Consider the following 275,830-nt stretch of genomic DNA (forward strand, 5'->3'; position numbering starts at 1 on the left):
AAGAGTTAACACCTATCCTTCTGAAACTATTCCAAAAAATGGCAGAGGAAGGAACACTTCTGAACTCCTTCTACGAGGCCAGCATCACCCTGATATCAAATCAGACAAAGATGTCACAAAAAAGAAAATTACAGGCCAATATCACTGATGAACATAGACGCAAAAATCCTCAACAAAATACTAGCAAACCGAATTCAACAATACATTAAAAGAATCATGCACCATGCTGAGTGGAATTTATCCCAGGGATGCAAGGACTTTTAAAATTTATTTATTTTTATTTTTAATTTATTTTGGCCATGCTGCCCAGCTTGAGGGATCTTAGTTCCCTGACCAGGGATTGAACCTGTGCCCCCTGCAGTGGAAGTATAGAGCAAGGACTTTTCAGTATCTGCAAATCAATCAGTGTGATGCACCACATTAACAAATTGAAAAATAAAAACTATAAGATCATCTCAATAGATGCAGAAGAAGCTTTTGATAAAATTCAACACCCATTTATGATAAATACTCTCCAGAAAGTGGGCATACAGGGAACCTACCTCAACATAATAAAGGCCATATATGACAAACCCACAACTAATGTCATACTCAGTGGTGAAAAGCTGAAACCATTTCCTCTAAGACCAGGAACAAGACAAGGATGTCCACTGTTGTGACTTTTATTCAACATATTTCTGGAAGTCCTAGCCATGGCAATCAGAGAAGAAAAAGAAATAAAAGGAATCCAAATTGGAAAAGAAGTAGTAAAACTGTCACTGTTTGCAGATGACATGATAATACACATAGAAAATCCTAAAGACGCTACCAGAAAACTACTAGAGCTCATCCATGAATTCAGTAAGTTGCAGGATACAAAATTAATACACAGAAATCTGTTGCATTTCTATACACTAAAAATGAAAGATCAGAAAAGAGAAATTAAGGAAACAATCCCATTTACCATCACATCAAAACGAATAAAATACCTAGGAATAAACCTACCTAAGGAGGCAGAAGACCTGTACTCTGAAAACTATAAGAAGCTGATAAAAGAAACTGAAGATGACACAAACAGATGGAAAGATGTACCGTGTTCTTGGACTGGAAGAATCAATGTTGTCAAAATGACAATACTACCCAGAGCAATCTACAGATTCAAGGCAATCCCTATCAAATTACCAATGGCATTTTTCACAGAACTAGAACAAATAATTTTTAAATTTGTATGGAAACACAAAAGACCCCGAATAGTCAAAGCAATCTTGAGAAACAAAAACAGAGCTGGAGGAATCAGGCTCCCTGACTTCAGACTATACTACAAAGCCATAGTCATCAAAACAATATAGTACTTGCACAAAAACAGAAATACAGATTAATGGAATAGGATAGAAAGCCCAGAAATAAATCCATACACCTATGGTCAATTAATCTATGACAAAGGTGGAAAGAGTATACAGTGAAGAAAAGACAGTCTCTTCAATAGGTGGTGCTGGGAAAACTGGACAGCTACATGTAAAAGAATGAAATTAGAACATTCTCTAACACCACACACAAAATAAACTCAAAATGGATTAAAGTCCTAAATGTAAGACCAGATACTATAAAACTCTTAAGAGGAAAACATAGGCAGAACATTCTTTGACATAAATCACAGCAATGTCTTTTTGGATGTGTGACCTAGAGTAATGGGGAATAAAAACAAAAATAAACAAATGGGACCTAATAAACTTAAGAGCTTTTGCACAGCAAAGGAAACCATAAAACGAAAAGACAACATATAGAATGGGAGAAAATATTTGCAAATGATGTGACCGACAAGAGATTAATCTCCAAAATATACCAAAAAAAGAATACAACTCAATATCAAAAATACAAATAACCCAATCAAAAAATGGGCAGAGGATCTAGATACACATTTCTCCAAAGAAGACATACAGATGGCCCACAGGCACATGAAAAAATGTGCAACATTGCTAATTATTAGAGAAATGCAACTCAAAACTACAAAGAGGTATCACGTCACACTGGTCAGAATGGCCATCATCAAAAAATCTACAAATAGGGCTTCCCTGGTGGCGCAGTGGTTGAGAGTCCGCCTGCTGATGCAGGGGACACGGGTTCGTGCCCCGGTCCGGGAAGATCCCACATGCCGCGGAGTGGCTGGGCCCGTGAGCCACGGCCACTGAGCCTGCGCGTCCAGAGCCTGTGCTCCGCAACGGGAGAGGCCACAACAGTGAGAGGCCCGCGTACCGCAAAAAAAAAAAAAAAAAAATCTACAAATAATAATTGCTGGAGATGGTGTGGAGAAAAAGGAACCCTCCTACACTGTTGGTGGGAATGTAAATTGGTACACCACTATGGAGAACACTATAGAGGTTCCTGAAAAAACAAATAGAGTTACCATATGATCCTGCAATCCCACTCCTGGACATATACTCAGAGAAAGCCATAATTCAAAGAGATATGTGCACCCCAATGTTCCTAGTATCACTATTTACAATAGCCAAGACGTGGGAACAACCTAAATGTCATTGCCAGAGGAATGGATAAAGAAGATGTGGTATATTTATATAATGGGTATTACTCAGGCATAAAAGAGAATGAAATAATGTCATTTGCAGCAACACGGATGGACCTAAAGATTATCATCCTAAGTGAAGTAAACCAGACAAAGAAAGAAAATATCGTATCACTTATATGTGGAATCTATATAAAAAAAGGATACAAATGAACTTATATACAAAACAGAAATAGACCCACAGACACAGAAAACAAACTTATGGTTACCAAAGGGGAAAAGGGGGAGGAGGGACAAATTAGGAGTTTGGGATTAACATATACACACTACTATATATAAAATAGATAACCAACAAGGACCTACTGTATAACACAGGGAACTATACTCAACGTTTTGTAATAACCTATAAGGAAAAAGAACCTGAAAAAAATAGATACTTGTGTATGTATAACTGAATCACTTTGCTGTCCTGAAACTAACACAACATTGTAAATGAACTATACAAAGGAAGGAAGGAAGGGAGGGAGGGAGAGAGGGAGGGAGATGTGATTCTCAACAGTTCCTTACATTGGGTAAGGAATAGTTAAAGGAAGTATTACAGAGCCACGCTTTACCTCTGAGCTGTACAATCTGACAACACATATTTAAACTTTATTCCTGAGTTTTGCTACCCCAACTTCCCCTATTTTTTATTTCTTTTTTTTGTTTGTTTTTTGTGGTATGCGGGCCTCTCACTGCTGTGGCCTCTCCCGTTGCAGAGCACAGGCTCCGGACGTGCAGGCTCAGCGGCCATGGCTCACAGGCCCAGCCGCTCCACGGCATGTGGGATCTCCCCGGACCGGGGCATGAACCCGTGTCCCCTGCAGCGGCAGGCGGACTCTCAACCACTGCGCCACCAGGAAATTCCTATTTTTCATTTCTTGAGTCAATCCATTCTTGGCCATCTGGAGCTAGGTCTCAAGTAATTTTTTTTTCCAAGCAGAGTGTATAAATGACATAACTTTTGAGGCTTGGTATATCTGAGGATATATTTTTGTTACATATACTTATGAGAGCTATCTCATGGGAGATTGCCCTTGGACTCACTTCCTGGGAAGTGAGAATGGGAATTGCCATGGGAATTGCCCTTGGACTCACTTCCTGTTCATTTGGATGACCGTTGACTTTCCATCTCAGATCTACACCATATGGCAGGCTGATTTTGCACAGCTCGTAGTCTAATTCCTACTGGTTTTCATCTAATACTACTCCAAGACTTTGATACAGTCTTCCCCACCTGTGCTCATGCTACCATTAGTTCCCACATCCAGTCTCATTTTGTCAGTTTTCAAGAAATTTTGATTTCTGCAACGATGTAGAAAGAGGTCTTGATGGTGTAGAGCAGGATCTCTCAACTTCGGCGCTCTTGACATGCGGGGGCAGATAATTCTTTGCTGTGGGGGGCTGTCCTGTGCCTCATAGGATGTTTGGCAGCATCTCTGGCCCCTGCCCCTTAGATGCCAGTTCCACCTTCCCCACACGCTGTGACAACTAAAAAAGTCTCCAGCCATTGCCAAATATCCTGATGTAGAGTGGGCCCAGCATCCCAGCCGTCTCCAAAAGAGGCAGCTGCACTTAGAAGTATGGCTGCCCCACTTCCTGGTTGGTGTCCCTCTTGTATTTTTGATCCAGGCAACAGTTAATAAAGGAGAGCGGAGAATCTTTTTATTTTTAGGTAGGCGTGCCTGCCCATTTCTAATGGCATTATACAGGTAGTCCCCCAGGCATGTTCCCAGTCCAGTGCTGTCATCCTTATAGCTCATGACTCTTCCTCCCAACTTCTGAGATTAGGTCAGCTATGAGTGTCAAATACTTATCTTATGTGTCTTCACAGTTATTTTAATGTGACAGAGACTACTGAAACCTTTTAAACAGGAACACATCAAAATCTTTAGAAGAACTTCCAATTCAGTTAGCAATATTCTTATATAGAACATAATAATAGGTATAAATGTTAATAGGTATAGTAGGTGGTTAAGAGATTGATAGTATGGTATATGGTATTCTACCTTTGCTAAGGGGTAGCTATATCTTATCATTACATATCTAAATTTTTCTCTAATTTATAGTATATATATATATATTTTTTCTTAATGGCAATACTTTTTTTTTGATAAGTTGACATTCCATTTTTTTTTAACCTTTTGACCCCCTTCACCCATTTCTCCCACCCCAGCCCCCCATCTCAACACTGATCTGTTCTCTGTTCTATGAGATTGTTTGCTTTGTTGTTTTTGTTTTTTAGATTCCACATATAAGAGAGACAATATGGTATTTGTCTTTCTCTGTCTGACTTATTTCAGTTAGCATAATGTCCTCAGGGTTCACTGATGTTGTCGTAAATGGCAAGATTTCCTTTTTTTAATGGCTGAATAATATTCCATTGTATATACACAGTCATCCTTTGGTATCCGAGGGAGACTGGTTCCAAAACTCCCATTGGATAACAAATCCATGGATGCTCAAGTCTCTTCTATAAAATTGTGTAGTGCTGCATATAACCTATGTACATCCTATCATATACTTTATTTTTTAAATAATTTTATTCAACACTACAATGCGATAACCTTGCCTCTGCCAGAGATTTGTGTTTAATTCTTTTTTAAAATTTTTATTGGAGTATAGTTGATTTCAACGTTGTGTTACCTTCTGCTGTACAGCAAAGTGAATCAGTTATATATATACATATATCAGCTCTTTTTAAGATTCTTTTCCCATGTCATTATGGAGTATTGAGTAGAGTTCCCTGTGCTATACAGTAGGTCCCTATTAGTTGTCTATTTTATATACAGTAACGTGTATATGTCAATCCCAATCTCCCAATGTATCCCTCTGCCCTTTCCCCACTGGTAACCATAAGACTGTGGTGACTCTATGTCTGTTTTGTAAATAAGTTCATTTGTACCATTTTTTTCGATTTCACATATAAGTGATATGATATTTGTCCTTTTCTGACTTACTTCACTCAGTATGACGATCTCTAGGTCCATCCACGTTGCTGCAAATGTCATTACTTAATTCTTTTTTTACGGCTGAGTAATATTCCATTGTATATATGTACCACATCTTCTTTAGCCATTCGTCTGTTGATGGACATATAGGTTGCTTCCATGTCCTGGCTTTTGTAAATAGTGCTGCTATGAACATTGAGGTGCATGTATCTTTTCGAATTACGGTTTTCTCTGGGTATATGCCCAGAGAAAGGCATTGTAGGATCATATGGTAACTATTTTTAGTTTTTTAAGGAACCTCCATAGTGGTTGTACCAATTTCCCACCTACAATGTAGAAGGGTTTCCTTTTCTCCACATCCTCTCCAGAATTTATTGTTTGTAGATTTTTTGATGATGGCCATTCTGATCGGTGTGAGGAGACGCCTCAATGTAGTTATGATTTGCTTCCCATATACTTTAGATAATCTCTAGTTCGCTTATAATACCTAGTACAATGTAAATGCTATGTATGTAAATAGTTGCCAGTGAGGCAAATTCAAGTTTTGCTTTTTGGAACTTCCTAGAATTTTTTTTCAAATATTTTTGATCTGTGTTTGGTTGAATTTGTGGATGCAGAACTTGTGGATTAGAGGGCTGAGTGTATACCACAATTTCTTTATCCACTCATCCACTGATGGACACTTAGGTTGTTTCCATATCTTGGTTATTTTAAGTAATGCTTCAGTGAACATGGGGTTGCATATATCTGTATAATTTACAGTATATTAAAGTTAACAGAGTTCTAAAACCTAATTAACAGAAAACATTAGTGTTGCAGAATTGCTTCTGGGCCAACTTTTTCTCTTTTTTCTAGCCCACCTGCATAATTTACCATATTAAGCAGTCCTTTACACAAGGCACTTTAGAAAAGAAAAAGAAGTAATAGTGGTGTGAGAAAAAATGGGAAGAGATGGAAATGGCTCAGTCTATCTTCTTTTGCTTCCCTCAGCCCAGGGTGGAGATTCGCAGTTTAGGCTTTCTTTCCCTCTGGGTGGACATGACTTACAGTGGATATGGTGTTGGTGTCTTTTTCTCTGGTTCTCATCTTTCCTAGCCTGGAGAGAGACTATCTGGATTGGCTCACAGAGCACCATCCCAGGGTGTACTGTCTGGTGCAGCAGGTCTGGTGAACATGCAGGGGTCAGAGCCTACACAGTGCTCTTGCCCTAGCTCCTGCGCATCAGAGCACAATCAAGCTTCATGCATTCCTTCTCTCCAAGGCTGTTACAGCAGAAATGGGGTGAGGGACAGTTAGCTCTCACTTCTTTATTTCCTTCAAAAACTCACTCAGTAAGAGGAGCTGGGGAATCTACTGACTTTCTCAAAGATTAATTTAATAAATCAAAACGTTCTTCTGATTGGGTGGTGTTGACCACTGTAGAGTTGTTTTTGGTTCATGATCTATTCTGAGCAAAAACATACTGTCTGAACCCTGAATATTAGTAGGGCCTTAATTTCTATTTTCAAGAAGAAAAGGGCCATAACAATTCTTGATAAAGAAAAATCTCCCAAATCCAGACTAATGCCTGCTTCATCTTTTTCATCTCAAATACCAAGGTTAGATAGACACAAATTGAACTTTAAGGAGTATCCCATTCAATAAACAACAAATATTAAAATTTCTCATCATTTTACAATATACTCAAAGTAGCAGGCCAGTTTTACAACTAGAGCCATCATGTATCTACAGATAGCAATAATATATATATAATTTTGGCCACGCTGCTTGGCATGCAGGATCCTAGTTCCCCAACCAGGGATCGAACCCGTGCCCCCTGCAGTGAAAGCACAGAGTCCCAACCACTGGACCACCAGGGAAGTCCCCAGATAGAAATAACATTAAAACAATGTTTCCCATCTTGTGCTCAGTAAGTGATAGAATTAAATAAGAATGTTCTCTAGATTTTTATTTATAAAAAAGGTCTGTTAGTTTAGGCATCAAATAATGAAACAATGAAATTTCTAGGCTTTAATCCACTCACCAATTGCCTTTGCTTTACACAGGGTATGTGTGTGAGGTTTCTTCCAAGATTCTTTCACAAACATCACAATGATCCCTAGGGAGGAGAACAGGTATTTTCCCCGTTTTATAAATGATGAAGCCAACAGTCAGAGAAACTGAAGTGATCCATCTAACCTACCATACAAGGCAGGATACAGGCAGGGCTGGAACACAGACTAATCCAGTGGAGTCTTTTCTGCTCCACTGCACTGCCTGCGTGGTAAGTCACTTCACTTTATCAAGCAGTGAAAGACACTAAAACCAAAAATCGTCTTTGACCGAACCAAACAGGCTCATTTCCTGATAATTGGTTAATTTATTATGCAAAATATTAACAATTTATTTGTTTGAAAAATCTATACCTTCCTGGTAAATAAATTTTGCTAGAAAATGGGATTGTTGATTTTTCTTTGAAGGTCTACATTTGCTACTAGAAGATCTGTTTAGATTTAATGCAAGAAAAACTGATTATTAACAAAAATGTAGTAATAGCTGAGCTGGTGATTCTGTTCTTATTATCAAAAGTCAGTTAAAAATTAATAATTATGTTGCATACTCTGCTCCACTCTGCAGCCAACCCCTGTCCTTAGAAACATACATTTCGGGCTTCCCTGGTGGCGCAGTGGTTGAGAGTCCGCCTGCCGATGCAGGGGACACGGATTCGTGCCCCGGTCCGGGAAGATCCCACATGCCGCGGAGCGGCTGGGCCCGTGAGCCATGGCCGCTGTGCGTGCGCGTCCGGAGCCTGTGCTCTGCAACGGGAGAGGCCACAACAGTGAGAGGCCCGCGTACCGCAAAAGGAAAAAAAAAAAAAAAAAAAAAGAAACATACATTTCAATATTTGAGTTACTTGTGAAAAATCACAAGTTAAAATCTGAGATTACGGGGGCTTCCCTGGTGGCGCAGCGGTTGAGAGTCCGCCTGCCGATGCAGGGGACGCGGGTTCGTGCCCCGGTCCGGGAAGATCCCACATGCCGCGGAGCGGCTGGGCCCGTGAGCCATGGCCGCTGAGCCTGCGCGTCCGGAGCCTGTGCCCCGCAATGGGAGAGGCCACAACAGTGAGAGGCCCCGCGTACCGCCAAAAAAAAAAAAAAAAAAATCTGAGATTACGAAGCCCGGCTTAAAACTTCAAAATAAAACATAACTATTGGTATTGTTCTTTAATATCTGAACAAAAAGAATGTTTGATTTGGAGATGCCAAAGCAAGCCCCAAATGCTGCATGCTCTTGATTATGGTTTAATTTAGAGACAGCTGTGAAATAGCTTTATACTAATTTGATTTTTTTTATATTAAATAAGAATGAAATGGAAATTGGTGATTTACTTGACAGATATTGGATGCTGAAAATTAAATAATTGTTCTAAAAGCATTAGCTCAACACTGATTTGAAATGCCTGCTTTGTAATTAGTCATGAGTGAAATGTATGTTTAATTCAAGTTATGTTTCTGGTTTATATTAGCATGATTTGATTATAAAGTAAAGGAAAAATACAATCCAAGTATCTCTGCAAGCCCCTGAGTTCCTTTCATCCTGAAACACTAGTTAGGTTGATTTTTTAAAAAAACTCTTGTTAGTCTCTTGATTATAGATATTCCTTACTACTCTACTTTCTAATTGGGCAAATCTGATCTTGATAATACAGTAAATGAAGGGGTGTGTGTGTGTGTGTGTGTGTGTGTGTGTGAAAAATCAGGAAGCAGTCAACTTTCAGGTTAAAAAATTAGTAAAGGAGACTTCCTAAGTGAAAGTTTTAAGGTACCTATTGCTTCTTTTAAAACCAAAACTTCCAGTACATTGATTTTATTGGCTGAATGATGATGGATTTGTGGCTTCTTGGAATAGATTCTTTGGTTCCATTGAAGTCAGTGCATTCATTGAGCATCTACTCTGTGGCTGGTCCTGTGTAAATGGAGAGCAGTCTGGTTCAGTCTGGAAGACATGTGCAGTGTATTTCTCAGCCCAGGCGTGGAGTATAGGTGAACTAGTTACATATCACTCTACCCCTGCATGGGGCAAGCTAAAGCTCTCCCTGATGGAGAAACTTGGTGGAATTCTTGAGGTAAGAAAATTGGGCTTCTTTGGCCATTCTTTTGGAATGCACACTTCTAAATGAAACAAGAACCAACATGGCCATGATGCTCTGGGAGCTCAGAGACATTGTCCTCTACATCCTCAGGTTCCTTATCTCTAGAGTTAATGTCAGGCTTTCAGGCTTTGGGTTGTGAGGCAGAGACCAGACCTTTGAGGACCAAGTAAGGCAGTGAGAAGTAAAGGAGGGATGGATGTGCACGGTGAGGAAGACACATGGTTGACAAATTCTGAGGCATGAAAAGATCCTAGGTCTTTCAGCACAGATGGTGTGTGTGGGAGGGGATGTGGGTGGAAAATCAGATCATCTGTGACTTCTTTTAGGTCTCACAGGCCTTATCTAGTGTTTTGAATGGATAATAACCTTCTCAACCCGCATGGTGACATCACATGAGTACAGGATCAGGGCATCAGGCAAAGTGTAATTGCTCAGTCTAGATGTTGTATGAGACTTGCTTTTTATTTTTTAATTATTGCCACAAAGTCGATCTTTTCTTTTTTTTAATTAATTAATTAATTTATTTTCGGCTGCGTTGGGTCTTCGTTGTTGCGCCCGGGCTTTCTCTAGTTGCGGAAAGCGGGGGCTACTCTTTGTTGAGGTGCGCAGGCTTCTCGTTGTGGTGGTTTCTCTTGTTGCGGAGCATGGGCTCGAGGCGCGGGCTTCAGTAGTTGTGGCACGTGGGCTCAGTAGTTGTGGCGCACGGGCTTAGTTGCTCTGCGGCATGTGGGATCTTCTTGGACCGGGGCTTGAATCCACATCCCCTGCATTGGCAGGCGGATTCTTAACCACTGCGCCACCAGGGAAGTCCGAGACTTGCTTTTATGTGCTGGCATACTCTAAGCAAGCTGACTGAATAGGGACCTGAGCTGACTGAATAGGGACTGAAAAGGACCAAGAACAAAATAGACAATAAATTGTGAAGAAGCTACATGAATAACTTTAGTGCCAATGGCTCTTCAGAATCATATTTTGCATTAATAATTTGGGATTAGCACCAGCATAGTAGGTGCTAAGTGTTTAGCCATTAGATAATATAATCTAGAATGTCCAGTTATCTACTTTTTTTTTTCTTTTTTGATTGCCTTCTTTTTAAGCATTTTCATCTATATTCTTTTTTTTTTTTTTTTTTGCGGTACGCAGGCCTCTCACTGTTGTGGCCTCTCCCGTTGCGGAGCACAGGCTCCGGACGCGCAGGCTCAGCAGCCATGGCTCACGGGACCAGCCGCTCCGCGGCATGTGGGATCTTCCCAGACCGGGGCACGAACCCGTGTCCCCTGCATCGGCAGGTGGACTCTCAACAACTGGGCCACCAGGGAGGCCCTCATCTATATTCTAAAACAAATCAGGGACTTCCCTGGTGGTCCAGTGGTTAGGACCCTGTGCTTCCACTGCAGGGGGCACAGGTTCGAACCCCGTCAGGGAACTAAGATCACACATACCACGCGGCTAATAAATAAACAAACAAACAAATCAAATAGGGCTTGTGTCTCTTACCATCTAGTACTGGTTCACATATGTGCCTAAGCATATATATATTTGAAGCATACCTTTTTATGTGAAGGATGAATACCTCACTTTGCGTTCTGTTTTTATTCATTATCTCACATCTATTTTCTTTTTCCTTGTTTTTAAAATTTTATTTATATATTTTTAATAGGTAATAACATACACATGGGTCAATATTCAAGAGGAGAAGAAGGGAAGAGAGCGAAAAGCCTCCTTCCCTCCTGTGTCCCCCAGCTACCTAGCTCTCCTCCCCAGAGTCAACTGATATTATAAGGTTCTTATATTTCCTTCCAGAAATAGTTTACTAACATGCAAGTACATACATATAAATGGTCTCCCCTTTTACCTGGTAGCCTACTATACACATCTTCCTGTATCTGGTCTTTTTCACTAAACAGCGCATCTTAAGAGTTCATTCCATGTTGTCTAGACTTTTAAAGAATTGCCTGGGATTTGTCAGCCCCTAGATTACTCCAGCACGCCACTGACCACAGCCTCTCCCCCTCACTTCCCTTACACATACTTTCCAGCCCCATCATGATCTCGCATCTCCTGACTCCTTGCTATTCTATCAGCCGCCTTTTATCTCTTCCTGTCACCATTATTTTGAATCATTCTCAGTTGCCTTGGTGCATTGCCTCTCTGCTACACGTTTTTCCATGGATTAGTCTAAACATCCTTTTCCATTTTCTTACACCTGGGCTGCTGGTGCTCTAGGGAAAAGTATACTAATGTGCAGATTAGTGCCACAACACATTTATGATAACTGATCTCACAGGTCCCACAGGCCCAGAAGTTATACATCCCTAATAAGCTCTTCAACTCACTGCCTCCAGTCACTCTTCCCACCAGAATGATTTTTCAAACATGCAAAAATCCCACTAATTCAATCAATCTCTCCACCCAAGGTAACCACTAATCCACTCTGTCACCACAGATCAGTTTGACCTGACTTAAAACTTCATGTAATTCAAACCATACAGTATCTACTCTTTCAAGTCCTTTTACTCAGCATGTTTTCAGGTATATCCATGTAATTACATGTCTCAGCAGTTCATTCCTTCTAATGCTGAGTCATATTCTCTTGTATGAATTTTGTCGTTGTTTTAAATCTGTTCACCAGTTCTTCACCTCTCAGATACTTTCATCTTCTCTGTTTTCTCTATCCTCTCTGAAACTCCTACTGGTCAGATGATGGACTCCTGGACTGATAAATATCAATATCTTTTCCTTACTGTTGTTTAATCTTTGACTTTTTTTTTCTATACTCTGGGAGATTCCTTTGAATTTATCTTTTTTTTTTTTGAAAGGACTTTATTTTTTTTAGAGCACTTAGGTTTACAGCAAAATTGAGAAGGAGGTCCAGAGATTTCCCATATACCTTCTGCTCCCACACACGCACAGCCTCCCCGTTATCAACATCACTCATCAGAATGGTACATTTTTTTTTTTACCAAGGATGAACCCACATTGACACATCATAATCACCCAAAGTCTAAAGTTTACCTTAGGGTTCACTCTTGGTGTTGTACATTCTAATTCTATGGGTTTGGACAAATGTATAATGACATATAGCCATCATTATAATATTACACAGAGGGACTTCCCTGGTGGCGCAGTGGTTAAGAATCTGCCTGCCAATGCAGGGGACACGGGTTCGAGCCCTGGTCCAGGAAGATCCTACATGCTGTGGAGAAACTAAGCCCGTGAGCCACAACTACTGAGCCTGCACTCTAAAGCTCGCAAGCCACAACTACTGAGCCCGTGTGCCGCAACTGCTGAAGTCTGCATGCCTAGAGCCCGTGCTTCGCAACAAGGGAAGCCACCACAATGAGAAGCCCACGCACCACAACGAAGAGTAGCCCCTGCTCGCCGCAACTAGAGAAAGTCCGTGCGCAGCAACGATGACCCAACACAGCCAAAAATAAAAATATATATATATATAGTAAAAGAAAAAAAATCATACGAGTATTTCCCCTTCCCTAAAAAACCCTCTGTGTATACATTATTTGTAGACACTTAATGACAGCCAAATAACACTGTCCTAAGATTTCTCAATACATCTAAAAGAGAAAAGTGGTGGGCATCATCATATAATACTGATGTGATACAAAAGGCACCCAGACTTGAAACTTCACAGTGGCAGGCTGTATAAAATTTGTGTTGTGAGGTCCTTAGGGGAAAAAAAATATAAAATCTATCACATCAAACTAATATTGATTTGGATGGAATTGTTTTTATAGTTGTGCTTATATTTAATTAGTAAATTTGTTGGTTTCCATGGTTTCATAAGAGATATAAACATAAGAAATGTACACCAAGATTTATGTTTATAGATCTTTAAATAACATCATAACAATAGCCATGGTCTACACTGAGGGGAACACAGAGAATCTTTTCCTTTACAGAAGGATCAACATAGTACTCAAAGAAGGTGCACAGACCTGGAATTGTCAGGTCTTTGTAAACAGTGTGACAGGTCTAGACAGCGATCGGGATCCTGACCTTTAGCCAACACGTGACCTTGGGCAATAGTTTCCGCATTTGTGAAGATGGTAATGGCAACAATGCTTTCCTTGGGATTTGTGTGAAGACTAAGCAAAATAATATATTGAAAATTCCTACCTGGTACAGGGCCTGGACCACTGTAGGTCTGCTTCCCCTCCACAAGAGGTAGTTCCTATTTCCTCCGTTTTCATCAGGTATCAGCCACAGATAAGCCTATGAGAAAGCACTCCAGAAAACGCTGCCTCCTTGGTCACTCACTGCAACCTAAAAATATAGAGAAAGACTAAATGAAGGAAAAACTGCAAAAGAAATCATTCCTGTAAAAGACAGTTTTGGGAATTCCCTGGGTGGTCCAGTGGTTAAGACTCAGTGCTTTAACTGCCAGGGAACTAAGATCCTGCAAGCCGGGCAGTGCGGCCAAAAAAAAAAAAAAAAGACAGTTTTGTCAAGAGCGCTGATATTGATCTGCTCAGCCTTAGCACAGCCATGAACTATGTACCATCCAATCAATATTAATTAATTAAGAGGAGGAAGTGAAAAAAGTGATGGTCCTCATTCCTATGAATGTCTTGTTGACCTAAATTCTGACTTAGCTCCCCTACAATGATTAAATCCACTCTGTGTTCTATAGATACAGATTTATTTCTTCTTAAGTATTGAGTTAGAATTTCCAGTTGCCCACAAATTATGACTTGAAATCACCATCAAGGTGTTCTTTCTTGGCCAAATGCTGGGAACAAAGGAATGTATTACTGACTTCTTATTGGACTGTATGCATATGTTTTTATCTATTATTTTAAAATTCTGTGTGGTATATTTTATTTCACCCCTATTTTGTGCGGAAAAGAAAAACACTTTGAGCTTTTGGGATAAGAAGAAAGGAAAGGGCTGCTATTTTAATAAGACGCTACTTCATAATTAGCTTATTCTGAATAAAGGAATTGTTTCCAAGCACCAGCTCTGGGGAGAAGTAAGCATTGTTGATGCCAATTTCATGAGACTGAGGACCAAAGGAAGATTCAGAGAAAAAAACCAAAATACCATGTGATTCTTTGGGAGTGGCCAGCAATTTGCCCTAAGGAACAATGCACAAAGCCCCAAAAAAGTCTTTAAACCTCCAATGACTCATTTTCTGAGAAACAGTGTTGGTCTCAAATCCAGTGTAACTCAAATAATTTGTAGTATAAGAGTAGAGGTCACTAGATTCATGAAAATAATAAAACTGTACTTTCCTCTCATTTTTAGTGGCACATTAGATTCTCCACAGCTGGGAAATTTTTAAAAAGGAAGGGAAAAGCTATGTTCTATTTAAGGCATTAACAGGAGTTCAAATTTGAGTTAATATTGACATGAAGTTTTAGTTTTTAATTCTAGCCTGTTTTATGTTTTCAGAATTTCTTAGTAAACGTTTACCCTGAAAATATATTGATTTTTCTGTACAATATTGTACTGTGAGATTATTCTTTCTTTTCCTTCAAGAGAAAATGAACTCTCAAATCCTCAAAAATAAAAACCCTGGAGAAAAAAGAATTTGCTTAGAAGCATGCCATTATCCTCTTGTAAATCCTTTCCTTTCTCTTATTCTGAGTCCTGCTGCCTCATGCACTGACAATAATACAACATAGTTTCAGTGTGGTGATTGGTGCTATAAACAGGCAGAGTTAAACAGAAACCCACAGCAGCCTCCTTCAATGTAAAGTTGGCTTCTGTCAACAGAGAAAGCCAAAAGCATAGGAAAGCAAAACTCAGAACTAAACATTTTCTGGATCCTGATTATTTTTAAAATAGAAGCATCAGATGCTATATTTTCAAGCACAGAATGACAGAGGAGGAAAGTTTGTAATCACTACTGAGGAGTGGTCAAGAAACGCGTTTAAAAAAGGTTAGACATAAATAATTTCCTGTTACCAAATATTATTAAATAAGGAAATATATGACCTTAAGACACTGGTAAAAAAATCTTTCTTTAAAAATCCATTAAGTCGGGCTTCCCTGGTGGCTCAGTGATTAAGAATCTGCCTGCCAATGCAGGGGACACAGGTTTGAGCCCTGGTCCGGGAAGATCCCACATGCTGCGGAGCAACTAAGCCCGTGTGCCACAACTACTGAGCCCGTGCGCCACAACTACTGAAGCCCGTGCGCCTAGAGCCCGTGCTCCGCAACAAGAGAAGCCACCGCAGTGAGGAGCCCATGCACCGCAATGAAGAGTAGCCCCGGCTCACCACAACTAGAGAAAAGCCAGTGCGCAGCAACGAAGACCCAAGGCAGACAAAAATAAAATAAATAAATAATTAAAAAAAAAATCCATCCAGTTCCTGGGATGTGATCTCACACCTCTGGGAAAATTAGATGTGATTTACCCAGAAAAGAGAAAATAATAGCACTGAGGAGCTTTTCTTTCTCTGTCCAATCCCAGTAATTGTGATTTGACAAAAATTAAATTAAAAAATTAGCACTGAATGTTTCTCTTCTTTACAACGTTTCCATTATAATTAAATGTTCGTTTTTAAGTTATAGTATCCCATGTCAACACAAATGGTCCAGCTCCTGGGGCCTTAATTTTAACTGTGAGCAAGGTTTATGATATAACTCACCCCACTTCAGACATCTCTGATCTGAAATTTACTCCCAATCTTTAATGAAGACTAAAAAAGACAAAGGCATTTCCAGAAGGCCTTTCTGACTATAAATGTTCCAAAATTTACTTGGAAAACACAAAAAAGAAAATTTAAATCACCAATAACAAAAAGATAAGTACTGTGAATATTTTTCTCTCCTGGATGTCTGTGTTTCTATTTCCCTCCAATCATTCAGAGATATAAATCATCTACATATTGGGGTCATACTAAGCATTATATCAAATTTGAAAAAAATTAAATATCCATCAAAAATATGATTTTAAAGTCTGCACGACATTTTGTTACTGTGGCAGTATTATATTTATTATTAGTTAGTCTCTACTGTTGGTAAATGTGGACAGCTTAAAAGATTCACAGGTAAAGTGCTAAAATAACACGTCCTTAAGTTGCCTTTGACACTTGGGAAAGCACAATTTCCCTGACAAAGTTAAGGACAAGCAAATTTAAGCAAGAAAGAGATGAAGCAGAGCGGAAATAGGAATTCGGGCGTCTGGATCCAGGGGATGAGGCCCAAGGCGACTGGCACTTTGAGCCTCTCAGACTCCTACCCCAACATCTTACACACATGACACTAGCTAAAATGAGCATTAAGCACCACTTCGGAAGAGAATAAAAAATACCAGGGGAGCGACAAGCACTCTGGAGAATGAATCTGGAAGTGGCTCTGGGTGTGAGGAGAATCACAGATCTCTACTGACATAGTATATACCCGCTAAGTGCATATGAGGTCCTTTTAACAGTCTGGAGTCTAAGTCTTTCCCCAAAACTATTGAGTCTTGGCGTCGCTTCTAGCGGCTGAATAGCTAACTCCTCAAAACAAAAGTCTTGGGACCGAGGCCCGCTCGTTCTCAAACTTGGCAGCCATCAGAACCACTGGAGGAGGTGTCTTATAGGTCAGTTTATTTCGGCTCCGAGGCGCACACCACTGACGCTTTTGAGCCTGAAGGTTACAGGTGGCCGCGTACCCGCGTTCGAAACCCCGAGTCGCAGGGGAAGGCCCCAGAGCCGGTCCCGGGAGGGACTGCGAAGCGACGCCCAGCCCAACGCGGTGTCTGCGGCTGGCGGGCCGGGGGCTTGTCCGCGGACCCCGCCAGAGGGCGCCAGGACGTCGCCGCGCGCCCGGACCTCGCCGCGCGCCCAGCGGCCCCGGACCTTAGGCGAGACCTGAAAATGCTCAGGTGCGGCAGGAAGGGCGCGTGATCCCGGGCCGCGGCGGGCTGTACCGGCGCCTGCTCCAAACCCATCCGCGCTCCGGCTCCCTCGGCTATCGCCCGAGCGTAAGACCTTGTTTTGTGTTTTATTTTAAAAGCCTTCTCCGCCCCCGTACTGCTTGAAGGCGTAAATGAGGGAGGGTGGGAGGGGTGAGAGGGGGAAATGGAGAAAAGAGGCGCTGGAAGGCTGAATGCCTTCTTTAAATTACTGCTGACACCTCGGTTCCAGGCCCCTACAATCTCAATCAACAATCCATTAGAACTCAACAGGAGTAAAACGAAATCCTCGTTTAAGTGTATTTATCCGATCTCCTTTCTCTCTTTCAAATGCTAAATCCATTTCAGCATATGCCCCCTTCTTTCTCTCGTCTTTCTCTCAAGACTGGCAGCCCATACCACTCTTGTAAATATGAAAGATGCTAATCATATGACATATCACGTCTCCGTCGGAGCCGGAATAAAGCCTTCAGATTTGGGATCATTGCCTCCAGACAACAGCTTCATCAGCCGGAAAGTTGGTTTTTTTCTCCTTTCCTTCAACTCTCAATCCCTTCTTTGTCTGGAGTAAAATGCAGCCGACTCGAGCCACCCAGGCCATATGGTTCACTCTGTATTTTCTTAGTTGAATTCTGAATTGTTTCTGTGACTTGCGAAGTTTTTTTGGAAGTGCGTATAAAGACATAGAAGAGCTACTTGTGCAGGGAGAACTGCTGGACGCGCCGCGGCCGCCCCCTCCCGGCCTGGAGCCCTGGCGGCTCCGCGGAGTGTAACACCGGCGACTGCGTTGTCACGCGGTTGGGACCAACGACCAGCAGGCCGCAGCTGCCCGGTTCGCTCGCGGTGCCTACTCCGCGCCTCGCACGGCGCCCGGCACACAGCAGGAGCTTGCAGAAATTTTCGGGGGGAATGATAAAATGAATAAATCAGCTACGCGGGTTGACCCCGAATGGTTTGTGTCCTAAAGTATCCTTTTGGATCCGTGAAGAGAAAAGGTAGCCTCGCCCTCTCCCGACACACGGTTTTCTGGCATGTAACTTTCTCATTTTTATGTCTACTTATTTGAATGTAAGCTCTATGGGGGTGGGAATGGTGTCTGTCTCGTGCATGGCATTGTTCCCAGGGGTTGGTACAGTGCTTGGCACACACTGGGTGCTCATTAAGTACATTTTGAAGGTAAAAGGGAGAGATGATTGAATGAATGCGCTAACGTAGAAGGATGATATCTTATTTCCCAAAGGAACAGATTTAAGAACTTTCTCTGCTAAAGATTCGAACTTATTTACCCCACCTCACCCTTTTAATCTATATCATCAACAAACAACAATTTCCAGAAGAGAATTCTGGGAGGTTCTGTTTTTCCTTAGTGGGGAGAGGAGAGGGAAAATCGGCTTTCAGATCTTTATCCATTGCTTTGAATAAGTTTTGTGTTTTCCAGGTTCGGGACTGTCCGTGCAAGGGAGCAGGCTGCCAAATTTCCATTCTCTCTAACTCCTTACACAAACCCCAAAGAGTTCTTTCACCAAATCATTAAATTCTACAGAGGTGGTCAAGCTCGCACTGCTTTTCAAGAAACGGAGAAAGAAAAGGGTCCTTGAAGTTTAGAAGATGCCCAAGGAAAACTCCTTGAATGACATCAAAAGAATGAGTTTCCATAGCTGTTGAAGCACGAGGGCCGTGTATCCGCACAAAGAGGGACCGGGGCACCGGGACGGGCCCACCGCTCTGTCCCAGGACAATTGGGTCACTGAAATAGGGAATTAATTACCATTGGAGAGTGGGCAGCCCATTCACCACTGGCTGAGTTTTATTAAACGCCAATATAAATAACAAAACAACTCTTGTGGCTGCACTATTCCTACACGCCAAAGGAAGGATTATGCTGGGGATTAACATCTTAAAGTCTATGAGACTTTCTGACTCAAGGCTCGGAGCTGGTAATCGTGTTTGTCTCCTGGTTCAGCGATTAGTGCTCTCTTTCTTGCACTTTCCCCTGGATGGCCAATGTCCCTTTTTGCAGGCACAGAGGGGTGGGGGGCTTCTCTCCCTAGTGGGCCCCCAGCCCCCCCATTCACGCGCCGGCTGTTCTTTTCCCCTTACCTGAGGAAAACAATCAGAAAGCTGGCGGAGATTGGCAAAATCTCCTACAGTGATTTCTTTCCTTCGTGGGAAAGAAGAGGGGTGCTTGGGCAGCGGGTCGCGTAAGGAGCGAAGAGAGGCCTGCCGGGCGCTGCCTTTCCGGAGCGGGTGGGGAGAGGGTAGCGTCGATGCAGAAGGAAGGGAGCCTTTCGGCACCTGCCGGGCGGATTTCGCCGCCATCAAGACGACCTGTGCGTCAAGCTGGATTTCCTGAATGTTTGACTTGAGGCACCAAAGCACGTTATGCGGGTTCAGGGCAAAGGCCTCGGAATGCGGGTCCCGGGGGAGGGGTTACGATCTTCTCTGCCTCTCTTCTCCTCTTGTAGATTCTCCCGCCTCTCCCCAAACACGGAAGGGGGAGGGGCTGGCGCGCTGAAATGACAGCGCAGCATCCTAGCTCGGACTTCTGCAGGACTAGATTTGACAAATCCTCCCCGACAGGATCCGAGGGAAAATCGAGGATGAGACTGAGAAATCCGCACAGGGGTCCAGTAAGAAGGTGGGGCGTGAGTTTACACTGTTATTGCTCTTGGCTTCCTTGGCTCCCCAGAAGGGGACTGCCAAAAATTCCGAGCTCACTCCGGCTCCCAAGCACTCACCATCATCGGTTATGAACTCTGACAGGGTGAGGAGTCCTCTGCTGGGGTAGCGGGGGGAGCTGATCTTTCCCACTCGGGCCTCCTCGGCGCTGGAAACTGTGCTTCTAGCCTGCGGCGAAGAACTAAAGCTCTTCGGGACTGGCTAACTTTTTCTCTCCCTCTTTCCGCCTTTCTGAGAGCTCACCAGGCAGACTAGGATTTAGGCTACAAAGCCACCCTTGGCAGATACGTCATCCGGTCCTTTTAGCAGAGCAGAGACCCTCCCTTCCCCTGCAGGCAGGGCGGTTTACTGTGAATTGGGGGACAGGCTTGATGGGCGGGCAAACTTTTGCTCCTGCAACTCTCTGGGAAAGGAGCCCTTCTCTGCCGCCGCCCTCGCCCCCTTCACCTGCAACAGCAAGAGTATGGGCGTGGGGATCATTTGTCCTCTCTGGCCACTTGTGAGGTCGAAGTGTGGAGGGGATGTAGCCTGTGGCTCCACAGCAACACCTACCCTAAACTTTGGGGCTTTTGGGTCGTCTCAAAGTTCAAACTTCTTAAAAACAACAAAGACTTTCTAAAGGTCTCCACCCCCTTCCCCCTCCCCTTACGTCACTTTTCTCTCCCTACACACACTCGGTCCCCCTTTCTTTTTAAGGCTTGGGGATGAGTTTAAATCATTGGGCTCCCATTTCTTGATAACTGCCTGCTTTGAGCTTTTGTTCCCTTAAAGTAGGACTGCACACTGAAAGAGGGGCTGAAGATGAACAGCTTGACCCTTTAGGACAGTTCACGCAATGGACAGGAGCAGTTCTCGGTCACCAAACTCCCTGACACTATTCACGCGCTCCCCTCCCCCTTCGCATAACATTTCAGCCTCGTTTCATCTGGACAATCTTTTAGACCACACAAGTGCCTCTTGAATTTATTTAAGTTAAAAGAGTGTAAGAAGAGTCCAGCTAAGGATATTTGGCGTCGGTCACGTCTTTGCAAATCTGAGTACAAATCGAAATTGCTTTCTTTCAGCAAAACCGAGCAAAATGTTGAACATATAAAATTTTGCAACTGAGTGTGAACGGCTGATCTCTGGATTGCACTAGCATGTTAGTTGTTCTTGGCGTTCTTTTAAAAAACAATACTCTTCATGGTGGGAAATATTTCCAGAAATATTATCAAGAGTGATGTTTCTCTTGAAGGTTACAATGGAAACACAACCAAAATTCTTAAAATTCCATGATAATATAGAGGGTGACTTTTTTTTTAAACGCCTGTACTTTTGCACAGTGATCTAACACACACCACTGCATATATCCAAAGAAGCCCTTATTTTAAAAATAAAGTTATATAAACTCCCTGATAGCTTTTGATTTACATAGATTAGAGACTGATTTATGTCATGTGAATATGTACACAGTATATTAGTTTCTTGGCATACTTTTTCTTTTTCAAAATAATTTCCTTTCCTGGAAATTTCCAGAATCAGAAATCTGCAATTCATCATAATAATATTTTACTGTTACTACATATCTGCACAGGATACACTTAAATATGCACTATTAACTTCTTATAGACAGTAGAGAAAGTTTGGATTTTGACAAAGAAAAGCATTCACCGTTTCAGTGCATCATAAAAACATAAAGTCTTGGGAGAACATAAAAACTGGGGGATTAGATACCCAAATACTGTTAAAAATCAACTCAAGAAATCCATTGTGGGGCTGCTGCCCTGGTGGTCCAGTGGTTAAGAATCCGCCTTCCAATGAGGAGGACAGAGGTTCGATCCCTGGTCGGGGAACTAGGATCCCACATGCCGCGGGGGCAACCAAGCCCGAGCGCTCTGGAGCCTGCGCGCCACCAACTCGAGAGAAGCCCTCGCACCACAACGAAGAGCCCGGGTGCTACAGCTAAGACCCGATGCAGCCAAATAAATTAATTAATTAAGAAAAAAAAAAGAAATCCATTGTGTTTTTCACTAGCCCTAACCATTAGAACCAGCTTGATCTCAGTGTTTGTTTGGAGTTATAAAAGGTAATCAGGTCTTCCTGTAGTCCTCCACTTAACTGGATTCTGATTCTATTCTTCCCCCCAATATATTTTATCATAAAATCAACGCAGTACTTCCTAGCTTAACCAAAAATTTAAGACCTGTGCAAAGAAGCATGTTTCTATGATGCTAAAGTAAACTTTCTTTTGTTTCTATTACATTAACCTATTGGTTTGTCTTTCTTTGCGGGCAACTCCTTCCATGAGATGTAGATATCTAAAGAGTGACACTCCATAATATCTCCCATCATTCCAGTATTTGTTTTTAGCAGTCTGATCATCTCCTCAGAACCTAGCTTTCTCATCCTCTGTTTCTTTTAAAATTAACACAAAAATCCTGCGTCCACTCCCATGTGTCTCTTCAATTTTTTACCTTGGCTAGCCAAGACATTAGAGGGTTTTCTTTTAGGGGGACTGTAAAGAGTATTTACTTGTTTGGTATCAGTGATCATCACCTATAAAATAATGCTAACGTGTGCATGCAACCATGGTAAGCACTTCTGCTATCTTTCACTACTGACACATCTTTTGCTTGGTCAAACTCTTTTATGAAGTTCTTATTCTGCAGGTTCATGATACAGAGATAGAGACCCAAAGAAGTGTGAGAGAGGCAAATGCTGTATTCTGGAGACACTGAACATTTCTTTCTTTTTTAATATCTGCATTTCTGCCTTATGAAATTAATCTGTTCCAAAAGGATTGAGGAGGGAACTGGGGAAACAATTCTTTTATATTTAGGGAGTTTGTTTTTAAAGTGGAGGAGACGCAAAGCACAAATATCAACCAGCAAGGTGAAAATCATGGCAGTTTTCAAATAAATTCAGGACAGAAGGAAGTCTAGAGGTTGGGTAGCTGCAGCGGATAACAGTCTCTTTCATGGGATTCTAACTTTCATTTTCTTTACTTTGTGCCTTTCAGGCCGGCTCATGATCTCCCTGCAGAAAACATTAAACAAATTGAAACCACTCCAAAACACTTCCATCATCCCCTTCTCTGAAATACAACTTGTTTCCAATTCCTATAATTTGAATGAGACCAAGACCACAGACAATATACTTTTTCTCCGGCCACTTTTCAAATCCTAACATTCCAACTGTGCCTTGCTGAAACTTAAATCTGCAAAAGGGACTCCTCTCCAATCTACTGGAGTCCAGATCCATCCCCGCTACTCATGCACCGTCTAACACTCGGCCCAGCACACACTTCTGGGGGCTCTGGTTCTAAGAAGTCAGCCACTTCGACAAGAGGGTGGGCGTGAGCGCGAGGAGGACGACGACGCAGGGAGGGCTATTGAGCAATTCAGAACAAGTTCCCTTCGAGGTCCAGTAGCCCTCCAGCTCTTTTTTTCCTATTGAAAAGCCGGGAGAATCGGGAGGACGGGCCCCATGTCCCTACAACGCCCCCCAGCGCGGAGCAGAGGTCATGGAGATGTCAACGCTGCCCATTCGCTCGAGGGAGCTGCGAGTCGGCCGCTCTTCCCCCTGCCCACCCCCGCCCCCCGCAGGAAGCCTCTTTGCTGTCCCGCCCCGCCATAAACTGGGGTTAACCCTAACGCCCCCCACACACAGCAAACCAAAAACCTATATCCGTGCTCGGAGCCTCAGTGTGTCACACGTAAAATGAGGAGGTCCCTTTTCGTTCTCATATGTGAGTGCTTTTATTCTCGCATCCCCTAAAAGCCTATCAGCTGCTCCCCTACTCTATCTGCCCTGGCAGGAGACGCCCCTATGAATCCTCCAATCTCCTCTCTCTTCATCCTCCCACGTCAGTCCTTCTGGAACCTAAACACGCTTGCCCACCAAGTGCCCACAGCTCGTCATCCATATCCCATTCCTCCTTTAACCAAACGAAAGCGTTTTTAAATAGTTTACGATTTGATACAGCTCCTAAGAAGCTTTGCCAAGAGACGTCCGGCATCACCAAAGGGCTAACTGCTTTCCCCAGGATTCTGACCCCCATTAACTAATTCCTCGGATCCCGACGTCCGGGAGCTAGGAGGCCGGGCAACGCCCGGTGCGGTGCGCGCGCGCGCGTCGGGGCGGGGGTGGGGTGCAGCAGCAAGGACCCGGGCGGGGGCGGTCGCCTTGGTCTCCCCGCCGGCCCCCGGAGCCCTGGCCCCTAATGAGCCGCTGAAAGGGAGCGGGCTCCAGTGCGCGTGGCTCGCAGGCCTCCCGGAGTCCCGGGCGCCCTGATTGGCCAGCTGCGCCTCGCGACCTCCATTCATTAATAAATTAGCGGCACGCTCCAGCCGAGCGCGAGCCACCAATCACAATGGGCAGCGGCGGCGACAACAGCCGCAGCTTGAGCCGGTGCAGCCGCCACCGCTTCAGCACTCCGACCGCAGCCTCGAGCTCCAGCAGGAGCTTTAGAACCATTTTATGCTGATTACATAAAGGGGGAGAAGAGAGGCGGGGGCGATGGGAGGAGGAGGATGGATGGCAGGGCCAGGGGAGGGGGGAAGTGGGTGAAGAAAGAGAAAGAAATGAATGATGATAATGCAATGAAAAGAGTAAGCCGGGGAGGGAAAAGCGGGGGAGAAGGGGGGCTGGCACAGGGGGAGGAGGCGGCGGCGGCCGCGGATGGGGGGAGATGGGGGCCCCGGGGGCAGATCTGATTGTTTTCTTGGTGGTATATAAGGGGTTTTAAGGAGAGTCGTGTGCCAGACACGCAGCCACTGAACCACAAGCAGCTTCGCTTTAACTGGAGTGCCTGGGAGTCGCGTGCCAGGAGCCGCACGGCCGGGGACTTACTGACAGACTGACACGCACCACCAGCACAACACACGAGACCCGGGCGGGTCGCCGCGGCCGCCGGGGCTCTTGGCAAACTCGCACGACGGAGAGGTCCCCCGCGGAGCCGCGCCGCAGTAGCGCCAGTCTCGCTGCTTCCAAGGCAGCAGAAGGGGCAGCACTGCGCTCCGGACTGCTCGGAGAATCGCAGCACACGCCAAATAGCGACGCCGAGGCACATTTAGAGAGCGAACCAAGTAAGTATCCGCGCGGCGGCTTCCAACTTGGAAGGGTGTTTCCCGCACTCCGTCCCACCACGCCCGAACGCCCTTCGCTCGCGCTGAATCTTTGTCACGGAGGCCGCAGCCCTTTCCGGGGCGGGAACACAGCCGTCAGGGCGGCCGGTAGAGTTCGGGACTCAGTTGGCTGGCGACGGGGTCACAACAGGGGCGCTCCTGAGCTTGGGGAGCACTGGAGGGGTTTCCTCCCCAATTTACCTTCCTCCTTGGCGCCGTTCCGAGGCGTTCTTCTCGGGTGCGCGCAGCAGTACATCCCGGTGACACCAAGAACATGCCTCTGCTTCTATACTGACGCCTCGTTTGGTTCTTTCTCCTTCTCTGCTCTCTTCTCCAGGATGTTCGTCAAATCTGAGACCTTGGAGTTGAAGGAGGAAGAGGACGTGCTGGTGCTGCTCGGCTCGGCCTCCCCCGCCTCGGCGGCTCTGACCCCGCTATCTTCCAGCGCCGACGAGGAGGAAGAGGAGGAGCCGGGCGCGTCGGGCGGGGCGCGTCGGCAGCGTGGGGTCGGGGCCGGGGCCGGGGCGCGGGCTGGCTCACCGGGAGGGGCCGAGGGCTGCCGGCCAGCGCGGCTGCTGGGTCTGGTGAACGAGTGCAAACGGCGCCCCTCCAGGGCGCGGGCCGTTTCTCGCGGCGCCAAGACGGCCGAGACGGTGCAGCGCATCAAGAAGACCCGTAGATTGAAGGCCAACAACCGCGAGCGCAACCGCATGCACAACCTCAACGCGGCGCTGGACGCGCTGCGTGAGGTGCTCCCCACGTTCCCCGAGGACGCCAAGCTCACCAAGATCGAGACCCTGCGTTTCGCCCATAACTACATATGGGCGCTCACCGAGACGCTGCGCCTGGCTGACCACTGCGGGGGCGGCGGCGGCGGCGGCGGCGGCCTGCCGGGGGCGCTCTTCTCCGAGGCCGTCTTGCTGAGCCCCGGAGGCTCTAGTGCCGCCCTGAGCAACAGCGGAGATAGCCCTTCGCCTGCCTCGACGTGGAGCTGCACGAACAGCCCCGCGCCGTCTTCCTCCGCCTCCTCCAACTCCACCTCGCCCTACAGCTGCACTTTATCTCCTGCCAGCCCGGCGGGTTCAGACATGGACTATTGGCAGTCGCCACCTCCCGACAAGCACCGCTACGCACCTCACCTGCCCATAGTCAGGGACTGTATCTAGAGCCGCCATCTCTGCTACCCACGCCAGGCCTTAGTGGCTACCCTTTCCTGTCCCCGTTCAAGCCCTCCTCCCACCCCTCTCCTGACCCCGCTTCCATGCCCCAGAAACGATCTCACTACTCAGAGCAGGTGTAGCCGTTATGATTCCTGGGTTGTTTGTTGCCTTCCTTGGCGAAGGGCTTCCTTCATTCAGACGGGCTCTCTAATTTATTGGTGTGATGGAGCTTATTGTCAAAGAGGATGGTAGAGTTTGGGGGGCACTTCTTAAGGCTAAAAAGATGCTGGGAAGAGATGAAGGTGGCATGTCGAAAGAGTTTGCAGAGCGGACTGACGCTCCTCCCCTCTCTCGGTGCAGTGCGTGTGAATCTCCCAGAGGGAATGCAACTGGTTCCTGTGATCTCTTCACCTTTGCTTCTATGTAGAGATGTTAATGTCGAGTAGAAAGAAATGTATCTTAGCATCTGAATGATTTTACCGGTAATAATATTATCCACAGATTTGCAATGGCTGGCATCTGCTTTATTCCCAGTGCTGTCTGCGGGCTGTGGGAATTTCACCTGTCAAACCAAACTTTCCCTCTCTGATGTGCACTTTGTTCTGTTTCCCAGATTCGTCACAATGCCTATTGTCCCGCCCTTCTCTTTCCTTTTTCTTCTCCATTTTGCCATCTGTCTCTTATGATTTATAAGGGGGAAAAAGTTGTTTTGTTAGAGGGCCAGGTTAGAAGTCATTGTATAATTTGTAGGCTTTGTAATGATTGAATGCAAGCGTGGAAATTTAGGCTGAACTCTCTATCAAAAGGAGAAATGTGGAGGAAAAGGGAAAAATCAGGAGGGAGGATTGCTTCATGTATTATTTATCTCGACCTTTTAGGGGAGAAGGAACTCCCCTATTCTTTCAAGAGATTAAAAATAAATCAACAGGCTGAAAACCTAAGCAGACACGGAGCATTGCCAGGATCAGCCACACACGTGTTTCCTTCTATTTATTATAAAGAAAAATTTCATGAGAAAAGTATGTATTTTTTGTATATTCTACAGAGTTTATTCTAGTATGTATTTACATCTTGGAAGAACAAGAAAATTGTTCTCTTGATTAAACTATAAATAAAATATCTAATTTTCATAGTTTTTGTGTGTTGTATGACAATTTTTTTCTTGCTTATGTGGCTTTTAGAAGAATGAGTTGCATTTTTCTGAAATTCTCCCAATATCAAATTGAGTTGAGTACTTGTATTTTTTGGTCAATGTTTGTGTAGAGATTTCACTGACACATAAGGTCTAAGCAATCACAGGAAGCTGAATTATATCCGAGACACTAACATTGATATAAAAGTATAACTCTCAATACAGACAAAACTTAGTTTCTAAGAAATCAATTTCGGAGCAAACAAGATTAGTAAAAAAATGGAGAATTTACGATAATTTTATTTTGATAATTAATAATTATTTTAATTAATGATAATTAAGCCATAAGTGCCAATGTTCAGAAACGTTGATTTTAAAGAACAGTGAAGTTGAAATTTCTTGGTGGAGTATGTAGAAATTTGATTCTTACACTTCACTTCTTTGAGCTTCAGTTATCATCTGTGAACTAAAGGGATTGGACAGTGATCTCTAAGGGCCCCTTCCAGCTCTAACATCTGTGACATAACTGAGTATTTATAAATTCATTACTGAAAGCTGATTTCATATTAGCCAATCCAATCTTTGTTAAAATAGTTTACACAACTTCTTCAAAGAAAAAGCAAAGATGTTTTCCTAATCTCCAGGGTACATAACTCTGTAACTTGCACCTCAATCTCCAAAGCAGAAATCAGTGACCTTTGGCCTTGGGTCAAAGATGACCAAGTGAAGGTTGACCACATTCTAGGTTTAAGCCCCTTAGGGAAGGGTGTCCAGGACAACACAAGCTAAAAAAAGATCATGTCAGTAAAGAAATGTTGGTTGTTCACTGTCTCCCCAACCCGCATGAACTTCATATCTGCTTCTGGCTTGAGCCAAATCTTCCACTCCTCTGCATAAAGCAACGATAACTCTCCGGAGACGTCTATCTGACACTGCTCTTCCTCTCCATCTATATGGAAAATATTAAGTGTTTAATATCTCAATAACTCTTTTTTTTTTTTTGCCGTACGCTGGCCGCTCACTGTTGTGGCCTCTCCCATTGCGGAGCACAGGCTCCGGACGCGCAGGCTCAGCGGCCATGGCTCACGGGACCAGCCGCTCCGCGGCATGTGGGATCTTCCCGGACCGGGGCACGAACCCGTGTCCTGTGCATCGGCAGGCAGACTCTCAACCACTGCGCCACCAGGGAAGCCCAATAACTCCATTTTTAATAAAAGGAAGAACCAACCCAGGGTTTGTCTGGCTTTCATCTCTGGGTGTAAGGGAGACCTGTTGGAAAACCCCTTCTAGTTTAAAGGTTGTATTATTCTTAGCCACTCGATTATCTGATATGAGGAGAAAGTGATTTTTCTCGTACATTCACCTTTATGTTTCTAGTGTTTAAAAAGGCAAGCCAGCAAGCAAAGCAATCGTAGTATGAGAGTTTTTAAAATCACGGTTTTAATGCCAAATAACTGTTAATTTAGTGATGATGATGCTTTTATGGTGATTAGACTTCTTTTGGAAACTTGCCAAGGAAACAGGTTCATGACACAAGTCTGGGGAAGGTAAATCTTCAGGTGCAGGTACTCAGGAAACCTCAGCTGGTGAGGGGGATCCTATAAACAGGTGGTGACCCTAACAGCTTATTTGGAGGGGCACAGATGGGAGGAGGGTTCAATAGTCATAGTTTTGAGTAATGGGTAATACACCTAATGACTCAACCTGCGACCTAGTTGAATCTAGCAGCCACCTCTGCAGTTTCTCCAGGACCAGAGACCCGTTCAGCAAGAGCTTGCAGGTCCTCTTACACACCAGCATCACGTCATATACGGCAGGAATTCCGTCTCCCGTCTGTGGTCTACACTCGGGCTTTTCCCCCGCTATCTACAGCAGACCTAATTTTACACTAAGTAGGTGCAGTTATTTTTTTATGGCGTCTAATCACTTTTAGCGGTTAAGAACGATGTTCTTTCTGCCTCACTTCGCGCTGGGAGTTCTCCTCGCCACCCACTGCAACCTCCGCAGCCTGTGGGTTGAGGCCCAGTCGTCCTCTCCCGTCCCCTGTAGAGATGAGAATTACTGGTCGAAGCTTCAGCGGTAGGGAATATAGTCGCTCTTCCATTTTACCCATTCGCCTCCCGCCCTGGGACCAGCTCGGTCTGTCTGCACCAAGCAGGTTCGTGGGCCGCTGAGCCAAGCCATTCTATTTCTGGAGCTCTCTGCTGAGAGCCGTTTCAAGCAAGGCCATGAAGATGTTGTTCTGATGACAGTCCCACACCGCAAAATTTGCCAGATCTTTCCAGCTCCAGGGGCGCGGTGGCGTGTTTACCTAAGCCTGGAGAGGTGCGAGGGTTGGTCCTGGCCCGGGTGGATCTCTGCTTCGGCGCCGCCAGGCTCCGGGCATTGATTGTATTTACTTGTTCTGAAGTGCCCAGGACTTAGGGCTGATTTTCCTTCACCAGATCTAAGACAAATCCATCTGAGGGCGAACAAGGAGAAAACGGAGAAGCGGAAAGGTGGGCCGCCGGGCGAGGTAGGGACGAGAGGAGTACTGGGGCTCCCGGAGCCCACAGCACCTGGGCAGGAGCCGTGTAGGCTCCCTCCCGGGCAGAGCCCTGCGGGCCCTGCGGAGGCGCGGGCTTCGGAAGGCCCCGGGCGGCCTTGGCCGGGAGGGAGCGAGGGTCCTGTTACCGCGGAGCGCATCTAGACCCAGGGCCCGCTTCTGCGGCGCTCACCCTCCGGCCCGGGTCGCCTGGACGCACGGCTGCGGCAGGGCCGAGGCAGAGGCAGAGGCAGGGAGTTGCGAGCCGCCGCCGCCCGCCGCGTGCACCCCCTGCATCGCACAGCCTTGGGCAGGTTGTGACTGCTGGGCCTCGACACCTGGAACCCGTTAAAAGCGCCTCCTCCTCACGCCCGGCCTCGGTCTCTTCCCCCACCCCCAGGCTCCTGGGTCCCAGGCGAGCTTTGAATGTATTAATTAAATAAAGCAGGCAGCCCTTGAATCGCGCCAACGCAGGGCGCTCTCGGGAGCGTGAAAGTCCTGGCCTCCGAATCCGCAAAAGAAAAATGTGTGAAAAGAGAATTAGTGAAATTAGGTTAGACCAATAAAACGTGAGGGCTCCAGCACCCCCCTTCCCGCTCCCCCAGCCTGGGGCTAGAAGGGCTATCTGGTCTGATCTATTGTTTCCCGCCCTGGCAGGGGGTTCATTGTTTGATAAATAATTCCCCCTCCATTTTATTCTTTAAAAAAAATGGGTATTTGCATAATCACTGCTTTGATGTGGCCAGAAATAGGAGGCTTGGTCTCCCCAAGTCTGCTATTGGTAGCGAAGCAACAAAGCTCGATCCAGATCTTTCACTTCGCTGACAGCGTGTGGGGCAGATTGTCAGAAACGGCTGCGTTAAGCTCCTGCCTCCTTTTTAAAAAGGATCCACTTTAATGATTAAACCTAAGGAATGTCCCCAAAGGGGGAAGGCGGTGAAGGACGAGAGCTCGCAGCCCCCTCCACCTCCCTCTGTCCTCCAGGGTTCATTGTTCTCGGCAGTCTCTTTTCCAAAGCCCTTGCGGGCGTGCGCCTCGCTTGGGGCCTCCCCACGTGGCTCGCAGTGGGCACCCGCCGGGGTCCGCCGGGGCCGAGGTCTGCAGGAGCGGTCCTTCTCGTCCCCCACCCATTTTTCCTTTCCCAGTTTGGTTTACCCAGCCTGGGTGGGGTTCGTCTTATGGAGGACGCCGAAGTGAGCTGCTCTTTGGTCCCCGAGTGGAAACGAGGCGGGTGGGGAGGGCCCCTGGGAACGCAAGATGGGGGCAGTTTCAGATGGTCCCCGACAGGAGAGAGGAGCAAAGAAATTCAGTCATCCGGAAAGCGCATCGAGAAAGCCAGTGTGGCCGGAGCTATTATATCCCTGCACGGTGGCGGGAGTCGGAAGATGGAGTGGGAAAGAGTCCTGATGCTGTGTGCACTACAATAAATGACTTTTTTTTTTTTTCTTTCCTCTTGGTGCCGGGGTCGCAGGAGGAGGGAAGGCGGTGGGAGTTCTCTGCTTTCATCTCTGCTTTCTCTCTCACCCAGCTTCTCCAAACCTTCAAGCACGAAGGGGGAAAAGCCAACTTGGATTATTGACTAGGAACGCTATGTGATGAGGCTGGGGCTTCCTGAGCAACCGGACAGCCGCCAGCTCTGCGCTCCAGCCTGGGTAGGTCTCACCTGTGGGAGAAACGCTCAGCCTCCTCGGGCCCTAAGCCCAGGATTCCGGGAAGGCGGGGGCGGGGAGACGCAGGCAGGAACGAAGGGGGATCCGCGAAGCACCTGCGCGACCAGGGTCCCATTCCTCTTCCGAGCCCCCGCATCTCACCAAGCTGGACTCCGGGGCATTCTTCAAGTGTTCCACCAGCTTTTGGACTCAGAGCTTCAACAGTTGTTTAGCTCATTGTAAATTCTTTTTACTTATCTTTCCTTTTTACTTTTCAAGGCTGTAATTGTATAAGCAATCGTTTTCCTTCATATCAAGGTTCTCACAAAAGTCATACTTCTTACGAAATAGAAGGACTTGGGATTCAAGATTTTTCCCAATGGAAGCATACTTTTAATTTTGTTTGGACTTTGACAATAGCCCTGTAGAGTCATGTTACCTGGTAGACACTGTAGGGTATACTGAATTCCAGAGATGTAAGAAATCAAGAGGCAAAAAGTTAGAGTTATTTCAAAGGACACATCTCCCAGAGAGGCTGTTTGGACTGTAGCTGGTCTTTCAAAGATTCAAAAACAAGTGTATATCTTCTCTGATCTTGTTGAAGTGTAGAACACACTGTGCCACCAGTATTTTTCTTCATTTATCCTTCCCTTCTAATGATTCCATTACCACCTTCTTGATTCTCTTCACTCCAGGACCTAGAGGCATACCTGGAGACATTAAACAACGAAGCAAAGAACCAAAATCTTTCACTTATCTTACTTGATCTAGAAACAATTAAGTAAAAGTGCTGAAGTCCATGTTATATGGGAACAGGAACCTTCAAAATAAGCAGAGAAAGCTGGGGGCTGGTTTCCAGGGTAGCAGCTTGCAATAAAGCCTAATTCCTTGTGACAAAGAGGTCATCTTCCTTTTCACATGTGTTTATGATCCCTTTGTGCATTGTATTTTGGCATAAAAGCTTCTATGCTCTGTCAGGCCTCCACAGGCAGCTCTATGACTCTCAAGGGGGTTTATTGCCTCTTTGGTATAAGAATAGCAGAAAGAAGCCAAACTAGTGCCAGTGTGACAAAGGACAACCCCACGGGCTTGCCACTGCTTTCTTTCTGTAACATAAATTTTGCTATGCATTGAAATAATTTAAAAATGAGAGATTCTGGGATAACTTTAATTTGATTTTGTGGTTTTTCTTCATACCTTTCACATCTATTGAAACACTACATGCAAACATGTACAAGAAGATTGATTCATTGTGAGGATATGATCAATTTATCTTTTTGCCTTACTTTCCACATAATTTTGGAAAAGAAATCAAATGAGGTAAAACCTTTGAAACTGTACGGAGAAAAGTCTAATCATAAACTTTACATAACTATTGTATTAATGCATTAATACTTCTTTCATTCCTAGAACATGATCAAAAAATTTTTTTTTCTGAATCAAACCTATCTGAACTAATATCTTCCTTAACTCAAAGTTGCCATGGCAGCAGCTTGAAACAGACAAAGAAGAAAACATGATTTTGCTGGTGGAGCACTAAAGCAACTCAAAAGTTTTGAGTTCAAATCCAGTGTTTCTCTTGAATTAGAAGAAAATGATTTCACCATATCTGCATGACATGGGCACTGCACAGGCAAGCCTTGCCAATAGAGCTCTTGATGGCTTTGCAAAAGAAATTCTTATCATTTTCAGTAGACCTAGGAGGGTCTATATGACATCTTTAGTCTGGGAAGAATCAGAAAGAGTGTAGTGAAAAGTGAGTTTTATTTTTTTGTGAGCAAATAATTTAAAAGAGGTTTCAGTTCTACTTGAGTAAAACTGTCCTGGAATCTTAAGACCATTCTGCTCTCCTACATTGGGGAGACTTGTCTAGACTTCCTAGAGTTTTTGTCAGAGCAAAATGGTTCTAAACTATGTAAGATGAAACTGAACTGCTGAAGGCACTGGCCAGAGCACTTCCCTCACCTTCACATTACTCTGAATTTCTCAGATACTCATGTCTTCGATAACAACATGTATAAGATGGTAATGGTGATAACACATTACAAAGCAGGCTGGAGCAAATCCCTATGGTGGCAACTACTGGTCATAGCTCTCCAGATAATTGCTAGTTCCATCTCTTTCCACCAAAAAGACACCAAAGTTCAATGGTTCCCCTTTCCTACCCCAGCAAAACAAGTGATATTACAAGATTTTCCGTAAGGGACTAAAAGGAGAGTATTCATAAATGTTAGGCTTCTCAACTTTTTGGTATTCATGACACACTTTAGAATTTTGATAGCATATTTGAAGGGATTGGGAGTCTCCAAATAACATTAAACAAGGTAGCTATGATTACACCACACAGTATCTTCACTGTCTCACAGAATCTGTAACAGTCACAACCGTCAGCCACTGCCCTTCATCATGGTATCACTGTTTCAGTATTACTATTTCTTGTCCTGATAGTGCCTCCCATATACACTAGGCAATATTCCTGCATGTTTCAGGAAACAGAATTTCATTGGTACTATCTTTATCCTACTCTGGAACTCTTATTCAAAGCCTGTGACTTCATTTCATTCCATCTGGACAAAATCCTGCCACTGGACACTGTGGAGGACATTTCTAGTCTCCATGAATATATGTTCTAATGCTATTGGGCATGCTCAGGCCCCTTACAGTAGGGTGGGGCTCCATCTCTGGTCTCTATCTTCCTCTTCTCTTGAGAGGATGAGGCCAACATATCAAAGCTCGTTGGGCTTCTGAGTGATCATATAAAGAGTAGTGGTTCTTGTGAGTCACCTCAACTCACAGTGGATGTTACATGAGGGAGAAAAAAACTTGTGAGTTGAAAGCCAGGAAGGTTTGAAGGTTGTTGCTGCATCATAAAAACCCAATTTGATTAATATGGAAGTATATTTATTTGAAGACTATATAACTTATTTATAGCAAAAAAAAAAAAAGTCTAAAACTTGGTGGCTCACCTCTGAATAGTTTGAAGATTCTGTTATAAAAGACAATTTTATTTCTATTTTTGGCCATGCAAGAAAGCTTTATGTCTCAAAGTCTACAGCCATTCTTAGAGTGATTTTTAAAAATCATCTTAACCATTTTAACTGTACAGTTTAGTAGTTTTAAGTATATTTGCAGTGTTGTGCAACCAATCTCCAGAATGTTTTCATCTTGCAAAACTGTAACTCTACACCCATCAAAAAACAGCTCCCATTTCTCCTCCCTTCCAACCTCTGGAAACCAATATTCTTCTTTCTGTTCCTATGAATTTGACTACTTTACATACCTTATGTAATAAAAGCTATTTTTATTTTTAAAGCATATAGTGTCACTGTCCTCATTTTCTCTATTGTAATAAACTTTAATTTTATTTCTCCCTACTGCTGATGTAGAAGTAAGCATGTATGAAGTTCTGTCATTCACGACACATAACCTTTCTGCTATCTTGTGGGAAATAATAATATGCAGCTGTACTCTCCTTTGTATAGTGTTACTGATTGACTGAAGGCAGTTTTGCAGGAGGGCACCCATTATCTGAAGCCATCTATTCTTGAGAGAGCCCTGCACGTAATTATGTGTTTGCCCCATCCTATCCAGAAAGTGACCGAGGTGCTTCCATAGGTTCTGGAGGTTAGTCTGAAGAGTAGATTGACTCCTGGGGTGCTATGGATAAAACTCACTGTGATAATGTTATTTGATCCCGTTGTACCCAAGCCTGTAAGGGGACAGTAAAGATAAATTACACATTTGGCCGAAGTACTATAATCAGCTTATTAACTTAGAGTATGTGATGAGGCTTTTCATTTTGGGGAAGCCAGAGCACTGGATTGAGTCAAGAGGCTGAATTTGTGGTGAGGGTCCTTTTTGTTACTGATTGGCTGTGTGACCATGAGTAAGTCTCTCAGCCTGATAAGCCTGATAAGACTAGGTATTACCAAAGTCTTTTCTAGTTCTGATTTTCAAAGTTTTTATAAAATACTATAGGTTTGTTTTTAGAAACACTTTTGGACAAACCCTAACTGTTTTATGTTTGTACGTGTATTTTCAGAAGACATATCTTCAGAAGAAGAGCTGTGTTGATTTTCAAAAATAGATGAAGACACAAAATTTTAAGTTGCCTTTTATAACTGTGTCTTTCAAAATGGAAACTGGAGGATGGAGAAAGGCAACTGAAACGTCCCTCAAGCTAGGCTCATATTTAACACCGACATCTAAGACTTGCCGTGCACTTTGAATCCAATCTTGTTTTTTATTCAGCGCTTGCATTGAACAGAAAAAGTCAATCATTTTAGGTACGGAAGAAGAGCAAACCTTTAAACAAGATTCTCTCTTTCAAGCTGCCTCTGAGCAGAGGATGACTATTTTTTTTATTCAGAGACATATTTCTTCATCTACCTCCTTTCTCCCTCATCTTTAAAGGTATATCTTGATTTGGGCATCAAGGATCTACAAACACATCACACAAGTAATTTAAAATTGTTCTTCTTGGGGGGAAAACAGATTAAGTCTCAGCTCCCCATGAATAGCTCTGCTCTCTCCTTTTTAATAAAGAAGAGTTAGACTGGACCAGTGCCGATGGCATATTTACCTTCATGAGCTAAAAAAAAAAAAAAGAAAAGAAAAAGAAAAAAAGTTAATTACTGCTCGGAGCAAGTTAGTCTGGCTGTCCTGAGCTGTCTTTTATTAGTTGTCCCCTTCATTAATTTCCCTCACTGGATTTGCTGCTAATAGCTGCCTGGTCCCAGTCAGCTCAAAGCCGCATCTGTGCCATTGAGCAGAAAAGTAGGAGCCTGGCCAAAGGGGGATGGAGATGGCGTGAGGGAGACGCTATTTACAAATCAACTCTTATTAACATGATGGTCTGGTTTGCTGAAGAGGGGAGAGGGTGGGCCTCAGAGCAGAGAGCTGTAGAGCAGAGGAGAGGTAGTGAAAGCTGAAGGAATCAGCCCCAAGCATGGCAGTTTGGATTTTTACTTCATTCCTTATGAACTAGTGTTCTCCTAGCTTCACTTTAGATTAATGTCAATACTTGTTTTCCAAAGGCTGGGTGAAGTATACTACTCTGTCACTGAACTTCATAAAAAGCAATAAAAGTATGGATCTTTTAGTAAGGAGGTTTGCTCTTCACCTTATGATGCAGAGACTTTGAGACTCTCTTTGAGACTTTGAGAGATCCAAGTCAACAAATGGGCTTTTTCCTTTTAAAGTTTATACCTTATTTTTAGATATTAATTCAGTTGGAGACAGTGTATTGAATACATGTATGAGTTGTTTATTCTTGTCCAGTTGTGTACATCGCTTTGGAAAGGTCAAACCATCTTTATTTTCCTCACACTTATCACCAACAGGTATAAGAACTTACCAAGTTATCTTGTTACAGTAAGCTCCAGGAGGAAGTGTGCGCACACGGGCACACATGCCGGTTCTCATTCTCCAGCGTCTGTAACAGGGCCTCCCATACAGTAGGAGCTCAGCAAGTATTTGTGGAGTTAACGCGGACGAATGAGGAATTTTTTTAATAGACAAAGAACAATCAGTCCCAAATTCCTATTTATATGCATACTCAATTAAGAAACATCTCAAAGCTCTCCCACCTGTTTTTATTTATTTATTTGGCTGCGTTGGGTCTTAGGTGCAGCATGTGGGCTCTTCCTTGCAGCGCCGGCTTCTCTCTGGTATTGGTGCTCCCGCCTCAGAGTGCTCGGGCTGGGTAGCTGTGGAGCGTGGGCTTAAGTAGCACCTTTCTGTGAGCGTTGTAATATACTTGAGCTTCCATTCACATTGCTCTATCACAGTAAAATAGAAAAGTTAAATTTGAATCCTCTGAGTATCACATGCCTGGGCTTGGGGATCAGTCAGCTTGGGTTCAAACCTCATTTCTAATATTTATTAGCTGTGTGGTCAACTTAATTTTGGCTTTAGTTCCCTATTTCTAAATAGAGTTAAATGAGCTAGTACATGTAATGTGGTTGGCACATAGTAAGTCCCAACAAATGGTTGCTATTTGGTTATTCTTTGGAAATACACGTGTACCAAATGTGAAACCAAAGGTAGTCACTAGTTACAGCCTTTAAATTGTTTAATAAATAATGCACTGTAACGTACCTTCTCTGATAAATCTCCACTTTGATTATTTTTGCAAAAATTTGCACGTCCTTCAAGTGTCAGGTAGCCTAAACAATGTTTGCCCAAGTTGTTCTATCAGGAACGTGGAGTAAGCTGTGTCTAGTTCGAGCGGGTTTGAGACGACCGACCCTCCAACTGGGCATGTGCGAGTGTCCACTGGTGACCCTGTGATATCAGAGGGCCAAAACCTCCACCCTTACAGCATGCTAACCGCCGTTTTCCTCCATGAAGAGGCTTGTTATTGAGTTGCACCTGTGGCATCTACAGGGCAGGACAAGTACCTCACCTTTTCCTTATCTTCAGTCACTTTTCCCCACGCTCCCCATGCCTCAGCTTTATCCCATAGATATTCCGAGCCCCTCGCCTTGGGGGAGGCTGACTTGAGCCTTTTTCTTCTTTGTCCTCACTTGGCTGCCTCCTGAATAAACCTTTTGTCTGATGCAAACCTCCACGTCTCAGCATTTGGCTTGCTGGACTTTGGGGCAAAGTTCAGTAACAAATGAACATGGTATTTTAAATATAAAAATTATACAGACTTCGGATTTTTAGTTATTTCAAAAATAACAGAGAACAAACTAGTGGTTACCAGTGGGGAGAAGGGAGGGGAAGGGGGAGGAGGGGCAATATAGGGGAAGGGGAGTAAGAGGTACAAACTATTAGGTATAAATTAAGTTACAAGGATATATTGTACAACATGGGGAATATAGCCAATATTTTATAAGAGCTATAAATGGAGTGTAACCTTTAAAAATTGTGAATCACCATGTTGTACATCTGTAACTTATATAATATTGTACAGCAACTTACTTCAATAAAAAAATAAATAATTGAGAAAGGTAAAAAACAACATGAGTTCTATTGAAGTATCAAAGAAAAATCCAGATTAGTAAAAATCTAGAATAATCATAATAACCATTGATTTAGAATGACATTATTTATAGTTAATAACTATAATTAATGTATTTATTTGGAGAATGAAATAAAATGCTTCATCATTTGATAACACATCGTAGAACAAGAAAGGAGCCTATGTGGCGTGGTTTTGGAGGGGTTGTTTCAAAAATTAAAAAGCAGATACCCCTTGAACCCGAAATTCTATTTTTAGGAAGTTATTCTACAGAAACTCTCTTTTTTTTTTTTTTTTTTTTTTTGCGGTACGCGGGCCTCTCACTGCTGTGGCCTCTCCCGTTGCGGAGCACAGGCTCCGGACGTGCAGGCTCAGTGGCCATGGCTCACGGGCCCAGCTGCTCCGCGGCATGTGGGATCCTCCCGGACCAGGGCACGAACCCGTGTCCCCCGCATCGGCAGGCGGACTCTCAACCACTGCGCCACCAGGGAAGCCCCCAGCACCATTTATTGAAGAGACTATCCTTTCCCCATTTGAATGTTCTTGGTGTCCTTATCAGATTAGTTGACTGTATTTCTGGGATCTCTGTTCTGTTCCATTGGTCTGTGTGTTTGTTTTTATGTCAGTACCATACTCTTGATTACTATAGTTAAGCAATATAGTTTGAAATCAGGAAGTGTGATACTTCCAGCTTTGTTCTTCTTTCCAAGATTGCTTTGGGTATTTGAGGCCTTTAGTGGTTCTGTAAGAATTTTAGGATTTTTAAATATCTCTATGAACAAAGCCTTTGGAATTCTGATAGGGATTGCATTGAATCTATAGATTGCTTTGGATAGTATAGACATCTTAATATTAATTCTTCCAATTCATGAACATAGGGTGTCTTTGCATTTATTTGTCTCTTTTTCAATTCCTTTCAACAATGTCTTATAGTTTTCAGTGTACAGATCTTTTACTTCCTTGGTTAAATTTATTCCTAAGTATTTTATTTTTTTTTTGATGCTATTGTAAATGGGATTGCTTTCTTAATTTCTCTTTCAGGTGGTTTACATCTCTCTATTGAAACTCTCAGTTTTGTTCATACATTGTTTTACTGAATTTGTCACACGGTCTATCTGTGTGCTCACTGAATTGTACTCACTGAGCGTCCTTAAAACAATTATTATATTTTGAATTCTTTGTCAGGCAATTCATAGATTTCTATTTCTTTGCGGTCAGTTACTAGAAAATTATTGTGCTTCTTTGATGATATCATGTTTCCTTGATTTTTCATGCTCCTTGCTTGAAGTCTTACATTGCTGTTTTCACTTTTGAAGAAGCAGTCACCTCTAGGCTTTAGTGACTGGCTTTAGCAGAGAGATACTTTCACTTGATAGCCCAGCCAGAGGTTCTGAGGCTTTTCCAGACCTTTTCTATGGGTGTGCCTGCTCCACACTTTTTGTTCCTTCTTGGGGAAGTTCCTAAGAGTGTATACCTTCTCTCAGTCCTGCACAGCCTGGCTAGGTGTTGAAAGTGTCCCATTTGTTTTCCCTGATGAAGTGTTCTGAAACGCTCAAGTCTGTGAGTCTTCATCTAATCTTGCAGAATTAGACTGGCTTTCTGCGCTTGCTTGCTAGTCATCTGCAAGTACTTGTTCTCACTGTCCACAGAAGATGGCTACGCGAGGAGGGGGGCAGTTAGGCGTTGGGGGTGCATGTGGGCGGGCGTTGGGGGGGGCTGCATGTGAGGCATCCATCATTTCTCGTGGAGGGACTTTCTGACAAGAGTCTGTGAATCAGTTAGTAGGCAGAACCATGAAGCAATTAGTAGTATTCCTTTGCTGAATTCCGAGCCCTGGCTGCTGTACTCTCAACTTCTCCCAACACTCAAGGTTGCAGATCCCCTCAGTAATCTGGGTGAAGTGAGAAAGAAGTGGGTCTCTTGGGTAGCATCCTGCCCAGCTGGGGAACCTGGGCACTCACTCACATGCTCTCAGTCTTCCCTGTGAAAGAAGTCATGGCTGTGGGGGTCTTTCCTGGCACCGAGCCTTAGGAGAAGAGTGATGTGGGCAAAGTGAAACTGCTCCTCTTACCATCTCCAATGAATCTATTCCTGGATTCTTCTGCTTCAGTGGCATGCTGGGGTTTCTCTGCTGGACTCCTGGATGCCCACAAGGGTGCTCTTATCCGTGGGTGACTGTAAAAGTCGATGTACTGTGGGGGGATGAAGGCGGAGAACTCCTATTCTGCCATCTTGCTGATGTCACTTCAATTATACTTCTAGGTACTAGTAAAGAACAATTGGAAATCGAAACAAGAAAATAAGACTATGTACAGCATCAGAATATAAACTACTTAGGGAAAATTTAACAAAATATGGGCAAAATGTGCATGCTGAAAACCAGAAAGTATTTATGGAAACATTAAAGAAGACTTAAATAAATGGAGAGATGTATGGTACTCATGGATCAGAAGATTCCACGTTGTTAAAAATATCAATTTTCCCCTACTGTGGTCAGCCTGCAGATGCACAATGGATCCCCTGCTCCATCCAAAATTTGGATGTCAAAACTGACGATGCCACACATGCACGAAAAGGGTGTGAGATTATTATTCACATAACACGGCTTCCTGGGGAGAACAAGGAAGCCTCCCAAACAAGTGTAAAATGGCTTGAAAGAATGGGCTTAGTGTTTCATGGAGTTTAGAGGGTAGGGCTGGTGTGAGAGTCCTTTCCACGGGCTGGGGTTTCATGCTTTTAACTTCCTGCTGGTGCCAAAGAAAAAAGCACCTAGGCTTTCTGGTCAGCTTATCCCGATGTGGGGAAGAGAGGTAAGGGACAGTGGAGGGGCTTCACAGCTGTCAATCATCAAACATCAAAAATGGAGTCAGACACTTCGTTAGATTCCCAATTTGATCCATAGACTTCACACTACCCAGTTAAAACCCCTCTTTATCCCTGATAATTTTTTTTTCTGAAGTCTGTTTTGCTTGATTTTAGCTTTATGATGTATCCTTAATCTCAATGATGCTTGTCTGCTCTGGCTAAAGGATGAACCACAGTCTTTAATTCATGAAACTTGAAAAACAGCCTTCTTAATAATGCACTTTAAAACACTTGGTTTCTGAGCCAAGACCCATAAATTAGGTCTTCTTTATTGCTTATTTAAAAAATAATTCAGTACTTTATTTGACGCATATTATGTAGTAATACATACAATGAGGGTTAGCAACATTTATTGATCATTTTAAAAAATTTGATTACTAACACATTTTGGCCACATAATAGTAGAATACTCCTGGTGATAATGATGCCTTATCACTAGAATCCAAGAACAGATGATAACCAATTTCTCCAGAGTTATAAAATAATGATAAAAATCAACATTAACACAACCCTGGGAACCATTATTTTTTATCAATTTTAATTAATGTACCCAAAATAGTTTAATTTTCTTAATTAAATAAGCGCTAAAATTAAAATCATGGAAAATAAGAGGGGACTAAATCTCCCTAAGCCATGGAGCACTCATCACTCTTTTACTTTCTTACCCAGCTGAAAAACAAAAACAAACAACAAACAAACAAACAGAAAAAACCTGTCCACCCAGGAGCTAATCCATTTTCCACACTCATTATCATTCAGATGAGTCTTTTGTAAGACAAAGATGGCGGCATAGTTTTTTTCAGTGTCTGAGAACGAACGCCTTTCTTGTTTGGATTGTACAAATAAAGAGGACCCTCTGGATCTAATTAAGAGATTTTCACCTGCCATCATTCATTCATTCAGTTCACAAACATTTATGGAACACGTGCAATGTGCGTGGCATAATGTTAAATAGTGTATTACACCAGGAGTTATGCCACAATGGGTCAATCATAAAACTACACTCTTAATTAATCTTGTGATTTTTAATGATTTAATTCTCTCATTCAACAGGGCCTTATTAACGACCAAGTGCTAGGCTAGGCACTGGTGCTGACAAAATGAACTCACAATCTCTGCTTTCACGTACTCATAATCTAATGGGGGAGGCAGATACATAAACAAGCAATTACTGCTCAGCTGAGGTCCCACCATAAAGGTTGGTGATGGTGTAATGGAGCCTCTGTGTGTGTGTGTGTGTACGTGCAAGTGTGTGTTTGTGTGCATGTGTAACTAGAGGGAAGTAGGAGAAGAGTCAGAGAAGGTTTCCCTGAGGAGGTGAAACTTGAGTTGTCTTGAAGGGCAAATAAGAGCTTCCCAGGAGAGGTAGGGGACGATATTGCAGGCAAAGGTTAAGAGCCTCGGGAAACAGTTGTAGGAGGGCAGGCTTACCTGGGGAACTGCAGTCAGATGAGGCTGGGTGGATGTGGGACTACCTGGTGATGAGGTTGAAGAGAGATAGAACAAGAGGATCATGTTGAGTATTATTTAGGCTAGGCCATAATGAACTTGTCAATATTAGACTATTTTGACTTAAAAAACAGTAATTTGATACAGTTTAAATGACATGATAATGATGAATAAGCATTAGTAAATAACTACATGAATGGAAACTATTACTGTTGCTGTTTTTGTTATTTGCATTTCCCACTTCTTCACACCCTGATTAGAACTGACTTCTCCAAAATATTTGCAAACGACGTGACCGACAGGGCTTAATTTCCAAAATATACAAACAGCTCATACAACTCAATAACAAAAAACCAAATAATCCAATCAAAAAATGGGCAGAAGACCTAAATAGACATTTCTCCAAAGAAGACATACAGATGGCCAATAGGCACATGAAAAGATGCTCAACATCACTAATTATTAGAGAAATGCAATCAAAACTCCAATGAAGGGGGTTTCCCTGGTGGCGCAGTGGTTGAGAGTCTGCCTGCCGATGCAGGGGACACGGGTTCGTGCCCCAGTCCGGGAGGATCCCACATGCCGTGGAGCGGCTGGGCCCATGAGCCATGGCCACTGAGCCTGCACGTCCGGAGCCTGTGTTCCGCAACGGGAGAGGCCACAACAGTGAGAGGCCCGCGTACCGCAAAAAAACCAAAAAAACCAAAAAACTCCAATGAAGTATCACACCAGTCAGAATGGCTAACATTAAAAAAAGTCTACAAATAACAAATGCTGGAGAGAGTATGGAGAAAAGGGAACCCTCCTACACTGTTGGTGGGAATGTAAATTGGTACAACCACTATGGAGAACAGTATGGAGGTTCCTTAAAAACCTAAAAATAGAATTACCATATGATCCAGCAATATCACTCCTGGGCATATATCCAGAGAAAACTCTAATTTGAAAAGATACATGCACCCCAATGTTCATAGCAACATTATTTACAATAGCCAAGACATGGAAGCAACCTAAATGTCCATTGACAGATGAATGGATAAAGAAGATGTGGTACATGTATACAACGGCATATTACTCAGCCATAAAAAAGAATGAAATAATGCCATTTGTAGCAACATGGATGGACCTAGAGGTTATCATACTAAGTGAAATAAGTCAGAAAGAGAAAGACAAATATCATATGATATCATTTATATGTGGAATCTAAAAAGAAGGTACAAATGAACTTATATACAAAATGGAAACAGACTCACAGACATAGAAAACAAACTTATGGTTACCAAAGGGGAAAGGGTGGGGGGAGGATAAATTAGGAGTTTGGGATTAACAGATACACACTACTATACATAAAATAGATAAACAACAAGGTCCTACTATACAGAACAGGGAACTATATTCAATAGCCTGTAATAAACCATAATGGAAAAGAATATGAAAAAGAATATATATATATATATATATATATATATATATATATATATATATATAATGGAATCACTTTGCTGTATACCAGAAACTAGCACAACATCATAAATCAACTATACTTCAATAAAAATTTTCAAAAAAAAGAAATGACTTCTTAAAAGCAAGACTATCCCCTGCATCTGGGGGGAGAGTCTGAGGTTACCTGCAGTTAAGTGGCCTTGGCCACTAAAGTTAGTGAAAGTGGGGCTGGGGAAATGAATTCAGCAGGACTGCAAAGGAGAAAGAGTTTAGATAATAATGATAACAAACTTCTATCACTTACTGAACACCAAAATGTGCCAGCCACTGAGCTAGGTCCTTCACATGCATTATCTCCATCCTCACAACATCACAAGGTGTGTCTTTTTACACCCATTTTACATATGGGAACGCTAAGGCTCTGAGAGGCTAGGTACCATTCTTCTAGTAAGTGGCAGAGCCAGGGCACATACCTGTGATTTCACCAGACTCTTCCCTTCAAGGAGGCCTAATGAGAGTGACTGCAGGTAGAACTAGAAGTGACGTCACCACCTGCTGATGTTTAAAAGTTATTTCCCAGAAGAGGAAAGACCAGAAAATCGGTGTAGCCCCACCCATCAGTTCAGTGCCAGAAGTTCTCGATTTTTAATTTTAATGTTTTTGGCTTTAGAGAGGTAGGGAGGGAGGAAGAGGAGAGGGTGCAGGAGATGAGGATGGGGGTCTATAAGAAGCAGTTTGGTAACATGGGAAGAAAAGTGAAGACAGGATGCTCTTTCCTCTCCAACCTCCCTGGCAAGCAACCAGCTGGCTCTATAATTTAACTGTTTACTGTAGCAAGGACAAAGAACATTCTGCTTAGTGAAGTCCTTCCCGACAACAGCTAAATACCAGGGGGAAAAAAACTGTGTGCACATCATATAATTAAAACATTTTCCTTGATTTATTCTCCTAAAAATGTGCATAGGAAGGAATATACAATCACCAAAATACAACATCACAATCTGAAATACATTACTGAAGGAGTGTTCTTAGCTGGGAAACTTTAGACAGTGTTTTCATCACTTTGGGATGATGGTCCAGTGGAGATGCTGCAGTTCTCTGCAGCCTTGTAATCTCGAAGCCACCCAGCATGCTCTCACAGTGGGAACAATGCCTCAGGAGCCCATGTGGTCCACGAGCACAGCGTCTCATTTATTATCCAAGTGGCCTATTCTAGAAACCATCTTTTGGGTGTGCCTTTTCATTTGTTTCTTCTGTCCCACATGCTGAGAGTGATGACAAGGGTCATTTCTAGTTAATGTTGTGGACAGTGCACTTAAAGTGACCTTTCCAACTGAGAAGCAGCTATTCAGTCTGGATTTTTAAACAGTTTTCTCCAAAAAAAAAAGTGGCTGTATTTCCTGAAAAGTCATACTTCTGAATTTAGACTTAGGTGCCTTTGGCTCTCTGAGTCTTAGTTCTTTTCACAAGAAACATGATGTTGTTAGCGTTTGAAAGAGAAAATAACTCTAGGGTTATTTTGCAGGGGCAAAAGGGAAGCGACTGTCAGCAGGGTGGAATATATATTTAGTCTTTCCAGGAGAAACACTACAATAAATACACAAATCACTTGGCAGGGTCTCTTCTCTCTTCTAGCAATTGCATGAGCTAGCTGTACTGAACTATAAAATGCTTCATGAAAACAATATTTTCTTGATGACTGGACTGATTTTTAAAATTGATAAAGTATTGACTTTTCTTTTTCAATTCACCTTTTTCAATTCACCTTTTTCAATTCACCATTTTAGCATTTGAGATACACTCTGGTTGGTAAATGTTCTGAGCAAGGCATTTTGGGCACATCTTCAAAAATCACCAAGGAACTAAAATAGTTGATGTATACCAAGTGACCAAAGCACTTAATTCATCTTGATCTGTCTTTTAATTTAATTTTTAAGTTACTGACAAAATCTGGCATCTCTTCACATCCAGGGCAATTTGGAGCTTTCTGTCTCCCAATCATCAGCTACTGTGTTAGCCACTGAACAACAACAATGTGTCACTGGCCTATGTAGAACGGATCTTAAACAAAAGGCTTCTTTTTGATTGTTTGCATTTTTCCCCTTCCCTCTGGTAACCAAGAGTGAAATGTAATAAAAGCTGATACTTAGCAATGCAGAGTTTTAGAGATGCCAAGTTTAATTAGCCTTTATATGTGATCATGTTGTCTCAAGATGCTTAGGAATAATTTTTTGTTTGTTGACTGTGTCCTTGCTCAGCTCAGACAGGGCAGGGGCCATGCTGCCGGGATGGAGTGAGGAGAGCAGGCAGGAGGGGATGAGCTCGGGTCTCTTTGCAGTAGTTGTCGATGTCACGCTGAATTGCAGAGCTCTCACTAACATCCAGCTCCATCTCACATCGTCTTCCTTGGTGCTCGTCTGAAAGACCTAGGACTTTGATATTTTAAATTGCCTTTGTCAGTACAATTTATGGCTTTGAGTCTTTGCACAAGGCATGTTTCAACGGCCCCAGGCTCCACTGCACTTAACCTTTATCTACACCCATTGAAGGACCTTGCTAACATGTCCATGGTAGGGCAAAGAGGCCAGCCACTCAGATGATGCCTGTGTGCTGGTCGGGCCTGGCCTGGCTCCTGCACTAACATGCCCCGGAGGCTGGGGAAGGATACAGCTGGCCAGAGGCTCCCGTCCCTCATATACCATCCTCTCCGATGCAGGTGGCTCAGTGACTGCTGTCCAGCCCAAGGGAACGCTGCACACGATCCAGGTGCTCAGCCCAGAGAGAATGTTCCCTATTGAAACCACGTTGGGAACACGGCCCTTCAAAGCCAGTCTCTGTGGGTCCTTCTGTTATTTGGAAAAGACCATGTCAAATGTCTAACAAAAGTGTTTAAATAGTCCCTCTCCTTTTTGGTGATTTGTGTAGGAAAAGAGGGTTAAATCTGGTGTCTGTCCTTGGCAGAGAAAACTTGCATATTCCAGCACTATCATTTATTCATATAGAACATGTATAGAATATATAGATGGATATAGATAAGCAATGTTTGAAAATTTAGTTAAAAGTAACAAAATAGGGCATTCTTTGATTTGAAACCCCATTGACTAGAAAAATGGTCTGTACTTTAAGGAAGAATTTGGCTTGGCAAAGTATGGGCAAAATGTACATAGTGAAGACATTTCTAACAACAGTGTTGCCTAAAATTCATGAGAACCTAAAAGAAAACAGAATTCCTTCTCTTTAACCTGTGTCATTTTCAGTGTATGGCTTAAATGGCAAAACACAAATTAAACTTGAATATCATTTTAAGTTAAAAAATTTAATTAGAGAGAAATGAATTTTTCTCATGTTAACTTTAATTAATGCACTTATTTAATCTTAAACAGTTTGATACTCACTTGGGTCTTCTTCCTTTTGAAAATTACTTTTGAAAACAAATGTAACAGTTACAGATTCAATTATTTAAAAATACTATTTTCTGTAATATGATAAATGTTTACCTCAGCTTGTTACACTAAAGGCTGTAATCCCAGCCTTCCATTGTGAACTCATTTCTGTATGAGATTCATTAAAAATTTTATTACTGTGTAGATCACACAATGGAATAACAGTGTTAATAACTAGTTACTGTAGCTGCAGGATTTGCAACCTACTCTCATGAAGCTAACTGCCCCAGGGCCAGCGGCTGCTCATTTATTTCACCATATTTAAATCAATTGCTAAGGCAGTCAGACAATAAATTGCGTGCCCATCTCTGGTAATAAAATTGGCATCTCAAACAGCAGAGGCTTGTACAAAGATTTAATAGCTCCTCCTTTCGTGATGGATTCTTCTTTGTACCATTTTTTCAGGGAAGGTGCCTAGATGTAAAGTAACATTCTTTTTCTGCCTTCTTGTTAGATTCTCTGATTTACCACCGTATAGTTGAGTCCAACTTTTTCAGTTTCTGTAAAGCTCCCCTTACTGCTTGAGGGGAATTCTTTTGTCTGGACAGCAGAACAAGATAACTGACTTAATCTTCCTAGTAACACGTGAGTCGCCATGTATCATTTTAATCTGCAAAACACTAGGGCTGAGTAGTGTCACATGCTGATTTTACTTTTCTATGAGAAAGTGACTCCCTGGTTCAATGATGGATTGCTTGTTCTCTTTAAACAACAGTCAAGATGGTGAATGCCCTGGGGTGATAGACAGAGTGTGCAATGGGAATGGGGGCCAATCTGATGGCCCGGTTCAAGTTCACCTGACAAAGCTGGAGCAGTCTGCAAGCAGCATTTGAGAAAGGATTATTCACACTGGCATTATAGTTTTGAATGCATTTTTCTCCTTGTGCAGCTGCAAAGCTCCCTCACACTGAAGGTTTATGCACCATAATAAAGAGATTTATTTTTTTTTTCTCTCACTCTCTCTTGCTTCTTACACTTTACACCTAGTTTCTACTGAACTGTTCAGGCAGAGGACATCTGTATAACCAAACTGCACAGAACAAGCATCATCCTCAAAACAATAGCAGTGCTGAAAGACAGTAACAAAAGCCTGACATTTTTGATGTTCGAAGGGACAGAAATTGTCTCCTTACGTTGAACTCAACTCCTCAAACTTAGCTTTTAAAATATTGTCATTTCACAACTCTACACACAAAAGATTATAATATAAATTAATTATTTAGTTCTATTTAGAAAAATGATAATGGAATTTTTCTAAAAATTACTTGAAAATTTCCTAATATCAATTTTGCTATGAGAAATTAAAGAATAGGGGGAAGAAGTTAGAAAAAAGTAAACACGATGAAGCAAAATAGTTTTCCTTATAAAAACAGAGGTGGGGCTGAGGGGAACTTTGCTGTTCTTTCCTTCCAACTTTCTCCATCCTTCTGTCCATCCACTTATCTACCCACAACCCACCTTATTGCAGAACGGTTTTCTGAAGGCTGGAGAGCTCAGACATTCTTTACTTCTATAATTAAGACATAAATTATCATTGCCTCTTGCCTTATTGTAGCAAGAGGTAGTTAGCTAATAAGCACTTACTGAGCATATAAAATACATAGAATTACCACTGATGTCTCATTCATTTACTCACTTACTTAAACAAAAATGAACTAATTACCAACTGTTAAGCATACACTATAAAATGCAAGTGTGGGATGGGGGATACAAAGGGGCCCAAGGCTCAGTTTAGGCTAGTGAGATAGACAGTCACCTTCGAGGGGGCCTCCGAGTGATCCCTGCCTCTTGCTGTTCATGCCCTTTTGATCTCCTCCCACACGGTACCAGGGTTGGTCTGTGCAACTAACAGAATATAAAAGTGATGGTATGTCACGTCTGAAGCTAGGTTATAAAAGATGTTGTGACTTCTGTCTCTCTTGACCTTAAGATTTTTTGCTCTGGTTGAGGCCAGCTGCCATATTGTCATATGGACAGGCCCACGTGGTGAAGAAGTAAGGTCTCTGACCAACAGTCATCAAGGAAGATGCCTCCTGCCAACAGTCACATGAGAAAGCTTGGAAGCAGAACCTTAAGTCCCAGTCAAGCTTTCAGATGACTGCAGTTCCACTGACATTTTGACAGCAACCTCAAGAGAGATTCTGAGTCAGCACTACACAGCAAAGCCAATCCCCAATCCCCAAGATCTGTAGTAACTTTGAGATGGTAGATAATTGTTATTCTCAGCCTCTAAAATTTGGGGGTAATTTGTCATGAAGCAATACATAAATAATACGACAGATAATTATAATTCACCTATAATGTAGATAATACGACACAAGGGTATATTAGCTTCCATGATAACTGTGCAGTGATCGTTGCATAGTTATTCGGGGAGTTCAAAGGAGGGGTAACTTACCTAGGTTGTGGGAAGGGAGGGAATGAGAATGAAGGGTATCAGGGAGGGTTTTCTGAAGGTGGTGTTGGTTGAAGTGATTCTTCAAGGATGAGAAGATATAGGGGGTAATTGTCCCTGTAGGTATAAGCATGAAAACACTCACCAAGTGACAAAGCATCTTTGTACCGGGGTAGAAGGAGGCGGGGTGGACTACAAACTGACACCATAAGCAGTTCGGTGTTCCTAGAGAGTATATTACAAGACTGGGAGTGGCAATGGGCTAAAGGAGAAAGCACTATATGATCGTCCATAATGTGGACTTTCTACTGAAAAAGAGAACCGTTTGAATTTCTTATTAAATACTATTTTTTGGTATAAGAAATACATGCTTATTGCAGAAAACTTGGAAAATATAGATAATAAAGAAGAAAATAAAATTCCCTACCACCAATACACTAGCCAGGGAAAAACACAATACACATTTCCATACATTGTCTATATATTATTTTTTCTATTTACATACATATACTGAGATTGTGATCAATACTATAAATGCTAGTTTATAGATTGCTTTTCTTTACTTTGAAGTTTGTATATCATTACATATTTCTGGAAATATACAATTTCAATGGATGAATAATATTTAGGCATATGGATAAATTATAATATATAACTATTTCCCTGCTCTTGAAAAATTATTTTTTTTAATTAAAAAAAATTTTTTTTTACTATTATAAGTAAAGTTATAACAGACATGCTTGTATATAAACATTTGTTCACATTTCTGATTATTTCCTCATCAGAGATTTGTAGAAGTACAATTACTGGGTCCAAGAATGAACATGATAGATTGTCAAAGTTCTTTCCGTAAAGGCTGTCATAGTTTACATTCCCTTCATCAGTTTTAAGAGAGTTTCTTCCAACCTTTCCAGAATTATTACCTTTTAACACATTTGCGATTTGATGACTGAAAATAGTATTTCCTTTTTTTGTGAATTCACTATTTACACTCTTTGTCTGTTTTTTCCTCCTTGTTTGTTAGTGTTTTATGGTAGGATTTAAAGCAAGTTAATGACATGATAAGGTTTGTATTTAAGAAAGATCACCAGTGTCTCGGAGGATAATGTGGGGCAAAACAGGAGTCATAGATCACACAGACCTCAATTAAGGTTCTGGTCATAGGGACAGAGAAAGAAATGAATTCAAGAAGAGCTAGAGAAGGACTCACAGAGAGTTTCCTCACATTATTACCTACATCCCTATTCACGCCCATGTGCATTGCACTCAGGGCTCTGCCTTCTCACCTGTTACCATGGGTAAACTATCCGTGCTTTGGTCTAAAGCCATTCCCTCCATTTGTATAATGATTCCATCCCTCTCACCTACTCAACGGCATTGCACCAACAATTCTTTATTCTGTTTCTCCTGTATCATCATTTCTTCAATCTCTTCAACTCTCCCATCAATATGCTGTAATTTCTCCCATTTACAAAAAAAGAATCTGTATCTCTCCTGATTCCACTTTCCCCACTACCTACCACACCATTCCTTTGTTCCCTATTACAGCAAAACACACAGAGGGTTCTATTTGCTCTTCCTCCAGTTCTTTTCCTCTCTTCTCTCTTAAACCCTTTTGTGTGGATACACTCTAAGGTAAACCCCAGAGAATCACACCCTTGTATAACTCCCTCCCCTTGAATGTGGGTGTAAGTTGTAAGTGGCTTCTATCCATCAGAATAGGCTCTTAATTAAGTTATGTTACATAAAACTCCCTCTTAACCTACTGGAAAGGAAAGAGATGCTCTCCTGCTGGTCTTGAAGAAGCTTAGCTGATGAGAGGCGCTGTGAAAGGGCCCCTTGGCAGGAAGCTGCAGGTGGCCACTGGGAGGTGAGTGTGGCCCTCTGCCAACAGCCTACAAAGAAATGTGGGCCTCAGCCCTGCAACTGTGAGGAGATGATTCTGCAACAACCCGGTGAGCTTGGCAGTGTATTCTCCCTTTGTTAAGCCTCCAGATGAGAACACAGTTGGCCAACACCTTGATCACAGCCCAGGGAGACACCGAGCAGAGGACCAGCTAAGCTGTGCCCAGCCTTCTGACCCATGGTGACTGTGACATGATAAATGAGTGTTGCTTTGAGCTGCTAAGTGTGTGGTAATTAATTGGGCAGCAAAAGAAAACTAACACACCTTTCCAGGCAAGTTTTCAACCCCAGTATGAAACTATACTGCCCATATCAAGGTCAGCAGGGAACTCCACATCGCTAACTTCAACAATGTAGTTCACAGCCCTCATCTTATCTATCAGCAGCATCTGACACAATGGATCATGCCCTCCTTGATTCATTTCCTTCACTTGATTGAGAGGATTTCCTCTCCTTCATTCTCTTTTTCTCCTTTTAGAACTCCAGCTAGTGATGTTAGTTAGACCTTCTCCTTCTTTCCTCCAAATCTCTTAGTCTCTCTTTTATATTTTCTATCCCTTTATCTTTCTGCTGCATTTTGGTTAATTTCTTCACATTTCCCTTCCATTTTAATAATGCTTACTTGAGCTATGCCTAGTCAGCTATTTAACCTTTCTATTAAATTATAAATATCAGTGACTGTATTTTTCACTTTTGAGAAAGTCTGTGGCTCTTTTTAAACCCAGCTGGTCTTTTCCTGTATTTATACAAAGCTTAAAAGTATTTCAGAAAATACTGGATATTTATTGTTACTTTTATACAAAATATAAGTGTATCATATTAAATAAATGAGTAACAACATTAAGGGGAATGAGAACCAACAGTTTCTGGGCAGCGATTGCCTCTTGTGGGGAGGAGGAGGTAGAGATCAGGACATTTAATTTCTTAAGCCAGATATATGGGTGTTGGTGTAAATAAATAACAATTTAAAGAGATTTTTAAAATGTAATTTTCTGCAAATTCCTCTCAGTAGCTCTATTTCTGCCTTTTGAAATACAGAGATATGTATTGTTTCAAAATCTTTATTCCTTTCAAATTCCTGACTTTGCTAGTCTCATCTAACTTAGCAGGTATTCTATCTTTTTCACTTCACAAAGAAAAATGTGTTCTGACATATGCTTTCTAATAACGTCTCTATTACCTTCAATTTCCAGTTTCTTCACCCATTATTACCCCTTTTTCTTTTACGTTAGTAGAGATATCAAGTATTTCTTTGTAATATGTTACCAACAAACCATATGTAACAAAGTGTGTAAACATCCCGACCTTTTTTTTTCCCGCTTTCATCTTCTACAACAAGGGTTGACAAAGTTTTTTGGTAAAGGGCCAGACAGTAAATATTTTTGACTTTGCAGGACAAATAGTCTCTGACACAATTGTTCCACTCTGCCACTGTAACACAAAATCAGCCAGAGACAATACATAACTGGGTGAGTGTGACTGTGCTGCAGTAAAACTTTACAAAAACAGATGGCGGCAGGATTTGACCCATGGGCCAGTTTGCTGATCCCTGTTCTACAACATCCAAAAGGTCACTCTGGGGCTTCCCTGGTGACGCAGTGGTTGAGAGCCCGCCTGCCGATGCAGGGAACACGGGTTCGTGCCCCGGTCCGGGAAGATCCCACATGCCGCGGAGCGGCTGGGCCCGTGAGCCATGGCCGCTGAGCGTGCGTGTCCGGAGCCTGTGCTCCGCAACGGGGGAGGCCACAACAGTGAGAGGCCCGTGTGAAAAAAAAAAAAAAAAAAGTCACTCTGTCAGTTAATGGCTTCTTTTTGCTGCTAGCAATCTCTTCTCACTGTCCTCAGTCTCTCACCCAATACATAATTCTATTTCTTCTTGATTTTTCTGCAGGATTTTACATTGTCGAACACTCATTATATTCATTTCTGATTAGTTTGTTTGATGTAAATCTTGGTTTTGATCATCTCTATCTATCCAGTCCTTTGGAGTTTTCTTGGTATTTTTTCCTTTATACGATCTTACATTTAAAGAACATTTTTGGAGATTTAAAAATATATACAAAAGCAGGGGCTTCCCTGGTGGCGCAGTGGTTGAGAGTCCGCCTGCCGATGCAGGGGACACGGGTTCGTGCCCCAGTCCGGGAAGATCCCACATGCCGCGGAGCGGCTGGGCCCGTGAGCCACAATTACTGAGCCTGCGCGTCTGGAGCCTGTGCTTCGCAACAAGAGAGGCCGCGACAGTGAGAGTACGGCACACCGTGATGAAGAGTGGCCCCCGCTTGCCACAACTAGAGCAAGCCCTCGCACAGAAACCAAGACCCAACACAGCCATAAATAAATTAATTAATTAAAAAATATATATATATACACAAAAGGGGAAAGACTAGTGTAATGAATTCTTATGTACCCTTCTCCTTGCTTCAAGACTATCAAGAAAAAGCCAAGGATCTTTCACTTTTTTTTGGCTTTAGTATTTTTAAAAGACGTCACTTCATTAATTTTATCTAACACTCAATACACATTACAAATCCCTAATTGTCCCCAAAATATTATTTTACTATTGATTTACTGTCCCACTTTAACTGATGATTGATTGAGGTGCAGAGTCACCTCATTATAACAAGAGACACTCCTATCACCAGGAAATTCCAAGGGATTTAGGAGCTCTGTGCCAGGGACCAGGGACAGAGACAATATATATATTTTCTGATTTTTCCAAATGGTGGATAGGGTTGGTATAGTGAGCTAATTTGCTTATCCCCTTTCTCAAATAGAAAACTTTAAGTGCTTCACTATTAATTATGATATTCCTTTAAAAAAAAAGTTAAAATACCCTTTATCTGATTCAGAACCTTTTCCTTTATGCCTAGTTTGCAAAGAGCTTTTTTTAACCATAAACTGATTTGTCTACATCTTCGAGATTATGATTTTCCTCCTTTATTTTGTTAATAAGATAAATTAAAAATTCTTCTTTAATAAACTTTTGTTTGTTTGGGTTTTTCAAGAAGCCAATGCCAAGAAGGGATTAGACATATAAGGTATTGGTTGGGAGAAATGACTGTAAAGGATCAATGGGGGAGACCATGATGGAGGTCTGGCACTGTGAAAGGAGAGGGCAGACAGAGGAGGACTGGGCAGGAAGAGTCTCAAAAGAGACCACAGCAGAGTGCTAAGAAGGTTCTGGTCAGGCTGATGGGAAGAGCTTGTGCATAGTCACCGTTAGAAGTATTTTGCGCCTGGCATCCTTGCTTTACTTAGTCACTGGCTGAGAGCCACTGGGGGAGCATGACTTCAATTGTGAACACAGTGGTAGATCGAGAGGGGTGCAAGCCGGGGGTGTCAGTCAACTATACTCCCCGTATCAGGAGATCTGAATGGTTCTCACCTGCTCCATCTGCAATTATGAAAAGACATGTGCAGTAAACTCAAAATGAGAAAGGAATAACTATTTAGAATTCAGAACCTGCACGTATGTAGGCCTGAGTCACATCACTAGGTAAGGCACTCAGATTTGCTGAGGTAATAGTTAAGGGAAATTTAGAATGAATAGTGGAGGAGGGAGAGAGTGTGTACCAGTTGCAGCCCCGAAGACTAACTGCAGTAAGGGAATAGCTCACCAATCTTTCTGTAAACTTCCGGTGAGCTCATGGAGGCGCTGATCCCCAAACCTGTGTGAAGCACCAGATCTGTGTGGTGCAAGGGCAGACTGTGGTGGCCATCAAAATGCACCATCTTCCCTCAGACCTCTCACAAGTGTAAATGCACTAGAAGAAAATGTGGGAGGATTAAAAATAACAAAACCCAGAGTAGGGAAGATCTACGGAAGACATATAACCTAGAAGCCATAAAATAAAAGACTGATGAATTCAAGTGTATAAAACAAATTCTGCATGGAAAAAAGGTTCATACAAAGTCAAAAGACAAACAAAAAAAAAAAGGAACGCATATCACAAAGGCCTGAATTCTTTAATATATATATAAAGAACTCCTAAATCAATAAGAAAAACACCAATAGTATCAGTCTTGATGGACAGTGACAAAAGCTCCAAAATTTCTGGCTTAAGCCAGAAAAGTTTATTTCTCATGTGTGTTTTCTGTCCATCGTGGGTCAGTGGGGCTCTTTCCTGTGATTTCCTCATTGCAGGACTTATGCTGATGAGCAGCTATCTCCTGGTGTACTCTTGGTAATTGCGCAGAGGGAAAGAGACTCTGCCCTGGTGTTGCCCTGGCAATTTAATATGGGCCTGAAAGTGATACTTATCAATGCCTCTCACAAATCATTGGCTGGAACCAGTCCCATGTTCCCACCTAAACCCAAGGAACCAGGCTGTGCCATAACTGGTGTCCCTGGAAGGAGGGGAGAGCCCGGCACTGGTGAGCAGCACTAAGTGGTCATTATCACTCTAGATAGTCTATGAATTATTTGGTTTCTCAATTGAAGGTCTTGTCAAAGAAAGGCGATGGCATATTTCATTACATTCCACATGCTGGTTATTAAAGAAGTAAAAAATTCCTCTCTTTCCAAAATTGGTAGTGACATCTTTCTGATCAACAGAGTGAATCTGGGGATCTGTGAGGTAGATAAGCCCTTTTCCATTACCAGTCACCCAACCTAAAAGAGAAATACATATGTCTGAGAATTAAATCCTCTATAAATGTCAGTAAAGTGTTTCTGAAAAAAAAAAAGTATAATATATACAAGACACTTTAAAAACCTGGTCATCCTCTGGTTTATGACAAATAAATTTCTGTTAAGGGACTTGGCGTTGCATATTCCAATTATTGCTTTAAGAAGAATAATTAAATATTGGGTAATTAAATTTGTCAAATATGACATACCAGACCCAGGAATTAGAGAGCAATAACATGCACTTAGTATAATTATTAAATCACAATATTTTCATGATTCAGAAGTTTCTTTAATGCTTCACTCATTAGTTCATACATTCCTCTGTTCATTAACAAATACTTATTGAGTGTACACACTGTATAAAACACTGTTTTGGGTGCTGGAGATACAGCAGTGAACAAGTTAGTAAAAAATCTCTGTACTCATTTGTGTAACATTCTTGTGAAGGGGGCCAGATTAATAAATAATATAAGTAAGTAAAATATGTAATATAACAGAGTGATGATAAATGCTATGGAAGGGGGATAGAAAAGATCTTGGAGGATGGTCATAGAATCTTTACTAGAAATAATTATAATAAAACTCATTTATCATTTAAATGAAGATAGAATAATGGCCAATAATTCTGATAAATAAAATACCAAACTGAAACAAAATTTAAATGTTAATGCAGATTTTAAAGGAAGTTAGATTCAAGTACACACAGCTTTCTGTTCCATAATGATTCCAGTTATGAAACCCAGTATCACACCTGTAATAAAGGTAAAGAGCTAGAGGAAAGAAAGTGTGGAAAGACTGTGACACATTACAATATGCAGTCATAAGAAACCTACATCACTCAAATCCACTTGAGTGAAATTTTAAAAAAAGCTGTTACAGATTTGCTCTAGAATGAAGCCCAAGAGAATGTGAGCCAGATCTTCTCACTGATTATTTGACACCTTAGACACTTGTAGAAAGCTTTAAACATTTTTTCTAGGCATCATTTGCTACATACAGCAAAACTGATTAATTTAATTCCAAATAGTAGCCTATGCACTGAACAATCTATTTATTAAATAATGATTAGTAGAACTAGTTACAAAACCTCACATTTACATATAAATAATACTAAAAATAAAAAAATAATTCCCAGTTTCACATACCTTGTAAATCGACCACAACATCTCTATGATTGGAAAACTCATAAGAAAAGTGGCCGTAAGCCAAGCCATATTCTGTGGCTTTGTATTCTGTTTTCACCACTTTCGTGTTATTTGACAATTTTACAAATTCTCCCAGTATGTAAGGTTCCACACTGACACATCCTTTTATTGTCTTGCCCTCTAAAATCTGAAAAGTAGAAATGGGAGACAGTATAACAATGGTGAAGGCCGTGGTCTTTGAGGACAGAAGATCTCAATTTGAACCCAGGCTTTGCCACTCAGGAGCACTATTACTTCTCTAGATTTTGGTTTCCTTATTTGTAAAGTGGGTGTAATAATAGCTATAGGACCATTAAAAGGATTATATGAGACCATGCATGTAAAGTGCTTAACATGTATGTGGCATATAATAGAACCTAAAATTTTTATTATTCTTTTATTAAAAAGTACAAATAAAAATTAGTCCATGAAGTGACCTATGCTAGGGGGCTGGCTTGCCAGGGCATGTAGCTAGATCATGCACTGTGACTCTGGGTTGGAATATCAGCTCAAGCATTTTTGTGCAATGTGATCTATTTTGTAGACTGTAGAACTATTTTGTTTCAAAGGTTAGAGTTAATGTTTGTTTGTTAAATGCCCAGCATAGTGCTTCACATAAAGAAATTGTAAAATAGATAATAGCTATTATTAAATAAGTAATAAAATATGGGTCTAAAAATATCTCTGGCCAAAGTAAAAAAAAAAATTCTTTAGGGTGTAAATATGCTAAGACCCAGCACCTGTGGGGAAGCAGGGTATTTTTAATCCAAAGAAGAGAAATGTCAGTGGGGATGGGTGCCTTTGCATATTTAAACAGATATCATAGTGAAGAGGGATTGGTCTCAACGGTCCCAGAGGGAAGAGCTACAATCCAGGTAGAAATTAGAAGATGACCGATCTGGGCCAATTTCCTAACAACTGGAATTATTTAAAGTAAAAAAAACGATAATTATTTTTTTCTTACTGAAGGTGTTTAAGCTATGGCTTAGTTATCACTTGATTGCAAGGGGTGGGGGTCAATGAGTATGAAACAGGATTTATGCATCATGTTGAGGGAATAATTTGTATTAGATATGATCTTTAGGGTCCCTTCTCTCTCTCTAAAAGTACAAAGACAACACAAAGGAAAAGTATACTAAAAATGCTAACTCGACCATGACGGACCAGGTACCAGGATCAACAGATCTTCAAATGTGACTTGAAGGATCCAAATGATGCATCAGGGTACAGAGGGTCATATTTCTTACATATCTTACAAGTAGTTGAAGCAGATGAAGTAGATGAAGGAAGCTGGTAACTGAGTTTATTGAATTTTACCAGAATGATGGTGGAGGTAGATGAATGGTAGGTTGGCAATAGAAATCTAACCTAATATATATTTACAGTCCTGCTTAATCAAACTCTTGATTTCTTTAATCTTACCAGTAATACTGAGGATGGTATGTAGAATATCTGTGTATGAATATTTTGTTCATAAAGTCTCTTGTTAAATTCTGTCACATAGTGCTGTGCAGTCATCTGCCTCTCCACATCGATGAAGTGGTGCCAGAGCCCCTTCTGCTCCTTATATTCTTTCCCAACATATCTGTGAATGGAAAAAACCAAATGAAGAAATGCAAAGTGATCCTACTATACAGTAAGAAAGAAGAGGTCAAGAGAGATATGCAAAAAAGCTTGAAAGATGTTACTCTTTCTCCGCCTTAGATTGTTAATGTTATCTTATCTCATGACTCAAATAATTTTGTAAGAGCCACCTGAACAGTGAAACATGATTCATACTAGCTGACTGATGGTTAAGTCTATGTGTCAACCTGATTTGTCCATAGGGTGCCCAAGTATTTGGTCAAACATTATTCTGGGTGTTTCTGTGAGGGTGTTTTTGGATGAGTTTAACATTTAAATCAATAGACTGAGTAAAGTAGGTTGCCCTCCCTAATGTGCGTGGGCCTCATCCAGTTGAAGGGACAAATGGAACAAAAGGCTGACCTTCTTTCAAGTAACAGAGAATTCTTGCCTGACTGCTTCTGAGCTGGGATACTGATTTTTTCCTGCTTTGGGACTTGAACTGAAACATCATCTCCTCTTGGGTCTCAAGCCTGCTGGCCTTTGGACTGGAACTACATATCATCAGCTCTCCTGGATCTCCAGCTTGCCAATTATAGATGCTGAGACTTGCTAGCCTCCATAATTATGGGAGTCAATTCCTAAAAATAAATCTTTATGTGTATATATATATATATGTATATATATACACACACACACACATATACATTACTGGTTTTGTGTTTCTGGAGAATCCTAATACAATGACCCCAGATGATACTGATTTTAAAGAGAAAGTGTCCACTTAGTGTAGCAGTTCACCAGACTTCTTTGGTAAGTCAAGGGAGCCAGCATGGCTACTGGAAAGTGCATGGACTCTGGAAGCAGATCTTTCACTCCCTGCAGCATGACCTTATATTAGGTCAACTAATCAATCTGAAGGTTTCCTCTACCCTTTCCTTTTATAATTACTTCATCTGTACAAATACTTGTTTTCCATCATCACCTATTATGTGCACAACACTTTTTATCCTACTTGGGATTCATTGTGATTCCTGTATTTGAAGATTAGTATATTTTGGCAGTTCTGGAAAATTGTCAGAAATCATCTATTAAAGTAGTAATTCTTTTCTATTTGCTCTGTTATCTTTTTCTGGTCAGATGTATGTTAGACCCTTTCACTACATCTTCCCTGTCTCTTCTTCTCTCTTTTATTTCCCATCTCAGATCCTCCTATCATGTATCCTGGTATATTAGTTGCTTAGGACTGCTGTAACAAAGTGCCACAATGTGGGTGGCTTAAACAACAGAAACTGATTTTTCTCACAGTTCTAGGGTCTGTAAGTCTAAGATCAAGGTGTCAACAGAGCCATGCTCCCTCTGAAGGCATTAGGGAAGGATCTTTTCCAGGCCTCTCTCCTGGCTTCTGATAGTTCCTGCTTGGTGGCAGTGTGACTACAATTTTCACATCATTCTCCCTGTGTGTGTCTATCTCCAAATTTCCTCTTTTTATAAGGATACCAGTCATAGTGGATGATGGGCCTATCCTACTCCAGTATCAACTCATCTTAACTAATTATATCTGCAATGACTCCATTTCCAAATAAGATCACAGTCTGAGGTACCTGGCGTTATAAGGTCAACTTGAATCTGGGGTTGGAGGGACACAATTATACCCGTAACACCTGGCTTCACCACTTTGACGTGTGAATTGGTGCAGGTTAACATCTCTGTGTCTCAGTTCCCTCATCTGTAAGATGGGGATACTAATACAGTAGTAACTACCTCATAGGGTTTTTTGAAGATTAATTAAATTAGTATATCAATGACTTAAAACAGGGCTTGGGAAGTAGTAAGAAATGTACATGTTTACTATTATTAGTATTATCATCAACAACCTTTTCAAGAAATGTATTTCTACTATTTAAGAGTCACCCAATTTCTCTCTTTTTTTCTCTTCCTATTTATTTCTTACATTTTTTGGATTTGGCTAAAGATCAAGGTCTACATTAAAAGTCTTGCCTATAGGTCCTTTAAAATACACACATGGTATAAAATTAGGCCTTAAACCCAATGAGTACCACCTGTGATCACTAATTTTCAGGTGAGATTTTGCTTAAAGTTGTCCTCAAGAACTAAGGCCAAACAAAAAACTTTCCAGGTTATTTGCCTCAGTGGGGGTGGCATTTCTTTAAAAAACCTATTTTTGAGCATGTAGCCATTCCTGTGTCCCTGCTTTATATCGGTGGTCTCTATGGATGGACCTAGAGACTGTCATACGGAATAAAGGAAGTCAGAAAGAGAAAGACAAATATCGTATATTAATGCATATATGTGGAATCTGAAAATATTGGTATAGACGATCTTATTTACAAAGCAGAAATAGAGACACAGATGCAGAGAACAAACAAATGGATAGCAAGGGGGGGCGGTGGGATGAATTGGGAGATTGGGATTGACATATATACACTATTGATACTATGTATAAAATAGACAACTAATAAGAACCTACTGTACAGCATAGAGAACTCTACTCAGTGCCCCGTAGTGACCTAAATGAGAAGGAAATCCAAAAAAGAGGGGATATATGTATACGTAGAGCTGATTCACTTTGCTGTACAGTAGAAACTAACACAACATTGTAAAGGAACTATACTCCAACTGGGGAAATATATATATATATATATCCGTGGCCTCTAAACTCATCCCCTTCCATGTGTAACTTCTGTCACTAGCTGCTCTCTCATCCCTCCCCTGCCCAAAACTTCTATGGAGGGTGTCTTAAGGATTCAGTATTCACTTATATCCCTGGGTATGCTTCAACCCTGGCCTTAGAGGATTTTTCTGCCTTGTTTTGCAGACTCGTCCATTTACTTAGAAATATGGCTTGCATAGTTTAGCCTTTCTTGCCACCATTTTTAGTGACAGTGTTTAAGACTCTGTGGCCTGTCATATAGCCAGGAACACTATTTTTCTTATCTGTACAATGGGGTTTAATGTTCCCCAATGGGTTTGAAATCATGTATATAAAACATCCAGCCCAATGGCTGACATAATGTGGGTCCTCCATATATGATAATGAGGAGGAGGAAAAAGGAGCTGAATTCTGAAAACATACATTTTAGCCATTTTTTCAGCCCTTTCAAAGTCTCATAAACAATTACTTAACAGAAGGGAAAAATTGGCCCTTTTTACATTAGTGATATAGGTGCTTTTAAGCAATACCTCCCCAGAGTTTCTTCTTGATGAAGATGATGTACCCAAAATGCATTCCTTTGTCTGCCTTTCTTCTTCACATTCAGGTAGTCCCCCAAATACACAACAGTTTCCTGGGCTGTCCACAGTTCAGATTTCTTGGAATATTTTAACAAAAGAGCATCTTGAAAAAAAGATAAGATGAATATTGATCTTATTTTTCAAAAAGATCTTACAATTCATGGATAAAATTGAAGTAACACAGGTCCCAGTCCAGCTCATTTGAAATATTCAACTTTTTAATATATTTTCTCAAGCTTTATCCTCTTCTATGACTATTACTAAAAAGTTAGTGAAGTACGATAAAAAGGTAAAGCTTGAGAAATTACAGTGAAGAATAGCCTTTGGTTCACAAAATCTCTTGTTTGTTATGGAAACGTATTAAGGTCAGAGCTTCTGTATGAAAGTAATGGAAAATAAAAGGGCTTTTTTTTTTTTTTTTGCGGTACGCAGGCCTCTCACTGTTGTGGCCTCTCCCGTTGCGGAGCACAGGCTCCAGATGCGCAGGCCCAGCGGCCATGGCTCACGGGCCCAGCCGCTCCGTGGCATGTGGGATCCTCCCAGACCAGGGCACGAACCCGTGTCCCCTGCATTGGCAGGTGGACCCTCAAACACTGCGCCACCAGGGAAGCCCAAAAGGGCTTTTTAAACAGCAAAACCCCAGAGACCATCTTGGACCAAGTGATATGTGTGTGCATCTTCTTCTAATTATCTGGGGACCTCAAATAATAGAGGCTGCTACCTATGCCAGATCACGCAGATAGAAATAAACTGAATAATTCTACCCCAAAGGTTCCTGGCAACACCAGGAATCCTAGATTGCATATGAAAGTGCACCCTAGTTTTCTCTTACATATTTTGTTTACGTTGGGCAAGTCCAGGAACTACTGAGAAAATATAGCCACTGTACAAAGACGCAAACTCAATTGAAAAAGGAAAAGATAAGAGGAAAAAGTAAGGGTTGTTTCCACCTTAAAGAAAGGAAGACCAATGCTAGCAAGAAAACATCTCTTTAAGGGGGAAGACCAACATGAACCCTAAGGAAGAAATGCAACATTTTGGATCCAAGTTAAAGTGAAGTGAACAAAGACTTCCAGTGTCTAGGTTGTGATAAAGGGTAAATGAACAGGAGACTCGGGAGAGAAAATACTTAAAGTGAGATAAACCCACAAGTCTGGGATCAGTAAGGGAGATGATGGGGTTGGGGGAGATGGTGATGGCGGTTGGGTGACTCAATCAGAGAAGCTGGGGAAGGAAATGGAAGGTGAGCTGCTTGCACACACACATAGAAAGGGCAGTGAACTGAGGGAAGAAGCAAGGAGAGAATGCATAACTTGTTCAGTTTTTTCAACTTTGGGCCTTGCTTCCTCCAATGTGTTTTTTCACCTATAAATTGGCACACAGACAAAACAATAAGGCAGCTACCTAACTCTCAGAAATGTGATTTTGAAACTGCAGAATCTCACAGTAAGCAGGGAAACCCTATTATTAGAAAATTTTGCTTCTTTTGGCAACAACCTGATCTGCCTTTTAGTCTGACTTCAAGGTGGCAGGCAAAACACTGAAATATTTTGAAACAGAAGTTCTTTACATTGGCTTTACACAAAGTCACTGGGGAGCTCTTAAAAAATAAGGATGCCTGGATCACATCACAGACCCATTAGACTGGAATCTCTGGGGTGAGGCACTGGAAGTTTAAAAAAGCTAAAAAGCCTCTTGGGAGATTCTCAGGACTTCCCTGGTGGCGCAGTGGTTAAGAATCCGGCTGCCAATGCAGGGGACACGGGTTCGAGCCATGGTCTGGGAAGATCCCACATGCTGCAGAGCAACTAAGCCCGCGACAACTACTGAAGTCCGCACCTCTACAGCCCATGCTCCACAACAAGAGAAGCCACCACAATGAGAAGCCTGTGCACTGCAACGAAGAGTAGCCCTCGCTCGCCGCAACTAGAGAAAGCCCGCATGCAGCAATGAAGACCCAAAGCAGCCTTAAAAAAAAAAAGCCTTTTGGGAGGAGATTCTCATGCGATACCAGTGTTGAGAACTACTACTTTAATATCCAGTGCTCACAATCTACGTAGTTTGTTTCCTCTGAAATTCATTTTACAATATATATTTTTTTCTCATTCAAATAATTCTTCAGTACCTTGGAGGGCATTACAATGTGATCCTCTGGGCTAAGAGAAGAACCTTCTTTTGTCTTTGTCCCAGCTTCTCCACCACTTCTAAGCTGTTGTGGACATGCTGATGGCTGGGTGGCCCCAGCCAAGGCTTCCTGCTAGGGGAAGAGACCTTGCGCTGTTCCTTAAGCAGGAAGCAGTTGCTAATTGTACCTGATCAATCCATTGACTGGCAAGAAACCACTTAGGACAGGTGTGAAAATCTCTGCCCACTAGAAGGATGATGTGTAACTAGGTCAAACCCCATCTCCTTAGGATTTGAATGGGAAAAATAGGGAAAAATCAGCTGGTTGGTAATGAGAATCAGTGGAGGAGACAAATGCTGAGTGTATATGGCATCCAGAGCTGTTTAAGCCCTGACTGATGACTGCTCCTGAGTCCTGTAAGATTCTCCCTTACTGCCTTGTGTGTCTTTATAGCATGGAAGAAGGTCCCTGAACTACACATTTCTCTATATATTCACAAAGCATAACTGGGGTCGATATCTTTCATGAGCTTTAAGTGATCTACATAATAAGAGCTTCAGAGGGCCCCGAACATGCAGAGATGCTTCCTGAAAGGCTGTACTTACTATGTGCTCCATGGAGTTGCCTGGACTTAAAAACTCCTGTATTCTCCAGTCTCTGGAACAGCCAATCATGCCTCACCCCTGCCAAGAGTTTTTCAAAGTCATCAGGCTGCAGGGTGCGAGCCTGAAGGATCTTTTGTGTTGTCATTCCTGGCAATGAAACAAAAGAACTTCCACTGGAATTCAGAAAGGACCATGGGTTTTCTCCCTCAGAAGAACCACTGGAAATTGCAGGTGATTCCAACCACCATGCCAAGGACGAGCTGGAGCTCTGGCTGCAGTTTAGCAGGTTTCCAGGTTCATTTGCTTCCTCTGTGGTAGTGCAGTCCTCGCTGAGGACAGGGATGGAAGTGTTACCACTTACAGAGGAATTGGAGATCTGAGCTCCCTGACCACGCAGCTGCCTCAGAGCACATGGTCTGTGAGAGCCATGTGTGCTTGTGGCGTGAACATCTGTGCTGTCCAGCAGTTGGCTCTCCTCATCCACCGTGGAGGCATCAGGGTCAATGCCCTGCTCTTTGACTGAGCCACCACTTTTCCCTGAGTCAGGATTTTGAACAAGCCAATGAGGAGTGAAAGTGCTACATGCTATCATGGAACTTTTGCCCAGAGGCTCGTCCACAACTATGTGGAAGTCTACGGGCCTATCTTCTGCTCTCTCTGCTGTTTCTTCTTCTGCGTCAACCCAGTAGGGGCTATCTTTAAATGTGGGACCTGTGTCTCCTTTGATTTCTTCTCTCTTCTCTTCTTCATGACTGTCTTTGGCATCACAGTTGATTTCTGGAAACTTATCAATTATTTCAAAGGTTTCTTCTTCTTGGATCGAAGGATATGCGGCCATGTTCTTGGGCCAACCAGAATCAGAAGACCAAGAAGCAGAACCAAATGAGGGTCTGGAATGAGCAGAAGTATCTCTGGACCCCACATTTCCGGCTTCCCACATACCTTCTGGAGCTCCTTTTAACAACCCTGCACCTGAGGCCAACAAAGTGCCTGTTGTGTTATGAGGAGGAAAAGTTGTCAAGGGCATGGGCTTGTGTAGTTGACTTTGAGAAGACTCTAAACTGTCATCCCTGGACACCTGGAGAGAGAGCCCATGAAGCTCTGAAGACAGTGGATGTACAGCTCTGCTCTCCCCATCGATCTCCAGTTCTTCTGCCAGGGCAGTGGAACACTGAGTGTCCACATGATGCTCTTCCTTGCTAGGCTCTCTTCTGGCTGACATATCACCAACATGGTAATTCACTTCCTCCCAGCTTGTAGAAGAACTACACCCTGATAACTTGCTCCAAGAACTGGAGCTCTGGCTGTCGCTCAGAGACTTGTTCAAAACAGCTCCCCCACCACTGCTATGGTCTGTTGACTCAGCCTCAGTCTCCACATCTTCATCCACGGAGACTTGAAATGCATCAGAACTGGCCAAGTTTCTCCTTCCTACCCTGCTGAGTTTCTCCCAACCATTCCTAGCCATTTGGGAGGAAGATATTACCATGCCTTTTTCAAAACGTGGTTTGTCCTCAGTAGTACTCACAGTATCTATGTTTTTTGTTTCTGTTTTTAGATCAGTGATACAGACTCCTGTTTTTGTACCTTCCTGTTTATTTTTGTTGTTTCCACAAGTGCTTTCAAATATTTCGCACACTGAAGTGTGGTGCTGTGAATAGGTTTCAATAATTTTTTGGAAATCCACTTGCCCATGCAAGATGGGTTTCTCCAACCCACACTTGAAACTCTCTGGAACATAAGACTTGTCATCTAAATTTGAGAAGCTTTGAACTTGTAACTGTTCCTTCACCCTGGTGATAACAGACATGACTTCCTGAGAGACAGCTTCTCTCTCCTGACTTCTGGAGGAAGTACTGAAAGTATACAGCTTTCCCATAGCTTCACTACAGAGCTGACTTGCTGTGTGGACCGTCTCCATCTCCCCATAGAGCCTCTGGTGCACCGTGGTAAGACCGAAAGCAGCTTTGAGAAAACTATGGAGCTCCTGTTTTCCAGTAACTGGTTCATCACATTTCTTGGTAAGGAGGCCAATTTCAAAGGCCTCTTTGGCTTCACACAGATATGAATTTTTCATTCCTGGAGGACAGTCATTAGAACTACTATATGACAACAGGCATGTGCCACGTATATTCTGAGGAAAATACCAAATACAAAATCAGACACTGAATTGGAAACTGGAGGTGAATCAGGGAAAACTTTTCATCCCTGGAGGACAGTCATTAGAAATATTATAAAAAAATAAACATGTGTCATGGAAAAATACAGAAACTACCAGCTATCATCCTACCGTAGCCCTGATACTTTTTGATCAAAGACGATAAATTTGTTACTGTTGCTATTGTTAGTTTTAGCAAACAGAGTCTATATGTGGAATGTGGACATAATAATTTTGCTATATACAAACACATCATTTGTTTAATAATAGTCAAAACAATAGATTAGTGGCTTCCAAACCCCTCTGTGCATTTGAATCACCCGGGCAGTATTTCATAATGAAAGGTTTCTGGGTACAAACCCCAGGGATTTACATTTAGTGGATTTAGGGTAGAGCCCAAGAATATGTATTTTGAAAGGGCTTTTAGGTGATTCTGACATGCTTGGGAACCATTGTTCTAGAGCAGATAACATCAAATCCTCCAGCTGTATTAACTTAGCTCCCACTAGGATGTCACTACTCTGACTGATAAAACCTTTACATATGTGAGGTCTGATCACAATTATCTAATGATATACACAAAGCCTATTTTAAGGTTAGACCCTTCCCTCCCAGCAGTTACATCTGTCACTGGAGAGAGGAGCAGTGAGGGCTGCACTGTTTACCATAGCCGTGAGCACGAAGAGAGGCGTGTAGGGACTGAAGGCGGCTGCCAGCTTGCAGGCTTCAGCGGCTGACAGCAAATGGTGGTCAAACTCCTTCAGCAAGCCCTGTGAGAAAACAGGAGGCCGAGTGTACTGCTGACAATTATTGATCCATTAGCAAAAGACAGGCTATAAAATTCCTTTGCTTTTCTTTCAAGATTCTGAGGCATGCCCTGCGCCTCATCACAAGCATTTCAGAACAGGGCCAAGAAAGAGTAAGTGGGTCAACAGACCCCAGGACAGTGACTGTCCTTTCCCCCACACCCATACATCATCCATCCCCAACTCATACCGCAGAGAAGGCCTCACGTGTGCAAACATTCACACTGCCTGCCTGTGCAAAGTGATTCAGACAAGTTTCTTTGGAGGATCATGCAGCTCTTTGTTCACAGAACTCTGCACATTTTGCAGTCAGATTCACTGATGATTTCTGCATTGTTCTTGTCAAATAGCCCTTTAATGTACGATTTCACAGCAATTAAGATTGAATCATTTATTCCAGAAATATGTATTGAGTACCTCCATGTGCCAGGCACTGTTCTAGCCATGAAGGAGAGAGCAGACAGTGAGCCTGCAGTAAGCTTATTTCCTGTTAAGGGGAGGAGATCAGTCAATACACAAAACAAGTAAAATGCATTGTATTTGAGATGGCAGCAAGTGTTCCAAAGGAAAATAAAGTGAGAAGAGGCTGAGGACGTCCAAGGCGGAAGGGCAGTTTGCAATGTTAAACAGTCCTCAGAGACAACTTCACTGAACAAGGGGCATAACCCTTTTCCTGTGTTTTGTTCTGACAGCAAAGGCAACATTTTGCTAAGATTCAGATTGCTAGCAGCAAGCTGTATGTGTTCTTATGCTACACTAATTAGTACTGAGTACAGTTACTGTTGCTGCCTTGGTATTTTTTTTTATAAATGTATTTATTTAATTTATTTATTTATGGCTGCATTGGGTCTTCGTTGCTGCGCGCAGGCTTTTTCTAGCTGCGGTGAGTGGGGGCTACTCTTCGTTGCGGTGCGCAGGCTTCTCACTGCAGTGGCTTGTCTCGTTGCGGAGCTCGGGCTCTAGGCACATGGGCTTTAGTAGTTGTGGCTCGTGGGGTCTAGAGTGCAGGCTCAGTAGTTGTGGTGCACGGGCTTAGTTGCTCCGCGGCATGAGGGATCTTCCCAGACCAGGGCTCGAACCCATGTCCCCTGCACTGGCAGGCGGATTCTTTTTTTTTTTTTTTTTTTGCCGTACGCGGGCCTCTCACTGTTGTAGCCTCTCCTGTTGCGGAGCACAGGCTCCAGACGTGCAGGCTCAGCGGCCACGGCTCACAGGCCCAGCCGCTCTGCAGCATGTGGGATCTTCCCAGACCGGGGCACGAACCCATGTCCCCTGCATCGGCAGGCGGACTCTCAACCACTGCGCCACCAGGGAAGCCCCCCGGTATTTTTAAAAAGACAATAATTGACGATATCGTTAAAAATCTCAATTTCAGTGCAGTGCAGGAGAGAAGTCAATGTCTGTGCGATGCTGCAAACTGCTTAGAGACCTGGCTTCTGCTCCCAGTTCTCTTATTACTGATTGTACAAGTTGCGGAGGTCACTTAGTTTCTCTGGACCTTAGTTTATTTTTCTCAAAAATGGGACTGACACATGTTGCTCTACCTACCTCATAGGCAGATGCGGTGTATGTGGATCATATACATACACACACACTTTCTGAATTATAAAGCAATATACATATATTTGTAATCATTACTATCACAGATAAGAGCCTAAGCAAGTGACTGATTTGAACAGATGGTAATTAAAGTCTTAAAGTTATTACCCCTTTACTTTGTCATTGAGATAGCCCAAGTGTAGAAACTGAATTTTGTGATAATTTGAAAGGAAATCATGGGGTTCAAAGCATTTATCACTTTGATTTCATTCATTCATTCATCCATCTTTTTTTCCCCAGTACCCTCTGTAGGTCTGGTACTGTGCTAGGTGCTGGGATAATAAAGCCAAACAGGACACCATAGGAACCGTCTCCAGGACTGCTCACATTACTTGAAGAGGGGAGACACCGTGCCGCCTGACTCCTGGAGAGAGAACTAACCAAGCGCCAAAAATAATGTTGACCGTTTTGCAGGTGATGCCACTCTGCACCGTGGTTTTGACAAGTGATAGTTACCAAGTTAATTTCAGGATTGCTTTTAAACTTTTCATAATCTTTCCTGCTCATGGAAACAAAGATATCTGCCAGTATACCTAGTGATGTGGAAATGCCCTGTAAGGAAACACAAACAAAACACAGATTAGGAATTCACAGTCAATTGTTGCTCTCATCTCAAGGCCTAAAGTCAATGATTAGCCTTCTAAATAAACCATTGCTTATTATTATTGCTACTGTTATTATGACACTGCGGATACTTCTCAACTGGTTGTCACTGGGCTTGAGAGATCATCACATCCTGAGGACATGGGAGTAATGCAAACTCAGCTATTTCTTAGTTGGCCTTCACTGGATTGTCAACACTAACTTGTCCATACTGCTAGGCATAATGAATTGGCCCAGTCAAGAGTCCCCACACCCCATTCCACTTGTGCTGTTAAAAGGACTGTAGGAGGCAGTGCTGCTGACACAGCTTGGGAAGATGTATAACCCAAAGCTTCAATTAACAAGGAGAATATTCTCACAGAGTCACAGAGAATGAAAACATCAAGTAGGAAAGCAAATGTTGCTTCTCAATTTCTTGAATAAAGATGCTGCGTAAACAATTGAAGTCTTTTCCCATTCAACTCAAGAAAAATGATTTTACATATAAGCAACTTGACCACCTCAACTTTGCTATGGAATTAGGTAAAGGCTAAATATATAATAAAATAGGTATCAATAAAAATAAATGGATTGGTAGAAATAAATACATAAATAGTTACAAATATATATAGAAATACTAAATATATACCAGGCGTCTAGCTGTGAATGAGGACGAGCAAGACACTAGAAGGAAGTTACCAAATGTTCCTGGTCCGACGCCTGGGTAGAATCAATAAAAATAGGACCAATAAAATTGATAAATGATAAACTGAATTGTGCCATAAGGAGATAATCTTTCAAAGACAAGTACAGGAAATGAGAAAATAAGCACTAGACAAACAACCTTTTTATCTGGCTGAGGAAGTGTCAGATATCCTATGATTGAGGCCCATATTAACTCTGCTGCTTCGTACCACATCCCTGCAAAAAAGGAGATGGGACAAACTGCTAGTATCTGCGAGTATCTGTGCTCTTGTGTCAGAAAATACCTTTAAAAACTAATACAGAAAGAAGATTCATTGGATTTTGTTAAGAAAATATATGACTAGATTAGACTGACAGCAATCAGCAGATAGCAATCTGCTGGAAAAACAGCAATCTGTTTTTCCAGTTGGTTTAATACAGATAATTTTTCCCTTCACAGGGAAACAGTAAGAAATATTATATATTACATGTGTACATATAAGATATATTAATATAGAAATAATTTTCTCCATTATTTACAAGATAACAATTACCATCCTCTGTTAAATTTCAAATACATTAGTTTGCATTTTAAAGTATAATTAGGGTCCTATAAACTTTGCTTGTAAAACTCAGGAATACCTTCCCAGGAACGAATGGGTAAGCTGTCAGGGTGGGTTTAGAATAAGATGTCACTATAGCAAACGGAGTCCTAATGAGCTGAGAGCCAGATGCCAGAAATAATACCGAGAATCCTGTGGTTAACAGTCATAATATACAACTGTAAATGTCTTTAACAAAACTCAACAGAAAAATATTTTGTTTTGTTAATGTTCATAATATTCCTGGCATCTTAAGTGTCATTCTTTTTTCCATAAGGAAACTAAGGGAAGTGGGGATGAACTGTATCAACCAGATACAATGAGAAAAGTCCATAGTAAAATCTTGTAGCCAGACTTGGTAAATGAGCCTTGAGAGGATGACTGTACCTAACTTTTGCAGAATTTGCCCTCTGATCTGTATGCAGACCGACTGCACCAGGACCTTGTCACTTTCATTTCTGTACAGCCAGGTACCTACAATAAAGAGGAAAAAAAGAAAAGCATTTTTGGCCTTGAATTATTTTTTAAAATTAAAAAAAAATTAATGTTTATTTATTTATTTATTTTGGCTGCACCGCTAAGCATGTGGGATCTTAGTTCCCTGACCAGGGATCGAACCTGTGCCCCCTGCAGTGGGAGCACGGAGTCTTAAACACTGGACCTCCAGGGAAGTCCCTGGCCTTGAATTATTAAAGAAATAGCCTGGTGAAATAAAACGATTTTCATAGAAGCCTTAATGAACACATGTGATATAAATTCGGGAGACAATCTCTTCTTTGTATTTAGAATAAGGTCCATACTTCTTGCTGCAACCTATGAGGCTTCACAGGAACTGAATCCTGCCTGGTCTCCACCTCTCCCCGTTACCAACTGGGCTCTGCCATGCAGCTTCATTGTGTTTCTTATAATAGCAGCCGTCTCCTGCTTCATGGTATCTGCACTTGCCATTCCCTCTACCTAGAGGGAGGGATTCCGCCCCCTCTAGCTCCTAATTCAGGGCTTATCCTCAATGCTATTGCCTCCGAGGCTTCCCCAGGTTAATTAACTACAGTGTCAACCCCACTGTCTTGTGGTTGCCTCATGGAGGGAGGGATCCATCCCATCCACCCAAAATTGGTTTGAATGTTGAAACTGATGGCTCTACACAGGCACTAAGAGTATATGAAAAGATTCAGTGCTCACATAATGAGCCTTTCTGAGGAGAGCAGGGAAGGCACCGAAGCTGGTCTGTTTGACTTAAGTGAAGGGAGTGGTGAGTGGCTTTTGTTTTTATTGTGATTAGGGTGTGGGTCTGGGATAAAGGTTCCCACAGCTAGGCCAGGGTTTACTGATAAATGAGCTTTAAAAAAATCAGCCTGTTCAGATGTGGGGCAAAGAGGGAAGAAGCTGGGGCCTGACAGCAGCTGCCAGTTGCCAAACATCAAAAATAAAGTCAGACTCATTATTACATGCTCTTATTATTCTGTGTCACATCACCCTCCTTACTTTCTCCCTAGCTTTTAATCTGTGTGTGTGCATGCGTGCGTGCATGTGTGTGTGTGGTGTAGAAGATGGGAAGTATGCATATTGTAGGTTAGTGATGGTGGTCACAAATGGGGGTATGTGGTCAATATCTGTTATTTCAAACTGCCTCCCCACTGGAAATGTCTACAAGTTTCAAGGAGCTCAAGACCTTATATCCAAGCATATTGAGCTTAAAAGTCGACAAGGAATTGTGTTCAATGTAATAGGAAACTTGTTGACTTAAGTGCCCAGAAATTCAGACAAGGTATTTGAGGCTTAAATTGTTACGCAACTATTAGGACTTGCTTCCTCTCATGTATGATTAAATATCAAAAGAAATCTATTTCAAAGTAAGGTTTTATTATAGCTCCTCTGTAGCAAAATAAAATTTATTTTCCAGACCCTTTAAATACATAAAACTGTAAGTGTATTCTCCTGAATTTATAGGCTCAATTTCCATTCACAATTCTTTTCAAAGCTGTAGCTGAGCCCTTTCTGAGGTCCAGGGAGTTACCTACCTTCACAGCGAATGTTGATTAGATAACACACTCTACAATAAAGCAGGGCGATATTAGAAGACTTGGTTGGGTTGTTTTTTGTTTTGTTTTTGTTTTTAAATAGAGAAAATGGAAACACAGAGAAGTAACCTGCTTGACCAAAGCCATTTCATTTATCAGTAGCAGAGCCAGTCCCAGGTAGTTCTGGGAACGTCTAGTGTATAGTAACTACCAGGTCATTACGTTTCATTTATTTATTTATATTTATTTACTTATTTAGGCTGTGCTGGGTCTTCATGGCGGCACACGGGCTTCTCTAGTTGCGATGTGCGGGTTTCTCTAGTTGCGGCATGCAGGCTCAGTCGCAGTATGTGGGATCTTAGTTCCCTGACCAGGGATCGAACCCTGGCCCACTGCATTGGGAGCGTGGAGTCATAACCACTGGACCACCAGGGAAGTCCCCACTAAGTTGCTTTTAAACTGGAACTCTGGTAGGGGTGGAGGGTGAAGGTCATTGTGAAGATATGAGAGCACCTTACCTGTTGCTCCACTGTTGCTTATCAGACTGCTCAGGATATACTCTGCTTTTAGAAGTTTCCCTGAAAAGAAGCAACACATAATTAGTTCTGAACATGTGCTTTAAATACTGCTGTTCATGCTCTAAGGTTAACACATTATAACAGGGAAACATTCTATTTTAAAATTTAAAATCAGTAACTACATCATACACAAAAGTGAAAAAGAAGAAGTTTTCAGAAACTGGTAAGGTGGGAAGTTGTACAGTATCTGAAATTGCAATTAAATTCATATACATGTACATACATATACACACACATATTCATTCATATGAACGAATAATCCATTCATATAGAGTAAGGCTTGAGAAGTAAAGGCAAACCTTTGTCAAAGGCTGTGTCTCCTTTTTGTGAAAACTATGCCTCCAGAAGTGGAGGAGAGGTGCCCGTGAATAGGTCTATTTACAGAATTATCAGGAAGGAATTTTTTTAGGGGGTGGGTAGAGAGGTTCTTTGTAAACTTTTCATTTATTTCATTAACACCACGTAGGAGGGGCCTACACTATGGATGGCTGTTTTTCTGTAAGGAGGAAACTCAATCATTCATCCTTTTATCCATTTCTGCTCCCAGGTGCCTCTAAGCCCCATATGACCTGGCCCCTGGGACTTCTTTGACCTCTTCTCTTAGCATTCTTTCCCTCATCCTCACTCCTTCTACTTTGGTTACAGTGGCCTCCTGACTGCTCCTTGAATCTGCCAGGCTTGTTCCCATGTCAGGGCTTTTGTACTTATTTTAGTCTGGAATGCGTTTATTCCAGATATCTCCAAGGCTTGCTCCCTTCTCCTTCAGGTCTTTGCTCAAATGTCACTTCACTGTCTCATAAGGCCTTCCCTGACCACCCTATTTCAAAGTGCAGATACAGACATATACCTGACTGTGGTAGATTGTGATCCAAAGGAGGTCACAACAATATCTTCTATCCCACATGCTCTTCTGCAACGTGACCTTGCCATTCCTCCATCAAGAAGTGGACTCTATTTTCCTTCTCCTTGAGCCTGAACTGGCCCTGTGACCTGTTGTGACCAATCGATGTGGCAGAAGTGACACTGTGTACCTTTCTGGTCGGGACATTAAGAGATGCCTCTTGAGTGTGGATGCTTCTCTACAGCATAATTTTGTACTTGACCTGCTAGGTCCCAGAAATTTCAGTCCTGAATTAATTTCTTCTTAATTACTTGGTGGGTGATTCCCTCTCTTGTGGGTAAATTCAGACTCCACACAGACATTTGGCACAGACTTGGGGTTTTTATTTCTTTACAGAGATTTTTTTTGGCCTCCACCTCAGAGCTTGGGCAGAGAATAAGCTTCCTCATCACCTCTCTGGGGGGGCTGGTAGAGCAGTTCAGTCCCATTTCATAGCTGTGCAAACCTTTAAGGATTCCAGCTTTATCCAAATATTTCACTCCACGTGGGCCCAAGGCCCTGTCTCTTGTCCCTGCACAGGAATTAAAGTGGCAATCCCTTCCCCTAGGACTATATCCAAGTGTAAATCTCTTTGGCTATAGTGTCAGGAGCAGTAGTCCATTATTCTGATTTTAAATGTCTTCTATGTTTCAGGCACTTAAAAAATATTTAATTCACGATATTTATGTACCGTGAATTAAATATTTCGATAGTTAATATTTAAGTGGGAGAAGATTCCACACTTGCTCAATCCTCCACGCTGATGGAACTGGAAGTTTGACTCTTTGTTTTTAACTGTGGCTTGAAAGGTTTTGTCTCCTAATTTCAGGCAGGAGTGAGCTGGGCAGGCCCAGGGCATCCTCTCTTGCCTCTGAAATCCCACGACATTGAATGCTTGGACCTTTGGAATGGGTTCTGAGTGGATACCAGGATGGGCTGGGTCAAAGGGGAAAACAGGCAGACTGTGCTGTCCCTTCATATTATCTTTATCCCTTTCCCTTACCCCTTATAATATCGTACACACCTCTCCTTTCTCTATCCCAGGATTCCCAAATGCTGGGGACTGAGACCCCTTTTCACTGTACCTTGTTCTCTTTCCAGGACACCACTCCTGCCTTAAGTCCCCCTTTCTGGCTGAGAAACCCAGTGTAGGTAGAGCCTCAAGAGGTATCTGGGGGCAGAAGTTTACAGATAAGCACCTTAACTCTGAGGCTGTGTCTGTTTTCTTGTGGCATTTCTGGTAGTATCTTTGAGGAAAAGACAACCCCAACTGTTGCAGAATAAGATCTAGGACTTTTACCTTAGACATGTGATGTGCGGGCAGAGGAGCGTGCTGCTCATGATGGTATCAAGGCCTAATTGTCATCAGAAGAAAAAGTCTATACCACCTTAGTTAGAGGCATGAGAGGAACAATCAACCAAACAAGTAAGTGAAAAGATTATTTGGTTGTGTAAAGCAAAGCTATCAACATGACTACTTACCACTTGACCTTGATTTCCATGTCACACTATAGCAAATCTGTAAATCTGTGTATCATGAAACATGCCTCAGTAACTGTTCCAAGTTCAATTTGATGAGAACCAACATTAGTTTGCCCACGCACGCCCGGCCCTCAACTTTCGGTTCCCCTAACAGAATGCTCTGCTCACACATTATTCCATCTGATGCCATCAGAAGGCGTATTAGTGGTTAGGTTTTTCTCATACCCTCAACATGATAAACCCCAAACATTATAAAATGTCCCAAATCATGGACATTTGAAGTAAGAATTTTTTCGTAAGTTCAACTCTGTTGATGCAATTACTTTAGAAAAGTAAATAATAAGATATGGGTACAATTTATGCACAGCTGCAAGAACTTGAGAGTGAATGAACTTGGGTTTGTGAAAAGTTAACCTCCACAAGCCCATGTCTCTCATGTCCTTTTATCTCTATCCCTCTCTGTACTCAGCAACTGTCCCATTCATTACAGTTAGTACAGTTCCTTTCCAAAGGAAATGAAGTAGTTAAAAGATATTTTAACTTCTTCAAGGCCAGAGTTATTAAAACAATAGCAATAGCTAAACCCAATTTAAAAAATGAGCCAGTCCTGTTTCTGGGACAGGCAACTTGCATTCTATTTTCATCCTTTATCCTTTCACTCTTGGAAAAGAGAACAGCAGGCTACAAGTTTCTAAACCTCATGGTTATCAGTAATTTAAATAATTCAAGAATTCTATGAAAGTGAACTTTGCTGTAACACATAGCAGGCCCCTCTCCCCTCCAGTCCCCCTCTACATTACAGCCTAAGTTAGAATGTCAGCCTCATTTTTCATTTTATTCAAAGTGACAGAAGGAAAAAAAAAAGATACTTTAAGGCCTAATCAGGTACTGTACTGGTGTTCCATGTGATGGAAAAATATCTCAAATTACTTCAGTGGGTTTGTCAGGTCTATTGTTAGCATAGTCAAGTGGCCCTACAGAAAGGAGACTGGAGAGCTAAGAGAAAATAGTAGAATTCTAATCTGATTTTTAAAGGCTGCTGGTCAGAAGTATAGCAATTCAGATACCCCTGTTTGAAAGCAGCAGGACAGATTTGTTAGACGACAAAAGCTCCAATTAGTATTTTCCACCCCCTTTCACAATTTTCTCTATTGCTTTTGGCTCTGAAATCCTTTATGCCAGGGCCTTTGTGCTGGCTAGAGGCAGGGGGAAGGGCAAGGCGGCGGGCTGGCGGGAGCGCCGGCGGCTACAAAAGAAGGCCCGAGGGCCCCGGTGCCCGCCGTCCCCGCGGAAGTCAAGGAGCCCCGAGGAAGGTGAGCCCCAGACGGGACGACTCCGGGACGAGGAGGGCCTGCAGGAAGGAGCCTACCTGAGTGCATCGAGATTCGGGCTTGGCGAATAACCACCTGCGGGGCAATTGGCGTTGCTGGCTGCAGCTTGTGCAGCCCTTGGGCGACCTGCAGGAGTTCGCCCGAGACGTCGAGCCCGTACAGGAACCGGTCGCTCAGGAACACAATGGCAGCTGCGGTGGCACACTCCCGGGTGAGGATGGAGGCTTTCAGGGACGCCTGAATGAAAAGAAATAAAGTCGGGCAGAAAAGAAGGCAGTCTTGGGACCAGTAGTCTTCTAGGTATTATTATCAAAACAAGAACAACAACAAAACCTACAGCTACGAGAGGAAACAGTACACTACTGAACAAAAAGCTAATAATAATGATAATGATAATAATAACGATAATGAAAAGCCCAATTCATTTGTGGGATAAAATAATATTTCTTTCATTCCATTTTCCCTATTACATTTCTAATATTATACATGCAATAAATGCATATTTCTTGTTATGAAAAAATTCAAACACCAAGTAAAAATTAAAAGTGCCCCTTTGTTTTTTTCTGACACCTTACCTTATTTTTTCCCTTCCACAAATTTCATTCTCATTCTTCCTGTTAATGGTTTCCCAGAGATCCTTCCAGAACTTCCTCTACCCTTTTCTGTTTATTTAGACATTGATTCTTTGTCCTACCTTGCCTTCTCTCTCTCCCTTCTCATTTTCTCCCTCTATTTTTCTTTTCTTTTTTCTCTTTCTTTTCCTTGCCTTCTCCCTCCCTCCCTCCCTCCCTCCCTTTTCCTTTATTTCTTTCCTCCCTCCCTCCCTCTCTTCCTAAATGGCATTACACTAGATATATTCTTTTGCTACTTGATTTTTTTGGTCATCATAACATCTAGAAGTTTCCATGTCATTTCATAATATTCTGCTTCATTTATTGCCTCTATTTTAATTAAGAAGAAATATAGGGGCTTCTGCGCTGGTGGCGCAGTGGTTGAGAGTCCGCCTGCCGATGCAGGGGACACGGGTTCGTGCCCCGGTCCGGGAAGATCCCACATGCCGCGGAGCGGCTGGGCCTGTGAGCCATGGCCGCTGAGCGTGCGCGTCCGGAGCCTGTGCTCCTCAACGGGAGAGGCCATGGCAGTGAGAGGCCCGTGTACCGCCAAAAAAAAAAGAAGAAATATAGACTTCTAGGCAATATTTTATATTTGTTTAATATGATTATGTTTAGTTAATGAATAAAGTAAGAAAAAAAACAGACATGAAATGAAAGTATAACATAAAGAGTGAGAAGTAGAGATAAATGAGGCAAAGTTTTATGGAAAAAATCATCTTTTGGCCTCTTAAGGTATTATACAAAAGACATTGAAAGTCATGCAACTGTTAGCATAAATGAGTTTACCACCCACTAGTACTTTCTCCATTTGCTAAACTATATCAAGCAGAGTTTTTTCTGGGCATGTTAGCTCACGTATGAAGCCTAGAAAGGCATTGTAAGCATTGCCCATTCTCCTACCACAATCTTATCATACAAGCATTGCTTTCTTCACCACATAAGTACTAACACTTATTGGGCAAAACCAGGTGCCAGGCACAGTGCTAAGAGCTTTATATGTATTAATTTATTCGATCCTCACAACAATCCTAAGAGGCAGATTCTATTTATTTAAAGGTCAAAACCAATATTTTAATCATCCAATTGAATCACTCCTCCCATTCTTACTCCTAGAATCCTATTTCTTTTCATTTATACCTTGCCTACCGAGAATCAGCACAATAATCCTTCTCTTATCAAACTAATGCTTTCTTAACTTGTTAAGGGTTTTAACCTATTGCTGTGTTTTTTAAGTTTGAAAAGTGATAATGTGCTCTTGTATTTATCCTTTTGTTCTTAGTTGATCACTACTGAAACTGTGATAGTGATGCCAATTGTTAGGGGAATACCTCTTCTCTCCTTTGATGTTTCCTTCCACGTGAAGGGAGCTCAAGTACTGTAGCACTCCTGGCCTCTCTCTACTCCTTTACCCACTCTGTCCCAGGAGAGGTGGACTACACTGATAAGAAAAATTGGGAAGAAGAAACTGGGCATGCATGGCTTAGCTCCTCTCTTTTTTCTTTTGGGAATGAGTTGTCTAAAGGAAACAGGGATTCTTCTCTGCTCTTCTATATCAGAAAGCCACCCTATATGGGGTGTTCTGCTTGGCCCAGTAATTTCTGTGACTGAATGGGGAAGTCAACATAATTCTGGGGTTCATCTAGCAGACCCCCTTGTTCTAATACCAAGCTATATCTTTCAATTTAGCCTTTGTCAGAATTAAAGGTAATATTTAATCTCTTGTCTGCCTAACTCCTCTTGTTTTATATCTTAGTTTGCTCCAGGAGGGGAAGAGAGGTGTTAGTTACCCCAACATTAACCACTGCCTGACACACCGTAACCCTTTCTAAGGGAAACTGCTCTGCCCACAGCCACTGCCTTTGAAGCAGCAATGTATTTTGCTACTTGACCTTGATCCCCTCTCCCCATCTTACCACCAGCTCAAGGCTAACCTAAGAGTACCCACCTGACACTTGGCCCATGACTCTGTGGCCTGGCTTGAAAAATGAACTTATTGATCTGAACTAAGAAGGATAGAAAAAATTTTCCAGTTGTTGCAGGATGGGAAGAAGCAGAGAGTAGAGTGTAGCTAAGCTACATTTATAGACGACACCAGAGTGAAGATCCAAGAATATGACTCCAAAGCCACCTTTTCACAAGTGCTGTTCTTAGAGTTACAGGTTTCCTTTATTGCTCCATGTGTATCTTCATAACAATGTACACTCCATTTTATGAGTTTGCTTGTGTGAGCCTCTGTTTTACCCAACCAAAAAAGCCTAACTAAAACTGAAATGCTCAAAACTGCAATTGAGGTTTGTCAAATAAACTATCAATCTGAAAAACACAAGTTTTAAAATGAGAACATGTCAGTCATTTGACATTCATGAAATGTAAACTTAAAGATGGAATAGGAAATTGATGATTTTATGTATGCCCAGCTCTGTTTAATAAGGACAGTCTCTGATCAAGAGTTCTTTCTATGCTAGCTACACATAAATATAGCCCTTTGGTTTGCAACCTCAGCTGCCATCTGTAGAACTTGCAGCTTCTGCCACTGCCAGGCTCCCTTAAACCTTTCTCTGAAACAGCATCTCTATTCCTGTCACCCTGCTCATGACTATGTACCCTGTGGAGGGTACTCAGCAAGCCAGAGTGAGTCTCCTCTCTTTGAGGTACATGCTTCATGTTTAGTTCTGCTCTCTATTCTCACAGGTGCTTCACTTCAGTTTTGGGGTAACTGAGTTCCTACAAGGGATGCAATGTTTAGAGGCCGGTCAATTCTCTAGGGCTGATTCTCCACCCTTTCCTCCCTGATAATAATGGTTTCCATCTTCATAGTACCATCTAGTTTATGAAAAACGTTCACACAAACGAACTCATTTAAATCTATAGTAACTAAAAAATCTAAGTAAGATAAGGAAACCGTGGCTGAGAAGTTGACTTTCCAAAGTTACAAAGTCAAAAGGGTCAGGGTGAGGCAGGAAGGAACTCGTCTCTATCTTTTCTATTGTGGTAAAAAGCACAGAACGTAAAATTTGCCATCTCAGCTTTTTTTAAGAATGGCGTTCAGTAGTGTTAGGTATAGTCACATTATTGTGAATTAGATCTTCAGGACTTTTATATCTTGCAAGTATGAAACTTGATACAACAACCCTTTCTCCCTTCTCCCTAGCCCCTGGTAACCACAATTTTACTTTCTGTTTCTATGAAGTTGACTATTCTAGGTAACTCATATAAGTGGAATCATATAGTTTTTGTCTTTCTGTGACTGGCCTACTTGACTTAGTATAAAGTCCTTAAGGTTCACCTGTGCTGTAGCATGTGACAAAATTTCCTTCCTTTTAAATGATGAATAATATTCCATTGTATGTATATACCAATTTTTGTATGGATGAATCTAGACCCATTCATCTGTCAATGGACATTTGGGTTGCTTCCACCACTTAGCTATTGTGAACAGTGCTGCTATGAACATGGGTGTGCAAATATCTCTTTGAGGCCATGCTTTCAATTCTTTGAGATATATACCTAGAAATAGGATTGCTGGATTAAATGGTAGTTATATTTTTAATTTTTTGAGGAACCACCACACTGTTTTCCATAGAGTTTACACAATTTTACAATACCACCAACAGTGCACAGAGTTTCAATTTCTTTACATCCTCAGCTAATACTTGAGGAACCCAAGTCTCTCAAGGGTCAGTTTTTCGTCTGCTTTCCACCTGTGTCTGATGAAGGTGATTTTGAGTAGGGCCTAATCTGGGCACAGGAATCTGGGTCTTTGTAGCTAGGGCTGAACTCACCACTCACTGAGTCCAAACAGTGGTTCTAAGGAACCCTTATCCCTTATTATGATAAAAAAAATTATAAGAAAAAAAAAAAAACAGGGACAAATAAAAACAAATCCCAATTGAAAAGAGTGTTCTTGTTATGTGTTTAAAAATAAGAGAAAGAAAAGAAAACCTTCCAGGAGATGGCCTTTAATTTCAGCATTTTGAAATTCTCTAGTGAAAGTTGGTACCAAAGGACCAAATGATAATTTGGTGATTAGCTGGGGATTACTCCAACTGGGAATTTCTTACACAGAGCTGAAAGGACGCTCTACAAGTCTAGTGAGGTGGTCTTCCCAAGTTGAGGAGATGGAGCTTCTAGGAGTCTGTAGAGGCTAAGGTGGCCAGGGTTCACAGAGCAGAGAACCAGAAGGAGAGAGCTGCACAAAGCAAGAAGTCCAGAGGTCTGCAGAGGGTGCCCTCTGAGTCTCCAGCAGAACACTACTGATCAGCTCATGTATGAAAAGACACCACCCAAGGCCGGGGAAAGAACCATCTGAAAGGAGCAGAGGAAACAATCCCCAAGCCTCACGTAGTTTGTGTTTCTACCAGCCATAGTAGGAAATCATGTCATTCACAGGGCAGGGGGTAGAATATTCAGAAGGGTATTGCTTCAGTAGTGAGACAAAATTAACCTCAGAGGAAGATGGCTCTTGACCCACTCTGAAAGTTTAGAAGCAAGCATGGCATGGATCAAACTATTTCCTAACTTGACTGAATTCCAGAACAAGGTTCAAGAATATTTATAGGCACCCAAATTATCTGCCATATTATAAGGTAAAATTTATAATGTATGGCATCCAGTCAAAAATTACCAGGCATGAAAGAAGCCTACACTAAAAAGAAAAAGAAATCAATAGAAACTGAACCCCGAATGACAGTTTTAACTGTATTTTATAAGTTCAAGAAGGTAGGGTAAAAATTAGGTGGGATTAGGGACATGGGAGATATAAAAAATGATCCAAATCCAACTTCTAGAGATAAAAAAAATGTCTGAGATGAAACCACAGGTATCTGGACTGTGTCCAAGGTCCTCCATTTGCTTGCCATGGTCAGTTACTAAACCTCTCCTAGTCTCAATTTCCTCATCTGTGAAATGTGGATAGTACCTATTTTCAGTGCTGTTTTAGGATTAGAGGAAATGTGGGTCAAATGTTCAGCACAGAGCCTGGCACATTGTGGGTGCTTAATAAATGAAGAGGAACACTAGGAAAAAAAATAGGAAAAAAGAATTCCGTTCACGTGCTCCCATTCTCCTGTATGATAAAATAACAACAAGCAAAGACAGGCTCCTAAAAGAAATGTCAGTGGAATTTTCAACAGAGTAAAAAGGAAATAACAGATCATGCATATAACATCTCTAAGGTTTATCTCAGAAAATGGTGAAACCTCTCATTTAATTTCTTCTCTTCACTAAGTCTAAGGACTGATGTTACTGGAAGCTGAGAAAAAAAAAAAAAAAAGGAAAATGAGCAGGCTCTATGGCAACTGGCGAAGGAAAGCTGGTTCTTGAAAGGGAGGCTTCTTAGCGTGCACGTGTGAGTTGCTTTTGGCTGTCGCCAATGGAGGAATCCCTCCCGAGCACCTGTAAAGGATGCCACAAACACCCCATTCTGCATCCTGCGTGAACACGCCATATATTTGAGCAGAGAACATTCCCTCATCTATTTTTCCCCCTTCTACTCTTAATAGTTTGGAGCACAAAGCCTGAGAGAGGGTGACCTGCCAGACAAAGGCCCTTTGAGTTCCTTGGAAAAGTAGAGTTGGAGGAGGATGGAAGGAATCCAAGTGGCCCTATTATTTCCACTTGCACTAATTAGACATTTTTCTGTCAGCTATTGAGCACTGCTGAGAGGCCAAACTCACTGAATTCATTTCTAAAGTGTTTACAGAAGTTTGCATCTGTTTGTGTCTCTTCAGGAGGAAAATAAGCACTTCAATAGCATTGTGGAAAATCTAAACGAAGCATCCTATTCTGGAGGACCTGGCATCTCCGCAGCTGCATAATTTGACTCTGTTCAGGGCCCGAACCTCTCGCATCTCTCTCCAAAACCTAACGACGCAAAATGCAGAGAAGTCAACTCAGGGGAATCTTTTCTTTCTTGTCATTGTCTTTTCTCTCCCTCTTTTGAAACGGTGGCCTGCTGTGCACTACATACAGATTTAGGTGGGTATCATTCTTGCAGCCCCTCTCTCGTGTTTCCACCAGCACTCTCAGAAATTAATACCCACTTTCATTTGTTGCCAAGTGGGGGGATAGTAAATTCCTCAGCAGCAAAGCAGAATACATCACCATCCTGGGAATCTCCCCCAAACGTACACCGGGGGAGCACTCTGACTTCAGAAAGGGAGGAATGAAAGGAGGCCCGAGTGTGTGGTAGGGAAGGACGCTAAAGAGAACGTTTCCCTACATGGTAAAATGTGCCTGGGTTATGCACAATTAGATTAACATGAAAGAGAGTCCCTTTCCCTCCCCCACTCCCCCAAAAAGAAAGAAAACAACACAAAAACCCTAACCCACTGACTACGTGGCAGTGCCTTTGAAATGCATATTGGTCTACGTGGTATTTGATTCAGGATTCTTTTTGTCTGGGTTTTTAGACCCACGACTGACCTGCCATCACAGAGGGCTCAAAAATATAATCTTTTAAGATGGTGTCACAGTAACAGAATTTTAGTGATGGAACCAACATAGGATAACTCAAGATAAAAAAAAAAAAAAAAAAGGAATTCTGTTTTATTATCTTTCCTCAGAGGCTGACTTAGGAAGCTTGTCCCAATAGCCACTGAATTGTGGCTTTTCTTCCTGAATGAACCTGTTTAAATAAAAATATATGGATACAGATAAGGGAGTGTGTATGCTGGAGCTCTAAAGAGACAGACTCACAAATGTGCACACACACACACCACAGTTTTTTCACATCTGTTTTCAGGATGGGAAATATGGGGTCCTAATTGAGTTTATGGCACAAAGGGAACTTCATGGCGAGGAAGCTGAGTCAGGTGGTAAAAGAATTAAACTCCACAATGAGATTTCACTATGCAGATGATTGAAAAAATGCGAAAGAGCCTTTTCTAAGGGCTTTTACTGAACAGCAGCAGGAAAAGTGTGTGCTGTTTTCATGGCTCCTGGCATTAGTGCTAGCCCCTCCCAACACTGAGCATCAAGTTTGGGTCCCAGCTATGGGTTCAAAGCCACGATGTGTTCACAGCAATGACAATGGCAGCTGTTCTCAAGGGGGGCTGGGTGAGGGGACTCAGAACAGAAGCCATCTGGCATTGCAATTGGCAGGCGCAGTGTAAGGGGAAATTATTGCTGCATAGCAAATTGGGAGATAGGAAAAAGGCAGGGGAAAGGGAGGGGGGAAGTGTCCTGAGGTGAGGAATTAGCCGAATAAACAAATGAAAAGTGACTGAGGGCTGCATAGTTATATATCAACAATAAGGCAGAGTAAGAGTCAACTGATCAAACTGGACTACTCAAGGTCAAGGGAAGACCAGGCACAGCATGCACCACGTTTGTCCACCCACCGAAACGTGAGGAGAAGAGGAAAAATCCTGAACTTTCTTACAGTTTATGTTCAGGGCCTGTTAACATTTCACCAATCTTTCCTTCATTTTACCAGTGGGGCATGCAGAGTCAATCACTTTCCAGAAATAGTTACAACCTTTCTCTCAATCTCAATACCTAAAGATAATAATTTGGATCATCTATCCCTGCTTTCTTACCCTCCCTCTCTCAAATCTACTGTGAATGGAGTTGGGCTGTCTTGTTAAAAGAACGAGAAAGCAGTATCAAAACAGAGGCCACCCACCCAGGATCCTGGTGAGCCTCACGGCCCCGGGTACTGTGGACCTGCGTGTCTTACCTTTCTTCTGGACTCCAGGTTGCTACAGCCACCATGGTGATTTCAGCATCCACACTGATGACTCACCCAGCACACTGGTCTCTCTTGCCATGGCCTCCTTATTTCCAAGGATCTTGTTCTACACTTAAGCTTAGTCACTCTCATGGTCAGTCACTTTAGAACTTGCTACTTTGGTGGCATCACAATCAGAATCTCAATTCCAGCATTTGATTCTTTAATCTTTACCTCTTCTTCTCCCAGCTCCCTTCCTGGATAGCCCAACTCCAGTAATTCTGCAACCCTTTGGGGACACCCACACTATCTGCTGACCTTACTGGGGTTTTTTTTGTGTGTGTGTGTGCTACGCCATCAATTCCTCACGTCCTCACTTGCCTCTTTAAATTCCATGGTGCATCAACATAGCAACTTTTTAATAAGCATTCTTCGCTCCTTTGCTGCTTTCAACTTCTATCATATTTGTCTGGCAATTCTGACCATGTTTATTGTCAAGGAAAAATGTTGGCCTCGTATTAGAATCCCCTAGGTAGGCTTTTAAAAATCCAGATGCCCAGATGGCACCCCAAGCCTGTTAAATCAGAATCTCTGGAAGTGTACCCAGGCATGTTGCTCTAAACGATGCCCAGGTGATACCGATGCTCCCCAGGTGATTCCCATGATTCTAGAGTTGAGAACCCAGGAGCTAGCCTGACCTTTAGCCTCTTACCCCACCCCTCACTCCTCCTCCCTACTGGGGGTGGAGTGAGTTATCTGATGGGAGTAGCATACCTGGCTCAGACCTTCCTCTTTCCTCTCTTCAAGTCTTCCTTCCTGTTCTACAGTAAGGGAAGGGACCTGCCAGCAACAAGATGTGTCTGAAGTGAAGAATTTTCCAACCCACTTGTCTGAAAACCTAAAGCTACATTCTCCTATCTGTTTTAGAATAAAGGTTGCTCTTTTGCATCTATCTTTCAGTTGGTTCTGAACACAGGAGGGGAAGATGAATATTATTTATTGTCACTTAATATTTTCAAATTATATGTAATTCTCTGCCTAATCTGAGCTTCTACCCAAGCAAGTGAATGTGGCTGGAGAAAAACACACAACCATAACACTTCACATTTATGACCATGACCTGAGGCTGGCCCTTAGCATGGCCTAACAACCCAGCTACTATTATACTTCTGCTCTCCTCTCCAGCTGCCACAGCCCCTTTAACCTCCTCACACTCAGCTGATGACCTGGCTTCTTATCTCACTAAGGAAACAGTCAGTGAGATGACATCTTCCTTATTCTCTTACCCAAATCTGCCAACCCTCTTGTACTGTAACCCATGTGTCCTCCCTACTTTCCTATTGGCATGTTTAAGGCCAACCCCCCCAATTAAATACTCAATTCTATCCTGCCTTCTTTACTCTAGGACATTATGCCTGTAAATACTTTCTTTCACTTCTGCATCATTAATTTCTTCATCTCTACTGGATCATTCTCATCAGCATACAAACATTACAATATCTTCCATCTTAAAAAGTCCTCCCTTAACCATATATCTCTGTCTTAGTCCTTTCAGGCTGCCATAACAAAAATGCCATAAACCGAGTGGTTTATATAACAACAGAAATTTATTTCTCATAGTTCTGGGGATTGGGAAGTCCAAGATCAAGGAACCGGCAGATTCCGTGCCTGGTGAGGGCCTGCTTCCTGGTTCACAGATGGCATCTTTTCTCCATGTCTCTCTGGGACCTCTTTTATAAGGGCACTAATCCCATTCATGAGGGCTCTGTCCTCAAGGCCTAATCATCTCCCAAAGCACCCCCTCCAAAACCATCACCTTGAAGGTTAGGATTTCAACCTATGAATTTGGGAGGTAAGGATACAAATATTCAGTCCACAGCATTCTGCCTCCAGCACCTGTCCCATTTCTCTGTCCCTCTTTACAGCCAATCTCAAGAGTTGTCTAAACTCAGTCTTTGCTTCCTCACCTCCCACTCTTTCTTAAATCTATAGCTTTCATCCCCAGCACTCCACTGAACCCATTCTTTTCTAGGTTGCCAACAACCTCCAAACCCAATGACCATTTATTAATCCTCATCTTATTCAAACTCCTAGAGCCATTTGGCGGTGACAATCAACCCCTCTTTTTTTATTCATGTGACTTCTGGCATTTCACACTCTCCTGCTTTTCTTCCTACCTCATTGGCTGCTCACTCTACTTTGCTGGAGCATCCTTCTTTTCCAGCCTCTGAATGTTAAAGCCCTAGGATTCAGTCCTAAGACGGCTTCCCTTCTCCAGCTACATTCACTTAGACTGTCCCATGGCCTCAAATATCACTTCTGTTGACAATCCCCAATTTAAATACCATCCTGAGTCTCTTTCCTGCAATGCTGCCTAGTGTATGAAATTGCCTAGACAATAAATAGCCCGATGTGGATGTCAGTTAGGTATCTCAAACTTAACATGTTTAAAACAAAACTCTTTATTTTCTCTTCCATACTTGCTTTTCCATCTCAGTAATGACAACTCGTCCATTCATTTGCTGAGGGACAAAACCTCAGAGGTTTCATTCTAAGTTTGTGGCTCTTCTCCTTCTCTCATACTCTACATCTAATCCACCAGCAAATGCTGTTGGCTCTACCTTTAAAACATGCACAAGATCTGGAGGAGCTTCAAGAGGGCGGAAGAGTAAGACGCAGAGATCACCTTCCTGCCCACAAATACATCAGGAATACATCTACATGTGCAACAACTCCTACAGAACACCTACTGAACGCTGGCAGAAGACCTCAGACCTCCCAAAAGGCAAGAAACTCCCCACGTACCTGGGTAGGGCAAAAGAAAAAAGAAAAAAACAGACAAACAATAGGGACGGGACCTGCACCTCTGGGACAGAGCTGTGAAGGAGGAAAGGTTTCCACACACTAGGAAGCCCCTTCACTGGCAGAGACTGCAGGTGGCGGAGGGGGAAAGCTTCGGAGCCGCGGAGGAGAGCACAGCAACAGGGGTGCTGAGGACAAAGCGGAGATTCCAGCACAGAGGATCGGTGCCGACCAACACTCACCAGCCGAGAGGCTTGTCTGCTCACCCGCCAGGGCGGGCGGGGCTGGGAGTTGAGGCTCGGGCTTCGGTCGGAGCACAGGGAGAGGACTGGGGTTGGCTGCGTGAACACAGCCTGAGGGGGTTAGTGCGCCACAGCTAGCAGGGAGGGAGTCCGGGTAAAGGTCTGGAGCTGCCGAAGAAGCAAGAGACTTTTTCTTGCCTCTTTGTTTCCTGGTGCGCGATGAGAGGGGATTCAGAGCGCTGCTTAAAGGAGCTCCAGAGACGGGCGCGAGCCGCGGCTAACAGGGCGGACCCCAGAGATGGCAATGAGACGCTAAGGCCGCTGCTGCCGCCACCAAGAAGCCTGAGTGCAGGCACAGGTCACTATCCACACCCGCCTTCCGGGGAGCCTGTGCAGCCCGCCACTGCCAGGGTCCCAGGATCCAGGGACAACTTCCCCGGGAGAACGCACGGCACGCCTCAGACTGGTGCAACGTCATGCTGGCCTCTGCCGCCGCAGGCTCGCCCCGCATCCGTACCCCTCCCTCCCCCCCGGCCTGAATGAGCCAGAGCCCCCGAAGCAGCTGCTCCTTTAACCCTGTCCTGTCTGAGCGAAGAACAGATGCCCTCCGGCGACCTACACGCAGAGGCGGGGCCAAATCCAAAGCTGAACCCCCGGAGCTGTGTGAACAAAGAAGAGAAAGGGAAATCTCTCCCAGCAACCTCAGGAGCAGCGGATTAAAGCTCCACAATCAACTTGATGTACCCTGCATCTGTGGAATACATGAATAGACAACGAATCATCCCAAATTGAGGAGGTGGGCTTTGGGAGCAACGATACATACATATTTTTTACCTTTTTCTCTTTTTGTGAGTATGTGTTGCTTCTGTGTGTGATTTTGTCTGTATAGCTTTGCTTTTACCATTTGTCCTAGGGTTCTGTCTGTCCGTTTTGTTTTTTTTATTACTTAAAAAATTTTTTTTCTTAGTAATTATTTTTAATAACTTTATTTTTTTATTTTACTTTATTTTATTTTATCTTCTTCTTTCTTTTTTTTCCTCCCTTTTATTTTGAGCCGTCTGGAGGACAGGCTCTTGGTGCTCCAGCCAGGCGTCAGGGCTGTGCCACTGAGGTGGGAGAGCCAAGTTCAGGACAGTGGTCCACAAGAGACCTCCCAGCTCCACGTAATATCAAAAGGTGAAAATCTCCCAGAGATGTCCATCTCAACGCCAAGACCCAGCTCCACTCAACGACCAGCAAGCTACAGTGCAGGACACCCTGTGCCAAACAACTAGCAAGACAGGAACACAACCCCATCCATTAGCACAGAGGCTGCCTAAAATCATAATAAGGTCACAGACACCCCAAAACACACCACAAGACGTGGACCTGCCCACCAGAGAGACAAGATCCAGCCTCATCCACCAGAACACAGGCACTAGTCCCCTCCACCAGGAAGCCTACACAACCCACTGAACCAACCTTAGCCACTGGGGACAGACATCAAAAACAACAGAAACTACGAACCTGCAGCCTGCAAAAAGAATACCCTAAACACAGTAAGTTAAGCAAAATGAGAAGACAGAGAAACACACAGCAGATGAAGGAGCAAGGCAAAAACCCACCAGACCTAACAAATGAAGAGGAAATAGGCAGTCTACCTGAAAAAGAATTCAGAATAATGATAGTAAATATGATCTGAGATCTTGGAAATAGAATGGAGCAAATACAAGAAACATTTAACAAGGACCTAGAAGAACAAAAGAGCAAACAGTGATGAACAACACAATAAATGAAATAAAAAATTCTCTAGAAGGGATCAATAGCAGAATAACTGAGACAGAAGAACGGATAAGTGACCTGGAAGATAAAATAGTGGAAATAACTACCACAGAGCAGAATAAAGAAAAAAGAATGAAAAGAACTGAAGACAGTCTCAGAGACCTCTGGGACAACATTAAACACACCAACATTCGAATTATAGGGGTCCCAGAAGAAGAAGAGAAAAAGAAAGGGACTGAGAAAATATTTGAAGAGATTATAGTTGAAAACTTCCCTAATATGGGAAAGGAAATAGTTAATAAAGTCCAGGAAGCACAGAGAGTCCCATACAGGATAAATCCAAGGAGAAACAAGTGAAGGCACATATTAATCAAACTATCAAAAATTAAATACAAAGAAAACATATTAAAAGCAGCAAGGGAAAAACAACAAATAACACACAAGGGAATCCCCATAAGGTTAACAGCTGATCTTTCAGCAGAAACTCTGGAAGCCAGAAAGGAGTGGCAGGACATATTTAAAGTGATGAAGGAGAAAAACCTACAACTAAGATTACTCTACTCAGCAAGGATCTCATTCAGATTTGATGGAGAAATTAAAACCTTTACAGACAAGCAAAAGCTAAGAGAATTTAGCACCACCAAACCAGCTTTACAACAAATGCTAAAGGAACTTCTCTAGACAGAAAAGGCAAGAGAAGGAAAAGACCTACAATAATAAACCCAAAACAATTAAGAAAATGGGAATAGGAACATACATATTGATAACTACCTTAAATGTAAATGGATTAAATGCTTCATCCAAAAGACACAGACTGGCTGAATGGATACAAAAACAGGACCCATATATATGCTGTCTACAAGAGACCCACTTCAGACCTAGTGATACATACAGACTGAATGTGAGGGGATGGAAAAAGATAGTCCATGCAAATGGAAATCAAAAGAAAGCTGGAGTAGCAATTCTCATATCAGACAAAATAGACTTTAAAACAAAGACTATTACAAGAGACAAAGAAGGACACTACATAATGATCAAGGGATCAATCCAAGAAGAAGATATAACAATTGTAAACATTTATGCACCCAACATAGGAGCACCTCAATGCATAAGGCAAATACTAACAGCCATAAAAGGGGAAATTGACAGTAACACAATCATAGTAGGGGACTTTAACACCCCACTTTCACCAATGGATAGATCATCCAAAATGAAAATAAATAAGGAAACACAAGCTTTAAATGATACATTAAACAAGAATGGACTTAATTGATATTTATAGGACATTCTATCCCAAAACAACAGAATACACATTCTTCTCAAGTGCTCACGGAACATTCTCCAGGATAGATCATATCTTGGGTCACAAATCAAGCCTTGGTAAATTTAAGAAAACTGAAATCGTATCAAGTATCTTTTCTGACCACAACGCTATGAGACTAGATATCAATTACAGGAAAAAATCTGCAATAAATACAAACACATGGAGGCTAAACAACACACTACTTAATGACCAAGAGATCACTGAAGAAATCAAAGAGGTAATCAAAACATACCTAGAAACAAATGACAATGAAAACACGATGACCCAAAACATATGGGATGCAGCAAAAGCAGTTCTAAGAGGGAAGTTTATAGCAATACAATCATACCTTAAGAACCAAGAAACAATTCAAATAAACAACCTAACCTTACACCTAAAGCAATTAGAGAAAGAAGAACAAACAAACCCCAAAGTTAGCAGAAGGAAAGAAATCATAAAGATCAGATCAGAAATAAATGAAAAAGAAATGCAGGAAACGATAGCAAAGATCAATAAAACTAAAAGCTGGTTCTTTGAGAAGATAAACAAAATTGATAAACCGTTAGCCAGACTCATCAAGAAAAAAAGGGATAACACTCAAATCAATAGAATTAGAAGTGAAAAAGGAGAGGTACCAACTGACACTGCAGAAATACAAAGGATTATGAGAGATTACTACAAGCAACTCTATGCCAATAAAATGGACAACCTGGAAAAAATGGACAAATTCTTAGAAATGCACAACTGCCAAGACCGAACCAAGAAGAAACAGAAAATATGAACAGACCAATCACAAGCACTGAAATTCAAACTGTGATTAAAAATCTTCCAACAAACAAAAGCCCAGGACCAGATGGCTTCATAGGCGAATTCTATCAAACATTTAGAGAAGAGCTAACACCTATCCTTCTCAAACTCTTCCAAAATATAGCAGAGGGGGGAACACTCCCAAACTCATTCTACAAGGCCACCATCACCCTGATACCAAAACCAGACAAAGATGTCACGAAGAAAGAAAACTACAGGCCAATATCACTGATGAACATAGATGCAAAAATCCTCAAATACTAGCAAACAGAATCCAACAGCACATTAAAAGATTCATACACCATGATCAAATGGGGTTTATTCCAGGAATGCAAGGATTCTTCAATATATGCAAATCAATCAACGTGATACACCATATTAACAAACTGAAGGAGAAAAACCATATGATCATCTCAATCGATGCAGAGAAAGTTTTCGACAAAATTCAACACCCATTTATGATAAAAACCCTCCAGAAAGTAGGCAGAGAGGGAACTTTGCTCAACACGATAAAGGCCATATATGACTAACCCACAGCCAACATCATTCTCAATGGTGAAAAACTGAAACCATTTCCACTAAGATCAGGAACAAGACAAGGTTGCCCACTCTCACCACTCTTATTCAACATAGTTTTGGAAGTTTTAGCCACAGCAATCAGAGAAGAAAAAGAAATAAAAGGAATACAAATTGGAAAAGAAGAAGTAAAACTGTCACTGTTTGCAGATGACATGATACTATACGTAGAGAATCCTAAAGATGCTACCAGAAAAATACTAGAGCTAATCAATGAATTTGGTAAAGTAGCAGGATACAAAAATTAATGCACAGAAATCTCTTGCATTCCTATACACTAATGATGAAAAATCTGAAAGTGAATTTAAGAAAACACTCCCATTTACCATTGCAACAAAAAGAATAAAATATCTAGGAATAAACCTACCTAAGCAGACAAAAGACCTGTATGCAGAAAATTATAAGACACTGATGAAAGAAATTAAAGATGATATAAATAGATGGAGAGATATACCATGTTCTTGGATTGGAAGAATCAACATTGTGAAAATGACTCTACTACCCAGAGCAATCTACAGGTTCAATGCAATCCCTATCAAACTACCACTGGCATTTTTCACAAACTAGAACAAAAAATTTCACAATTTGTATGGAAACACAAAAGACCCCGAAAGGCCAAAGCAATCTTTTTTTTTTTTTTTTTTTTTTTGTGGTATGCGGGCCTTTCACTGCTGTGGCCTCTCCCCTTGTGGAGCACAGGCTCCGGATGCACAGGCTCAGCAGCCATGGCTCATGGGCCCAGCCGCTTTGTGGCACGTGGGATCTTCCCGGACCGGGGCACAAACCTGTGTCTCCTGCATCGGCAGGCGGACTCCCAACCACTGCGCCACCAGGGATATCCTAAAGCAATCTTGAGAAAGAAAACCAGAGCTGGAGGAATCAGGCTCCCGGACTTCACACTATACTACAAAGCTACAGTAATCAAGACAGTATGGTACTGGTTCAGGAACAAAAATATAGATCAATGGAACAAGATAGAAAGTCCGGAGATAAACCCATGCACATACGGTCACCTTATCTTCGATAAAGGAGGCAAGAATATACAGTGGAGAAAAGACAGCCTCTTCAGTAAGTGGTGTTCGGAAAACTGGACAGGTACATGTAAAAGAATGAAGTTAGAACAGTCCCCAACACCATACACAAAAATAAACTCAAAATGGATTAAAGACCTAAATGTAAGGCCAGACACCATCAAACTCTTAGAGGAAAACATAGGCAGAACACTCTATGACCTAAATCACAGCAAGATCCTTTTTGACCCACCTCCTAGAGAAATGGAAATAAAAACAAAAATAAAAAATGGGACCTAACGAAACTTAAAAGCTTTTGCACAGCAAAGGAAACCATAAAGAAGATGAAAAGACAACCCTCAGAATGGGAGAAAATATTTGCAAATGAAGCAACTGACAAAGGATTAATCTCCAAAATTTACAAGCAGCTCATGCAGCTCAATATCAAAAAAACAAACAACCCAGTCCAAAAATGGGCAGAAGACCTAAATGGACATTTCTCCAAAGAAGATATACAGATTGCCAACAAACACATGCTCAAACATGAAAATGCTCAACATCATTAATCATTAGAGAAATGCAAGTCAAAACTACAATGAGGGGCTTCCCTGGTGGCGCAGTGGTTGAGAGTCCGCCTGCCAATGCAGGGGACACGGGTTCGTGCCCCGGTCCGGGAAGATCCCACATGCCGCGGAGCGGCTGGGCCCATGAGCCATGGCCGCTGAGCCTGCGCGTCCGGAGCCTGTGCTCCACAACGGGAGAGGCCACAACAGTGAGAGGCTCGCGTAGCACAAAAAAAAAAAAAAAAAAAACTACAATGAGTTATCATCTCACACCAGTCAGAATGGCCATCATCAAAAAATCTACGAACAATAAATGTTGGAGAGGGTGTGGCGAAAAGGGATCCCTCTTGCACTGTTAGTGGGAATGTAAGTTGATACAGCCACTTTGGAGAACAGTATGGAGGTTCCTTAAAACACTAAAAATAGAACTACCATATGACCCAGCAATCCCACTACTGGGTATATACCCTAAGAAAAGCATAATTCAAAAAGATTCATGTACCAAAATGTTCATTGCAGCTCTATTTACAATAGCCAGGACATGGAAGCAACCTAAGTGTCCATCAACAGATAAATGGATAAAGAAGATGTGGCACATATATACAATGGAATATCACTCAGCCATAAAAAGGAACAAAACTGAGTTAGTTGTAATGAGGTGGATGGACCTAGAGACTGTCATTCAGCGTGAAGTAAGTCAGAAAGAGAAAAACAAATACCGTATGATAACACATATATATGGAATCTAAAAAAAAAAAATGGTCAAGAAGAACCTAGGGACAAGATGGGAATAAAGATGCAGACTTACTAGAGAACAGACTTGAGGATACGGGGAGAGGGAAGGGTAAGCTGGGACAAAGTGAGAGAGTGGCATGGACATATATACACTACCAAACGTAAAACAGATAGCTAGCGGGAAGCAGCTGCATAGCACAGGGAGATCAGCTTGGTGTTTTGTGACCACGTAGAGGGGTGGGATAGGGAGGGTGGGAGGGAGGGAGATGCAAGAGGGAAGAGATATGGAGACATATGTATATGTATAACTGATTTACTTTGTTATAAAGCAGAAACTAACACACCATTGTTAAGCAATTATACTCCAATAGAGATGTTGAAAAAAAAAAACATGCACAAGATCTGACCACTTTTCACCTCCTCTAGAGCAACCACTTTAGTTCAAGACATTATTATAAACTTGCTTGGATACAAGCAACAGCTTTCTAACTTGAATCCCTCCCTTTGCCACCTAAGTCCTCTCCCCCTTCTCCCCACATTTCTCACACAGCAACCGAAGTGATCCCTTTAAAATGTAAATCAAATAATAATGTTGATTCTCTGCTCTCAACTTCAACACGACTTCCCATCACAATTAAAATAAAATTTAAATCTGTTGTCTTGGCCAACAAGGCCCTATATGATTGTGCCTCTGACTACTTCACTATTTCCTCTCATTCTCATTATTTCTCACTGTTCTGCAGCCTCCCTGCTCACTCTCCAAGTCAAGTTCGTGCTTCAGGCCTTTACACTTACTGTTCCCTCTATCCGGAATGCTCTTCCCTCAGCTATCTGCAAGGCTCCCTGATTCAGATCTGGGCCCCAGTTACCCTTTCAAAGAAGCCTTCTCTGAGCATTTCTCTAAAATTATAGTATCTATATCCACTTGCTATCCTTTCCTTGACTCTGCTTTATTTGTCTTCATAGCACTTAACCTACAACATTAAATTGTATATTTTTTAATGTTTACCTGTTTATTTCCTTTTTCCCCACTAAAATATAAGCTTTTCGTTTACACTGAATGTCAGTGCCCAGGCACTTTGTTTTGTTTACTGCTGTAGCCTCAGTGCCTTGAAAAGTGGCTCAATAAGTAGTTGTTGAATAAATGAATTAGTTCATGGCTCTCTGGTTGTTTCCCCGATTCATTTGTTTTCACATATGCATGCATGGCTGCCTTAGTGCTACTTCAGATTTTAGATCATGATTATTTGTTATATGAGGCATAAGTGAAAATATTGATAGATCAAAGTTTTTTTCAGTGAGTAAAACACCAAATAATTAAAGAAGATCAAAACAGACAAAAGGAATACAGAGGGATTTTAGTTTCCAAGCTAGCATGCTTTAAAAATATAGACTTTTATCATTGGGTATAAAGTCCATATTTTTATGAAAACATTTATTAGTGAAACTGATGTCATGATTATGTGCAGTGACAAAGAAATGTCAGAGAAGCCTGAGAAATTGGGATCCTTTTTCTTTTCTAACTATGAAAATGCCTATAAAACCATAGTAAAGCCATATTCTCTTAAAGGACCTTTCCACTAGAAATAACCATAAAATAAAAATGAAAATCAAAATAACACTTTGCTGTGGACAGAACTAACAGATTTGGGGCCCATGAGCTTAATCTCAGAAAAATGAGAGGGAACTCATCATTGCAATATACTACATTAATAGGGGAAAATTTTGCACCTGAAGCTTTATAATGTAGCAAATAATTCTTGGCACATGGTTTAGTGGGAATTTATGCATTTATTCAACAAAATATTTATTAAGCATCTCCTAGATACATCTGATATTCACTGAAAAGACAACAGTGAAAGACAGACGTGGTGTTATCTGATCTGTAAACATTCTGAAGATGAAAATTCCCAGCTAAATGGGTTGGATGGGGAGGCTTATAGAAACTATAGCACAGATGAGTATCCGAGTTGGAGATTAAAACTTAATATTTAGACTGCAAATTAGGATTCTAATTGGAGTCAATGCATTAACTGCAAGTCCCCCAAAAAAGGGTCCTGAGAGGAAGAGTTATCTGATGAAGAAGAGGATGCATTCTTCTCCCATATCCCAACCATTCGGGCTTATGGGAACATGCCCCTCCTCCCCGAAGAGTACAAAGTCAGGTCAAAGGTAGAAGTCTTTTTTAACTGATATGGAATTGGAAGACCCTTGTAACTGATGGTGGGGTGTTCCTTTGTTTCCTGGGAACTAAGTCTACCCCATGTGGATATTACCCCTTTTAACGACCAGTGTGTTCCATCGAGGGTTAAGGCTAACAAGTCTCAGGCTTTGTCCCAAAGGCTCTGCAGGGAGCAATCCGTAATACTGAGTCACCACGACCTGAAGCTTCTTCTATCTCAGTGGCTGTCACTGAGATAGAAGAAGCTTCTATCTTAACTCAGTGAAGAGGTGATCAATAATGAAGTTGCAGAGGAAGTGGCTAGCATGACAACCTAAGTCTTGCTGTCTAGGTCCTCCCACAACTTCATTATTGATCACCACTTCCCTCTTTTTTTTTTTTTTTTTTTAAACAGTGGCAGTGCGTATCTGGTGGTATTTGGGGAGGGACTCTTATGGAGAAGTTCAAACTGTCAGATTCACTAACATACTATTTGGAATGTTAAGTTGTTTGCATTGTTTGAAAGGTTGCCTATACATGTTAATGGATTATTCTGAAAATATATCATAGTCATTTTTTGATGTCCTGATAGCAAAATTGAGTTAGAGGCTTGAATACGCTATTTGATCTTAGCTTCTATCTGTCTTGCCTCATAACTATAATAATCCCACCTGGTCCTAAGCCATGTCCTTTTGTCAATTAGTTTATACAATAATAAGGGCTATCATTCATTGAGTGCCAGGCACTGTTCTAAGCATTCTATGTTATCCACTCACTTAATACTCCAAACAATCTATGAAGTAGGCACTGTTATTACTACCACTGTAGAGGTAGAAAAATGGAAACCAACTGTTTAGGTAAGGTACCCAAGATGACAAAGCTAATAAGGGGCAGCACTTGGATTCAAACTCAGGCAGTCTAGCTCCCAAGTTAGCTTCCTTAATCTCTACCTATATGACCTTAATTTTATCAAGATTGTCATTGTCACTGTTACCAAAACCATATACTAGAATAGGGGCAGATATATAGTACAAAGAGAACTGTTTGAACTTCATTTTCCCTAGGGCTTTTTACTTGTTCTTAAAGTAATAATTATCACTGAAAGGACTGAGAGCTTTATTGTGCCTTTTGCAGTTTTAGGAGCGATGCATGATTAGAGAAACAGACTGATCTGTCACTTTAGAATCTTATTATCCAAGAGAATCACATTTACATAAGCAAAGCAGAAATAAATGTTTTAACAGTAAGGGTTAGCTTTGCTTTAATAAAACCTCATTAAAAAAATCTCAGGGCTTCCCTGGTGGCGCAGTGGTTGAGAGTCCACCTGCCGATGCAGGGGACACGGGTTCTTGCCCCGGTCCGGGAAGATCCCACATGCCACAGAGTGGCTGGGCCCGTGAGCCATGGCTGCTGAGCCTGTGCGTCCGGAGCCTATGCTCCACAACGGGAGAGGCCACAACAGTGAGAGGCCCGCGTACCACAAAAAAAAAAAAAAAAAAGAAAAAAGAAAAAAAATCTCAGACTACTAAACTAGGAAGTGTCAACTTAAGGAATGATTATTCAATAAATCAGAATCTCTGGGTAGTAGGACTTGGGAATATATAGTTTTTAAAAAGCCATACTTTTCCCCATTCTTCCTCTCCCTCCCCAACTAATGCACGTGCACACACAGACACGCACATAGACACACAAGCACACAGACACCAGGTAATCTTGATTCAGTCACCCCCTTGAGCAGCATTTAGAACTCAACCATAAATCATTAAAGTCATAAGTAAGTCTAAATCATGTGCATTTTAAGCATATTAGGCAAAGATTTGGCCTTACACAAAGAGTGAAGAGAAGCTGCCATAGTCTTGTGTTCAAAGTAATAAAATGTGAGAGTTACTGAGAGAGAATGTTAGGAGCCCAACCCCTATGCCCCTTTAACACTCTACCTGATGATGACTCCAGAGGCCCAGAGATTTTTAACTTCCTATACAATACCAGTGGGAATAATTCATGCCTAACATGATAGAAGGTTTTCAGTAACCATGAAAGAAACATATTTTGTTTCCAGTCTTTACATGGTGAAGAAATATAAAAAGTTCCAGAATTGAGTTGGTAATACTTTCAAAATGTGACAGATTATACATATGTATGGAAAAGAAATCAATTTGTTTGAGACTATTCTCAGGAGGAAGCAAATCAAATCAGTTACTAGAGGGAGATACTTTATAAAATAAAGATAATAATACCACAGAGATTACTGAGAAAATTAAAACTATATGTAAAGTGCCTTGCACTTAGTAGATGCTCCATAAATAATAACATTATTTTGAGTGGGTTGAGGGTAGATCTGTGGAATCAGTACCTGAGATCTCAAAATATAAAGAAAATTCCAAAAGTTTCCTCCAAAGATTACCAATGAGAAAGTAAGTAAGCTTTACTAACATTTTAAAAACTGGGTAGACCCCAGCCCCTTACTTTGCCTGTATGTCAGATGGTGACTCATCACAGATGGTACACAAGGAATTCCTCATCTTGGAGGGGCTGATGATGAGGACTCACCCACTGGACTGTTTTCAGCTTATTGTATTGCAGTTCATTTATACCTGGTTAAGTAGATTTACAGGCTATATTATCATAAATCATAGATATGTTAATTCATAATGAGAGGGAGAAAGACTGCAAAAAATCTCAAGGCAAAGTACTTTAAAGAATAGTCAAATGTAAAGAGTTTGGAAGTCTTTCTATGAAAGAAAGACAAGTGCTAGCTTTGTGCTTTGGCAATATCATAGCCAATAAATTTTATCCGAGGTGCGATTATTGCTAATTGAAACAGACAAGTGCTCCAAATTTGCCAACCTTTTCTGTGATGACAAGTAGCTGACAATAGTATGTTATCCAACAGGTATTCTGAAAATATTTTTCAGATAATGAGGCTGGAAGTGTTTTCATCATTGTGATTTTCATACTTAAAAGAAAGTATAACATATAAAAAACACTCACACAAATGGGAAACTTTCCACTTGTTTAAAAATCTCCCAAATGAAGAATCTGAATGAGTTTTGACATCGTTTGTTAAAACATGTCTTCTGATTACCTTGCAGAAACACACAACTGACACTGAAGAAAGTGGAAATTTGCCAGCTGAATTTTATCAAATGATTTTTCGTAATTGGTAGATGGATTGAAATACGAGCAGCATGGATTAGCAATCACAGCCTCTCTCTTATTCGGATCTACATATCTTTGAGACAATTTTTCAACTATTACAGTCAGAACTAAGTACTGAAATAAACTGTACTAGCCATATCTTCAAAAGAAAGTGCTAAGCCAAATTTAAAAAGTAATTAAACATACTCAATTACAATTTTAACACAAACAAAAAGGTTCTTGTGCCAGTAATGCAGTTTAAAAAAATATTTTAAAATATTCATTTAATCTTTGTTTTGTTCTTCTTAAATTTCTATCCTAAAGAAATATGTATAACATAGTATGTGTAGCACATGCATATAATTTATTAAACAAATAAATAAATGTGTATCAGAGTGCCTGCTCAGAAGTTTTTACTGATGAGCAAAAAAAAAAAAAAAAAAAAATTAAAGACAACAGATTCAGAACGAATTAATCAATGGGATAGTGAAAATCTTCTTTTGTTCTATACAAACACATCCGAAAAAAGAAAGAAGTAATTCCACTCATCTATGAATTTGTTGAGCTTAAACATTTTTGGTTTCTGCCCTCTGAGGCAAGTTGGTTTAATAAGCAGGGCAGGTGATTCTATATCATCAAAGGATGGTGGCAAGCAGATGGGGGTGGCACAGAGGGGAGGTCTGGAGTCATATCCCAGCTTCACCACACTTAGTAGTATGGATGGGGAACATCTCTCAAGCTCTCTGAGCTAATCATCTCATCTGCAAAATGGACATAATCAATTCTAAATATTTTGCAGGGTTTTATCAATATTATATGTTGTGAAGAGAATATCGTATCTTATCACATGAAATTGCCTGTATTTGGTGTTTGTTGACATACAGTACAACACTGTGGTTCAACTAATATAAACAGTATCAGATATGTTATGGAGGTGATGTTATTCTTACTTGCCGACAGGACTGAATAAGCACATCCCTAGGACTGATCATTTTCTGGAGGTTATCACTTTCTTTTTTCTGCCCAACACTTCAATCTGTTCATTTTCTGCATTTTGAGCTGGGTTGCTCTGCCCACTTGTCTTAGTTTGATGAACTCCTCCAAGACTTGGCTCAGCTTTTGGGCCTCATTATGGGGAGACATGAAATCCATGCCATAGGGTTAGTCCTCATCAAAGGGATAACTCGCATGCCTGATTCTGTGGCAACCAAAGTTTCACTGGTTGAATTTTAAGGACAAGTCACCATTTTCATTTATCTTCCATTGAAGCTTGAAAGTACCGTATAAAAAGGGGCAGTTTTTTGGCACAGTTGTAGAGCAGGCTTTAAATACTTGGTGATTTTAATCATACTCTATCTCGAAGTCTGAACACACAGAGGCCTCGGGGCTAGTATTTATCCTCCGAAGGCTCCATTCTCTTGGTGCCTGATTTTTACTTATTAAATGAAATTCATTTTTGATGGATCTGAACCTTTTGGCTGGCTTCTTTTCAAAAGAAGAACTATAATGTTCAGCAGAGGAAACTAAAGTTTTAAATGTTGGTAATTGGAAATTATAAAATTTGTCTCAATTAATTCTGCTCTGAGTAAAAAAGTCAAATCGCATTAACAGAGAAGGCAGAGGGCAGGTTACAGGGCAGCAGAGACGATAGGAATACAGCAGGGAAAGGCTGCCCCAGCACTGCAACAGCCCTGTGTGAAGGATGGAATTGTGTAGACTGACAGAGGACACGCCAGGCTCAGGCTAGGAAACCTGGGTGCTGTGGTCCTGCTGCTCCCACTGATGGGCTGTGCAACTTACAGCAAGCCACTTCTTACTCTCTCTGGGTTTCAGTTTGCTCATGTATCCAATGATGGGCTTGAAATAGATGACCTCTAAATTGCCCTCCAGGTTTGGTATTCTATCATTTGATAAAGAAATAACTTGTACTCATGAATATCAATTATGTAGATATATATAATAATGTGTACATTACATAAGTGTGTGTATGTGTCTTCACACATGTGTGCTAAAATGATCTCCAAAAACTTAACAGGAGAATAATGATACTTAGCTTACAGCAGGCCATCAAATGGGAAAAGAAAAGAATCAGAAACAAGAGCACTGCATTTTGAATCTTCACTTTATCAGTGAAAAGATGCATGGTCGATGTCATTTAATTAATGATGCTAGCTTCTCCATTAGAATCTGAGCGGTTCAGTATTTGACTTGATATGCTCTTAGAGAAGCAATGCAGCATAACTTTACTATCCTCACTTAGGTTTTTGAACATTTGATCCTATTTAGGTTTAAGGGCAACTGAACAACAGATGCTCTTCTCTTTCTCAATCCCCTTCCATATTTTTGTTTATAACGGTAAGAGATGTCTATTATGGAATCAAGGAAATATAAAGAATAAAAGTAACTTGTAATCTCACCACTTTAATAAAAATGTTCATTCACATTTATTTAGATTTTATTGTTCAGGATTAGTATTAGATGCTTTTGTAAAATATACATGTTATTTATTTATTATTTCTAAATTAACTGAGATTCCTCCACCCTCACCCTAAAAATTTTAAGCAAGAAAAAATGTCAGATTGCTCTTTTAGAAAGATGGCTTTGGTTACAGTGTGGAGAAAAGCTGGGGAGCCATGGCAATAATGGGTACTATCTGCCCATGTATTTCTGGGTCTCCTCCTTCTGAGCACATGGTAGAATTGTGCTTCCCTGGCTCCTTGAAATGAGGTGTGACTATGTGGCTTATCTTGACCAATGGTCACTTCTGTATGGAAGTATTTAAGAGTCACTGTGCAAGTCACAATTTCCCCTTCCCCCTGCCATGGCAACCAGCAATATTCTAAATGATAGGTATCCCATCAAGCTGTCTCTGAAGGGGAGTGACATAAGGCTGAACTCCCACCAACATTCCCTCAGATGGACATGTAGCAAGAGGAAGGAACAAATCTTTATTGCTTTAAACCCCTAAGATTTTGGAGTTGTTTGGGTTTTTTCCTGCAGTATAACCTTACTATCCTTATGACACATGGGATGTGATTAGAAATAGGGAGAGGGTTGGATATGGTCTAAAGCGGTAATAGGGGCTGAACTAGTATAGCTGCACTAGGGTTGAAGAAGATGCATTTGGGAGATATTTAAGAGGAAAATTAGGATTTGATAACCAATAAGAAATGAGGGTTGAGGGGGAGATAAGAGTTACAGGAGATTCCTAGGGCTTGACCGGGGTGACTGGGTGGTTCATTGTACCATTTAATGGTACGTGACCACTGGAGGAGGATAAAACGTAGTTGGCGGAGGGAGAAGGAGCTGGGAGATGAGCAGTTCAGGTTTCGACCTCTTGGGCTTGAGCCAGCTGGGACATCCAAATGGAGATGTTTAGTGGGCTGCTGTATTACAGCTCAAAACGGCATGGAGTAGGAAGAGTGATATGTTTTCTCCAGTCTACTTTCTCCAGTCATGTTTAGGGATGAAATAATACAGATACTAGATGCCAGAACCTACATTTTTTCCCTTGTAGACACTACTTTTGTTGAAATGTTCTCTGGAACAAATTCTGTTCTTGACTGGACTGTGGTTTATTTTGCCTTCCTCCCTATGGGGGCAGAGGACCACATGCTAAGAATCTTGAAGTCATTTGAAAGCTTTCTTGTTTCATTATATTCTACATGTGCATAAGCCAGCTTTCACTTGGTGTGCTAGTTTCCTGTGGGTGACATAACAAAGTACCACACACGAGGTGGCTTAAAACATAAAGATGTGTTGTTTCAAAGTTCTGGAGGCCACAAGTCTGAAATCAAAGTGTCAGTAGGGTCATGCTCTCTCTAAGGTTCCTTGCCTTTCTCTTAGCTTCTAGTGTTGCCAGAAATCCGTGGCATTCCTTGACCTGTAGCTGCATAACTCCAACCTCTGCCTCCATCGTCACATGGCATTCTCTCTGTGTCTCTGTTTTCACAAGGCTGTCTTCCTATAAGGACACCAGTCAGATTGGATTAAGGGCTCACCCTACGCCACTATGACCTCATCTTAACTGATTCCATCTGCAATGGCAGTATTTTCAAATAAAGTCACATTCTGAGGCACTGAGAGTTAGGACATCAGGGTATTTTGATGGGGAACAAATCAACCCATAACACTTGGTTAAACTGTGATACCCCGCAAATTTCAGTGCCTTTAACAACAAAGTTTTTGGTGTTTGTTCATATTTCCCATTGGGTGCAGTCTGTCTCCAACTCGGAGACTCTACTCCATGTATCTTGCCCTTTCCAGGATCCAGGCTGAGGGAGCAGCCCTTCTTTTTCTCATGAGGCAAAGGAAAGCACCCAATTGCTGAACTATGCAATGGCTTATAAAGCTTCTGTCACTTCTAATCACTCTTCACTGGTAGGACAGGTCATATGGCTAAGTCTGTAGGAATTAGAAGAATATGTATTGACTACCCGCCACACATTTGGTGGTTAAAAAATGGGAGGAACCATTCCAACAAGCAGGCCTTTGACAAAGGGTTGCCCTGTCTCTTCACTCCGGTAGTTTTTCCGGAACATGAATTAGGTCTTCTATTTCTCTTGCATTACTCTCAGTGCTCTATATCAAATGCCTGCCACATGTTAATACTCAATAAAGTTTTCCTGAATGAATGAATAAATATACAGTTCATATTCACTTTGCTTTTAGCATCCTGATGAAAAAGATTTCAGTTATTAAAGCCCCAAAGGACATAGTTAAAGATGAAAACCTTATTTGAGAAAATAAGTTGCTGAACAAATCATAACCCCAAAAGCACCTATTACTGTTCTGAGTTCTCTATTATTAATATGAAAACTGGTGCCTGAAATAAATGGTCTTAAAATTAGTTTTAAGAACATCTTTTAACCCAGAGCTTATTCATGGAGGAAATTTTATTGTTCCCATGGATAGCATCTCACCCCCTTACTTTGTCCTCATACCCGTATCTTTCTTCGACCTCATATTTCATTTTCTAATAAATTCATACTTTAGTTATCTTTTGCTAAAGACTCTTCTTTATTACCTCTCTGCTTCCAGGTTACTCATACTAGACTTTTTTTTTTTTTTTTTTTTTTTTTTTTTGCTGTACGCGGGCCTCTCACTGCTGTGGTGTCTCCCATTGCGGAGCACAGGCTCCAGACGCGCAGGCCCAGCGGCCATGGCCCACGGGCCCAGCCGCTCCGCGGCATGTGGGATCCTCCCGGACTGGGGCACGAACCCGCGTCCCCTGCATCGGCAGGCGGACTCTCAACCACTGCGCCACGAGGGAAGCCCCATACTAGACATTTAAAAATATTTCCCTGCAGTCTTGTAATGAGCAATTCTTACATTTATTCATATTTATTTATGTTTTAATTCTTGACGCTTTAATATTTTAAGTAGTTCAAAATTACAAATATCAACAACTTAAAGGCACCTAGATTATCTAAAGAGACATATTAGAAACAATATTCTGAAAGCTAAATTTATCAAACTCGATTCATTCACAAATGTTTTTCAACCATATGAGCATAAGAAAACAGTTATTTTTTTGGTCTCTCTTCAAATCCCTACAAGGTAGCACAGATATTTCCCTAAAAGTCTGTTGAGTAACGGTTATCATATTGTCCATGCTCATGGTTGTGAAGTTGAAAAGGAAATGGAAAAAATACCCTCATTGTGAGCCTGCTTCATCTCCTTGTACTGTATGTAGTTAGCCAACCTATAAACGGTGTGTCTCTTTACAGAGGTACCACACTAAATCCAGGTTCCCTCCCCACACAGAAGCAGGGTTGGGAAGAGGCCAGTCCCTGCATCAGGACCCCCAAATCTGCAGGGAATGCTCAAAACCCTGGTCTATGAAACAATTCTTGGCCCTGCAGCCCTGTCTGCTCCCAACTGCCACTGACACGCAAATCTAAACAGGCCCTTTATCTCCCTTTCAAAAGTTTTCTTTTCATATTTTCTCTTAATCATGTAGAAATTGTCCTTTTCAGGAGTGTGAAAGTCACTGAAGAAATCACGAAAGTTGGCAATCACATTGAGGCCAGTGTCTTCGCGTCCTGGCATCTCACAAGCAAGGACAGTTTTACTAGTTAGAACTCTGCTCTGTCCTCCCCAAACCAAGCTAAACTGAAGCTAATGCTAAAAGCCTTCAATACTTTTTGAAAAATCCATCAAAGGTTTTGCTGAATGATATTTATAAGGGCCTTACTGTTCTCTTTCAAAAACTGAAATGCCCTTCTCTGACAGTTGAAAAAAATTGCTTGTGCTTTTCATCTTTCCCTCTCAGAGTGTAAACATTGTTTTGAGTGAAAGGAGCTGAAGGAGCGCTTACTTTCCCTTGAAATTTTATTTTTAAATAAGAGAGGGAGAAAATCCTTTTTCTGACTAATACTAATAATACAGGTCAAAGTGTCAGGCGATATACAATTAAATGGAAAACAAAAAAGGTTCCCCCTCTTTTTCCCACAGTACAATGGCACTGGAATATAAATTACCGATGAAGATGAAATAATACTTCAAAGCTTGTAGGGCAGGGCAGGGCAGTGTTTACAAAGTATTTTCTATGGCACGATAAGACACTGAAGATGACGGTAACCCATGGACTTGAGGGTGTTGCTGAATAGTCTAAAACTAGCATGAGGTAGGATTTTAGGTCCCTATAGCCTGTGACCCCGTGATATGCTTTGTTTCGCAAGGGCAGCTGCAGTTATCAACAGATGTTTCAGCAATAAATAATTGGTATCATCTCAGAAAAGACCCATCTACCTGGGGAGAGGGCATAATACCAAAAACACTGCCCAGCTATTACAGCCACATTAATCTCCCATCTCTCCAGGTTTCTTGGGGAGCATGCTGCAGGTGTTTTTTCTGAGAGAGAGCAGACAAACTCTCTCAAGTCAGCAAGCTTTGTGTGGAATGTAAAGGAGGTTGGCCCCTGCCATAAATTTCTGTCTGTGGCCACACACCAAAGGAGAAAAGATTGGGGGGATGGGGACTTAGGAGAGGGAGGAAACAGGGGAGGCTGTGGAGAACAGAAAGGAGAGCACAAAACACATACGATTTTTCTCGATTAAGTTAAGCCTAAGAGAGGAACATTAGAAATGACCCTTAATTTTACTAACTCAGGCGCTCAGCACAATTCTATGCTTAACTTTGCCCTGTTATTTGTGGAATTAACTTAAAGACAGCGTTTACACTCCAAGTGTAATGCTAATTTTTAAAATGGAAGGGAAACTTTTTATGGGAAGGATTCATTTCAAGGTAAAAAAAAATCACGGAAATTTAGATTTATTAAAAAAACGGTAAGAAGAGATAACTGAAAAGACAAACTCAGCAGCCTTTAACTATTTTTTATGTAAGAACAGAATCTCACAATTATATTATAACATGGTCGTCCAGCTTCAGTAAAGTGTAATATTAAAACCAGTGGATAACGGGACAAAAACAAATCATGGATCATGGAATTTCCTCGAGATACTTTTGACAAACTAAGATATTAATAGTAGCCCGAGTTCACAGGGTGCTATAGTTCTCCGTATTTACAAAACAGAGTGGTTTAGCAGTTGTGCACTTGGGGTCTGACACAATAAGAAAGCATCCTGAGAGTCTTTAGGAGGTGTGGTTGCTTAATTTATAGCTTGCTGGGTAAGCGAAAGAAAATGATGCTCAGAGTTCAAAAAGCTCCCAGGTTAAACACATTATGGGCTAAAGCAGCCTAATGGACTGATTCTTAGAGCTGCGCCTGAGTGATCTTGTGAGCGGGGCACAAACTTCTTAAATTCTCTATGCCTTTACTTCCCCCCAATTGTGACATCCGTGCAATATATAGAGGGAAAGTAGAAGGAATAATGAATGGATTCCTGAAATAGTCTAACAGCTATGAGCTGTTTGTCTCTCAACTCACATTAACCCCAAATGCAGCGAGACCTGGAAGTTTTTAAAACACCATTTTCAGTTTTTCAGCCAACGTCACCACCAGCTTTGAATACGGCGAGGGGGATCTGGTAAGCGTGCATGGAATGAAGGGAATAAAACCCTGGTTATAGTGATGTGCTGCATCTCAGTTTCTCAGCCTATGCTGGAAATTCAGAGGAACTTTCTAAGCCCCAAAGCAGGGGTCACTCCCTCTGTGAAGCTATCCTGCTCTTACCTTCCGGGGAAGCCGTAGAAAGTTCTTATATACCACCGGCCGAATCACATAGGGCTTTCCAAGCCCTTCTCCACTCACATTCCTGTTCAGGCTGTCTGCCTTTAATTTATAGCTTGCTGGGTAATCTAAAGAAAATGATGCTCAGAGTTCAAAGAGCTCCCAGGTTAAACACATTACGGGCTAAAGCAGCCTAATGGACTGATTCTTAGAGCTGCCCAATTAATCGCCACCCTGTTTTTTGCAGCAGTCATTCTTAAACTCTAACATGCAACAGAATCATCTGAAGGGCTTGTCTAATGTTGACTGCTAGGCCCTCACACCCAGAGTTTTTGATTTGGTAAGACTAGCACAGGGCCCAGGAATCTGACTCAGTTTCTGTGTGATGCTAGTGCTGTTGTTGGGAGGTCTAACTTAAAGCACCATTGCTTTAGAGCTGCACTATCCAGTTAAACAGTAGCCCTAGCCACATGTGGCTATTTACACAGGAGTTCATTTTAAAAATTAAATAAAACTAAAAATTCAGTTCTTCAGTCATTCGAGCCACATTTCAGGTGCTCAAGAGCCACATGTGGCCAGGGGCTAAATGTATTGGGCAACAGAGATATAGAACATTTCCAACATTGCAGAAAGTTCTACTCTACAGCTTGCATTAGAGTAAACAAGTTTCAGGACTTCTACCTGTGCTCTCAAGTTCATTCCTTGAGGCTTCCAGAGGGAGAACTGGAGCAGGACGGAGGAAGGGGCTAAGTCACAGCTCCACCACTCACTGGTCTGTTCCCCTAGGCAAGTTAATCTCCCTGCACCTTAATTTCCTCATCTGCAAAATGGGCTTGATAATGGTAATAATCACTGGAGGGCTACTTTGAGAATTAAATGACATGATGCATGTGCAAGCATTTTGTAAATCCTACAGTGATATACACACTACAGTTTTTGTTCCATTCCACTTCTCCACTAACAACAAGCACACTTATTTAAAACCCCTGGTTCACCACTGAATTCGTTCCAAGTATTCACTTTCCTTTGCGGTCCTCAGTCTGCTTAACCTCGGGTGTTTGCTTTTTGGAGGGCTGGAAAGTTTTTTTGGGGGAAGTTACTGTTCCTCCAGTAACAGTAATGACTGGACCACAGTAATGACTGTTGGAGTCATTGTCTCCAACAATGCTGTTATGTGTACATAGATTAGGGGATCTTCCCTGGATTTTTGTTTTAATAGGTAAAAACAATGTCTATATCTATACATTTATTTTGGGATGACCCCAAAACACATTCCCATGTAAACCAATAAAATAAAATTTTGGGAATATTATCATTGCTTGTAATGCCTGGTCTCCACACAAACGTCTACATTTTATGTGAGAAAAAAAATACAAGCTAATAGAGTCTCTTCTTTGATAATCATCTAAGAGAATGTAGGAAAAAAAAAAAAACACTATCAGAAAGGAAAATGGCACTCCTAGTAGCATCCCCAGAACCTAAGCCTGAAATCTGAGCTCAAGTCTGAGTTCATGTGTTATTCTTGAGGCTCTCTCCTATCTGAGGTAGAGGTACCCATTTGATTAGTTTCCAATAAATGAGTTGAGGAATAAGCATGCCAATGACTTTGACATGATACTTCCTGAACAGTGTGAATCATGAGGAGATAAGGGAGTGAACAGGATTCCAGGCAGGGCTCAGGGAAGGGACATGCCAGACCTCAGTAGCTTAGACAGCAAGTCACATGGATGAAATAGTGGTGAATTTATTTTTTTAACCTACCCAACTTTTAGAAAGTAGTATTTCAAAATAAAAATGCTATGAGGCATGGTGGAATCAAAACTACTGCTTCTGGCCCACCAAGAATATGCAAATAGGGACTTCCCTGGCAGTCCAGTGGTTAAGACTTCACATTCCAATGCAGGGGGTGAGGATTCAATCCCTGGTCGGGGAGCTAAGATCCCACATACCTCGCAGCCAAAAAACCAAAACATAAAAAACAGAAGCAATATTGCAACAAATTCAATAAAGACTTAAAAGAAAAGAATATATATATATTTTTAAGTCATGCAAATATTTCAGCATGACATGACCACCCTTCTTCACTTGTACTTGATTTGCCTTTCCAACAGAAGGTCTTATGGGCAAGCAAACCCTCTTAAAAAGCTTCCCCCCACACACATTAGTCAATCTGGCAGAGCCGACCATAAGGGTAGGGCTGTTTTATGCTTCAAAGAAATTTAATCTATTAGACCACTTAGAGGCTAAATGCCTCACTTGGGGGTGTCAGAGGAACAGGTGGTGTGGCTCTTCCTACCAGTAACTGCTCCAACCCGGCGCCAATCACATCCTGCAGGTTTGTTTTGTCCTCTGGGCCCACAGCTTGTTTGTACTGCCACTTTTCAGGCACGAAGGGCCACTTCATTTCCTTTGCCTCCTGGATCAGGGTTCTTAACTCGCTGGGGAGTGAAGCTGCAAAGGTCAGAGTTCAGGTAAGGAAATTGCAGTCAAAGAAAAGGCTGTTGAGTTACCAATGTTATGATGAAGCACCTCAGTGGCAAAAAAATTTTTCCTACCTCTTTCTGGCTGGCCTAACCTGGTGGTTCTGACTCAAAGAATAATAGCAAAAAGCTATCTGTCAGGGGTGGCCCTGGTCTACTTCGCCCTACGGGTAAATTGGGGTAGTCAGGCATTAAAAAAGGTTTTAGCAGGAAGTAAAGCACTTCAGTGACTATCTCTGCATGAAGAATCAGAGAAAGGAACGAAGGAAATATTATTTTTCCTGTAAAATGAGAACGGGACTGAGATGGAATGGCATTTGGGGCTTGTGGCAGCTGGGTAATGCAGAGAATCAATCTGTACAACCTCTTTTTTCTCCTCTAAGACCTCACCTCACCTCAGACTCTCCCTGTGGACTACATTTGAATATAGACAATGAATGCAAAAAAACCCATATCAATTTATTATGAAATGGCCTTGTTTCACATTAGGAGATATAGTTAATCTCTTAATAGACATCAAACCTAGTTAATTATATAAGTCAACAACCTCCTATCCAAACTTGGGAAACCCAAGCTCTGCAAACTAGAAGGTTTTTTTTAAGTTTGGCACCTGAACCAGACTTGAATTGACTAGAGGCTATTTATAATCTTGTTATAGTGAGATTAGTCAACATTTTGTTCTGAAAATTTTAATTTTTGACTGTAGATGCTGCCCCAGCTTCTACTGGAGTGTATATACACCATTCTAACATTTGAAAAAATTCTGAATTCTGCAGCACATGTGACCCCCCTCCAGGGCTGTGAATAAGGTATCATGGACTTGTATATATGACTGCCAGCTATAAATCTCCAGGTGCTTGTCTTGCAGACATCTCAGACTCAACATATCTAAAACTGAACTCATCACCTTTTTTCTAAATACTGTATTTCCCTCTCTGTTTTCTATTTTGATGAATGCTACTATCATTCACTGACTCGCCCAAGTCTGAAACCCAGAAGTTGGTCTAGACTTTTTGTTCTCTCTTCCTCCCTGAATCTAATTGGTTATCAAATTCTGTGGATCCTAAAATCGACTTCTTCCTTTTAATTATCAGTAATTCTTTCCTGAATCATTGTTTTCTATCTCCCCCCATCCATTTCATCTTCCAAACTGTTGATTCCCATTTTGCTAAAAACAAGATGGACCAGGCCATTGCTCTGCACAAAATTCTCCAATACTTTTGCACATCCTGTCCTCACTGTTTGCATTGCCCTCCCTCAATTGCCTCATGACCAAGCTCAGGCCCACTGACTTCATTCAGCATTCAGTGCAAACACTGCCACTTCTCATTAGCCCTGCCATGATCTCCCAGTGGAATTGAGATGTCCCTCATGAGTGCTCCCAAACCCACAGGTGCATGCTCCTTTCAGCGTTCATCCCACTGTTCTCTAGCCACATCTATCCTTTCATTGAACTGTGGACTGTCAGCTCCCTGAAAACTGGCATCACATCTTATCACTTTTGTAAATCACACCATGATGGTTAAAAGAAAGATTAGTCTCATGTTTACATGAGACATGCTAAATAAGACAAAAGAGATATGACAAAGAGAGTGAAAAAAAGAAGAGAAGGAAGAAAAGCTAACTCTGCCTTGGTTCATGATGTCTTCTTGAGTCCTTGCCACCAGCTGGGCAAATGTAAGGAAGTCTCCTGAGGGGAAGGACTGCTTGGCATTGAGGGGATAATGCATGGGCTATGTCAATGAAGGATCGATCTGGACTGACTACTAAGGATAACTTACAAGTATCACACTGAAACCATTGTCCCCCCACCCCCTGCCCCATTCAGTAACCCAGAACTACTGAGCACCCTCTGTGCAATGGCACTCCCCCAGTGAAAGCAAAACCACAAGGTTGGAAGCCTATGTGGTCACAATCTCCTCTTACCACCACTGACATAATTTTAATCTCTGAAAATGTTTCCAATATACATATAGAGAAAATTTCTTAAATGATTTTCTAAATAGTCATGAATAGGATGACTATTCAGTTCTGTTTGCTTAGGACAGTCCTATGTAATCATAGTGTACTTATTAATAGTGCTCTTTCACTCTCAAAAGTACTTCAATTCTGATAAATTATTTGGATACTCTGTCCATGAGTGTCAAGCTCAGGAGTCAAAGGATTAGTTAAATGACAACAGAAATGTGATTTCTGGATTCACAGAATTTCACTGTATTTTGGCAATGAATAGCTTTAAATATTTTCAAAATTTCTTCATGATGATATATTTGTCACAAATCCTTTTTTCCTCTTCATACCACCCTTTCCGTACAGATCGTGCCAGAACGTGGATAGTCCACTGGGGAATACTGAAATAAAAGATGCCTCTGAAGTACGTTTTAAAAATATATCTCTTTTTGGATTTCAGTTCCTTCTCTATCCCAGTGGATTAGAGTTGCTAGGACTAGTCACCCATGCTGACTATGACTATTTCTGAAGAAAAAGGATGGGGTTGAGAGGAAGAGGGAAAAGAATAAAACCCACAGTGTTCGTGTTCGAGTCTACCGGCTGGCCCTGTCGCCTTAAGTGACCCTGTACTAATGCCTTTCTCTGGGAGCACATGCGGGTGATGACATCAGTGGCGGTGGCAGCCCGACCCGTGAGCTAGAGCTGCTCAGAAACCACCTGCCGAGGGACAGGCTCCGTGTTCAGACTGTGTCCAACCACACTGATGGCGCTCGGGTGGACCACGCAACATGCAGTGGAGATGGGCGAATGCTGAGTTTGTCAATGGCTCAGCACAGGGTTCGTCCGCCATTGGTTTACTGGATTCAGCCACCCCCAGCAGTCTGCCCCTGACCGAGCAGTAGCCTCCTCTGCCTCTCTGGTCACTTACTTCCCCAAGAAGCTTACCTGAAGGGCCATGGCTAATTGAGTGATTTTGCAGTCGTGATTTGCCTTATCTGGAACTAAACTGATTATTTCTCCTATTCTGTGGCACTTGGGAAGAAAAAGAAAATGAAAATCCTTCCTGAATGAGGACTCAGAGTCTTCACTAAGGAGAACACAAAGCTTAAAGGAATTTGGGCTGAAGAGACAAAGGACATGATGTAGTAAAAGGAGAAGAGAAAAACTCCAGGAGAAATAACAGAACACAACGCACTGCCCCTGGGGAGAACCAGGACCAGCACTGGAGCAAGCGAAGTTAGACTCTGATGTATCTGGCTAGTAAAGAAAGAAAACACTAAGGCTGTGCAACAACTGGACATGGGGCATGTTATCTGGAAAAGAGCCTGGATGACAGGTTACAAAAAAATTAGACTTCTAAAGGCACCTAAAAGTTCTCTTATAAAAATATATGTGCCTATATACAAGAATGTGAGAAAAAGACTCTCCTAGAACCTTTTCCCATTACATAATCAACAACAACAAAAGAGATGAGGAGTGTGCTTTTTATATGGGGATCTTATTTCTGTAAGGAATAGCAAATGACTAAAAATACAAAGAAAAATATTAAAAGCACATAAAAGGGACACACTGATAGAAATGAAGGGAAATTTATCTGAATGCTAAAAAGAAATCTAAGAAGGCTGCCTCTTCAAAACTGGCTAAAGAAGAAATCAGAATTGCTTTAACTTTCTAGACTTTGTGATTGAAACTTCCCAAACAATGACTCATCTAAAACTATGAACGGCACAAACTATGAATGAGCAAAAAAGCCAAATTCTTAAACTCTGATAATGATGCAATAAGCATTTATCAGTATAAGTGGATTTATTTTACAAATGGCATGTAAATACAAGATAAGAAAATGTACTGATGATCAAAAAAGAGAGATGGGACTGATGAGATGACATATTTGTGGAAACTGTAGAAGTCTATGGAAACTGATGAGGCACAAAAGCCTAGTTTGAAAAAAAAGTATGTGCCACCATTCAGAAGTTGCTTCAATTTTTTAATAATTGAAATTTACATGCACCAGCCCACTTGGACCCTTTGTTCTTCTTGAACTAAACTGTTTCTTGTGGCCTCATGTTTACTGAAGCTTAAAATTAGAACTGGCAGCAATTCACTGCAACAAAGTGGGCTTCCTCCCCTGCCCGTCCACCCACAGCCCATGTCCCATTCATGCCCTAGAAATCCACTCATCTCTCTGTGGTCATCTGCCAAGAGAAGAAAAATAGGGCAGAGATGAGAATGTGTTGTTCAGACAGGGGAAAGGAGAGCAAACCTGCTGCTCCCCATTCCCCCCAGCACCTCCCATCAGGACCTCACCTCTGCACCGCTGGTCCTCCCTCTTGTCCTCCTCTAACACATCTGACGCCTCCAACAAGAGCTGGTCCAGCACTTGCTTGCACTCTTGCAGTAGCACAGCTACAGCTTTTTGATTATTCATGATGATTACCCTCCCTCGATGATGAGTCGAGTGTCCCTGGGTCTACAGTGATCAATTACCTAGGAGAAGACATCGATTCTCAATAAAAGAGCCCCTTCAAGCCTGAGGTACCTGGTGAACAAAAGAGGGGGAAAGATGATTAACTGAAGCATCATCAATTATCTGTAAGACTCAAGCAGGGAGGGATAATAGAGCAAACACATGAAAATACATGACAGCCCCTGAGGACTTTCTTAGGGGAGTGTGTGAAATTACTGCAGGGCCTGGTCTAGATGGGCAGCGCCTCGAAGTCATCAGAGAGCAGAAGGGAAAGGGTCCTGGTGCAGACCTGGTTACCCACAGTGAAGTCAGTGGAATCACATGGAGCCAAATGAAATGAATATACCCTATGATTCATGTATCTTCTGAATACCTCATATCAGTGCCTCTGGATCCCAGGGGCACCACACTTTCTTGCCTCTCTGGGAGTCTACAGGAAGCATCTGGCTAACAGTTCTAATATTCAGACACAAGCACATGGTAATATGAAGTTTACCACTCTCATAACCCACTGCTGATTTCCCCTGTGCAGTATTCTTTATGGTATTTAGCATCATATAATTTGGACCAAAATAGGCAATGACAGATGCCAAATTTAAAGCTCTTCACTGCCAGGCACATTGCCAAATAAAATAAAGAAATGTAATCCCAGAAAACCCAATTTCCTAGATCTATCATATGGATAGATCTACTTATATCCCATTTAACACATATACAGCTGAGAGACTTCTTATATAAATATGAGTATACTGTAATGAACTATTGCAGTCAAAGTAATTTCAGGAACAAAATAACCCACTGACTGTACAAAAAATGCCTGACAAATACTGAAAAGTCTCTTGATTAACAAATTTTTTTTAAATTGAAGTATAGTTGATTTACAATGTTGTGTTAGTTTCTGGTGTACAGCAAAGTGATTCAATTTCATATACATACACACACACATAACACACACACACACACATATATATATATGTTCTTGTTCAAATTCTTTTCCCTTATAGGTTATTACAAAATATTGGGTATAAGTTCCCTGTGTTATACAGTAGGTCCTTGTTGTTTATTTTCTATATAGCAGTTTAACAAATCATTTTGCTTGTTTTCCTTTTATTAAAGAATGTACATTGTAAACAAAACAAAGGAAGTTATTCTCTTTCTGAATTTGCCAGAATAGACAGTGGAGCTGCTGTCTGGTTGTGACACTCTTGTATGGCATGTAGAATCTTATTACCAAAGAAAGAGAATCTGAAAAGGAAGAAAGTACAACAGATATATGATCTACTCCCTCTGTTATCTAGCAGATCCATGAAACACAATATTTTACTGTTTTAGTAATCATTAAAACTATTAAACCAGTGAATTATTGTGTTGGTGTTGGGGAAAATGTGCTCTGCTACACAATGGCCTCACTTTAAGAAGCTGATTTTGAATCTGAAATAGCAAGAAAGTGTTTTTCTATCTTTTATCTATTCTATGACTTAACAGGAACAGAAAATGAAGGATGAACTGTGAAATCTAAACTCTGTAATTTTCATTCTAACCTGAATTTTATCCTCGCTGTACTTTAGGTTTTCATTCACACACACACACACACACACACACACACACACACACACACACACACACAGAAGTGCCAAAGCAAAGTTTTAGGATGCAACAGACTTGTTTCATGAAGACAATCATGTATTCGTTGATGAAGAACACAAGCAGAGTTTTCATACAACAGTCTTGTTACTTGAAAGAGCATTTACATAAGTGAAGTCATGAAATTAGTTACTGGAAGCATTTAAACATAAATATAAATTTAATCTCTTTTCTGTTTAAGATGTTTCATAGAGTATTCCTGCATGGATTGGGTTGTTGGACTGGTTTTCAGTGTCCCTTTTAGCTCAAGTGTTTATGTCAATGTTTTGTGGTACAAGCTGACCATTAGTTTGCCTTTCTATGAAAAGAACTAAACAGTAAGGGTTGGTCAGAGAGTTAATCAGTAGACTAGAGTGAGCAAGAGGCCATGTAGCAATGATAGCCCATTCCCACCATTCCCTGAAAAAGGGAGATGGTGACTATAATGGAAGGTTAGTATGGAAATTGGGAAATGCAGTTGGTGGATGAGAAAGTTAAGAACAAACTTTGTTTGGAATGAGTAACGGGTGAGTAGGACTCTCACTTTTCTTCAAGTCCTAAAGTAAATCAAGAAGGGAGTTCACTTTCCCAGGATCCTTTTTACAGGACTTCATATAGAAATAGAGGTATAAAAAGAAAGTATGAAGAGCTCATGCACAAAGAAATAAAACTGCACTATAATATAATTTTAATAGCACATCACCCCTTTGTCTAAAGGCTTAATGTTTTATTAGTGCTGTATCATCCTCTTAGGGTAGACAGTAGTCTTCCATTATAAATTTTAACTGCTTTGTTTCTGTTAATATTTTAAGCAGAGAGAGTATGTAGTAAAGAAAAGACCTAGAAATAGGAAAACTAATATACATAATAGTGCTCAACAACTAATTCCACTTCATTCTCTACTATTAACTATTTGTGAGACCTCTGAGTTTCACTTTTGAGATTCACTTTTCTCATCTATATTTTGAGGGGATTGGTTGGGAACAATTGTTAAAATGTTTCCAGGTCTTAAATTACATATTCAGCAGCAGTTTAGATAGACCAGGTTGTCTTATCTAAAGAATAGATAGACTAAAGAATATCTGATATTTATTTACTGAAAAATTCCTGGCTCTTTTCAGAACCCTTAAGTGTAATATTTTTATGCATACTCTTCTCTGTGGGTTAGAAGTATGGGCTTGAATCTTAGAGGCTGATTACTAAATATTCTTCTTTGCTTTTGTTTCCTCACTTGAAACCCTGATTCCTGATGCACAGGATCATAAATCTCTTCCTTTTGTCTAAGTGCTGTGAAAGAGAGATAAGATACATGGTTTTGTGAGGGCAAACAACAGGACTTGACCTAAGCATTTGGGTAAGGATAGGGCAGGTCAAGGGGGGCTTCTCTGAGGATGTGATGCCTGAATTAACCTCTGAAAGAGGAACAGGGCTTAATGAAGTTAAAATGGTAGGGAACAGTCCTAACCTAGAAGGAAATATAGAGGGAATGAAAGAAGGTCAGGTTGGCTGAACTAGACATAAAAGGAAAAAGGTGACATGAAGTGATGCTGGAGAGGTAAGCAGGGACTGTGGAGGGCCTTGTGTGCCAGGTAAGGAATTTTGTGTTTACCCTAAGAGTCACAGAAAACTACTGGTAGCAGTAGGAACACAACCAGATTTACATTTGGGAATGATCATTCTGTTTTGAACGTAGTTTGTATATAAGGGGGCAGGGAGGAAGAGGGTGACTGCAGGAAGATCAGTTAGGTACTTATTGCAATAATCCAGGTGAGAGATACAAGGACTTTGGACCAGAGTGATGATATCAGAGATATGGAAAATTGGACAGATTTGAGAACTGTTTAGGGAGTATATGCACTGTTGGTGTTGGATGGCTATGAATGGTCTTAAGGATGAGTCCCAAATTTCTACCTCACCATAGCTCAAAACTGAATAGATGATGTTAGCATACTTTGAGACAGGGAACATAGACGAGAAAAGACATAAATACACCTTCTACTTCTAGCAATAAAGACAGTAAGGAAGCTAAATCATACAGTTCAACATAAGCAATCAAATTTTAACCAAGAAAGCATGTCTAAAACGGAAGAAGAGATTTCCAAGATAATGAATGTTTATTACTTGTGACTTCCCAAACTATACCAAAGATATTCTTTATACTTTTTGAAAGTTATAGCATTTCCCCCTTTCCCTGTAGAATTCAGGAGAGACAATAGGAAGAAATATTGTAACATGAGAAACACTGTGGAATCCAACCATCTGTCTAGACTTGTATGGTTCATTGTTAGGCATAACAGAGGCTGGAGCCCAGGAAATTTTCCTTCAGGCAACAGTCCCGCTGAAAATTTTGGTCAGCTTCATTTATAAAGGAATCATTTTCAATTTTAACACATATTGATTTTTGCCCCCCTGAACTGTGATGCTCTGTAAGCTATACATTATTTCTAAATTGGAAAATGGATGTTTCCCAATATTTTTTATAATCTATGAATTATTTTTTTCTATTTTAACGTCCCCCCATATATTTTTTCTTTAAAAATCAAATAGAAAGAGACCAGAAAAAGCAAACAAACATGCAAACAGATAACTCTAGAATAAGTTAGAGTCATATACTCTAAGGCACACATGCACACACATAGCCATATGGTTATTTGTTCATACACTCTGTGTTTGATTTTGGCATGTGAACACTTTAGTTTTATTAATGACTAAGAATTTAGCTGAGTAGCTGATTTATAGAATAACTGGCAAGTCAGCCATCATTAGAAAGAAGCACATCAGTGGATTATTCAAAGCCCCATTTCTTTTGGCATTTGTGTTTAAGTTTTTTTCACTGGACAATCAGTATACTTATTAGGGGGTAAATTAGGGAAAATAAAAGAACTCCAAAGGTATTCCATGGTCTACTGGCTGCCACCTTTGTAATAAATGACCAGCCAACTAGTGAGAATCCTTAGGCTTGAAGATGTGGGGAAGCATAAAGAGGTAAAAGAGATGACTCCTACTGTCAAGAAGTTTACAATGTAATTAGAGGAATAAGACATAAATATATAAAAAATGAACTATTCAAAGCATATCACACATGATTGTATTCTAAATGCTCTATTTAAATTATCTTTGTTGGAATTTAATTAATGGTTGGTTAAATTTATAAGCAAGTTTAAAGAGCTCATTTAATTCATATGCACATGAATAATTATACTAAAAGTACTTTTTCATCTACATTCAAAATTATGTATCACATTGTTTCTAGGAGAAAATATATTCTGGTCTCCCACATAGAACAACAAGAATAAGTTTCTCTAATCAGGCCCCAGCAATGACAATCCAGACTTTCCCACCTTTTCACCCTCTTCTGAGCAACACCACACATCAACTCTGACCATATTACCTCTTGCACTGGTTGGTGGTCGAATGGGTAAATAAAAGAAGAAAAAGAAATCTGACTGGAGAGTAATACAACTGTGCAGCTTGGTTAGATACGTTTGGGTGACAGCCATTTGTTAGCATTTTAAAACTGCATGAAAAGGGAGAAGGAGAAGGCAACTTCTAAGCCACAAAAAACCTAAAGGGTAGACTTCTCTTTCTAGCAGTATGGAAGACGATATGCTCTGACCAACATTCCTGCTGAAAACAACTAAAAATGCTGGAAAAACGTGTTAAAATATCTAAAATATATCAATGAAATGGCAAAAAAGGAAGGACTACTCAGAAGACAAAAATCAAGTAAAAGCTGGAACCCAGAAAGTTAACACAGAGGCTAGCGTTTGCCTTGAGTGTATTTGCCAAACACTGTGAGTTGAAACTGGTTTTCACTGTTTTGGAACATGGGAGGATAGGAAATAAAACCAAAGGCCTACCCAGGAGGGAGTAAAAGAGGAGACTCCCCCCTGCATAAAACTGAGATCCTAAAACGTTGCACTTTTAGTGTAGGGGTGAGCTAAAAATATATTCTCATCTTCTTCCCCTACCTGCCAGGAAAATTTTCTGTGGCAAAACATGCTGCTTCAAGGAGGAGAACAAAATTTTTTCCCTTGCAAATTGGAAGGCACAGGTCTGCAAAACCTCTGTCTGATAATAATTATTATTTTTTTAATAGATTTTATTTGCTTATTTATTTATGGCTGCGTTAGGTGTTCGTTGCCACACGTGAGCTTTCTCTAGTTGCAGCAAGTGGGGGCTATGCTTTGTTGTGGTGCACGGGCTTCTCATTGTGGTGTCTTCTCCACTCTTCTTGTGGAACACGGGTTCTAGGCACATGGGCTTCAGTAGTTGTGGCACATGGGCTCAGTAGTTGTGGCTTGTGGGCTCTACAGCGCAGGCTCATTAGTTTTGGTGCACAGGCTTAGGTGCTCTGCAGCATGTGGGATCATCCTGGACCAGGGCTTGAACCTGTGTCCCCTGCATTGGCAGCTGGATTCTTAACCACTGTGCCACCAGGGAAGCCCCATCTAGCTGATAATTATTTTTAAATAAACTATTTACAAATGAGCCCAGGTTGGTGGTTTTCTCAGGCAACTGGTGGAATGAAACATAATCTTCTCTAAAGGAATCTGATTTCAATCCAAGTTTCAAAGACTGTCACCTATAAAATACCAAGAAACATGAGCTCCTGGTCAAAGCTCTCAAAATGCATAAGATAAAAAGAAACAATGAATGAAAGCAGAAACAACAGATAGTAAAATTAGACCTACAAAAGACTATAGATAATGGAATTATCAGATATATACTACAAAATATACATGTTTAAAGAACTGAAAGACTAATGTTGAGTGTATGAGGAAAGAGCAAGAAACTATAAAAAGGGACAAGCATATTGAAAAAGAATCAAATACAATTTCTACAAACAAAAAACATAATAAAAATTTTAAATTCAGGGCATTGGATATATTGATAAAACATTAGCTCTGGCTAAAGACAGAATTTTTGAACTGAAAAATACATCAGAACACATCACCTAGAATGCAACAGAAAAAGACAAAGGGATGGAAAATACAAGACAGATTAAGAAACACAGAGGACTGATGGAAAAGCTCTAACATATATTCAGAGTCTTAGATGGAAAGAAGCTGAGGAAGCAGAAGAAATTTGGAGAGATAATGACTAACAACTTTTAGACCAGGAGAAAGACAATAATCAAAATTCCCATAATACTCAAGCAGGATAAATTAATAAAAATTCATACCTAGAAATATCAGAGTGAAACTAGGTAACACAAAAGACATAGAGAAGATCTTTAAAATGGCCAGAGAGAAAAGACAGATTATCTTCAAAGAAATAACAATGAATTTATAGGTAGCTACCTAAAAGCAAGAGTGGAAACTAGAAGACAGTGAAAAGATAGCTTTAATATGCTAGGAGGGGAAACCATACAAAATAAAGGTATTTAAAAATAAACATCAACAGTTCCAAACATACCTCTATAGTATGTACTTTAGATAAAAGGAAAGTGGTCACGGATGAAAGGCTTGAGATTCAAGGAGAAGTAATAATAATAAAAGTGGTAAGTTACTGGCTAAGTATACACAAACATTGATTGTATAACGCTACAGAAACAATGTCTGTCTTGTGGATGAAAAAAATAGAACAATACACATACAAACACCAACAGCATATATGTCAGGAGGAAAGTGAGCGACATTAAAGTTTTCTAAGATCCTTGAGTTGGTCAGGAGGAGTGGAGACATTAATTTTAGACTATGATAAAATGTCTAAGATAATCCATAAAAAATTAAAATAAAACATATAACTTTGAAACTAGTGAAAGGAAAAAAAATGAAAAAAACCAATCTAAAAGAAGGCAAGAAAAAAAGAAAATCAAGAAATATACTTCTAAATGACTCACAGGTCAAAGAAGTCACTATTATGGAAATTAGAAAATATTATAATGGAATGACAAATACTACATATCAAAATGGAATTCAGTCAAAGTGGAAGATAAACATATTAATGCTTCCAATAAATACACATGGGTTAAATACTACAGTAAAATGATAATGATAGACTAGATTAAAAAATAGCTACATGGGGCTTCCCTGGTGGTGCAGTGGTTGAGAGTCCCGCCTGCCGATGCAGGGGACACAGGTTCGTGCCTGGTCCGGGAAGATCCCACATGCCACGGAGCGGCTGGGCCCGTGAGCCATGGCCACTGAGCCTGCGCATCCGGAGCCTGTGCTCCGCAATGGGAGAGGCCACAACGGTGAGAGTCCCGTGTACCGCAAAAAATCAAAAAAGAAAGCAAAAACAAACAAACAACAACAAAAATAGCTACATGGATTTAGGTAAGCGTAAGAATATGGAAATATTAAAAGTAGTAAGATGAAAAAAGATATAGAAAAATACTAACTAAAAGAAAGCTGATGTAGCTATATTAATATCAGATAAAACAGATTTTAAGGCAAAAGGCATTAGAACCGATGAAAAGGTCACTTCACGATGATACATAGTTCAGCTCACCAGAAAGGTATGGCAATGCTAACTTTGCATATATCTAGTAGCATAACTTTAATATATATGAAACAAAAATTGAAAGAATCATACAGAAAAATATGCAAATACATAATAATAGTGGGAAAATTTAACACACTTCTCTTAGAAGCTAACATATTAAGCAAATGAAAGTCAGAAATGATATCATTGATTTGATCAACAGAATTGACCAACGGATCTAATAGATATTTATGAAACAGCATACTCAACATTAGCAGAATACACATTATTTTGAAGCATACCTGGAACATTTACAAGAATTTAACACCTGCTGTGCCATAAAAGAAATCTCAGCAAATTTCAAAGGATTAATATCAAACAGATGACATGAACTAAATAACAAAAGAGAGGAGGGCCCTGAACCAAGATGGTGGAGTAGAAGGATGAGCTCTGGATCCCTCCTGTGAGAACACCAGGATCACAACTAGCTGCTGGACAATCATCAACAAGATGACACTGGAACTCACCAAAAAAGATACCCCATGTCCAAAGACAAAGGAGAAGCCACAGTGAGATGGTAGGAGAGGGGCAATAACAGCAAAATCAAATCCCATAACTGCTGGGTGGGTGACTCACAGACCGGAGAACACATACCACAGAAGTCCACCCACAGCAGTGAAGGTTCTGAGCCCCATGTCAGGCTTCCCAACCTGGGGGTCCAGCCAAAGGGGGAGGAATTCCTAGAGAATCAGACTTTGAAGCCTAGTGGGATTTGATTGCAGGACTTCGACAGGACTGGGGGAAACAGAGAATCCACTCTTGGAGGGCACACACAAAGTAGTGTGCACATCGGGACCCAGAGGAAGGAGCAGTGACCCCAGGGGAGACTGAACCAGACCTACCTGCTAGTGTTGGAGGGTCTCCTGCAGAGGCGGGTGGTGGCTGTGGCTCACCGTGGGGACAAGGACACTGGCAGCAGAAGTTCTGGGAAGTACTCCTTGATGTGAGCCCTCCCAGAGTCAGCCATTAGCCCCACCAAAGAGCCCGGGTAGGCTCCAGGGTTGGGTTGCCTCAGGCCAAACAACCAAAAGGGAGGGAACCCAGCCCCACCCATCAGCAGTCAAGCAGATTGAAGTTTTACTGAGCTCTGCCCACCAGAGCAACAGTCATCTCTACTCACCACCAGTCCCTCCCATCAGGAAACTTGCACAAATCTCTTAGTTACCTTCATACACCAGAGGGCAGACAGCAGAAGCAAGAAGAACTACAATCCTGCAGCCTGTGGAACAAAACCCACATTCACAGAAAGATGAACAAGATGAAAAGGCAGAGGGCTATATACCAGATAAATGAATAAGATAAAACCCCAGAAAAACAACCAAATGAAGTGGAGATAGGCAACCTTCCAGATAAAGAATTCAGAATAATGATAGGGAAGATGATCCAGGACCTCGGACAAAGAATGGAGGCAAAGATCAAGAAGATGCAAGAAATGTTTAACAAAGACCTAGAAGAATTAAAGCACAAACAAACAGAGATGCACAATACAATAACTGAAATGAAAACTACACTAGAAGGAATCAATAGCAGAATAACTCAGGCAGAAGAATGGATAAGTGACCTGGAAGACAGAATGCTGGAATTCACTTCTGCGGAACAGAATAAAAAAAGAATGAAAAGAAATGATGACAGCCTAAGACACCTCTGGGACAACATTAAACACAACAACATTCGCATTATATAGGTCCTAGAGGAGAAGAGAGAGAGAAAGGACCCGAGAAAATATCTGAAGAGATTATAGTCGAAAACTTCCCTCACATGCGAAAGGAAATAGCCACCCAAGCCCAGGAAGCGCAGCGAGTCCAATACAGGAAAAACCCAAGGAGAAACAAGCCGAGACACATAGTAATCAAACTGGCAAAAATTAAAGACAAAGAAAAATTCTTGAAAGCAGCAAGGGAAAAAGGACAAATAACATACAAGGGAACTCCCAGAAGGTTAACAGCTGATTTCTCAGCAGAAACTCTACAAGCCAGAAGGGAGTGGCATGATACACTTCAAGTGATGAAAGGGAAGAACCTACAACCAAGATTACTCTACCCAGCAAAGATTTCATTCAGATTAGATGGAGAAATCAAAAGCTTTACAGACAAGCAAAAGCTAAGAGAATTCAGCACCACCAAACCAGCTCTACAACAAATGCTAAAGGAAGTTCTCTAAGTGGGAAACACAAGAGAAGAAAAGGACCTACAAAAAACAAACCCAAAACAATTAAGAAAATTGTCATAGGAACATACATATCAATAATTACCTTAAATGTGAATGGATTAAAAGCTCCAACCAAAAGACACAGGCTTGCTGAATGGATACAAAAACAAGACCCATCTATATGCTGTCTACAAGAGACCCACTTCAGACCTAGGGACACTTACAGAAAGGATGAGGGGATGGAAAAAGATATTCCATGAAAATGGAAATCAAAAGAAAGCTAAAGTAGCAATACTCATATCAGAAAAAATGGACTTTAAAATAAAGAATGTTACAAGAGACAACGAAGGACACTACATAATGATCAAGGGATCAATCCAAGAAGAAGATATAACAATTATAAGTATATATGCACCCAACATAGGAGCACCTCAATGCATAAGGCAACTGTTAACAGCTATAAAAGAGGAAATCGACAGTAACAGTAATAGTGGGGGACTTTAACACCTCACTTACGCCAGTGGACAGATCATCCAAACAGAAAATTAATAAGGTAACACAAGCTTTAAATGACACAATAGACCAGGTAGATTGAATTGATATTTATAGGACACTCCATCCAAAACCAGCAGATTACACATTCTTCTCAAGTGCGCACGGAACATTCTGCAGGATAGATCACATCTTGGGTCACAAATCAAGCCTCAGTAAATTTAAGAAAACTGAAATCATATCAAGCATCTTTTGTGACCACAACACCATGAGATTAGAAATGAATTACAGAGAAAAAACCGTAAAAAACACAAACACATGGAGGCTAAACAATACATTACTAAATAACCAAGAGATCACTGAAGGAACCAAAGAGGAAATCAAAAAATACCTAGAGACAAATGACAATGAAAACACGACTATCCAAAACCTACGGGATGCAGCAAAAGCCGTTCTAAGAGGGAAGTTTATAGCTATACAAGCCCACCTCAATAAACAAGAAAAATCTCAAATAAACAATCTAACCTTACATCTAAAGGAACTAGAGAAAGAAGAACAAACAAAACCGAAAGTTAGCAGAAGGAAAGAAATTATAAAGATGAGAGCAGAAATAAATGAAATAGAAACGAAGAAAACAATAGCAAAGATCAATAAAACTAAAAGCTGGCTCTTTGAGAAGATAAACAAAATTGATAAACCATTAGCCAGACTCATCAAGAAGAAAAGGGAGAGGACTCAAATCAATAAAATTAGAAATGAAAAAGGAGAAGTTACAACAGACACCACAGAAATACAAAGCATCCTAAGAGACTACAAGTAACTCTATGCCAATAAAATGGACAACCTGGAAGAAATGGACAAATTCTTAGAAATGCACAACCTGCCAAGACTGAACCAGGAAGAAATAGAAAATATGAACAGACCAATCAGAAGGAATGAAATTGAAACTGTGATTAAAAATTTTCCAACAAACAGAAGTCCAAGAACAGATGGCTTCACAGGGGAATTCTATAAAATATTTAGAGAAGAGCTAACACCCATCCTTCTCAAACTCTTCCAAAAAATTGTGGAGGAAGGAACACTCCCAAACTCATTCTACGAGGCCACCATCACCCTGATACCAAAACCAGACAAAGATACTAAAAAAAAAAAAAAAAAAATGACAGACCAATATTACTGATGAATATAGACGCAAAAATCCTCAACAAAATACTAGCAAACAGAATCCGACAACACGTTAAAAGGATCATACACCACGATCAAGTGGGATTTATCCCAGGGATGATAGGATTCTTCAATATACACAAACCAATCAATGTGATACACCATATTAACAAACTGAAGAATAAAAACCACATGACCATCTCAGTAGATGCAGAAAAAGGTTCTGACAAAATTCAACACCCATTTATGATAAAAACTCTCCAGAAAGTGGGCATAGAGGGAACCTACCTCAACATAATAAAGGCCATATACGACAAACCCACAGCAAACATTTTCAATGGTGAAAAACTGAAAGCATTTCCACTAAGATCAGGAACAAGAAAAGGATGTCTACACTCACCACTATTATTCAACATAGTTTTGGAAGTCCTAGCCATGGCAAACAGAGAAGAAAAAGAAATAAAAGGAATACAAATTGGAAAAGAAGAAGTAAAACTGTCACTGTTTGTAGATGACATGATACTTTACATAGAGAATCCTAAAGATGCCACCAGAAAACTACTAGAGCTAATCAATGAATTTGGTAAAGTTGCAGGATACAAAATGAATGCACAGAAATCTCCTGCATTCCTATACACTAATGATGAAAAATCTGAAGAGAAATTAAGGAAACACTCCCATTTACCATTGCAACAAAAAGAATTAAATACCTAGGAATAAACCTACCTAGGGAGACTAAATACCAGTATGCAGAAAACTGTAAGACACTGATGTAAGAAATTAAATATGACACCAACAGATGGAGAGATACACCATGTTCCTGGATTGGAAGAATCAATATTTTCAAAATGACTATACTACTCAAAGCAATCTACAGATTCAATGCAATCCCTATCAAATTACCAATGGCAGTTTTTATGGAACTAGAACAAAAAATCTTAAAATTTGTATGGAGACACAAAAGACCCTGAATAGCCAAAGCAGTCTTGAGGGAAAAAAACGAGCTGGAGGAATCAGACTCCCTGACTTCAGACTATACTACAAAGCTACAGTAATCAAGAAAATATGGTCCTGGCAGAAAAACAGAAGCACAGATCAACGGAACAAGATAGAAAGCCCAGAGATAAACCCACGCACCTATGGTCAACTAATCTATGACAAAGGAGGCAAGGATAGACAATGGAGAAAAGACAGTCTCTTCAATAAGTGGTGCTGGGAAAACTGGACAGCTACACATAAAAGAATGAAATTAGAACACACCCTAACACCACACACAAAAATAAACTGAAAATAGATTCGAGACCTAAATGTAAGACCAGACACTATAAAACTCTTAGAGGAAAACATAGGAAGAACACTGTTTGATATAAATCACAGCAAGGTCTTTTTTGATCCACCTCCTAGAGTAATGGAAATAAAAACAAAAATAAACAAATGGGACCTAATGAAACTTCAAAGCTTTTGAACAGCAAAGGAAACCATAAACAACACGAAAAGACAACCCTCAGAATGGGAGAAAATATTTGCAAAGGAATCAATGGACAAAGGATTAATCTCCAAAATATATAAACGGCTCATGTAGCTCAATATCAAAAGAAAAACGAACCCAGTCCAAAAATGGGCAGAAGACCTAAATAGACATTTCTCCAAAGAAGACATACAGATGGCCAAGAAGCACATGAAGAGCTGCTCAACATCACTAATTATCAGAGAAATGCAAATCAAAACTACAATGACGTATCACCTCACACCAGTTAGAATGGGCATCATCGGAAAATCTACAAACAACAAATGCTGGAGAGGGTGTGGAGAAAAGGGAACCCTCTTGCACTGTTGGTGAGAATGTAAATTGATACAGCCATTATGGACAACAGTATGGAGGTTCCTTAAAAAACTAAAAATAGAATTACCATATGATCCAGCAATCCCACTACTGGGCATATACCCAGAGAAAACCATAATTCAGAAAGACACATGCACCCCAATGTTCACTGCAGCACTATTTACAATAGCCCGGTCATGGAAGCAACCTAAATGCCCATCGACAGACGAATGGATAAAGAAGATGTAGTACATATATACAATGGAATATTACTCAGACATAAAAAGGAACGAAATTGGGTCATTTGTTGAGATGTGGATGGATCTAGAGACTGTCATACAGAGTGAAGTCAGTCAGAAAGAGAAAAACAAATATCATTTATTGATGCATATATGTGGAACCTAGAAAAATGGTACAGATGAACTGGTTTGCAGGGCAGGAATTGAGACACAGATGTACAGAACAAACGTATGGACACCAAGAGGGGAAAGCCGCAGGGGGGTGGTGGTGGTGGTGTGATGAATTGGGCGATTGGGATTGACATATATACACTGATGTGTATAAAACTGATGACTAATAAGAACCTGCTGTATAAAAAAATAAAATAAAATTTAAAAATTAAGAAAAGGGCTTCCCTGGTGGTGCAGTGGTTGAGAGTCCGCCTGCCGACGCAGGGGACGCGGGTTCGTGCTCCGGTCCGGGAAGATCCCACATGCCACGGAGCGGCCGGGCCCCTTTGCCATGGCTGCTGAGCCTGCGAGTCTGGAGCCTGTGCTCCGCAACGGGAGAGACCACAACAGTGAGAGGCCTGCGTACCGCAAAAAAAAAAAAAAAAAAAAATTAAAAATTAAGAAAAAAAATATACAGATGACACTGTATGGCCAAAATTCAATTAAGTTGGTAATCAATAATGAAAAGTTGACTAGATAAAAACCCTTATATAAATGAAAATTAAGAAATATGCTTCTAAATAACTCACAGTTCAAAGAAGTTATCATTATGAAAATTAGAAAATATTAAAACGGAATGATAAGCACTACATATCAAAAAGTGTGGAATTTGGTCAAAGTGCAATGTAGAAGGACATTTATAGCCCAAATACTTATAACAGAGAAAGAAAGAATTATGGAAAATTAATGAGTTAAGCTTATATAACCAAAACTAAGGAAATGAATAGAAAAAGTAAACTAAAAGAAAGTAGAGGAAAGAAAATAAAGAGCAGAAATTAATGAAATAAAAAAACAAATAATAGGAAGATCAAGAAAATAAAATTCAAAAGACCAATGAAATTGACAAATTACCGGTAAACTTGATTGGGCAAATAAATCCAATCTTATGCAAAATATTTTTAAAATCAGCAACAAATGGCTAGAAAATATAATTTAATAAAAATATACCATTTACAATGGTATAAAATATGTAAGTTATAATAAAAACAATATATGTGTATATATAAAGTACCTAAGAATAATTCTAACAATAAATATGCAAGACATTTAGAGAGAAATTATAAAACTTACTTCGTTGAAAGATATTAATGAAAATCTAAATACATGAGGAGATACCCCATGTTAGTAGCATGGAAAACTCAATATTATCAAGACATCAATTTCTCCAAGTTAATCTAAATTATTAATGCAATTCCAAGCAAAATAAACAGCTCTGTGTGTGCTTGTCTTTGTGTGCATCCTTACAAAATGATTCTAAAATTTATGTGGGAGAACAAAGTTCAAGAATAATCAAGATACTCCTAGTGAAAAATAACGAGGAGAGGGGGTGTCACACCAGATGTCAATAATTAATACAAAATGACATTAAATGATACAAAAATTACTGGCACTAGGATAGACCAAATGGATCTTCTAAATTAAATCAGGAGCCCAGCAAAGGACCCACGTACATATGAAAACTTGATTTATTACAGAGCTCAATATATGACACTGAGCTAATTGTTTTTTTAAAAATCAATATAGGGACTTCCCTGGTGGTACAGTGGTTAAGAATCCACCTGCCAATGCAGGGGACACGGGTTCAAGCTCTGGTCCAAGAAGATCTCACATGCCGCGGAGCAACTAAGCCCGTGCATCACAACTACTGAGGCTGTGCTCCAGAGCCCCCATGCTACAACTACTGAAGCCCCCATTTTTAGAGCCCGTGCTCCGCAGCAAGAGAAGCCACTGCACTGAGAGGCCCACGCACCGCAATGAAGAGTAGCTCCCGCTCGCCTCAACTAGAGAAAGCCTGCACGCAGCAACGAAGACCCAACACAGCCAAAAATAAACAAACAAATAACTAAATATGTATTTTTTTTTTTTGTGGTACGCAGGCCTCTCACCGCTGCGGCCTCTCCCGTTGCGAAGCATAGGCTCCGGACGCGCAGGTCCAGCGGCCACGGCTCACGGGCCCAGTGGCTCCGTGGCATGTGGGATCCTCCCAGACAGGGGCACGAACCCATGTCCCCTGCATCGGCAGGCGGACTCTCAACCACTGCGCCACCAGGGAAGTCCAATAAATAAATATTTTGAAAAAATAAAATAAAATCAATCCAAGTCACAGACCAAAAAGTGAAAGACAAAACCATGAAAGAAAAAAAAAAAAGACAAAACCATGCAACTTTCTAAAAAAGAATACCTACAAGAGAATATCTTTATGAGTTTTGGTTAGGAAAGAATTTCTTAAACACTTGCAAAAAAAATGCTAATTATAAAGGAAAAGACATATATTTAATTAACTGGAAAGATGAGTTTCTGATTAGTAAAAAGTCATCAAAAAAGAAAGTGAAAAGAGAAGTCACAAACTGGGAGAAAGTATTTGTAAAATATGTAACTGACAAAAAATTTCTATCCAGAATGTGTAAAGAATTCCTATAAACCAATGAGAAAAGGACTAACCACATAGTAGAAAAAGAATGAGCAAAATAATTGAACGAAACTTCACACAAGTAAACATGAATGGCCAATCAACTTATGAAAAGTGTCCAACCTCATTAGTAATTTGGAAATATATATTCAAACCACAATGAAAAAACATTCACAACTTCTTGATTGGAAAAAAAATGTAAGTTGGATAACAGTTGTCAAGAACAGTCAATATTAGTTACTCCCATCCACCACTGTTTGGTATTATCCAATAAAATCAAAGATGCACACACACTATGACCCAGTGTCACTCTTAGGCATATATTCTAGGGAAGCTCCTGGACCTGTGTCAACAGGACATGTGTAAGACTGTCCACAGTGACAGCTTGTAATAGCAAACAAACAAAAGGAAACAATCTGAATGTCCATCAATATAGGAGAATGACTTAGAAAACTGAAGTACAGTTATACATTGGAATAGAATAAGCAAATGAACGAATTACAGTTACATACAACATGGATGAATCTTCGAAATAAAAAAGGAAGTCACAGATGAATACATGCATAAAATTTATAAACATTCACAGCTAAAAAACATACATAGGATACAAATATATAAGGTAAAATTACAAACAAAAGGGAATGATAAACTAAAAATTAAGAATAGTGGGGACTTCCCTGGCGGTCCAGTGGTTGAGACTTCGCCTTCCAATACCGGTGGGGGTGCAGGTTCGATCCCTGGTCGGGGAGCTAAGATCCCACATGCCTCACAGCCAAAAAACCAAAACATAAAACAGAAGCAATATTGTAACAAATTCAACAAGGACTTAAAAAATAAAAATAGTGGATTTACTGAGGGAAGAGTGAAGAAGACGGGAGGTAGGTATACGGACACAGGAGATTTCAAAGAAAGTGATAGGTTCTTTTACTTAAATTGGTTGTTTGATCTATGGGTATTCACCGTGTTCTGTGTATATTACACCTATTTTACAATTTTTTGATATCTATTTGACATTTAATGAAAAAATTAAAAATAATAAAATGGAAACTCAAGTCTAGGAGTATTGCATAGGTCCGAAGTCAGTTCCCACCCACAGGGATGGAGCCAGTGATTCCACTGAAAGACAGTAAAAGACAGGATTTCAGAGCAGGTAAGGGCACTTGCACAGGGACTTTTCAAGGGTAGGATTTGTAATAGTTGAAGAGAAGATAAGGAAAGAAATCTAGTTGGGGAATGAAGTGAGCAGAGACTTCAAGGAAGAGATCCTCCTCTTGTGTTGGGAAGTCATGAGTATGCATAGGCTACTGAAGTAACTGATGAGACAGGCAGCTTGAACCATTAGTTTAACAAACACTAGATTGCCCAGAAATTCAATTTATCTTTCACTCCATTTATAAAGAAAATGGAGTGTGCTGTGATTAAAAAAACAAAAGTGAAATAGATTTTAGAAAATTCTGTAAGTGAAAATGAAGTTCTTTGCTATGGCTTTTTTATATCAAGATTTCCAGCCTGAGGGCCACACCTTGTTAAAATGGGAGACTGGAGGCCAAAGCTGCCTCTTCCCTCTTTCTCTCTTGCTAATGTGCCCCACCCTCTCCAGTTCCCTGCAGCTGAATGTGTTTATCAAACTTGACTGCACAGGAAAGTGCAATGAGAGTGTTCCGGGTCACAAACGGGTTACCTGCCGGCCTCAGGAAGAAAGAAGAGGAAAAAGAAAAGGCCACAGTTGCAGGGTCTGTTGCTCATACTCCCCGGCTACAATTACCTACTTCATCAACCATGGTGACATCTGATGAACTATTAGCCTAGCCTCCATGGCTAGAAGAGCGACATCTCAGGTCAAGGTGAGTCAGGCCTGCCATCTGGTCCTGCTCAGGGCTCCTGTGCTTATGACTACCAAATGGTCCTGCTAGGAGAGTTTTCTTTGTATTTCTGCACCTCAAAGAAGAGAAGAGCACTCCCATATACTGACTCCATTATGTCCCCAAATCCAGAGCTGCCATGATACTGGGAGCCATTTGCAGAGTAGGAAAAAAAATTTTTTTTAATTAATACATTCATTTATTTTTATCTTTGACTGCATTGGGTCTTCATTGCTGCACGCAGGCTTTCTCTAGTTGTTGCGAGCAGGGGCTACTCTTCGTTGTGGTACGTGGGCCTCTCGTCGCGGTGGCTTCTCTTGTTGCGGAGCACGGGCTCTAGGTGTGCGGGCTTCAGTAGCTGTGGCACGCGGGCTATGTAGTTGTTGTTTGCGGGCTCTAGAGCGCAGGCTCAGTAGTTGTGGTGCACGGGCTTAGCTGCTTCCCGGCATGTGGGATCTTCCTGGACCAGGCCTTGAAGCTGTGTCCCCTGCACTGGCAGGCGGATTCTTAACCACTGCACCACCAGGGATGTCCTGGAAAAGTGATTTTTATAAACTTTGGAGGGCCTTCAATCTGAGGCATATCCTCTGGGAAGCAGATATTGTCTACCCAAACTCTAGGTAAAGAATTTGAGCCATGAAGAGGGGGTGAAGAGGCAGAAGGAGGTCGAGTAACTTGCCCCAAGCCCCAAGCAGAGATCAGGTAAGAATTCAGGGTTCTGACTTGTCCTCAAAACACACCTGCTCCCTTTTAAATAGACATTAGAGTTCTGGAGATAAACTCAGCAAGTGTAATTTGCTAGAAGAGAAACAGTTTTCTTTTAAAAGAGAAATTTCTTTAAAAGAAGAAATGGAGTAGTCTGTGCTATGGTGGATGAAGCAACTGAAATGCTCTGTTTATTCCTACAGAGTCAGAATGGCAAAGCTGCTGGAAGTCTCCAGGGACGGAATAGGAGGAAAGTCCAGGTGATGGTGTGGTATGTATACGCAAATGGCATGAAGCATACTGTGATATGAAATTGCCAGGGCTATGAAGCATTATATACTTCTGATGAGGCCAGCAAATGCGAGGATTAAGGTTAACTCTGCAACAAAATATGTTCAAATCTGTTATCTATAATTCCCACAGCCAAGAGAGTTATTTTACAAATAACCATGTAGATTTTGAAGTTAGAGATAGCCCACAAAGGAGCAGTCTGTATTGGAGAAAAGGGATGAGGGGCTCTGAAACTGTTGCAGCAGAAAAATGAAGGTATTGAAATGAAGAACTGCAGTTTCACTGTGATGGTCTTCAATAGGCAGCCAGATGAAGCACTTGCTCTTTGCAGTCAGGGTTCTTGGGTTTCAATTTCAGTTCTGCCACTTGCTAGCTGAGCAGCCTTAGGCAAATCATGTCTCAGTTTCCTCATCTCTAAAAAAGAGGTAGTAATAGGACCAATCTCCCAGAGTGTTAAAAGGATCAATTGAGTTAATATTTGTAAAATATGAAGAACATTACCTAGCATGTAATAAGTGCTTTGTAGGTATCAGTTACTGTTATAAATAAAGTTTTCAAGAAATAAAGTTTTATTTTTAAAGGGTCACCCAGTTTCTCCTTAGTTTACCTTTTATTTTTGGATTTGGTTTCCTTGTTGGCTTCATTAGCATTTATGGTTTTGAGAAAGAAAATTGCTTGGCTATGCAAAGTCTTCAGGTTCTTGATATTTTTCCCAGTATAAAGCCATGTAATAAATGGGATTATCACCTAAATAATTCTCCAGGTCCACATTCAATTAATGAATAGACATGCTGTTAGAGAATTGAAATATTATGACCAGTCAGACATCTTCAGAAGGAAAGATGTGAGTTTTATTTGCTTGGAGAAAAACCCCTTAAACCTAGCCAACTTGGTTTAATCAGCTGTCTGAAGTGTCAGAAAAGTGAGTCCTGAAGTGGCTAAGGGAAAGTGTGTCCACTGGATTACAGATCAGACAGAAACACCCCCAGCCCCTCATCTTCTTCTTTGCTCTGAGACACATGCGAAGCTCTTTATTTACTTTATACTTGAAATGTCAAAGGCGCCTGGGGGTGGGCCTCTGGACCAGGGATTGGCAGACCACACTCCTGGGCAGACATAATAAAAGTCCACCATGGGGCTGTGTGATTCACACAGCGTGTGCATGTCAGCAGCAACCGATGGGTCTTGGCAGGGAGCCTCCTTCTGGCCTGGGAACAAGTACAGACTTGTGTTTCCTCCAGTGGCAAGTGACTGTGATGGAGAACCACTCAAATATCCACACACTTTGAGGGCCCACAGGCAAAAATATCGTTCAGTGGGGCAAACATCCACACACCAAACTACTTCAACATGGTGACAACCAAGTAGAGCCTGGAGGCAAGGGGCTCTGTAGGACAAAGAGTTTACAGCAGAATTTTACTACTTCTGTAAGATGGTAAAGGAAAAAGAAGTGTCTAAAAAGGAAAGATAGCACATTTAATTTGGAGGGTATTTACCTCTTGAGGTAGGCATCCCAACGCATATGCAAACACACAGAGTCCTCAACATGGCTCATCTTAGCCAAAAAGGCTCAAGTAGAACATCAGACCTACTCTGTTCTCTCTGTACCTGCGGAGAACCCCAAGGCCCTCACTTCATCAGGCTGACTTGGAAAATGAGTACAGTTTTAGAATTTCAGGATTCTATGCTTTCTGTAAAAGTTGTGCTACTCAGTAAAATGCCGCTCAGTCACGGAGCAAACGCTCTCCGTGTGTTAAATCACCTGATTTGGGGGATAACTTGATTGTTTTGAGCCACTCACTCACTTTCTTTGGTAGCTCCTCAAGTGGAAGAACTCTCATTTTCTCTTTTCTTTAATAAAGAGGATAGAGATCTGAGACTTGGTGTTAATTCTATTCTTTACTTTTAGCTAATGAAGGAATATTTGCCAGTACAGAATTAACAGTGATACAGAAAATTTCAAAAAAATGAGAAAATCAAAAAAGGCAAGTGAAACACACTAGCTTTCTACACCATCTATTACTGGCAAAAAAGTTTTGTTTCCTACTGTTTCCTTAATGCTTGGCTTTAATAGCTAACTTAGAGGTTTAAAATATAAAATAATACATACTGACTGTATTTGCAAACTGCTGAATGGTAGTTAAGCCTTTATTGAGTATCCATTATATACTGTACTTCAAACTTTTAAAGGTTACCAAGAAACAGAATAAACATTTCCAACCCTCAAAGACAACCTTATTGGGGAAGTAAAATGAGTATATAATTCAACTTACAAAAAATTCCAAAGCAACATTCTGACTCACAGGATGAGTTTATTTAAATTTAGACAAGTTGGAGAACTTATTCTATACTTCCAACTATTATAGAAGAAAAGGCATTTCATATTACACCTTGACAAAAGGAAATAGAAGAACTGGATTGATAATTTTACTTTTATAACATTACAGTGAGGAAGGTAGCAAGTAATATGGTGCCAATTTGAAAGTAAAGTCAGAAGTTTAGTGATCTGTCCAAGTTCAGTGGGAATTCACTGGGATTATCTGCAGGAGTTAGACACAAGCTATTAAATATCCAATCCACTGTGGTTTTACATGAGACCACTCTGTGTCCTGGCTTTTGTGGGGGAAGAAACCAATACACACACGGAAAAAAAGTATGTATTATTTTGGTAGTTTGTTGATTCTGTGACAGAAATGTATAACACGGTCTGTTTAAAAAAACAGGCTTGATTCTCAAATTTTAAAGCACTGAAATAACAACTGCTATGTTTTTTTCTTGGGAAAAAGTATCCTAATTTGACCTTATTCAAGCAGCAATATATTTCCAGGGGGACCAATGAAGAGGAAGGAAAGAACTGATGAGGTCTAACTGGTGACTGCATTTACAGATTAATCTTGACAGGGAACAAATAACATCTCCTCCCAGGAGGCCCCAATATAGCCAACTGAGAAGTGGGGTCATTATGAGCACAGTGGATTTTTCTGATTACAATAAACTTTTTAATTACTTTAAGTGAAACATTCTTTTCAGTGGTAGTAAACTTTAAAATTAAGCACTGTACTGTCTTTTTTTGTCATACTGGCTATGCATGCAATCCTTTCTTATTCTTTACATTGCTTTGCACAGCAATTCGTCTGCCCTGAAATCAAAATGGGAAAATGGTACACATTTATTAAAAAGCACTCACATACCAAAACCTGCAAGAACCCACACAGGGAAAGAATGAGCTGAATTAGTGGTCAGCAGCTTAGCCCCAGAGCAGTTTCATTTTTATCCATGTTCTACAGTGGCCTTTCTCATGTAATTTCATTTGAAGATAATAAGTTTGGAGAACAGTTATCCAAACGAATCAGTGAAGGTGGGGTAGGACTAGAATAATGATTCAATTTTTATTTTTCAATTAGGTGATAAATTTTCATTCTAGGAAGATACTACAACATATCACAAAACATACCAACTACATACATCCACAATGAAAGTCATTGTGAAAGAGTATTCATGAAACGATTGTGTCATGGAAGCAAAACAACTAATTTGGAACGTGAGAGCCAAGTAATCAAGTTCCTTTAAAAAGCGGGGCGGTGTGGGGAGAATGACATTTTCTGACTGATAATATTAAGTCACAATAAATAATATTAAGGAATCAGTGTTAATTTTCAAGGTGACATAATAGTACTGTGGTTACATTAAATAGGAGTTCATATCTTTTAAGGAAACACTCTGAAATATTTACAGATGAAATTATATGAAGTCTGAGATGTAGGGCATGGAAGCGGGGAGAAAGTGAGAATGTAAATAAGGCGAGATTGGCTATAGGTCGTTAAATGTTGAGGCTGAATCAAACTACATCAGATTTCTTATATTGCCCCCACCACTTTTGCACATATTTGAAACCCTTCATAATAAAAAATTTTAAAAGACTCTGTTTTGAGGACTGTAAGCAAAAAGGAATGGCTTTGATGAACTCTGAGAAGCAGCAGAAGACATTTCTGAAATTATTTTAATTCTGCCTAGTCCCTGCTTTCGATAGTCAACAAAATTGGGCTTTAGTTCCCTAATGTGAAGTAAGGCTCTATAAAGTGAGGCTATGGCTTCATCCAACTCTGTAATTAAGCCCAGACTGTGATGATGTACATTTGGAGTGTCTGCCTAATGAGTTACCAACAACACGTTGTGTTTTTTATCATGGCCCCATTCTACCTACACACCCATCATATAACATTTCTAGCGTACTCTGTTGCATTTTTCTGTTAGTTTGTGCTTCGAAATCACATCCGAATTTCAATATTATCTTAAGCAAAACATAAACAAAAAGTTAAATGTGGTGCAAAAATAATCATATCAAATACTTCAAAGCCATTAGCACGGGTAAATGAGTTGTCTATAAAAACACAAGAAGCACACCCGCTATTAACACTGTCTTGGGAAATCAGAGGCTATGACTGTGAATGAATAGAGAGGCCATGGCTGCTTTTACCAAAACTATGTGACATGCTCCTATTTTTCTACTTTTCACAGAATTAAAAAGTTAAACAAAATGAAAATTCCAAACTATGGAAGGAAAATCTCCAACTTTATCTGTCTTTAAACATTTTTTAAATTTGAAGAAGTAGTCTGATGATTTGAATGTTTAGGGTATTTGAACTAAGTTAACTAATATTTTTAATCCATAGTTTGCTGTCACCAAAAGGCAGCGTGGAGAGGGAATTTTTCATTGGTTGAATACTTTCTATACTTTAGGTACTGTGTACCTCAGACATAATCCCTTATGATGTAGGCTTTATTATTCCCACTTTAGAGATAAGCAAGTTGAGGGTCATGGAGGTTAAGTAATTTGCCTTAAGGTCACATACTGAATAAGGGGCATATTCAAACTTTCCAGAAGATTTTGACCCCATGGGTGTTTTTAAAATCATTTGCCTTCCAGCTTACTGACATAGTCCTGAACATTTCAGAATGCAGTAATATACAGAAAGGTAGGATTAACAGAAGCCCTTCTAGGTACTCTTATTAGACTTCCAATAAAATAATTCTATAAATATATATGTGTGTATCACGTATGTATGCTTCCATTTTACTAATGAATCAATTTCTACCCAGCCGGGTCCAAAGAAAGTTAATCAAATTCCACAATTTCCTCTAAATACACTAGAGAGAGAGAGCTGAAAAGTCAGAGACTAATTCAGCTGGTCACTCCTACTATTTTCACATTGGAAAGACAATTGCTTACAACTGAATTCTCTCTAAACTTCAAGCAGCAATAACTCAGGCCAGAACACGCTCTCCTGTCACACTCTATCTTCTCCAAGTTCGGGGGAGTTTTGTCTCATAAAGATAATTAAAGACATGGCAGTGCCACTTGCTAGGATTTCTCTCTTTCTCTTTTACCTCTTATAAAAGAAGAAACTTCAGTTTAAAGATTAGATTTTTTTCTCTTTCTAAAGCTGAGTATACCAACTGGCATCGGCTGTATTAAAATCAGGAAAAACCTCAATCAAAAAGCTCCTCTCAGAAGTCAGGCTTTCTTGTTAATATGCACCAACATGAAAGGCTTTCTTTTCATCCTATACAACTACAGTGTGTGTAAATTGCAGGGGGCTCATTGGCATAAATCTTGGCTGCGACCTCTGAGGTAAACTGGATTTACATTACTTTCTGACAAGAATTAAATGAAGGCCTTGTGGATATACGAACAGCCTTCTAGGCTGCAACAGATGGGCATGAATGTGCTCCCTAGGAAAACTATCAGTGACATCTGTGTCCTCCAAATTCTGGTGGTCTCAGCCAATTAACAGGGGGAAAGAAAGGGTGGGGTTGGGAGGCCACTGCACAGCCCGCAGCCAAAACTGAGGCAGAGTGTTTGTGTTTGGAGATGGGATCAGGCTGGCCCGAAGCAGCGAGGTTAGCACTTTATTGTTATCTTTCAAACGGAGAATGTGGCTTACAAGCTATTTGTATACCACAGTGAGGATAATATGATTTTTCTCATTTGACCGTAGGAGATGGCCTTCTTTTGCAGCTGATATCATATTTCAGCGCAATCTCTTTGAGATGGGTGTTTACTTTTGTCTCTTCTGAGGCAGGCTGATGGTGCTGCTGTCTGCCAGTTTATGTGATGCGTTCACGTGTCACAAAGCAGGTGAACTCTAAGACAAAACAGAGATCTCTCCCCAAAACCTTCCTCAAAATCTATTTCTTTCCTCCTCCAAAGCAGCTTTTACTGATTTCACAAGGAAGTCAAAATCAAGGGTTTCTGGTTAAAACAGTCAAGAGAGATTACATCACAGAACTTCAATGAAGTGATGGAGGATTCCTTGAAAAGACAGCAAAATGAACCATGAACCCTACTGTCTGAATTTATCAGATTTTGGCATGCCAATCCCCCTGTGTTTAACGTGCAGGCAGAAGGAAAACTGGATGAACATAAGCAGAGAATAAGATTCCCCATGCACTCTCTCGTCTCATTTCCCTGGATTGCATGGAGCAAACGACCAGGATTGGGGAGCTAAAGACATGGCAGGGGAGATGAGAACTAACATTTACTTGTTCAGCACCAGAAGGAATTAGGAGATGACTATTTAGATATTTTAGGCCCCGTGTCTCCCAGGCCCAAGCATTAACAACAGAGGCTTTGGACCCAAAGTACCCAAATCTGGCTCCACCACTTCCTGGATATGACACAGTGGGCAAGTTACTGAACTTCTTTGTGCCTCACTTTCCTTATCTGTAAAATCAAGCTAATAATCGTATCTACCTCTTAATAAGGATAAAATAACCTAACACATGGAAAATGTTTCTGACATTATTTGAGGGCTATTTCTATCCTGACTTTATGAAGAGGAGTATTGAGGGCCCATTTTCCCCAGCCTCCTCCTTAGGCTTGGTTTAGAGGCCCAAACCTCTAAACTAATTTTTCAAAATGAAAGGCATTATGTTCTATTAGTTTTTAGAAATTCACAAAACTGATTTTCAAAAGAAACAATTTGTATTGCTTTTAGGAACTTAAGGTCATACTTCACATATTTCCTTTAATGTGTAAGATTCTGAAATTATGATTTGCTAAAATAAACTTATCAATAGCATCTGAATATCTCTAAAATATAAAATAGTCTGTCAAGAGGCTAATAAAATACTTAGACCCCCCCCAAATTTAAGGCATTTGTTTTAACCCCCTTTTCCTAGTTGTAGAAATGGAAGTGAGTAGCTTGTGCTGTTGTAAATTGAGGTTATTATATGTGACGTTTTAGAAGACAACAGTTAACTGTGATAGTTTGGATATAAACTATTTACCTCTTTGTCCATGGCATTGTTTAAAACACTAATTCCATATAGCAATTGGTTAGAACAACAACAACAAAAGGAGGGCAAAAAGGGTAAGTGGACCTTCTAAACAAGAGAGCCACTAGCTGTACATGCTCCTCTTGCTGTGTTTTTAAAGTAAATTTTCACTTATGTATTCTTAGTCTCTTATTTTCTGCTCTGTATGACTTCTAGTACTGATCCAGTTATAAAAACTGGAGCAAGGTGAGCCTCAGAAAAATGTAGGATTGCTTCTAGGGGAAGCCAAATTATTGGTCCACAAAGAAGTGCTTGCTCTTTCTCCATTACTTATTTGCTGGCTTTCAAAACTCATGGACTCAATAGTGAGGACGAAGACAACTGTGGGCACAATTTTTATATAAATTGTGAAGTTTTCAAAATCTTCATTAGGCTGTAGTGCCAAACATAATTTTCTCTTATTCTATTGGTATGATATCTTCATGTTGATCTTCAGACAGCAGAGGGGCCTTTGTCTGCATAGAGATTCAGAAGAGAATTGACACTAAACAAAAGCACCTGTTGTTTCGTTCTCGTAATGGCCTCAGAAGTGACCAGTTGGCTGCATTTTCCCCACCCTCCTCCTTGGGCTTTTCCCAACACTACCATCTCACACATCATTACTGGACATAAAAGGAGAATAATTGAGGAGAAGATCAATAAATTTAAAAGCTCTTTAAGGAAAGACATAATGAATTTGGTACAGCACATATTTTTAGATCAAAGATGCCTTTGAAGTGACAAAACCCTAATCCATAAACTACTGAAGCACTTCCTTTCTCTCCCAAACGGCTTGTTGTCAAATAAAATGGAAGTTAATGAAATTATCTTTATCTGAAAATGGCCAAAAGAAGCCATCACCTAATGACAGCCTTGTCACAAACGACAATTGGGGAAACTGTCAGGAAGGCAAGGCCTAACAAGCAGAGGAGTGGGCTTGCTGTTTGCACTAATCTGGCCATGCAGCCCCACACACAATCCCAGCCAGCTTGCTGTGTGAAACAGCTAAGGCTTTGTCAGTGGTGGCAAGGACTGGAAAGAGTGCTCTTTCATGAATATGTATTACCATCCCTCGAAGCCTACAGAGACAAACCCTTCAAAACGGAGATATAAAACACATACACACACACACACACATACACCACCGACCAACAAAAACCAAGAGAACCTAAGCTACTCGGTTGAGTGTAGGGAAATGCTAGTAACTAATGAAAGATCACGCATTGGAAATTGAGCCACAGGCACCCGGTTCCATGTGTTTGCAGGATCTTTATTTCCCAGCAATTGAGATGAAATCTTTAGGGGGCTTTTCAATCTTTGGGAACCACGTCTATAGATTCCAAGAGGCTACACACCGTTACATGGTTTGCAAAGCACACACCTTATAATGAATTCACCTTCCCAATGCCAGATATGGTCTGAAATTCTAAATATGTGAAAATAATTTTCGTATTAACTAAGTATACATGCAGTTTTAAGAAACCGATCAAATCTCACATTGGCTTCCTATGAAAGTAGTAAAAACACTATATGGAAAACTATGATAAAGATGCATTTGTCCAATATTGAGCAGAAAGACATTGTACAGGCAAAAAGTAAAAACTGCAAGCAAGAAATTTTAAGGTGAAATGGGGAAAAGACCCACTCTGCAAGCCCTCTGTAATCCTAAAATAGTGTTTAAAAAATAGTGTTAAAATATTTTTTAAAATTCATATTATATGTATATCCTTTTCTACAAAGATGAATTATTTCACGTTCATCTCTGGACACAGATCTAGTAGGATGTTTCTGAATGACTGAACTTTGGTTTTTCTACTGACATGGCAACTTAATTTAGTTCAAATATGAGTATATATTTAAATTCACTTTTCATAGCAGCAGATGCATAGGCAGAAGAGTAAAAGGTTGTTTCTCTTAGTTTTTCTTCTGATATGATAAAGTTTGGTTTCCCACTGTGCAAGAGACAAAGCTCAGTTTTGAGGGTTTTCGATATTATGCCATGTTTGCCATAGATATTTACATTTCATTAGCATATTCTACTCTACGTGAAATCCAGCATTGAATGCTCCCAGCACACTAAAGCTAATCCTCTTTAAAGAGCTACAGGCTATATTACATGTAGCCACAGCAGCAGCCGTGCCATCGTTGCATCACTTTGAAGACGATGAACAGAGTTCTCTTGTGCGTCCCCTGTACCCAGACTCATAAACCACTGCTTTCTGTGCTGTGAAATCCTTCTGTTTTCATCAAGGAGAATTATGAGAAGGCCGAAATCCACGTTACCACTCTGAAAGCTGGATTGTACTTGAAGAGGAGATGTTATGCTGATTTCACTTTTTCCTAAGTGTCTATCCACAATGTTTTCAACTAAGATTAAAATGAACTATATCCAAGTATTTTGGGTCCTTTGATTAGCATCAAGTGCTAACCACATCTTTCATCTAGGGAATCTGATCGTGGATAATCAGAGGAAAGAGACTCAGTGATGTCACAGGTCTTCTTTTCTTTACCCTATTTTTACAGGATAACATTAAACATTTAGATGAAGTAATTTGTAGTAGCTCACTTCTCCGCAAAGATGACTTAGCTAGCATTATCTATGCAGCAGATAGATAATCCAGTATCCAATTTCAACAAAATATAACAAACTAAAAGTTGTACAACATTGCAGAAAATGTAATTTTTTAGTTAAAAACAAAAGTGAGTACATCCTTCTACTGATGATATTCCCTTACTAATGCTTAGATTGTACTATAAATAAAATTGATCTTGTTTTTCTTATTTGATTATAATTAAATTGTAAAAAATGGTTTATAAATTATGATTTTGAAAATAATTATTTGGTAAAAATTGCTATTGAAGATGTCCATTATACTGCTTAATGTTATTTTACTTAAAGTGCCACATGGTAAATTCTCCTATGATTAAAACAGGAGACACTCTGATTTTCATACCAAATGGAAATATTTCTTTTTATTAGACTATGAGAATCTAAACCTCATCATATTGTCCCTTTTTGCCTTTACTCCCAGGAAACTCAGATTTTGTGATCAGTTCCATGCTGTCCTTCACTTAGATAATCTTGTACAAACCCATCTAACCCAGACCCTTTGTTACTTGGTCCACATTCTTTACCATTGGCTTAGTAGTTCTAGACATATGAATGTGTCTATAGGTAATTTCAAATATTTTTGAACGTGTGTGCAAGTTAAAATACAATTCACAACAGTGTTCCTTATTTCATTTCGCCATTTTCTTCACAAGCATGTGCCAGAAAGTCTTTCTGGAACAATGGAAAGAACTCAGCGTTTGGAGTAAAATAGGCCTGGATTTGCCATACACCTACTAAGTGGCAGGAATTATTTGCCTGCTCTTCTGAGGTGACTGAGCCGTGAGGCAGGCAACCAATTATTTCCGTTGCTGTAGGCAACTTTTGCACTTCCAGACACCAAAGAAAACTTTGCTGTACGTTTTCTTGCTGTACCCCTTGTTTTAATCCTGGCAATACCCAAATTCAGACTAAAGCCTCATTTATAATTAGTATAATTCTCTGCTTATTCTTATATTCCAGTAATTTCCAAGGTAAAACATACTCTGAAAGATTTTATTACAGTCATCCAGACATTAGCAAATACCTTTCCTAGGTGGCGTGCATCCTTCTGTGTCTGTACCACTTTAAAGCTGTTAAGGCACCTCTTTCTGGGTGATTTTCCTATTCTCTCTTACATTTCTTCCTGAGTGTCTGTTTAGCGTCACTTTTCCCCCACACTTCTAATTTTTTTTTTTTTTTTGCGGTACGCAGGCCTCTCACTGCTGTGGCCTCTCCTGTTGCGGAGCACAGGCTCCGGACGCGCAGGCTCAGCAGCCATGGCTCACAGGACCATCCGCTCCGTGGCATGTGGGATCTTCCCGGACCAGGGCACGAACCCATGTCCCCTGCACCGGCAGGTGGACTCTCAACCACAGCGCCACCAGGGAAGCCCTCTAGGATAATTCTGATTTACTATCAAAACTGAAAAAAAATCTAGACTATAATTAAGACTAATAAGTGAAAAAATTCTCTTACTTTCAAAAGAAACGTGTCAGGTTCAGATGATATCAGAGTCAATTTCCACCAAATCTTTCAGATTTATGTGATTTCCAGGATATTTAAATTATTACAGAAGACAGGAAAGTGTAAAAGACATTACCAGTTCATTTTATGAGGCTGACATAACACTACTATTAATATCTGACCAAGAAAATGAAAAAAAAGATAACTAAAGATAACTATAGTAGACACAGTTGTTGCCCACTCACATCTCCAAAATATAAACTGCCAAGTGTAAATTTAATAAGAGGTGAATCTGAGCCATAAGAGGAAAGAAACCTTTACTGAGGTGAACAAAAGAACCACCAACCAAATAATATTTATGGATTCAAAGCCTTAATATTTTAAAGATGTCATCCTCTCCTAAATCATCTATACTTTTAATAAACAACCCCAATGTCCATCAGCTGATGAAACGAAAGTGTAGCATACCCATACAACAGAATATTATTCAGCAGTAAAAAGGAACTTGCTACAACATAAACGAACCTCAGAAACATGCTAAGTAAAAGAAGCCAGACACAAAAGACCACATATTCTGTGATTCCATTTATAAGAAATTTTAAGAAAAGGCAAGTCAAGAGATATAGAAAGAGGATTAATGGAGTAGAACGAGGGCTGGGGATAGGAACAAGGATTAAATGTAAATGAGCATGAGGGAACACTGCGTGATTAAAATGTTCTAAAACTGGATTTTGGTGATATTTGCATAACTTGGTAAATTTACTAAGAAGAATTTAATTGTACTGTTAAATGAGTAACTTTTATGGTATGTAAATTATATCTCAATAAAGATGTTAAAAATTGTATTTAGCTAATAAGTTTCATTCATTAATTTCTGGTTATCCCTATTTACAAAAGAGGCAAATGAGGCTCAAGGAAATTAAGTAACTTGCTTGCTGTTAAAGCTTTTTGTTTTACACATCAGAATTCATACCTCAAACTGTAATTTCTGTCTGCTGTCCTCCACTGATTGAATGCTTAAAGACATCTATCTGAATCTCATTTTACCCACTCTATTAGTGAACCTACTTTCCATTATGCAGGGTACTTCCCTATCTATCCCCACTGTATGTTGGTTACACAGATCTATATATGTGTTAAAATTATAAAATAAAGACCAAACTAAAGGTCAATTTTACTGTATGTTAAGTTAAACAATAAAATAAATAAAAATAAAGCCAATTTATTCTGGTTTCCAAAAAAAGAAAGAAAGAGAGAGCGAGAGAGGAAGAAAGGGAAAGGAAAAAAATCATGAAGCTGTAATGTCTTACCTTTTAAAACTGAGGTATCTAAATAGCAGAAAAAGAGTCTGACCAAGTTACACCTGGAGGAGTGGGCTTACACACCAAAAAAAAAAATTGCATGATTTTTTTCTGACTTATATTGATATCAACAGAAACTAGGGGAATGTGTGTGAAAATAAATTCTAAAATGCTAGACTAAGGAAGGAGAAAGGAACATAGCTCCCTTGGGTCAAAATGATTAACATGGGTACATTTACCAGAGATTCTAGATTCACTGTGCTGTTTCATTAGGTGGGATTGGTTATCACAATTTGGTTAGAAAGTAGAAAATACATAAGACGCCTTGGTAAGACACACATGTAACTGAGGATAAGAGACAAATTCCACGAGAGTTCAGAGATCTATTAATTCACTGATGTTTCTGGGAGTCTAGAGATCTGGGGTACACTGAGGTATCCCCTCCAAACTAAAAGACAATTTGCTGCACCTTGTATCCAGTTCCACAAAGAAAGAGGCACACACATTTGGTGGGATTCTAGTATAAGAGAGGCAAAATAATATTACATTGGTGTTGCTCCTTCCTACTTATTGAATAAGCCATGAGGCTTCTATATTTAAGGAAGGCTCAAAGCAAATGAATATTCTTCAGCCAGTTCAGTTTAAAGAAAAAGCCACTCTTGCCACTTAGCTCTTGTGACCCAGGAAATCTAATGTGTACAACATTCTGTAGCAGATCATTGAGCCCATGAATTTCCAAATAACACAATAATAGTACAGCCCCTAGAACTGACAGCAAAGCCATACCTCTTTGACAAATAACTAATGTCCTCAAGAAACTTGTTTTTTTCTGTTGGGTTCTTGTAAAGACTGAATATCTGGTCATGGGAAATGAACTGATAATGATACCTGTGCTGTCTCTCCCAAATTAGATGCTGTTTGACGGACCTACTGTTAAATTTGGATGCTCAGAGCAGCTCTCCATCATCAAGATGAAATGGCACATACAAGGTCACCCTCAACCACGTTCTAGAAGCACAAGAAACTTTCATGAGCAAATGGCTCCAACTCTCGTGGCCGCTACTCTTGCTGTAATGCCACCTCTTCCTGGACCCACACATATAAGGGACTACCTTATGGACAGGGATGAGACAGTTCAAGACTGATTTACTAATGATTATGCATAATATACTGGTAATGACCATAAATAAATTGATGCAGCGTTAGAGTTTTCCACACTGTTGGCCATGAAGGACAAGTAGGAAGATAAATCTTCACAATAAGCAGAACTTTGAGAAGTACATCTAATTGTATATTTTACCTAGAAAGAAAGATCATCATAGTGAACATTTATACATAGAGCCTAAAGGTTTGTTTCAATGACGAGCAAGTTGGAAGGAACAAGATTGGATGACAAGGAGGTTTAGGGTAGAGGTACATGTATACACCTCTCAAAATAGGTTCACGCTGTGAGAATATTGTGCCTCATGTGAATGCTCAGCAAAGGGCTCTCACTACAGAGGAGACTCAATAATCAGATGGGCAGGAAGCTCAGTACTGCAAATGTCAGCTATCCTTTCTCCCCAGAAACACGACTATTCCTCAGTAGGTTCAAAAGCAAAGTGGCCGTGGTGACAGAGATGGAGGTTATCCATGGGCTCAACCACGAGAACTTGTTACCAAGGCAGATCCAGCAACCACCTCAATTGAACGCTTAAAATGCCAGCAGCAGAAACCCATGCTGAGCCCTCCATACAGCTCCAAGTGTGGGGAACAGGGTGGCATGGCTAGCCTCCTGCTGACTGATTATACTGAACCTCTTTCACTGTGGACTTGGTAGCAATTTTTCTCACTCGAATATGTTATGCATATAGATTTTACTTCCCTGTTATGCTTCTATGAGCAAAACTTTCTGTGAACTTACTGAAAGCTTATTCAGCCCATAGTAATCCATATACTATTACTTCTGGCCAAGAGTGCTATAGGATTCCCACAGGATTCATTGGTTTTACCATAACCCAGGAGGAGCTGGCCTTGTAGAGAAGTGCAATAGTCTGTTACAAAGACTCACAGAGCCAGCTGGAGGACATCTTATGAAGTTGCGGTACTGGCATAGAGAAAATGGTGTATGCTCCAAATCAATAACCAATATATGGTGTGTTTCACCCAAGGACAGATCACATGGATCCAGGGATCATAGGGAAGAAGTGGGAGTAGAACCTCTCATACTACGCTTCCTCCCCTTACTGAGAGTGCATTAAGGAAGCTATAAATCTAGCCTCATAATAGTTGCAAAAAGGGGAGCTGTGGTCAATATTTATATTTTCTTGCTTTCATGGTAGTGTATATGTTCATATGTACATACATCTCTTTTCACCTATCATTTTACCTAGGCTGTGTCGGTGGTGATGATCTTTATAGTTTAGTCCGTGAAAAATATATATGTAGCTTTCACAAAACTTATCAAATGTCCTCTTCTTTTTCCTATTTAACTGTCTACACAATAAATTCTTTCTAGAATTAAGTTCTAAGAATGAGTCTGCATTTCCAGATGAATTTACACACTTTACTGACTCATGAGAACAGTACAATCTAGCATGTTTCTCTTTTAAACTGGTTGTCTAGAAGCTCAGAGATTCCTATAAACTCCACTGTAATGATTCATTCACTTCAGGTTTCCAGACACTGCTTCCTTCCTTTCTTCTAAATGGTTTCTGATCAGTACTTTTCACTTTAACTTTTCCTGCACTAGTTTATACCCACTTTTAATGGTGCATCTCACTTTGGTTCCTATTTATAGATAAACCCTGCCTTTAGCAAAGCAGTTCATGACTTCCCTTAGCAGCAGCTGAGCCACAGAATGACCTGTTCACTCAACCAGGATTTGTTGGGTGCTTACCATGTGCAGGTGCAACGGGGCCACTCCTCTTCACTGCGCACGGTCCTCATATCCTCGACCATCCCTATTATTTCATGTCAGATGCCCATGATGCTCTATACTTTTAATAAACAACCCCAATTCCATGGGCAACACTTATGTGATGTGTGGCTCCTCTTATTTGGACTGTCTTTCAGAGTCTGTTTCTGACTGTTCCTCAGTCCCATCCTCTAGGTTCTGTCTTACACCAGTGGGTGCCTTTAGACCCAAATCCACTCTTAAATAAGATCTTATAATTTCTGAATTTTCTGATAACTTCTCTATTTACCATGGCTTAGACTAACTACAACGTTTTAGAAGCTTTTAGAAGTTACCTGAAAACCAGAATTGCCTCATCCTGAGAGCTAGGGACTTTCTTCCTTTTGAAATGAATGAAGATGCCGTGACCGTATAGTGGTTAGTAGTCTGTATTGTGAAATGAATGAAGATGTGAAATACATGGAATTGGGACACAATGCAATCTCTGGAGAGATGTGCTCTCCACTGGCAATAGTCAACCAGGATGTTGGTGTATACGTCAGTCTCTTGAGAGTTTGGTTAGTAAAAATAAAAGGATGAGGCTGCACACAATCCACTGCTCTTTCCTCTTTTTCTATTCTTTAGGAATAATACTTGTCTGATATAGGTACAATCCCTCACGGGTAGGTGGACTATCTTCCTCTTTTTTTCCCCTAAATTGACCTTTCCTCCTTCCTGGCTGCTTGTTCTACCCAAGCACATACACTTATTCTTTAATTCATTCAACATTCTTGTAAGTACCTACTATGTGCCAGACACAAAATGTTTAAGGATAAAGAGATGAACATGGTACTGTTTCTGGACTCTAGAAGTACATAGTTGTGGGGAGGCTGATATGTAGACAATAATTACAGCCTCATGATAAGTGACAAGGCAGAGGCACTATAGAGGCCTAGAGATGTCCCTTCACCTGACCCACAAGCTGAGAGGCTCTTTGGGGACAGTGACCCTGCTTTATAATGCAGCAAAAAGTCATCAATCCATCCTGTTGGGTGAGTTGCTGAGCTTTTTCACAACTGAAAGAACCAACAAAACATCTCAGGTCACTGCAGGAACAGGCAGTTTTGGAAAGTCACACTAATTTTCCCACAAACTCATGTAGTTGTGATCAGGATAGTAAAACCTGTACTCCAAAGTAGAATTTTGAGGAAAAAAAATATGTTTCTCCAGAAGGTAGGGCACATAGATTATACAAAGTACTACAGAGCTCCCTTAGGAGTCCTGAATGCCCAGTGTGGTACTCTACAAATTTCCTTCAGCCAGTGAAATGATGTCACTAAAGGATGGTAATTGGTCCCTAAAGGATTGCCTTGGGGAGGGTACAGAACAAATACTCAACAGTGGCGTAATCAAGCAAGGGAGGATATAATTACTTATACACATCAAAACATGTGGACTCTTTGGACATGTACAATGGGTTCAGATAATTAAATAGTGTTACATATGGATATTCTGAGAAGGTAACATTTCTGTACCCCTCAAGAGACTTACAAGAAATCTATTGATGTTCCCTACTTGATACTCCTTTTCTTTGTATCAGTGACTAGCAACCAGCATGAATACTCAACAAAACATTTCTACCAGAAGCAAATGCAGACTTGTCTCTCACAGCACATATGATTGAGGGTGGACTCACTTTGACAGACAGATTAATGGTCCCCTTGGAAGAAGGAACCCAGTGTGTCGGCAAAGGATGCTTTTGACTTGTACAGCCTTTATTAATGTATCCACTTTACTTAGCCCTCCATTCAACAAAATAAAAACCACTGCTTTCTTTTCTAGGTAGTCATTGCTTAATACTCATCCGATCCAAGTTCGCCATCTGCAGGTCATACAATTTACAATTGCTTTTGAGAAGATTGCATGGGAGGATTCACATGTGCCTCCTTTTGGGGGAGTTTATACTGCTGTTGATTGATAACCACAACTGATGGCTATTTACTGCATAACTACTGTCTTGTTAGATATTTCCTGGACTCTTCTTTTACATCTGTCTACACGCAGGGATTTACGTTAAAAAGTTAACAGTGAAGAGGAGCTATGAAATACATGTTTTAGTGTCATGTTTCTTAACTTAAAAAAATACAACCTCCCTTCTGGTTAACATAAAAATAACACACATTCATTAATGCTTGTATTACAAAGCACTAATAATCCTAATCATCCCTACCATTTACTGAGCCCTTAGCTTGGTACCATTGGCCTAAGAACTTATAAACATTAACTACTTTAATACTTACAGCACATTTACGAAGTACTTTTATTCTCATTTTGTAGATGAGAAATCTGAGGTGCTAAGAGATTAAGCAGCTTAGCCAAGGACATAGAGCTAGTTAGTGAGTTGGAGATCTGTCTCACTTCAAATCTATGCTCTTGAAAAATCCACCATACTGCCCCCAAGGATTCCATTTTTCTGTGTTTCAAGCCTACGATGACTGCCTATGTATTTTTCAACTACTCCCCTGCCTTTGAGGTAAACATATAAATATGTGTCCTCCCAGGCAGGGAGCAGGAAAGAATAACCTTTTTCCTCAACGTGCTGTACAACAGCCAAGAGTACAACCAGAAACTGCGAAGCAGTCTCTTGCATCACCAAGCTAGTCCAGTAGTATTCCAGAAGCATTCCAGAAGTCCGGGGTAAAGCTGTGACCCATTCTTCTTCTCCCTCTTCCTGGAGCTTAGGTTGGCAAGTGTGTCCTGATCATATCTGACCCTCTCCACTGACTTTAAATTTAAAGTCGTGTTCAATCAACAATGCCTAAGGTCCTAAAGGATCCTCAATTTGCAGTTTCTGTCATATTTTTCTTCAGAGTTTGCCTTTTTAGAAGATCAAGAAGATTTATTTGGGGAGGTATTTTCTTTATTTTTAGTTGAATTTGAGTTTCTATTCTTTTCTGTCCCCAAAGGTGAGGTTCACTTGGGCAAAGTGGACGTATGCCCACTTCTGGAATCCAGTAATTTTTGGATAGGCTACCGAAATAACTAGTTTGCGTGAGAAACCATAGTTCCCTGGGGACAAGAAGACTTTAAAGACTGAATTAGGAGATTCTTCAGTTTAATTTAGCTGCAAGGAACAGAACATACCCAAACTAGCTTTAACATAAAGGGCAAATTATTGGGTGGACACAGGGATATCTCATGGACGTAAGGACAGAAAATGAAGATAGTCTTCATGAGGGATTACAATCAGGACATGGAAATTTGTTGGAGGCAAAATTAATCTCTCTCTCTCACTCCACAGTCTGCTTCATTCATTCCACCAAGACTTAATGAAAGCCTACTATGTCAGGCACCATGCTAGGTGGTAAGAGTGCAGAGGTGAACGGAACAGATAAGGTCGGCTTTATTCCTCTCTGTAGACCATCCGTATCTGATCCACTTACCCTGGTTTTACATGCCCTCCTGATTCAAGCCCTCAACAGAAACTGACTCAGTCTCAGCATCCTCAGTTCAAAGACAAAATCTTAGCACAACACACAGCTTGTTACCTCTGGTATCAGCTATCCACCCCTGGTCCAATCAGGTATAGCAACAATGACTCTGGTAGGGAGGGAGGGGGAGTTGCATGGGACAGTCTCAGCAGTCAGGGAAGAAGAAAGCAAATTGTGTGGAAACGGGATGTTGGTAAGGAGGATATGACCGGTGAAGGAAATGACGATCATCTCATCTCTACTACAAAGATTTTCAAAGGTAAAAGAATGGGGCTTCCCTGGTGGTGCAGTGGTTGAGAGTCCGCCTGCCGATGCAGGGGACACGGGTTCGTGCCCTGGTCCAGGAGGATCCCACATGCCGCGGAGTGGCTGGGCCCATGAGCCATGGCCGCTGAGCCTGCGCGTTCGGAGCCTGTGCTCCGCAACGGGAGAGGCCACGACAGTGAGAGGCCCGCGTACCGCAAAAAAAAAAAAAAAAAAAAGATAAAAGAATGATGAAAGTTTCATAACTTGATAAAAGAAAAGGAAAGCACCTCAGAAGGGCTGAAAACTCACCATGAGGTATGGAAGGGTTCCCAGACATATGGCCTATGTGGGGACACAAGTTTGAGTCTGAGTGGAAGGCTCTGAATGAAGAACGGGTTACTCAAAAGCCCTCTAACCCTGCATAAGGGGAACCTAGGTGACTTTCCTTGAGAGCAGAGAGGAGAGAGCAGGGGAATTACAGATCTTAAAAACAAGGCCTTCCTTGAAAAGTCTGAAAAAATATTGTGGCTGCTTAGAAGTTCAAATTATCTAAGGTAAGAAGAAACATTTGTAAACCCTGGAGGCAGTCAATCTCCAGTTTTAAGAGCAGCAGATGGGGAACAGTGACACTACAGCAATAGCTTACGAAGACTGGAAAGCCTCCCAAAAAATGGGGAGTGGAGTGGCTAAAAGGTGACATATGCAATAACAAAATTTTTGTGATGGTTGCCTAAGTTTTTCAGGCATTAGGGCTAATGTGGTCTCTGGAAATAGGAATTATAATTATCAATGTAAAAATAAACTCCCCTCCGAAGTCTGGACTGCCAACTTGAATGTCTCAGGTACCTCACTTCTATACACTGACGAGATATTTCAGGTTAACTCCCTTCTTTCAAGAGAATCTTGAGAGGGTAAGATATGTCATTTGTTCAACTGCAAATTTCTAAGGAAGTGTTTAATTCTGATCAGATTTACTAGCAGACTCTACTTTGATTTGTAGTTCAACTTACCATTTTGAGAAAGTAAAAATCATGTCTGGTAAAAGTTCCCAAATGAGTATAGTGTCTAAAGTTCTTTAAAACTTGCAATGAAATTCAGTATATGGCAAAAGGCTGCAGATGTAAAGAACTATAGTTACTGTAATACTAACTTAGCAAGCTACAGACATTGCCTTAGGTTGTTTGGACTTAGCAGTTATTTTGTATATGAGTCATAGACTCACTTGCCATGAGGTAAGGTGTCTAGAAATTTTATTTGTTATGAAACCAGGTGGCCTACAATAGCTTATTCTCATTAGCCCTCTCCTAATCAGATCTGAAATCTAGAACTGTTTTCTCAGGGGATGGTCATCCTAACCAGGGGACTCTTTGCCTTTTTTCAGTTCCTTAGTGGTTCCCCTTCTTCTCATTAATTAGTTAATTTGGTTCAACAAGTATGTATTAAGCCCCTCTGATGTGCCAGGATCACCACAATCCTTATTCTCACCACACGATTTGGGGAGGGGCAGTCCACCCTGGGCTGTGGGCATGTCTGCAAGTTCTTGCTGGATGTTAAGAATGCCAGACCAATCTCTCCTTGCCTGGGCTATCTATCAGGTTTGTATCTGCCTCAGCCTTGAGGGATGAGGTAATGTCTTACTCTGGGCCAAAGAGTAGCCTTGCTATAAAAGCAGTGGATTCCCCAAGCTCAATGTTCCTTGGCTGCAGCAGAAACCCACTAACATCTACCTGGATCGCTCAGTATCACTCCTTTGGACTAGGAGGACATGAAGAACTGATGGCAACATGATGCTCATGCTGCTTGCTGTGCTCTGAGTAGTAAAGTCCTTTGCCTTTGACCCAAGAGAGTCTCATGTCTTCTGCCAGCATCCATGGAACAGTAGCAGGCTAACTTATTAACTCTAAGGAGAGTAAAATAAAATCCCAGACCCTGAAACAATCTTAATTTCCAAGAATTTCATTACCCTTAAACAAGCCTCTTGCAGAGTAAAATTCCCTAAAAGTCTGTCTAAAATAGGACAAAGGTAAAAATGTCAACTTTATTCATTATAAATTTGTTTTTATACTTTCTACATTCTCCCAAATTTGTAGCCTGCATATTACAAATTCCATGCTCTTCAAAAGTAACAATTCTTAAAAATTAAGATCTATGGTACTTTTCTTCCAACAATGCAAACTAAGCAAAATTTCCATGGTTTCTGCTATGTGCCAGGGTCTGCAGGGGATGTAAGGATGAATGAGACATAGTCCCAGTACTTTTAGGACTCAGGGTTTAACAGAGACAGCAAACACAAATGTGTATCTCAAATACAAGACTGAGTGTGATCAGATATAGTTGAATTCTAAGCAAAGAATGGGTAAAGGATGGGGGAGAGGAGACTTAGTTCAGTTATTGTTTATTCAGAAGTCCAAACATGAGCCAAACACTGAAGGACGGAGACACCAACAAGTGGGAAAAATGGGCGAGAGGCAGGGTATAGGAAACGAGGGAAATGGTGTGAAGAGATGCATTGCAGACAGATGGCATGAGATGGGGACACAGCAAGAGCAAAGATGCAGAAGGATCTTGCAGATCATAACAGGAACCAGCAGGTAGTCCAGGGTGCCCAGACACCACTGAGAGATGATGAGTTCAGGCCATTTCTGCTTGAAGTGCCCATGAAACCTTGTAGAGAAATGGTGCTCTCTACAAGAGGTGGGAAATGTTAGTTAAACTGAGGAGAGAGATTAGAACAGGAGATGAATCTGGGAATCATCCACACAGGGGCAATAATTGAAGCCATTACATGAGATTAAAGGAGGCAAAGGTTGGATATGAAGAAGACATGGACTTCTAGAGAATGCCTCTATCCAGGAGTCAAAGAGTGAAACAGTGGCCTGCAGAAGCAGCAGCTGGAAATGTGAGAACCAGGAGAGTGTAGAGACATGATACTGTGCAACAAGTTCTACAGGAAGCCCCAGGATAACAACTAGGAAGAGGCAACTAGATTGGGTGCCTGGAATGTTCTCATTGATCTTGTAAATAGATGTTTCAGAAGAGGACAGACCAGAAGAGTTGATGCATGAGTGTTAAACAAGGAAGTTTAACAGAACTATTCTGAGAAGCACTGCTGTTAAGGGAAGGAAAAAGAATATAGTCTCAAGGGAAATGAATATTTCATAAGAATCATTAGATTTGAACATGTGCATAGGCTAAGGAGAAGATGTCAGAAGGCAAAATTTTTTAAAAAGAGAGATGAAAGAAAGGGACTATGAATAATGAGAAAAATCACAAAATAGGTAAAAAGATGTTGGTTTAAGAAGATAGAAGGAGTAGGCTTGGACACAAGGTAGAACATTGTTTTTCTGAGGCAGAATGGAAGGAGAAATGAATGGCTAATGATATAGAGAAAATATGAGAGTTCACCATGGATAACCCGGTAACCCAAGTCAAATAGATGGAAATCTGGCAGGAGTGAGTTCAGCTTGAAAAGAGAGATCCTGGATTGAAACAGGTGCTGTGGAGAATTGGAAAGATAATCAATTAAGGATGAATAAAAGAATCCATAAGCATCTTTGAGAACCCAGCTATGGTTCACCTTAATGGATCTCATCAGAGTCAGCTGGGGAACCGTCTCAGCTCTGGCTTAGAGAGCTGAGCCAACCGAGGAAAGTGCATACAATGGAGGTCAAAGAAACAAAACAGAAGTCTAAGGAGGCAAGGGGCATTTTACAACACTTCAAATGGGCAAAGTGTTTTATTGCTGCATATCAACTACCCAAATACTCTTTTACAATGTTATTTTCACAACTCTGTAAATTTTACCTGATCCATTTTATGTATTGTGAAAGACATAAATAATATAAATGGGTATTAAGAACTTCAGACAAGTTGTTCTTGAATCCTTTTTAAAACTTCACTGAATTTCCAATTTGGGGGTTGAGCCCAAACTAATTTATTTAGGGCCCTGTGGTAGACTGGTTTCCATTTTTTCTCTCAACTGTAACTAATGAATTAATTGTGAGGCTTTGTGTAAAGTCTATCCTCCCCACTATAATATACATTCCAACTGGGCAGGGAATGTGCCTGTTTTGTTCTGTTCTATATCCTGGAATATTCAGCACCTGGAATAATTCCTAGCACATAAGAGGTATTCAGAAATATTTGTTGTTGACATGTGGTTGCCAAGGGGGAGGGATGGAGTGGGATTTTGGGGGTTAGCAGATGCAACCTATTATGTATAGAATGGATAGAAAACAAGGTCCTACTATCTAAACCATGACCTTCATAATTTTCATACATGTACTGACCACAATCATTTCTTCCACTACTAAGCTATATAATAATAAAAGATGAACAATCAAAAAAAAAGAAAACAAGGTCCTACTGTATAGCACAGGGAACTATATTCAGTATCCTGTGATAAACCATAATGGAAAATAATATATTAAAAAAAGAAGGTATATATATGTATAACTGAATCACTTTGCTGTACATCAGAACACAACATTTACGCATTGTAAATCAACTATACTTCAATAAAAAAAATTTGTGGTTGTTAAATATTTATAGAAGAAGATACCAGATATGTCTGGGTAACCTCTCTTAGTCAATTTGTCGTACGCATTGCTTACTGCATGTTTGATAAATTCGAAATGTTTCTTTTTATTTCAGGAATATCTATAATGTTCAAAGAAGATAATGCCTTTTATTGTCTCTATAAACTATTACATTCTCTGCCTACACTGTTGAAATGACAAGAAACAACATGCTTACTTTTAATTCACCCTCCAATCTCCTCCTTGCAAACTGATGTAAAATTTTCAGAGTATCTCTTAGTGTCGATCCTCACCAATCTTAACAGAAATTTCCACAAATTTATTACCGTATTGCTTTATAAGATCATCTTCAGATTTTCTGAAAATTCTGTGACAATGTTTATGTCATAGTCTCTGGCTCAGAAAATGAGTCAGTTAATTAGGTTGTCTGCCCGAACAAATGTTTTCATCCTTCACATCATGATCTTAACTGTCTTTCAGCAATTGAAGAGCCTGTAAATTTATTCTTTCTAACGCCTCACTGCCGCCCTCTTCTGGTGGCACATAACAGCACAGGCACATGAGATAACTTAACTAGATGTATATTCTTACTTAATGAAAACAAATATTGCACTCCACAGAACAAAAAAGATACTAATAAATTACAAGACTGAGTAACGATGTGAGAAAATGGAAAACATTTTGAAACATTAAAATGTGACATATTTACCTCACCAATAATCTTCTTTTAACTCCATTTCAGTAAAAATCCATTAATCTTTTTGAATTTCATTATAGAAAAAAATTAATCCATTGTTTTATCTCTATGATGTTTTAATATAACAACAATAAAAATTACACTTGTACTACGGAGAAAGAGTTTACTAACCAATTAACAGTGTAAATAGCACTGCAGGGCATGTTTAAATTGCTTGAGAGAAAAAAATCTATTAAACTATTAGAGTATTTTAGAATGACTAAATATATGAAAGAAACACTGATAATTCAAAAGAGTATTATCTATTTATGAAATGCTCCATAGGTCCATCACTTTCAAATAATGCAGTGGTTCTGAACATACATATCACCTGAATCCTCTGTTCACACTATTCTCTTGACTCCTACCTTATTCTCACTACACATCCTACAGTCGAGGAGGTCTGCCAACTTCTCATAAATGTGGTCTCCACGCTCTCTGTCTCTCCTGTTGCTGCCTGTACTGGGTCCTCTCCAGTTCAGACTGTTAGCCTCTATACTGGTTTTCCTGCTACCCGTCTCTTCCCCCATTTCCACATTCTACTCTTCACGGACTGCCAGATAGCTTAACAACAGAACTGTGTCACTTTTCTACTTAAAAATGTCTGTTGGCTTGTTGTTGCCTATAGGATGAAGTCCGAGCCTCTGATCTTGGCATGGAGAGTCCAACCTGCCATGCTCAGCATATTTACAGTGCAGCATAGTTTCTGCCACTGAGCACCTGCTCTTAGTATCCTGGAATAGCATCCCCCAGCACTTTGTTTTTGACTCTGTGGCAGAGCTTGGTCCGAGGCTCTGTCATACATCAGTTACTTAACTGTCTTCCCAGAAACTGTGACTCCTGAGAGTGGCCAGTGTCTCACTGGTTCTCTTTTGAATCTCCAGCACACAACTGGAGCTAGCTGTGTAACTAACACACAGGAGAAGCTCAGTGCAGGTTTATGAACAGATAAGTGAATGAATGAATGAATGAATGAATGCTACTCTCCCCACCTTTAATGAAATCCTCCATTTTCGAGTCTTAGATTATAATGCCATCCCCCTAAAGCCTTTCCTGACTCTTATCTAGCAGAATTAATTGCTATCACAGTTTTTTGTTCACGTTACAGTTAGCTGTATATACTCCTGTCTCCTGTGCTAGGTCATAATCGCTGAAAAGCAACCTGGGAGAGTGAAAAGGCCATGAGCTGTGGACACAGACAGCCCTGAGCTTGTATTCTAGTTCTGCCACTCATTCTCTGTGTCACCTTCAACAGGTAGCTCAGCTTTTTTTTTTCTTAATGTTTAATTTTTTTATTGAAGTAGTACAGTTGATTTACAATGTTGTACCAATCTCTGCTGTACAGCAAAGTGACTCTGTTAAACACATATGGACATTCTTTTTTTAATATTCTTTTCGTTATGGTTTATCACAGGATATTGAATATAGTTAGTTCCCTGTGCTATATAGTAGGACCTTGTTGTTAAATTATTTTATTTTTTTTGGCCACACCGTGCAGCTTGTGGGGGATCTTATCCCCTGACCAGGGATCGAACCCAGGCCCTCAGCAGTGAAAGCGTGGAGTCCTAACCACTGGACCATCAGGCAATTTCCAAATTATTTTATTGTTTTGGTCAGCTTTTATGAAATGAACATTATTTTCCTCATCTCTAAATGGGGCTAACACTGCTTCCCCATATGTTTAATGCAAAGATTAAAAAAGAAAATGAGGGAATTCCCTGGCAGTCCAGTGGTTAAGGCTCCACGCTTCCACTGCAGGGGGCGTGGGTTCCATCCCTGGGCGGGGAACTAAGATCTCACATGGCTCATGACACATACTAGACTTTCATGAAATTTTAGTATTTATTGCCTTTCCCTGAGGGTGAAGACCATATCTAATGTATATCTAGGTTTCCAGGGCTTCAAAAACTACAGAGACTCAGTAATGTTTGCTGAGTAAATAAATGAATTCCAGTTGTATTTGGTCAAAAGTAATATAAGTATATATTTTAACAGTCTTTTAAACTAATACAATTGGTTGTCATTCCTTCCTACTCACAGTATAAATATTGCATCCTAATACTCTGATATGTCTCAAATCAAATTTTTCTCACTTTTATGATTATAGTATTGAAAAGTATACAGATGTCACATAATTGAGGCATAAATGTTTTCTAATCTTTCAGTTATACTTCCATTTTATATTCTCCTTGATGTAGTCACTGTACAGTATGTTCATGAAGTGTTTCAATAAAAAGAACTAATGTTTATTTTTTAATGGGATAACTATATTATATAATGTTAAGAAAAAGCAGAATATAAAATAGTTCATACAGTATGATAGCAATTATATTTTAAAAAGTCACTGAGGACCAATGATGTTTTTTCCAGAGACAGCAAAAATCCACCCTAAAATTCATATAAAATCTCAAGGGACCCTAAATAATCAAAACAATCTTTAAAAAGAAGAATAAAGTTGGAGGTATCCCACTTTTAGAAAAATTGGACTACATCAAAATTAAAAAACTTGTGTGCATCAAAGGACATAATGAAGAGAGTAAAAAGGAAACCCATGGAATGGGGAAAATATTTGCAAATCATATAGCTGATAAGGAGTTAATATCCAGAATATATAAAGAATTCCTACCACCAAACAACAAAAACACAAAAATCCCAACTAAAAAACAGTCAAAAGACTTGAACGTTTTTCCAAAGAAGATATACAAATGGCCAATAAGCATATGAAAAGGAGCTCAACATTACTAACCATTAAGGAAATGACAATTAAAATCACAATGAGATACCACCTTACACCCACTAGGATGGCTACTATGAAAAAAAAAAGGAACAGAAAAAGTTTTGGCCATGATGTGGAGAAGTTGGAACCCTAGCACGCTGTTGGTGGGAATATAAAATGGTGTAGCTGCTATGGAAAACAGTATGGTGGTTCCTCAAACAATTAAAAATAGAATAATCATATGATCCAGCAATTCCACTTCCGAGTACATACTCAAAATAATTGAAAGCAGGGGCTTGAAGAGGTATCTGCACTATTCACAATAGCCAAAAAAAGATGGAAGCAACCTACGTGTCCATTAACAGATAAATGGATAAGCAAAATGTGGTATATACGTACAATGGAATGTTATTCAGCCTTAAAAGGGAAATTCTGACAACTGCTAAAACATGGATGAACTTTGAGGACATTGTACTAAGTGAAATAAGCCGGTAACAAAAGGACAAATATTGCATGATTCTACTCACATGAGGTCCCTAGAGTTGTCAAATTCAGAGAAAGAAAGTAGAATGGTGGTTGCCAGGGGGCGGGTAGAGGGGAGAATGAAAAGTGTTTGTTTAATGGTACAGCGTTTCAGTTTGGCAAGATGCAAAGAATTCTGTGGATGGATGGGAGTGATGGTAGCACAACAACATGAATGTAAGTTAATACCACTAAATGTGTACACGTAAAAATAGTTACAAAAGTAAACTTTATGTGCATTTTACCACAATTTAAGAAAATAATTTAAAAATAATCAGAAGGAAATACATCAAAATATTGAGTTTTTGCCTCTAAGTAATATTTTTTGATTATTTTCCTCTTCTTTTCATATTTTCTACAATGACTACATATAGCTATATCATTAGGAAAAAAGAATTTAATTCAGAAGTTTTATATGAAAACTTACCCAAAATCCACGTTTATTAGATTTCAATCCACTTCTGATTTAGGAGAACTTCCTAGTTAAGAAAAAAAAAGTTAAACTCAGAGGCCTCTCTTACAATAAAAGTATAAACACAGTAGGAAATAATCTCTACTCTTTATTTCCTGCATTATGTCATAGGCATTGTTGCATGCTTGCTATCTGAAACATCCGGGTAGGAGAACAAAGGAAACTCATGTTCCTGTGTCCCCAGCAAGAGTGGAGAAGTTACATCTGGTCATCGCTGTTCCTCACTTTAGATACACAAGGAGGAGGAATATCACATCAAGGAAGACCAGATCCTGTCCAGAGTGCTTGATGGGGGACAAATCTCTTTTGGTCTCCCCTTTACCCGAGCCCCTTAAATAGAGGAGGAGGTCTCAAATCTCTCCTTAGACTTTTGAAGCAGTTCAACCACAAAGGAGAGAAACCTCACTATTGCAGGTCTAGACTATCAGGGGTGGTACTATCTGATAATTTTGTTATGCAGGAAATAGCGAGCCTTTGCAGAAAAAACCCTACTGGATATCTTGTCTCTTGAAGTTCTTAACTCCCATTCACCGACTTTAAAAAAAAATCTATTTATTACTTTTGGGGCTTGCCAGAGAGAGGGAATTCCCCTGGTTATTTATACAAAAATTTTGTTAAAAGAGTTTGCAGTAATAATCACTACTTTTTCATATGTTAACAATGGCAATACAGGACTTCCCTGGTGGTCTAGTGGTTAAGACTCTGCACTTCCACTGAAGGGGGCAAGGGTTCGATCCCTGGTTGGGGAACTAAGATCCCACATGCCTGCTGAGCAGAGCGGCCGGAAAAAAAAAAAAAAAGCCAATATATTACATTTCATAACGCTTTACATTTTTCAGTCACCTTGAAAAATCTCTCAAGGGGCAGCTTAGGTACCTAGCGCCCCTGAACCACCAGTTCTGGATAAGCAGCCTCCTGTGCTTTATTGCCACTTTGGACCTTGCTTTTTCCTTCCTTGTTTAAGCTGCACAGCCCTCCTCCCCACAGCTTTGAATTTCATGTCATCACCCACTGTCCCTCATTGTTCTTGTCAACTGCCAACTCCCAGGGCATTTAATTCCTGGATCCTTACTATTCTCTCCAAACCACCCCTACTCTTGGAGAATTCAACTATATAGTGATGAAGGGTTCTCAGTTCCTTGAAATTGTTTCTTCAAAGATCTTATCCTTAACCCAACTTTAGGTATTTGTTCCCAAGGTCATACAGCCTACACTTTGTTATGACCAAATTTATTCTTCCAAACTTTCAAATTCATGTATTCCACTCTTTGTCCACTACCACACATCTTGTCCCTTTTGAGTCTCCCAAATCCAACAATCCTAACATTCCACTGGGACTTCTAATCCACTGGTCCTGTCACCTTTCCATAGACCCTCACCCCCTTTGAGGTCCTGTCTCTTCTTTTTAACCAGCTTAATTTCCATGGTCAATCATGATAATCACCATCCACATACACCTTTGACTCCCTTGTTTTTAATATTTGCGTGTCAAAATAACAACTTTAGTTAAATCCAACTTTTACACAGCTGAGCAATGATGGGAAGAAAACATAACTGTGCCACCTGTTCTCACTTTAAATTTCTGACTATGAACCTGTTGGGAAAACTAATATTCAGGCTTCAGAGGCAGAAGCAGGCCTCTGACAGACCTGTGACCCTGCCCGGACTGCGCCGCCCCTGCTTGCACACCTAACAACTGCTGCTAGCAAGTCAAGTGGCGCTTATGATAAGAAAGGGAGTGGGTCTTGGAATTTCTTGAGCCCTGGGGACCTGGCCAGTCCCCCAGGGTCTGGAAAATCTTGTGACTCACATGGTGAAATCAACAGCATTTTTAAAAGTGAATCCAGAGCTGCATTTTTGCACGCAAACTGATGATATCAATTTGCGGCCTGGAATTATAAACGGAAGCCCCCAGAACTCCAATCTGAAGTCTCACCCGTGGGGTGGATGCACGGCCTGGGACCTTTCCCAATTGGGGCTCCAAACTGCTGTCACTTGAGACTTCGCAGCTGCTATTTTGATCCGGAAGTAGGTGCCAGCCCAATTCGGTGATGTATACCCTGTTACATTTCCCTAATATTCTTGTTTCTTTCCTTCTAATGATTGTATATTGAAATTAAGTTGAATCACCTTTCATTAAAGAATTGATTAAAGCTATTTATGTGAAACGAGTGGTTATTTTGCCAGTGAATCCAATGAACCTTAAAACCGAAAACAGGCTTTCAGCAAAACAGAACTTCAGCAACAAATGCTGCAATCACACTGCACTTCTTGGGTCCATTCACCTTCCAATCTCTTAGTTGCCTATTTCACACTTTCTCTCCCTCCTCTACCCTCATTCTCAGCAATCAGAAGAGGATTTCCACAGACTCCCACCCCCCTCTACCAATCTAACAGCACCTGCACCCCACACCCTGCTTTCCCATCTGCTGTCAGAGATGAATCACCCATTCTCTTTTTTTTCTTTGTATGTGTGTTTAAAAGAAAATCAACAAATGTTTATTGAGATGTCATAGAGTACAAAATAGATTTTTAAATGCTTGAGATAAAAATCAAGGAACTGTTTATGTCAGTAAAAATATTAACTTTAATATGTTTTCTCTTGTGTATGGAAATGATGGTCTTGATTTACTATCAGTAGGACATTCCCTTTGATTTGTTTACTTAACTAGTGATTAAAAAACTCTTACCTCCTGAAACAATTAAATGGATAGTGTTGGTCTCATTAACATATTTGGACCATCTGATTCACATGGAGGTAGATAAATCTGAGAAATGTGAAACTAATAAAAACAGATAATTGCAAAATTACAAAGCACACTGGATGAAACAGGGCTAAAATCACTTGCCTATACTGCTTTGTGAGAATGTACACTGTAACAACCCTTTTTAATTAATTAATTTTTTAAAAAAGTAGGTCATTGTTGGTTATCTGTTTTATTTTTTAAACTTTATTTTATTTATTTTTTATACAGCAGGTTCTTATTAGTTATCTATTTTATACATATTACTGTATATATGTCAGTTCATATATCCCAGTTCATCCCACCACCACCCCTGCAGCCACTTTCCCCCCTTTGTGTCCATATGCTTGTTCTCTACATCTGTGTCTCTATTTCTGCCTTGCAAACTGGTTCATCTGTACCATTTTTCTAGATTCCACATATATGCATTAATATGATACTTGTTTTTCTCTTTCTGACTTACTTCACTCTATATGACAGTCTCTAGGTCCATCCACGTCTCTACAAATGACCCAATTTCATTCCTTTTTATGGCTGAGTAATATTCCATTGTATATATGTACCACATCATCCTTATCCATTTGCCTGTTGATGGACATTTAAGTTGCTTCCATGACCTGGCTATTGTAAATAGTGCTGCAATGAACATTGGGGAAGAATCAATATTGTGAAAATGACTATACTACCCAAAGCCATCTACAGATTCAATGCAATCCCTATCAAATTACCAATGGCATTTTTTACAGAACTAGAACAAAAAAATCTTAAAATCTGTATGGAGATACAAAAGACCCCGAATAGCCAAAGCAATCTTGAGGGAGCTGAAGGAATCAGACTCCCTAACTTCAGACTATACTACAAAGCTACAGGAATCAAGACAATATGGTACTAGCACAAAAACAAAAATATAGATCAATGGAACAGGATAGAAAGCCCAGAGATAAAGCCACACATCTATGGTCAACTAATCTATGACAAAGGAGGCAAGGATATACAGTGGAGAAAAGACAGTCTCTTCAATAAGTGGTGCTGGGAAAAGTGGACAGCTACATGTAAAAGAATGAAATTAGAACACTCCCTAACATCATACACAAAAATAAACTCAGAATTAATTAAAGACCTAAATGTAAGACCGGACACTGTAAAACTCTTAGAGGAAAACATAGGAAGAACACTCTGACATAAATCACAGCAAGATCTTTTTTGACCCACCTCCTAGAGTAATGGAAAAAAAAAAAAGGGACCTAATGAAACTTAAAAGCTTCTGCACAGCAAAGGAAACTATAAACAAGATGAAAAGACAACCCTCAGAATGGGAGAAAATATTTGCAAATGAATCAACGGACAAAGGATTAATCTCCAAAATATACAAACAGCTCAGGCAGCTCAATATTAAAAAAACAAACAACCCAATCCAAAAATGGGCAGAAGACCTAAATAGACATTTCTCCAAAGAAGATATACAGATGACCAAGAGGCACATGAAAAAAAGCTGCTCAACATCACTAATTATTAGAGAAATGCAAATCAAAACTCCAATGTGTTATCACCTCACACCGGTTAGAATGGGCATCATCAGAAAATCTACAAACAACAAATGCTGGAGAGGGTGTGGAGAAAAGGGAACCCTCTTGCACTGTTGGTGGGAATGTAAATTGACACAGCCACTATGGAGAAAAGTATGGAGGTTCCTTAAAAAACAAAAAATAGAACTACCATACGACCCAGCAATCCCACTACTGGACATGTACCCAGAGAAAACCATAATCCATTCTCTTATGTAAAACCAATCATTCCATTCACACAATAATTCTACCCCTCTCTCTACTCAAGCACATTGATGCACGTTTTTGCTCTCCTCTCTCTGCCTCTTACATCACCAAGTTTTTGCTCTCCACTGGCTCATTCTTATCAATTTACAAACAAGCCATTATTTCTTTCATCTTAGGAGAAAAGTCTCCTGACTTCACTTTCGTCAGTAGCTATTGCTCTTTGCAGCAAAAATTCCTTGAAAGAACTGTTCCTACTTGAGCTTTCAACCTGTCTTTTCCCATTCTCTTTTAAATGTACTCCAATCAGACTATTGTTCCATCACTCCACTGAAGCTGCCCTGGTCAAAGTCACTGATAAACTCCACATACCTAAATCCAATGGTCAGTTCTCACTCCTCATCTTAGTTGACCTACCAACAGCATGTACACAGTCCCTTCCTCCTCTACTGCTCCCCGGGATACCACACTCTATTGGTTTTCCTACTATCTCACTGATCACTCCTCCTCAGACTTTTCAGTTGGTTCCCTCTCCTCTCCTAGACCCCACCATATTGGAATGTGCAAAGGCTCAGTCTCTGGCCCTCCTCCTTTCTCCATCTAGATCCACTCCTTGGTGATTTCATTCAGTTCATGGTTTTAAGTACCACGTATTGGTTAAAAGTCATCTGATTTCTATCTCCAGTTCAAACTTTTCTCTTGAACTTTTCAGAAACATATTTTCAACTGTTTGATATGTGCACTTGGATATGCAATAAGCATCACACTTTCAAGATGTCCACATTGAACTCCTGATCTGCCTCAGCTTATGCCTACACCCTTCCAGGAGAGTGAAATGAAAGACCAGCTCTTAGAAGAGCTGTGCATTCAGAAGATGCTGAGTGGGAGCAGATGGGGTGACTGGAAGGGATACATATTTTCGGGGAAATTTGGCCAGGGGAACTCCTTGGTTCCCTCAGGTTCACTCAGCCTTTCACTTTGTATGTGTGCAGCTTTCAGTCTAAAAAGCTTTTCCTTTGACAACTGTGACTTGGGGGAATTACGGTGTTGAGATGCTGTGGAACTTCTGAAATCTGTTGCATAATAAGTAATGCTTTTCTTTTCTTCCACTCTGACTTCCTTTTTCACACACAGTGGCTACTAGCTTGCAGGTGAGAGGTATTACCAGCCTACTGGATGCTTCCCAGTAGCCTTGGTCAAGAAGTATTTAAATTATAAAAGTCTTGAAGGTTATGCCACAGTAATCTCTGATATATTATTTCAGAATTTAGATTTTTTTTTTTTTCTTTTTTGTGGTACGCGGGCCTCTCACTGTTGTGGCCTCTCCCGTTGCAGAGCACAGGCTCCGGACGCACAGGCTCAGCGGCCATGGCTCACGGGCCCAGCCACTCCGCGGCATGTGGGATCTTCCCGGACCGGGGCACGAACCCGTGTCCCCTGCATCGGCAGGCGGACTCTCAACCACTGTGCCACCAGGGAAGCCCAAGAATTTAGATTTTTGAAACAGTTTATTATTATGAGTGCAAAAAGTGTTATTGTAGAAAATCTGGAGAAAAAGTATGGTAAAAAAGAAAATAAGAATTACCTATGGTCTCACTAATAAATAAGCGCTATAAATATTTTGATATCATTGTTTCTGTGCATGGTTATAATACTCATAATGAAGTTTTAAAAAGTGTAAGTTTTCAAAATTTGAGTATTCTTTGACTATAATTAAGCAGTCTGATTTTTGCCTCTCAATTACGATGCCTACATATATTCAGAAGTGATTTAACAAAACATGGTGACACTGTACATACGTTGGTGGCACTTCCTTTTACTATGTCCTATGGTTAACTTAGGGATGTTTACTGCATGTGTTATCTTCTGTTTTTCTTTCAGCCTTACTTTGCAACTAGACATCCTTACCACTCTGCCGGCCCCCTACATCCCACCTCTCACAGATGACTAATCCCAACCCTCATCAGTGAGTGTTAACCTTTATCAAAGTTTTCCTAAGAAAAGATCTCTCCTATCGTGTATAGGGCAGCCATAGTGCACTTAATAGCAGGATGCAGGAGCCTGGAGTAAGGCCAGAACCTCCTTTGGAGTTATCTGTTCAAGTCAGGAAGGCACCTGAAGGACAAACACAGCTGCAGGTACTGGGGAAAGTCTGGTCTGGCAGGTATGTCATCTCACTTGCAAGGGATGTGAAGAGACACTGGCAGAGTTCCAGCAGATGGTTGCAATTAGAGGTGGAGGAAGTGTACTGCATGAGGTAGAGTAATGGAGTCACCCTAACAGCACAGCCAAGAGGTGGAAATAATAATTATTACCATTTATTAAACAAATACGACAAATAATAGTACCTGACTCACAAAACTGCAGTGCATATTAAGTAAGATAATGTATATAAGCCTTGTAGCAATAAGACTGACATACAGTTAGTCTCCCCTTATCCACAGGGGATCAGTTCTAAGACACCCCAGTGGATGCCTGAAACCGTGAATAGTACTGATGAAATAAAATTTGTATTTTAAAGTAGGACAAGAAAATTTAAGCATAAAATTCTCTCTGTCCGTTTGGGCCTCCTCCCTCCCCCTTTAGTGTGCCGTGTTCATCTGCATTATACATTAACCAGACCTCCTCAAAGGTGGGAATGCCTGCTCAACCGCAAAAGTCAATTTTTTTTTCCCCTTTCTTCTACACTAACGTTTTCTTAACTTGGTAAGTGAATTTTCATTGACAGTACCGAACCTTATATATACCCTACACACATTATCTATGACAAAGTTTAACTTATAAATTAGGCACAGTAAAAGATTAACAATAACTAATAATAAAATAGAACAACTGTAATAATATACTGTAAAAGAAGTTATGTGAATGTGGTCTCCCTCTGTCTCTTTCTCAAAATATCTTACTGTACAAATTTTATGCCTTTCTCTTTTAACTACACACTAATCATGCACTAGGGCCAAAATTGTTGCAGTCTGAGGTATGACAGCAAAACTAGCACAAACTTCATTTTCTTTCTTTACAATTTCACGAACAGAAGATTCGTAGATCTTGCTTACCGTAGATCTTAGCAAATTCAGCGTACGACTTTTTTTCCTTATTAAGTCGAGAACTTTCACCTTTTCACTTAGAGGAAGCACTTTAGAGCTTCTCTTCGGCATATCCGAATTGCCAGTATCACTACTCTGGCTTTTTTTTTTTTGCGTTACGCGGGCCTCTCACTGTTGGGGCCTCTCCCGTTGCGGAGCACAGGCTCCGGACGCGCAGGCTCAGCGGTCATGGCTCACGGGCCCAGCTGCTCCGCGGCATGTGGGATCTTCATGGACCGGGGCACGAACCCGTGTCCCCTGTATCGGCAGGCGGCCTCTCAACCACTGCGCCACCAGGGAAGCCCACTACTCTGGCTTTTTAGGGCCACTGTTCAGTAAAATCATGGTGACTTGAACGCAGCGCCTGCCTATCATATACCGCCACCGTCGGTCTGATAACCAAGATGGCCGCTAGGTGATTAATGGGCGGCTACACTCCACAACCGGACGATCCACGCTATTCACGCCCCAGCCAGGCAGCGCGAGATTTCATCACGCTACTCAGAAGGGTGGGCAATTTAAAATTTAGGAATTGTTTACTTCTGAAAATTTTCATTTAATATTTCCGGATGGAGAGTAACTAAAACCATGGAAAGCAAAATCATAGATAAAGGGGGACTACTGTACAGAATATGCTCAATAAATATGCATTAATGAATAATGGATACTTATTATTAACTATATTTAGCATTGGTGAACAGATTGTCATTTATGATGAGTAGGAGAGAGACCTGCTTTCATGGCTTCTTAGACTTTTAGATACTGCCTGTTCATGAATTCCCTGAACTCTGTGATCTGTTCACTTCATGTTGGATCCCAACCACACAGTAAGTCTCTTGCTCCCAGGCTCTTTCTATTCATTACGCATTAGGATACCTGGGTTCTAATTCTGGCTCTGTCACAAACAATTGTATGAATTTAGGCAAATCACCTTTCCCTGCTAGACCTCAATTTACTCACCTCTAAAATTAGGGGGGTTTTAGAGATTATCATACCAAGTGAAGTAAGTCAGACAGAGAAAGATAAATATTGTATGATATCACTTACACGTGGAATCTAAAAAATTATACAAATGAACTTATTTATAAAACAGAAACAGACTCACAGACTTAGAAAACAAACTTATGATTACCAAAGGGGAAAGGTGGGGGGAGGGATAAATTAGGAGGTTGGGATTAACATATATACACTTCTATACATAAAATAGTTAATCAACAGGGACCTACTCAATACTCTGTAATATCCTATATGGGAAAAGAATCTGAAAAAGAATAGATATAAGTATATATATAACTAAATCACTTTGCTGTACACCTGAAACTAACAAAATATTGTATATCAACTATACTCCAATACAAAATCATTTTTTTTAATGTTAAGAAAAGAAAAAAAAAATTTTAATAAAATTAGGGGGGGTTGCTAAGGTCTCTAAAGTCCTTTCCAACTCTACGATTCTGTAATGCTATTTCCACCTCTCAAAATTCAGCAGCAAGTAACTGAAGATCAGTGTCGGCCTGGTCTGCTAGTATAGGAGCTACGTGGTCTCCACGGGATTTAACGTAGAATTATTTCCTCCCGAGAATGAATTCCCAAAAAGAAACTGCCAATATGACTATTTTAATGGTCACTGGCACATACCATGTTATGTTAATGGCCCTGGACCTAGATGATGCTCTCCCCAACTCCCACCCTTCAGCCCCAACCTGAACCCCACTGCAGAGATAATGGTATCTCAATGAAACCAGCAAAATGGAGCTACAATGCTTACTCTGGGATAATTCACCCTCTCTATGATTCTCATTTCAAAAAATATTAGCTACATGCTGCATCTCTTCGATTTTATAACAATTCATGAGGACGGCAGGTCTGATAAAAGTTTGATAAAGCATTTCTCTATCTATATTTTGTACATCTATAATTAGGAATTTCAACAGATTGTATTATCAGTTGAGCTCTGTCACCAAGGACCAGTGAAGTTCAAAGATATTGCACTGGTTCGGAAAATATCCACTTCTCAAACACATTACAGCAGTATTTCCAAAATTTTAGCCATTTACATGCCACTTTCACAATCTTGACCATATCTGCATATTATCTGTAATAGTAGTTATTTAATCATTTCCTTAAAATCAATAGTAAAGTGGCTCACTTTCTTTTTACTTAACATCTTTCTGGGCAATAATATCCATGAAATCATACATTTTAAAAGCTAATTATATTTTTAATGCACATTAAACTAAGCACAACTCAAATTTTCAGTTTGGATATGTGACATCTAAAATCAGTAATTTGTATACCATACTTTGGGCAAATGATATTAATATGTAACTGATATTTAAGCTATGATCATCTCTTTCTGTTCTTCAGACATAGAAGAATGATAGCATCAGATAATATTCTTACTTTTAAATTCATCTACTCCACTGAACTCTATAAACAGAGCAAATCACAACATCCTGAGAAAATAGATGTCACTGTCAATAACAAGAAACAGAGTCCCCCATATAGAGCGGCAACAAATACAATAAACATAAATATGGGGCCTCCCTGGTGGTGCAGTGGTTGAGAATCCGCCTGCCAATGCAGGGGACACGGGTTCGATCCCTGGTCCCGGAAGATCCCACATGCTGCGGAGCAACTAAGACCGTGCACCACAACTACTGAGCCTGTGCTCTAGAGCCTGTGAGCCACAACTACTGAGCCCACGCACTGCAACTACTGAAGCCCGCGCGCCTAGAGCACGTGCTCCGCAACGAGAGAAGCCACGGCAATGAGAAGCCCGCGCACCACAACAAAGAGCAGCCCCCACTCACCGCAACTAGAGAAAGCCCCTCGCGCAGCAACAAAGACCCAACACAGCCAAAAATAAATAAATTAAAAAAAAAACATAAATATGGAATAAGTTTACAACAAAAGTTTGAATGTCCATTCCTGTTAAAGTTCTTCAACCCATAGAACTTAAAATATCAGGAAATAAAAGCATTTACAATGAACATTTTATTTTGAAAAGCTGTCATTCTCTGCAAAAGATTAAGGGACAGGAAAATAGTACATGTGCTGTGTTCTGGGAAAAGGGTCAGTGAAATTTTGGAATGGGAGAATACATGGAATTTCAGAAATATTTTGAAATGCACACACTTATTCTTAAGGAAAATTCCAGGTTCTAAACCCAAACTTAGATCACATAGCACTTAAGGGGGGATTGTTACAGCTTAACAAATCAGGCGCAAATCAGTATTATTTTATGTGAAATTTTATAATATCCATCACAATTTACATATAGCTTTTTTTAACTTCAAAAAATAATATTTTAGAGTTTAAAGTAGTTATTGTCTCTCTACTCATGCAAGTGGATGCTATAAAATTTTGGAGTCTTGTTGGGGGAAGAACTTGAAGAATTCATCTCAGACTCAAAAAGACATTTGAAGTGGAGAGTAAATTATTGCTAGAATAATTTAAAGTGTTTTGTTTCTTTTGAGGCTGCAGGTTGACAGGATTTGGACAAAGGAAGTGGGAAGACAGAAGTAAATTATTTTGGTCAGTGGATATAAAGACTTGACTTGGCTTTTGTTTACATCTGTTGTGTTATCCAAGCGGTAAATTAACCTACACCCACCCTTACCCAAAATAATGCACACCGTACAGTCATGTAATCTGCTGACACACCACTCAGACCTAGGGGTGCACAGCTTCTGTGGTACAATTACTAATACTCTTTTTGGTTCACTTGAATTCGAGGTCAAGGAGGAAAGAGGAGAAACAACAGAATCTTGAGACTATGATGAAGCATCATGTATAGACTTGTACAGCAACAGTGATTACATGTGAAGAATTAAAAATGTTCTTAACAATGAAGTATCAGCCAACCAAAACCGAATATTGTTTCTCATAAGAGTACTAGCTGCACTAAGTAAAAAGAAAAGGCAGAGGGAGATAGAAGCAAACAGAGATGCCATTATGTTGTGACATAAAGTCCCCTCCCTTCTGATCCTGCCTCTCTTTTCGCCCTCACCCACCTGCAAATTCCAAACAATTCTAAAGGTTTTAATCTGTGGCTTTAAAAAGTCATCCGGACCCCTAATTTTAAATGCTAAAATTGGTTAATGAAAGGACTCTTTTGAATAGAAATACGAAGGATTTTAATTTTTCATACTTTCTCTCTACATAATGCTTCTCCACATCCAGAATTCCCCTCGGGGTTCATCCCAAATGAGAAGAGCAATTTTTCAGCCTTATCTGTTTCCTGGCAAAACTATTGAGGCCATGATAAAAGTGACAGTTTCTGTTATCACTACCTATATACTCCAGGCAAACGTCCCAAGGTTAATTTTTCAAATAAGTAATCCCAGTTCCTGTAATCAAAGATCATAATTCAGTGATAAATAAAGCCAGATGTTCACTAGCAGCAGTTCTAGCAAGTCTCATGACTTGAGGACTTTATTATTTAAACTTTTTTTTTTTTTCTTTTTTGGCCGCCCAGCGCGGCGTGGGGGATCTTAGTTCCCTGACCAGGGGTGGAACCTGCGCCCCCTGCAGTGGAAGCCCGCAGTCTTAACCACTGGACCGCCAGGGAAGTACCCATTATTTAAGCCTTTAAAAGAAAGGGGTTTCGGGACTTCCCTGGTGGCATAGTGGTTAAGAATCCACCTGCCAACGCAGGGGGCACAGGTTCGAGCCCTGGTCCGCGAAGATCCCACGTGCCGTGGGGCAACTAAGCCCGTGCTCCACAACTACTGAGCCTGCGCTCTAGAGCCTGCGAGCCACAGCTACTAAGCCCGTGCGCCTAGAGCCCGTGATCCGCAACAAGAGAAGCCACTGCAATGAGAAGCTGGAGCACCGCAACGAAGAGTAGCCCCCGCTCACCGCAACTAGAGAAAGCCCGCGCACAGCAACGAAGACTCAACGCATCCAAAAATAAATAAAATATTCAAAAAAAAAAAAAAGAAGAAGAAGCTGGTTTCTTTTCTCTTCCTAATAACCTAACTTTACTGCTGTAGGTGGTCCTTCTCCCCTCCCCCTCCCTTTCTGGGGAGTTTTCAGAAGTGCAAATGTTCTTGGAGCTCCAAAGTTATTTCAATGTAGAGAAGGCCACCAGGTGGAAACAGGGTCACAATTTAAGAAAATACTGCTTAAAAACTATGTCATCTTTTATACCCACATCTACTGAGTTTTTGTCATTAAAAGGCTGATACTCACCTTTATCTCGAAGAAGAGGAAATACACTATAAAACTAGCAAATCTAACTCTGAAAAAAGTTAATTATAGCACAACCTCCTTGAAATATACTGTTTCTCATAAACGGCCTCCGTTTCAGGAAGTAGGAAAACATAGACTGTTATTGTCTCAGAGTTTGATTGTGCAATTCAACTCCGGGACTTTCAGCAGTTCTGGAATTGCTTAAGTGAAAGGTATTCTGGGAGTTGTATTACTACAGAAAAGTTCCTTCTTCTAAAGAAAGTGCAAGAAAACTCCTTATTTGGACTAAGTCAGAATGGAGAGCCAGTCCCCTTGAGAGCCGAGGAAAGAGACCGTTAGTAAGAAACAATGAACATGACATTGTTTGTGATCTATTATCAAAAGAAATTCATGTTACAGCACCATTCGGCGCTCCATCTATTTTAGAATTAGTGTGCAGAATTGAGCTTATTGTTACAAGGACACCTATATTACCAAGTTTTTGAATTGAAAAATGAAATTGGGATTGACATGTATACACTGATGTGTATAAAATTGATGACTAATAAGAACGTGCTGTATAAAAAAATAAATTAAATAAAATTCAAAAATTAAAAAAAAATGAAGTTGGAATTTATCTCATAGAAAATCTCATTGGGCTGACTGGCTTAACAGTGAGGACTATCAACTAGTGTTATATAGTGGATATCGTCCTTCAATCTAAATCTGCGGCTCCAAATTTTGACAAAAAAATATCAAAAGTACATGAAAAGATATTTAAATGTTTAACAACATTTTATTGGAAAAGTTGTTGACGTCAACAATATTGTAATTTCCTCAGTCCTTTCTGAGCCTGCTGGATTAAAGAAGTGTCCTCTCCATGAAGGAGTAAGACATTTCATTAGTAGTAATTTGATAAGTCTTGGTAAAACCTTTTTGATATAGTTCCCCCAAACTGAGAAACTGAATGACGAATAAGTGGGTGACAAATCCTTCGGCAAGCTGGATGGTTTCCAACTCTGCTTCTCAACAAAACAGAAAATGAAACTACTTACGTATTCAGCTACTAAGTATTTTAAGTACTAAATACTCAGTATTTAGACAACTTAAAAAAATTTTTATGATAGATCACTATGTAATTCTTAATATATGACCTTAGAAGAAGTTCAAATAACCAAATGAATTGTATATCAAAACTCTTTCTATCTCCTTTTATTTATGTAAAGAGTTTCTCTTTTCTTTGTATGCATTTTTTTGGTAGAATGCTGGTTTATTCCAGCTTTCAGTAATATTCATCCATGAACTAATTTTTAAAATCCTTATAAATCGGGCTTCCCTGGTGGCGCAGTGGTTGAGAGTCCGCCTGCCAATGTGGGGGACACCGGTTCGTGCCCCGGTCCGGGAAGATCCCACATGCCGCAGAGCGGCTGGGCCGGTGGGCCATGGCCGCTGAGCCTGCGCATCCGGAGCCTGTGCTCCACAACGGGAGAGGCCACAACAGTGAGAGGCCCGCGTACCACAAAAAAATAAATAAATAACTAAATAATAAAAAGAGAGAAAACCTTATAAATCTCACTGAGAAATGCATTTTCCATAAAATCTTATTCTGTTTAATAGTTATTCACCAGAATATATCATTTAGTTTTGTCTTTCTAATCTATTATGAATTCATAATCCTTGTAATGTATAACTGTGTATTTAAAAAATTAACACTTAAAGTCTATGGTCAGAGGAAATAAAAAAGAAATTTAAAAATGTTTAATTTTAGTATGCACATGTTTTTATTGTAAAGAAATATGACTTTTTTTTTTTTTTTTTTTGGCTGCTTGGCTTGCAGGATCTTAGTTCCCCCACCCAGGCCCTCAGCAGTGAAAGTGCGGAGTCCTAACCACTGGACCGCCAGGGAATTCCCAAGAAATATGATTAAAATAACTTTCAAGCATATAAACTACTAATATTAGGAGAAAATTCTATGGAGAAAGTGGAAAGGAAATAAAAGTTAAAGGAGATGAATAATATAAACTTTCCAGTTGTTAAACTTGTACATGTACAAGAACTTGTACCTGTGTTTTTAAATGGATGATGGGGTCAGCAAATTACTAGCATATATAATTTCCATTGGGTACATCTAAAAGAGTTATTAAACATCTGACTTAGATCATTTGCAACTATTTAAAGTGATGATAAAAGATGGATATCAACTTAAAAATGTGTGAGAGGGTTGTTTTTGTAAAATTCTGTTTGAGAGTAAATGAGCAAAAATGTTAGAAATTCAGTATTCTAGAACCTAAAAGAGGGCATTGGATACTTGGGAATGGAAAGAGAGAAAAAGGGTACTGATACTTTTATCATCCTTATTTGAGGGATGCAATGAGGCATTTATCTTGCCTACTATCTGGACAACAGTTGAATCTGTCTCCAATAATGATTTCTGGTAGAATTCCCAGAGCCATGGAAACACAAAGATAGAATGTCTCATTTATGATCACAATGTTGAGCTTTAGAAAGATTTCAAAGATAAAAATTCTTTGAGATGGAAAACTAATAACGCAAGCCTCAACTATTGTGAGATGTACACTCATAAAAGAAGTACATTATGAATCACTTAGAAAAACTGGTTGCACCATCATATTCATATTTATTTTCTAGGTTTGACTATTTTCTAATCTTGACTATAAATCGCTAAAACAAGCTGATATCATTCATTTGTTCAGATAACATGTTTAGAGCATTTATATTGTGCCTAGTGTTACATTGGTGCCATGGATTCAGACTGACCACGTAAGAAATACCCTTAATGCAATCACAGCGACAGATAGATTGGTGGATATATGGCTAGAAATTACCTGGAAAGATAGGAGTTAGCTCATAATATGAGAGCTTTGTGTTTAATTCTAAGGAGTTTGAACTTTTATCTTGAAAGCACTGGGGAATCATAGAAAAATTTAAGGAATATGGTAAAATCATATAACTATTTTAGAAAGAATGCTCATTGTAGTAGGAAGGTTGGATTATGGGACAAGGTTTATTCCAGGAGAAAATCATGGTAGTGGATGGATTAGAAGGCAAGACTGGAGTTAGGAAACTGAGTTAGAAGACTACTGCACTGGTCTATACTGCAATCATGACTGGGCTTAATTAATAACAGTAGATAAAAAGCAGAAAGAAATACCGGCTTCCCTGTGGTGCAATGGTTAAGAATCTGCCTGCCAATACAGGGGACACAGGTTTGAGCCCTGGTCCAGGAAGATCCCACATGCCGCCGAGCAACTAAGCCCGTGCGCCACAACTACTGAGCCTGTGCTCTAGAGCCTGCGAGACACAACTACTGAAACCTGCGTGCCACAACTATTGAAGCCCACGTGCCTAGAGCCTGTGCTCTGCAACAAGAGAAGCCAGCACAAAGAGAAGCCTGTGCACTGCAATGAAGAGTAGCCCCCGCTCGCCACAACTAGAGAAAGCCCGTGCACAGTAATGAAGACCCAACACTGCCAAAAATAAACAAATGAAATAAATAAAATTTTTTAAAAAGTAGAAAGAAATATTTAGGAGATAGGTTCACAGGCTTGTGTGAGAGACATAGAAGTATGGGTAAACGACTTAGAGGCTGTCCAAAAACAATAACTGTAGTTAGAGTTTACCGAGGGAGGATGTGAAAAGTCACAAAGAGCAAGTGTGGTAATATCAGTATTCATGTCAGAAAAGAGGGGCCACAAACGAGATGGGGAAAGAATGTGTAGATCACAGCAGAGAAAGCAAAACAAAATTATGCTCTAAAAACAGGATTGGCTGTATAATCTGTGGGATCTCTTGTCCAAAAATTATTAAGAATTTCAAGATGGCAACAGCAGAGCCAAGCATGAGGCCCTGAGTATGGGGCCCTGTGCCACCGTTCAGGTCACATCCTCATGAAGCCAGCCCTTCCTAAAAGCCAGGTAGGTGAGAGTGGTTGGGTCATATCTCAATAAAGTGGGAGTGGTCAACAGTACCAAATGATGCAGAGAAGTGAGAAGGATGAGGATAGAAAAGTGTCCATTGGCTTGGCAGGTAGGTCAAGGATAGTTTTAACAAGAACAAATTCAGTGGAGTAGTGGTAGAAAGGAGATGAAATATTTTTAAAATCCTAGTAAGATAAATAGAGTAGAAAGAGAAACTTTCCATCTAAGCCTACATTAAATAAAATATCCAGGTGGAGCCTATTTTTGGAGGGGGTTACATTCTTTGCAAAGGTCTTCAGTGATGGAGCAATATGATCTCAAGACCAACTTAACCCTTTTATTATATAACTAACTACATAATAAACATGAAGGCCACAAACAGCAGGGAATAGTGAGATTTCTATGGGCATAATGGCCAGAATGTCATTCTGGAACTTTCTTCTCAGAATTAGTTGTCAGCACAATGATGATAAGCATAAAGAAAGAACCAGAGATGGAGGATAAAAAGAGAACTTATTCCAGGTATGGCATTTTTCTGGGGAAAGACTTTCTGTTTTATTTCATGAGAAAATGAAATTATTGTATTATAAATTAAATAATGTATATTGTCTAATCACTCATTAGTAGTATAAAGTTGTTAGTTGTTAGGATGCTAGTAATTCATTAGATTTTAAAAATTAATGGAAAAGCACTGGGACTTCCCTGGTGGCACAGTGGATAAGACTCTGTGCTCTCAATGCAGGGGGCGTGGGTTCGATCCCACGCACATCCCCTAACTAAGAGTCTGCATGCCGCAACTAAGGAGCCCGCCTGCCACAACTAACACCCAGTGCAACCAAAAAAAAAAAAAAAAAAAAAATTAATGGAAAAGCACTAACAAATGAAATGTAAATATTTAAACATTAAAGAGGAGGAGGTGTGGGGTTGTTATTTTCTTTCTTACTAAAAATTACACTAATAAGGAGTACTATATGACAAAGTTTAGATTTAACAAGGCAAAATTAAGTTACTTGGTTTGGAGGATATGTGACAGGTAGAAATAATGCATCCCTCCCCCCAAAACTGGCCCTTCTTTTCCTGCTTACATAGCTCTCATAATAAGTGACTGGGGATTCCAGGATCAGGATCCACTGGAGACTCTCATTATCCACTGGGCTCCTCTAATCAAAAAACCTTATTAGTGTTTTATTGTTGTCTAAAAATTACCACAAATTTAGCAGCTTAAAACAGTACCCATTAAGTGATCTGTTCTATGAACTAAATGTAAAATATTTATAAATGAAGATGCATTTTAAGTGTCTATAAAATGATATTATAACTAGAGCATGGACATTTTATAAGTATTTAAGAATTTAGAGGAAAAGTAATAAAGGTCCTTTGGTATACAAAAACAAAAAAAAAAACAGCATCCATTTATTACTTCAAGGTCTTGTCAGTCAGAAATCTGGGCACACTACAGCTGAGAACACTGCAGTTCTCGTGTGAGGCCTGGGGGGACTCCTTCAAGGCCCATTCAGGTTGTTGGCAGAATTCCATATATAGGACCAAGGTTGCCAATTTTCTTGGTAGCTGTTGGCTACAGCTGTTGGGGAACACTCTCAGATCCTAGATGTCAACCACAGTTTCTTGCCGTGTGGTCTCTGTAGACAGTTCCTGACATGGATGTTTGTGTCCAGGCCAGCAGGGGCATGTGTCTCTGACTTCCTGAAGGGCTGAGCCCTTTTAAGGATTCACATGTTTAGGTCCGGCCCAACCGGATAATCTCCCTTTGGATTCAAAGACAACTGATTAGAAACCTGGTCACAGGAAGATATCCTATCATATTCATGGATTCTGCCCACACTCAAGGCGAGGAGATTTTACAAACTTGTTTACCACAGGGTGGGAATCTTGGGGGCTGTCTTAGAATTCTGCCTACCACACAACTTCCCCATAACTGCCCAAGGAGGGGCCGGACAAATGGCCCAAGACAGCGTGACTCCTTCTCTCCCTCCACCCTCCAGGTGTCCTGCCTCTGGGGGCTCCAATTTTCTCCTCACCATCTGCTCACTCTCTTGAGAGCCTGAATTTTATTGCAGTTCTCCTCATGTGAAAAATATTGAGGCATCAAAGCATTGAGACCTTTCTCTCAGGAGATTTCTTTCATTTGGTTCTTCTTAAAAAAGCTTTTTTGTGTGTGCATGGAACCATATTGCTTGCAAATGAGACCAAGATCCAAACAGCTTGAAAAAGTACACAATGAAAAATCTCTCCCACCTCCACATTCTGCCCTCTGTCTCCCAAATTCTTTTTCTCAGACTAACAGGTATACAGTTCCATTTCTTGGATCTCTTTGTAGATAGTTCATGCATTAACAGACATTTTCCCCCCCTACAAATATAGCATTTTTGTTCTGCACTTTGGTTTTTTGCTTTAGCGATGCATCCATCAGATCTTTCCACATAGATCTAAGTTGTTTTAACTGCAGATGCTTGACCCCCAAATAGGGAGAAAGTGAAGTCTAGGCTAGTTTTCCTTCATTCTTAATACTTTGGGCCTACTCCTGTCTCCCATTTAGCAGATAATGGGAAAAGAGCTAAGTGAGTTATCTCAGTTGATTCTGAATGTTTTCACAGGTTTGCAGAGAGCATCAGCCCTGAGATGGGACACTCCTGAACTGAGTCACTCTGAATCTGAACATTTTAGCTGGGCCTGGGAGAGTTAGATGAGTCTGTATCCAAGGTGCTTAGAGTGCACCGAGCACAAGGCGAGTATCGTATAACCCAGTTGCCACAAGGCAACGCAAAAAAGCAACACTTTCTATTTTTTTTCTATAGTGTGCAATTGTATTACCACAAATTAGCTTCTTCTATTTTTGATTTTTAAGTGAAATACAGTAGGCTTTCAGGTATATCAGCTTAGTTATGGGCTAGTGAAAGTATCTAAAAGCAGTTTTTTAGATTGTTTCCATGGACAAATATTTTTGTAATTCCAAACATGGAAGTAACTGAATTAGAAATTATGTTGCAACCCATATCATGGAGGTGAGTGGTAGTGATAGAAGGGGAAACAGTTACTGAAGGGGACATCATCAATTGAATATGAGAGCTGAGACAAAATTTTACTTTATTGTTTAACATTAATACGATTTGGAAATTTCAAATTGTTCAAAGCTAGATAGAAATTTATTGGATTGTAGGCATTTTATGTTATTTCCAGATTATATGATTCATCACTAATTCAGATAGTAAATCCCTGTTTTTTTTGGTATCAACAATATAGATGCCTAGTGTTTCTTCTGTTTTGCTTTGATAAACAATTCTGGTCTGACCTTTGAGGTACCATTTCTCTGAAGGGTTCCTTTTAATCTCTCTAATTAGCAGCCTAGGAATACTTAAACCCTCCAGAAAGCATTTAGCTTACTCCATATATACCCAGCAACACTCACAGCATTTGGCTGTGTCAAGTGAAGTTAACCAAGCTTTAAAGCCATCCAAAGCCTTCCTTCATTAAACTCACAGGAAAGGAGTCTATCCACATTCCGTGTAATTTAAAAGATGTTGAAAACTCATGAGCAGTTCTGAGTGCAAGAGAAAGTTCTTGAAACTTCAAAATCAAAGAACGGGTTTGTCAAAATGACACAACCACATCGAAACCAAAACAAAAATTGTTTTGCTCCTTTCCGAAACGGAAATCTGCAAATAAGAGGCCCTAAAAAGTGCTTTTCAGTAGGTATGTTCTCATCAGCACATGCGTGATGGTAGCACATGCTGGAATCCTTACATTTCTTCAGACTGATGTTACTTTGGCTGAAGTATTTTCACACGGGCTTTTAGTAATTCTCTTGCTTTCAGAGAAATCACAGGCTGAGATGAGGATATTTTATAAACCTCTTCCTGTAATATCTAGTAAACTTTCATCACATAAAGTCCTATTGTGTTCCTTTAACAGCAAAGACATTTTCATTATCAAAGAACAATGTTCATGTTTCTCTGTAAATGCTACTGTTACTGTATTTAAACTTTGATCTTGAATAACAGTAAAAAAAGTAAAATCTGTAGTAGAATTGTAAAATAATCTCTTCTATTAAAAATGTTTCTAGTGGTTTTACACAAACAGAAACAGTAACAAAATGAAGCAATTATTACAGAGTACTTTGCCTAATTTACATATTAGTGATTTAAAATCTTTTAAAATTGAAGTACAGTTGACTTAGTATATGAGTTTCAGGTGTACAACATAGTGATTCGATATTGTTATATTTTATGAAATGATCACCATGATAAGTCCAGTTACCATTTCTCACCAAAGCTATTACGATATTGTTGACGGTATTCCCTATCTTGTATGTTACATCTCTGTGACTTCTTTATTTTATAACTGCAGGTTTGTACCTCTTTATCCCCTTTCCCTATTTTGTCCACCTTCCCATACCCCTCTCCCCTGACAACTACCTGTATGGTTTCTGTATCTATGAATCTGTTTCTGTTTTGTTTTGTTTGTTCACTTTTTTTTTAGATTCCACATATAAATGAAATCATACAGTATCGATCTTTCTCTGTCTTATTCCACGTAGCATAATGCCCTCTAAGTCTATTCATGTTGTCATAAACGGCAAGATTTCATTCTTTTTATGGATAATATAACATTGTATATATTTACCATATCTTCTTTATCCATTCATCTATCGGTGGACACTTAGGTTGTTTCTATATCTTGGTTATTGTAATAATGCTGCAGTGAACATTGGGGTGCATATACAATTTCAAATTCGTGTTTTCGCTTCCTTTGAATCAATACCCCAGAAGAATGGAATTGTTGAATCATATGGTAGTTTTATTTTTAATTGTTTGTGGACTCTCCATACTGTTTTCCATAGTGGCTGCACCAATTTACATTCCTACCAACAGTGCAGGAGGGTTTCCTTTTCTCCAAATTCTTGCCAATATTTATTTGTCTTTTTGATAATAGCCATCCTGACAGATGTGAGGTGATATCTCATTGTAGTTTTGATTTGCATTTCCCTGATGATTAGTGATGCTGAGCATATTTTCATGTGCCTGTTGGCCATCTGTATTGTCTTCTTTGGAAGAATGTCTACTCAGGTCTTCTACCCTTTCTTTAATGTTAGTTTTTTTGATGTTAGTTGTATGAGTTCTTTGTATATTTTGAATACAAACTCCTTATCAGATATATCATTTGCAAATATTTTCTCCCATTGAGTATGTTGCCTTTTTGTTTTGTGATGGTTTCCTTCACTGAGTGAAAGCTTTTTAGCTTGATGTACCTTCATTTGTTTATTTTTGCTATTGTTGCCCTTGCCTGAGGAGACAGACACCCCCAAAATATTGCTAAGACCAATGTCAAAGAGTACACTGCCTATGTTTTCTTTTAGGTTTCAGGTCTTACATTTAAGTCTTTAATCCATCCTGAGTTTATTTTTGTCTATGGTGTAAGAAAGTGGTCTAGTTCTATTCTTTTGCATGTAGCTATCCAGTTTTCCCAACACAATTTATTGAAGAAACTGTCTTTCCCCCATTGCATATTCTTGCCTCCTTTGTCTAGATTAATTGACCATAGGTGCATGGGTTTATTTCTGGACTCTATTCTGTTCCATTGATCTGTGTCTGTTTTTGTGCCAGTGCTATACTGTTTTGATTATAAAGCTTTGTAGCATAGTTTGAAACCAGGAGCAGGTAGCCGCCACCAACTGTCCCTTCAAACCTTTAAGGAACAGAAACTTTTCATATGTGCACTCTTGGCTGTTTCTCAACTTGCACAAGCCATTTTCAGTTCAAGGCCCATTGTTTTCAACCAGTTGTCAGAGGGTGAAAACCATTACTGAGATTAGATACTGATCTGGAATTGAAGGCTTATTCAAATTTCATTTTGGGTCATTTAGTAAATCAAATAAGTCATCTTAAAGGAAAGAGAAAAATGGAATAATGTTCAGCATCATGAATTTTAACAGTTGTTGCATCTTCTCGATTAGTGTTATCGATAACACCTACTTAAATAGTCCTTTGCAGTTTATAAAGCATTTTCACATCTCATTTAATTTTAAAGGTTAGAGATCAGAAACTCCAATTCCGGTAATCCTATTTCATTGTGTGAGCTTATTGGTGTAGTCAAATTGCATGTCTTATCTTCCACCTGCTCTAATGTTCTTTGACTGAAAGAAGATACTGTGACTGTCTTTCAGGGGAGAAATAGTAAGTGTTGATGATTAACGAACAAAATTGCAGCCTTACAGGAATCTGCCTCACTTATAGATGCACCGGTCCTTCCTCATGCTTATGGTTCTTGATTACATGTAACTTTGAGAGTTCAATACTTAACCCCTCCTCAGAACCTCTTTATCAAGTGGTGACGCAGCAAGCATCACTGTTATTTTATTACCAGTGAAACAGACCCATAAACAAGCCCTCTCCTGAAGTCAAGGATGGAACCCAGACAAATGAGCGGCTTCCATCAGACATTTACCAGAGTTGGTGGGCGGTTTCCCAAGCTTTGAAGTAAGTAAGCCAGTATGACCTCGATCACCAGAAGCTTTGTCCCCCCCACTGCTGTTCTCAGCCCTTTTTCTCTTCATACAGTCTCCTGTCTCCCTCTAGACACCTATTGTCTTTATGCTCTCTCCACCTTTAGTTCATCCCAGATCTTCTCCCTGAGGCAGGAAAATAGTATCATCTTATTTACTCTAAGCTATAAAGGACTCCTGGGAGGTTGTTTCCTGTTGCATCAGGTACTAGCCCTTACTTTTGGAACCCGAGACCCTGGGTGTTGAGTGAGGACTGCCTTCAGGTAGATGGGGAGACAGGGAGCGCCTGGATGCTCGGGTGTAAGGTGAGGGCACCATGGGTACCAGGAGGCTGATCAGGAGCTCTGGAGCAAGTTCTGCCTCTTCCTCGCTCAGAAACTTAATCACTCTCTGGGCCTCAGTTGACTCACCTGTAAAGTGGACCTACTCTCCCGACTGTGAGGATTGCATAAGAATAACGTGCGCCCCGCACCTGTCTTGCTTGATGGTTAATTCAACACCTCGCCTCTCCCCACGCTGGTCCCAGGCCAACACTCCCAGTGTGTGGGGGGAAGTCGCCCTTAATGTTGAAGTGATTCAGTCCCCTTTTCAAAATCCGGCTCGAAAGCCACGCCCTCTTCGGAAGGGCCCTCGTTTGGGAGGTGGGGTCCTCGCCGGCTTACCTCGCATCCCACCCGGCCTGGAGGCTGGGCTTTCTGGTCTGACAGGGCAGCGTCGGACACGGAGAAGGCAGGGGCCGGAGTGGGGCTGGCAAGGCCGGGGTGGAGTCTGGGAATCTCCGCGCTTTCGGAATTAAGGGCTCAGCGGAAGGGCGCACTCGGCCGGCCGACGGAAGGAGTCGCCGTGCGTGCCGCCGCGTCTGAAAGCCGCAGCACCCCGCGGCCCCGGCTGGGTTGCGTCTGCGTCCCTCTCTCCCCGCTCGGCCCTGTCCCTCCGCTTCGGCTCACATCTGCTCCCCCTCCTCGCACCGCAGACCGCAGTGGCGGCGGCGCGGCCGGCGGGCGGAGACCACCCCTCGATCCAGGGCCTCCTCCAGGTCGCGTCCTTTGACCTCGTGCCTAGCCCGGAAAGCAAAGGGAAGTTCACGGACTCTGGGACCCCAAGGTACCTGTCTAGGGGAGGTCTGGGGTGTAAAGTGGGGACTGCGTCTTTTCTGTTTATCGCCCGGAGAGGGAAGCTTTGTCGAGGGGTCTTCCGGGGCGTTGCGTAGAGTCATCTGCCCCTCCCGCGGACTCGGCTGCGGGCAGACGCTTGAGCGATTATTTACGGCGTGATCCCAAACTGTAGGAATATTTATAAATGGAGCGAGGGAGCACTGAAAGGAAATATTGGAGATGGGTTTTCCTTGTACTTTCCTGTGCTTTGCAAAGTTTTTTTCCCCCCTCTAGTCAGTAAACAAAAAGGAATTCCATTTATGAAGTGTAGCTCACCGAGCGGTTGCATGTAGACCTGCCTTGCTTCAGCCTATTTGGTTAGGAAAATAACGTAATCCGTTGTTTCCCGGGACTTTCTCCAGCTTTCAGATTGAAAGGAGGAATTTCCCAAATTTTCTAGAGCGAGAATACACCCTGAGCCTCGCAGCGGAAGTCCGCAGCCACGGAGAACCGGACTCTGCAATGTTGGCTGGCTACAAGGCACAGTGGGAGAAAGAAGACATCGTCTCTGGAAAAAACAGAGCTTTACTAAGGTTTTTGTCCTGTTGATTTTGGTTTTCACGACTCCTTTAGCAAGACCTGTTACTTAAGTAAGTATTGATTCTGCTGAACAATAGCGTTCACGGATGTCTTCAAAGCCACACTACAGGGCGATGACCTGGTGAGGGGGGTCAGGATAGTTGTCTTTTGCTGTGCTTCCAAGTTTCTCTTCCCTTCCTATTAGCTCAGTGCCAGCAAAGTTATTTTAGTTCATTTGTTAACACAAATATTACTGTATGTCAGACATCATTACAGTGTTTTACAGCTTTTTGATGTCAGAGATCATGGTTTAAACCCACTTTGATGATAATCTCCAACTCCATTTAGTTCCATAAAAATCAGATGGTTTGTGACTTTGTAAAGAAAATATTTGTTATATGTTTGAATAGATATTAGATGCACATGGTATAAAATTCCGAAAGTACAGAGCGTGCAGTGACAAGTCTCCTTTCCACCGTCAATCCCAGTTTCCCTCTCCAGAGGTAACCACTGATACCACTATATAAGCTCATTGTTACTGTTTCTTTGATAACTTAGGCCAAACAGATTTGAAAAAGCTGCTTTTGAGCACCTGCACGCTAGTGACTTTTTAAATAAAAAATCCAACAATTTTATTATTTTAGGTTTTTTTTGTTAGTTTCTGTCTTTTCTGTTTTTCTACTGACCACTCTGAAATGTCAGAGATTCAGGTCACTTTGTAGAGGGAACTTGCAGCTCTGCAAACTAATGAATGTTAGTTTCTGAGTTCCTTGAGGTCAGATACCATGGTTTCCTAAATTTTGGAGCTCCCTAACAACCCGCTATAATTATTAGTGACCTGCCAACATCCATACACGAAGGCTTAAGGTTAACTGATAATCGAAGTAACCTGGTGCTTCACAGCCTCTTCCTCTTATGAGGAGCCAGTAACAGTGTGTTTGCCTCCCCAACGCTAGATTCTAGGTTGGTGTCCTGCTAGTTCTGACAGACACCTCCGTGGCCCTCTTCTCTACTGGTTAGCTGCTATAGTTTGTGAAGTAACTGGTATTTGGGAGTAATGTTTGTAGTGGGCAAGAGAGAGGGTGCATTTCTGTTGTGTGAATCCTGCCTTTGACACTGTCTTTGTGACCTGGGTTACTTAGATAAGCCCTCTGAGACTTAGCTCCCTCATCTGTGAAGCGGTGATTCACAGCGTTATTTTGAAAATTAAGTAAGACAGTACGTATAAAGGGCTAGCCCTGTACCTGGCACATGAAAGGCATACAGTAAGTAGCAGCCTTTGTTACTGTCAGGCTTTGTTATCATTTCATACATTCATAAGATAGGTGAGTACATGTGTCAGGGTACCTTATGGCTCAGTAACACCTTACAAGAAGGGTTAATTTTTGCTTATATTATGAGTCTCTATGGCTCTGTCTTTGGCCCTTCCCTCTGGGAGCCCACGCTGAGCTGCTACTTTTGTGGAGCACCGAGGTGGCACACGGAAAGAGAAGAGGCAGGTCTATCTACACAGTGGTTTTTAAAACCTGCGCTCGGAAATAAGCTTCATGTTACTTCCATTCACATTTCGTTGATATGGTTGTCACTGGAGTGGGAAGTATCATCTTTCTAAAGGGGCAGAACCAGTAGAGATAGGCCTGGTAGTGAGGGGCAGCAAATACTTGATAGTAACACAGGTTACAATTGTGAACCCAGAAGTTCATCAAAAGCTTAGAATTGAGTCACCCCAAGACACTTATAGCCACTGATTTATAAGCCAGAATGCCAAATTTTCCTTTAATATATCTCCCCTGGGTACTAGGCATAAGAGCCTGTACGGGGCAAAATTTTCTTGATGGTGGATTTTCTCAAAAGACTGAATTAATTCTAAGCTACTAGGTTACATAAAAAACACAAAAACACAAATTTGGGTGTTACCAAAAGACTGTATCCAGAATATACCATGTTTTAAAATCCAGGTCTCCTTTTGGAACTGTTATTGTCCAAAGTCCAAGAATGAATTAGAGTGATGGCAGTGTATCCTAGACAAGGTGGAAATCATGACAGATTCTTGCTCTTTCTTTTTTTTTTTTTTTTTTGCTGTACGCGGGCCTCTCACTGCTGTGGCCTCTCCCGTTGCGGAGCACAGGCTCCGGACGCGCAGGCTCAGCGGCCGTGGCTCACGGGACCAGCTGCTCCGCGGCATGTGGGATCCTCCCGGACCGGGGCATGAACCCATGTCCCCTGCATCGGCATGTGGACTCTCAACCACTGCGCCACCAGGGAAGCCCTTGCTCTTTCTTTTTAGGCTCTTTACTTGTTATCAGCTAATTGTTTTCCTGTCAACCATTAATTGCATCATCTCATGATTTATTATATTTATTCTAAGCTGTTTCTTGAATAACGACTTTATTATTGTAATTAAAGTATTTTCAAATCATGGTGATTAACCAGTTCTACCCACTGTGTGTTAATTCTTGCTGCCTTTGGTTTCATAGTAATTTTTATCACCCTTGCTCCAAGATTCTGAGCATTCCTTTCTCTTTTTCTGCTTATAGCTGGACATTTGTTGCTTGGGTAAGGCAATATGGTAAAATAATGTCCAAAAAGAACCTATTATGAAAGTAAATTTAAAACTAAAACTACGTTTCTAAATCAATAAAAAAGAAATTTTGCTTAGTTATTTGTTAAGTAATTGAATAAACTGAGTTTGATTTTTTGCAACACAACTTTGAAAAACAGAAGATTGTATTTTAAAAGTAAACAGTAGCAAGCATGGAAAGAAAAGGAAAACATTGTTGTTTTCTTTTTAACCAGCATAATTTTGATACCAGTGTCTAATATAGATGGCAAACAAAAACCAATAAAACTACAAATCAACTTCGCTTAAGGCTATTGCTCCCCAAACCCCACTGTAAATACTGTATAGTATTTAAGGAATGCAGGGAGCACTCAGCATCACTCTACCAACTGGTATAATTTACTACCACACTAGATTAAAGGAATTCTATGCAGCTGTTTAAGATTGAGGTATATTTATATGTATAGATATGGAAAAAAATCACCCATTTGTGTTACTAATTGAAAAATACAAGGTCTAGAACTAAATACAGTATGTTCCTATTTGTGTAAGAAATTTTTTTCTCTCTGTGTAGAAATGTGTTATGTGTCTTTGAGTGCACACAGTTTTGCTTGAGGTGTAAAGAAGACTTCTGTAAGGATAAAAGCAACATAGTGGTTGACTCTAGAAGAATAAAAAACGGATTAGGGTGGAGGGAAGATACTTAAAAAAATCCTTTTTAAGTGTTTGAATTTTTAAATCATGTGCGTGTAATTCTTTTAAAATAAATTGGTTTTAAAATGGCAGCTTTGGGTCAAAATAACCTCTCATAGATTTTAATAATTAATTCTGTCTGTTTTACTGCTTAAACTACTCCACTGATTATTAAAGGTACATATAGTGAGTTGGAGGTGGAGGGCACCACGGGGCCGTGCACTCTAGAGGGATGGGTTAACAGCAGTTAGATTGAGCTGCTTGTGGCTAATGACAGTTTGTCCAGTCATTAGGAACCATTGACAAAAATGAATAATTCCAGTACAAGTACAGACTATGATATTTAGAACTACCTCATGGAGATATTTTTTTTAAATAAAAAGTGTGTAATGTCTAAATTAAAAAATTATAGGATAAAGTAAACTTTTAAAGCATTTACTATTTTTAACCCTTTACCGCCTAGAAATCTAAGTCAGGATATAAAGGACAAATGTTGCAGTTATTTGTATATAACTTTTACATGTCTTTAATCAGGATAATACATAATACCTCAAAAGTCACAGAAGCCCATACCTGAGTGTGGTAGTTATTCATCTTGTTCCACCCAAAACAATAGAAAATTCATAATACATTAAGTTTTAATTCAGTTAATAAACTGTAGGTTTTCTTCATGTGTATATCTTCATTTCTTTATTCCTGATTTTCTGTTTAAAGTACAGCTGTCATGTTTGGTCTGGGACCAAGTCACTCTATTTAAATGAAAAAGGAATGGAAGTTTCTTTATGCTCCCCCCAAATTACTTTATCAATAGTCATTCCTTGTTATCGTCCAGATTATATGTATGGTCTTACTGTCAAACTAGAAATGAAAAATAGAGAGGAAAAAGTAATGCACCAGTTCGTATGGGGTTTGGTATAAGATTTCACATATCTACTCATTAACTGAAAGTATCCTGCCTATGTATTGTTTTCTTAAAGTCTAAATAAATCAGAAGATTTTCATCAAAATATTAGAATCAAAGATCTCAATGCCTGATGTATGGGAGTGAACTAATGTGCTGACTTGATTGTTGCAGGCGGGTCAGATTCTGGTGTACGTCATGTCTGATTTCGAAGATGCCGACACAGAAGAGACAGTAACTTGTCTCCAGATGACTGTTTACCATCCTGGCCACCAGCAAAATGGAATATTCCAATCAATAAGGTTTTTTAACCGAGAAAAACTCCCCTCCAGCGAAGTGGTGAAATTTGGCCGAAATTCCAACACCTGTCATTATACCTTTAAGGACAAACAGGTTTCCCGAGTTCAATTTTCTTTGCAGCTATTTAAAAAGTTTGATAGCTCAGTTCTCTCTTTTGAAATTAAAAATATGAGTAAGAAGACCAAACTGATTGTGGACAACAAGGAGCTGGGCTACCTAAATAAAATGGACCTGCCACACAAATGCCTCGTTAGGTTTGGGGACTATCAGTTCCTGATGGAGAAGGAAGATGGAGAGTCATTACAATTTTTTGAGATTGAATTTTCTTTGTCGACAAGACCACTCTTGCAAGAAAACAACTGGCTGCCACAGAAGCGCATACCTGAGTGTGGCAGTTATTCATCCTGTTCCACCCAAAACAATTCTCCTATAGAAATGGGTGAAAATGAATGGTAAACGCACAGGGCTAAGGGAATCATGAAGGATGAAGAACTCTGTAGACACTTTACAGACATTCCACTTATTAAGAGTTTCTTAGTGTAGTATATTACTGTCATCTATTACTTTGTCAAATTTGAGATCTGGTGTTATCATTTGAAGTCTGTAACTTGTGTTAGTCATTGATTTAGTTACCTGTTGCATTGCTGGATATGTGAAGAATTACTGTACGTGTACATCTGTGAGCATTAATGTACAAATAGTATCCTTTGTGATGAAGGAATAGTATTCTCAAAATATGGTTATGTTACTTTCTTCTTATGCCTGATTTTGGTCCTATGTTTTATATTGTTTCATTTTGGTTTGTAAGTTTTGGTTTGGTCATATTATTTCACAGTAGTCATTTGTTTTCAAGGTCAGGGCTACAAACAAGTTATTATGGGTGTTGTAGCCTGTTGGTACTTGTACCAGAGCATTGGAACAGAGCATCATGTTTTTTAGTGTGTCATTGTGGTTTTAATATGGGAAGACTTATTTGAGCAATAATACCTTGATTTTCTGTTTTTTTTCTCTATAGGACTTATACTGTTTATTCCCAAGAATACCGCTTTCCTTATCTGTATTCAGTATCTAAAACCAATATTTTAAACATTTTAACAAACCACTGTGTTAAGCTTAGAATTCTTTTTCTTTTTCCTTTTTTTTGGCTGCACCACATGGCTTGTGGGATCTTAGTTCCCGACCAGGGATTGAACCCTGGCCTCTGGCAGTGGAAGTGCCGACTCCTAACCACTGGACTGCCAGGGATTCCCAATTTTTCATTTTTATTACCAAATTTTAAATAGTTTTTTATGTACTACAGAGTTTTAAATTCCATGAATTCAAAATTTTAGCAGCATCCATATACATAATAAAGTCAAAGTTTAATTCTCTAACCATTTTCTTTGAAACTCTGAAGAAAGGGAGGAACTGTTTTTAGACTGCTCTTAAGGGAGGACTGCAGTAGGCCGCAGGCAGAGGCTGTGGCTGGGGATTCAGACACATCCAGCTGTGCCCCTCAATGCATATTGGCTCCATTATTTGTTCCTCACCCCGCATGGAGGCACATGGCCACCAGTAGCTCCCAAGTTCTATATGTTACCGATCACCCACCCAAAGAGAACCTTATCTCCCAATTCCAGTCCAAGAGAAGGGTCAGCTTGTGTCAGGTGCCCACCTATCTACCAACCAACTTGCCACAGGTCACGTTAAATAATGGCTGCTCCAGTCAGTGACCATGTGGATAAGAAAAGAGTTTTCTCAAAAAATGGCCACAGTGGGGTGTGGGTGAGGGCAAACAAAAATGTTGGTGTTTGATACTAGGTACTGCAGCTAAGTTGTGAGACTCGCTGTTCACCTCTTAAGGACTCACTTGTCCCAGGAAACTGATTTTTCTTGCGCTCTTTAAGTAAAGGGGTGTATTAATTGGTGCCAGTGTTACAGTCATAGGCAGTCTCTTCTTGAACCTGCAACTTTATGACAAGGGGGTGCTTTCCAATGGTGGAGTCTCATATGCTATGGGATTATATAACCATATTCTAGAAGATTCTGTCTCTACTATCTACTGCATTGACTGACTTGAAGAAGCATTACTTTTAGGCTCTAACATGAGTGTAGTATTAATTTTAATATGCCTTGTGGAAAAATTAGCTATAATCTTTACTACTAGGAGATAACTGTTGTTCACATTTTGTGTGTATATATTTAGTAGCTGATTCCATGTTATCTCATGGCCCTTTTAACATTTCCAGTTCTCTAACACTTGTTTAATTCCTTACAGTAATTGTTATCATCTGTTAAAATAACAGGTAAGGTTACCATTTTACTTTCTGGAGCCTGATTGAAACAATTAGATCTTCCATTTCAGGTGATGACGGAGGATGAGCACTTGGAAAATTGTGATTGGAATTTACTGGGCTTCTAGTTGGTATGAGTTGTACCCAAGTCCAATCACTCATCATTCTACTAAACAACCTACATGAAAATATTTATTTGGCCAGGTATCTCTCTAAGCGATGCATTTAGGGCAGGGACACTGGTGAAAAAAATAGGAAAGCAGTGGTTTTAGACTGATGCTGGTTTCAACATTTTGTTGCTGGTGGAAGGCCACTGAGGGACTAGAGATGAGCCAGTTTGGCATTGCTTACTAGCACCTTCATAGAAGAGATCATCGTGAGATGCAGGGGAACACAACGGCTTTCTTAATACTGTTCGTGGAATCATTTCTCAAAAACCCAAATCAAGGTAGTAATATTTTAAAACAGGAAACTTCTGGGGTTAGACAGTCAAAATAAGGTGTGACATGGGAATTCCCTGGCGGTCCCGTGGTTAGGACTCTGCGCTTCGGCGCAGGTTCAATCCCTGGTCTGGGAACTAAGATCCCCACAAGTTGCACAACGCTCCAATTACTGGAAAGAAAAATAAAAGCAGGCATAATTCCTGGTTATACCATTTTAAAAGTTCTAGCATCTTAAAACCCTCACACAACTCCATATACCCTCCAGTTACCCCATTTCTCTGCTCTGACCGCAACTTTTCAAATAATTGTCTACACTGGCCATTCTTTATTCTTCACCCCTTACAAGATACTTCTCAGTTTCCATCCCTTCATTTGAAAAAATGGAACATGCAATATTCATGTTCCCAAGCCCAGCTGATGCACCTGCCCTTTCTCTCAGTGCCCAAGCAGCATTTGATATCATTGACTCCTCTCTTTCTGGCTATGGTGACACCACATTCTTTGGTTCCTCAAATTCCTCCCCTATCTGCTTCTTTTGGCCTGTTCTCTACCCCCAACTTCTGAAGGGCAACACTTAATTGGGCTTCTCTGCCTGTCTGCTTCCTCAGGGGGATCTCAGCTGGAATAATTACTTAAATTACTATTTACCTACTACTGACTCCTAAACTTGTACCTATTCTTCTCTGAGCTGTAGACATATATCCCATCACCTACTTGGCAGACATCTTCATTCAGGTTTTTTTAAAAATAAATACCTCAAATTTAACTTTACAAAACAGAGCTCTTAATTTCCTCCAATTTCCCAAACCTGTTCCTCCCACTACATTTATTAAGTCAGAAACCAATAAGTTATCATCAAGAGTAGCTGTAGCTGCTAGTTTGGCTGTCATACTTCCATAGATTTGGCCAACAGAAAGGCAATGAACTCAAACAGATTTAGACAGTTTATTACTTACACAAACAGAAAAAGCAGGACCAGTGAGGAGTCAGTGTCCCACATCCCTGGTCGCTAGGGATGTCCGGAGCTAACACTGAACCGAGGGGGCCAGATGACAAATGCCTTCAGTGGAGGGTAGCTCTGTTACTGAGGAGCTAACTCTAAACTCCAACCAAGCAGTCTTGTTAGCCTACATCTGTACCTGAATGCGGGTGAGGCGAACATCCCTTGCCTTGCTGGAACCAGGGAGTGGGATGAGAAACTGCCTCATGGCAGTCTTCTGCAAGCCAGGGAGGCAGATGATAAATGGCCTTGTGGTGGCTCCTCTAAGACAGCCTGTCTTGCCATGTTCCAGGAAGGATCGTAGGGGTTCCTGTCAAGACCTGGGTCAGGCTATGGTTGAGTGTTGGCTATGCAGATATGCAAAGTGAGCAAGGTCGCCAGGGCACCATGCTGAATGCATTACCCTACAGTTAATGGGCAGAGGACCTGAAGACGTTTTTTCCAAAGAAGACATACAGATGGCTAACAGGCCATAAAAGGATGCTCAACATTAATCATTAGGGAAATGCAAGTCAAAACCACAATGAGGTATCACCTCACATCTGTCAGGATGGCTATTATCGAAAAGACAGCAAATAACAAGTGTTGGCAAAGATGTATAGAAAACGGAACCCTTGTGCACTGTTGGTAGAAATGTAAATTGGTGCAGCCACTATGGAAAACAGTATGGAGATTCCTCAAAAAAATTAGAAATAGGACTTCCCTGGTGGCACAGTGGTTGAGAGTCCACCTGCCGATGCAGGGGACACGGGTTCATGCCCCAGTCCGGGAAGATCCCACATGCCGTGGAGCGGCTGGGCCCGTGAGCCATGGCTGCTGAGCCTGCGCGTCCGGAGCCTATGCTCTGCAATGGGAGAGGCCACAACAGTGAGAGCCCCGCGTACCGCAAAAAAAAAAAAAAAAAAAAAAAATTAGAAATAGAACTACCATATGATTCAGCAGTTCCACTCCTGGATATTTATCTGAAGAAAACAAAAACACTAATTAGAAAAGATATATACACCCCAACGCTCATTGCAGCATTACTTACAATAGCAGAGATAATGAAAGCACCCAAAGTGCCCATCAATAGATAAGTGGATAAAGAAGACATGGTGTGTGTGTGTGACTATTACTCAGCCATAAAAAAAAATGAAACCTTGCCGTTTGCGACAACACGGGTGGACCTACAGGGTATAATGCTAAATGAAATAAGTTAGAGAAAGACAAATACTGTATGATTTCACTTATATGTGGAATCTAAAAAACAAATGATCAAACATAACAAAAAAGAAAGTTAAAGACAGAGAACAGTGGTTCCCAAAGGGGAGGCGGGTAAGGGGAGGAAAGAAATAGGTGAGAGAGATTAAGTGGTAAAAACTTCCAGTTGCAAAATAAATGAGTAATGGGTATGAAATGTACAGTGCGGGGAATATAGTCAATAACTATGTAATAATATCTTTGTATGGTGACAGATGGTAACTAGATTTATCGTGGTGATCATTTTGAAATGTATAGAAATACCAAATCACTATGTTGTGTAACATGAACTAACATAGTGTTGTAGGTCAATTGTACTTCAAAAACAGACAAACAAACAAACAAATAGAAAAAGAGATCAGATGTGTAGTTACCAGAGGTGGAGGGTAGGGGGAGAGGGAATTTGGAGGAAGGCAGTCAAAAGGTACAAACTTTCAGTTATAAGATAAATAAGTACTAGGGATGTAATGTACAACATGATAAATATAATTAATACTGCTGTATGTTATATATGAAAGTTAAGAGAGTAAATCCCAAGAGTTCTCATCACAAGAAAAACAAATTTTTTCCTGTTTCTTTAATTTTGTATCTATGAGATGATAGATGTTTATTAAATTTATTGTGATAATCATTTCACAATGTATGTAAGTCAAATCATTATGCTGTATACCTTAAATTTATACAGTGCTCTGTGTCAATTATATCTCAATAAAACTGAAAAAAAATCTTGTTGGTCTACCTCTAAAGGTAATGTGTTCTGCATTCCTATAGCAATTATCAATCCAAGCCACACCATGTCCCACTGGGAGTACTATACATATATCCACTTGTGCCTTCCTACAGCATATTCTCTACATAGCAGCTACAGGAATTTTTCGAAAATGCAAATCTGATCACTGTACACTCTGGCTTACAAAAAGTCAGTGGCTTCCTATTCTACATCAAATAAAATTCACTCTCCCTAACACCCTACCAGATACAGTAGATTCTCCAATATTTGCTGAATAAATGTTATTTCTAGTGCTTTTTATAAACATACAAAGCAAGAAAATTGATATCCTTTTCTTAGCAGTTCAAACACATTTTCAAGTTTAGTTCCATCCTGCTTTACCAATTCATTCTTTTTTGTCTTCATAGCAGATTTAATAAAATAATTACAAGCCAGGAGTCAAAACTGTTGCATGTTTATGGAGTAAAACTAGTAATAATCAAATAATTTATTATAATAATCAAATTATTTAAATGTAAAAATGTGTTTATTCACAATCTTTGAGAAGTTACCATTCCTTCAAAAAATTCTTTATGAACAAAATGCCAAGAAAAATTACAATAGTAGCTTATGCCAAACCAAAAATATACATCTGATGTATACAAACTTTAAAAAGCATAACACAGGCAACGTGAATATAGATTATCTTTAAAATATTTCCAATGACATAGCTACAACTTAAATTATGTTGAGACATAAATAACAGCATTACCTAATATATTTACATATTTAAAGTGTCATATTTATTTCTATGAGATAAAAAAAGGTGACAAAACTATAGATGTCATTGCCCAGCAGTTCAAATATTGAAAGGGCCACATGATATTTTTAAAGTATAGCAAGAACTTTAAATTACTATTTATATCTGGACCTTCCTATATTTTCGAGAACATGCACTGTCATTGTTGCAAGAAAAATAAAAAAAAAAACACTAAGGAAAAATTGAAAAACAGTTTGCTTACTAAAGTCATATTCAATCCTCAGCAAAATCAAGACAAGCAATCAGGGAGTGTCTTATATCCTTGGCCTTTTAAATTAATACGTAAACTTTAGAGAAAAGAAAAATTAACTGTATATCATAAAATTCAGTTATATATATTGATTTACTTAGTTCCATCCCATTAAAGCATGTTGTATTACAAGGCAAAGGGAAGCTTAATAAAATCAATGGATTCTTTCATGCCAGAAAGGATTTTATTTACTTTGAAATACCCGTATTACCTTTTTCAGGTTTTCCCTTCTTAATAAATCATGCACAGAGAATATGTTCTGTGTAAAATCTTTCAAGACCATTCATTGGAAATACAGAATTTTAAAAAATGACAGAAATTTACTATATCAATTAAAGTCAACATTCATTTATAGTGGCACAGAAAAGGAAGTGAAAAACCTAAGTATAGGACTTCCTTGGTGGCGCAGTGGTTGAGAGTCCGCCTGCCGATGCAGGGGACGCGGGTTCGTGCCTCGGTCCGGGAAGATCCCACATGCCGCGGAGCGGCTGGGCCCGTGAGCCATGGCCGCTGAGCCTGCGTGACTGGAGCCTGTGCTCCACAACGCGAGAGGCCAAAACAGTGAGAGGCCCATGTACCGCAAAAAAACAAAAACAAAAAAACAAAACACAAAAAAACCCACGTAAGTATATATATTTTCTTAAATATCTTTTGATTACTCACTTTAAGTGTCCAAACTCTGAAAGATTATCTTAACATATCACATACCTTGTTCAGATTGAGTCAACATTATTATAGTAGGATATGCAACAAGTGTAGAAAGAAACTGATACTTCGGCTTTTCTTTCGGGTCATCTACTCAAATTAATTGTGCTTACTATCACATAATAAAATTTAAGTAAGTCATAGGAATGAATAATGCTGGAAAAGGGAACACTATTCTGAATCTGAATCTGGCAGTCCCTCCTCATGCTCCCTTCACATCTGCTGAGAATTAACACAAAATGCCTTAATACTTTCGCAGTTAGCTACTGAAACAGAGTTAAGAAAGCATTCAAGGTGAAATTAATAAGACTATTTTAAAAGCTGAAAATCTACAAACAGTAAACAGGATTGCTATGAAGAAAAGAGTTAAAGAAATTTAATTAATAACATGACAGAACCATTCAATTGTTTTTGAAAAGCAGAAGGCAGATGATGAAATTGCACTTAAATCTGAAGCAATTCAGATATAACCTATCATTCCTATTCCTTTCTAATAAGCATTTATAACATGTTTCTTACTTCCCCTCTTACAAAAAGGCTCAGCACAACCATTTATACATTCTAGTTGGTTTTAAACATTTGGTCATAACTGATAAACAAGATCACACAATTTTTCCCTACCGTTTTTGTTGATCCACATCATATTGCTTTAGGCCAGAATCAGACAGTTCTAATACAGGATTTACAAATCCAGAATACTCAGAATTGCCATTATCATCCATTTCGGCACTAACAAAATCATTCTCCCACTCCAGCCCGTTGGAATCATCCGAGGCAGATGTAGGATTACTTCCAGTCTTCCTGCTGCTATACTTAAGTGCTGCCTGGAGAATGTCTTCTTCTGTTTTGGAACGTTCTCTCATTGGAAGCATTCGATTCATTCCTATTATATGGGCAGGGTTATTAAAAATCTCAGTAAAGATTTAAAGAGCTATATTAAAAGACAAACTATCAGACTTGATTTGTGAATTAACTTAAAAAGCCAGTCATACGGAAGCCTTTCTTAAGGGAAATGTTAGGGTATAATCCTACAGTGAACATTAATACTCAACAAAGGACAGTTTTATGCAACACTGGTAATCTAGTAAGATGAAATTTCTGAAGAGCCATAAGTAAAGCAGAATGCATGGAGGATTTCAATTGCTATTAGTCTTATACGGCCAAATTAGTGTGTCTGCAAAACTTCTTTCCTACCTAGATGACAATTTCATTTCTCAGAGATAATAGTAACTCTAATGATAATGATAACAATATACACATTTCCAGCACTTACTAGGTTCCAGTTAATGTTGTTTGCACTTGACATATGTTAACTGATTTGATCCTCAACAACTCTATGAAGTTACCTACAGTACTATCATTATCCCCCATTCTGCAGTTGAGGAAACTAGGGCAGAAAGAGGAAAGTGATTTGCCCAAGGTCACATAGCAATAGAAGTAGTGGGGCAAGAAACAGATTCCATGCAGTTTGGCTTCAAAGTCTGTGCTCTTTTGCTAGTCTGACTCTAGTATAACAAAGTAGAGACATTTCTAGAGTAAACTGTTCTAGATCTAATTCTGAACAGAAAGAAACTGATCAGTAAAGTGAGCATCAAAAATCTTTGAAAAAAAAACATGATTTTGGCAGAAGGAAGAGAGGGAGGACAGAAAAGAAATTTGAATTTGCAAGTGCAGAATCAACACTGCTAATAGAATTAAAATCTAAGAAAAGAGATTATAAGAGAATATCTCTAGACACACCCAATAATTTTGTTTTCTGAGCTTAAAGAATCAGATCCTACAATAATAAAAGAACATTTAAATCTAGGGACTTCCCTGGTGGTCCAGTGGTTAAGACTCCACGCTCTCAATGCAGGGGGCTGGGGTTCGATCCCTGGTCAGGGAACTAGATCTCACATGTTGCAACTAAAGATCCCGCATACCACAACTAAGACCTGGTGCAGCCAAATAAATACATTTTAAAAAAATAAATAAATCTATCACTATTGTCTGTCACTCCCCCAAAATTGCACACTCAACCTAGCAAACTAAATCATCCTTATAGACACAATAAAAATATGAGCTGGAGACTAATATAAGTTTGTGGATTTGTATTTAATTGAATAATATGTCTAAAGGAAGCTGGATTAGACATCATCAGGTTTCTAGAGGGTTCTGTCCTCTACCTAGTCTAGTTTAATAATTCTGTTATAATAATTTGAATAACAAACTTGAAAGTCATGTTATCTAAAAATTTGATTAGCATACAGCAAGGATGACAAATCAGGAATTAAAACACCTGAAAGGCTTTAGATCAAATTGAACAAGATGCTAAAATAAAAATAAATTTAAAATCTAGATTGGGATATAAATACACAATAACAAAAGTATAGGGTTGGGGAAACAGTGTTTAGCTGAGAAGACTTAAGTAAATTAACGCAATCTTTGCTAAAGTTATTCAGTTTCTTTATTGATAAAACAAATGGCTCAACTAGAGTATATCTAAGGTCTATTCCATCTCAAAATTCTATGAAATATTTGATACTGAATATTAAAAAAAATTAAAGTTAAAGTTCCATATTCTGTAACTGATTCTTCCTTTTGGGATTACCTATTTCTTAAAATGAAAATAAAGACTTGGGCCTTATTCAGTGAAATAGCTGAATATTTAAAAAAAAAAAAGTCCACATTTAGCTATAATTTTGAGTACCTGCTATGTGCCACACTATGTACTGGGTGTTTTATATAAATTTTATTTACTCCTCCTAACATTCATGATTTAATTTGTTCAAATATTTATTGACTGTCTATTATGTGCCAAGCTTTTTTAGACCATCAGTATATAACAGTGAATTATCATTCTTCAAAGTAGGTTTATAATTCCCTTTTTATGATGAACTAACTGCAGTTTAGAGAGATTAAGAAACCTATCTAAAGTACTATAGCTGGGAAGATATACCAGGTAAAATTCAAACTCATGTCTGTGTTATGGCTTTTGTACTACCAACAGAACTAACAAATTGCTTATTTATTATGAACCAAAAGTTAATTAAATTTTGGCTTTAGGTTGCTCACAAGCGGGCAGTAATTCCTACAGAGTAAAATGGGCTGGATTACAAAAACCTTAAAATGAGAAACAACATTTATTTTCTAAATCTCAAGAAACACTAAGAACTAAGCAACTTTCAGACTTCCCTGGTGGCACAGTGGTTGAGAATCTGCCTGTCAATACAGGGGACACGGGTTTGATCCCTGGTCCGGGAAGATCCCACATGCTGCCGAGCAACTAAGCCGGTGAACCACAACTACTGAGCCTGCACTCTAGAGCCCGTGTGCCACAGCTACTGAAGCCCGCGCACCTAGAGCCCACGCTCCGCAACAAGAGAAGCCATTGCAATAAGAAGCCCATGCACCGCAACGAAGAGTAGCCCCCACTCGCCGCAACTAGAGAAAAACCCATGCGCAGCAACAAAGACCAATGCAGCCAAAAATAAAAACAATTAAAAAAAAAGAATTCAGAAACTTTCTAAACAATTTACAACAAATGATAAAATATAAGAGTCTAAGAAATTTTTACACTGATTTTTCAAGGCCTTGCATTCATTTCAGTTTAAATAAAGTAAAACACAAAGTAGATTTCTATAAATTAACACATATTAAATAAAAATATTCAGGTAGGGCTTCCCTGGTGGTCCAGTGGTTGAGAATCTGCCTGCTAATGCAGGGGACACGGGTTCGAGCCCTGGTCTGGGATGATCCCACATGCCGTGGAGCAACTAGCCCCGTGAGCCACAATTACTGAGCCTGCGCATCTGGAGCCTGTGCTCTGCAACAAGAGAGGCCGCGATAGTGAGAGGTCGGCGCACCGCGATGAAGAGTGGCCCCCGCTTGCCGCAACTAGAGAAAGCCCTTGCACAGCCAACACAGCCATAAATAAATATATAAAATTAAAAAAAAAAAAAAGGCAAAATTCCTTTAAAAAAATATTCAGGAAAATTGTAAATATAAAATACCTTCTTCATCTTCCCATTCTAGATCTAAAGATGTGCTGTCATCATTTCCACTAGTTGATTTAGTTTTGGTCATTAAATCACAACTGCTTTCTGTATTTGGTGTCAAAACCGTGGCATCTGATGAGAGTCCTAGAATATACACCAAATACAATTAGATGTGGTGAGCTATACTCTTTTACTACAACCATTTATTTTGCAATAATCACCTCTCTTCAAATCATAACATCATAAAAAACAATTATTGAAATCATTACACTGGTAAGTTTCTGTTAGAAATAGTATAAAGGGCTTTTCCTGCTTTCTTATTACTTTTTTTTGCCATATAGCACAGTACACATGCAAATTTAAATGAATTATAAATTTTTAAAATATGATGAACTCTAGGCAGTATTTTTAATAGTCAATTACAAAAGGGGGCAAAAAAAAAGAAAAACTAAACATGATAAATGAAAAGCACCTATATTTTCAAAAGGAACCACTACTATTCTTCCCTATCTGGGGAGCACAGGAGTTCTGACTTTTGAAACTTGGAGAAAAGTTTAATCTTATAATTTGTAGTAAGTAAAATAAATACACTTTTGTGTACCTGCTTCCCTTTTCTGGGAGGAGGAGAGGTGAGAACAGAGTGGAAATGGAAAAAGGAATTCCTGATTCCCTATACATATCTACAGAAATAGCCTGAGGTTTTTCTTTGCTCCAACTCCTTTTATTTATTTTTAAAATTTATATTATTGAAGTATAGTTGATTTACAATGTTGTGTTAATTTCTGCTGTACAGCAAAGTGATTTAGTTAATACATATATATTCTTTTTCATATTCTTTTCCATTATGGTTTATTATGAGACATCGAATATAGTTCCCTGTGCTATACAGTAGGCCCTTGTTGTTTATCCATTCTGTATATAATAGTTTGCATCTGCTAACCCCCAACTCCCAATCAATCCCTTCCCCTTCCCCCCTCCACCGGCAACCATAAGTCTGTTCTCTGTATCTGTGAGTCTGTTCCTGTTTCTCCAACTCCTTTTTAAAAAGGAAAGATAAAATTGTATAATTAAGGACTAGTTAATTGACTTATTTGGGCAACACACATTGAAGGGCAGAAAGTTCTTCTAGAAAAACAGAGCCAGGATCTTCAATTATCTGTTTAACGTGGCATAAAGTAACCTTAAAATGAACGCAGATATTGTAAAAGACTTACTACTACTTCGAAATACTTCATACTGTGACTTTATATTTCTCAAACAAGATTCAAAGTCATCTTCTGGTTCTGAACTGTAATAAAAGTGAAATAATTTTTTTTATATATTCATAGTAGATACAACATAATTCATGCTTAAGTTAAATGATGGCATTTTGGTTTGAAAAGGTCTATTCCATACAAATTCATAATTGCTGTACAATTAGAATAACCTAGTCAAAACAGGTCTTACTTTTCCTAATGCTAGCAATAAACTGAAAAATAATAAGATTTTGGTTAGTCTTGAAGTCAAAATCCAAAGCTTAGCCATAAGTCTAACTTGTAATTTACAATAATGAAGCATGAACAATTTTCTTTGAGTGAGTAGGAAATACTCCTGGAAATGTGACATTGAAATGCATCTTCTAAAAAATGATCACATAGGGACTTCCCTGGCTGTTCAGTGATTAAGACTCCTTGCTCCCAATGCAGGGGGCACAGGTTTGATCCCTGATCGGGGAACTAAGGTCCCACATGCGCCATGGCACAGCCAAAAAAAAAAAAAAGATCACACATAAACTTTATTATAAGAAAAGAGAGGAGCTAAGGAAAACACAAACAACCAAGGCATAAACAATTTATCCAAAGGCATTCAGTGTGCTATTGCATCATATTCTGTATGAAAGATGTGACCACTCTTAAGAATGCAATAAAGTCAATTTAAAATAAATGATGATCATTTTCCAACATAAAGAAAGCAAATGTTCTCAGTATTCTTACAAGTGTCTTCAAGAAGCAATCACTTTTTATGCAACATATACACATGAATATGTATATAAGCATCCAGAGGTGTACTGTGTTCTCTTTGGAAATAATATTTTCTACCACAAAGGGAAGAAGTATATTTCACTATTTACCTTTGATATTCTCCATTGTTTGAAGGATGGTATTGCTGCAAAACTCTCTGTCTTTCTTGCTTTGGAAACATAATGCAACACAAAATCACTCTGTTGTAAAATTATGTTTTTTAACACTATTCATGCAATGCCAGAAAGTGTTATTTTCTAGTTTCGGGGAAAAAAAAACTTTAAAAGTTATTCCATTGAAGTTTTTCTTTCCTTAAATTAATCACTGTTCACTTCTATATCCTCTTATTCATGGGTAGAATTTCTCTCAATTTTTCAGTGTATAATCCTTAAGTGGTCAGACTATTCATACTGTTATTAAAAAATAACTTAAAAAATATATATTGGTATATCTGACTTCCTTATTACACCTAAGAACTTCTAATAACTGGAAAGTAATAGTTAAAACAGTATATGAAGTTCTATTCTGGGTGAAATAAGTAGCAATTAAAAAATCTAAAAGACCTGGCTGGCTTGACTCAGAAATAATAAAAACAGAGGATTTAGAAAACCTGTCAGAGTTATGGCTCTGACAGTTATTACTGTATGTCCCTGGCATGTCCTTTATTTTCTGTTTCTTCATCTGTAAATTACAGATGGCTATAATACTGTCCTAGCAAATTCATAGGGCTACTGTTAAAATCAAATGAATTTGCATGTATCTGTGTATCTTTGTGTCAGCATATGTGTACAGACTGCTATGTGTTCCCATATCAATATTTATTCAAGGAAGAAAAAACTCAGGAACTCAGATTTTGCATATGGAATCATTTTAGTCTTTAAAAGGTAAGCAGCAGAGAATTTATTATAGCAAAAAGAGATGTCTAAATTATAACCAGAAAAATACTTTCCTTTCTTAGTAGAAGGTGAGTTAATTTTTAAACTTTCCCATTACTTAGAAGTTAGTAAAAAATAAAAATAAAAAAGATACTCCCTCACATAATCTAATTAATCTGTTGAAACATCAAAAAGAAAAAAGAGAGAGAGATGAAGAGCATGGGTCCCATAGAAATCACACAGAAAATGATATATGATTTTTTAGTTCATCTAAGTTACAATAATTATGTGACATAATCCTTGTACTACACTTCAGTTAACACTGCAGTAGAGTTCACATAGGCAAAAGATGGAGGAAGATACTAAATACTAAATAGAAAAGTGGCTAAGCAGTGCTTGAATTCTGGCTCTGCCATTTATTAGCTGTAGGATCTTAAGTTACTTAACATCTCTGTCCCTTGGTTTCATCACTTATAAAATGGGGATTAAAAACACTACCTTTCTCCTAGGATTGTTGTGACGATTAAACAAGGTAAAACATGTAAACTAATCAGAACAGTTACTGACACTTAGCCAGGGCTCCATAAATGTCTATTATTAATAGCTGTCTGGCATTATAACAATGCCATGTTTGAATACAGCATGGTAAGATATGATAAATCTGTTGTTTTTTCTGATACTACATCAAAGATTTCCCAAGACCCAAACTCCCAATCTCCCAAAGACACAAATATAAAGATGAGAAATACAGAGTATTCCTATGGGGCAAAATCGCTCAGCTTACCCAATTTTAGGAAGTATAAGAAAGTCTAGCAGTTCAAGAAATTGTTAAAAAAAAAAAACTCACAAAATAAACTAAAAAATGCTGCAGAAATGATATTTAAAGGTTAGTTTTGCAATGTTTCATCTAAGAGTATATTTATTTTTCCAAAAGAATGCTGAATTTTGGAAAAGTATAAAGTTCATTTTTGCGATAAACAAGAATTAGCTTCTGGTAATTTAAAGCTAAACAGCACTCAGTAGCAAGCATATAATTTGATGTTATTTCTAGCTGTTAAAGACCAACTAATTTCCCTTTAAAATTCCTAAGAGTATAGGAATAAATACATTTGTTGTTGAACAAGAAGCCCTTGATTCTAGGGGGAAAAAGTCCCAACTAAGATTTGTCAAAGAAAATCAGGAGAAAAGCAGCCCTAATATATGTCGGGGTCTTTTCCCCTCACCTCCAAGAGCTTTTGCTGCTTTGCTGCCCTGGCTGCTTCACGCTGTGCAGCGTATAAAGCTTCTTCTTCTAGTCTTAACTTCTCTTCTTGTAAGGCTAACTGTACATGAACAAAACAATAAGGATTAACAAAAATCAGAACCTGTCTAACTGCTCTAAAAATAAAATGCTTCTATTTATAAAATAAAAAATAAATTATTAAAAAAATAACTGAGCTCTACAAAGCATAATAGAATTAAATTTCTGCGATTTCTCATTTCTCTTTTTACAAAATAATTCAAATGATATCAAACATGTTACAGAATTCTTTAGAAGTTGAATTATAAAGTAGAGCATCTAGTTTGCATAAATACAAAACTGTTTCTTTCCTTAGAATATGCAGTGATCTTCATTCTCAACAATCGTTCCAATGCCGATCGCCCTGATTAGTTTCATGGTTTGGGCCCTCCTTAGTCCAAGGTCTTTAAAACTAAGGTCAATCACATCACTGTCTACCAAAGCGAAGTAAGCTTTCACAAAGTTCATGGTGCATTGATACACATGTCCTGTATTTTATTACCATCAAGTTATTAAAAAATTACTTCCAAATTTAAGTTCCTGCCATTCATAATAGCATACGAACTGCTTTAATGATAATCTACTGCAAGTCAAATCAAATTTAAAAATCAAACACAATATTTTTCTTTAGCCTAATATTAGCATCTATTGTGTAGCTTAAGTTAATGTTGTTGAAATCACTAATTGGTACTAAACAGACTATTTTTAAATGTATAATGGAATATGACGTATTCCATTTAGTTTAGTGAATGCAAAACTATAATTACAGGCCACCTCTGTAAACATATTAAAGTAAATATAACATTTATGATTGTTAGAAGTACTTGGTTCACTTACTAAGAATAAATAAATCCAAGACAAAAAGATTTTAAAAAATAAACCACTTATTGTGAAACAGAGTAATTTTTAAAGTTAGTTTTAAACACAAAGGTGCATGTATCTTGCCAGAGTCCCTACTTGTGAATTCAGAAATTATTTTCAGAAGAATGTATTCTCTTCACTTATTGGCAGCATATGATTTCTGATAAATTGTGCCAAACTAAACCAAATTATTATAGGCTGGAATAATTTTTTAACTTTTAACTCATTTTCACCTCTATGTATCTAAATTTAGGTTCACATGCAATATATTATTTAATGACATCTTTCCCATATAAACAGAGACTTTATGATAATATATACTTAAGCAACATAAGACTATTTACCTCTTTTTGGATTTTCATATCAAGATCTTTCTGTTTTTCAACAATAGAATCATAATGCTTTTCTCTTAGGTCAACAATTTCTTCCTCAGTAAGAGGCCTACAGAGAAAAATAAGGCAGAAAAAGAAAGAAAAGGAAAAAAAAGTGCTGATGAGTCCAAGTTAAATAAAATACTCATAAAATCAGTGAAATTATGAAATTTTACTGTCAAAAATGTATTAAAGCAATTTGATGCTATGATTTCAATTGTTAGAGTAAAAAATCATACATTCTAATACTTGTTATAATTTGGTATATAAGATGATATACTATCAGAGTACCGTTTTTTAGCCCTAAAATCAACTTTAAAGAAATGTGGACTCCCTTTACTTTGGCTCTTCAGCCATCTGACTATATCCCAAAATGTTCATCATAAAATATAAACTTCAGTATACTATACTCTGATCTCAGCCCTCATATCATTTTGGAACTCCTAACTCTCATACCCACTGCCCTATTTATCCTGCTCAATCCCTCTAACCACCCCAGGCCCTTGATCCTCCCTTTTCTCTCAGTTTATCGATCCTGATCATCTTCTGGCTTTACTTCACTTACAACCAGTGTGGACTCTGTGGCAAATCTGAAGTACTTTCTTACCCACATACTCGCCTTCCTGCACACCTGTCATTATGCCTTATTCACCCAGATTACTCATTCTCTGACCTTGGATCATTTCCATGATTAGCTCTTTCTGCTGAGAGCTGTGAGAGAAAATCCTACATCTGTTTGGCCCTCTGCCCCTAGCAATAACCCTTTACTTATACATGGCCAACTCCCTCTCACATCCTATGCTAACTACTTCAAAATCTTCAGAAACACACTCCTTAAGTTCTTCATTCAAAGTCTTTTCTCTTAGAAGTCAATTTCACCCCACTCTGAGACATGACGAGCATGTCTCCAACCATCAAATCCCTCAACTTCTTGCCAGTCCTCCTCTCACCTAAGTCTATCCTCCCTACTCTTCCCTCCTTCCTCTAAAGAGGTGGTATTCCTTAATTTGTTCAAGGTCACCTGTCACACTTATACTTGATTCATTCATCACTGATGCTACCCCACACCACCTTCACTCCAGAGAATTCTGTGGGACATTGCTCCATCAATTAGTACCTCTTTTCTTCAGTCTACTCTTTTTGTCTGTTTTCACCTCTCTTCCTTGTGAAGATTGGAAGAAAGGAAGGAAAGAAAGGAAGAAGGAAAAACTTTCATTTGACCTATATCTATCTCTAACTACTGCTCGCTCTCTCCTTCTCATTTCAGCCGAAATGTCTGAAATTAAAAGTTTATTGATAGCACATCTAGCACTTACTATGTGTCAGGTTCTTTTCTATGTGCTTTACATATATTGACTAATTTTAATTCTCAAAACAACCCTGTAAGGTAGATACAGAGATCATACATATGAGGGAAATGAGATGAAGACAGATTATGTCCAAGTAAGTCATATAGTATGTGGCAAAGCTAGAATCTGAACCCAAGTAGTCTAGCTCCTTGCTCCTAACAACTGTGTTTCTCTTCCCTTCTATGTCCTTACTTCCCATTCTCTCATCAACTCATGACAGTCTGCATCTGCTTTCATCGCTCTACTAACTCTAACAAAGGTAATTAATGGCCTCTATGTTGCCAAATATGAGACAGTTTAAGTCCTTATAATATTTCTTCAGTTTCATGTGGCAGTGCTGACCATTCCCTCCATTCCATCTGTCAGTCTGTCTCTACCTCCTCCCTTGGCTTTCTATGCTCTCCTGGTTCTTTTTGCCCACTGCTTCTTGGCTATCTTCTGACTCCTCTTCTAGTGTCTGCCTATTCAGTCTTCAGACCAACTGCTCTCTCTCCATGCTCCAATCACCCCACTTCCTCCCCCTTCCCCAACTTCAGGTCTTGATAATTATCATGGTTATAACCAGCCATGTATAAGGTAATGTCTCCTACTTTTGTTCCTTTAGCCCTAACTTCTGCCTAGGGCTTTTTGTTTGTTTGTTTTTTGAGGTATTACTTATATAAAGTAAAAAACATGATTAGTAAAACAAGTTTTAGAATGTCATAAGGAAGCAAAAGGGGGATAAAGTTTTACAAATTCAAAGAAATGTACTTATCAATATTAATATATTAAATAGCTTTTTAAAACTAAAATATATATAACGACTTACGTTCAGTAGGAAAGCACTTAGGCACTTATGTAGATTAAATTCTTTAATGTTCAAAACAACCTTTTGAGATATTGCCTCAATCTTATAGAAAGAGAAAACCAAGGTCCTGAAATGTAAACTGTTCAATGCCTCAAAGCAAGCAAATGACAGAGCCTGGATTTTTAGAGAGCTTCTTATAGTTCACATAGAAGTCGTTTGTTTTATTAAAAAAAAAAAAAAAAAAAAAAGCCTTACCTATGATTGCTTCCTGGGCTTTCCCCCTGTGCAAGAATTAATTAAACAATTATACAAATTTCACTAGCTGAATTCTATTTAAGGCAAGCCAATAAAATTTTTATTTAATCAAAATATTTTCTGCTTATCTATTTTACCTTGGTAATAAATTTCATTATTAAAAGTGTTTTAAACAAAAAGCTTTAACATTTTACTATTTCTCAAAGGCAAAATTTAGTTTATTATCTATCTTAATTATATAGCAACCAATTGTTGGACATTTCTTAATTTTTTATAACAAATATTTACTCTACACCAAATGACCTTCTGGGTTCAAGATGGTACTAGACAACATATTCTCTATGTTCTCATCATTTACAATTGATCTTCATTATTCGCAGATTCCAGATTTGAAAATTCACCAATGAGTTAAAATTTATTTGCAACATCAAAACCGATGCTCCCCTCACTCTTATGGTCATTCATGGGCATACACAGAGCAGCAAAAAATCTGGTTGCCTGACATACACATTCCCAGTTGAAGTAGAAGATGATGCTCTGCCTTCCTGTTTCAGCACTCTTACTGTGCCCTCTTTGCAGCCTATGCAGTGTCACTTTTTGCATTTTTGTTCCTGATTTTGCTGTTTAAAATGACGCCCATGTGTAGTGCTGAAGTGCTGTCTATTGTTCCTAATCATAAGAAGGTGTGACATGCCTACATGTGCCTACACATACATGTGTTAGATAAGCTTCATTCAGGCATGAATTATTAGCGCTGTTGTTAGTGAGTTCAAAGTTAATGAATCAATAATATACACTAAAATAAGGTGTCAAACAGAAACATAAAACAAGGTTATATATTGATCAGTTGATGAAAATGTTGTGATCAGAAGCCTGTAGGAAGCTAATTCTGTTATTTCCCCTAGGAGTAATGTTCCAGTATCCACTAATTCAGTATTCACGGCAACTTCATAGAATGTAACTACCACAGATAACGAGACTGCTTTTGTTCTTTCCTGGGATTCTGAAATTACCTACAGTTTTTTCCTCCAAAGCAAACTGTAACTACTTTCAAGACTGATTTGGATTTATGCATTTCTTACACATTTGTGCTATTCACATCTCACAATTAAAATACATGACTAAGTAACAGCAGAAATAAAATTTCAAATGGTCCAAATTAACTTAGGAAAAAGCACTACAAAGCAGGATGTGACGTTCAACTAAACCAAACACTAACTATGACATGAGAGAGGAAAAGACTGGTTAGCAAAACAAACAAACAAACAAACTCAAACCAAACAAAACGCACCTTAGGAAAACACTTGGAATCACACATTCTTTTAAAGAGCTGTATGATGGGGGGATGAACTATATTGAAGGTTAACAGAAATCTTACATTTAGTACTTGTCAGAAACTTTAAAAATATGTTAAGTGTTTGTTTAAAAAAATACACAAAATTAATGTTACTTCTGAAAAGGGAAAGAAACGAGATTCTATGAAACACTAAAATATTTGGGAGAAATTTTACTGGGAAACAAAAGGCTAAGACAGGTCCTCAAATATATTCTACCAGATAATAATAAATATGTATTACTATTTTAAAAACAGATTTATACTCAAATTAATTTGGGAAATGCTAAATTGGACAAGTTTAAATAATTTTCTTTAACAGTTCTTTAACAATTTTTCTAATAGTTCTTCCCAGAACCTTTAATATGCCAATTTACACTCTGAGACTAGTATTCTATACACACTCTAGGACATGCTGGGCTACAGAATAATTTAAATTTGGTTTAATACATTTTTCTCTTTCCTTAGAAAACAAAAATGATGAAGAAAAAAAAAACTTGCAATGCTCTTCTAGTCAAATATACTTTAGAGATGTGGAAAGTAGGCCCAAGGCAGGTTAAATAATTTACACCAACTCATATAATTAGTTTAGCAAAGTTGGAAAGTAACACACAAACTAAAACTCTTCTAACTATACCAGTGCATAAGAAATGTATACCATATTTCACTAATTTTAAAATGTTTTTTTTTTTTCATTTTAACATTTCTGTACTTGGGATGCATCTTAAAATTGATTTTTAGATGAGGTGAAATACAAAAATCAACAAAAAGAATAACTTATAAAAAAGATAATGGCTAAAGTCAGAAAGTGATTGCAGAACAAACATGTATAAATTCTACCCTCAGAAATCTATAAAAACTATGGTCAAACAATGGGTCTACTCTGGATTGCTGAGGAATTTTACCTTAGGTAAGATGGCAAGATGTTAGAAATATCTTTTTTTAAAGTTTCTCAAGTTCTACAGAATACTTTAAAAACCTGTTTTATGTATATGTATACATATACACACACACATATAATATATAACTGATGCATGAAACTATAATATATATGTAGTATATATATTATTACATATGTTAAATAATAGAAAATTCTGAATAATTTGCTAATATAAATTAGTAAAAGAAGGAAACGATAAGGGACTAAAAAGTAAAAATAACAACTAAGAAGTAAAAATTCTAAAATAAAAGAATATAATAAAAATTAAAAAAATAATTGTCAGAACTTATGAGATGACTAATGAGAACAAATATGAATTTTATACTGCTGTGAAAATACTTACTTCATCACTTTCTACTAGATTCTCAAACTGAAACAACAAGAAAGTGAGTGTTAGGATGAATATTTGTCTAAGGTACATATCTCACAAAAAATTATATGGTAGAGTTGCTCAAAATCAACTTGCTGTTTTGATTCTGCCACACCTCTACTAGGGCAGACCAATGATCTGTCTCTAGAATCACTGGCTACTATAAGCCACTATAATTGATAGAAGTGTACCCTCTCGCTCAGTTGTATAGGGCAGAAAAAAGAAAAAACAAACAAAAAATCCCACCACTTCTTAAGTAGAAATAACAATTCTACTAGAAGAATGGGATCTTAATCTTTTGCAAACTTGTTCTCCCCTATTCATGCTTCCCCCACCACTCCAATTCTCTTCCTATTCACTAGCTATCTAATATTAAAATATAAAAGAGTCCATACTAAATTTAGGTACAGAGCCTTCCCCTTACTTAAAAAAAAGTGTCTCTCCTGCCCTTCCGAAGGTAGTTTTATTCAATCAGATTTACGACTCTACTTACCTCTATAGTTAAGTGCTCACCTCTTGAGCATGTTCTAAAATACTTGGATCTGGGAAGAAAAACAGGAAAACAACTTTAAAAATTACAATCAATCCTAAAACTGAGTTAATATAGTGGCATAAAAACATTTCCTCAAAAGCAACTTTAAATTCTCCAATGTATAGTATCTTATATTTACAAAAAGGGACCACTAAACTTATATAAGAATATAAACACTCCAGATTTTTAAACTTAGTTGTAGATTTAAAAGTGTTTAGTCAACCAATATTTTTCTATTGGTCCTAATATTTACTATACCTGTAATAATAAGTTAATTTACTATATTTACTACATAGAACAGAATACAATTAAATTTAAAATTTTATCTCATTATTTTTACTGTATCAAGAAAAATATCTTGTTAAAGTACTGCTGTGTTAAATAATGTATAAGAACATGTTCCCAATTTTGTTAAACATTTGCAAAACAACAAAAATCTAAAAAAGATATAGGCCAATATGCTAAGAATAGTTATCTCTAGATGGTGGGATATGTGTTTATATAAAGCTTAGGTGCTTTTTATTCTCATCCCATGCCTGCACAAATAAAAGAAAGAAAATGAAAAACAATATACATCACATATACATCTACCAAATAATCCATTACATTAATTTTTCCAACTAGGGTGAAATATTGACTTTAATTTTAATTTCTCCTCACAATGTATACATATATCAAATCACCACAATGTATACTTTAAATGTCTTACAATTTTGTCAGTTATACCTCAATAAAGCTGAAATTTAAAAATTCTAGTTATTATCTTCTGCTCCTACTAGTGAAACTTACATGTAGTCAAATAAGCATCTCCTTTGTTATATCTGCTCCAAAGATATCACCACATTCTATTAACTATATGTCCTCTAACTACTATAGTATGAAAGCTGGTACAGGACAGAGCCCCTCAAGCTCCTTTACTACTGGAAGTACCAGGAAATTTTAAGACTTTCACTTATAATGTGGATCCTGTTATTGCTGCCTAAATTGATGACACAGAAGACCCCCCCATCCTCCCATGGGGATCCAAAATCACACTGTGGGTTCCTAATGTGTCAGGACTCTTGAACAAAAAGCACCCCTTTGAGAGATGGGAAGAATCCTGGGGTTAGGACAGGTCAGAATGCTTTGTATTATGTGTGTATGTGTGCAGAAGTGGCAGATGGGCTCAGTAAAAGAGAATGGTATATTATCATGACTAAGTTTTTATTACCATAAAGAATAAAAAAAGCAATTTTTCCAGTACAATCTTTATTTGCTAACAGATGCAAAGCAGTTTTATTGCCCATTAAGAGATCATTGGTAGAAACGGAACATTTGGTATTGTCATCCCATAGATCTAATAATTCATGGAACATATCCAATATAAATAAAATACCCCAATTCTCTAGGCATCTAGTGCTCCCATTCTTTTATTTTCCCTATTTCTCAAATAAAAACAGAAATGAGTTGAGCCTTCCAGTAGCACTGTGTTCTGGCATTAGGATTCATTCATAAAGTGCTATACGTTCTCCCTCAGCAACCATCACTCTCTTCCCTGAATGAAGAGTTTGTCTCTGATTAATCTATTTCCTCTTCCAGGCTTACTGAATGATATAACTGAATAGTAAAATAAAGTTTAATACCAAGCATCCCAGTATAAGCCATCAGTGTGACTTCACTGCTGAAGCAAAGCCTGAAGCTCAGACTGTCTCAATACAAACCAAGGGAAGTAACTGTTGCACTACACTTCCATTAGACGGCAGAGTACTGTGTTCTGTCCCAATTTTACACAGATATATAGCTAACTTCAGTAGAAGCCCAAGGTGTTGGCTGTTGTAAATCTATCTTTTCTGTCCCCTCTCTTCATATCTAACTATGGTGAGGACAATCATGCTCTTGCATGACTCTGGCTCCCTGATTATCTGACCAACCTAGATCATAGCCATCCCCCAGACTTCATTTGATTGGTTCAGGGTTATACAGAAACTGAGCAGACATATACCCTCCTGAGAGCTCTAGGGAGCTGCTAGGGGTTATACTTCTGACAACCTGCAAAGAGGAATGAAATCAATTGAAAGAGTGTTCTGACAGTGTTGAAGTCATTCCTAAGGACCAGTTGCATCCCTGCCCTGCCCATAGTTTCCTTAGTACTTGACAAACTTAGTATCCTTATAAGAAATTCTACCTTTTGCCTACGATAGTTTGATTTGGGTTTCTGTCCCCATAACCAAAGTCCTGTCTAATAAGTAAACAAGAGTCTAAGAGATAGAATGGCAAAAGAGCAAATTAAAAAATAGCAAAAAAAATTTTAATGGAAAGAAAACAAAAAAGCAAAATAAGTTTGGAAGAAAATTTAAGCTTTCCTTTTAGGACAGATTAGATTGAGACCTTATTACTCACCAAGGGCACATACTGACTCCTACTACCATAAATGCTAAGATTATATTGATAGATTAAAGTAATACGCAATTTGGCAAACACGGGTAACATTTTTATTAGAAGAGCTTTATCCTGGAGTTTATCTGAAAAGAAGATGAGAAACTTTGTGATACATATTTTAAAAGTAATTAGAAAGCCAGTTTTTGAAAGTATCCTTTCAGATTTCAGAGTGCTCTCCATTACTTAAGCAGTAAATGAAAGAAACTGAAACTAAAATCTTTCTGTATTATTGGATTCTTAAAAGCCTAACACATTTCCAATGTGACTTTTTCAGTATTTCCCATTATAAACTGTCCGGACAGGAATAAAGATGCAGACGTAGAGAATGGACTTGAGGACATGAGGAAGCGGAATGGTAAGCTGGGAAGAAGTGAGAGAGTGGCATGGACTTACATGTACTACCAAATGTAAAATTGATAGCTAGTGGGAAGCAGCTGCATAGCACCGGGAGATCAGCTCAGTGCTTTGTGACCACCTAGAGGGTGGGATAGGGAGGGTGGGAGGGAGACACAAGAGGGAGGAGATATGGGGATATGTGTATATGTATAGCTGATTCACTTTGTTATACGGCAGAAACTAACACACCACTGTAAAAAAAAAAAAAAACTGTCCTGATATTTTGTGTTTTCTTTTAAAAATTTTTTTTAACATCTTTTATTGGAGTATAATTGCTTTACAATGGTGTGTTAGTTGCTCTCCAAAGCCATTCATGGACATTCCTTTATACACAATCCTTATGCCCCTGAGAGCTGTCTCTAAGTAATGTAAGTTTCTATATAACTATTCTACTATCGCTGACGATGTGAAAGTAGACTCAAATATGTAAACGATATTAAAAAGGTAGAAAAGATAGGCTATCATACTCTGAATGATCGTGGCATGTAAAGGTATTTGGAAAAGGTTGAAAGTAAAGACGTACAAAAGTGGCAATTCTTGCATATATATTTATTTGTCAATGTTGTGAAGGCAGATATCAAGACAATCTTTTATTAAGGATAAAATCAGTCTCATCAAGAATAGAATGAAAATGCAGTTTTTTATGCTTCTACATGTTATTACGGAAAGCAGGCAAATACTCATATCAAAGTGACTTAAGTAAAAGATAACTAAAAAATTCTCATAAATCCTACATTGTTATTGTTCCTTTTCTTCATATTCTCCTGTATAGTATCTGTTAAAATAATAGTCTTTCCTTATATCTTCTGTTTGACATTATAAAAAAATAATGAAGAACCATGGTAAACTGTTCCACAGTCTATTAAAAATTAAAAGCTTCCCAAGACTCTTCTTTTCTAGACAAAAATTGGAAAGGTTACAAATAGAAGCCTGGCAAAAACTATTACATTGAAGATGATGGACACATTGTTTTTCAATTAGTACCAAATACTTCAGTGAAGATTTAAGCATTCAGATCTCAAGGGATGATCCATCAACAGATTTTCCAGGTAGAACAGCATCAACATAGGTGGTAATAATAAAGTAATAATATTTACTGTTAAATAAGCCCCGCCCTAATGAAGGCAAATTGAGGAAGACTGGACGTTCAAAACATTTATTGTGTTCCTTGGAAGAGACAAATTCTCCTGTTAAACATGTTGAAGATGGAAAACATGTCAAAAAGAGTCACTGTCCTTTAAGAGGAGCCTGATTTAGAGGAGACCAACAACTAGAAGGGATCTTAGAGGTCTTTTAGTTCTTTCTCGTTCATCCTCTGCAGTCTGTGAGCAGCATCTGAAATTGTTGACCACCTTCTTCTTTCAGAAACTGTTGCCATTTATGTGTCTATGATTTTGAATGTTCTAATTTTTCTTACTTCCCTGGATAACTGAATGACAGTCATAGCTATGTATTTATATTTAAAGTACAGAAGTGAGTAAAAATTGACCCATGTACCCAGGAGGTTTACAGTCTAATGGGGTAGACACACAGGTAAATTAACAACTACCATGCTCTGAAAGGGATACGTTCAGATGAAGAGCATCAAAAATCAGCTGAAGGAGAAGGAATTAGCCAGGCCCCCAAGTAGTGGAAAGGAATGTTTCAGGGAGCAGCAGCTACCAAAGGCAAAGGGGAATGAAAAGATCAAGACTGCATACATTAATTCTGTCAACAAGTATTTACTAAACATCTACTACATACTATGCACATAACTTGGAGCTGTGTATTCAATGGTAAGCAAAATAGGCATGAACTTGTTCCTTTACACTGAGAGCGGAAGACAGACATTAACCAAATAATGACACTATTTCAGATATAATTATAACCTGAGGAAGTGCTGACAGGATAAGGAAGATGGTTCCATCATGGTGTGAGAACTCATCCCCTGAGGGTAGGAAACAGATTGGGAAGACTTCTGTGGGAAATAATCCTTGAGCTGGCACCTAAAAGATGAGTAGGAGTTATCTAACTAAAAAGGGAAGAAACTGATTCAAGGAAGAGTGTGGCACAAATGAGGCAGAAAAAAAAAAAAAGGCAAGGAATAGATAATGTGAGGTCTTGAAAGCTACATTAAATATTTCAGTCTTTATCCTAGAAGTATGGTAAACCACTGAAGAAAATGGTAGGGGACATTCAGAACTTGACAACGCGGATTTAGAGGATGAGTGAAAGGGAGGAGTTTATTATGATTCGCAGGTTCATGGCTTTGGTAACCGTATATTATTTCACTACTCACAAAGTAGGACACAAAGTAGTAAAAATGGTTGGGGCTTTAAAAAAATGAAGAAAAGGAGTAAAGAACTGTGAGCAGGAAAGAAAGATGAGCTCAACTTTACAAACCGAATCTGAGGTTATGTTTGATACCCAAGGGGAAATACTCAGTAGGCAATTAAGATATTCAGGGCTCAGACTGAGATGACTGAGCTCATTAGTACGCAGGTAGTAGGTAAGGTCATCTGTTTTCCTGCCATCACCCAGGGAAAGTACATTAAGGAAGGAAAATATATTAAGGAAGAACAGAGTGAGATTCAGAACACAGCCCTGGGGAGTCTTCAAGGTACAACACAGAATGTTCAGGAAATTCATATCCATTTAAGTCTGCTACTGTTTTCCTTCCTAACTTCTGAGATTTCAAGAGAAATATCTTATGCTTGTATATTTCTCACAGCTGACAAACATGCAGAAAACCAAACTGAATCATTCAATAATAACTACTGATTAGTATACTTTAGCAATATACATTATGATAAAATATTTAAAATTCTCATTCTCTATACGGTCTCTTTAAAAAGTAAGTCAACATAAAACTGGTAAGATATATATTTAACTATGTGAGTGATGCCAAAGTTAGGGAATTATCTTGAGGAAAAAAAAGGAGAAAATACTGTTCTCTAGATTTTACAAGTTCATTTAGGAAAACAGAAACAGGTATAGTCCAACTGGTATACAGGCCATTGGGGATGTACCAAGTGAAAGAATGGCAGAGATTCCTTTCACTAATTCCCCCCGCCTGTGCTGCCACGCTATGTGCACAAGGAGTAAAATCTACAATTTTAATGCTATGCTGTAAGGAAAATATAATTAGAAAATGCAATTAGGCTGGTAAAATAGATTAAGGTTAAGTTATCTTGTCAGGAGTCTGCACTTCATACTACTCTGAATTGGAAGGTTATCATTTATCAAAAAAGTTAAAATACTAAGGTTTATGAATGAGTTAAGTTTTTTGAAATTAGAATAGAGTCATTGTTTTCCTTTTAATGTTATTCTGATTTGTATTCTGACATGATTTTCTGAATGAGAGAACAAAGAGTGAGATCATACTCTTTACCCAAATGCAGAACTGCATATAATCCTGAGTTTTCAGATGGACATTATGTTGCATGTTTGAATGCCATGCAACTCATCATCTGTCACAGAAGGAAAAAAAGGTTGAGCAACTTAGCTGTAGGAAATAGTTCGCAGATGGAAATTGTTAAGCAAGGGAATGGCATGATCCAGTGTGGTTTTTAGAAAGCTTAACTCTACTGACAGGAAGGGGAGATGGCATGAAGTGTAGAGATACAACAGGGAGAGCAATGTGAAAGACAAAGTTTAAGGAAGAAGCACAGAGGAAGGAAACAGGTTCAGTATGTATTAAGCAAAGACTGAATAGCTGATTAGTGAGGACTATAAAGTTGGTAGTACAGAGACTGTGAACAGAGCTGTTAAGGGAGTCCCTAATCCCTGATTAGGGAATACACGAAGTAGAGGAAGAAAAAATCTAGGGGAAAAGGAAATGCACTATTTCGGATATTTAATGGGACACAAATATTAAATATTAGATACTTCAGATAAGTTGATTTGAGGAGCTTTGGTACATCTAAGTATATCTCTTCAATAGGCAACTGAAAATACAGTGCTGAACCTCTGAAAAGAAGTCTGTTCAGAAGACATGAGATTTGGAAGTGGTGGTGGTTGAAACCATAGGAGTGGATGAAATTAAGGGAACTACATAAAGACAGAGAAAAATTCCATATTTAATGGGTAGAGAGAGTAAATATAGCCAGGACAGGAACAGGAAAATAAAAAGATAAAAGCAATGTTGCAGAGGTCAAGTGCATAGTTTCAAGAAAAGGAAGACAGCTTATCACACAGAATAAAGAGCCAAGTTGTGGAGATATATGCATAAGAGCTCCCAGTGACAAAGTACAAGATAATGCACAGAGAGATAGAGCAACTAAATGTTTATAATATTTATGTTTAATAAAATGTTTATAATGTTTAATACAAAACCATGAGATATTAGTGGTTAAGGGTAAAGGCTCTCAGTTCAGAGGGACCTGGGCTGCAATCTCAGCTCTGCTATCTTAGGCAAGTTAAACTTTCTAAGCTTCAATTTTCAACCTACAGTGTATATAATAGTACTCACCTTCCTCACAGAATTGTGGTGAGGAATAAATGAGATAGTGTAAAATACTTAGGAACAGTGCCTGGAACACAGGAAGTAATCATATGTTGGCAGCTATTATTAAAATCATTTTTTACCAGTAAAGAAAACACCAAATCACTGTAAATTATTGTCTGAAGGCAACTTTGCTGCTGCAGCCAAAAAGGCCAACAAATGTTAAATATCAAGAGAGATATAAAACATGAGCATACTTTCATATAAACCTACAGTACATCTTAACTGGAACCACTACGTGCAATTATATGGTAAGATAGAAATAGGAATTAAAATACAACACAACAAAACTTAATTGGACCTTCAGTTTGAGAAAGAAAAAATTAAGAACACGATAAGTGTCTATACAAAAGATTTCTCGTACTACCCAAAAAAAAGGAGAGCTGACCAGCAGATGGAGGCCTCTAGAATGTGTGGTAGGCAAAACTCCCTGGAGTGAAAAAGGATGACTCATTAGGATGTCTAAATGTTATTCCTTGAAGATATTTAACTCCCTCTGCTTTAACCATCAAATAACTTTATTAGTAGCAAGGTTTCTGACATACCTTAACACTGATATTGATATTCTGACTAGTCTACATATTCTAGAATATAAAATACCAGAATTCTCTAATATGTTATAAATTTAAAAATAGGTAATTCTGGTTTTGAAATTGGATAGTGAAAAGTGAGTGATCTGACTCTGAGCTACCCCTGGGAAATCTACAAGGCTAAGAAATCAGGCCCTGGATTATAACGTACCCTTGTGAGGCCCAGCTTAAATCAGCCTAAGAAAGCCCAGGATTCTTCCACCTACGGTTGACAAAATATAAATCAAGTTTTTCAGATTGCTCCTCAACTTTTTGGCCTTAGATGAACTACTAGTTAAGTACCTAGACCTATAACTGAAAGAAAATCAGAACTACCAGGTGATTAAAAAAAAGCAACTACTAACATGAGAGGTAAAGTTTAACCTTATTCTGTAAACAACAATGAACTATAACCACCTTCCTCTCTGCATGTTTATTAGAAGCTCCTAAAATGAATATAAAACAATAAGTTAATCAGAAGATTCAAGTAACTGACTGTTCAAACCTACATTTATGGATTAAAACAAAAGGATGGATATCATTATTATATTGTTTTAGATGACAGTGTCCACAACCCACAGACTCTCACTGCCACAATAGAACTTGTTTGTTCAAGTTTTGCCCACAGCCAGAAGAGTACAGATCCAGCTATTATGCTTTTATGACACATCTACAGACAATTAACACTCACAATGATTCACTGATTTTCCCCTCACCCTTCCCTATGCTGTCAAGTTCATGTGCTCAGGGAGTAAAACCTGTAATTTTAATGCTATACTCTAAGGAAAACATTTTCAGTTTGTAAAATCACCATGAAAGAACAAAACCCCAAAATCCCAGACACCAAACAATGTACTCCAAAGTGAAATATAAATGATTTTTGCTTACCTAATTTGAGTATAAGATCCTATTTTTAGTTATTCTACAACACAACTACAAATGAACAAATAAAAATATTAACAAAGCCAAAGATTCTGTGGCACCTAGTCCTTAGGCAAGCCTATTTAAGCAGCTTGACTATTATGAGTATCTACGAATAAAAATTAGAAGTAACTTAGATGACTTTTGCTGACAAGATAAAAGAGTTGCCATGTTCTCCTGTAACAGTAATAACCCTTAAGTCAGGAAAACCAAAATACTAAAACTAGGCACAAAGTCTTCAAGTCCTTACTTTTCCATTCAAGGGACACTTAGTGTAAAACCCTAACTACTCTGCATCAGAGGTCACACAGTGCCTGATGAATGAATGAGTGACTCATATAATATCTACATCGCCAAAAGATCCAAATGATAAATCATTTGTTTTCAGTATGTGTATGTTGAACATCTTATTACCTAATGATGTTGGTTAAATGGGACAGATGGTGAAAACTTAGCAATCTGTTCCAGAAAGTGCAAAATTAATGTCTTATTCCTTACATAAAGTGGTGTGGTTCAGATTTTCAATTCTAAGTTTGAATTCCTGGGAAATATTTAACAACAACAACAAAGCCAATTTCCAAGGAATTTAAGTTTTTCACTACCTTATGAAATAAAAAACACAAAAATGGAATAATTACAAAATTCTACTATTCTATGGATGGTGTGGGTAGAAAAACCTAGGCATATCCCAGATTTAATCAAGAGAACTTCAGAAGGACTGTGATTTCCCTAGTGTTACGGAGCTTGTGGGTAGCAATCAGGGTATGGCATTCCCCTCGAAATTCCAAAAAATTAATATGAAAAAGCTACACACTGCTCCTCTTGTTATTAACATTAAGAATCCGAATGCCCAGTAGAAACCCAGCAATTCGCAAGTATCAAAGAAGTGCTCAATGTCTGAAACCTTATTTCACTCCAGCATCCAAATGACTTCTACTAAAAAATCTCTCAGAGACATCAACTTTTTGGAAGAGATTCTCCACCTGCTCTGTCAGAGCCAAAGAGAGAATCAAACACATAGCTACTACCAGCTTTAGCAATAAACCAAGCCCAACGTAGGGAGTGCTCGGGTCGCCGTGGATCCTGTTCTACTGACCATTCGTGTGAGGGTGCCCCGTGCTTCCTAGAGATGATGATGCCTCCCGTCACTCTTGCCCCGCGTGATAGCGCGCCCAGCGAGAATCTCGCTCGGAGGAGGCAAGAGCGACACCCCGCCCCCTTCTCTACCTCTTTCCCAGGGCCTCCACTACGACAACCCGCTCGACGCCTGTTCAGCTGTGAGGGTACCGGGGCTCCCAGCCTCCTCTAAGCCATTGGGGAAGTGAAAGGGGTTCCCCGCCAGGGCCCGAATAGGAGGAGCCAGCGAGTGCCGGGCCCCTCCCCCCGGGGGCTTACCCTCCGCCTCCGCCTACTCGCTGCAGCCGCCCAGCTTCCTTGCGGAGGAGGCCGAGGCACTGCGTCCAGCAGCAGTTCCCCATTGCATGCCGCCCAGGTGCCGCCGCTTCTCCTCCTCCTCCAGCTCAAAGCCCAAACCCAGGCCCGTCAGCCGCATCCGCGCGGCACGAGCCGAATGGGGGTTCGGGGACCGAGGGCGGGCCGGCCGGAGCGCGGCGGAGTGAGAGGCTAGGGCGACGGGAGGGACAGGCGCTCGGAACAAAGGCAGCGGTTACTCCAGCGGCCGCCGAGTCGCCGCTGTGCGAGGGAGGAGGGCCGGGCAGCGGGCTCTAGACTCCCTCGTTGTCCTCATGGCCCCTCGCTCGCCTCAGATCCCCAAGCTCAGAGCCAGTGACCGCCTCCTGGCGCCGAAAGAGGCCAGTCCCCGCGAGTCGCGCGCCCAGGCCCCGCCCCCGGCGCGCCCAGGCCGGCGCCGGGCCACTGTCTCCGCCACACCCCCAGGCTTTCCTGGGCCCCAATAGGCCGTTCCCTCGGCTGCCCCGCCCCCTCCGGCGACTGGCCTTACGTCACTTCCGCCAGCTCTTGGGTACGCATCTCAATTCTTGGGTGTGGGTGTTTGTTTTGTTGGATATTGACCTGACTAGGAAATCTTTTTTCCTTGCAGTTTCCCGCTTTTGGGTCCCGAGCGTCTCCGGTGTCACACTATCAAGGCTCAGTTTTCGAACTTTGTACCAAAGCCTTGTGAGCGGCTTATCTAGAGCCCCGGGCCAGGAGTCATCAGGTGTGAAAGGGGCACTTCTCTGTGAGGTGTGTGCTTAGGTTTTGTTTATATTACACCATAAGTGGCAAATAGAGTCAGGGAACTGACTGTGGTTGTTTTGAAGCACTAAGAATTTTTTCTCTCTCGTATCTAGTTTGCGTTTCAGTCTCCATACTGTCAACATTGTAGGGAAGTTTATAAACAGTGCCCTACTGGCCTTATTTGTTCTGTTTCGAATCGAACCGTCAGATAATTTCGGAGGAGCGGTTGGGGTCCAGAGGAAATATGTTAGAGGGCTAAGGTTTTTCAGGGACACCAGCCTTGCCAGTCCAAGCGTGCTTCCCAGAACAGTAGTAGGTGGGAAGAGACAGCTACTCTGATGCAACTTGGTTTGCGGCACCCTCCTCAAGTGCTCCTTTAAAACTAGTTTTTTTTCTGTGGTTGGCCTTAAAATCGGGTGTAAGTCATGGCTTAGTAAACGCCTGGTCTAGTGGATAGGATGTTTTAATTACTAACTAACCAGACATGCCAATTTTTAGGAATATTTTTACATTTTAGAAAATTGTTATTAATGATAACATATTCTTTGACCTACTCATTTTCTTGCTTCCTGAATTCTATTCCGACGTGGGTTTCAACCTTAGCCCTGCTACTTCACTAATTTTGATTTTATTTTGGTCTTAGTCTTTTTTCGGAATCAAGTGTATAGGGATATATTTGGCCCAATAGTCTGCCATCAGTGAATGTTGGCAGAATGACTGAATGACTTCCTGAATAGTGACTGTATTTTCTTTTCCCGTTTCAGCCCCTGAAATCAAGCAAATATATTTGTGAAATAGTCTTTAAAATTTAACTCTACATGTTTAAAGCAACTGGAATTTCTATTCCAGTTGGAATTTCTATTCCAATGGAATTTCCATTCTATGGAATACTAGTCAGCAACAAAAAGGAACATATTATTGATACACACACCTTAAATGAGTCTGCAGGAAATTATACTGAATGGATACAGTATCACTTTCTCAACCCTACATTTGGGCATGGGTATGAAATCAGTAAAGACAAAATTGACAAGTGTATCACAGCTAAAGAATTCATTTATATGGCAGTTGCCAAGGCAGAATATTAAGGTAACCAGTAAGAGACACAAATAGATTATTTACAATGATGGGCACTTAATGTCAGCCTTCTAGAGAGACCCCATGTGCCCACCTTCCAGGTAATAGGACCTTTCTCTGTCTTCCCCATCCCTTTCAAAGTTCCTTTCTGTCTCGTAGTTTATCCTGAAGTCAAAGCAAGAGTTTTTCTTATAGATGTTCTGGAGTCCATCAGGATGCAGTCTATACCTTGAACTGTCTTTTGGATTATCTGGTTCCAAATTGGAATCTCTCTTCGCTCAGAACTCCCTCTGTATTGACTATTAATCACTTTTTGTTCTTTTGAGATTGGTTGCTACCATCGTGCTGTTTTGGGGGTTAGGGGGAGAATTCTGTGCTCCTCATTGCCACACTCGTCCACTGAGTTTATCAATGTAGATTCATCCTTTTAATTCATTGGAGCATTGTTTGAATTACCAAATTTACACAGGATACTAGATATGACCACTACAACATGGAGATAATAATGAAATTTACCTTATGGGATTGTTGTCAGTATAAATGATTAAGCATTTAATCAAATGCTTAGTAATATAAAAGTAAGTGCTTAGAATAATATAATTACACATATAATTCCAATCGTGTACTCTGTATATTATGCTGTAATTATCTGTAATACCATAAATGTAATATAAGTATTAGCTGTTATTATTATCCACAGACCAAAGGAGATTTTCATCAACAAGTTATTCGTTCGTTTGTAGCTACATCCTTGGCATCCCATGAAAAAAGTTAGCTTTTTCAAAATTGCACTTCTTAGGCATGCATTCAGGCATACCCCACATTACTACTTGAGATCAGGCTCTAAGCAAGTGTGGCCTACGTGGGAATGAGTTCTCAAACTCTCAGGCCTTATCTGTCCCATGATCTGCCTCTTTCCAGGATGATTGAAAGTTAGAATATCCACCGACTTACAGGGAGACCTCATCCCCTACCAGCTAGGAGTGTTTGTCTTCGGAGCCCTCAATCTCACCATAACACAATAATCCAGTATCATGATTTCTAAAGTCTTGTTATTAATTCTTAACTGTGTAAAAGACCAACAGTCCAATCCAGGTTTAACTTAACCCAGCATTGCCTAGTTCTTTTGTACGTATTTACCTTCATTATGAAGTGAAAATTTAGGTGCACTAAACCTAGTTTCAGCTTCTGAATGCTCAACAGTGGCTTGAAAAGAGCATATTTCCATAAAAATAAGTCCTAACATTTTGCAGGCATGTCACAGCTTAAGTTCATACTTAAAAAACAAACATTTCTCCAAAAAAAGTCCAAGTGAAACAACTCTGCCTACAATGCAGACAGCCTTTGCATTATCTTACAGAGGGGTTTAGCTCCTTAAAATCGCTCTTCTCAAATGACTTTATTTCTGCAGTGGTCTTTTACTTTACATTTGCATAACTAAATAGGTAAATGGACCGTTTAAGTGATTTTCCAAGAACAAAGGGATGCAAAGATGGGCTTAAAGATAAAAGGGAAAGTAGAAGGGGAAATTACTTAAATCTTGGCTGAATCTCCAGTGACTCGTTTATTCTGACTTTTGGGTGTGTGATGTGCTTCATTAGTTGGTCAGTACCACTGAGTAAAATGAACACTGAGTGATTTCCTTCCTTCTTTGCTCATTCAACATTTACATTTCACAAAGAGAGGGATTAATAAGAACAGTTATGTGATTAATATGAAGTGCTTCCACTGGGTAGAGTTTGTCCCAGATCTTTCTTGCCTGTTCAGAAACTGTGTACTAGTGATTTGAGCAGGGAAAATTTAACACAAGGAATCATTAGGTAGGTAAGTAGTGATTAATGCTAGAAGGAAACTTGAAGGTCTAACAGATGTAGCTACTGCTGGGAGCTGCCACCAGCCCGGGACTGAGGAAAAGTAAAGAGGGAAGAAATTTAGACATTTAGAGGAAGGCCCTACATACTAGACATTCAGACCTCTGAGAAGACAGTGTGGATGCCATAGAAACATGCTGCCTATCATGGTGGTAACTGAGAAGCTAGATGGAAAGCTGTCTGCCGGTGAACCCACTTCTGTAGGCTAGGGGGCATTCACCACTGAAGTAGAGGGCTGTGGCCACTGTGGTAATCACTGCCAGGATTCCTTCCAGCTCATCTGCTTGCCACCATACGGAGAACAGAACAGCAGAAAAAGAGTGAATTGCTTCTTCCAGCCTTGCAGTGTCCCTCTAGCACCCTTATTGGAAGATCCCAGCATAGAGCCTGCCAGCAAAGGAGAAAGGTAGTCTGCACAATTGAGTTGTAGCATCAAAAAACAGGGCAAAGAAAGGTGGGAGATATAAAGGAAGCTTTTTAATATTGATGTGATCTGGGTTAGAAAAAAAAACCACAAGGTCTGTCTTCTTTCTACTTAAGGAGTTGGAATTTACAGTAACCTCAGAGTTTTGAAATGCCAGGCCAAGAAATTAACATAAAAGTGGTTTTGATGCAGTGATGCCCTTGAGATTTCTTGCAAAGCAAGAACATATTTGGTCTGAGGGAGGGATATAACTTCCATCTAGGTTGCACAGGACTCCCGTGGATATAAAACCACACTGAAAATGAACCTGCGATCACATATTACAAACTACCATGACATAGGCATGACACAGGGATAGCAGAGGGGAAAAAAATCCCATGCATTTTATAGAATAAATGTAATAAAGCAAGCAGATAGATACTCTAAAATAAGTATGTTTAAAATAGTTAATGTTATAAAAAAGAAAACAAGGAAATACAAGAGAATAGTTAATTAAAACAACTAATAGAAATGAAAAATGAAGATATTAAAATCAAACAGTAAGGAGAGATTTCTGCTTTCAGTTAAGATGTAGAAGTACATGAAAGACAAATGGTAACAACAAGAAAAACCTCAACAAAGTTAAAATCATATTTTTTAATGAGGTCAGCGAGGAATGAAGAATGAAAGAAAACCCTGAGGAACTGCTTTTCAAAGAGAAATGAGGCATTCATAAATGAACAGAAAGCCTCAGCAATTTCCCACTTGGGAGTAGGCACCTGGTCTAAATACAGGCAGATGGAGAATTAGCTTGTCAAAGATGGAGATGAGAAGAAACCAACCAAGATTTTGACAGTAATGTGGGCTTGTGGGATGCACAGGAATTTGGAAGAAGACTAGTAGATTGAGTTTTCCAAAAATGTCCTGAACAGTATCTTCCATCCTACAGAATCTTTCCTACAATGTGACAATGACATTCCTTCCACGGAGTGGTAGTGTTCATGGTCCCTGCCTTGAATCTGGTCAAGTTTGTGACAATGGTGAAAATAATGATATGTGACTTCTGAGGCTAAGTCATAAAAGGTGTTATAGCTTCTAGCTGGACCTCTCGCGATGCATGACTTTGCAACCCCAACTGCAATGTAAGGAGTCTAAAGCTGCTGTGGTATGAGGAAAGATCATGTGGAGATGTTCTGGATCATCCCAAGCTGAGTTCGCAGCCAACAGTCGGGATCAACCCACAAGCCTGTGTGTGATTGGAGTCACCTCTAGAAGATTCCTGCTCCCTGGAGGCAGGTTACTTCCAGCCTGATTCACATAATCCCTGAACATAATAAAATGATCTTATTTCAAATTTTATTGTTTTATTTCCATTCAAATGTCTTTGTTTCAAATGTTTAAACTGCGAAATTTGGGGTAATGTGTGATGGAGCAATAGATAACTGGAATAAGCTCCAAATTTGAAAATAAATTATGCACCTTGACAATTTTCCCCTCTCCACATACCACTTACACCCAAACATTGCCAAGAAAGCAGAAATAAGGAGTAAAGCCTGGAAAATAGATATAAAAAATATACTCCTCTACATCCTCACAATGTTTGGTGTTCTGGGCCTTATCAGAGTTGAATCTAAAAATGAGCCAAAATTATCTGAAAGTACCCAGCCTCCTCCCAACTCAAATACTTAAAAAAAAAAAAAGACATAGAGTTAATGTGTTGGGAGTTGGGCTAATTATGGGTGAATTAAAGCTAAAAAAAACGTGTGGCTTGACTCTCTTCAACATAACTTTTGGAATAATCTGAATAATCACCCTCACCCTAACTGAGGAAAGGGCTTACACTCTCTGGGAATAATCAAAATGAAACAAATTACATTTTTGTTTTCATTGCTGTTTTACATAAATATCTGTAAATTTTTTTAATGGGCATGAAAATAAGCAGAAAAGTGGGACTATAATCAAGAAAAATAGTCAATAAAAGTAGACTTAGAGACCCTCCCTCCCATCCATATAGAATCTAACAACTAAAAAGTTAATTCCTGGCACAGAGAGAGGCTTCCAGGACCTTGTTCCAGCCCTGTGATTGGTGTCTATTTTGATTAGTTGGGTCCTGCCCATCTGCCAAATCCTGCTTCCCAGGCACTGCCATTGGATGTCCCAGAGAACCCCCAAAGGACTGGCCTATTCTTTGCCTGAGCTTATCACCTGGTCCTTGTTGTGGTGGAGGTCAACGTGGGTACCACTGGAAGTATGTGCAGGTACCTGCCAGCCTACAGGTTTATAAGCCAGGTTGCTGTGGCTCCCATGTGGTAGCACCCAATATACAATGTTCTCCAGGCCAAAATGGGCTTCTGTCCCACTGGAGCAGCCCTTGGGGACAAATGCTCAGCACCAGTCTGACTCCCTCCCCAGTGCTGTGGCCACCTGCTGCAGGCTGACTCGCCTTTGGATTCACCTTTGAATGGTCACTTGTGGGAATTGTAATCTCCTTAGGACTTTGAGAAAGCTATGAAGAAACAGAAATCAGTTAATAGCAGTAATGGAGGCCACCTTTGTCCCTGCTCAGGTGCTGCAAGTTCTTCCAGCATAGGAGACATTCCATGACAGACACAAGGTCACAGAGGATAAGCAGACCTACATGGGTGGTTTGGAGCCAGAGGATGCCCTTTTTATTATCCTGTTTATTTTCAGTTCTATTTAATAGGATGACTTTGTTAAAACCATTTTTACACCCTCCATCACAGGCACACAACATTTGTTTTTAGAGTAAAAATGAGAACTAAATTATATACTGCTTGCTCTGTGTCAGGCATCACTATAAACATATATTAACATATTTGGGTCATAGAATCACATTTGGGTCATAGAATTATCACTATCACTCTCATTTTACAAATGGCTATACTAAAACATAAACAAGATATTCAAAACTTAAGTTGAAGAGTTGGTATTTGAACCCAGGAAGCCTAGACACAGAGTTAGTCATAATCATTGCAGTGTTGTGCTTCTTCTGGATTGTAGGATTATGTTTAACCGAATTAAGTATGATAATCCTGTAAGAGATAATAGAGTTAATAACTATGTAAAAATCTTAGACAGTAATATGAGAATTGGAAAAAAATTATAGGTCAATATTTTAACAATTAAAATTATTAATATTATAACCACAGGACCAGCTCAAACTGGTCCTTCTCTGTTGATAAAAAGGATGTTTAGTTGTCCTGCAGATACAGCAGAGCCAAAACTGCAAGTCATGTAACCTGGACATGTGCAGAGAAGGAAAGCCCCCCTCAAATAACACTCAGAACCTACATCTCCTCCCCTTGGAACCTGAACACTGGAACCCTTTCAGAAACAAGGGGTCCATTGTCCAGGAAGATCCGATGCTGAAACCCACCATTACATACCTTACCATCTATGGCCAAGTGTAAAGCTCTCCAATGGAAACCTGCCCCGCCAGCAGTTGTGCATACCAGCCTGTCCTCCATAATTCAAAAAAGTTGAACCCTGCCTCCTGTCTTGCTGGTCGACCTTGCAGTAAAGCTCTTTCTTTTCTCAAAGGCCGGTGCAATAGTATTGACTTCTATGCATGTCTGGCAGCGAGCCCGTGCTTGGTAGCAATATTAAGAGAACTTCTTTATGTACTGAGACTGAAAGTTGCCTGATTACTCTCAGTTTAGTGCAGAGTTTATTGAAACAGTTTGATATAGTTTCCTATGTCAAGCCATGGCTAAGAGAGGGGTATCATTCAGCAAGGGACACCTATGTAAAATAAAAGATCGTAATGGCAATTTGTAAAATTCAGTAAATGATTTGGAAATAACTAGAATGATTTGATGAATGATACACATTATAATTTATGTTACTAACAAGCAGTTTTACATAATTCTATAGTATAGAGGACAAAGGTGAAATACATTTTTAATATTTGAATCTATATATTGATTTCTATAGTAATTTAGATTAGCATATCAGTTGTAAAAATTTTTAATAGCACCTTGGAAGTTCTTGAGAAAAAGGGAGTGGGGAGCCAGTAGTGCCGGGGGCCACCTTCAGAGATTTGATTTAACCAATCTAGTCTCAGTACCTAGCATGGGTTTTTTTAAAAGGCTCTCCAGGTAACACTAATGTTCTGTCAAGGTTGAGAACTACTGCTCAGCAGCTGTGGTTGGCAAACTACCATCCACAGCTGCCTATTTTGGTAGATAAAGTTTTATTGGAACATGGCCATCCTCATTTGTTATGTGTCGTGTATGTCTACTTTTGTGTCAAAGCACAGAGTAGTTGCTGCAAAGCCAATATGGCCCCAAAAGCCTAAAATATTTTCCATCTGGCCCTTTATGGAAAAAGTTTGCCAGTCCTTTCTCTATAACACTGAAAATGAATGAACTAGTACTATGATAATATTTTTTAAAATCTCCAATAAAATTTTTAATGAAAAAAAGCAAACTGGTGAACGATATGTACAGTGTAATATAATTTAAATGGAATTCCAAAATACACAATGCTACCGTAAGGTATTAATTTATGTAGTAACTATTTTTTAAAAACTACATAGAAATGTTAAACACAACATTCAGGATAGTAGCTACATGTAGGGAAGAAGGAAGGGAAATAAGATTGGGAAAAAGAGGGAGAGGAGAGCTAAAGCAAGCAAAGAAACAAAATGAGGCAAAAATGGCAAGATTGACTAGAGCTGGAGGATAGATACATACAGGTTTATGTTACTCTCTGTACTTTTCTAAATGCTTCAAAACCTAAATAAACTAAAGAGTGGTGAGCACTGAGGCATTTAGATTTTACCTGTAGTACATTACAACAAAATATTTTAAGTATATTAACTTGTTTCATTCTCACAATAATCCAGTGAAGCAGGTTTTTGTTTTTGTTTTAATTGAGGCATAGTTGATTTACAAAGTGAAACAAGTTTTAGTAACTCCATGAGGGTAGGAACTATATCTGTATTTGCTCACTATTGAATCACTAGCAACTAAAGCAGTGCTTGGTACTTAGTATGTGATCAAGAAATATTTGTTGAATAAATAAGCCAAAGAATGCATTTGTAATTGCAGAAGCCCAGCCAAGCAAAGTGGCTTATACGAAGTAAAACAGTTCATTCATGGAACAGCTAGCATTTGAATTCTCGTTACTGACAGCTAGTCTAGTGTCATTTATAATATTCTAAGTTAGCCTCTTTTCTCCTCCTTTTCTATAATCTGTTATGCCTTTGAACCAATGGCTTGACAAGAGCTGAACTTGTGCTAGCATTCTTCTGCAGTTATTAGAAACATAATCTTGAGACCATCAATTTAGTGATTTTGTGTTTTTTGTTGTTGTTTGACATATACAAGAATGGGCACATGGCTTGGTTAACTGTTTCCTATGGGATAAGTTTTATGAATTGCACATCTGGGAAGAAGGGCTAGGTTCACTGGTTAACTAGGATGGCTGCCTAGAAGGTGGATTGATTTAGTATACAAATCCCATATTAATATTATTTCCAATGTAATTGCCTTTGTTAGTCATTTATTGAATGGAAAAAAAGCCTGCCCCACCGGCCTCCTCTTTCATGCTGCTGTTGTGGCATTTTCTTTTTCTTCTAATGTCTTGATTCTATTGATTATGAATAAGGTGGTAACACTGTCAACCCCTCACCATCAAAACCAACTTCATCAAGAACAGAAACACAGTTGCATAGCCTTTTAGAATCCTAAAGTAGTTTAAATTAATTATTTCATTTTTCTTTCTCAATGAGGAAGTTAGATTTACAAATGAGGAAGCTGAAGCTAAAATAATTAGGTATCATCCAAATTCAAAAAACCAAAATGTGGCAAAGTTATGATTTAGGCCCAAATATGATTTCAAAACCATTTTTTCTTTATGGTTCTAGGAGGCTAATATCAAACTGGACATGGGAAACTAAAGAGCAAGTCTAAAGCAGTACTTTTCCTAATCTTAAGAGGTAGGTTGGTTGGTTTGTCTCTTAATTGGTTCTTATGCTTTGGATGTGTTATTTTCAGTTCAGAGTACCTAGTGAGTTCTAAAATCGTTTTGGGGCTTTAGGCCAAGGCTAGATTTCCAAATGAAATGTCTGTCACATGTCCTGCACTACACACACTTGCTGATAAATGAGTGTTTACTCCACAATGGACTTTTCTCCAATCTGTGAGCCCGTGGTGGTTTAGATCTATGCTACTAGGGCTTGCTCCAAACCAAATGGCTCAGTGATTGCAGGGAACATCTGTCTATGCTTACCAGTTCATATAATGTATCTTCCCTAGCCATATAAATCCTCACTTGTGTGGATAGATTATAGCTATATACAATATAGAATATTTTATATACTATTCCTAATGACATAATAGTCATGAAAGGTATTATTCTAAAACAGGTCATGGCATGAATATACGCATTCAGTATTAATATTCCAAGTAAAGTAGTAGATAAAGAGATATACTGAGTTAATCTTCTTTAGTTATGTTGTATTTGAAATTTACACAGTGTAAAATATGAAAGTCAGGACCTATTCAGACTTTTGTCAGTAGAGAGGAAAATATTTTCAAATGTAGATTTTGAATTATCACTGACCCTCTGTGAGAGGTTGGACTTTCCATACTTTTTCTTTTAGAGTACAGGAACAATGTTGAGCACCTAATAGCTAGCAGAACAAAAGATTCAGCATTTTTTTCAAAGGCAAATTATTTGGTTTATGTCTGTTCTCATTTTTCAGATCTTTTAATTGGTGTAAATACTATTTTTGTGATTGGATTAAAATATTTTTAGAACTATTTAGACTAGAGATCAGCAGCCAGTTATCTCATTTCATAGTAAGAAAACCTCAGCTCACAGAAGTTAAGAAGCAGAGCTGGGACTAAATCCAAAAGTCCAAATTAAAAGTGTTAACCATTCAGTTGCTAATTCATATTGAAAGTTATTTTGAAATGTTGGATTTATCTAATTCTTTTGAAATCTACTGCTAATTCCTCAATGAAAGCATTTACTAGGTATCTAGATATCTATAGGATTTTATTTTATTTTTCAAATTTATTTTTATTTTATTTTTTATTGGAGTAAAATTGCTTTACAATGTTGTGTTAGTTTCTGTTGTATAATGAAGTGAATTAGCTATACATATACCTATATCCCCTCCCTCTTGGATTTCTCTCCCCGCCCTTCACCCCCATCTAGGTCATCACAGAGCACCGAGCTGAGCTCCCTGTGCTATACAGCAGGTTCCCACTAGCTATCTGTTTTACACACGGTAGTGTATTTATGTCAAACCTAATCTCCCAATTTGTCCCACCCTCCCCTTCCCCCACAGTGTCCACATGTCCGTTCTCTCCGTCTACATCTCTATTCCTGCCCTACAAATAGGTTCATCTGTACCATTTTTCTAGATTCCACATATATGCGTTAATAAGCGATATTTGTTTTTCTCTTTCTGCCTTACTTTACTCTGTATGACAGACTCTAGGTCCCTCCACATCTCTACAAATGACCCAGTTTCGTTCCTTTTTATGGCTGAGTAATATTCCATTGTATATATATATATACCACATTTTCTTTATCCATTCATCTATCGTTGGACATTTAGGTTGTTTCCATGTCCTGGCTGTTGTAAATAGTGCTGCAATGAACATTGGGGTACCTGTGTCCTTTTCCATCGGATTTTAAATTGGACTTAGTTCTTCCAGTTTCTTTTTACTCCAATTCATCTTGTTTTTGTTTCTGAATTTATTTACTCCCTACTAGTGCCCTAAGTAGTCCTTAAATTTTTTTAAATGATCATGAAATATTTTATCTTTACAAAATGATTATTGTAGATCAGGAAACACACTCTGAGAGGGAGATTTATGCTCAGGGAATCTACTGTGACATGTTCTTGAGATCAGTGCCTATAAGGGGAGGAAAAGAAATAAGATTGGGCAGAGGGAGTTGTTGGGCAGCTCTGGAGGGCAGGCCTTTATACTCCTATATCTGCCTGTATCTGCTGCTTCTGGAGAAGGGGAAAACATCGGGTGAAGTGCCTCTCTTTGGCTAAGGGCAGTTCCTAGAGAGGGCACTGTCAGCTGCCAGTTTCCCCAGAAGGCATGAGTGCCTTAGGCCTGAACCGAATTTTGAGCGGTACACTATGGCATCCACTATGAATATATATAAAATATGAATAAGACATAAGAAATAAAACAAACACTCATTGTGTTGGAAAGAATAATCCCTGCCCTCCTCCCCACCATACACACAAGATGTCCATGTACTATCCCTGGAGCATATGAATATTATACCTTACATGGAAAAAGGGACTTTGCAGATGTGATTACGTTAAAGATCTTGAGATGGGGAGATTATCCTGGATTATCTGTGTGGGCCCAATGTAATCACGAGGATTCTTATTATAGGGAGGTAGGAAGGTCAGAATCAGAGAAGGACATGTGATGACAGAAGCAGAGGTTGGAGCAGTATGGCCAGAAATCAAGAAATGCAGCAGCCTCTAAACACTGGAAGAGCCCCAAAATGTATTCTCTTCTAGATCCTCCAGAAAGCTCTCAGCTCTGCCAACACTTTGATTTATGCCCCGTAAGACCCATTTCAGACTTCTAAACTTCAAAACTGAAAGATAATAAATTTTAATGTTTTAAGCTACTAAGTTTGCAATAATTTGTTACAGCAGCAATAGGGACCAGTACACCTATGTGCTCTCACCCCAGATTAAGCAATAGAATGTTAACCATGCCTTTGAGAGCCTCTATCTGCCCCTCTCCAGTCACATCCCTCTCCTTTCTTACCAAGAGTAACTACTATTCTGAATATTAATTTGATCATTTCCTCAATTTTCATTATAGTTTTACTCTGTTTATATATTTCTAGTGGTACATTAAGTGTTTATGATTTTGTAGTATTCTGAAGTTGCTTTGTCACTCTACATTGTGTTTGAGATTCATCAATGTGATGTGTGGAGCTGTGGTGCATTTATTTTACTGCTGTTGTATTCTAGTTTTATGAGTATATGGCAATTGAGTTATCCTCTTGTTGGTTATTATTCTACCTTCTCATACTTGCTTTAATCTAGTAAAATTACTACAGATTGTCCTCTGAATGGGTAAGGGCAATGTCTAAGGAAAAGCACATCAGAGAGATCAGTGTAGTATCACAGTCTTTCTATTTACCTCAACTTCTTTCCTGACAAGTGAATATCCTTCTCATTTTCATGGCCTTATTTATTTAAATCATTTTTACATCTTTATTGGAGTATAATTGCTTTACAATGTTGTGTTAGTTTCTGCTTTATAACAAAGTGAATCAGCTATACGTATATATATACCCCCATATCCCCTCCCTCTTGCATCTCCCTCGCACCCTCCCTATCCCACCCCTCTAGGTGGTCACAAAGCACTGAGCTGATCTCCCTGTGCTATGCGGCTGCTTCCCACTAGCTATCTATTTTACATTTGGTAGTGTATATATGTCAATGTTACTCTCTGAGTCTGTCCCAGCTTCCCCTCCCCCCTCCCCGTGTCCTCAAGTCCATTCTCTACGTCTGCATCTTTTTTTTAAACTTAAAAATATTTATTAATTCACTTATAATAACAATAATCAACCTATTATGTGTCAGCATAAATCACGTTTTTAACAGAAAATATCTATATTTTCCAAAACAAGAAAAAATATGTGAGAAGAGTGGCATTGTTTTACATTAAGTTCTTTTTACATAAATTTACATCACATCTTTTTTTATTCAAACAGAAAGTCACAAAAATTATAATCATCCTCATCAGTTAACTCAGTCCCATGTAATTAATTTTTTTTTCATCTTGATCTTTTTTAGCACTTTTATGAATTCATCAGTTTTGCATTAGAGTTCTAAATGCTTATTCATTCAGTTCAGCAGTATAGTCAGTTACCAGAAACCTGTACTTGTCAGTGAATTCCTTGAAGATGAAACCCTTTTATGGGAACATTTTTGCAAAAGCATCAGAGTACACCCACGACTGTCTGTAAATGACAAAAGACTTAAAAATGACCACGGTTAAAGATTTGATGAAAGTTCATAATAATGCAATTGACAAGGAAATTTAGTTATTTCTGAGATATACATTTTAAAGTAATAACTGGAATTATGACATAACATTATACCAGAATATATAAGATTTTTAGGAATTTCATGTAATGTCTGAAACATTTATATTAACATATTTCCATACAAATAACCCAAAGAAAGTTTAGTATTAGTTTCTTTTTTTAATTTTATTTATTTTTTTATACAGCAGGTTCTTCCTAGTCATCAATTTTATACACATCAGTGTATACATGTCAATCCCAATCATCACACCACCATCCCCACCACCCCCGCGGCTTCCCCCGCGACTTCCCCCAGCTTGGTGTCCATATGTTTGTTCTCTAAATCTGTGTCTCAACTTCTGCCCTGCAAACTGGTTCATCTGTACCATTTTTCTAGGTTCCACATACATGCGTTAATATAAGATATTTGTTTTTCTCTTTTTGACTTACTTCACTCTGTATGACAGACTCTAGGTCCATCCACCTCACTACAAATGACTCAGTTTCGTTTCTTTTTTTTTTTTTTTGTGGTACGCGGGCCTCTCACTGTTGTGGCCTCTCCCATTGAGGAGCACAGGCTCCGGACGCACAGGCTCAGCGGCCATGGCTCATGGGCCTAGCCGCTCCGCGGCATGTGGGATCTTCCCAGACTGGGGCACGAACCCGTGTCCCCTGCATTGGCAGGTGGACTCTCAACCACTGCACCACCAGGGAAGCCCAGTTTCGTTTCTTTTTATGGCTGTGTAATATTCCATTGTATATATGTGTCATGACCGAATTTAAATAAGTTCCTAGATGATAGGAATTGTGATGCTAAACCTGTTATATTGTACAGTACTTTGTTTGAGGTATTGCTGGTGCTGAATAATTGTGAAATAATAATAGCAATAAATGTTATGTACTACCAGCATGTAGGCATCAGGACCATTTGGTTGCAAACAACAGAAACTCATACAAGCTTAAGTGGAAAACATATTCTTTTGGTTCCCATATGTGGAAATTTCAGTGGGAGGAGCTAGAGCTTTAAGGCACAGCTAGATACAAGGGTTGAAATGATATCCTTAGGACTCTTTACTTCTTTCCATCGCTCAGATTATCCATCTTTGCCTGACCTCATTCTCAGAAAGAGAATATCAAAATGGAAAGGTGCCTAGTGTTGCTCCAAATCTACTTCATTTTAAAAGTCATTTGTCCAGAAAAATAGAACATTACACTCCCTCCTAGTTACCAGATATGAAATCTCTGATGATCTGGAGATATTTTAATAGGTTTTGTTTGAGTCATGACAGTCTTACCTGATTTGCATGGACTGAAACTATTAATATGGAATGGATGAGATTTCATATTAATCCAAAGGAAAGGATGCTGAGCAGAAAAGAAATGTCCTCTACTACATGTATCAGAAAACCTTCTCAAGTTTAATATATTTAACACTCTGCTATGTGTGAGGTTGCTGGGATCTTAATCTAAACAAAAATAATCCTTATAAGCATGGATTCTCCCAGTCAAACATAAAAATCCAAATAAAGTTTAGGTTGATAGCCTATTATCTGGTTATTTTCTCTTTGGGATCCAAATTGTTCTTAAAATAAAAGGAAAAACCTGTGAGGTATATGCCATTTTGTTGAATTTTGAACCACAAAAGCTTTAAGCTTCGAATACTGATTTTCACAGTGTCCACGCTGTGAAAATCCCTATGCTAAAACCAATTTCACTTTCAATTCGGTGTTTCTCTAATTTGGAACATGAGTGTATTATTTTTAACCTGCCTCTGAGTTTGTGTGTATACATGTGTGTGTGTATTGGGTTATATGAATAGACAAAATGGTTGAGTGGGAAGAACATGGGGTCTGTGAGTAATAAGGCTTGAATTCCCACAAAACTTTAAAAATAATGCTTTAATACTTACTATGTTGCAGTTATCCCCCCACATTGTAATCTAGCCTTTTACGTATTTTATTTAATCATCAGTAGGATGTGAACATATCAAGTTCAAAATAAGGATAGTGTTTTAGTTATTTTTATATTCCAGGCCTTGACCAACATCTGACACATAGAACTCACTGAATAAACATCTATTGAATTCTTATTGTTAACATAATATTTATCAAAAATAGTGATGTTAAGCATAATACTAATAAATATTACTTATTAAGTGGCTAAATGTGTCATGTTCTGCCAGGTACTTTTCAAGTTAATTTACTGTTTATTAAATTATTAACATCACAGCTTAGATGAGGCTCCTCATTTGTAAGAAGAATGTGGCTACATAATATCTAGTATCTCTTCCAAGTTAAATGTTGTAGGAATTTATTTTTCCCTTCGACTTCCATTGTAAGATTGGAGATGAGTTCTTATGGAAAGTATTTAAACAAAGTACATAATAAAATTTCACTTGGCACACATTGAACAATAGTTATTCACTAGGGGGCATATTCTGTGTTCTTCTTATACTTTCTCTGTGGGAGAAGGCTGTCTGCTCTTCTCCAAAGATAGCCTATTTTTAAAAATTCTGCTTAGAGTGGGCAGGACACTAGCAGTCTCCTCCAGGCTTCACTGTACCAGAACTTGAGTTTTATGTCTACCATCACCTTGAGAGTTTTGGAGCAGATCCATTCCCTCCCAATATCAATCTGCCTCTAATTATTACAAAGGAAAAGACTTCTGAGTTATGCAGTAAGATGTTTATTTCCAGCTTGCCTTTCTTTCTTCAAGCTGACTTTTAAATTTTTTTTTTCGGTACGCGGGCCTCTCACTGCTGTGGCCTCTCCCGTTGCGGAGCACAGGCTCTGGATGCGCAGGCTCAGTGGCCATGGCTCACGGGCCCAGCCGCTCCGCGCCATGTGGGATGTTCCCAGACCAGGGCACGAACCCGTGTCCCCTTCATCGGCAGGCGGACTCTCAACCACTGCACCACCAGGGAAGCCCCAAGCTGACTTTTATCATAGTTCAACTATCAACATATCTCATGTGTACAACTGCAATAATGAGTTTATTCACATCCACTCTAGCCCTCTCTAATCTCTTTTCCACATTGAAACCAAAATAATATCTTCAAAATTCCTATTAGTTCTTACTTACAAGACTTAAATGGTATCCATTGTTCTAAGAATAAAGACAACATTCTGCAACCTGGTTTAGAAGGTTTTGCATAATAGGCCTCTACGTCCTCTCAGAGAGATCTTCACGTTTCTTTCCCCTCTCTGCCCTAGCCACACTGGCCTATGTTGAATCCCCATACTCCCCAAGCACATGGGGTATTTTCATGTATTGTTTCATCTGCTTGAAATTCTTTCTCTTCCCTCATCATCTATTAATTTCATAGTTAAGAGTGTGGACCCTTGAACCAGATTACTTTGGTTTGTAATCCCAGTTCTACTACTCACTGGCGGTATGACCTCAGGCAAGACACTTAGCTTTTCTGTGCCTCAGTCTCCTAATTTGTAAATTGGGGGGGGGTTTAGTTCTGAGCACCCAATTCTAAGTTATGGGGGTGGAGATTTTGTCCCCACACCTCTAACAAGCAATGCTCTGACACCAGCTGGGTATTCTACAATTCTACCTTATCTACCCAGAGACAGCATCAGATTCCACAAGTCGAGGGCTCAGTTCCACAGTACTCCCTAATCCCTCCCTACTCCAGATGCCAACCGCAAGCCCAGGTTGTTACCTGTGCTTGTGACCAACCGGCTGTATATTGAAGGTTCCCATGAACTCTTCCTTTGGTTTGATTAATTTGCAAAGCGCCCCACAGAACTCAGAGAAACATTTTGTTTACTAGATCACTGGTTAATTATGAACGGCTATAACTTAGGAACAGCCATTCCTAAGATGGAAGAGACGAATAGGGCAAGATATGGGAAAAGGGGTGGAGCATCTATGCTCCCTCTCTAGTCACAGTCATATTTTTACATTTATTTATGGATTTAAAAATAACCTAGGTGTATCTTTTATTCTCTTTTTCCTTTTATTCTTTTACTTTAAACTGTACATTAACATTAAAATATTTTTCCTACCAAATATTTGCCAGTTTTATTGAGGTATAGTTGACATACATACACTGCACATATTTAAAGTACAATTTTATAAGCTTTGACATATGTATACAGCTGTAAAATATCACCACAATCAGGCCTATCAAAGTTTAAAGTAGATCTGCCTCCCATAGATCTCAAAGCCTCCAGAGGTTTTTGTTTTTGTTTTTTTATTGCCGGAGCACTTCTAGAAGTGTTTTCAAAGGTGGTCTTTATGTGATGAATGTTCTGATGCTTATGTGCATGAAAGAATCATTACTTCAGCCGCACACTTAGATAATAGTTTAGTTTTATGTAAAGCCCTAGATTTGAAGTTCTTTTCTTTCAGTACTTTGAAAATATTGCTTCATGTTCTTCTTATACCTTTTAAGTGATTATTTGACTCATGTCTTTTTCTACAACTATACTGTAAACTCCATGAAGGCAGAGGCCATGGGGTTTTTGCTCATCATTGTATCCCCTTGTGTATCCAGCACAGTGCCTTGGTACTTAATAGGTGCTCCTTCACTTTTGTTGAATGAATGAACAAAGGTTTAGGGTGAAGCAAGACTAGAAAGATATTTGGGATGTTTTGGATGGTCTTGAAAGCTAGTTGAAAAGTTTGTATTTAATTTGGCAAGCAATAGAGTTACACAGAGTTTTACGATAGTGTTCCGTAGTGACATAATTAGAGCAGCCCTTTAGGAAGCGTATTCTGACAACAATATATTAGATACATTGGAGTGCTAGAAGCATGGAAACCAATTATAGTACTGCAATAACAATGCAGGGTAAACAATGAAAGCCTGAACTCGGATGCTGGGTGTGGGAATTGCAAACTGGAGACATATTTGAGACAGGACAGGACTTGACAAGGGTAGTGAATGATTTTTAAACTTCAGGTCTGGATGACTGGGAGACAGTGTTCCATGAACAGAAATAGGAGATTTGAGACAAGCAAACAGTTTAGATGAGACATATGTTCTGAGTTAGGTTTGAAATGGTTTTGGTTTGAGGTGCTGATGGGATGTTCAGGAAAAAGCCAAAATTGTGGCTGTGGAGCTCAGGACATGGTTCACAACTAGAGATAAGGTCTTAAACAGGGCTAGCCATCTATGAGCCAGGGATAGCCAACCTGCTACTGACTTTTGTATGGCCCACAAGTCAAGACTGTATTTTACATTTTTAAATGCTGAGAGAAAATTAAGAAAGAGTAATATTTTGTGACACATAAAAATTATGTGAAATTCAGATTTTAATGTTCATAGTTTTATTAGAACAGAGCCACACTTGTTTCTGTATTGTCTATGGTTGCTTTTGTACCACAAAAGCAGAGTCACATAGTTCCATCAGACTGTATGGCCTGCAAAGCCTGAAATATTTACTGTCTGGCCTTTTACTGAAAAAAATTGCCACTGTATACATACATTCCTGAGTTGTCAACTGTTGTCACTCTTTTGCAAAGCAGTTTGACTAGAACACAAAAAAATTATAACAGCTGTATTAAAATAACAAAGTTATGGACTTTTCTCTCCTTTTGCAAATTCAAGTATTTTAACAAGACATTGATAATTTTTCTTAAAATAAATTTTATAAAAAATCCATTCAAGTATTTCAGGCAAATGCAAATGTATTTACTGTTTGAATGAAGAGCAGAATTCTAGGCCTGTAATAAAAATTGGAACACTTCATTAGGTCATACCAAGCAGAATTTTACACAAATGAAGGTGACTGTAAGATGTGGCAGGGAAAGGGGAAACTAGATTCTGCTTGTTCAGCCCTAGGGAGGGGCTGTGTTATAAATGGATCAGTCACCTGTGGTTGAAGGCCCAGGTCTTAGCTTTAAGGCACAGGAATTCAATTTTTCAGTTATCTTGGAGTTGGTTTTTGATTGCATTTCTTCTCAATAAGAAGGACCATCTGGGCTTCCCTGGTGGCGCATTGGTTGAGAATCTGTCTGCCAATGAAGGGGACACGGGTTCGAGCCCTGGTCTGGGAGGATCCCACATGCCGCGGAGCAACTGGGCCTGTGAGCCACAATTACTGAGCCTGCGCGTCTGGAGCCTGTGCTCTGTCTGCAACAAGAGAGGCTGCGATAGTGACAGGCCCGCGCACCACAATGAAGAGTGGCCCCCACTTGCCAGAACTAGAGAAAGCCCTAGCACAGAAATGAAGACCCAACACAGCTATTAATTAATTAATTTAAAAAAAAAAAAAAAAGAAGGACCATCTGGTACAGCAAAAAGGAAAGGTAGCTGGGTGGACCTGTGGAGAGTTGTCATCAAACCAGAAGAGCTTCTTACTATTATATAAAGACAAAGTGAGGGCTTCCCTGGTGGCGCAGTGGTTGAGAATCTGCCTGCCGATGCAGGGGACATGGGTTCGAGCCCTGGTCTGGGAAGATCCCACATGCCATGGAGCAACTGGGCCCATGAGCCACAACTACTGAGCCTGCGCGTCTGGAGCCTGTGTTCTGCAACAAGAGAGGCCACGATAGTGAGAGGCCGATGCACCGCGATGAAGAGTGGCCCCGCCTTGCTGCAACTAGAGAAAGCCCTCACATAGAAATGAAGACCCAACACAGCCAAAAATAAATACAAATAAAAATTTAAAAAAAAAGACAAAGTGAATCTGATTCAAATGCTTGAATTGGTCAGTCAAGTTACCTTCTGATATGAATAAAGTTGATAAATATTGACAAACATTGCTCTTTGGCTTTCTTATTTTAGACCCTATAATGATCATTACTCTTCAGTTACATAGCATGACACCATTATAGACAACAATAAAAAATACCCAAAGTTATCTTTATATTTATTCCCTTTGATAAAATTAAGGAGCAGTTTAATTTGGGAAAACACTCTAACATTGTGAAAGTTAACTCAGAGAATGATTTTTATTAAGCTCTTCCCCCAAATTCTTGAGAGTTCATCCTTTTTAGGAATTACATTTTCATATTTTCAGCTTATAGTGAGTATTTAATATATTTTGTGATAATTCTTCAGCTATTTTGCCAAAAGGTAAGAGTTATTTCCCTTCTAGCATGGTCAATAACATAGATAAGGAATGTCACATCATTAAAAAATACAACTTTGTAGGGTTTGAGGTATATAGAATTTTTTCAATATTTAGCGTGACTTGATATATGTTTTAATATTTTCTGTGGTAATTTTTTAGCACATATTTTCTGGCATGATATAAAATGGCAGCTGGAATGGCGTAAGTATTTCTATGTCAGACATATCAAGTTTGAGGGACAAGAGAGGACAATATGAAGAAGTCCATCTGTTGGGAATGTGGCCCTAGACCTGTGGACAAAGGGCAGACCTAGAGATGCTAGAATTGAGATTTGAGGCAGAGCAACAGATGAGGTCAACAAGAGAACCTGTAGAAATGGAGGAGAGGCTGTGTGATGTGAAGGTAATATGTATAAAAGTATCTGCCACAGCGCCTGGCACATACTACGCACCTTTTATATGGTCAGTGCTATAGAGTGGACTGGCAGTCAAGGAGCATTGGGGTTATGCAAAGAAAAAGAAGCCAGAGAGAGTGGTTTAAGAAATAGGAGAATCTTCAGCAAAGTAGCAGGATACAAGATTAACATTCAGAAATCAGTTGTATTTCTTTACACTAATAATGAAATATCAGAAAGGGAATGTAAAAAGCAAACCTTTTAAAATTGCACCAAAAAAAACAAAAACAAAAACAAACCTAGGAATAAACCTGGCCAAGGAGGTGGAAGACTTATACACTGAGAATTATAAAGCATTAATAAAGGAAATTAAAGGGGATTCAGAGAAATGGAAAGATATCCCATGCTCTTGGAATGGGAGAATTAATACTGTTAAAATGGCAATACTACCCAAAGCAATCTACAGATTTAATGTGATCCCTATCAAATTACCCACGACATTTTTCACAGAACTAGAACAAATAATCCAAAAATTTATATGGAACCATAAAAGACCCAGAATTGCCAAAGCAATCATGAGGAAAAAAAAGCAGGAGGCATAACTCGCCCAGATTTCAGACAATACTACAAAGCTACAGTAATTAAAACAGTGTGGTATTGGTACAAAAACAGACATACAGATCAATGGAACAGAATAAAGAGTCCAGAACTAAACCCACACACCTACAGTCAATTAATCTTCAACAAAGGAGGCAAGACTATACAATGGGAAAAAAGCAGTCTCTTCAGCAAATGGTACTGGGAAAGTTGGACAGCTGCATGTAAATCAGTGAAATTAGAACACACCCTGACACCATGCACAAAAATAAACTCAAAATGGCCTAAAGACAAACATAAGACATGATACCATAAAACTCCTAGAAGGAAGCATAGCATAGGCAAAACATTCTCTGACATAGGTTGTATCAGTGTTTTCTTAGGTCAGTCTCCCAAGGCAATAGAAATAAAAACAAAAATAAACAAATGGGACCTAATCAAACTTACAAGCTTTTGCACAGCAAAGGAAACCATAAAAAAACTAAAACTAAAACAAAAAGGCAACCTATGGAACAGGAGAAAATATTTGCAAATGATGCAACTGACAAGGGCTTAATCTTCAAAATATACAAACAGCTTATACAAGTCAACAACAAAAAAACCAACAACCCAATTGAAAAATGGGCAGAAGACCTTAATAGACATTTCTCCAAAGAAGACATACAGATGGCCAGTAGGAACATGAAAAGATGCTCAACATCACTAATTATTAGAAAAATGCAAATCAAAACTATAGTGAGGTACCACCTCACACTGGTCAGAATGGCCATCATTAAAAAGTCTGCAAATAACAAATGCTGGAGAGGGTGTGGAGAAAAGGGAACCCTCCTACACTGTTGGTGGGAATGTAAGTTGGTACAGACAACAATGGAAAACAGTATGGAGGTTCCTCCGAAAACTAAAAATATATTTACCATATGATCCAGCAATCCCACTCCTGGGCATATACCTCCCAAAACTATAATTCAAAAAGATACATGCACCCCTATGTTCATAGCAGCACTATTCACAATAGCAAAAACATGGAAACAACCTAAATGTCCATCAACAGATGAATGAGGAAAGAAGATGCGGTACAAGTATACAATGGAATACTACTTAGTCATAAAAAAGAACGAAATAATGCCATTTGCAGCAACATGGATGCAACTAGAGATTATCATACTAAGTGAAGTAAGTCAGAAAGAGAAAGACAAATAACATGATATCACTTATATGTGGAACCTAAAATATGGAAACAATGAACCTATCTACAAAACAGAAACAGATTCACAGGCATAGAGAACAGCCTTGTGGTTGCCAAGGGGGGGGGAGGGAGAAGGATGGACTGGAAGTTTGGGGTTAGTAGATTCAAACTATTACATTTAGACTGGATAAACAACAAGGTCCTACTGTATAGCACAGGGAACTATATCCAATCTCCTGGGATAAACCATAATGGAAAAGAATACCAAAAAAAGAATGTATATATGTGTATAACTGAGTCACTTTGCTGTACAGCAGAAATTAACACAACATTGTAAATCAACTATACTTCAATAAAAAAATAAAATTAGAAATAGAATCTTTTTATTAAGGGCTGGAGTATTTAATAAAATTTCTTCATCCTTGGGGTCCTTTCTCCCAGGATTGAAATCTAAACAAGTATCTGTAATAGCTGGTAATAAAAAGACTCAAGGGGCTTCCCTGGTGGTGCAGTGGTTGAGGGTCCGCCTGCCGATGCAGGGGACATGGGTTCGTGCCCCGGTCCGGGAGGATCCCACATGCCGCGGAGCGGCTGGGCCCGTGAGCCATGGCCGCTGAGCCTGCGCGTCCGGAGCTTGTGCTCCGCAACGGGAGAGGCCACAGCGGTGAGAGGCCCAAGTACAGCAAAAAAAAAAAAAAAAAAAAAAAAAAAAAAGACTCAAAGTTCAGTTGACAAGAAAATTAACTTCTTTACACTGAGTGAAGTTAGCAACATTGGCAAACAAGAAGATTGCAGAGGTCATGGGATGGAAATGCAATAATCAGAGCTTCTGAGTTAATTATTAGGGCAAATTCCTCACCACTCTTTCTAACATCCTTCTGCTTTCAGAGGTGAAATCCTTTACTTTATAAATACAGTTTATCAAATACTCTTCTATTTTAGAATAAATATTAATTATAAAGCAGTTTCTAGAATATGAAGCCTAATCTCTAAAGTGTTTCAATCTTCAGGCAATTATTCAAAAACTTTTTCTTCTGGAAAATTTCAAACATATACAGAATTAGAAAAAAAAATAATATTAATCTCCATCTGCCATCACTCATTTTGCCAGTCTTGTTTCATCTATCTCCTTGCACATCTCCCACGGCCAAAAAAAAAAAAAAAAGTGTCACTTGCATCCTAGCAATGAGAAAAAAGCCAGGTAATAACTTATCAAACCCATCAGAGAACTGAGGTTGCAAGGCAAACAGGTAAATTCTAAAGGGTGACAAGTCTCGCCATGGAGAAATGGCACAGACAACCTGTTTCACCTTTTGCAGAGCATAGACAGAAGAGGTTGTTGTCATAAAAGCAGGAAAAAGAAAACTGTTAAAGTTTTAACAAAACCTTAAAGCTGAGTGGGGGCTACCCTGACAGTTTAGGGTATATAGGAACTTTTGAGTCATTAATTTGTCAATTCTTGTCCATTGGTCTCTACCTGGTGTTCACAAAAAAGACTGGGTACAATCTTGGGTACAGGCCAGGAGATCCAAGAGCATGCTCCTTGGTGAAAATCTGTCCACTTTCTAGACTTTTCTCACATGCAAAGTAAAAGCTGTAAACCTCTGGGGAATGGGCAGGAAACCATTCTACTCCAAGGGCCCAGGCATAGGTATAGTGCTGCTGAGGAAGGGACAGAAGCAAAAGCCATATGCCACAGTGAGAAGGACAGGAAACTCCTCTGCCCAACCACAAGTCTTGTACTGCGAAGAAGAGCTGTACGCTGCTGGAGAAGAGGCAGAAAACCTTCTCCAGCCTAAGACTCCCAAGAGTTTGATTCCTAGAGCTGGGAGGGACAGAAGAATTGGGAAAGCCTACACCTAAACACCTGGGTACACATGGCCTGCCTAAGGCTGAGGATGGGCAGGAGAAATAAGAACCCTCTACATCCCACCATAAACTACCCATAAAGTAACAAACAATGAGAGTCCACTGCTGGAGAAAAAGGAAAAAATAACAAGGTGGTAGGTTTAAATTCAGTCATATAAATAAGTACATTAACTATAAATGCTTCAAACATCCCAACTTGATGGCAGACATTGTTAGACTGAATTGAATTTGTAATTAAAACCCTCCCTACAAAGAAAACTCCATGCTCAGATAGCTTCACTGGTAAATTCTACCAAACATTTAAGGAAGAAATATACCAATTTTACTCAAATGTTTTTGGAAAATAGAAGAGAAAGGAATACTTCCCAACTCATTTTATGAGACTAGCATTCACTCTGATTCCAGATCAAAGACATTTCAAGAAAAGAAAATTTAAGACTAATATATCACATAAACATGGATGCAAATATCTTCAGCAAAATATTAGCTAATAAAATCCAGAAATATATAAAAAGGATAAAACATCATAACTAAGTTGGGTTATCCCAGGACTGTGGGGTTGGTTCATGTTCACTAATCAGTGTAATTCACCATATCAATAGACTAAAAAGAAAAACCATATGATCCTCTCAATAGATGCAGGAAAAAAAAGTATTTCATGCCACATTCACAGAAAGATAGACAAGATGAAAAGGCAGAGGGCTATATACCAGATGAAGGAACAAGATAAAACCACAGAAAAACAACTAAATGAAGTGGAGATAGGCAACCTTCCAGAAAAATAATTCAGAATAATGGTAGTGAAGATGATCCAGGACCTCGGAAAAAGAATGGAGGCAAAGATCAAGAAGATGCAAGAAATGTTTAACAAAGACCTAGAAGAATTAAAGAACAAACAAACAGAGATGAACAATACAATAACTGAAATGAAACCTACATTAGAAGGAATCAATAGCAGAATAACTGAGGCAGAAGAACGGATAAGTGACCTGGAAGACAGAATGGTGGAATTCACTGCTGTGGAACAGAATAAAGAAAAAAGAATGAAAAGAAATGAAGACAGCCTAAGAGACCTCTGGGACAACATTAAACACAACAACATTCGCATTATAGGGGTCCCAGAAGGAGAAGAGAGAAAGGACCCGAGAAAATATTTGAAGAGATTATAGTCGAAAACTTCCCTAACTTGGGAAAGGCAGTAGCCACCCAAGTGCAGGAAGTGCAGCAAGTCCCATACAGGATAAACCCAAGGAGAAACACGCTGAGACACATAGTAATCAAATTGGCAAAAATTAAAGACAAAGAAAAATTCTTGAAAGCAGCAAGAGAAAAACAACAAATAACATACAAGGGAACTCCCATAAGGTTAACAGCTGATTTCTCAGCAGAAACTGTACAAGCCAGAAGGGAGTGGTATGATATACTTAAAGTGATGAAAGGGAAGAACATACAACCAAGATTACTCTACCCGGCAAGGATTTCATTCAGATTCGATGGAGAAATCAAAAGCTTTACAGACAAGCAAAAGCTAACGGAATTCAGCACCACCAAACCAGCTCTATAACAAATGCTTAAGGAACTTCTCTAAGTGGGAAACACAAGAGAAGAAAAGGACCTACAAAAACAAACCCAAAACAATTAAGAAAATGGTCATAGGAACATACATATCGATAATTACCTTAAATGTGAATGGATTAAAAGCTCCAACCAAAAGACACAGGCTTGCTGAATGTATACAAAAACAAGACCCATCTATATGCTGTCTACAAGAGACCCACTTCAGACCTAGGGACACATACAGACTGAAAGTGAGGGGATGGAAAAAGATATTCCATGCAAATGGAAATCAAAAGAAAGCTGGAGTAGCAATACTCATATCAGGTAAAATAGACTTTAAAATAAGAACACTCTTTGACATAAATCACAGCAAGATCTTTTTTGATCCACCTCCTAGAGTAATGGAAATAAAAACAAAAATAAACAAATGGCACCTAATGAAAGTTCAAAGCTTTTGCACAGCAAAGGAAACCATAAACAAGACGAAAAGACAAGCCTCAGAATGGGAGAAAATATTTGCAAACGAATCAATGGACAAAGGATTAATCTCCAAAATGTATAAACAACTCATGCAGCTCAATATTAAAAGAGCAAAGAACCAATCCAAAAATGGGCAGAAGATCCACATAGACATTTCTGCAAAGAAGACATACGGATGGCCAAGAAGCACATGAAAAGTTACTCAACATCACTAATTATTAGAGAAATGCAAATCAAAACTACAGTGAGGTATCACCTCACACCAATTAGAATGGGCATCATGAGAAAATCTACAAACAACAAATGCTGGAGAAGGTGTGGAGAAAAGGGAACCATCTTGCACTGTTGGTGGAAATGTGAATTGATACAGCCACTATGGAGAACAGTATGGAGGTTCCTTAAAAAACTAAAAATAGAATTACCATATGATCCAGCAATCCCACTACTGGGCATATACCCAGAGAAAAACATAATTCAAAAAGACACATGCACCCCAATGTTCGTTGCAGCACTCTTTACAATAACCAGGACATGGAAGCAACCTAAATGCCCATCGACAGACGAATGGATAAAGAAGATGTGGTACATATATACAATGGAATATTACTCAGCCATAAAAAGGAACGAAATTGAGTCATTTGTTGAGACATGGATGGATCTAGAGACGGTCATACAGCGTGAAGTAAGTCAGAAAGAGGAAAACAAATATCGTATATTAATGCATGTATGTGGAACCTAGAAAAATGGTACAGATGAACCAGTTTGCAGGGCAGAAGTTGAGACACAGATGTAGAGAACAAACGTATGGATGCCAAGGGGGGGAGAACTGCGGTAGGGTGGGGATGGTAGTGTGCTGAATTGGGTGATTGGGATTGACATGTATACACTGATGTGTATAACACTGATGACTAGTAAGAATGTGCAGTATAAAAAAAACAAACAAAAAAACAACTAATACTAAACTTTCTTTGGGTTATTTGTATAGAAATATGTTAATATGTTTCAGACATTACATAAAATTTCTAAAAATCTTATAAGTTCTGGTATAATGTTATAAGTCATAATTCTAGTTATTACTTTAAAATGTATATCTCAGAAATAACTAAATTTCCTTGTCAATTGCATTATTATGAACTTTCATCAAATCTTTAACTGTGGTCATTTTTAAGTCTTTTGTCATTTACAGACAGTCCTGGGTGTACTCTGATGCTTTTGCAAAAATGTTGCCATAAAAGGGTTTAATCTTCAAGGAATTCATGGAAAAGACTCTGACAAGTACAGGTTTCTGGTAACTGACTATACTGCTGAACTGAATGAATAAGCATTTTCAGAACTCTAATGGAAAACTGATGAATTCATAAAAGTGCTAACAAAAGATCAAGATAAAAAAATTAATTACATGGGACTGAGTGAACTGATGAGGATGATTATAATTTTTGTGATTTTCTGTTTGAATAATAATAAAAAAAAATCCCACAAGGACTCAGAGGCAAAAAATATACAAATCAATTTTCACTGCAAAGTAAAGGAGCTGCTACAGTGGAGGATTACTGGACTGAATGTCAATATTATGACATAGTATGAGTGTGTTTCGTGTTTGGTAATTGCAATCATTGTTGCTTCTGTTGTGGTCATCCATTTGCAATGCTTGGTGTCAGTTTATCTCTTGTAAAAATAAAATACAGTGTGTGTGTGTGAAAAAAATTTAAAAATAAAGTTAAAAGCAGAAAATAAATACTTAAGCCATTACTCCAACAACAACGACAACAACAAAAGTATTTCACCAATTTAACATCCATGCATTATAAAAATTTTCACCAAACTAGGAAAAGAAGGAAACTTTCTCAACTTGATAAAGGAACTCTATAAAATACCTACAGCTATAATCACACTTAATGGTGAAAGAGTGAATGAATACTTTTTTGCTAAGATGAAGAACCAGGCAAGGATGTTGGCTTTCACCATTTCTATTAAACTGGAAGTCCTAGACAGTGAAATAGACAAAGAGGGGGAGAGAGAGAGAGAGAGAAATAATATATATGCATATTGGCCATAGGCATCCTTGTCTTTATTCGAAGATGACATGAACCTGTAGATAAAAAATCCCAATGAATCTACAAAAAAATACTAATGTCAATAAGTGAATTTAGCAGAATTTCAGGATATAAGGTCAAAATACAAAAATCAACCATATTTCTGTATGTACTACAGCAAACAATTGAAATTGTAATAAAAATATGCTATTTAGCAAAGTGACAAAAACCATGAAAGATTTTGAAAAATTCCTATTTTAGTACTGTATTAAGAAGTGACAGAAATACAATTTTGGCTTCTTTTTTTTCTTTTTAAAGTGAGAGCCTAGGTTTAATTCTCAGGATTACCTACGTGAGGATAGTACAGAAATACTTTGGAATATCTGTTAATATTTAGCTAGAGCTGCCACCTGCAGGCAAAAAATAAAATAGCAATTCACTGGGCCTTTTTTCTTTTTGAATGGGATTGAATTCATCATCAGTACTCATTTTTTCTTTATTTAAAATAATAGGGTGGGACTTTGGGATTGACATGTACACACTGCAATATTTAAAATATATAATCAACAAGGACCTACTGTAAATAAAGTAAAATAAAATAATCTAGTTCCCTCTTCCAGTGATTTACCAGTCTTTCCTGATTTTCCTTTGTTGTTAGTTTTTTTAATTCCCATTTTTTCACTTGTTCTTTTGTCAACATCATCCTCTTCACCTCCCTTGTTCAACTATCCTCCACACCAAAAGACACATGTGATAAGATTTCTAAACAATAATGATTGGATTTAGGAATTTAATTTTCGATTAGTTAGTATGTACATAACCCTAAGTCTTGCCATGTGTAAAACATTATTTATCTCAGATTTTAGCCTCCAAAGATTAGGAATGTGCAAATTTAGCTGTTTCTTTTTCTTGTTTCTTCCATGAATTATGTTTTAAGCCTTGGATTTAGCTTTAAGAAATATCAGTTTAGAGTGAATTTCACATAAAGTCATGAACGTCTTTTACTATTTCCCTTAATCTCTGGGTTTTTCTGATTAAATTTCTGATTAAATTAAATTTTCTGATTAAATTGCCGCCGTTAATTTTTCCTCATAGCTTCTTTGTTCTCGAGGCTATTTTTCTTTGATTCTACCCATTAGGTAATAATTAACTGGCATACAGTATGATGCTCCATTGACTGGATTTAAATATTCTAGTGTCAGTTGCTTTTATTTGTTCTTGAAAGGAAATATCTTAATTTCTAATAAGGATAAAAACATTTGTTTAGGACATAAAAAATTGTATTTTAAATATTTAAAGTATTAGCAGTATGAATTAGTCACTTTATGCTCTGTTATGCTATGCTAGCTAACAAATTAATCCTCACACTTTAGTGGCCTAACAAAATAAATGTTTACTTTTCATTCACAATATAGTTCAATAATGATTGAGGTGTCTTCTTATAGAACTGGAACATGCACTATTCAAAGTTGCTTTGGGAGAGAAAAGAGGGCTTGAAAAGGCGACTCAGCTTTTAACTGTCTTGGCTTGAATATGACATCACTTCTGTTTACAATTTATTGGCTAGGACTTGATGTATGGCCCCAATCTAACTGTAGGGAAGGCTATGACATATACAGAAGCACATGTATATTTTAGGAGAATTAATAGTCTCTGTCACATTGCTTTTATTGTTAAATCTTGACTTTTTTTTCTTTTGTTTTACAGAAAAGTGATATATGAAATAGAGAAAAAAAATTCAAACAAAATAATTAGAATCCTAATATAGAACTTCCTTTACTTTAAAATGTATATCTCAGAAATAACTAAATTTCCTTGTGAATTGCATTATTATGAACTTTCATCAAATCTTTAACCGTTGGGCTTCCCTGGTGGCAACAGTGGTTGAGAGTCCGCCTGCCGATGCAGGGGACACGGGTTCGTGCCCCGGTCTGGGAAGATCCCACATGCCGTGGAGCGGCTGGGCCCGTGAGCCATGGCCGCTGAGCCTGTGCGTCCGGAGCCTGTGCTCCGCAATGGGAGAGGCCACAACAGTGAGAGGCCCGCGTAATGCAAAAAAAAAAAAAAAGAAAGAAATCTTTAATGGTGATCATTTTTAAGTCTTTTGTCATTTACAGACGGTCCTGGGTGTACTCTGATGCTTTTGCAAAAATGTTCCCATAAAAGGGTTTCATCTTCAAGGAATTCATGGAAAAGACTCTGACAAGTACAGGTTTCTGGTAACTGACTATACTGCTGAACTGAATGAATAAGCATTTTCAGAACTCTAATGGAAAACTGATGAATTCATAAAAGTGCTAACAAAAGATCAAGATGAAAAAAAAATTAATTACATGGGACTGAGTGAACTGATGAGGATGATTATAATTTTTGTGACTTTCTGTTTGAATAAAAAAAAAATCCCACAAGAACTCAGAGGCAAAAAATATACAAATCAATTTCCACTGCAAAGTAAAGGACCTGTTACTGTGGAGGATTACTGGAATGAATGTCAATATTGCGACATAGTGTGAGTGTGTTTCTAATTGCAATCATTGTTGCTTTTGTTGTGGTCATCCATTTACAATACTTGGTGTCAGTTTATTTATCTCCTGTAAAAATAAAATACAGTGTGTGTGTGTGAAAAAAAACAAAAAACAGATTCTAAGCCTACTCTGAAATAGATTCTATGACATAGTTAAATATATTTAGTCTTTATTTCTATTAGCGAAACATTTCCCTAAAGTGATTATGGTCAGCAACATTAGTCTATAAAATTTGCATGTGATAAGGTGCACAGAATGCCTGTTGACAAGTGATTCTCTTATTAGATCTCTTGATTTGAAATAAAGAAACCTTTCAAATCTACTGAAAAAATAAATTAATTAATTTTTAAAAAAAGAACTAAAATTAGTCAAGTGAAATTTGGAGCCAAATTAATACAACATGAAATTTATTTATACTGCATTAACTATACACTCATGCTGATTGTTTGATTTCAAAGATTTTAAAATATGTCTACAAATTCTTTAACATTCTTCTCTTCTAAAAGTGGAATCTAATTTCTAAGAGTGGGCTGGACTTAGAGATGCACTTCTAATGATAAAATACAGTGGATATTATGATGGTTGTGACTTCTAAAACTATATCATAAGAAGCATCATGGCTGCCTCCATGCTTTCTCTCTTGGGTCACTGGCTTTGGGGGAATATACCAAACAGCTCTATGTACAGTGAGGAACTGAGGCCTCCTGCCAACAGCCATGTAGCAGAACTGGTGTAGAAATGGATCCTGTAGTCCCAGTCAAGCCTTCAGCTGAAGCTCCAGCAAACTCATGGGAACTCCTGAGCCAGACCACCCAGCTCTGAAACTCCAGACCCACGAAAACAGTGAGATAATAAATTTCTTTTTTTCTTTTTATTTATTTTCTTTTTATTTTTTTGCTGTACGCGGGCCTGTCACTGCTGTGGCCTCTCCCGTTGTGGAGCACAGGCTCCAGACACGCAGGCTCAGCGGCCATGGCTCACGGGCCCAGCCGCTCCGCGGCATGTGGGATCTTCTCGGACCGGGTCACGAACCCGCGTCCCCTGCATCGGCAGGCGGACTCTCAACCACTGCGCCACCAGGGAAGCCCTAAATTTCTTTTTTTAATTAAAAAATTTATTTATTTATTTTGGCTGCGTTGGGTCTTCGTTGCTGCACTCGGGCTTTCTCTAGTTGTGGCGAGCGGGGGCTGCTCTTCATTGCGGTGCGCCGGCTTCTCATTGCGGTGGCTTCTCTTGTTGCAGAGCACGGGTTCTAGGTGCGCCGGCTCAGTAGTTGTGGCACACGGGCTTAGTTGCTCCCTGGCATGTGGGATCTTCCTGGACCAGGGCTCGAACCCGTGTCCCGTGCATTGGCAGGTGGATTCTTAACCACTGCGCCACAAGGGAAGCCCAATGTTTTTGTTTTTAATCACTATGATTTGGGGTAATTTGTTATGTAGCAGTAGATAACTAATTCAGTATTATAAGGTAAAATCAACTTTATTGGCATAAAAAATTTCCTAATGGAATGCTAAGTAAAAACATTTTAATTGGCACTAACACTTTTAAATAAAACTGTGAGTACTTCATGTGTGTAGGGGAGGAAGAGGGAAATGAGGGGTGGAGAACTGTTATTCATTAATTTTATTGTCCTCTTACAATATTATATTAACAAAATATTAACCAAATAATTCAGGAGAAAAACCAAGAGAATTTAGATGTTTTCATTTAAATATGTCAATAATACATAGAAATTTAATAACTGCAGTATACTCTCAACATGAAAAAGGATTCTAATTTAAAAATTAGTCATAATAATGTTTAGTTTACAGTAATTAAAATACGGATTCTGCATAATCTGTGTGTAAAATATACAAGATGTATTGATGAATGTTAGAAGTCAGGCTATGGCCATATCCGTGTATACTGCCAGACACTTGCTTTATGAGTCAAATTAATATTTGAGGCCACATTGCTATCAATTTTCACTGTCATTTGTGATAAGAACTCTAAAAATAACCAGCACCCCTATGCTATTATAATGAAAGTCTGTGAAAAAGCATATTTGCTCTTGTTTGTGTGTCATATTACTTTTCTTTTGGTAATAAGTTCCAAAATAAAATTTAAGAACTAGCATATCCCTGAGGAGATTTTAAATATGGTCTGTATTGCATTAGTTTTAATATTCTATTTAATAAGTAACAATAACACCCTGGTCTCCCAAAGAATCAGCCCACATGAACACCCTGGTCTCCCAAAGAATCAGCCCACATGATCCTTATGCCCGTGGGTCAATAAACTTGACCAGGTTGATACCCTGACCTTGGGCATGCAGCTCATAATGAAATTTGAAAAACTCATTGAGATATAATTCGCATACCATAAAATTCACCCCTTTAAAATGTACAATTCAGTAGTTTCTAGCATATTCACAAGGCAATGCAATCATCACCACTAATTCCAGAACACTTTCATCACCCCCAAAAGGAGCTCTGTATCCATTAGCAGTCCTCATTTTCACTTCCTCTCAGCCCCTGGCAACCACTAATCTATTTTCTATCTTTGAACATCTCATATCTATGTTATCATACAACATATGGTCTTCTGTTTTTGGCTTCTTTAATTTAAGCACAATGTTTTCAAGGTTCATCCATGTTGTAACATGTGTTAGTACTTCATTCTTTTTTATGGCTGAATGACATTCCATTGTATGGGTGGATATACAACATTTTGTTTAGTTATTCATCAGCTGATGGGCATTTATGTTGTTTCCACTTTTTGGTTATTATGAATAATACTGCTTTGAACATTTGTGTACAGGTTTCTGTGTGGATGTGTGTTTTTATTTCTCTTGGGCATATATGTAGAAGTAGAACTCCCGGGTCATATGGAAATTCTATGTTTAAATTTTTGAGGAACTACCAAACTGTTTTCCAAAGCAGCTACACAATTTAAAATTCCCATCAGCAATCTATGAGTGTTCGTTTCTCCACATCCTTGCACAGGTGTTATTATCTGTTACTGATTATAGCCATCCTTGTGGGTGTGTACTAGTATCTTGTGATTTTCATTTTTATTTCCTAATGACTAATGATGTTGAGTATCATTTCAGGTACTTATTGGCCATTTGTATATTTTCTTTGGTGAAATATAATGAAAAATTTAAAAAACTTTCTCATGTCACCTATTTATCCAAGACATTAATAGATATAGGTATAAAAGTTTTAAAGATATTTTTTGTATGAAATTATAATTTTTACATTACTCTTATATCAGCTACATCTGCTTCTCTAGGGCCAGCCTTGAGCACGTGATATGTGGAAGTTAGCCATGGTAGAGCATGTTAGGAGTGCTGCTTATCCAGTTTTGTACTTCCTAGGTACCCAAATGTCCAGGGTAGGCACCACTTAATTCAGGTGTCTGTACCTGATGAGTTCCTTAAGATGTGAAATTAATGAAGAAAAAAGAAGTTCGTTGAAAGTGAATACTGTTTAATGACAACTGTATTTAGTTTTCTATACTGTTGACTTAAGTGAAATTATATGCAACAACTACTAATACTATACAGTAAGAATGTTGATATTATTAATTTTATTTATTTTGAATCATTGGTTACTCACTATTCTATGTTTTTAAAGACATTTAATAGTACATATTTTTGTGATTATAAGATTAATACACACTCATTGTAGAGAATTTGACAACTATAAAATACAAAAGAGAAAAAAAAACAGTCTGTATTTTTCAGAGATAACCACTATTAACATGCTGGTATGAATCCTTTTGGATATTATATATATGCATTTAAGATTATTTACTTTTTAAAAAACTAGTTAATACATTCACATGGAACACAGTGAAATCTTAAGTCTCTCTCTCCCCTGTGCCCCAGTTTCCCTACTCAGAAGCAACGTCTATTACCAGTGTCTGGTATAATCTTCCAGAGATGTTACACATACAGACACACACACACACACACACACACACACACACACACAAACACATGTGTTTTAAAGTTCTCTTTACAGTATTTATTGGTGAAAATTATAAATCATGGATGGTTTAAGACAATGGGTCCCTTTTCTGGTCTAATGTGGTTTCTTTTTCTTTTTGTTTGCTCCACTTCTGTTGATTCTATTCTTTGCCTATTATTTTGCAGAATTACCAGTCTCTTTGTGTATGTTCCATATTCTCTTGAAGTATTGAGTTTTTATAAATGGTATTCCTAAGAAAGTATACTTCTACAATATGCTCTGTAAAATATCTCTAGTAGTTACACAAAGAAAAGTTTTACCTTTCATAGTTCCCTTAAACTTGCTCTGAGTGCTCTAATTTATACCTCTATAGGGACTGGAGAAGGCATTTTAAATTCTGTTCCTTTTGGCAGAAAAAGTAATTTCTTGATTGAGCCTTAGCCAGTAATGGATTTCTCCATTGAGCAGAAGCGTGGGCATCTTTATCCTGACTGTGAAATACTATTAATACTTCCTAGGGGCATAAGGTTTAACTATTTCACTCTCAGTATCATGTATCTTACAAATATACAGAGAAGCTGGGAATGTTTCTGCTTTTGAATTGATAATAAATTTGGCTTTCTGGAATTTGTTGCTGATACTTTGCTGTGAAATCTTCCTGAAGCAGAGTTAAACCTTTTCTGAAATAAGCATTTTCTACTACTTTTTCTTTTTTTCTTCCTTCCTTCCACCATTGACTATTTCATCCTTCCTTTCGTAAGAGGAGGGATTTTAGACATAAAATTAACTTTCTTATGGTACCATTTCCCTTACCTGTAGTTTAGTTCTGTAATATCTGATCATCTGTGATGGTGTCAGAGAAAATGTAATTTTTTGAGTAAATTACTAGATATTCACTTTCTGGACTTAAGAAACCCCCACATTATTTACATACCCACTGCAATTTAAAAACTTTCATATTGGTTGTCTGTCTTCTTAACAAAATATCCTCTTAATTAAAATGCATACACTCATACTTAATGTATCCTTGATCTTTATTATGTATATTAAGAAATCAAAAAAATTAAATGAACTCCCAAAGCATACCGTTGAATTGTAGACTTTTTTCTTTGGTGATTTTACTTCAGTTGTAATATGAAGACAGCAGGGAGGCTGGAACGAGCATGTGACCAAGAAGCCTTGAGACCTGTGTGGTTATCCCAGGTCTGGAACAAAGAAGCTGGCTTCACTTGGGCAAATTACTAATCTGAGCCATAGTTTTCTCACTTCTAAAATGACACAGATGGACTTAGTATTCAGTGTCCCTCTCAACTTGTAAGGCCATGATTTTAGTTCAAAAAAATTGATAGAATGAAAAAGAAAGATCCCAGGGGAGAGACAGGATGACTAATGGCAAAGCGAAACAAAAGATGAAATTAAAGAAAGGGGCTGGCAGACAAACACTGAAGACAAATTCCAGTTCATCATAATTTCTTTGCCTACCTTTGTTACCTCAGTAGCATGCAGCTCAATAATACTGCCCAGTGGGTTTCTGTCTGCCTGTGACTGTGAAGTGGAAGGATTTGCCCTTAATCTCTCTCCCTGACAGACTCAGTTCAGGACTGGTAGACAGGGAATCAAGACTGGGTCCTACTGAGCTGTAAGGAGCTAGCAAACATCACATCTAGTCAAATTCTGTTAATAGAGACCTAAGCAAGTAAGTCAAGGACTGAGAAAATAGTAACTGTGCTGTTGGGTATTTATAAGAAGCCAGACTCATTATCCCTAGCTGTCAGAACATCTCAACAAGGTACAGATGAGAAAATTGAGAGATCAGAAATTAGGAGGTAGGGAAGCTGAGATTTAGACCCAGGTCTGTTTTGTTCTAGAGTCCATGCTCTATCCTGATTTATGCAGCTCTCTGTATATGAGTGAGTCCAGGCTCACCTGAACCCAGATGTAGGAGTTCTGCATCTCCAGTCCAAGCAAGGAAAGCAGTGGTTCTTCTTTCCAGAAGTGCATGGGAGAGCAGCTAAAACTATAATTTCTAACATTAGGGGAAGGAACTAAGGTTAGTGTCTCCAGGGAGGGAAAAGAGCAATTCCTAGTGGAGGGAGCTAATCTGGAGTCTAGGTCTGCAGAGTCTAGTTTGGTGCTGGAGAGGGCTGGGGGCCTGGGGCCACGAGAGCCAGCCTGGTGCTGGGGTAGGTTGAAAGCCTGCGTCTGTGGTAATTGGCCTGGCCCTGGGCCCGGTTGGGATCCTGGGTTTGCAGGGGAGGAGTGGGGGCTGACTTGGAGCCTGGGGCTTGGGAGCTGTCCTGCACGGGGGTGAGCTGGGAGCCTGGTGCTGCAAGAGCTGCCTGGGGCCTCAGGAGTTACCTGCGGCTGCTGGAGCCAGTAGACACTGGGGTGAGCCCGGGGCCTGGTTTCACAGAAGCCCACATGGAGCCAGCTAGGGCCGTGGGAGTCATCCTGGTGCTGGGGTCTGAGGTGAAGGCGGCTGGTCCCTTCACTCTCCTTCCACGGGGAGGGTCCTCTCTCCATGTTCGGGGGCCTGGGCTTGGGGGAGGAGTGATGGGGATAATGTGAATCTATCTTTCCTATCTTCCTCACTGCATCTTTTCTTATTTCTATGCTTTACCCAGGTGCTGTAATCCCTCGCCTGGAATCCTTGGCACTGTGAAGGTAAATATTTTCATGCATGGATAATTGTTCAATTTGATGGTTTGTTTTTTTGGCGGGGGGCAAGCACTAGAAATTCCTATGCCACGATTTTGCTGATGTCACTCCCCCATATAATAGTATTCTAACTTTATCATATTCAACCACAGAATTGGATCTATAACCTATTTTTATCTCTTGTTGCTATTAAAATTTTCACATTTATTTCTGATTTCTTCCAGCTAGATTATAAACTCTGTAACAGCTAATACCAGGCTTTATAATTTGAATTTCTTATAGTATGTCATGCCTGCATTGTTTTGCAGATTGTAGGTGTTTAATAAGTGTTTGCAGGTTGAGTGATTCAACAGAAAAAGCAGACCTCCAAAATTTTTCCAAAAGACCAAAATAAAACAAAACCCCAAAATCTCAGTACAGAAAGCAAATGCCAAGTGAAGGCGCAGACTGCTTTTCCAAAGGGTTCTCTTCCCTGCAAATGTCTGGATAACATATAGGTGAGAAATTTTTACTTTGCCCATTGTTTTGAGAAAATATTGAAGAAAGTAAGAAAATCTTCTAAAAATCTGTAACTGGGGCTTCCCTGGTGGCGCAGTGGTCGAGAGTCCGCCTGCTGATGCAGGGGACACGGGTTCGTGCCCCGGTCCGGGAAGATCCCACATGCCGCAGATAGGCTGGGCCCGTGAGCCATGGCCGCTGAGCCTGCGCGTCCGGAGCCTGTGCTCCGCAACGGGAGAGGCCACAGCATTAAGAGGCCTGCGTACCACAAAAAAAAAAAAAAAAAAAAAATCTGTAACCGAACTTTTTTTTTTACTTTTGCAATATTTAAATATGTTCTGTACAATTTTACATGGGATACATCAGATATTTACAGGAAAGCAGTCATAATGTTTGGGAGATAGACACTTAGACTTGAGCAAATCACTTGAGAGCTGGGCCGTATTATTTAGTTTCAGCTACTACCTAACTCCCAGACTATCCAGAATGTGGCAAAGCCTGGTTAAGCAGGTCTGCAAGGCACTTTGATTATGTATAAGGGAAGAATTAAGATTTAAGAAACAAGAATTTTGGACTTGCTGTTTATTTGATTAGTTAGATTAAAATAGGCATTTTTGCCAACTTGAGGGAGAGAACAGGACTGCTCCAGCAGATGGTCCAAGTGGGCTTCAAAAGGAACTTGTCTTGGCCTTGTTTGGAATTATTCCCCTCTTTCCTAGCATTCTGTTATGATGGGAGTGGAAGAGCAGCAGAGGTAAGGAACTTCCTGAAAAAATGTTTTCAGGGATTCCAGAATTTAAACTTTCATTATTTGTCCTGGGTATGTAAACAGTTGAACAAAATAACTGTATAAAAATTACGTTCAGGGCTTCCCTGGTGGTGCAGTTGTTGAGAGTCTGCCTGCCGATGCAGGGGACATGGGTTTGTGCCCCGGTCCGGGAGGATCCCACATGCCGCGGAGCGGCTGGGCCCGTGAGCCATGGCCACTGAGCCTGTGCGTCCGGAGCCTGTGCTCCGCAACGGGAGAGGCCACAACAGTGACAGGCCTGCGTACCGCAAAAAAAAAAAAAAAAAAAAAAAAAAAATTACGTTCAAAGTACAGTGATAAGAAGTTATTTCAAATGGTTTTCAGTGTTACGATTGACCGTTCTGTGACATTAAGCTCATTTTCCCAACAACCAATTACGACATCAGCTTTGGAGCACTTTGGGCTCCCATAGACCAGGTGCAGTGCAAAGAAAACAGCTCAGCATATGGGCCTTATTATCCTTTTTGTCATCTAGGCATCACCAAGTTTCCCCATCTGTGTTCAGGCCTGACCACTCATGCAATTTTTATAGTAGCAAGTGAAAACAGTTTGGAAATTTCCATCTTGAAGGCCAATACCTCATGGAAAACTTCGAGAAGCATTTTATTTATGAATAAAAACTCAGTTTATTAACATTGTTAGTATGTATTTTTGCAGCTTTTCTATTTCATTAAATAGAGTATCCTTTAAAAAAATCACTTTTCTGCCAGGCAGGGAGCAGATAGAAGGTAGAGAAATTTAATGTACTGAAGGCATAAATTAGCATAGATTAAAAACAATAGCCTTTTGCTACTAGTGTACATGGACTGCATTGTAGAAAATAAATTAAGCAAAAATGATTAAATAAAAACATGTCCACCACTGTTAACACCTTACTATGTCTTCTGGAAAATGTATATACAAATTAAATAAGTATAATAAATATTCATAATAAATATATATATAACTGTAACCCAATAATTTAAATTTAATATTTAACCAAAGTCAAGATGTTTTTTAAACCTTATCTGATAATGTTTTACCCCTTTGAGAGTTAGATTAAATTGACATTTACAAGCAGGAAAACCAAAGCACAGCCTGCTTCCTCGAGGGCAGGAGTGAAGAATAGATTGCAAGTGAAATTCCTTCTTCTCTGTTATGTCACCTGTTCATTGTATAGATAGTCTCTATAATCACCATTGGATAGTTAGAATCGCTGACCTTCAAAAAATGATAGGGAATATACTGAAGATACTCAGGCAGAAATAGTTTCAAACACTCAGAAAGCACAAGATCGCTTAATGAGAAGAAAACAGGTGTTGCTGTCAGAAGCAGTTATCAAACCTTGTAAAGCCTTACCCTATAGAGAGTACCCAGCACCTGTTATTCTCCCCTGAGAAGGCCTCTTAGTGACATGCAGATATGAGTGCAAAAGGAAGTTGCCAGGCTGCAGGACCCATCCTTGCATGCTTCCTCTCCAGGGTCCTTAAGGCCACAGGGGCATATTGATATGAACCTTGGAGGCTGCCCTGGAAAGACTTTTAAAGATATTTACAGCCTAGGAACTCTCTTCTGGGTAGGCTCTAAGATTAAGACTTTTCTTTGGGTGTTGGTGGGGGAAGGAGACGGCGTTCCAGTTTGGTGTGTCCTGAGCAGGTCAGAACACTCAACAGTGGTGAGGCTCGTCAGGACCTCTGAGCCAGCAGACTCTCTGTTGCATTCACAGTGTGTCCACTTCCAGGGCATTCTGGAAGCACACCCCACACCCAGAAGGAACATCTACAAGTATAGGAGTATATGTCAAACCCAAAGGCTCTCTTGGGTATGAGCTAATTGCTTTGTATCAGGACATTTAGATTCCTATTCTTTTCCCTTCCCTTGGAAATTTATTAAGCATTAATCAGATGCTCACATGGAAAGTTACAGGTCAATGATTTTTCAAAGAAGAGTGAATTAGCATGAATTTCATATTGCTGTTATAAAATAATATATAAAGAGGATGAAAGGAAATCATCAGAAACTCATGTTGTCTGATAACACAAATTAAATTTACAGTAAAGGGGATAATACACAGTTACTGACATGACTAAGGGTTTAGGTGGAATTCATTAAATTACTTTTTTAAAAATAAACTTTTAATTCTAGAATAGTTTTAGATTTGTGGAAAAGTTGCAAAGATTGTACATAGGGTTCCTATCTATCCAAGCATCCAGTTTCTCCTATTAACATCTTACATTTACATTTGTACTTATAGTATTGTACATTTGTCACAACTGATGAACCAATATTGATACATTATTATTAACTGAAGTCCATATATTATTCAGAATTCCTTAGTTTTACCTAATGTCCTTTTTCTGTTCCAGAATCCTTTCCAGGATACCACATTACATTCAACAGTCATGTCTCCTTAGCCTCCACTTGTCTGGAACATTAACTCAGAATTTCCTTGTTCTTAATGACCCTGACAGTTTTGAGGAGTACCAGTCAGATATTTTGTAGAAAGATACTCAATCTGGATTTGTCAGATGTTTTCCACATGGTTAGCATGGCGATATGGTTTCTTGAGAGGAAGATCACAGATGTAAAGTAACATCCTTCTCATATCCCATCAAGGGTATGTGCTGTTAACATGACTTACCACAGATGAAACTGAGCTTGACAACATGGCTGAGGTAGTCAGGCTTCTCGACTATAAAGTTACTTCCCCATCTCCCTTTCATACAGTAATCTTTGGAAAGTAAAAGCCCATACTTAAGGGGTGAGGAGTTATGCTCCATCTTCTTGAGGGGGCAGTATCTATATTAATTATTCTGAATTCTTCTGTACAGGAGATTTGTCTGTTCTCCCACAGTTATTTATTTATATCAGGATGAACTCATGGGTATTTATATTATACTTTGTGTTACAATACAATACTACTTCATATATTTTCTTGTTCAAATTGTTCCAGCTTTGGTCACTGGGAATTCAGTTGTCTCTTATACCCCTTCTCTCTCTCTCTCTCTCTCTGTGTGTGTGTGTGTGTGTGTGTGTGTGTGTGTGTGTGTGTGTTTGAGAGAGAGAGACAGAGACAGAGACAGAAAGAGACAGAGAGAAACATAGAGAGAGACACACACACAGAGAATAGAGAGAGAGACACACACAGAGACACAGAGAGAGAAAGAGAGAGACTGACTGATTTTAGCCCTTACTTTCTGGCACTGTTAGATATCCCAGGCTCATCTTGTATATTCCCTGCCCAGGCTAGAATCGGCCATTTCTTCAGGAAGCCTGGGTTCCTTTTATTAGAGAATGGTATTAGAAACAAAGGTCTGGGTGCTGGTGTACTGATTACCACTGGGGTGTTTTTACTTCTAGGTGCTCTCAGTTTGGAAATATATGAGTGTGTGCTGCAGGGGAGCAAAGACTTCCCCTCTATCCTCCCGGATTGGATAGCTGTGTCTTTGAAATAAACTGATAACAGGCAGATTAATAGGAGACAAGGTATACAAATTCATTAAATTTTAATATTTCATGCATGGGAGCATCACAGGAAAAAAAATGAATTAACCCTCACCCCGCCAATCGGTGAGATTTGAGAACTTATATACCATCTTAATAGGGGAAGGAGAGTGGGGATGTAGGCAACTTAGAAAATTATTTTTAGGAAGGTTGAATGGGCTCTTAGAAGAATGGGAGATGGGAGGTATGATGGTTTGTGACAAAGTGTATCTGGCTGTGGTGTCCACTAGTCACCTCCCCTGTGATAGGTGTCAACGTTCCCTGGTTGATGAAACTCATGTCAAGAGGATTTATGACTGAGTTCCTTTTAGAGGATCTGTCTTTAGGCAGATAAGGGGAGTTCAGAGAAAGCCTCCTCTGCATTTGCTGCTTTTCAGGTGCTTTCGGCTCAAAATAATCAATGTACCAAAGTGGTATATTTTGGGGTGGCATGTCCTGAACTCTTTCAATACTAAGCCATTGCATATACTCATATCTATACTTATTTCTGTCTTTATTTATCTGTATCTATATTAGGCTAAACATGAGTTCATACTGATGTTCCTTGTTCCGTAAAGAAAAAAGTTGGCAACAGATGGTGTCTCACAGCAAGTTTCCTTTCAGTCTTGCTATGATTATATGTGCCAAATCTATGAAAAAAAATTATTGTCCATTCTCTAGGCCTCCTCTGAAGATTAGATTGTATTGAAAAACATGGTTCTATGAGGCACAAAGCCCTGCATAGAACTGGAAGCTCGGTCAACATTAGAGGAAATAGAAGAGTCGGGAAGGTGGGGCAACAACCTTGCTCTTTGACTAGATGGCAATGAAGAGATGAAGAGATGAAGTACGGAGTTTAGAAATACTTTGAGGATTCACTAGGATCGTTTTTTCCTGATGTGACCACTTCCACTAGGCACTGATGGAGAGAAGTGACTCACCTAGTAAAGAGGTAGTTTTCACAGCAGTTTGTCTTACTTGCTTTGGCAGAGGTGAAGCAGCAGCACCTAGCACTAGTAAATGATATCAGTAAAGCACCTGCAATTTAAAACAGGCATGGAAGTTCAGGCCTTTTTGTGTCTAAACCTTTCTGCATTACAAAAATAATGTCTTCTTTGTTACCCTAGGTCTTTTTGCAAGTCAGGCTGGTGGAAAAAAGCCTGTCATTGACTTGAGTGTCAGTGATATGGCAGGGGAAGGAAAAGCACAGTATCTTTCCACTACAGAGGAAGGAGATTGTGATGATTAGGTAGCTAGGCATGGAGCTCTCAAGAAATGTTTCTTACAAGTTGAAAAAGGAAGAAATGCCTGAGGAGAGCTCTATTTTGCCAACATTAGCTCTATCTGAGCATCTTATAAAAATATCTGAAAGCATAAACTGACAGTTAAGGAAAATGTGGGAGAACCAGTTTTGAAGTGTGCTAGGAGATGGCACTAAAGATATGCCATAGTTTATTATAAAACATTCATATCCATAAACATCTGATTTGAGGAACTTTCACTTTTCAGATAGGGAGAATACTTAAAAGAAAAGGAAGTATGAAAGAGAAACCCAGGGTGGAGCAATGTAATTGAAGATTTACTACAATAGAAATTAAGATCATAATATGCTTTTAGCATGTTTTTACAGACTAAAAAGATAAGACTTCATGAACAAATTAATAAAACTCTTTTAAACACTATATATTAATAATCTTTACTGGCTTATACTATCTACCTGTGTACAGAATGTATCCATGTATGTACCGGAATTTTTATGTGAGAGTACTAGTGTTCAATTATATATATCTTGGTGATAACATTTCTAGTGCACATTGAAAATGTAATATAACATATAAACCAACAGATTAGTCTGAAATTTCACTTTGGAATCAAAGCAAGATACCGTTTGCAATTCTATAAACATAACATAGTATTCTTGGCCTATGCAATGGAGTAAAACTTAGAAAAGTATTTTCAGAATTGATTTCATTTTATAAACTGTGCAAATCCACAGCAGAATTGTGTATGCATTGGTGAGTGTGATTCTGCACCTAAGTTTACTAAGGCAAAGGAGCAGTAGAAAGTGCATGGTATTGTGGTAAGCAGGTGTTTCGAGAAAACATCTTGTTAAGGAAGATGTGGTTGTACAGAGGATAGTTCATTTCTATTCAAGTCTTTAGGCTCTTGAGTCCTTATTTCTTTTTTTTTGATTCCTTATTTTTATGACCATTTTGATTCATGAAGCACTAATAGTTGAAATTAATAAGACAATTCACAGAAGTTTCAATCATGAAGAATTGTGAACCATAGCATTGTAATAGAATTCGCTTGTATTTATCTATCTTTTGGCAACAATAAAATACTCATCTTTTATGGCTCTGAATGTATCCATGGATAATGAAGAATGTCCTCTCTTATGTGTGAATGTTTATATTTAATGACTGTCGTTTATTGAAAGCTGGCTATGTGTAAGGCACTACGATAAGATATGCGATAATTTATTCAGCCTTACATAAAATTACCCCATTTTACAGGTGAGAATCTTGGAGTTTAAAGAGATGTGGGTGTGACTTATACAAATTATACAGTTAGTAAGTGCAGAACCAAGTCTTAAATTCATGTCTAACATAAAGAGATCTTTTTATCTGATCTTTTTATCTGTACGTTTTTCTAAAATTTTTCTATAACCAAAGAGAGAAATCATGCCTAAACAGTGCTGTAGCTTTAGTATATAACTGGCTTGGGGCCACTGTCTTGCTTGATCTTGCTCACTCCTAAAATTCCAGGGATAAAAATAGTAAGTAAAATTACTCTTAGGGGCCCCCAAAATATTCTGGGCCAAGACTGGAGAAAGTTCAAGTGCCTACTGAATTACCAAATTCAGCTGCTGAGACTTTTGTGCTAAAAATAAATAGAAAAGCCATGATTCGGGCCAAATCTCCACAAGTCATAAATCAGTTGCAGTAGTGTGTTGGGGGCAAGGGGAATACGGTTTTTTTACAAGTGAGTTCTGCTCTGCCATTGAAAATTTTATTTTAAACATGCTCCAAAAGTTTGAGGATTAAAACTGCTTTGGAACTTGGGAAAGGGGCCAGAAAGCACAAAACACTTACCTACGTCTAGGCTTGAACCTACCTAGCTCCCAAGACACGCCCTGATGGTTTGTCCTGATGTCTTGTAGGCACTATCTGAGGGACTTATTAGCATAAATTTTGGCGTAAGCAGTTTACATATACAAAATTTCATAGATTTCCTACTCCTGATTTTAAGTAATGGGCCTTTCTGTCAATCATTTGCCCACCTGTTTGTAATAACTTCAAGCCGTTTTTGAACTCTGGGCATAGTGTTTAGTCAACTAAAACTTTATCATAATTGGAGACCTGAATCTCATAATAGAAGCAGGCAACACAACAGAATAAAGGTTGTACCCATTTAAAAATTTTTTAACCTACCTTGACCAATGAGTTTATCACTTAAGTTAGTCATCTTCATTCTGTACTCTGAAGAGTGAGGTTTTTGGAAGCGGCTCAGGGATCATGGAAGATGAGGTGAGAAAAGAATAGAGTCTACGTGGATGCTGTGTTGTGCTGCTCAGACCCTTCCTTCAGAACCAAAGGTTCTCTGATGGCTGCTGGAATGCTGCTAGATGACAACCCCCAGCTGTCAGTCCTCTCTGGTGGTTACTTTTGGCTGAAGAGGGCTCCCTTGTCCCAACTATAGGTCAATCCCTAAGGGTCATCCCTGTTTGGGAGCACCCAGTAGAGTCACTGAGGCCTTGCTGTGACTGTATTGAACTGCCCAATCCTGCTTCTTTTACTTCCTTCACAGGTGTTGATCCCAGAGCACTCCCTAATAAATTTCTCGCATGCTGATGTCTTCCCAGAGTCTGCCACCCAGGGAACTGGGACCTACAGCAAAATCAATTATAGCAGCTCTGCTTTTATCATTTATATATATTGGATATTTATGTAAGATTTCACTTAAAGCAAAACAAACTAAAACCTTTGAAGGCCACTGATCCAACAATTAAACAATGTTTCACCTTATATGAAAAATCATCATTATGGTTTTTTGCAAGATTAGTTTATGTAGGTTAATCTTTCCAAACCAACATCTAAGGAGTGTAATTGTTTCTTCTTGATCTTTATTTGTATGTTACGTTTACACATATACTCTTGTGCCTTTTAAAAAGCTGAAAATACATTAAATAATAGACATGAATATTTTTTATATTACATATGTAAAATCAGGAAAATATATAACAAGCTATCGTGACAGACCAGAGAAGGGCATTCAGTAGATGGCACATATTCTCAAATATTGAGTCTTTACATATCCCACTCCCCTAGCCCCACAAAAATAATTCTTAAGATTTTGTCTTAAAGCAGCTATGGTATAAATAACTGTATTGTATATAGAGTTTTCATTCTTCCCTTTAAAAAAAATCTCACATTAAAAAATATACCATCAGCTAGCCTCTTGTAATACAGGGGTAAACCTGTAACAAAAAAGTCACTATATTCTATGGTGCTTTGGAAAACTAGCAAAGAAATTTCCAACTGATGAACTTGATGAAAGGTTAAATGATAAAACTTTAGCTGCTGATGTGTATAAAATGGATGACTAATAAGACCTGCTGTATAAAAAAATATATAAAATTCAAAAATTCCAAAAAAAAAAAAAGTCTAAGATGGTACCTGTTAAAACTATGCTATGGTTCCACCTTTGAACTCGGCTCCCCTCAAAAAAAAAAAAAAAAAAACTTTAGCTGCTGAAAAGATAACAATTCAAATTTAATAAGCATATGAATGACCAAGTTCTGAATCTTAGCAGGCTCCTGCTAAGCTCATTCAATAATTCTAATTTACACAGTAGTCAACAGAAAGAAGAAATACAATTTGGTTGTTATTGATCTAGATTTTCCCACTACTCTATTGCCTGGGAAGCTATACACATATCAGGCCTTGGCTTTCTGCTCCAGCAATATGGATGAGGAAAATAAGCTGTTTTCACTCTCAGGTGACAATTTCCAAACTTGATGTGGCAGCAGTTAACTGACAAGCAGAACACAATATAAGGAGTCAGAAGGGAGACTCAGAATGCAGGGTTGTGAAAGAGTATTATTTATTAGAAAGAATAACAAAGTATTTATTCTGGAGCCCAAAATACCAAGCTAACATACTTGAGAATTCCTGCTCACAATTCTGAGATTTTTAGAAAATTAAAGTTTAGTAAATAAAGGTCTGTTGAAAAATACTGGAAAAATATGAAATATTTTTTATATGTTACTCGGGTAACATGAGTGACCCTATGCATTTTGGAGAAACAGTGATTCCACCAAGCACAGCACTGAAAATACATTTTCTCCTAAAAAAGGCAAGCATATAGTAGCAATACTGTATATGTATGCAAATAACAGCAATATTCTTCCATCAAAAGCGAATAAACTTTATAAATGATAACATATACATCAATCACTCTATGCACAATAAGTACATTTTTGGAGTCAAAAACCTCTAAAGTACAACCAACTCTAGATCTTCTGTTAATGCACTCTGGGGAGAGCATGAATAAATGAAGCTGATTTATTCATTTGACAAAGAATTTGAGCACATACTCTATGCCAGGCATTGTTAGGCAGTGCAGTTATGAACACGAGAGACATGTTTTCTGTGGTGTGAAGCCTATTGGTTAATGGAAGAAGCTGACCATAAGCTTTTACAATATGTCAATAGCATGATAAATGCTGATAGGGGAAATACAGGGTTCTCTGAAAGCACGTGAAGTACCAAAACTGGATTTAAAAGAGTCAGAGAAGTTTTCCCCGGGGACGCGATGTCTAAATTGCAGCCTTACAGTCGTGGATATGTTGGTCAGTTTGGTAGGGAGGAGTTAAAGAAAGAAGGTAAAGTATGCACAGAGTCATGGGAGGGAGAAACACATCACTCAACTGAAAACAAAATTAGTATAGTGAATCTTGGAAAGAGAAGGTGTAAGTATAGAGAGGTGAGGTCTGTAAGAACCAGTTCATGAAGGACCTTGTAAAACATATTAAGGAGTAAGGATTTTATCATAATGGTAACAGGAAGCCATTGAAGAGATTTAGGCCAAGGAGATTAGAGTCACATTTTAGAAAGATTATTCTGATTATAAAGTGGAAAAACGAAGGCAGGAGACCAATGAGGATTCTGAGATAGCAATCTATGGATGGTGGCATGGACTAAGTGATACTGGGAATGGAGAGAAGTGGAAAGGTTA

At 39.5% G+C, this 275,830-nt stretch overlaps 4 protein-coding genes across 12 annotated transcripts; 2 read left to right on the plus strand and 2 right to left on the minus strand.

Annotated features, from left to right (window-relative positions):
• Positions 1–25,608: 25,608 nt before the first annotated feature.
• NEUROG2 (neurogenin 2) lies at positions 25,609–26,436 on the plus strand (the record flags this gene model as incomplete). Its single annotated transcript, XM_082837540.1, has 1 exon — positions 25,609–26,436. One exon carries the CDS (start codon positions 25,609–25,611, stop codon positions 26,434–26,436), a length of 828 nt encoding a protein of 275 aa, XP_082693666.1.
• Positions 26,437–55,779: 29,343 nt separating this feature from the next.
• Positions 55,780–177,299, minus strand: ALPK1 (alpha kinase 1). Of its 7 annotated transcripts, none has more exons than XM_082837755.1 (15): positions 171,992–172,128; positions 164,378–164,429; positions 116,540–116,771; positions 112,099–112,253; positions 78,326–78,524; positions 74,535–74,594; positions 72,383–72,469; positions 71,554–71,630; positions 70,584–70,679; positions 68,388–68,492; positions 65,565–67,698; positions 62,784–62,937; positions 59,439–59,601; positions 57,978–58,164; positions 55,780–55,966 (listed from the first exon to the last, which is right to left on the minus strand). In XM_082837755.1, exons 3-15 carry the CDS (start codon positions 116,658–116,660, stop codon positions 55,950–55,952), a joined length of 3,555 nt encoding a protein of 1,184 aa, XP_082693881.1. In that variant the 5' UTR covers positions 116,661–116,771; positions 164,378–164,429; positions 171,992–172,128; the 3' UTR covers positions 55,780–55,949. The 7 variants fall into 7 exon arrangements, with proteins under 7 accessions (XP_082693881.1, XP_082693877.1, XP_082693879.1 ...); XM_082837751.1 differs by lacking the exons at positions 55,780–55,966; positions 171,992–172,128 and adding exons at positions 56,146–56,814; positions 177,218–177,299; XM_082837753.1 differs by lacking the exon at positions 55,780–55,966 and adding an exon at positions 56,146–56,814 and having other exon boundaries at positions 116,540–116,719.
• An 11,154-nt stretch (positions 177,300–188,453) lies between these two features.
• Positions 188,454–194,540, plus strand: TIFA (TRAF interacting protein with forkhead associated domain). 2 transcript variants are annotated; one of them, XM_082838333.1, is made up of 3 exons: positions 188,454–188,758; positions 189,171–189,398; positions 193,656–194,540. In XM_082838333.1, exon 3 carries the CDS (start codon positions 193,680–193,682, stop codon positions 194,235–194,237), a length of 558 nt encoding a protein of 185 aa, XP_082694459.1. In that variant the 5' UTR covers positions 188,454–188,758; positions 189,171–189,398; positions 193,656–193,679; the 3' UTR covers positions 194,238–194,540. The 2 variants fall into 2 exon arrangements, with proteins under 2 accessions (XP_082694459.1, XP_082694460.1); XM_082838334.1 differs by having other exon boundaries at positions 189,209–189,398.
• A 1,001-nt stretch (positions 194,541–195,541) lies between these two features.
• Positions 195,542–226,716, minus strand: AP1AR (adaptor related protein complex 1 associated regulatory protein). 2 transcript variants are annotated; one of them, XM_082838271.1, is made up of 11 exons: positions 226,332–226,716; positions 216,111–216,159; positions 215,591–215,617; positions 212,975–213,000; positions 210,557–210,653; positions 209,296–209,394; positions 207,308–207,366; positions 206,412–206,485; positions 205,213–205,341; positions 201,842–202,103; positions 195,542–196,666 (listed from the first exon to the last, which is right to left on the minus strand). In XM_082838271.1, exons 1-11 carry the CDS (start codon positions 226,412–226,414, stop codon positions 196,498–196,500), a joined length of 1,074 nt encoding a protein of 357 aa, XP_082694397.1. In that variant the 5' UTR covers positions 226,415–226,716; the 3' UTR covers positions 195,542–196,497. The 2 variants fall into 2 exon arrangements, with proteins under 2 accessions (XP_082694397.1, XP_082694396.1); XM_082838270.1 differs by lacking the exon at positions 195,542–196,666 and having other exon boundaries at positions 199,971–202,103.
• Positions 226,717–275,830: the final 49,114 nt, after the last annotated feature.

The sequence above is a fragment of the Leucopleurus acutus genome (assembly GCF_964270905.1).
Source record: "Leucopleurus acutus genome assembly, chromosome: 4".
Lineage (NCBI taxonomy): Eukaryota > Metazoa > Chordata > Mammalia > Artiodactyla > Delphinidae > Leucopleurus > Leucopleurus acutus.

Bases quoted from the DNA above. Each gene is read 5' to 3' on its own strand.
- ALPK1 (XM_082837751.1), bottom strand. From the start codon at position 116,660: ATGAATAATCAAAAAGCTGTAGCTGTGCTACTGCAAGAGTGCAAGCAA. The intron at 59,602-62,783 runs GTATTGCTTAAA...TTCCATTCACAG, and splicing joins CAAGAAGAAACTCTGGGGAG to ATATGTTGGGAAAGAATATA. The intron at 58,165-59,438 runs GTAAGATTAAAG...TCTACTTTTCAG, and splicing joins TACCATCCTCAGTATTACTG to ATTTTAGAGGGCAAGACAAT.
- TIFA (XM_082838333.1), top strand. From the start codon at position 193,680: ATGTCTGATTTCGAAGATGCCGACACAGAAGAGACAGTAACTTGTCTC.
- AP1AR (XM_082838271.1), bottom strand. From the start codon at position 226,414: ATGGGGAACTGCTGCTGGACGCAGTGCCTCGGCCTCCTCCGCAAGGAA. The intron at 210,654-212,974 runs GTAAGGCTTTTT...TTTTCTCTGTAG, and splicing joins AGCCCAGGAAGCAATCATAG to GCCTCTTACTGAGGAAGAAA. The intron at 202,104-205,212 runs GTATTTTATATT...CCCATATAATAG, and splicing joins AGAATGGGAAGATGAAGAAG to GAATGAATCGAATGCTTCCA.